The sequence below is a fragment of the Ailuropoda melanoleuca genome, chromosome 2 (genome assembly GCF_002007445.2).
Source record: "Ailuropoda melanoleuca isolate Jingjing chromosome 2, ASM200744v2, whole genome shotgun sequence".
Classification (NCBI taxonomy): Eukaryota; Metazoa; Chordata; class Mammalia; order Carnivora; family Ursidae; genus Ailuropoda; species Ailuropoda melanoleuca.
This window is the reverse complement of record NC_048219.1, coordinates 166,460,611-166,693,252: the sequence shown is the minus strand read 5'-3', so window position 1 is coordinate 166,693,252 and position 232,642 is coordinate 166,460,611. Positions and strand designations below refer to the sequence as shown.

At 41.0% G+C, this 232,642-nt stretch overlaps 4 protein-coding genes, 4 non-coding genes and 1 pseudogene across 9 annotated transcripts in view; 1 reads left to right on the top strand and 8 right to left on the bottom strand.

Moving 5' to 3' along the window:
• Window positions 1–19,537: 19,537 nt before the first annotated feature.
• NOP58 (NOP58 ribonucleoprotein) lies at window positions 19,538–48,322 on the bottom strand. Of its 2 annotated transcripts, none has more exons than XM_011224860.3 (15): window positions 48,050–48,322; window positions 41,149–41,225; window positions 39,695–39,747; window positions 35,404–35,525; window positions 33,066–33,202; window positions 31,161–31,225; window positions 29,845–29,979; window positions 28,925–29,070; window positions 28,051–28,177; window positions 26,383–26,546; window positions 25,174–25,308; window positions 24,919–24,980; window positions 23,095–23,228; window positions 20,193–20,356; window positions 19,538–19,816 (listed from the first exon to the last, which is right to left on the bottom strand). In XM_011224860.3, exons 1-15 carry the CDS (start codon window positions 48,092–48,094, stop codon window positions 19,766–19,768), a joined length of 1,617 nt encoding a protein of 538 aa, XP_011223162.1. In that variant the 5' UTR covers window positions 48,095–48,322; the 3' UTR covers window positions 19,538–19,765. The 2 variants fall into 2 exon arrangements, with proteins under 2 accessions (XP_011223162.1, XP_011223163.1); XM_011224861.3 differs by lacking the exon at window positions 48,050–48,322 and adding an exon at window positions 39,373–39,489 and having other exon boundaries at window positions 41,149–41,227.
• On the bottom strand, window positions 27,816–27,899 carry LOC117801328. Its single transcript, XR_004623845.1, has one exon. It is a non-coding gene; the product is annotated as a small nucleolar RNA SNORD11 (small nucleolar RNA).
• Window positions 28,783–28,864, bottom strand: LOC117801329. Its single transcript, XR_004623846.1, has one exon. It is a non-coding gene; the product is annotated as a small nucleolar RNA SNORD11B (small nucleolar RNA).
• On the bottom strand, window positions 39,509–39,595 carry LOC117801319. The gene has a single exon (XR_004623837.1). It is a non-coding gene; the product is annotated as a small nucleolar RNA SNORD70 (small nucleolar RNA).
• On the bottom strand, window positions 40,300–40,388 carry LOC117801317. The gene has a single exon (XR_004623836.1). It is a non-coding gene; the product is annotated as a small nucleolar RNA SNORD70 (small nucleolar RNA).
• A 20,614-nt stretch (window positions 48,323–68,936) lies between the features above and the next one.
• Window positions 68,937–69,801, bottom strand: LOC100480420 (annotated as a pseudogene).
• A 1,339-nt stretch (window positions 69,802–71,140) lies between these two features.
• Window positions 71,141–97,712, top strand: SUMO1 (small ubiquitin like modifier 1). The gene is made up of 5 exons (XM_002919128.4): window positions 71,141–71,404; window positions 84,060–84,134; window positions 89,042–89,119; window positions 91,526–91,597; window positions 96,871–97,712. The coding sequence occupies exons 1-5, from the start codon at window positions 71,393–71,395 to the stop codon at window positions 96,937–96,939; spliced, it is 306 nt and encodes a 101-aa protein (XP_002919174.1). The 5' UTR covers window positions 71,141–71,392; the 3' UTR covers window positions 96,940–97,712.
• Window positions 97,713–101,993: 4,281 nt separating this feature from the next.
• On the bottom strand, window positions 101,994–199,335 carry KIAA2012 (KIAA2012 ortholog). Its single transcript, XM_034654972.1, has 23 exons — window positions 198,928–199,335; window positions 197,468–197,752; window positions 183,936–184,095; window positions 181,711–181,866; window positions 177,264–177,406; window positions 175,986–176,169; window positions 175,228–175,370; window positions 172,336–172,504; window positions 171,642–171,791; window positions 168,069–168,239; window positions 165,606–165,716; window positions 155,484–155,552; window positions 147,642–147,718; window positions 133,800–133,937; window positions 125,707–125,776; window positions 114,075–114,165; window positions 112,030–112,186; window positions 109,965–110,079; window positions 108,183–108,517; window positions 105,850–106,052; window positions 105,055–105,227; window positions 104,046–104,265; window positions 101,994–102,292 (listed from the first exon to the last, which is right to left on the bottom strand). Exons 1-23 carry the CDS (start codon window positions 199,009–199,011, stop codon window positions 102,154–102,156), a joined length of 3,543 nt encoding a protein of 1,180 aa, XP_034510863.1. The 5' UTR covers window positions 199,012–199,335; the 3' UTR covers window positions 101,994–102,153.
• Window positions 199,336–230,598: 31,263 nt separating this feature from the next.
• Window positions 230,599–232,642, bottom strand: part of FZD7 (frizzled class receptor 7) — a 3,989-nt gene continuing 1,945 nt past the window's right edge. The window contains exon 2 of the mRNA XM_034654971.1: window positions 230,599–232,627. The gene's annotated coding sequence lies outside the window, so the exon portion shown is untranslated. The remainder of the gene's footprint in view (window positions 232,628–232,642) is intronic.

Genomic DNA, 232,642 nt, shown 5'->3' with positions numbered 1-232,642 from the left:
GCCTACTTCTTCCTCTCCCACTCCCCCTGCTTGTGTTCCCTCTCTCGCTGGCTGTCTCTATCTCTGTCAAATGAATTAATAAAATCTTTAAAATATATATATCTATTTTATATCATTTATTTTATATTTATTTTATACTTTTATACTTATATATTTTTTATATTTTAGGGAGAGAGAGAGAGTGAATGGGGGGAGGAGCAGAGGGGAAGGGAGAGGGAGAGAACCTCAAGCAGACTCCAGATCTCGACATGATGTTCGACCCCATGACCCGGAGATCATGACCTGAACCCAAACTAAGAGTCATTTGCCCAACTGACTAGGCACCCCACTAGTGTAAATTTTTTAAAAAAATAAAAAAACCAAATCAAAGTAGCTAAAGATAAATCATGACTCATTATAATAGCAGCACAATCAGATCGGTAACACATTACCTTTTAAAATGAAATATCTTCTAGACTCACTGGGGGATTCCCAAGACCATGTATGTAATGTTAAGAATAAAGTGCCTCAGGGGATGCCTGGGTGGCTCAGTCAGTTAAATGTCTCCTTTCAGCTCAAGTCATGATCCCAGAGTCCTGGGATCGAGTCCTGCATCAGACTCCTTGCGCAGTGGGAAGTCTGCTTCTCTTTCTTCGTCTCCCTCTGCCTGCCACTTCCCCTGTTTGTGTTCCCTCTCTCTCTCTGACAAATAAATAAGATCTTTTTAAAATTTTCTTCAAAAAAATAAACATAAAATAAAATTAAAAATTCTTACAAAAAAGGGGAGCAAAAGGTAATTCTTGGTGGGAGCCGTGGGTTGTTAAATAAGTTACTTCCCCTTGAAAGTGGCTCTATGAAGAGACAGAGGCCGTGAGGGGGAGGGGGAGGTGCCCCTAATTTTATAGACTGTTTTAGGGCAGAGCATATTAGCATTTTGTCTATGAACTCCAGGCTCAGCATTCACAAGAAAATGTTTAGAATGTTCACATATGCAACATAAGAACCTGCCTGTCCTTGTCTGTGGCTTTATTCATCTGTCCCTGTTTTCTGGGAGAAGCTGTGGCTTTGACATCTAAAGGAATGTTTTCCCACTGATTTCTCATGCTAGTTTGGGGCCTCTGAGACCCAGGGGGGTGAGCCCTCCAGCAAGCTCTGAATTTGGGGAGGGCCCCCAAGGGAGTGATTATGCAGACAGGGCTTTCCGCATTTCCCACCCTGTCCTCCGCTTGGCAGCACAAGCACAAAGTTCTGAAGATAAAAGGCTTCCATTTATACCAACCCAATGCAAGTCAAAGAGATTTCGTGACTATGGTTAGGTCATAACCACAATTTCTTTTTCTTTCTTTGTTTCTTTTTAAAAAACATGTTTATGAATCAAAGTCAGGATTTCGACTCCCTTGGGCTACTTTCCAGCTTCTATACTGAAGGAGTGCAGCAAAGATTCAAATGCAGTTTTTTAAAGGTTCCCAAGGATGAGTAGAAGCAAATGCCTTAATCCCTGGCAGCTCCTTTTCCAGCTTCCAAGGAAAGGAAGGCATTAGGGACACAGTAGAAATTGCCCCCTCCCCTACCCGACATCACTGCTCAGTACTTCACAGACATCCACTTTCTTCCCTCACCATTCAACCAGCGGCCCCCAGTGCACTGAGGGATTCACACCGCGTTTACACCCGGACCTCATCATCAACACCGCTCCACTTCCTTCACTAATGCGCTCTCTGGCAACGATCTCCTTACTCATTCGTTAATGCATTCATTCAAAAGTTCTCTACTGAGCACATCCTTTTCTACTGAATGAGGTGCAGGAAGTGGGGTGATGCGCAAGACAAGCCGGATCCTGCCTCAGGGGATTTATGGTTCTGCTGAAGGAGGCGTACCTGAGGTACCGACAAGTCTGGGGAGGATGGGTGAGAGGAACGTTAGAAAGGTGCTTGAGAAAGCCTGCTTGGAGGAAGCAATCTGTGTACTACAATCTGAACAAGCCGGAATCAGCCCAGTGAGATGGAGGAAGAGTATTTCAGATGGAGGAACCGGAAGCCCTGAGGCTGAGGCAGGAAGGAGTTGAAAGTGCTCCAGGATCCCTGTGGTGAGAAGGCTGTGATCAAAGAACAGAAGGAAAGGAGATAGGGCCAGAGAGATGAGCAGGGTCCACACCCCAGGGACCATGGAGGGCCTAATGAGTTTTCATTTCCGGGTCATGGGAAGTCATTAGAGAGTTAGTTACGAGCAGGGAATTAACATGATCCTTCACTTTTCTTCAGAGGGGTAACTGTTCCCATATACACATTATACAAATTCACCAATTGTTTATATTTTACCCTCAGTCATTTTCTCTCCCATCTTGTAAAACCTCTTCCGTCTTGCAAAACAAAAATATCAATAACAACCAATGAATCATTGAACATTATATCAAAAAACAAAACAAAACACAACAAAAAAAAACAACCAAAGCTCCTCCCTAGATTCCACTTCCCCTTCCAACTGCCGACCTCTCTTCTTCTCTGGCAGTTTCTCCATGTCCTTTCCACTAGGCTACCTTCCCTCTGTCTACGTGGCTCACCTTTCACTTGGCTAACACCTATTTCTTCAGGTCTCAGCTTAAAAGTTACTTCCTCAAAGGGACGTTCCTGAATCTCTAAGTTGGAAAACCTCTTTGCTTGTGTTTTCCTAGAGTACTGTACTGTCCCATCACATCATTCCTCACACCTTATCATCTACCTTCTCCCCATGCTCCATGAATACAGACACTGTTTTTCATTTTTTAGAGTTTTCAAATTTTTTATTTATTTTTTAGTAGGCTCTATGCCCAACATGGGGCTTGAACTCTCAACCCTGACATCAAGAATCACATGCTTTACCAACTGAGCCAGTCAGATGCCAAGAGACTGTTTTTCTTTGCTCACAGCTACATCCCTAGCATCTGACACAGTGCCTGAAACTAAGCTAGTACATCTGATCTTCAGGCATTTGGTAGCTTGCAAGGGCAATATATTGTTGAAGTGACGAGTGTTTTTTGGATCCTGAAGTTTTCAGTTAACTCTGCATATGGATTGTTAAATTAGGAGAGGAACAGCAGGTAAAGAATCTGCACCGACAGCAGTGGCACAGGAGACTGGATAACTGGCAGGTTTCTGGCCTCCTTCTCCAGGGCAGCTAACTCCCCACCTGGAGTCTGTTCAACAGCCTACATGGCCCCATTCTACTGTGGTGCCCCTCTCTGTTTCAGGCCTTAGTTCCGACGCAGAAGCTTTGGGGTAACAGTCTGGCCTGAGGAATTTCACTCTCTTCGGAGTGGGGGTTTATGCCCAGGCCCTAGCTTCCACAAGACTGCAGGGGTTAATCTTCCTGGGTATCCTCTTCTCTCTGACCCTACTCCTCACTGTGGAGGCTTGAGTATGGACACCAGCAGTAGGACAATCCTAAAAGTTAGGACTCTGAAGTCACTTAGCCTGGGTCATAGCTCAGCTCTTGTACTTTCTAGCTATTGTGGCCTCAGACCAATTACTTAACTTCGCGTCTAAGCCTCCCTTTCCTTTTCTGCTACACATGTCTCACTCAGAGTGCTGGAGTGAAGAGTAAGAGAGATCATGAAAACAAAGCTCTCAGCACATTGCCTGATACACACTGAGTGCTCAGTGACTGTTACCTGTTATTAGTTTAGCAGAGTGTGAGGGCATACCTGTTTTCTAGGGACACCTCCTCTCTCCAGAGATTCTCAGACCCTAAAGAGAAGACACCAGTGTTAATGGAGATTAATTACCACTTCCAAATAGTCCTTAGCTTCTAAATTATCAGGTGTACTCAGCATCAGACACCTCCACCTCCATGGCCAACTCACTTGAAAGATTTTATTTGTACGTAATCTCTCCACTCAACGTGGGGCTTGAATTGACAAGATCAAGAGTCGCACGCTCTGCTGACTGACCCAGCCAGGTGCACCTACAGCCAATTCATTTTAGAGCTAGGCTCCAAAGGCACTGTCTGTCTCTAGAATTCAACTTTCAAGTATAGATGCCTGACTTCACAGGGACCAAGGACAGCTTTGCACCGACTGTAATTGGTTTCCCCAACAATGCTAACTTTCAGATGTCCAGCAGGTAGCAGAATATTAGCTGGCAGAAACACTGCCCATTCTATACCGGGGAGCCCGGTTTTTAGTTATGCAAATGTAAAGAGTCTCTTTTTTTGGGAGGGGGAGGAAGAGAGAGAGAAAGAGAGGAAGTGAGAGGGTAAGGGGCAGAGGGAGAGGGAGAATCCCAAGCAGGCTCCATACCCAGCATAGAGCTGGACATGGGACTTGATCTCACAATCAAAGCTGAAATCAAGAGTCAGATACCCAACAGACTGAGCCACCCAGGCACCCCAAGACTCTTTTTTGAAATAAACATGTTTTATATTTGCTTAAGAATTAAAAAAAAAAATTAGGGGTGCCTGGGTGGCTCAGCCATTAAGCGTCTGCCTTTGGCTCAGGTCATGATCCCAGGGTCCTGGGATCGAGCCCTGAATTGGGCTCCCTGCTCGGCGGAAGCCTGCTTCTCCCTCTCGCACTCCCCTTGCTTGTGTCCCTCTTTCGCTGTCTCTGTCAAACAAATAAATAAAATCTTTAAGAAAAAAAATTTTTAATTAAAAAAATAAAGAATTTTTTAAAAAGCAGATATATGTTTTAGAAAGAGTGGGTCAGGGGGCGCCTGGGTGGCACAGCGGTAGCGTCTGCCTTCGGCTCAGGGCGTGATCCCGGAGTTATGGGATCGAGCCCCACATCAGGCTCCTCTGCTATGAGCCTGCTTCTTCCTCTCCCACTCCCCCTGCTTGTGTTCCCTCTCTCGCTGGCTGTCTCTATCTCTGTCGAATAAATAAATAAAATCTTAAAAAAAAAAGAAAGAAAGAGTGGGTCAGAGTGTGACTAATCTGACTTCTTAAGAGAAGAGCTAACCAGGGAGTTAATGATCCATGGGACGGTGGTGATGGAAAACTAGGGCCAGGAACTCCAGGGTTTTGAAATGGGCAGTAGGTAGCAGTAAACCAGGTTTAGAGGAGATAAAGAAACATTTTTGGCATATAGTGAATTGGAGTTGCCCATGAGACATCCAAGTGACACAACTGAAAATATAAAACTTATACATATGTATGGTCAATAGAAAAAATTCTGGGAGGACACACACCAAATTTTTAACAGTAATTATCCCTGAACAGCAGGATTATGGATGATTTGAATTCTTCAGTATACAATTTTCTAAAATATTTATTTATTTACTTACTTATTTTTTACGTAATCTCTACCCTCAACATGGGGCTTGAATTTACAGCCCAAGATCAAGAATCGCATGCTCCAGGGCACCTGGGTGGCTCAGTCAGTTAAGTGTCCAATTCTTCATTTCAGCTCAGGTTGTAGTCAAGGGTTGTGAGATCAAGCCCAGCATGGGGCTCTGTGCTCAGCACAGAGTCTGCCGGAGATTCTCTCCCTCTGCCCCTCCTCTGCTCCCTCAGGCACTCTGTCTCTCTCTCTTTCTCTCAAATAAATAAATAAATAAATAAATAAATAAATAAATAAAATCTTAAAAAAAAAAAAAAAGAGTAAAAAAGAATGGCATGCTCCATCAACTGAGCCAGCCAGGTGCCTTAGCATGCAATTTTCTTTCTGTGATGACTATGTATTATTTTTGTATAAAGGAGGCATGGGGGGGCACCTGGCTAGTTCAGTCAGTAGAGCATGCAACTCTTGCTCTCTGGGTCATGAGTTTGAGCTCCACATTGGAGGTAGAGTTTATTTCTTTAAAAAAGGAGCCATAAGAGATGATTTTGAGACACCCCTGTGTTATTCAAGACACCTGTCCTAAATTGCCTGCTTTTACCTACTTCCCACTTTGTTTCTTGTCTATTCAAGATTTTCCTGGATTCTGACCTCAAGACCTTTTTGCCCACATAGGGATTCTCTTGGAGAATCTGGTCTTCAGACCAGACTCCAAGCAGTCTCCTTGGCATTGCCGCTTGTTTCTTTCTTCTAGCATGATCTGGGCTCTCCCTCAGGATACACAGCAAGATGCTCTTTCCTGAGATGTATTATTTCAGTTTGTGGAATTTTGTAGGACTTTGAGAACTTGGGAGAGAAAAATCACAAATATAAACTAAAGAATTGGTGAACTATGACAGACTCATGAAGTAGATAAAAAGACAAGGCTTGTTTAAGATTGAATTGTTGATTGGGGCGCCTGGGTGCCTCAGTTGGTTAAGCACCTGCCTCTTGATTTTGGCTCTCAGGTCGTGATCTCAGGGTCGTGAGATGGAGCCCTGCATCAGACTTCACATTAGATATGGAGCCTGCTTAAGATTCTCCCTCTCCCTCTGCCCTCCTCTCTAAAAATCAAACAAACAAACAAAAATTGAATTGTTGACTATTTCTAGAAAGGCCCTCAAAGTGAGCTAGATAAACTATTCTCTATCTTCGCTGAGGGAAGACCAAAAGAAAATGAACTGAAGCTGCAAAAAGAGGCTTCTGGTTGGATGAGTGACTTTTGTTATGGAAACCTTCCCATAAATAAAACAAAACCTGAGATGGCACAAACTTCCAGGTATAAAACAATTAAGTCACAGAGACGTAAAGTACAACATAGGGAATATAGTCAGTACTATTGTAATAACTTTGTGTGGGGACAGATGGTAACTAGACTTACGGTGGTGATCATTTCATAATGTATATAAATGTCAGATCACTGTTTTACACCTGAAACAAATATGTCAACTATACTTCAATTTTAAAAAACCTTAAAAATAAGGCCCCAAAACAAAACAAAAAATCCCCCAAACCTGGGCACCTCATATATAAAACAGGAAAAAGGGGGATGGCTCCAATAATAAAGGCCTGAACGGGGATTGCCGAGCCCAACCAGCACCTTCTGCCCTCAGGCGACTCGCCTAAGCAGTTTGAAAGCCAGTGGTTTAGATCAAGGGTCAGGAAACTATAGTCAACCAAGATTAGAGCAGAAATCAATGAATTAGAAACCAGGAGCACAGTACAGCAGATCAACAGGACTAGAAGCTGGTTCTTTGAGAGAATCCATAAAATTGATAGACCACTGGCAAAACTTGTCCAAAAACAAAGAGAAAGGACTGAGATTATTAAAATTATGACTGAAAAGGGAGAGGTCACGACCAGCACCATTGAAATTGCAAGGATTATTAGAAACTTTTATCAACAGCTATATGCCAAAAAACTAAACAATCTGGAAGAGATGGAGGCCTTCCTGGAAACCTATAAACTACCAAGACTGAAACAGGAAGAAATAGATTTCTTAAATAGGCCAATTAACTATGAAGAAATTGAGTCAGTGATAAACAACCTTCCAAATAATAAAACTCCAGGCCCAGACGGTTTTCCTGGGGAATTCTACCAAACATTCAAAGAAGAAATAATACCTATTCTCCTAAAGCTATTTCAAAAAATAGAAACAGAAGGAAAGCTACCAAACTCATTCTATGAGGCTAATATTACCTTGATCCCCAAACCAGGCAAAGACCCCCTCAAAAAGGAGAATTACAGACCGATTTCTCTAATGAATATGGATGCCAAAATCCTCAACAAGATCCTTGCTAATAGAATCCAACAGTACATTAAAAGGATTATCCATCATGACCAAGTGGGATTCATACCTGGGATGCAAGCATGGTTCAACACTCGCAAATCAATCAATGTGATACATCATATCAACAAGAAAAGACTCAAGAACCATATGATCCTCTCAATTGATGCAGAAAAAGCATTTGACAAAATACAGCATCCTTTCCTGATTAAAACCCTTCAGAGTGTAGGAATAGAGGGTACATTTCTCAATCTCATAAAAGCCATCTATGAAAAGCCTACTGCAAGCATTATTCTCAATGGGGAAAAGCTGGAAGCCTTTCCCTTAAGATCAGGAACACGACAAGGATGCCCACTCTCGCCACTATTATTCAACATAGTACTAGAAGTCCTTGCAACAGCAATCAGAAGACAAAAAGGGATCAAAGGTATCCAAATCGGCAAAGAAGAAGTCAAACTGTCTCTCTTTGCAGATGACATGATACTCTATATGGAAAACCCAAAGGAATCCACTCCCAAACTATTAGAAGTTATAGAACAATTCAGTAAGGTGGCAGGATACAAAATCAATGCCCAGAAATCAGTTGCATTTCTATACACGAATAACGAGACTGAAGAAAGAGAAATTAGGGAATCCATCCCATTTACAATAACACCAAAAACCATACGTTACCTTGGAATTAACTTAACCAGAGACGTAAAGGACCTATATCCTAGAAACTATAGATCACTTTTGAAAGATATTGAGGAAGACATAAAAAGATGGAAAAATATTCCATGCTCATGGATTGGAAGAATTAACATAGTTAAAATGTCCATACTACCCAGAGCAATCTACACTTTCAATGCTATCCCGATCAAAATACCGAGGACATTTTTCAAAGAACTGGAACAAATAGTCCTTAAATTTGTATGGAANCAAGGAAACAGTCAAAAAAACTAAGAGACAGCCCACGGAATGGGAGAATATATTTGCAAAGGACACCACAGATAAAGGACTGGTATCCAAGATCTACAAAGAACTTCTCAAACTCAATACACGAGAAACAAATAAACAAATCATAAAATGGGCAGAAGATATGAACAGACACTTTTCCAATGAAGACATACAAATGGCTAACAGACACATGAAAAAATGTTCAAAATCATTAGCCATCAGGGAAATTCAAATCAAAACCACACTGAGATACCACCTTACGCCAGTTAGAATGGCAAAGATAGACAAGGCAAGAAACAACAATTGTTGGAGAGGATGTGGAGAAAGGGGATCCCTCCTACATTGTTGGTGGGAATGCAAGTTGGTACAGCCACTCTGGAAAACAGTGTGGAGGTCCCTTAAAAAGTTAAAAATTGAACTACCCTATGACCCAGCCATTGCACTACTGGGTGTTTACCCCAAAGATACAGACGTAGTAAAGAGAAGGGCCATATGCACCCCAATGTTCATAGCTGCATTGTCCACAATAGCCAAATCATGGAAGGAGCCGAGATGCCCTTCAACAGATGACTGGATTAAGAAGCTGTGGTCCATATATACAATGGAATATTACTCAGCTATCAGAAAGAACGAATTCTCAACATTTGCTGCAACATGGACGGCACTGGAGGAGATAATGCTAAGTGAAATAAGTCAAGCAGAGAAAGACAATTATCATATGATTTCTCTCATCTATGGAACATAAGAACTAGGATGATCGGTAGGGGAAGAAAGGGATAAAGAAAAGGGGGGTAATCAGAAGGGGGAATGAAACATGAGAGACTATGGACTATGAGAAACAAACTGAAGACTTCAGAGGGGAGGGGGTGGGGGAATGGGATAGACTGGTGATGGGTAGTAAGGAGGGCACGTATTGCATGGTGCACTGGGTGTTATACGCAACTAATGAAGCATCAAACTTTACATCGGAATCTGGGGATGTACTGTATGGTGATTAACACAATATAATAAAATAAAATTTAAAAAAAAAAAAAAGGAAACTATAGTCAGTTGCTTGTTTTTACACAGACCATGAGCTAATTTTTTTTTTTTAATTTGTAAATGGCTGGGGAAAAAAAGGAATTATGTGACATTTGAAAATTAAATGAAATTCAAATTTCAGTGTCCACAATTTTTTTTTTTAGTTGTAGTTGACTCACAATGTTACATTACTTTCAGGTAAGTAATTGTCTGTGAAGTTTAGTTGGAACACGTGCTGGTTTGCTTATCGTCTATGGCTATTTTTGCACTACAGTGGCAGACTTAAGTAGTTGCAATAGAAAGCGTATGGTCTATGAAGCCTAAAACATGTACTGGTCCTGCACAGAAAAAGTTTGCCAGACTCTTTTAGATGAAAGACAATGTTTTATGATATTGGTTGTAACACTGTTGTGATGAATGGAATCTTATGATTTCTCCTTGTAAGGCATTAACGTTTGGCCAGGCTGTGGTTTGAAAGAGGTCCTGTCTGTATGGAGGAGAAATGACTGGTCTCAATCTCCCCGGATCCCTGAAAGTCTCTCCCTTCCAGCCCTGGGAGACTGTGGTTTTACCCTTGGGCTCCAGCCAGTCGCCTTCAGATGGCTAAAGGGAAAGAAGGCAATTACCTGGCATTATGCCAAAAAATCCGCCTCCCCCCCTTCCCCCCCCCCCAAGTTTGGAGCCTAAAATTCCTGGCAGTTCAAAAAAGGATTTCCTTCAGAAGAACACAATTGCCGTAATGCTCTGGCCAGCCAGTCCCTACATTTCACAGGCTGGGAAAATTTCATTTGTGATTTGGGAAGAATTGTTCAGAGAGGGAGGAAAGCCCCATAGGAGACTGTGAGAAAGAGAAAAGCATATCTAGAACAAGCAGAAAATGAAGAGCAAAATCTGAATATCTATTTGCACTCTTCTAAATTATTATAGATCATTTAAGATGAAACCAGATCATTTGCATTAACTTATATTTACAATGCTTTGATCCTCAACCTAGCATTTCACAAACACGTTTCTCAAGTATATTAAACAGGTAGAGGCTAGAGTTAATAGTCTGTCACCTTAACTCTTCTGTGATTCTAGTTCTACAAAATGGGGATGAGACCTTCAAAATCTTCAAAATCATGGATGATTTCTCAGCCTGAAGTATAAAGACTAGTAATTGGGGATTAAGTAAGGGCAAGTGTGGGGAAATGATCAATCTCAAATAATTGTTCATTTATTTCCCACTTCCCACTTTGTTCTTTACTGGAAAAGGCTTGATGATTACATTGGTGAAACCACAAAACTAACCAAAAAAATATATACCCCCTCATGATCTCTGCAGAGAGAGAAACCAAACCAGTAAACAACAAAACAAATTGCCAGTGTCATAGTTTTAGATAAAACATACACCATGATAGTTTTTGACTATAGGTTCATTTTATTTAAAAAAATTTTTTATTTTTTTTTAGTGAACTTTACACTCAATGTCGGGCTTGAACTCATGACATGGAGATCAAGAGTTGCTTGTTCTGCTGACTGAATCAGCCAGGTGCCCCTATTTTACATATATATATGTATATATTACAGAAAGAAAGAGAGAGTGAGCATGTGCATGTGAGCGAGTGGGAGAGGGGCAAAGGGAAAGGGAATCTCAAGCAGATTCCCCACTAAGCATGGAGCCCAACATGGGCCTCAATCTCATGATCCTGATACATGACCTGAGCCTAAACCAAGAGTCAGACACTTAACTGACTGAGCCACCCAGGCACCCCTATTTTATATTTTTTTAAAAGACTTTATTTGTTCATATGTCAGAGAGAGGCAGCACAAGCAGGGGGAGCAGCAGGCAGAGGGAGAAGCAGGCTCCCCGATAAGCAGGGAGCCCAATGTAGGGCTCGACCCAGGACTGGGATCATGACCTGAGCCAAAGGCAGACATTAACTGACTGAGCCACCCAGGCACCCCTGTAAGGAATTTTTGCATAAATTACCTGAGCTTCCAAGAGCCCTGTAAGATAAAGAGAATTATTATTTCCATTCTATAGATGAAGAAACTGAGGCTCAGAGAGGACACAGGTTGATTCGCCCAAGGACATGAACTAGTAAGTGGGGAAACCAGCTCATAACAGCAAGGACACTTTTTACAGTGCTTTTTGGCTCATGCAGCACTTTCATGTATATCATTTTCTCTGCCCAGTAGTGCAAAGATCTTCCCATTCTGCCAGTCAGCTTGTGGCCTCTCCATCATGCCCAGCTGGTTATTAGCATGTTGCTGGCCCAGCAGATTATAGGTTATAAATAGATGCATTTGTTGTCTGACCAATTCTCTTCCTGGAGTCAGACACATCCACCTCTGCTAGAAACCAAGGCTTTCTCTGCTTCCTGGCTCAGGTAAAGAAAGCAGTTTGAAATGCTAAGAACTCACACGAAGGCTTCCCTGCATTTGTTGTACAGCACGGCACAGCTCTCTAGGTACCCAACTACCAAAGCTCGAAAGATGTCAGGAAGTGGTTTGAGGGTGGGGATATGGAGTACGGCGGGTGCAGCTGTACTTACAACTCGATAGCCCGCCACGGAGTAGGTCTCTGCTGCTGTTATTTCTGTTTTCTACTTTCTTCAGTGTGTAGCATCTTGGGGCTAGCAGAGGGAAAGGGAGAAGCAGACTCCCCACTGAGCAGGGAGCCCAATGCAGGGCTCGATCCCAGGACCCTGGGATCATGACCGGAGCTGAAGGCAGATGCTTAACCGAGCCACCCAGGTGCCTCCGTTTCTCATTTTCTATCTCTATTTGTTGCTTCCCTGCATTCCCTTTCTCAAGCAAGAAAGGACTTAAAATGTCACACAAGCATGACCTTCATCAGGAAACTCTAAGGTCTGAGGTTCACTTTGTGCCCTTGGAGGGCAGCACCAGCTGCATCTTCTCTGCTCCCTTGAGTTCTGGTTATTTAACAAGTACCGTGTCTCCAAATGTGTGTTGACCAAGAATGCTGTAAAGATTTAACTTAGAAGTTTTCAGAGATAAAGAACATAGAATTAAAGCAAAATAAATGTGGTTTCAGTTGTGTACTGATAAACTGGAATCCTCTTGTACATCTTGACTATACAATTTTAAGAGGTAGAAGAGAAAAATTATCCAGTTTAAGACCACTTAATTCAAGTTAATATTTTTAGAGTTAATTGTGCAAAACTATGTTAGAAAATAAGGGGTTGGGGCACCTGACTGGCTCAGTCGGTTACGTGTCTGCCTTCGGCTCAGGTCATCATCTCAGGGTCCTTGGATGGAGTCCCGCATCTGACTCCCTGCTCAGCAAGGAGCCTGCTTCTCCCTCTGCCTGCCTCTCTCTCTGACAAATAAATAAAATTTTGAAAAAAAAAGATAGTAAGGGGTTAAGAGTAGATGCTAATAAAGACAGTTACGAGACAGTTACTGAAAAAGTAGCTTTCTCTTAATACTATTGGTTGAAGTATAAATTACTGCAATATTTTGAAGGCCAACTGGCACTATTTTTTAAAAAATCATATTTGTTTTATTTTATTTTTTAAAAGATTTTATTTGTCAGAGACAGAGCACAAGCAGGGGGAGCAGCAGGCAGAGGGAGAAGCAGACTCCCCACTGAGCAGGGAGCCCAATGTGGGGCTCAATCCCAGGACCCTGGGATCATGACCTCGGCTGACGGCAGATGCTTAACCCACTGAGCCACCCAGGTGCCCCTGTTTTATCTTAAGTAAGTTCCATACCCAACATGGGACTTGAACTCATTACCCTGAGATCAAGAGTCACATGCTCTACTGACAGAGCCAGCCAGCCCCACAAACTGGTATTATTTTACACTTGTATCCCTTTGACACAGTCATTCTACATCAGAAATTTATCCTAAGGAAACACAAGTACATAAAGACAAATGTGTAAGACGTTCATTACAGCTTTGTAATAAAATGGCAACAAAAACCACCCTAAGAGAAACAAAATTTAAAAGTACTCCAAAGAAAAATACTAAATACTAGACACTTCGACGTGATAAAATGATGCCAGTTGAAAACTTATTTTGCCCGTTCTTTAAGGTTAGAGTCAACCAAATTAAGACTGAGAAATGCTCAGCCATTTGCATGTCTGGGGCTAGACCATACATTTCTCATTGATGTTTCTTTCAAAGACGCTTTTGTGTGCTTTCTCCGCTGTGCGTGCTGCCTTAAATCTGGGGTTTTATTCTCACAAACTTAATAAAACAATGACAAGTTTTTTCACTTTTATATAAATATGTACAGAACACCTGCAGATTCAGCAATTCCTTTCCTTCAAAAGCAAACTCTTATGACAGCAAACAAGGCTGATAATGATATTTCTCGTACCTATCCAAAGTTTGCCTCATTTATGTGGGAAAAGCACTGACGCATTAAGCACCCTGCCCCAGGGCTCCTCAAAATTAACTAGTGAAACAGCACAGCTGCTGGCTGACAGTGGTATTGCAGTGATGCTCATTTTAAAGAGGCACAGGCCTGAGGTCTTGGCCATCAAAGTCGGTACTAGTTTGCAGTATCAAGGAAATCTAGTACGGTGGCCAAGGTGTAAGCGTCATCAGCTTGTCAAACTTGTCAAAGTGCATATTCTTGAGGCCCATATCCCAGATCTGCCAAATCAGAAATGTACCTTTTTTTTTTTTTAAAGATTTTATTTGTCAGAGAGAGGGAGAGCAAGCAAGCACGAGTGGGGGGGCAGCAGGCAGAGGGAAAAGCAGGCTCTCTGCTGAGCAGGGAGCCCAACTTTGGGCTCAATCCCAGGACCCTGGGATCATGACCTGAGCCAAAGGCAGACACCTAACCAACGGAGCAACCCAGGCATCCCAGAAATGTACCTCTTAAAAAGTTCTCCAGGTGTCTGAAGTTCCCACAAATTTTGAGATCCACTTCTCTAATTACTTCTAATTTCTTCTTAAAACGAAACCCCGTACAAGTGTAAAATACTCCAGAAGAATCACCATTTGACATTTGCTGTAAGAAGTGATTTTAGGGGCGCCTGGGTGGTTCAGTCGTTAAGCGTCTGCCTTCGACTCAGGGTGTGACCCCCGAGTCCTGGGATCAAGCCCCACATCAGGCTCCTCCACTGGGAGCCTGCTTCTTCCTCTCCCACTCTCCCTGCCCGTGTTCCCTCTCTCTCTGGCTGTCTCTGTTAAATAAATAAAATCTTAAAAAAAAAAAAATTTTAAAAAGTGATTTTAAAGATTTGAGAGAGAGTGTACATGAGTGATGGGGGAGGAACAGAGGGAGGGAGGATCTTAGGCAGACTCCTCAGTAAGCACAGGGCCGGGCCAGGGAGATGGGCCTCGATCTCAGGTCCCTGAGATCACCACTGACCCTAAGATCACAACTGGAGCCGAAACCAAGAGTTGGACACTTAACCAACCGAGCCACCCAGGTGCCCCCCAAAATTTTTGTTTAAACCATTTCTGGAGCACCTGGGTGTCTCAGCAGGTTAAGACTGACTCTTGATTTTAGCATGGGTGGTGATCTCAGGGTTGTGGAAAGGAGTCCCATGTCGGGCTCCAGGCTCAGCGGGGAGTCTACTTCCTCCTTCTCCCCCTCTCTATCCCTAGCCCTGCTCATGCACTCTCTCAAATAAATCAATAAAATCTTTTTGAAAAACTAAACAATGTAAACAAAAATTAAAAGTAAACAAAAATTTATTTTAAAATAATTTACAGGGGAGCCTGAGTGGTGCAGTCGTTTAAATCATCTACTTTTGTTTCTGGCTCAGGTCAAGATCTCAGGATTGTGAGATTGCAGGCTCTGCTCTCAGCAAGAGTCTGCTTGGGACTCTCCCTCTTCCTCTGCCCCCCCCAATAAATTAATTTGAAAAAAATTTTAAAAATATGTAAGTTGTATTTGAGAAAGTCAACAATGTTGACTTTTGAAAGCAATAAAGGTTATAGGTAATGGCCACAATACACAATAGAAAACTGAGCTCAAGGCCCCAAAATTCAGGTTTATCACTTAGGTCCTTAGATTTAATGATCTTAAGGTTGTCACAAAGAAAAATCACAAAAGAAGCCTCAACGAACTCTAGAAGATTGAAGTCCATACCATGCATCTTTTTTTTTCTTTTTAAAGATTTACTTATTTGAGAGAGAGGGAATGCATGCACATGTATGTGCAGAGGGGCGGGGAGGGGCAGAGGGAGATGGAGAGAGAAACCTAAGCAGACTCCACACGAGCAGACACGGACACAAGGCTCAATCTCACGACCCCAAGACCATGACTTGAGCCTAAACTCAACAGTCGGACACTTAAATGACTGTGCCACTCAGGTGCCCCACCATGCATCTTGTGTGACAACACTATGAAACTAAGTCAACCACAAGAAAAATCTGGAAAAGACCACAAGTACATGGAGGTTATATTTCTTTTCTTTTTCTTAAGATTTTATTTTAGAGAGTGTGAGTGGGAGAACGGGCAGAGGGAGAGGGAGGAGGGGCAGAGGAAGAGAGAAAATCTCAGACTTCCCACTGAGTGTAGAGGCCCCCATGTGGGACTCAATTTCACAACTCTGCCTTTCCCTCTCCTCCCTGCTCATGCTCTGTCTCTCCCTCAAATAAATAAAATCTTAAAAAAAAAAAAACACTGCATGTCAAGTGGAATTAAAATAAAAACTAAAAAGTTAAGAATTAAAAAACAAAAAAGCTCATGACAAAACAACTCAGAAACAGCATTCTTAATTTTTTTTAAAGTAAACTCTACACCCAGGGTGGGGCTCAAGCTCACAACCCCTAACATCAAGAGTCACATAGCTGTCTGAGCCAGCCAGGTGCCCGAGTTCTTAATTTTACTTTCTTCTGAACGTTAACACAAAAACCTAGTTAATTCATCCACAGGTCATTCACTCACCACCAAACAAACATTAAGGCCCTATTATACTGTAGGAACCCTGACATGTAAGAACACACAGGAAGGTCTACAACTGGGGAGTGGACATATTCATATATTCAACTGGGATACAAAAGGAAATTAATGGCTTTAAAAACCCCTTTAAGCATTCTCTCACTTTATTCTCAGAGGAACCCAGTTTCAGATAAACAAGTTTGTAAGAGTGACCTCCAACAAGAATCACCTAAGCACTTACTAAAAATGAAGAATCTTGGGCTCCATCCCAGATCTGACTCATTTGCAGTTTATCAGGATCCCCAAGTGATTCTTATGCATGTTAAAGGTTTTAGTTACTTGCCCCTAATGCCCATTATTCTAAATGGTACAGCTGGGATAGAGGATGGGCCTGAAATAAGTTTTAAAAGACACCCTGGAGGTTACCTGGGTGGCTGTTGGTTGCTCGGCTGACTCTTGGGTTTCAGCTTAGGTCATCTCAGGGTCCTGGCGTCAGGCTCTGGCCCTCAGCAGGGACTCTGCTTCAGGATTCTCTCTCCCTCTGCCCCTCCCCCTACACACCCTCTCTCTAAAATAAAACTTAAAACCTTAAAAAAAATGGTCTTAGGGGGTGCCTGGGTGGCTCAGCTGTTAAGCATCTGGCTTCGGCTCAGGTCATGATCCCAGGGTCCACGATCCCAGGGTCCACATCAGGCTCCCTGCTCAGCAGGAAGCCGGCTTCTCCCTCTCCCACTCCCCCTGCTTGTGTTCCCTCTCTTGCTGTCAAATAAAATCTTTAAAAAAAAAAAAAAAAGCCTTAGAAAAGCAACAAAACATTGAAGAGAACTCTTCATAGAGAGCTGCAGAAAAGTGATCTGAGGTTGGAGTTGTGGAGAGAGTACAGCTCATCCAAGGCCATGCATGATAAACACACTGAGGACCCACAAAGTAGTAGAGATATAGAAATAGTTTACTTATCTACTTCTTTATGAATTCATTTTTTAAAGTAGGCCCGATGCCCTGGTTTGGAGCCCAACACAGGGCTTGAACTCAAGACCCTGAGATCAAGCACCAGGGAGGGCTCGATCCCAGGACACCAAGATCACCACCTGAGCTGAAGCCAACAACAGTTCCCACGCTTAACTGCACCATTCAGGAGCCCCTAAAAAAATAAATCTTTAAAAAAACAAGAAAAGTCAGATGCTTAAGACTGAACCACCCAGGTGCCGATACAGAAGCAGTTTAAACCAAAAAATATACATTTTTGAAGGAATGTGGAATACAGTGGAGAATCAGTTTTGTGTTTTGAGAATCAGTAAGTTTTTTATTTAAAGTAATCTCTACACCCAATGTGGGGCTTGACCTCACAACCCCTCAAGAGTCCCATGCTCTACCATGTGAGCCAGCCAGGCACCCAAATAGTTAGTATATCTTAAATATTTTATGTGGCCCACTCACGGAAACGTTTCAAGTTTGCTAACGCAAAATTAGCCATATAAGATTCACCTGCACTTCCCACTGCAGACTAAGCTCCTAAGGCTCCTCAATAGAACAAGTACTTCATTTTCGCACAAAACCCAGAACCTACCTGCTGGTTAAACAGTTAAGAGTTCAGTACCTAGAACTGATAGCTTGGGGAGGTGGGTGGGAGGATGGGGTAACTGGGTGATGGTAACTTGAAGTAATGAGCACTGGGTGTTGTATGCAACTGATGAATTCTACCTCTGAAACTAATAATACAGTATATGTTGATTAAATTGATAGCTCTGTGATTCAACTAGATTCTTCCCAGGCCTGTAGACCACTTAAAATGATTAAACATTTGTTAATTATTAATTAATTATTCTCAAAGTCTTTTCTCAGAAACTTTTGACTATATTGCCCTTGGCAGGTCTATCGAGAACTTTCATCAAAAGCTGTTAAAAATCTTTTATGTCCCAAGACAAGAATGTGTCTGAGGTACAGAGGATGTAAAATGGTAACATTATTTTGGGAGCAAAATAACCGGCTTTGTTATATAATTGTGTCTAGGGATGGCTACATGTACTCTGTGTAGGATTTACTTCAAATATCCAAATTTGAAACGTACTTACACCTCTGAAAATTTGTATCATTTTTTTCCACAAACCACTGTTAGTGGAGAAGTAAAGCTGACCATCATCTCTAATTTACAAGAGAGGAATTGAAGTTAAGAGGGCCTGCGGACTTGCCCACGGTTACATGAAAAGCAGAGGGAACTCAAAGCTATGATCATTTTATTTTTTTAAAGATTTTATTTGTTCATTTGAGAGAGCAAGCATGGAGAGCGGGGAGGGGGACAGGCAGAAGCAGACTCCCCACTAAGCAGGTAGCTGGACACAGGGTTTGATCTCAGCAAACCAAGCTCATGACCCGAGTCAAAGTCAAGACGCTTAACTGACTGAGCCACCCAGGCACCCCAAAACTATAGTCATTTTAGCTCCTCCACCTGTTGAATGCTTTTACTGAACTGGGCCTTAGCATCATGCCCATGGCATACAGAGATGTAAGACCTAACAGTCCTATGAAACTTGTGGTTGTCATGATTATATGGCTGTCACTCAGGCTGTTGTTCACATATTGTAAATACTGTATTTTAGAAACAAGGGCTTCTCTTTGGTGTTCTATGTCCTGGTTTATACCCATGGACATGTTATTTTGGTCACCTTGTTTTCCTGTTATTTCCCCATTCTTTACTATAAAATCATTGTTATCCTTTTAAAAATGTCACCTTAGAAAAAAATCTGCATCTATGTTAATGTTAATAATTATTTTGTTGCTCCATTCAGAACTGTGAAGTAAAAATAAAGTTAGGGATATAGTTTTTTTTTCTCCTTCTGAAGGGATACAGAAAAGTTCTGCTCACCTAATTTTAAAATTTTGAACACAAAACACAGCTTTATTTAAATAAATACAAAGGCAGAAAAATTGGAGAAAAGGAGAAAAAAAGACAGTCCAAAAAGGAAAAAGAAACATTAGAGTGAGGCTCTTAAATTGGTCCACCTAATCACAGCCTTCCAAAAGCCTAAGTTTCAAATTGACAATTCACAACTCTCACTTCTCAGCTATAATTATACTTCTCAGCTATAATTATCAAAGCAATAATCATCAAATGTTAAATAAAATATAGAAAGGATCATAGATTATCTACCTAAAATATATCACAGAACTACCTTAAAATACAAAGAAAATATTTTTATTTGTGTAACAAAGACTCTAAGAAATGATGACATAATCAAGTTAACAGAATTGGTGTCGAGACACAGATAGGTTTGAAAAGGTATAGATGATTAGTAACTTCATTTTATCCAACCTTCCCTCAATTAGAGAAGATCTCTGATACATTCCTGACTGAATCTTAAGCATGATGTATCCCGGTGATTCAAAGATGGTTCCCTTCAATCAGTCCTCATTATCTCTCTTTTTTTTCTTTTTCTTCTTTTTCTCTGGACTCTGAAAATAACAAAGAAGAATGCTTTTGAAAGAGCAGTAAATGTATGGATTAGTAATGATAACTTTATCCTTTAAGAAGCAAAATAGATCTGTTTCCCTCAAAAGCAAATTTGGGTTAAAGATTAAAACCTAAAAATAGAAAAATCACCTCTATGAAAATCTGTAGGAAGTTCTATTCTCTCTCTTCCTCAAAGTAAACGCATTTTGTAGTAAGATTCTAAGGTTTGGGAAATGGCCTTTTTTATAATATCATTTTTATTTTTACCGTTCCTTCAGTGAAAACCATCTTAACTGCCTGCTCATTCCTAATATAGAGAGTGCAATAAAATACAGAGACCTGGCCCACGCCAGCAAGTATTGGTAATTAAAAACTTACAGGAATTGCTGTGCTGGTGCATGGTTCTTCCTCAGAAAGTGGTTCTTCCTTAATGTGTTTCTTTTTGTCCTTCTTCTTCTTCTTCTTCACAGATGTCTCCTGTTCTTCTACCACTAGTACTCCTTCTTCTTCTTCTTCCTCTGTTGCTACTGGGGCTTCTTCAACTGAATGGGGTTAAGTATAAAGACACAACAAGTAACACTCTATCAGACCTCGCTTCCCTACTTTTGAATCTCAATTTTTTTCCCCATCATTCTGGTTGACTATCTGATGTTTGTTATAAAATTCTCTAAGTGGAAAGGTCCTTCGAACACCCACCTGGTCCAAGAACACTAACTTTATGAGATCATGAAGCTATGTATGGAAATTAGGATTGAACAGATCATCTGATCTCCAAACCCAATGTTTTTTTTGGAAACTGTCAATTATACTAGAAATAATCGATTAAGAATTTGTGCTCTGGGGTGGCACCTAGGTGCCTGGGTGGCTCAGTCGATTAAGCGTCTGCCTTCAGTTCAGGTCATGATCCTGGGGTCCTGGGATTGAACCCTGCATCAGGCTCCTTGCTGGGCTGGAAGCCTGCTTCTTCCTCTCCCTCTGTCTGCTGCTCCCCCTGCTTGTGCTCTCTTGCTCTGTCAAATTAACGAATAATATCTTAAAAAAGAAAATAAAGAATTTGTGCTCTGGAGTTAAGAGACCTGGGTTTATTCAACCTGCTGTGACCCTGAGAGTAAGTCACTGACTTCTGTAAACCCCACTTACTCATCTGTAAAACTCAACAATACCTATCTTACTGGATTTAAGAGATAACATATAATTCTTGGCACATAAGAATGAGGACTCAATAACAGGTACCTATCATTAGAAACTCGTTCACCAAAAATTTATTTAGCACCTACTAATGCCAGGCCATATCCTAGACAACTGGGTACAACAGGGCATAAAACAGACAAAAAAAATCCCTGAACTTATGTATAACTTTTTTTTTTAGGAGTGGAGGGGAAAAAATGACATAACTATACAATATTTTACACAGTAATCAGTGCTAAGAATAAAAATAAAGCAGGAAGAGAAACACTGAGGAAGGCAATGCATATGGATACTTCATACAGGATAGTCAGTCAGGCAACAACTGGAAGAGGCAAATGAGTGAAATGACGCACCTATCGTGAGGAAAAATACTCCAGGTAGAGAGAAGGGGAAATGCTAAGGTTATTTTGGAAGAGGAGGAGAGCTGGCAGAATCAAGGAATAACAAGGAGGCCAGTGTGGCTAAAGGAGTAAAACTAGAGAGAGGGGCGCCTGGGTGGCTCAGTCATTAAGCATCTGCCTTCAGCTCAGGGCGTGATCCCACTGTTCTGGGATCGAGCCCCACGTCAGGCTCCTTTGCTAGGAGCCTGCTTCCTCCTCTCCCAATCCCCCTGCTTGTGTTCCCTCTCTCGTTGGCTGTCTCTGTCAAAAAAATAAATAAAATCTTAAAAAAAAAAAACAAACCTAGATGAGAGAGTTAATGGGGGGGGTGCCATTATGGCTGCTACATTAAGAAAGGCAGTGGTCAGGGCGCCTGGGTGGCTCAGTTGGTTGAGCGTCTACCTCCCAGGGTCCTGGGATCGAGCCCCACATTGGGCTCCCTGTTCAGCAGAGAGCCTGCTTCTCCCTCTCCCTCTGCCTGCTGCTCCCCCTGCTTGTGCTCTGACAAATGAATAAATAAAAATCTAAAAAAAAAAAAAAAAAAAAAAAAGGAAGCAAGCAAACAAGCAAAGCAAAGCAGTGGTGGATAAGTGGTTAGATTCTGGATATATATTTTCAAAGTAGGACTGAATTGAGAGGATCTGTTGCCAGAACAGGGGTACTTGGTTAGCTCAGTCGGTGGAACATATGACTCTTGACCTCAGGATTTTAAGTCTGAGCCCCACACTGGGTGTAGAGATTACTTAAAAAAGAAAATCTCAATTAAAAAAAAAAGAAAAGAAAAGAGGATTTGTTGCCAGAATAGATTTGGGTTTTAAGAAAGAGTCAAGGTTAAAGGCCAAAGCAACTAGAACTGCTATTAATAAGACAGACAAATTTGTGGAGCACAGATTGAAAGTGACAAGGATATAGGAATGTTAAGTTTGAAAAGTCTACTGCATATACAAGTGAAGATACTGGAGTTTGCTATTTCAAATGCTATTAACGGGCTTAGGGATCACCTTACCGTTCAATAAACAAACAGAAACATAGGAGTTAAATAACTTGTTTATGTTTTCTTCAGCCAGGGCAGGAATCCACATTTGCTGATAATATACTTTTGACCACTAAGCTATTTAGAAGCCAAAACTTAAATCAGTCATTACTTTCATGACTGATGTTCCTGCTAGACTAGCTGGTAGGCATTCAACAAAGGTATTGCTAGTAAACGGGGTTACTTATCAACTTTGCAAGACAGCCTCGTTCACTGGAGAGTACCTATTAAATATTATTATTATAATGGTAGGTTACCCAATATGTTATTACTCTAGTCATTCTATGTAACAGAAACAATGAAGAAAACCACTCCTGCAACTTCTATACTTACCTATGTAACAAAAATATTTCAACAACTAAATTAAAAACCACGACCTTTTTTGCTTTTTAAGCTGACTCTCAAAATATTTCACATGGTTGGAACTAAAGTTTAGTAAACTTAGCATAATACACGATTCCATATATTCAAAGAAATGCTTCTCCCATTCCTCTATAAAGTCTGATAAATACCTTAACTATTCTCAAGGAACATGATGGCTTATTAAAAAACACCATTAACTTTTCAGTATGGGTGGTTTAACAATAAAGTTCAATGGCATGTACTACCCCAAGACTTACGAAGTCTGTCTTTCGTAAAGAATACAAATATAAGCAACATTTAAAAAATTCAAACTGACCTTTAATTTTAACCTTTGCTTTTTTGGCCTTCTTTTCAATAATTTCATCTTCTTTATCTACCTGTTCAATCTTCCGTTTTTTAGAACAGGTTGGCAGTGTGGAATCACCAGAGGGATCATAAGTCTTCACTTCACTATGAGAGTCAAAGAATTATAGAAAATCTCTATAAATACTTGTAACTGAAATAAGTCTAAGGAAGTTTAAAGGAAATGCCATTAGATAATACTTATATAAGCATAAAATACTGTTTCATTTTAGTGGTTTTGGGGTAGTTTATGAAAACCAAAAATTTCCAAAAGGTAAAGAAGTACCAATTACTATTTTCCAATCACACTTCAAGAGAAGTGGTGAGCTAAAATGAATTCTCATTTAATAATCAATGTAATAATGACTATGGTACAGAAAAACATTCAATCAGTATGGGGAAAAATGGAGAAAATTTCTTTACACTGAATGATTATTCTAGAAGTAAACGCTGAAACAATTCAAATTTTAGAAATAGGGTAATTCAATGAAAAAACAAAAAACCTAAATCAAGTTAACAGAGAAGATTTCATCACAAAACCCCAGAAGAAAGAACAAGGGGATACATATGGATAAGGATTCCCTAAAAGCCTACATTTGCTTTTGTTCTAATGTAGCAGAAAGAAAAAACTAGTACTAAGTGCCTAAAACAAGAATTAATAAATATCATAACTGGTGCTTTAAGTGCATGTGTTTAAAGTCAAAAGCATAATGGCAGGAGATTATGAAAAAATCGCCCAAAACAAGCAAAGGAATGTTTTATTTCTTGTTTATTTATAGAGTCATGGCTGCTTAATTTTTATACACTGAAAACATTAATAGTTTAAAAAACAAAGATCCACACTTACCAGCTAAAGCACCAAATTTGACTTAAAAAACAACAAAATACATATGTGGTCATTACTGAAAACTTGGAAAGTTCATAAAACATAAAATTTTAATGCACCCAGAACACTTTTGGTTTCTTTCCAGAGTAAAGGAAATAATTTTTCTAAATACGTATGTTTAAATACATATGTGTATATATATTTATAGTAAGATGTTACTCCTTGAACAGTTTAAAATTTTACTATTAAAATTCTTCAAGAATTACAAGAGCGCTAAGGGAGAATTTATGGGTTAATGACTAGAAACATTTTAAAGACTCCTGACACATACTGTCAAACCACTTCCCAGAAAAGCTGCACCATATTCTACTTCCATCATCACAACCTTACTAGTACTGAACACCACGTCAAATAACCAAAATACCTCTCCCTACACATATCTTATGTTCGTTTCACAGTGAGGTATGAATACTTTTCTATTATGCCTTTTAGCTACTTCTAGACTTTTCGGTCTTTAAAATAGGTTTTATTGTGTATTAACTCTGAATTGATTTTCTTTTTGATAGATGGTATACCACGCAGAAGCTACGCTGATATTTACTGTCATCATCTGAAAATGAACTAGTTAAATATTAAGAAGAAGAAGAAAAAAAAAAGCCAAGGAGCACATGACTGGCTCAGTTGAAGGAGCATATCATCCTTGACCTCAGGGTTTTGAGTTTGAGTCCCATTTTAGGTAGATTATTTAAATAAGACTTTTAAAAAAAGAGCCAAAACATATGCTATATACCTATTTATTACAACAATATAAAAATGTTCATGTGATTAAAAATTAGAAATATGGAAAACAATAAATAGCAAAGAAATAAATTAGAGACATGGAGGTGTTTAAATTTTGTTATAAACACTGCTGTCATCAATTAAAATTTAATCAAGCAGATTGTTCATCCATCCTCCCCCAAATGCACTCACCTTTTATGTTCATATTTTTCTGTTTTTGCTAATGCTTTTCCCGTTCCACTTATTTTCCTTATCTAAGAAAAGATATCAATTCTTTGTAAGTATAAGGGAAACTATTACTAGCAGGAACAAAAAATGTTATTAGACATACTAAAATTTATCATTAAAATAAAACTGCTTGGTAGGTGAAATAAGTATATAAACTACTTAAAGTTTATTAATTTTTGAAAGCTAACACTGCTACAATAGGCAGGATGTGGTCCTTACCCCTCTATCTTCCAAGGTCCTCAACCTGGCCTCTAACTTGGCTCTGTTCTCAACGCCCATCGCAGAACTGGAATCTTCACCAAAAGCATCGTATCGGATAGCCAAAACAGTTTTGGCTGCCAGCATTCGAGAAATCTGATAGAGAACTTGAAGTTAGAGGCATTCAACTATATTCCAAGTTGAGATGTTAAAATCCTCAATAACTTATTCATGAGAAAAGCTGGAGCAAATCATCAACTCTATCAATCACTCTAGGATTTTTTAAAGTCAGGAATTACGAAAGTATTATGAATCCTACAACTCAAGCCACCTATCTTATTATATCTGAATAAATCTCTCAATGGCTAACTGGTTAACCCCATTTGTTTTGCTGGATGAGATGATGTTGCAGTAGTTCATGTCTAAAACAAGCTCAAACTACCTTTCTAATATCTTCCTTTAATTTCTACTCAGTGACCTTAGTCATGAGGTCATCTGGAGAAAGCATAGCCCCCTTTTAAACTAATTAACATTTTATCAACCCCTTTCATCAATCTGCTCTGAATTTTATAACATTTCAGGGGTTTTTTCCCCCTTTAACATTTCAGTTTCTGTTAAATTATGTGCCCTAAAACAAAAGGCTTGAAAGTACCTAATATGCTCAAGACTCAGCTTTCTTATCTGTAAAACAGAAACCCTACATCTCACAGGGCTATTTAAAGGACTCACTTCAGTCCCACTAAGTGTTGGGCACAGTGCATGGTTATTATAATTCATAAATGATGTTAAATTGATTTCCTGCCACACAGAAAACTTTTGTTGTGCCATTCACTCCATCCCTCACAAACAGGTGGATTCTAGAAAAACCCTAATACAGCAAAAGAAAATGGCTTTAACAAGATCAGTTAACACTTTATCTTTAAAAAAATAATAGTAAAAAAAATTTTTTTAAAGTAAGATCTACACCCAACATGGGGCTGGGAACTCACAACCCTGTAATCAAGAGTTGCATGCTCTACTGACTGAGTCAGCCAGGTGCCCCCAGCACCTTTATTATTTCTTTCAGTATACCAAAGTACTTTTTAGCTCAAGAATTCACCACTCTCTATTTAACGAAAAAGAAACAGTAGAAAAATTTATTGCATACTACAGAATAGGTAGAAAATGAGTTATCTGGGGGTGAAAAAAAAAAGAAGAAAAACCACCTGCCCCAGAAGAAAGGCAACTCACCTTTCCCTTGTGTTTGGGACTTGTCTGGCCTACAAGTGAAGCATGATAAATGAGACCATACTTTGGGGTATCTCGTCTAGACTTGAGGGCTCTGAAGAGTGCCTTTTCTGCTCCAAGAATCTGAACTGTAGAAGCTGCATGTTTGGCCAAATTCAAAAGAGAGCCTTCAAAAGAAAAAAGGAGTTAAAAGGAATGCAATTCCAACTATTTGAAAGTTCCATGTATTAAACACAAGACACAATCTAAGTATTACAGCCACCACAGGAAATAAAAATCTGATATAATACAGATTCTATAGTCTGAGATGCCCTAAAAAGCCTCAGCATTTGATTCATCCATGTAGCACCCTAAGCAGAGGTTTACAATGCTTACGACAAACTGAAGGTTAAGCTTATTAGTTCAATCATACGTATCTGCCCAAGAGATGGTATTTATTCTACATTCCATGAGCATACCACAGAGGATTTTAGACATCAAGTATTCTACTTTAGATATGAAAAAAACCAAATAGATGGACACTCATAGGAGATCTCAAAGTAGAACTATGTGATAACTTCCTCACACTTTGTTGTTGAAGATATGGATGAGGAGATGTGCTTCCAAGTACACTTATCAGGTATAAAAAATTGCTGCTTTGTTAGATTTATTGCACAGATTTTGTCAAAACAGACCCTTAACATTAATGCTCAACCGCTAGATACGTATTTAAAATTCAACACACACTTCCATTAATCCCTGCATCTCTTACCACAAAAGTTAAGTTTATGAATATTTGGATGCAGACAACCACCAGTCAATCCCAACCTCGCAGCTGAGGGTATTTGAATATCCTATATGTCTGATTAATAATGCAGTTATAGGAGCTATTCTAGTTTTGACACTTTGATTTAGATGATACATTAAGATCTTCTGTGACGGACTGTAATGATGACTCCGATAATGTAGTAGTACTTCACTCCATTTGCAAATACTCAATTATACAGTATATTTCTGCAGCATACCTTCTTTGTAACATCACCATATACACATACGAAGTCTTACTATAAATTTATTAAAAATATTTTGCATGTCAAATATATTAAAATAGCATATTCAGTAGTGAACCAGATTCTCAATCAAGGGTACATATCACCTATTGTGAAAACTATTCCTATTTAATCTGATGAGGTGTTTCGTTTTGCTTTTGTTTTTTGTTGTTTTAGAGGTATGGGGGGGGGAGGGCAGAAAAGGAGAGAGAGAGAATCTTAAGTAGGCTCCATGTCCAGAGTGGAGCCCAATGCAGGGCTTGATCTCACAACCCTGAGATCATGACCTGAGCCGAGATCATGACCTGAGCCGAAATCAAGAGTCAGGAAACATTACCCGATTTCATCCTCCTGCGTTCATCTGATTATTCTCATTCATGGTAATAAACTTCTGACAACGGACCCCAAGTGTCTCAGAAGAGGTAGTGACTAAAGATGCCTTCATTATCCAAAAGGAAATCAGGCATACGTATCAGAATCATCATTGAACACTTACTTGGTCCTCAGTTCTCACCCATATACCACCTACTTATATTTATTACCTAAAATTTCTAATAAATGTAATTTGAAGATGAAAAAAAAAACCTAGGTAGAAAACCATCTACTCTAAATACCCATTTATAAGTTACATTAAAATCATCACCTGCATGAGCAATGAGCCGTGCTCCCACTAATTCCCCAACCATGACCGTAACATTTGGTGCAATGGCCATCATTCGATTTTGTAGATATTCATAGAGCTGGGTTCTATATTCTGAGATTTCAATTACCTAGTATAAGAAACAAATGAATACACCATAAATGACTTGTGTTAAAAAAAAAAAAAAATCACATAAAAACCACACGTCTGAAACACTGGAGTCCTAAATTGCCATAGATCAGCCATGTAATCCTGGGAAAACAAAGCATCCCTTATCTCAGCTTCCCATAATAGAGATATTATGAGATAATAAATGCAAACAACCTAATACATGGCCTAAAAACATTAGTCAATGTTACTGCTATTTTTAAAAACTCCAAGGGCTAGACATTGTGTCATCCTCTGTGATTCCTTTTTGTGTGTGTGATTTTTTAAAAAAGATTTTGTTAAGTGATCTTTACGCCAACATGGGGCTCGAACTTAGAACCCCAAGGATCAAGAGTCACATGCTTTACTGACTAACCCAGACTCCTCTTTGTGATTCTGGTTTAGCGATCTCCAAATGAGGGGGGAAAAAAGCACTCCAGGCTACAAACATAAAGGCTGGAATTAAATAACTCAAGTTGTATTTCTCCGTCTTCTTAATGGATTCATAATTCATTAGCCAGACAATGCTAACAACACAAATTTTCAACTTACTTCAGTATGTACTTCCCCCTCTAAGTATACACAGCAAGATGGCATCAGATGAGGTAGTGACTAAACACCCTCATATTTATCAGGTGAATTGTGAGTTGAGAAATCATCATTGCCATCAGAAAACTATTATTACATAGCCGGTCCCACCACAACTAGTTTCTCCATGTGTATAGTTTACCTGAGTGCAGAGATGCAGAATATTGCAAATATCTTCTTCTGAAACCTCTGTTCCCATTGATATCTCCGCAGCTGCTTTCACTTCTGCTTCAACTTCCTCTGGCAGTAATTCAGAAAGTTTGGCTGAGGCATAGTTCTTCCTATCGCCTATGGAATGTTTGCAGAGGATGAGGGAGAATCACTCTTCAACAAATTACATAAAATCCAAATAGTCAAAAAAAAAGTAGAGATAAGCCAATGAAAAGGGTGCCTAAACAAAACAAAAAGCAACAAGTTTGACCTACTAATTTTCCTCACATAAGGCTTGATTTTTAGAGATTAAAATCTCTCCCCACCATCTCCCTCCAAAGAGACATAAATTAGAATAAAAACAAAATACCCCATGAAAAAGGACTAATAATATTGTAACAGACAATTTATAGTTAAGGTTTTATTAAAGCCAGTGGCATGAATTCTTGGGGTGGTAATATGGTAATGCAATATGAGCCTGGTAAGTCCTATTTATTAACAATGCTTAGGTTCTTCTACTAACAATATTACTGCACACTGGTATGGAATGTAACACTAACAGTATAGAGAGCAGTACCAGCTTTAGTATTATAATATATTGCAGGATATCCCAAATCTACAGTTACCCCTATTAATGGTAAATTCACTATGAGATACATTCCACCTTAAGAAGCCATTTTAAGAAAACCCAAATCAGAGAAAAATGTTCTCTTGCTGTACCGGCCTTTGAAATCAAAGTCCAAGTTACCGGTTTCTGAATTCTCACAGACACTAATTTGACTACACTCCCAAAATACACGCAAGTCTTAAGGAACTCTGGGAAGCTTGTTAAGAAAAAAAAATTTACTATAACTCATGTTTTGGGACGCAAATAAATTGTTATTCTTAATGCCTTAAAGGAGAGTTACTTACCAACTTTCTGTAAACACTTGCAGTATGTCAGATTATCTGAAATAATTTTTCCTAATTCAGGGAAATGCCAGCCATACCATTCTCTACACCGCATAATGTAGTTGTTTAGTTCTTTATCTAAGTCATCCAACAAGGCTGCAGGAGATTAAAATGAAAGAGAAAAGAGGAACTTAAAAGGGCTTTAAAAAACTAAAATATATATATATATATTTTTTTAAGATTTTTTAATTTCTTTATTCGACAGAGATAGAGACAGCCAGCGAGAGAGGGAACACAAGCAGGGGGAGTGGGAGAGGAAGAAGCAGGCTCATAGCGGAGGAGCCTGATGTGGGGCTCGATCCCATAACGCCGGGATCATGCCCTGAGCCGAAGGCAGACGCTTAACCGCTCTGCCACCCAGGCGCCCCTAAAAAACTAAAATATACATAAAATTTACCATTTAACCATTTTCAATTGTAGGTTTCAGTGGCATCAAGCACATTCACAATGAACAATCACCCACTATCCACTTCCAGAACTCTATCATCATCTACCAATGGAAACTCTGCATCCATTAAATACTAACACCTCACCCCCACATTCCCCCATCTCCTGTTCATCTCTTCTACTTCCCGTCTTTTATGAATCTGCCTGTTCTAGGTGCCTCCTAAGTGGAAATCACACAGCAGCTGTCTTCTTCATGTGGCTTATTTCTCAGCACGTTTTCAAAACTCATCCATGTTGTATTAGAACTTCCTTCCTTTTTAAGGTTTAAAAATAATAATTATCTATTATGTGTGTGTGCCCTATTTTGTTTATCCATTCATATGTTAGTGGGTTTTTAGGTTGTTTCCATTGTTTGGCTATTGTGAATAATGCTGCTATGAACACAGGCGTATATGTATCTGTGAGTACCTGCATTCAATTCTTTGGACTACATACCCAAAAATGCAATTGCCATTTAAAGGGATTTTTAAAATTGAAAACTAAGAGTTTGAGGTTTCCAAAATTCACTTAATGACATGGGAGAATAACCTATTAAAAAGCCAAGTGAAAAAAAGCACAATGCAAGAGATGCCACTTACTGATTTGCTTCATGGAAAAAGACAAATCTGTTAACATCACTAGTGTTAACTGACATTATTTCCAACTACTCAAATTATGCGTGGCTTCCCTTTTCTATTCTGCATTATCTAGTTTATTTATTTCACTATTAAAAATTCTAACTAATCTCCTTTTCCTTCCTCAACTAATAAAATTATAAAAGATACAGTTTAAAACAGCAAGAAAAAGTTACAAAGAATAGACAGATCAGACCCCACATGCACTATACTTACAAATTGCCTGAACAATCATGGTGTCCACTTTATCAGCACTAAACTTCAATCTATATCGGGACAAGCTGGGGATAAGGGGGGAAAATAAAAAATTACAGCATCTATGAAAAGAGTTTAACTAACATCTTAAAAAACTTTTTTTAAACCCAAATCCCTCTTGCTGAAGCTACATTAATTTTCCCAACATAGGAAAACCAGTTGAACAAGAATACAACATACAAAATTAGGAAATACACATTTAAAAAGAAAATACAAGCACGTGTGGGTGGCTTAAGTCAGCTGGGCATCTGCCTTTGGCCCAGGTCATATCCCAGGTCTGTGGGACTGAGCCCCACATAGGGGTCTCTGCTTGGCCGGGAGAGTCTGCTTCGCCCTCTGCCCCTCCCAACACATGCTTGCACACACTCTCTCTGTAAAATAAAATCTTAGAAGAAAATACACTGGTCCTGCTATAACCTGTATTTCTGAAATAGGAGTTAATTTGTGAAAGACAAACAGGATAATGCTGTGTAGTACAAATCATGTTGGCTCATATATGATTTTTACAGGGTTTCAAGGCTTTATATCAGCAGGTAAATAAAAGTGCAGCACTGTTAACACCTGAAAGTAAAAAGCCATGGAGGAACAATATTGTACATAAGGTTTTCTTAATCTTGGCACTGTTAACAATGTGGGCCTGATAATTCTCTGTTGTACAGACCTAGTCTGTGCATTGTGGATGTTCCGCAATATTCCTGTCCTCAACCCATTATGTTAGCAGAGACCTGACACCACCTCTGACAGCCAAAAATGTCTCTAGACATTGCCAAATGTCCTCTAAGGGATATTTAATTGCCCTTGATTGAGAACCACTACTATTACACAATGTCAATTAATCACAAGCTTGAATCTTGACTCAGTTTAGCTGTTTGTATGCTCTTAAAAATGCTTATTACAAAGTTATTCTTGATTTTTACGCATTTTTTTTAAAGATTTTATTTATTTATTCGACAGAGATAGAGACAGCCAGCTAGAGAGGGAACACAAGCAGGGGGAGTGGGAAAGGAAGAAGCAGGCTCCTAGCAGAGGAGCCTGATGTGGGGCTCCATCCCACAACACCGGGATCATGCCCTGAGCCGAAGGCAGACGCTTAACCGCTGTGCCACCCAGGCGCCCCGATTTTTACGCATTTTGCTCATCTTTGTAACTCAACAGCTTTAACCCTCATTGATTTATGCTATTTTTTGTCCAAAGGTGCAGACCTCTACTTATTTTAGTATTCCTTTAATATAAATTTAACATGTCTTTTTAACTGTATTTATAAGGCTATTTTTGGTAATGCTGTGGTTATGAAGTTGCACAGGTTTTTAATCCTATTTTTCTTCACTGAAAAGTCCTGTTATTTTAGTGCAATTTCACAGAACGCCAAGACACATATCACAGTACAGTAGAAATGCCTTTCTAATGGACCTCTGGTTAAACATGATAGGTCAGTGTGCTTCTCTTTGCCTTATTATAAAAGTCAATACAAATCAGAGTAAAACAAACAACAGATACACACAGAAGGAGATCACAGCAGACGAGAAAATTTGGGGAGATGAAAAGATGGAGGGACAGCAAATGACTCAGGAGAGATCAGAGAAGAGAAAAAAAGAGAAAGCCCAAGAATTGTGGGGCCCAACACTTGAAGGATAGAGAATGCCTATGAGGAGGATTGCCTGGGTTCCAATCCAGGCTTCATCACTTACCAGGTGAACTGATTTTGGGCATCAGATTCATCTATAAAATGAGGATACTACTACTACTACTACCTTCCTCGTAAGATTATTATGAGAATTAAATTATATTTGTAATATGCTTAAACCAGTGCAACACAATTACTTATTACAAAGGAGTAAGTGGACTTTACTTTCCAGTAAATCTCACCTGTGTGCCAATCCAAGACACATAGCTGCCATTTCACGTGGTTCTACTCCAGGGATTAATCCATCCATCTGGGAACGGATTCCTCTCATAAGTTCATTAACAACAGGACTATGGATACAACTGAGATTCAGCTTTTCCTGTAAGAACAAGAACACTGTATTAATGAAATAAAAGTTTTGGGCACCTGGGTGGCTCAATCGGTTAAGCATCTGCCTCTGGCTCAGGTCATGATCACGGGGTCCTGGGATCAAATCCTGTGCTGGGGGGGGGTCCCCTGCTCAGTGGGGAGTCTGCTTCTCTCTCTGCCCCTCCCTCTCACTCATGTGTGCTCTCTCTCTCTCAAAATAAAGAAAATCTTTAAAAAAAAAAAAGAGAGAGAAAGAGAAATAACAGTTTTGGGGGCACCTGGATAGCTCAGTCAGTTAGGCATCTACCTTCGGGTCAGGTCATGATCCTGGGGTCCTGGGATCTAGCCCCACATTGGGCTCCCTGCTCAGTGAAGAGTCTGTTTTCCCTCTGCCCCCCTACCCCCCACTCACGCTTGCTCTCACTCACTCTCTCTCAAATAAATAAACGAAAAAAAAACTTTTTTAAAGGAAGTTTTCCTAAAGCCATTTAAAAATTAAAATAGCAGACTTACATGTTTCTCATTTAAAAAAAAATTCTCATTTCACATTTTTCTAGTGTTTGTACGAAGAATACTAAATGAAGATTTTGGGGGAGGGGGGTGGGGGAATGGGACGGGCCAGTGATGGGTATTACATGGTGCACTGGGTGTTATATGCAAGTAATGAATCATGGAACTTTACATCAAAAACTAGGGATGTACTGTATGGTGACTAACATAATAAAAAAATTATTATAAAAATAAAAAATATTATAAAAATAAATAAATAAATGCAGATTTTTAAAATAAGCACAATACAGTACTGTAAATGTACTTTCCCTTCCTTATGATTTTCCTTTTCCTTTTTTTTTTTTTTAAAGTAGGCTCCATGCCCATGTGAAGCCTAACCCAGGGCTTGAACTCAAGACCCTGAGATCAAAAGTCAAATGCTTAACCCCCTGAGCCACCCAGGTACTCCTTCAATGTTAAGTTTTTAAAACAGAGAAACTGGGGTCGCCTGGGTGGTTCAGGCAGTTAAGCATCTGACTCTTGGCTCAGGTCATGATCTCACGGTCGTGGGACTGGGCCCCGAGTCAGGCTCTGCGCTCACTGCGTAGTCTGCTTCAGATTCTCTCTCTCTCCTGTGCACACTCGCTCTCTCAAATAAATAAATAGTATCTTAAAAAAAAATAAGAGAACTGAAAAAAAAATTAAAGATACCTATAATCCCACTATCTAGCAATCTGTTATTCTGTACTTACTATGCTGAAAATTTAATGGTTTTTTTTAAAGATTTTATTTATTTATTTCTAACAGAAAGAGAGAGCACAAGCAGGGGGAGCAAAGGGAGAGGGAGAGCAGGCTCCCCACTGAGCAAGAAGCCAGATGTGGGACTTGATCCCAGGACCCTGGGATCATGACCTGAGCTGAAGGCAGATGCTTAAACCCACTAAGCCACCCAGGGGTCCCTAAAATTTAATGGTTTTTAACAGAAAATTACAAACTAAGACTTGTAGGCACTTCAAAGAATGAAGACAGAGATTAACATCATCACAGAAAACTTCACTACTTACCAGACAGTACTGGAAATAACTGAACTTCTTAAATTCACAATCCTGACCTAAAAAAGACCCTCAAATCCCCTTAGCACTTTACTAACTAAGATGACCTACAACATAATATAAACCTTACTTTAAAAATCAGAGGTATGCTCATAAACACAGTAATTAACCTGTCACTATAATATCTACTATATCTACTATAATCCCTGAAAGATCAACTATCATAACCAGCTCTCAAACTGTTCTGCTTTTTATGCTTGGGAACCCATTTTTCCAGTCTTTCCACTTTCATCTCCAGAGACTCTACCCCCTGCTAAAGTTTTCCACTAAAACACATACACTACAAAGAAATGTCATGCCCTCATTCCTGCTGAAAGAAAAATGTGACTAAACAAAAACATGGCAGGATATACATACTGTTAACAGATTATCTCTGAGTGTCAGGTTAAAGCTAATTTTTATTACTTTTGGGGGCTATTAATATTTTCTACAACAAACAGGCATTACTTGTATGTATTTAGTCCTGATAATCAAATTGGAAATTATTCTATAGCCTAGGGAAAAAAGATCAAGTACGAGAACTTATAACAAACTAAATACAAAGACTAGGCTTTGTAGTTACTATGCTGTACGATGAGTTCTGATTAGCAGGCATGAAAACCATACTCACCTTTATGACCCCTCCTAGTTTAGCATCAGCTACAGCCAGAGGTTCATGGGCTTCTTTTACTATTTTCTTCAGAACTTTTTTCAGCTGTTTATTGATTTTGCCCTCCATCAGAGCTGTGAATGCTTTTCAGGAAAAAGAAAAACAAAAGAGTGAACTCTCAAGTTTTTTTTTTTAATTTTAATAACTTCAAGATCTCATTTAAACTTAAAGAATAAAGCAAAATAAACACTTCCTTTCAAAAAGTCTGAATTTAACATTCTAAAATGAAATGATGAATGCAGAAAACACTGAAGGAGTTACACATTTCACAGTCCCATCTAACCTTCCCACCCTCATTTCAGCTCTGGAATGAGGAGTTAAAGGCAGATCCAGCACTCCTTTCCTCATGTCATATGAAATTTACTCTCGAACCCAGACAGAGCTAGAATCATAAAATGTTAGAAACAATCTATTTTGGAATGACAAAGAGATTCACTCTCCAATGTCACTGTAGACAGACTGGCCTGATGCTCTATGAAATATCCCAAAATCCTGTCAAGACTGTGGTGAAAAAGTGCATTCATTTGGAAGGTCCTGCTGCAGTCAGTGTAAGCATGCCTGAGTGGAGGCTTTACTAATTCCAGATCCAGATATGTCATCAGGCCTCTGCTTGTGATGGAGAACTCCAGTGATGGAGAACTCACTACTCAAAGGCAGACTATTCAACCTGGGACTGCTTTCATTTTGGCAGGTTCTAAATCAGGTACTTTGTAACTCCCACCCTTCCTTAGGCCTACACTTAGGGTCTTCTGGACCCACGTGGACTAACATCTCTTCTGCTATCTGTCAGAGTTTTGGCTAAATTTGAAGTATGCCTGTCAGGAAGAAGCCGGCCACAATTTCTAAGGCCAGGCAGTTTATGCTTAATCAGCCAGGTACATTCTCTTTCCTCCTGACCACATCTCCATCCATTTGAGTTACAAGACCTGGCAAGATGAAAGGTGAGGACAAAAATCACCTAGCTACCACACAGCTCTTACAGAGGTCACCACATTCTAAGAAGCTGAGTCTCATGCTACTTTTCTCAGGTTATAATCTTTTACATATCATACTGTATAACACTGACTCCTTATAACCCACCTTTCTAGTAAGAGTTATATTCTTTCAAATTTTTAATCTTTTAGAATTAAAAAATTTTATTCAACTTCTAGCTTCTAGTTCTCAGTCTTCCATATCATCTTTTACATTTTAATCTAGTGTTTTCCTTTTTAAAAATTTCTTGTAAGCTAAAATTTCTCTAGATATAACATTTACATTTACCTTCCCTTTATTATTAAAAAGCCTGTTAATTACTCTTCATAATATACATTTTTAAAAGACGGCAGAAATGGTGACAAGGTAAAGGGAAAACTGAGTCTTCTCTCTACTTCACTAGCCACTTTTCAGCTTCCCCTATTAATCTTCCCACTTCATCCAGTATAGGCTGGTACCAAATTTTTCACAACTTGAAAATCAGACTGTAAAAATAAAGCTCTCCAAACAAACGGTATATCTTAACTTCTAGGATCAATATAAATTCTTTTTTTAAAAAAGATTTATTTTAGAGAGAGAGCGAAAGTAAGTGCTTGCTCAGGGGGGAGGGGCAGAGGGAGAGAGAGAGAGTCTTTTTTTTTTTTTAAGATTTTATTTATTTATTCGTTAGAGATAGAGACAGCCAGCGAGAGAGGGAACACAAGCAGGGGGAATGGGAGGGGAAGAAGCAGGCTCACAGCGGAGGAGCCTGATGTGAGGCTCGATCCCATAACGCCGGGATCATGCCCTGAGCCGAAGGCAGACGCTTAACCGCTGTGCCACCCAGGCGCCCCAGAAAGAGTCTTAAACAGACTCCACACCGACACCCAGCTCCATCTCATAATCTGAGCTGAAACCAAGAGTTGGGTATTTAACCAACTGTACCAACCAGGTGCCTTTAAATTCTTTAAAAAAAAAAAATTGACCTTTTATTTTTGTCTTTTAAAAGTTTATTTAAGTAATCCCTACACCCAGCTGGGGCTCAAACTCATGACCCTGAGATTAAGAGTCACATGCTCTTCCAACTGAGCCAGCCAGGAACCCCAAAGACTTTTTTTTTTTTTTTAAAGTAAGCTACATGAGGCTTGAACTCACAACTCTGAGACCAAGAGTCTCATGCTCTACGGACTGAGCCAGCCAGGTGTCCCCCAATATAAATTCTTGATATCACAAACCATCAGACTGTTTCTTAGGCTATGGGGTTTTTAAATGCATACTATGGTATCTATAACCATTCAGTTTGGGCTCTGTCACATCAAAATCTCTTTGTAACAGGTAGTGTGAAGTTAATTCCCAGGAAAGACTGCCCTTTTAATAAGGTGATATTTGAGTTTCTGGTAAAAACAGATGGGAAAAGGCAGACAGAGCCCACTACTTTCATTTCTTTACCCAAAATATTTATGTGCTAGAATCCTGGAATTTGATGGTGAAGAACAATGTAGTCTCTGCCCTCATGGCAGGTAGAACGGCAGGGGGTGGGAGGTGGGGTGGCAGCTGGAGTTGACTTTAAATTCTCACCTACCATGGAGAGAATGGTCTTAAGGAATTTACATTATTTTAAGGAATATCCAGAGCTCAGGAGGAAAAGGAGACATCCCTCAAGCCTCAAGTTTCCTATCAACAGTGATTAACATCTATCCCACAGAACTGCTTCAAGGATTTAACAACAATTTTGAAATGATGGGTACAAAACCTGGCAACCACTACATGATCGATATATTAGATTAATAGTAATGCTCCATGTTTGGGTAGAAATTGGATCTATCCATTTAATAAGGACTGGTCAGAAACATCTCAAAAGATTAAAGAGGTAATATGCAAAAAGGAATTCAAAAGAAGCCACTTGGGATAAGGGGCTGCTGCACTTTACAACTCCAGCAGAAGTTCAAATCAGACTATGTGAATAATGCCCCCCTCCCAAGTTGGAGAACAGCAAACACAATCTCACTCGGGGTCTTAACAAAATTCTACCCATATAATTTTAAAGCTGTGATGAATAGATCTTTTAAAAAATTCTCCAGGCAGGAGTGCCTGGCTGGCTCAGTTGGATGAGTATGTGACTCTTGATCTTGGGGTCATGAGTTCAAGCCCCACATTGGATGCAGGGATTATTAAAAAATAAAAAAATAACAAAATAACAAAAAAACCTCCAGGCAAAAATTATCATAGCTGTGCTTTAATGGCTCTATGAGGCTTTAATTACTGATTTACTGATGAAGCAGTCCTAGAACTATTTTTAAAAATTAAAAAATTGGCCCCATTTTTGGGTCTTCCTTCATCTACTCTTCTGCCAACGTTGGGGCAGCCCATTAATATTCCATAATGTTTAGTTACATTCCTAATTTTTATAAGAGAATTCTACCCTTTCTCTTGGGGCTAATGAACAAAATTATTTGGGTCTGTGAAATTCTTGCCTAATTATATGCCATATTCTTCCTTATGGTCCTACATTTTCAAATTATATCCCCAAGCAGTTGGGTGATTTGATATATGGAACTTAAGCAACTGAAAAAGGCATAAGCAGAATTTAATATCCAGTCTGGTCTTCCCTAACATTAAAAAACAAAAACAAAAACTTGAGACCAACTGACTACTAAAAGCCAAGCCTAATTAATAAACCCTATTGTCTGTTCTCCCATCATGAGGACTAGTTGAAGGACAGGAGTCATCCCTTCTTCATGCCTCCTTCAGATTAACTCTTAAACGTAGGTGTAGTTTTTGCATTTAAAAAAAAAACCACCATACATACAAAAGCGTATCAGTTTTCCTAAAACCTTTAATAATATTGTGCTCTTCTGAACTAAAAGTGTATACTTCTGGAGAGCTGCTTTTTTTATTATTTCAACTGTGAATCCTGGCTAGTCTCAACTTTACCCTTGGATTAAAATGATCAGAGAGCTGTGTACTTGACTACATTACCTTGGTCCCTTGTAGAACAGCTTTTACTGAATTGTGCTTCAGCATTATGCTGTTGGTTTCCACAGGGAGATCAATTTAACCACTTCTCACCTCTCATCACATGGGGGGAAACAAGCCCTATGGTGAAAAAAGCTAACTCAATGTTGTCTCAGTGGTAGTGACGAATTTGAGTTAGATCACTTAAATTCAATTCCAAAAAGAATGCATCATTGACAACATTGAATAAGGTTAACTCAGGCAACTGAAGCAAATAATCTTTTGATAAGGATAATCAACTGACAAGATTAAAAACAAAACCCAAAAAGCTAGTCTTCCACTTTACCTGCTAATGCTTCCGCTGTATCCTGAAATTTCTCAAAATGTTTTAGCTTTACTCTAGAAGAAAAAAAAAAAAAAAGAAAAGTTATGAGGGCATATTGATTGTGCAAACACCATGTATTTAGGAAAGAGGTTTTGGACTGTTCCCAAAGCACAACCAGCAAAATAAACTTTCCCATCACTGGGCATCAGGGTGCAAAGTTAGATAAATTCTTCTTAAAATAACCGGTTTCTCTAGTTAGTAATGTCTGGGCTACTACAGAAGTTGTAGGTTTTGAAGGAAAATGAACATCAGCAAAGAGGTTTGATACCACATCTCAACCACAGGAAAGATGCTGAAGCTTCAACATAACCTCTGCTGTTAAAAGCTGGACACAAATCCTTGTATTATGGAGAACAGAAGAGACCTTAGAAAAGGTATTAAGAGTCCCTCTTAAAGTCAGGAATCTCACAACAATCATTTGCCCATCTAGTACAAATGCCATTAAGAAATAGCTTATCATCAAATCTGATACCTATTACCCTTATTTTACCCTCTTTCCCCCATACAGGGTATAGGCAAGGTAACATCATTTTATATTGAAACAAAAATATACCATTAATTCATAATTCATTGTTGTCTCAGTGGTAGTGACGAATATTTGAGTTAGATCATATATATTCAGTTCCAACAAGAATACATCATTGACAACAATGAATCAGGTTAACTCCGCCAAATGAAGCATACAGCCCTTGAAAAATACAAACTTGTCTTCTATTGTGTCTAAAATAGTGTTGTTTTAAGGAAGACTTTCTTACCTTCCAGGGAACAAAAACCCTGGTGGGTCCCTTAAATACACACAACAACACAAAGCTTTTAGGTAATTTCATCTTATTTTGCCTCACCCCCCCCATTTCCATCTTCTTTCTGAAGTGGCATTTGTTCATCTCTGTATGCCTGCATAATGCATATAGAGCTATAAAAAAACACTGCAAAAATGGGATCACATTATACATATTCTAAAGCATGGTTTCCCTGGTATATATCACTGATCTCTCTCCAAGTCAATAAGAGATCTATAGATATACTACAATTTATTCAGTAATTCCATTACTTGGGGCCCCTGGTTGGCTCAGTCAATAGAGCATGTGACTCTTAGATCTCAGGGTCATGAGTTCAAGACCCACACTGGGTGTAGAGATTAAAACAACAACAACAGGGGCCCCTGGGTGGCTCAGTCAGTTGAGTCTGACTCCTTATTTCGGCTCAGGCCATGATCTCAGGGTTGTGGGATCGTGCCCCATGTCAGGCTCTATGCTCACCATGGAGCCTGCTTGTCCTTTTCCCTCTGCTCCCCCACCCCACTCGCAGGCTCTCTCTCTAAAATAAATAAATAAAATCTTAAAAACATCACCACCACCACCAACAAACACCAACTAAATGTTAACTGCTAAATTCTTAGTTTCAAGACGGCTTACATTTTATTTGCTTTCTCTGGAGTTTCAAATTCTTTCCACAAACTATCAACCTCTTGAAGTTTCTTCTCATTCAAAACCTGTAAAAATTTTTAAATAATTTTATTTAAATGGCATAGCTTAGGCATACATAACTACACACAAAATACAACTGCATATGTAAAATTATAGTGTGGAAGCTATTTTTCTCAGTGAAGTAACAAACCATTTTCTTACCCACCATAAGTTTTTGGACAAATTAGTGGCTCAAACAGCCCATTTAGTAACGGGATGGAATTCAGTTGAGGTCTCTGTTGAAAACTTCCTATTCTGAAGGAGCCACTAACCCCTTCACAAAGCATATCATATTCATAGAACATCGAAAGACTTTTATCTGCCTACTTTCTAGAGTAAGTAGTTAAGTTTTATTTACTGCTACAATCATCCTAACATGAACGTATTACAGATGGATTTCTCTAAAACTAAGATACCATCAATTTTAAGATACATCCTGCTACAAGAAAACTTAAAATGCAAAGAAAAGAAAGGTACACTTTAAATCTACGAAAAAGTCATTAACATTTAGGTATATATATATTCTTTAAGGCTTTCTGACCGTCTTTACATTTTATGTATACATACCTTTAGGTATCAGACTGTACCACTTAGCATAACATGGACACAATTCTAGGTTTTAACAATCTAGAATTGAACTGTATGAATATACCATCATTTTATTCCCTTACAGATGTTTAGGGTTTTTCTAAATTTTCCTAATTCTCCTTCCGAAAACAGTTTTGTACGTATATATGTTATATTTCTACAGGGCATATTTTACTGGAAGTGGAGTTAATTATCACATAGGAAATGCATTACTTTACATTTGACAGATGCTACCAAATTGCTTTCAAGAGAGTCTATTAGTTTCACTTAAATCAAGAGTTAATAAAACTTATTTCCCTATACTCTCATCAATACCCAATGTAGTAAGTCAACTTCCCAAGTATAACATAGGGTAGAATCAATCCTAAAGTGTACTTCCCCCATATTTAACATTCTTGAAATTGGGATGCCTTACAATTGATGGGATGTAAGTTTAAGTTGCAGTGTAAAATAATGGCATTAAATTTGGTGAAGTAAAGTGCAAATAGATATTATGCATGTCTTATGGGGGGAAAAACCCAGCTGATAAATTAAAAACTATACTGATAAACACTTCATCAAATCTGTATCATCACAGAATATTTACAAAATAAGATTCATTGCCCAGTTATAGTCTAGTATATATTTTTGTGATAAAGCATGAATATGACACTGCAAATTGCACTTAATTTCTGCCAGAGTGTGGCAGGATTATATCACATGTAGCTGAACTGATATATTTACAGAACTTGAAAAGTTGGTCAAAATAAATCAAACCGAAAAAACTTAGAAACCAGAGTAAGAAAGAGCAGTAAATGATCCCAAAGCGTAGTGTTTATATTTAAAAATTACAGGGTGCCTGGGTGGCTCAGTCGTTAAGTGTCTGATCCTGGGATCAAGCCCCACATCAGGCTCCCTGCTAGCAGGGAGCCTGCTACTCCCTCTCCCACTCCCCCTACTTGTGTTTCCTCTCTTGCTGTTGTGCACGCACAGGCTCTCTCTCAAATAAACAAATATTAAATAAATAAATAAATAAATAAATAAGAATTACCAGCTGGGGCACCTGGCTGGCTCAGTCGGCAAAGTATGTGACTCTTGGCAGAGTTCGTGGTTCTTGAACTCAGGGCTGTAAATTCAAGCCCCAGACTGGGCACAGAGTTTACGTAAAATCTTTACACACATAGGGGTGCCTGGGTGGCACAGCGGTTAAGCGTCTGCCTTCGGCTCAGGGCGTGATCCCAGCGTTATGGGATCGAGCCCCACATCGGGCTCCTCCGCTGTGAGCCTGCTTCTTCCTCTCCCACTCCCCCTGCTTGTGTTCCCTCTCTCACTGGCTGTCTCTATCTCTGTCGAATAAATAAATAAAATCTTAAAAAAAAAATCTTTACACACATAAATTACAAAAATTTACATGTCTCTCTCTCCCCCCCCATGCTCACTCTTTCTCTTTTTCAAACCTTCACGAAAAATTACAAGCCACTAACAGTTCCATTTTGCCTGAGAACTTAAGAATCCAAAGACATTCCAGCAAATCTTATGAATGCACTGAAACACGAATTCTGTTATTTTCTGATAAAGGAAGTTCACAGAACAGTCCTGACTTTTGGAAATAGTTTGTCCAGAGAATGCCACTAACCATACCCAAAGTTCAGGAACTGTTGAGAGGATATGTACCGAACAGGGGATATGACTCATGCGTAAAATTTACATTTTTTTCTAGTTGAAAAGCAAGTATATTTGGAGATAACATCTGGGTAACAATCGGCATATTCAAGAGATATTATCAGCATTCTTAAAGTAACAAAGGAAATGTAATGGAAACATTCATGACTACGCAAAGGTCTCCAAAGACTGTTATGACAAATAAAACCTTGCTACTCTATGTTCCCGATTGTGCTACAACATATTTAAGAGAAAATTACTAATAAAGGCCGTCTGAACGAAATAAAATTAGAAATGCTACATTTCCTGAAAAATACGCCTCAAATTTTAGTCATTCATTTTCACACAGAGAAATCTGAAAACATTTGTATACAAAATCCATTTTAAGTTCATTTTGGATTAAGATGGAATTATTTCCACTCCCAAGTAGAAATGGTGCACAGTTACTGCCATTAAAATCTTTATCTTATCCGTACTATAGAGACCAAGATGCAGTCACTCCTGTCAAGCAGTAACATGTCAAGGAGTAATGCAAGCAACCAAGGACATTGCAGCTAAGACCAAATATTGCCGAACCAGCACCGGCTAGGACCCACTCAGAAACGACAACCAGCAGAAACAGAGGTTTGCCAATCAAGACTGAGTAAATCACTTTGGAAATGAAAGATTTTTGCAGCAAATGGTCAAGACCTTGTTAAATGCTGACCCTTTCACAGCTGACCACATCAGAAAGGTAGCTGCCACCGAAGGCCCTGCCCAACTGACCTCTGAACAAAATAGAGGATGGGGGGGGCTGGGTGGCTGAGTGGCTCAGTCGGCTGGGCGTCTGCCCTCAGCTCAGGTCATGATCCTCAGAGTCCTGGGATTGGGTCCCAGGTCAGGCTCCCAGCTCAGTGGAGAGTCTCATTCTCTGCCCCTCCCCTGGCTCATACACGTGTGTGTGTGCTCTCGCTCTCTCTCACACTCACTCTTTCGCTTTTTCAAATAAATAAATAAAAATCTTTAAAGAGAGAGAGATAGATCCTCCACTGCCTGACATAATAAGCAACTAGTGCTGTGAGCTGACCCAGACCAGACCCAGGCCTTAGCTCAACTGTGCAATGGAAGACTACATTAACTTCCTACCTCCAACTTCCCTTTTCTGTCTTGTGTAACTTGTGTTGTGCTTTGTTTTCTGTGATGAGTAAGAAGCCAAGTTAAACAGGTAGTGAAATGTCATCAAGTTTGGAGTCCTGCATTCTGATATATTAACCTTGCTTTGAAACTGAATAAAGTTGACATGGGGTTGGGGGAGAGATGACACTGTGGAAAGACACAACTTGTGTTTGCGCCTTCACCGTGTACTCACGACACATACCCGTTTACAAATAAAACTAAATAGATGGGACTTGCTTCAAAACAATGTGGGGAGGGGAATGGGAGAGAGAGGACCCACAAATGGATCTGTTGATGGTGTACATGGACGTTCTTTATAATCTTCTGTTTGTCTCCTTGAAATTTTTCACGATAAAGAGTAAAACACAAACATAAATGCCTCCCAGAGCACGCCAGATATTCCTGGAGTATCCTCCTCTATTCCAGACAGGCATGAAATTCATAAACAGCAAAGAGCACACTGTATCGAAAGTGTCCCTAATTTCCACTTAATTGGTTACTTTGAGATTTCCTATGTTTTATTTAAACATTTAATGCTAACTTTTTTTAGTTTTACTTCACAAACAAAATGGGTAAGTACTGTTTTTAAACTTGCGAGTTGTACAGGATGACGTGGAATAGTTTCAAATGCGAATTATTCAAAAAGGATACATGCAACATGCATTAGCTTCAAAAGCATGCTAAGTGAAAAAAGCAAGACACAAAAAACATTACTCCATTTACATGAAATTTCTAGAAATGACAAAATTATATAGACAGTGGTTGCCTAGAGCTGGGTCTGACTGACTTGCAAACACGCAGGAGGTAACTTTTTAGGAGGAAGTATTCTAAAACTGGATTGCAACTTGCACAGCTGTATAAATTTTACTAAAATGTATCAAACTGCATATTTACAATAGGTGGGTTATACATTATGTAAACTATACCCAATAAATGAAGCTGGAAAAACATACTGCTCAGTAATCATATTATACAAGAACTCTGGTATACACATAAAAGAAATCTCTTCTTCCAGGCCTTGAGGAAATGAACACACAACACTACACCACACAGCCGCACTACACAATGTGACTATTAAAATTTAAATGAATTAAACTAAAAATTCACTTCCACAGCTTTACTACCCAAATTTCAAGTGCTTAAATAGCGATGCAGGTAAAGTGCTAAATGGCTAAAACAGATTGCTAGTGGCAATCATACTGGGCAGCACAGCTACAAAAGGTCTGAGATGAGTAAAACTAGAAGACATGCCCTTAGTCTTACTATGTATGCCCCATGATACAGGGGCACAAATGGAGTTTCTACAATATTCTAAAAATGATAACAGTTTGCTTAGCACTGTCTTTGCATTCATATATAACCTTGTTAACATCCACGAATTTTTTACAAAGTATTTAAATCTTTGCGAATCACTCTTTATATGTGCATATATGTACACTAGATCATGATATAAAATGTGTTCCTTACTATGACCTGAGATTAAAAGTTTTAAAAAGTTCTTAAAGCATTCCCATTAAAGCATGAATTTAATGCAACCAATTTAATTTTATACCCCAGAATTCTGATTATGGGAAAAGGAGCTAATAACTTTGTACTATAGATCTGTTTTTTAACATAAACACCATAATATTCATCCTTTTAAAGTGCACAACTTACTTTTCAGTATATTTTCACAAAATTGTGCAACCACCACTAATTCCAGAACATTTTCTGTTCTATTTTATTAACAATAACTGCTATTAACTGAAATATTTGGAACTGAATCATTATTTCAATGTATTCAAGCCGTTAGTTATTTCTCTTAGGTTACTTAAACCATAAATCACAATAATTTTAAACAGTAATTTGCAAATGAATACCATTAAAAATGGCAAAAGAGTACTCAAGACTATTTTTATGGAGAATACTCGTCATTAAAAGAAATCAGTAGTTCAGCAAGAGACATGACTGAATATTTTATGACCCAGGGCCAGAAACCATACAACTGCTAAGCCAATTCCTTCCTACCATCAGGGCCAACCAATGGATTGTGCAGTTGCGCCTCCCTCTCTTCGTTCAGAACAGTATACCTGACATCTACTTAGATAAAATTCATCCATACACACTAATTCAAAATATGATAAACCATGCTGGCTAAGAAAATTTGGGGGCATGTGCAGAATTCTACTTAAGAATTTAGAAAAGACTGCAAAAAGCTGGGGAAAAGTAAAATAGACACACTCCCAGGCTGTAAAGCCTTTTACAGTCCCTTAAAATTTCTACTGCATTCAGACAACCCCTATGAGAAAAAAATAAGCAAAGCTAACTTTTGGCTTTTATTATTTTCTCTTAAAAATATTAAGTAATGCAACAAGTGCAAATGGAACTGTATTTTCAAATGTCTGAAAAAAAATAAAGTTAAAAGCTCCTCTAAATCAACATTTTGGAATGCTGATTTCAGATTATCTGCACTCATGCCACATACACGGTTTTTGATTCACAGAACCATACTATACACATTTTATCCAGCATTTTCACCGTATCAGCATATATATGAAAACTCTGTATTTCGTTGCTACATTTGTAGAGCTTAGAAAAAGTGCTGGCACATGGATAGCACTCAGTTTACCTCATTCTTTGGAACATCTCAATAGTATCCTACTACACCAAAGTCCTATTGTTCAATCAGCTCCGGGCTGATAATCTTTAAATTTCAAACTTTCCCTATTAAGACAACCAAATCTCAAACTGATTACCATCCGCCCAGATTTCTCCCTTAGGACTGAAACTTAAAACGACGATCGCATTTCCACGTCTAACCAACACCGCAAGTTTCACAGCCCAAACTGGACCTTTTTTAGTATTTCCCCCCCCGAAAAACCCCCAACAACCTCGTTTATTCTTCTCTTCCCCACCAACACGTACCCACTTACTCAACCCAGAACACACATTCTCCATTCATCAGCCAATCCCACCAGTTCTACCTTCAAAATTTCTCCTGGTATTTGTTTCCCCCCATACCAACCTTAACCCAAGCAATTTCATCTTGTCCTGATTAACGCAAAAATATTTCTGGTTCCTTTCTTGCCTCCTGTAATCTATTCTCCACACAGGAAAGGAGCTTCATTAAGAGACATCTTTATATCAGGTAATTTCCTCTGCTTAAAAGCTTTCAATCATTCCTCAAAAACACGCAGAGTAAACCCCAACTCCGTAACTTTACCTATGAAATTCTAATAAGGCTCTGCCCATCTATCTCACCCGGCCAAATCTTGTTAACACAGAACCAGGCGCCCCAAACGGCGCGGCCACGTGTTCACCGAAACACGCGCCTCCCAGGCTCAAAGCCTTCCCCTAACTTTCAAGGGAGGAGGACACAAACGGCACCCACGCGATCCTGAGCAGCGTCGTCCTCCCCTTCGTCTTTCCCTGTCCTCTCTTGCCCAACACCAGCCTTGCCTCTCCAACGGTTCTATCTGCAACTTACCTTAAAGATGGCGTAGCCGACGGAGGTTTCAAATAGCACCAACATGGTGAGGCCGGGTCAGGGCGCTGCGCGGCCCGCCGCGAGCTCGTATACCAGTGAAAAGAGACCAAACTTTTGGCCCCCAACGGCCTGCAAGGCCGCAGCAGGCCGAGCACAAACGCGCACGCCTTCTCGCAAAGAATCAGACCAGGTTGCCTAAACGTTCCAAACTGCACTGTGAGTAGAACACCAGAACACGCTTCTCCTAGGCTTCTGGGATATGACATCACTTCCGACAGATAGCGTGCCGTCACTTCCGTTATGTTCCCGCCAACCGGGTGGGAGGGGGAAGGGGGGTGGGGGAAAGAGAAAGAAAGCAAGTGTCGCGAGATTTCTTAGGGACTAAAGCGAGCTTTTAAGCGGTACGGAAACCGAGAGAGAAAGAACTTTGCTCTTTGATTATTATTTAAATTCCTATATGTGATATATTTTACCTTGAGAGAAATGCGGAGCTCTTTCGTCCGTTTGCCACAGGCATCTGGAATTTGGGAAATGCTAGCCGCTTAATTTTACTCCCTGGATAGCCCTGCCTTGAAGTGAAGATCTCAGGATGACACCATGACTGTCCCAGTATATGCGCGCCCTCCTGGCCGTTCTCTACTCTCTGGCCAAACTGATTTTTAGCACAGATGTCTTTCATGTATATGTAGGCCTCTCCCATTTTTGCTGCCATGATTCTAGGGTAGGCATTTAGACTTTACGTCCTTGTCTCAGTGGAATTTGCTTTTCTGGGAACTTTCAGTTTGAATGACTGATTTAAATACTCAGTTATTCCACAAGTCTGGCTTTCAGTAGGAGTTAAGTTTCCTTCCTCACTTTCCAGGCCTTATATGAAGATTGCCTGCAAACATTAAGTTGCAACCTGCTGAAAGTTTTGAAACACTTAAGTAACTTGATTTTTTTTTCAAGCAGCTCTGCAACCTAGAATCAAGACGAGTGAAAATCCTGGACTGAATAACAGAAAATATAAAAGTGGGGGGAAATCAAGGGATGGGGGAAGCTAAGGTACAGACAAGAGCATGGTTGATTATACTTGTAGGATTCAGTGTGGTCAGGGAGGCAAGAGAAGCCAAAATGGCTTGACTGGGAAAGGAAGGGTAGGTGGATGGAGTGGAAGCACTGCATCTGTTTGTGGCATTATATTATTTCACAATATATATCTTTTTTTGTCTAGTTTTCTTTCTTTTTTTTTTAAAGATTTTTTTTTTTAAGTAATCTCTACACCTGGTGTGGGGCTCAAACTTACAACCCCAGAATCAAAAGTCACATGCTCAACCGGTTTACTGAGCCATCCAGGTGCCCCTCTTTAAAAAATTCTTAACCATTTAATGAATGAATGTTTGCAGGAAGTATAATTCTTTTCCTTGCATCTAAAGCTTGCGTCCTTTACTCAAAGAGAAACGAAACCATTTATTCAATGAGAAACCTCTTTACTGTGGCTTCTCTGAAAAGTTGTCTTTGCACATTGCCATTTATATAATCAGCTCAGTGATGCATTAGTGCGGGGTTCAGAGCTGACTCTGGATTTGGATTTGGATCTTGGCCAAATACAGTAATTGTCTGAAAATTCCCTGTTGCAAGAGAAAAATAAGAGATTCAATAGTTGATTAAACAAAGTACTAGGTCAAGGGGATATAGCACAAAGTATGAGGAGAATATGGGAGAGTACAGATAACCCAGAAGAAGGACTTATAACTTTAGTAGTGGATTAACATGGTGAAATGACAAAGATAAGAAACATGGTTCTTTTGTTCTCTTCCCACCCTCCAGCCCCATCCCTGACCTAGCTAGAGTATAAGCTCCATGAAAGTTCAATCCTGGTTGCCCAGTACCAAGCTAGTATCTGACACATGGTAGGGTCTCCATAAATATGAGTAGTGATGAGTAAATGAATGACTGGAATGAATAAAAGGATTAATTTTCAAGGTGCTAATAGAGGCTCTGTGTACCTTTTAGACCCAACTGATATTAGCAAAAGATATCCTTTTGTTCAGAGACATCCCATGTGCCTTGTAATAAATAGGAGATGTTTGAATCTTTCATGTCATTCAAGTAAACATCTAAATAAACATTTTTTATGTAGTCAACAAATATGAGTGTTTACCCTCTGTCAGACATTCCTACAGACACTAAGGACATACCAGTGAACAAAATGGAAAAACCTCCATGCTTCGTGGAACTTATATTCTAGCAAGGGGAAACAAAATAAATATCTAGTATATTAGAGAGTACTAGATGCTACAGAGAAAAATAAAGCAGGATAGGGGAATAAGATATTCCTGGATTGAGGTGACATTTGAATAAATGACTTTAGGGAGCCAGCTCTCACGATATCTGGAGGAAGATTATTTCAGGCAAAGAGAACAGTTATTCAAAGATACCAAAGCAGGAGTGTGCCTGGTGTGTTCTCAGAACAGTATGACCAATATGACCGGTGTGGCAGTATTGGAGTGACGAGTAAGTGACCCCATTTAAAATTAATGAATTAACATTTTTATCGACATAACAATTAATATTTGTCTGTTTTCAATGCTCGTCATATGAGGTAATTCTCACAACAAAATTAGGCAGTAGGTTTATTATTACCCTCATTTGCCTTTTCAAAGAAGAACCCAAGACCACACAACCTTCTGCACGGTTTCCATTTGGGAACCGCAGATGATGGGCCATAGAGATTGTTTCTGTCATAGAACTGTTGAGCTGCTGCCTGTCGCTTTGTATTCCCTTGCTCAGTGTCTGCTAGTATTACTGTCTTTCTGTTGTTGACTGCTGCCACATCATTGAACACAGGTGCTGCCCACACCATGGCCCATTTTCTGTTCACCACCACCTTCAAGCGTTCTTGTTCCTCTCCAGGTAGCAGGGAAGCAGCTTTTGTGCTTCTTAACCTGTTCTTTTGTGAGACATATTTTTCTTTTTACCAAAGTCTTCTCCTTCCAGAGACCATGGGTACTTGGAAGAAAGAGAGGCAGTTAGGACAGGGGTTGGAAACAGGCTCAAAGCTCATACCATCTGTTCTACCAGCCATGCTTTCTTTCCTTCTCAGTTTGACTCATGCAACTAGATGCAGGATGATTTCATGATCCTATTGTTGCTCTCTCCAGTCTGGCATTTTCTGAGGACTTCCGGCCATCAGATCAGTACCTCAGATCGTTACCTGAAGGAAAATTTTTTCTTTTTTTAAAAGAATTTATTTTTAAGTAATCTCTACACTGAAAGTGGGGCTCAAATTCACAATCCTGAGATCAGGAGTCACACACTCTATGGGCTGAGCCAGCCAGGTGCCCCCTGAATGAAAATCTTAATGTCTTTCCCTTATTTGCCCTATGTACTGTAGAGCTTATGTAAGAGCATATGTTTTAATTAAGTTTCTATTTTAGTTAAAAAGTTTCTTGAACATCAAAAAAAAAAAAAATTCCCGAACATAGAGACATAACGGTTTGGATAGGTTCCAGAGAGAGTAACCTACCTCGAGAACATAGACTGTTCTGGAAGCTGTGTCACCCAACTCCAAACAGCCCAAAAAAAGTCTCATCTCCGACCACTTAATTACAGTTACACTCTTTCATCATTTTCTTGTGAGCTTGGACAAAATGAGCAATTCCCTCTAAACTAATCAACTTTGGATTCATGGTCAAAATTGAGTTTCTTACTTGTAAAGCTAAGGTCCAGACCCTGAATGACATCGTGGTATAGGCCTGAACGGACTATTAGCTGGCCTTTATCTTTGACATTAGCACCTCAACTCCAACATTCCTTGCCCGCAACAAGCTTAATGTAGCTTTTTAAAAAATAAGACCTATGCATGTTTAAAAATTATAAAATTCTTTATAAAAGATATCTCATTCATGGGGTTCCTGGGTGGCTCAGTTGTTAAGTGGCTGTGCTCAAGCCCTGTGTTGGGCTCTCCACTCAGCGGAGAGTCAGCTTCTCCCTCTCCCTTTGCCCCTCCCCCTGCTCATGCTCTCTCTCTCAAATAAATACATAAATACATAAATTTTTTTAAAAAAGATAGCTCATTCATTTGTATGCCTACTACATATTAGACCCTATACGTTCTTCTGGTCATTCAAAGACATGGAATACATAATCCCTGCCCGCAAGCTGCTACTGATGTGTAGGGAAAGCAGACTAGTACAACACAATTACAATACAACAGAAGTAAGCTGGAGTCCAAATCTCAGCTTCACCTCTTCCTACTTAATAGATCTTTAGGTTCCTGGGTAGATGATTTAACTTCTTGGCACTTTCCTTGTGTGTAAAATAGGAATAACATTTACCTCGCAGTTATTGTGACTATTAAGCAAGATAATATCTTTGTTGACATTACTTAAGTGCTCAGTAAATGGCAACGATTACCATGTAATTAAATTAAATTAAGACAGTAATTCAAATAGACCAGAGGAGGGAGATATCAAGGAGGAAACTAAAGAAATGTGAAACAAAATTGACATGGCTTCCTTCCACTAAGGGTAAACATATATATCACATCCTACATTTAGGAAACACACACACACACACACACACACACACACACACACACGCCACTTTGCGCTCCAAGAAAACAAAAACAAAATGGGACAAAACCAGGTTTTAGTTGTAGATCCCTAATTAAATGAAATCTTGCAATTTCTTGTAAATTACGCTTTCAAACCAAAAAAAACTCTATCCTTGCCTTTTGCTATGCTAATACCTTCAGACAGGAGAAAAGCTTGACAGATAATATATTCATGCGAGAAAACTGCTGTTTTTCCTTTATTAAAGAACCTTGGTAACCAAATTAAATGAGTGTTTTCCTTTTAATACATGTTTTGTCCATTTGTTTTGGTTTGTGATGAGCAAGTGTTTTAAATACTGGCCCCTTTAATAACTTTCTTGGCAAGTAAATTTTTTTTCTGAATGACTTTTTCTTTTAGACTTTCTCTGGCAGTTTCTAGCCATTCTACTGCGAAGTCCAGGTAGATTTTACCTGTTAGATTTCAGTTGACTGCGTTGCCAGAGGAAGGTTCCATGTGGACTATTTTTACCTAGATGTAATCTTCTTAGCTCCTCAGTTCCCTCTCATGTGGCAATAGCACTTTACCCGAAGTCTTTCTGTTTCTGGTTCTGTTTCTAGTTAATGACCAGGTCTGGGTGTAGTTCTGGTTTTGATCTGTGTGCGATTGCTGGTGGCAGAAACATGGAATCTGGCACTTGTTTATTTGTTTGTTTGTTTATGACATAACCATTTGTTCTATGCCAGATGGCAGACAGACACAGGGAGTCTGGTCATGGTTGGGTAGCAGAAGTCAGAGCGCCTGCTTTTTTTTTCCTTTTTTTTTTTTTAAGTTATTGAAGTATAGTTAACATACATGAGTATCTGTCTTTTTTTTGTGTTTGTTTTTTTGGTTATTTGTTGGTTTGTCTTTCTTTTTGTTTGTTCTGTCTGTGAGTCATTATAAGTTTAAAAATATTTTAGGTGTCTATGAATAGAGAACAACTCTTTGAGATCTGCAACAGCTATAACCAGCTGGTGAGTTTTACGTTCTGTGTTTCTTTTCAGCCCTTAGCTGAATTGGAAAACTGTGGCTACTAGTTTTCTGTTAGTGTATAAATGAAGAAAACCTTTTCCTTCCCTGCAAGAGAAAGGTAGCGAGCCTTTGCAATGGTTCGTTTATATTTCTGTATTTGTGACTACCCACCTCTCACTGAAAACTGAAAACTATTTTGAAGATTAATTGATCATAAAAATCTGTCATTTGTATGCAATCAGAAGGATTACCATCAAAGGGAAGAAAATGAATACAATGAAAGAAAAAATTGAAATTCTTTTCAAAGATCTGTGGGAAGTAATTTGACTTTGCTCAAAGAGAGGTCTGACCTTTGCTCTTGGCTTCTGGGAGGTAGTATCTGTCATACCTGATAGGAGTGTCTTTGTTTAGGGTGGGGGTTGGCCATGTGACCAACCATGTGACTAACTTGGAGACTGAGTTCAACCCAATGGGCAATGAAACAATCAATCAATCAGGCCTATGTAATGAAGCCTTAATAAAAACTCTGGACCTGGAAGCTCAAGTGAGCTTCCCTGGTTGGTGATACTCCACGGATATTATCAAACATAAGTGCTGGGACATCTCCATGGGAGAGGACATTGGAAATTTTGTTTTTGGAGCTCTCCTAGATTTTGCCTTATGTGCTTCTTTCATTGCTATTTATCATTTCCTTGTAATAAATAGTAACCATGAAGAGCCCCTGGCTGACTCAGTCAGTGGAATGTGCAACTTTTGATCTTCGGGTTGTGAGTTTGAGCCCCACTTTGGGTGTGGTGATTAATTAGAAATAAAAAACTCTTAAAAAATTATAAACATGGGGCGCCTGGGTGGCTCTGTCATTTAAGTGTCTGCCTTTGGTTCAGGTCATGATGCTAGGGTCCTGGGATCGAGTCCCACATCAGGCTCCCTGCTCAGTGGGGAGTCTGCTTGTCCCTCTCCCACTGCCCCTTCCCCTGCTTGTGTTGTCTCTTTCTCTCTCAAATAAAAAAATAAAACCTTTAAAAAATGATTCATTTGGTTTATTATAACAGCTATATGAATGAGCCTGAATGTGTGATAGAATGGAAATCTAAATAGAGTAGGACCTGTTGCTTCTGACTTGTCTGGAGCTCCACGATCTCTCAAGAAATCTCAAAGGTTCTGGAGGCATGACTTTTCCTCTCTCCTTTTCTCAAAGGGAAATAGGAAAGTCTTACAGAAATACACAAATGAACTAAGCCAAGTCGGAGAGAAAGCTCTATGTATGGATGAGGAGTTAATAAATCTTAAAGTCATGGGGCGCCTGGGTGGCACAGCGGTTAAGCGTCTGCCTTCAGCTCAGGGCGTGATCCCGGCGTTGTGGGATCGAGCCCCACATCAGGCTCCTGTGCTATGAGCCTGCTTCTTCCTCTCCCATTCGCCCTGCTTGTGTTCCCTCTCTCGCTGGCTGTCTCTATCTCTGTCAGGTAAATAAATAAAATCTTTTAAAAAAAATAAATAAATCTTAAAGTCATGCCCCTAGATTGGTCCATAATCTACTGAACAAGCATTACAAAACACAGTGCATAATGACACAGGGAGAAGATGCAGTTATAAAATTCTTCAGAAATTCCTAGCTTGCCCAAGAGTTAAATAAGATTCTTCTATTGTGTGAAATATATTCTGAGTAAACATGCAGTATACTTTTGCCTGTTTCCAAAAAAAGATAAATTAGATTATAACTTATCTAAAGTTTTTTTTAAGGTCTTATACATTTTTTTGTCAGAGAGAGAGCACAAGTAGGGTGAGCAGCAGGCAGAGGAAGAAGCAGACTCTCCAGCAAGCAGGGAGCCCTGCACAGGGCTCAATCCCACAACCCCTAGATCATTACCTGAGCTGAAGGCAGCCACTTAACCCAGGCATCCCAACTTATCTAAAGTTTAACAGATCTCTTATTTTGATTGGCTTATAAAGATTAATGGTTATATGACTTATGTTCATATCTTGTCTGCTCTCTAAAAAATTAAATTTTTTCCCCTCTGATAAATTTTTAAAATATTGCCCTTACAGTCAAACCTCAAACCTCAAATTCAAAATAGTAAAACTCTTACACCTAAACTTTATTTGGAGTTTCCTAGATAGCAGTGGATGAACCACAAAGAAGTTTGCTTTCACCTGGTAAAAGGAGATTATGCTAATCATAATTAAATACGTTTGGCATTCTCCAGATATTTCATTATTTCAGCACTACTATGAAAGTTCTCTTGTTCTCAAGCTCAAATTTTAAGAAGAACGGCTAAATAAAAAAGAAGAGCTCAGAGCTCCTGGCTGGCCAGGTAGAACACTCAATTCTCGATCTTGGGGTTGTGAGTTGAAGCTCTATGTTGGGTGTAGAGACTACTTAAAAATAAAATCTTAGGGGCGCCTGGGTGGCACAGCGGTTAAGCGTCTGCCTTCGGCTCAGGGCGTGATCCCGGCGTTGCGGGATCGAGCCCCACATCAGGCTCCTCTGCTATGAGCCTGCTTCTTCCTCTCCCACTCCCCCTGCTTGTGTTTCCTCTCTCGCTGGCTGTCTCTATCTCTGTCAAATAAATAAATAAAATCTTTTAAAAAAAAAATAAAATCTTAAAAGAAAAAGAAAAGCTCAATTCTTATAAGGTAATTATATATAATCAAAATGCTATTAATTATTGACAGGATTTTGTTTCAGTAATTGTGTACTTTTTAAGTCGGCTAGAAATACACTCATATTCACATACAAAGACAGTGCATTGGTTTCCTATTGTTGTGGTAGCAAATGACCACAAACTTAGTGGCTTAAAACAGCACAAATTTGGTCATCTTATAGTTGTAGGTAAAAAATTGGCATCACTGGGCTAAGATCAGTGTGTCAGTAGGACATCTAGAGCTTGGAGGCTCCGGGGATGAATCTGTTTCTTTGCCTTTCCCAACTTCTGAAGGTTTCCCACATTCATGTCCCTGCTTCAGTTGTCACATCTGCTTCTCAGACTCTGACTATCTTGCCTTCCTCTTTTAATTACAAGGACTCTTGTGATAATAGTTGGCCCATCTGGGTAATTCAGGATAACTTTACCATCTCAAAATTCTTAACTTAATTGCATCTGCAAAGTCCCTTTTGCATTGTATTAACATATTCACGGGTTCTAGAGGCTACAAATGGACTTTTTTTTTTTTGGTGGGGTTATTCTGCCTACCACAGAGAAGCACCATAACTCTCAAAAAATTAATTACTCCTTTAAAAGAGAAGAGTGATTGTATTTCTAGGTATGTGGAAATATTATGGTAATTTAAGAAAACAGCCATTTTTAAAGGAATGCATTATGAAGTATGTATGGATAAAATAACACGTCTGGGGTTTGCCCTAAGAGAATTCAGGAGAGAGAGAGGAGATGAGAGAGAGGAAGGAAATGTGCAAAATCTTGATGCTTTTTGAATATGGATGATGTATATTTGGGGATGAGAAAATGTGGCTGAAGGAGATGTCATTTGAGTCCTGCTAAATAGATGGGAGTGATCCACAGGAAGGGAACTAGGTAGGGGATAGGATTATCTTCTAGGTACAGAGATCAGTATTCCTCACATTCAAATTTATTTTTAAGATTAAAAAAATTATTTTTAGGTAATCTCTACACCTGATGTGGAGCTCGAGATCATGGCCCCAAGATCAAGGGTCGTATGCTCTACCAGCTGAGCCAGCTGGGCGCCCCAGTGTTCCTCACCTTTTATATATATATTTTTTTCAATTTTATTTAATTTATTTTTATTATTTTTTTAATAATTTTTATTTTGCTATATTAGTCACCATAGAATACAACCCCAGTTTTTGATGCAATGTTCCATGATTCATTATTTGCGTATAACACCCAGTGCACCATGCAATATGTGCCCTCCTTAATACCCATCACTGACCTATCCCAATCCCCCACCTCACCTTTTAAAATGTTTTATATTTTATGATGCTTTGACATCTTGGGACCTTAAGGACCCAGCAAGGAACTGCCCCTTCCAGAGTTAGCAAACCCTTAGAGATCACAAAGGACTTACCCGGGAACAGGCCTTTGATATGTAAACCAACAAATCCTGAGTCCCCATCTCCTTGTGTCAGGTTCCTGCAGTTCAGGACACTAACCTTCTGACCTACATCACTCCAGGGCCAGGGACTGGGCACCTGGAGACCACTCCTATGCCGAGAGCCCACAGAAATCAAACTATCCAATCCTAAACCTGCTCAGCTTGCTTACCTTGCTGCACACATTCCTTCCAGAGAAAACTGAAGGAAAAGCTTTTGCCTACCCTCTTCCCCACCCTCTCCAACTGCCTCATGGTGGTTGCTGTGTGGCCTTATGGGATGTGCTGTGCCTCCTACTTCTAGAGATCTGTGAGTATAAAAACTTCTTCCTTTATGACAGTTTCTGTGTCTCTGTGTCTCCATGTCTTATTGTACCTGATGAAAACACATCCCAGGTACAATTTAAAACAGTCATGCCCTTCCTAAAATAAAGCCATGTGATGAGTTAGAAGAGTACTACAGAATGTAGACTCAGTAAGAGTAGAGGCTTTATATGTTTTGTTCACTGCTTAAAATGGAACGCAACTGTAAAAACAAACAAACCAACAAACCTCCATGGCATTTACATAGCAAGTGGGTGGTGGGCTGCAATGAATCCAAAATCTGTCCATGAAAAGGTTAGTCTTGAGATGCAGAGGCAAAACATTTGGCAAAATTGTTGCCTGAGATTACTTGAGCAGCAGACTATGTGTCTACTGAGTCCTGGGGAAATAGAAAATAGAAACTTAATAGAGGTTATTTTTAACAGAGTGTGGCAAGATATTAAAAGAAAGAGATGAGATCAGGAAAGAATTCCCTCATGGGTTTGTAAAAAGAAATAGAAGAGAATAGAATCTAAAATTTGGAACCTTACAGGTAAAAATTCTGACTGCTTCTACACCTCAATAATAAGAAATTAGTTAAAGGGTTTGAGCTGGGGCATTCAGGTGGCTCAGTCCGTTAAGCATCTGACTCTTGATATCCGTTCAGGTCATGAACTCAGGGTCATGAGATTGAGCCCTGTGTCAGGCTCCACGCTGGGCATGGAGTCTGCTTAAGATTCTCTCCCTCTCCCTCTGCCCCCACTCCATGCATGCTCTCACTCTCTCTCTCTCTAAAAAAAAAAAGAAGCTTTGAGCCTTTCCTCGTTCCTCTTCCTCTTTCCCCTTTATTTTCTCTTCTTTTTTCTCTCTTTCCCTTACTAAACTATTCCATCCAAAGTCATTAGATGAAGGTGAGAAACTAAGTGTCAATGTGGTATCACCTGGACAGAGGGTCAGAGCCTGCCTGCGGTAAGAAGGGTGTCCTGTGGAGGGCAGGCCTAGCAACGGATGTCAGAACTTGGGGAGGGAGAGGAACAGGCTCATGCGGATGGCTGCCCAGTACAGGATATTGGAACTTGAGTGGAGTGAGAGCATCCCTATGCGGTAGCAGGCTATTGTGAGGTATCATCCATTGGAGGTGTTGACCCACCTCCAGAGGAGACCTTTACCATATTTACCCAGTGGGATTTCAGAATTGCTGTGACCCAGTGAATATTGCATCTTCAATTCTTCCTTTTTCTGAATGAGAATGTTTTTCAGCTTTCCTGTCTTTATTGCAGTACCAATGGGTGTGGGTGTGTCTGGGCAGATTATTTGTCTTTTTAGTTCATAGGTCACCAAACTATAAAGAGCCATATCTGAGCCTGTTGGAGAAAACCGGACGTTACCTGGAGAGCTTGGACTTTGAGCCGAATGTATTTACTGGGTGGAACTTTGGGCTGTCCTCTTTGGGGATGGGGAGAGTATTATCTATAAAAAGGAAAAATAGTAAACAGGATATTTGGTGACGAGAAGAGCTGACTCTGCCACAGGTTGGCTAGATGGTCACCAATCTCTTTTCTTTTCATTGAGTCACAAGAAAATGACATATCCCAGCTTATTTGCTTGGGGCTATGTGTCTGGATTCTGGCCAATGGGATATGGGTGAAGTCAAGTTCCATTTCTAGCCTGCCTTGTTATTTCCCTTGACCTCTCGAATGCAGAGGGTATCCAATCCAGAACTCTAAGAAGACTCTGGAACAAGGACTGGTAAACTATCATTCGTGGGTGAAATCCAGCGCACCACATTTTTTGTAAATAAAGGTTTATTGGAACACAGCCTTGCCCATTTATTTGTTTATTACCTATGGTTGGTTTCATGCCACAATGGCAGAATGGTAACAGTTTGTCCCACAAAACCTAAAATATTTACTATTTGTCTTTTTATAGAAAATATTTGCATAGGGGCGCCTGGGTGGCACAGCGGTTAAGCGTCTGCCTTCGGCTCAGGGCGTGATCCCGGCGTTGTGGGATTGAGCCCCACATCAGGCTCCTCCGCTATGAGCCTGCTTCTTCCTCTCCCACTCCCCCTGCTTGTGTTCCTTCTCTCACTGGCTGTCTCTATCTCTGTCAAATAAGTAAATAAAATCTTTAAAAAAAAATGTTTGCATATACCTGCCTGAGAAGATGGTGCCAACATAAGTTGATGGAGACAGAATCCTTGAATCAAAATATGAAAGGCTGCCTGCTAAACACCCAATCTGGGTTGTGATGTGAATAAAAAATAAAGCTAATTTTGTTAAGACATTGAAATCTTTGAGTTATTTGTTAGTAGCTAGTTATCTTATTACTAAAATACGGTTTTCCCCATACCTAGATCAGTGCCTGACTTATGGCAGAAACTAAATAATTATTTGTCTACAAAAGTAATCTATTCATGGTATAATAAACAATCTAAATGCTAGCCCCTCTCAAAAAAATAACTTAGAATTTGGAAGTCCTGTAATCCCTCCTCAAGAAATAACCACTATTGGGACACCAGGGTGGCTCAGTCAGTTGGTTAAGGTGTCCGACTCTTGATTTCAGCTCAGGTCATGATCTCAGGGTTATGAGATCGAGCCCCACGTTGGACTCTGCTTCAGAGTGTGGAGCCTGCTTAAGATTCTCTCTCTCTGTTCCTCTCCACCCTCCTCTCTCCTTCTCCCCACTCCTCTTCTCTAAAAAAGAAAAAGAAAAAGAAATAACCATTGTTAAGAGTTTGAGGTATAAGATTGTAAACTCTGTATGTATATGTGCTCTCTCTCTCTCTCTCTCTCTCTCTCTCTATATATATATATACATATATATATGGCATATATTGGGACACCTGAGTGGCTCAATTGGTTGACCATCTGCCTTTGGCTCAGGTTTTGATCTCAGGGTCCTGAGATCAAGCCCTGGGGCAAGTCTGCTTCTCCCTCTCCCTCTGTCCCTCCCCACTGCTTGTACTCTCTCTCTCTCAAATGAATAAATAAATAAATAAAATCTTAAAAAAACACAAAACCCATAAAACCCCATATATTTATATATTACATTTATATTTATATATTTATGTCATATATTATATAAACATAAATTATATGTTTACGGGGGGTGGAGGGATGGGGTAACTTGGTGATGGACACTGGGGAAGGTATATGTTGTAATGAGCACTGGGTGAATCACAGACCTGTACCCCTGAAACAAATAATACATTATGTGAATTAATTGAATTTAAATAAACAAAATAAAAAAAAAAAGAAAGGAGCAGGAACTGGGGACTTTCCATGAAACCATCAGATAAAAGTGGTCACATAGTTTATTATACCATTTATATAGCATTCTTGAAATGACAAAAATATAGAGATGGCAAACAAATTAGTGGTTCTCAGGGGTTAGAGATGGGGTGGGGGGTGATGACTACTATAAAGGAATAGCATAAAGGAGATCTTTGTGGTGATGGAATAGTCTGTGTCTTCAACAGGATGGTTTTTACACAAATTTATATATGTGATAAAATGGCATTGTGCCATATGCATGTACTGTAACAATGTTAAACTCCTGGGTTTGATATCTTACTGTAGTAACATAAGATGTAGCTATTGGGGAAAAGGGATAAAGAGTACATGGAACTTCTCTATACTATCTTTTCGACTTCTTACGAATGTATAATTATTTCAAAATTAAAAGCTAAAAAAAAAAGAGTTTGATGTATAAGATTGTAAACTCTGTATATGCTTTTATATATACATAAAACTTATATTTATATATTATATAATATAAACATAAATTATTTACATTATATAAATATAATTATTTATGACTTGGCATAGTGGATTAATATAATGGACACTAGAACCCGACTGTCTGGGTTCAAATTCCAGCTTTCTGTGTATGAGATCTTGAACAAGTTACTTACTTAAACTCTACCCCATTTTGCTTATCTGCAAACAGTGTTATTATAGACTTATTTCATAGGGTCTTTGTGAATATTAAAATAATTTATGTGTTCTGTTTAAGGAAGTGTCATACAAATGGTATTTGCTGTTATTAGTAATAGTAATACTACTACTTTAGTAGCAGTTTTCTTCCCCCACAGAAATATAAATTATATAATTCTTCCTGCCCCTACTAAATGTAGCTCATTTTTAAATTAGATTATTTTAAAATGAGCAGGTTTATCTGATATTGGATATGTCATTTGCAGATATCTTCTCCCAGTCAGTAGGTTACCTTTTAGTTTTGTTGATTGTTTCCTTTGCTGTGCAGAAGATTTTTTTTTTTAAGATTTTATTTATTTATGTGACAGAGTGAGACAGTCAGTGAGAGAGGGAACACAAGCAGGGGGAGTGGGAGAGGAAGAAGCAGGCTCCCAGCAGAGGAGCCTGATGTGGGGCTTGATCCCAGAACAGTGGGATCACGCCCTGAGCCGAAGGCAGACGCTCAATGACTGAGCCACCCAGGTGCCCCAAGATTTTTTTTTAAAGTAATTTCTACACCTAATGTGGAGCTCAAACTTACAACCCCAAGATTAAGAGTCGCATACTGTACTGATTGAGCCAGACAGGTGCCCAAGCAGCTTTTTATTTTATTTATTTATTTATTTATTTAAGATTTTATTTATTTATTTGACAGAGAGAGACAGCCAGCGAGAGAGGAAACACAAGTAGGGGAAGCGGGAGAGGAAGAAGCAGGCTCCTAGTGGAGGAGCCTGATGTGGGGCTCGATCCCAGAGCACCGGGATCATGCCCTGACCCGAAGGCAGACGCTTAAGGACTGCGCCCCCCAGGCGCCCCCCAAGAAGCTTTTTAAAAACAAATTTATTTATTTATTTTAGAGGGAAGGGCAGAGGCAGAGGGAGAGAGAGAATCTGGAGCAGACTCTCTGCTGAGCACAGAACCTGACATGGGGCTTGACCTCACCACCCTGAGATCATGAACTGAGTCAAAATCAAGAGTCGGATGCTTAAATGACTGAGCCACCCAGGCCCGCCCCCCAAGAAGCTTCTTAGTTTGATGTAGTCCCAAGTTTATTTTTGCTTTTATTTCCCTTGCCTCAGGAGACATACCTAGAAAAATGTTGCCAAGGCTGATGTCAGAGAGATTAGTACCTGTGTTGTCTTCCAGTTTTTTTGTTTGTTTGTTTGTTTTTAAGATTTAGTTATTTATTTGAGGAGGCGAGGGGCAGAGGGAGAGAGAGAATCTCAAGCTGACTCCTCGCTGAGGGCAGAGCCTGATGTAGGGCTCAATCTGGAGACCCTGAGATCATGACCTGAATCGAAATCAAGAGCTGGATGCTTAATTGATTGAGTGACCCAGGTTCCCCCCTCTTCTAGGATTTTTATGGTTTCAGGTCTCACATTTAGGTCTTTAATCCATCTTGAGTTTATTTTTGTGTTATGTGTAAGAAAGTGGTCCAGTTTCATTATTTTTCATGCAGTTGTCCAGTTTTTCCAACACCATTTCTTGAAGAGACTGTTTTTTTCTCCATTGTGTATTCTTTCTCCTCCTTTGTCGAAGATTAATTAACCATACAATTGTGGGTTTATTTACAGGCTTTCTATTCTGTTCCATTGATCCATGTGTCTATTTTTGCACCAGTACCATACTGTTTTGGTTACTGCAGCTTTGTAATGTAACTTGAAGTCTGGAACTGGGATACCTCCAGTTTTGTTTTTCAAGATTTCTTTGGCTATTCAGGATCTTCTGTGGTTACATACAAATTTTAGGATTGCTTGTTCTAGTTCTGTGAAAAATGCTTTTGTAGATTCATCTCATTTTATTTTATTTTATTTTTTTTTTAAGATTTTATTTATTTATTCGACAGAGATAGAGACAGCCAGCGAGAGAGAGAACACAAGCAGGGGGACTCATAGCGGAGGAGCCTGATGTGGGGCTCGATCCCATAACGTGGGGCTCGATCCCATAACGCCGGGATCACGCCCTGAGCCGAAGGCAGACGCTTAACCGCTATGCCACCCAGGTGCCCCGATTCATCTCATTTTAAAAAGTGATGGCATAGGATTCTATTCTAGGTATGTAGCATAATTTATGTAACTGATTCCCCACTGATAGATATAGAATTGTATACAGTTCTTCAGCTACCACTACAATGCTGTAGAGAACATCCTTGAATTGTTACTCTGTAAACAATTGTGTCAGTATTACTAAAGGGTAAATTCCTAGAATAGGAATGTCATGTGAAGGGGCACCTGGGTAGCTCAGTCAGGTAAGTGTCTGCCTTTGGCTCAGGTCATGATCCCAGGGTCCTGGGATTGAGCCCTGCTTTGGGCTCGCTGCTCAGCGGGAAGCCCACTTCTCCCTCTGCCTGCTATTCCCCTTGTTTGTGCTCTCTCTCTCTCTCTGACAAATAAATAAATAAATAAATAAAATCTTTAAAAAAGGAATGTCATATCAAATTTATGTATGTATAAAATTTTGAGAGATATTTTCAATTTGTCCTCCAATAAAACTGTATCATTTACACTCTCTCCATCCATGAATAAGAGTATTCATCTTGCGACCCACAACAATAATAGGCATTATCTATCTTTTACTCTTTGCAAAACAGGTAGGTAAATGATTGTATCTCACTTCTTTAAAGATTTTTGTTCTTAAGTAATCTTGACACCTAACATGGGACTTGAACTCACAACCCCAATATCAAGAGTTGCATGCTCCACTGACTAAGCCATGCAGGTGCCCCTGTATCTCATTTTAATGTGCACTTTTTTTTTTTATTATGAGAGATGCTGTCCTTCTTTTCATAGTAAAAAGAATAAGCTATCTTTTCATCACATTCAGTTAGACTTATTGAGAACAAAGAAAGCCCAACAACTTCTTCATTTTTTGATCAAGCGAACCAATAAAGACTCAACTAGTAATTAGGAAACATTATCAACCCTTGTATCACAGCAAAAGCTAACATTCATTCTATTACTGTGTTTTTTAAATGATAGTTTTGCTTTATCCCAAGATGTCTTCTTTTTGAATTAAATAATAGTGAAAATATTAATATAATAAGTACAATTTTGTGGGATGAGGCTGAAGCTCTGTTTAAGAGCGAAATATTTGGGGCGCCTGGGTGGCTCAGTTGTTAAGCGTCTGCCTTTGGCTCAGGGCGTGATCCCAGGGTCCTGGGATTGAGCTCCGCATTAGGCTCCCTGCTCTGCTGGAGCCTGCTTCTTCCTCTCCCACTCCCCTGCTTGTGTTCCCTGTCTCACTGGCTGTTTCTCTCTGTCAAATAAATAAATAAATAAAATCTTAAAAAAAAATAAGAGTGAAATATTTACTTTTATTTTTTTTACTCCTCTCCCAAAATATTTTCTTCTAATAATATATATATTTGGGAGTGCCTGGGTGGCTTAGTCAGTTAAGCATCCGATACTTGAATTCGGCTCACGTCTTTTTTTTTTTTTTAAAGATTTTATTTATTTATTCGACAGAGATAGAGACAGCCAGCAAGAGAGGGAACACAAGCAGGGGGAGTGGGAGAGGAAGAAGCAGGCTCACAGCAGAGGAGCCTGATGTGGGGCTCGATCCCATAACGCCAGGATCACGCCCTGAGCTGAAGGCAGACGCTTAACCGCTGTGCCACCCAGGCGCCCCTCGGCTCACGTCTTGATCTTGGGGTCATGAGTTTGGGCCCCGTGTTGGGCTCCACTCTGGGTGTGGAGCCTACTTAAAAAAATAATACAAGATAAAAAAATATATATTTATTCAAAAAGAAAAAAGGTTAAAAATCAGTGACTTCAGTATTAACCTCAAAAAACTAAAAAAAAACAATTAAAAGCAAAGAAAGCAGAAGAAAATGGCATAAAAGCAGAAAAAATAGCATTAAACTTAAAATATAGAGAATTAAGAAAGCAAAGGTGCTTTTTTTTTGAAATGACTAATAAAACTAATCCACATCTGATAAGACTGTTCAAGAAAAAATAGAGAAGGTACGAACAAGCAGTATCAGGATAAGGGGTCATCTTATTGATTCTACAGATTCAAAATATTTACATGCTTTTTTCTATACTTGATATATAATAGCTTCAGAATAACAATACTATTATTATTATTAATATTAAACTCATTTAAAGTTTACACTTTTTGTCCCTAGATTATATCCTATTAGAGCTGTACAATCAGATTACTGTCTTTGAAATAATTCACTAGGGCACCTGGGTGGCTCTGTCGGTTAAGTGTCTGCCTTCAGCTCAGGTCATGATCTCAGGGTACTGGGATTAAATCCCCCATCGGTCTCCCTGCTCAGCAGGGAGTCTGTTTCTCTCTCTCCCTCTGCCTCTCCCCCCTGTTTGTGCTCTCTATCTCTCTCTCTCAAATAAATAAATAAAATATTTAAAAGAAATGAAATAATTCACTAATGTTGAGACCATTGCTTGCATATACAATTTGGGATGAGCTGGGGTTTTTTTTGAAGAGGGAAAAATAAGATATATTACTTTTTTTAATTAAATATTTTTTAAAAAAGATTTTGTTTATTTGAGAAAGAGAGAGAGAGACAAAGCACAAGCGGAGGGAACATCAGGCGGTTAGACGCAGGCTCCCCACTGAGCAAGGAGCCCAATGTGAGACTTGATCCCGGGAGCCTGGGATCATTTAAAAAAATTTTTAAAAAAATCTTATTTAATTATTCCAGAGAGAGAGAAAGAGAGAGCCAGCATGAGTGGGGGGATGGGTAGAAGGAGAATCAATTGATATGTTCATCTATTCTTTTCATCGGAATGATCTATTTTCCTTTTGATTTCCAGAAAAATTTACTGTGACTTTAGTCAATATTTTAACAAAGTATTTTTACATATTTGTTGAACTATATACATATACGTTTGAAATCAGGAACAGAAAATAGGTCAGGTCCAAAAACTACCATTCCAAAGAACATGTAAGTTACATTTGACTTTCAAAATCAAGTGGAAAAGTACCACCCTTAAGAAGTTAGTTTTCATTCTATATATTCCCCTTTGACCCAATTTTTCTTCTTTAACTTTTTTCTTTCCTTTTCTTTCTTTCTTCATCCTCCTCCCCCTCTTCCTCCCCTCCCCTTCCTCCTCCCCTTCCCCTTTTTCTTCTTCTTCATATTCCTCTCCTCCTCCCCTCCTTTTCCTTCTTCTTCCCCCTCTTCCCCCTCTTCCTCTTCCTCCTCCTCCTCCCCCCTTTCTTCTCCTTCCCCTCCTTCTCCTTCTCCTGCTTTTCCTTCTCCTCCTCCTCCTTCTTTTTCTTCATCTTCAACTTCTCTGACTTCTTTTCCCAGTGAGAAAATATGAGTGTGGGGTTGCAGGCTGCAGTAGTTTCTAATTATACGTACAGTTCTATTTATAGAAGACAATATGTTAATAGCACATATAGTTTAATTGAAAGGGCCTCTTCTTGAGAGGTACTGATATTCTAATAGGGGAACTATTTAAAAAATCGAGATAGCTGAAGTTCTTCTAAGTCTATTGGATGATCTACCAAGGTATGGAAAATGTTTCCACTTTTTGTTACTTTGCTTTTGAATGGCAACTAAAGTGTTGGTAGTACCACCTCTTCCAAACAAAGACAACTCTCTTTACTATTTTCTATCCTTCCTTACTTTCACATTTTCTGCCTTCTCCAGCTCTTAAAAATGTTCTGACAGCTAACAGCTCCTACAGATAGGGCTTAACTCCTTCAGTCAGCAAAGAGTTGTTTATCCCTGAACTCAGAAATTTATTCTTGGCTAGTTTGTCCATCAATGAACACAACTGAGGAATTCTACTTCACCCATAGTGCCATGTTAATGCAGGAAAAACCTGTTGTGATTGTTTATGAGGGAAGAGAAGGAGAGGAGTGATAAAGAGCTGGTGATACCAAGGCGTAGCTGCATAACTGATGTGCAGGTCATGTTTAATTTTAATTTGAAGTTTAATTTCTCCAAGAATCTTGTTTGAGAAATGATAGAAAATTGGTCCAAGTTCTTTGTATTTCTCAGTCTCTCCAATATGACTGCGAGAACACCATTCCTCCATTGAGTTTAAAAACTTGTTTTTCCTCTTTACTGCCATCTGCCAAACTCATTCACTGGTTCACTTGGCTTCCCTACACTGCAGGCCCTGCAGTCATCTTGAGTGAAGTCAGTTTCTTTCTTTCTTTCTTTAAGATTTTATTAATTTATTTGAGAGACAGAGTGAGTGAGTGAGAGAGCACCAGCAGTGGGTAGGGGCAGTGGGAGAGGGAGAAGCTGACTCCCCACTGAGCAGGGAGCCCAGTGTAGCAGTCAATCCCAGGACTCTGGGATCATGACCTGAGCCAAAGGCAGATGCTTAACCGACTGCGCCACCCAGGTGCCCTGCAATAAAATATTTTAAAATTAAGGTAGGTGCATTGTTTTTTACATATAATACTACTGCACACTTAATAGACTACTAGTGTAGTGTAAACATAATTTTTATACGCACTGGAAAACTAAAGTATTTATTTGACTAGCTTTATTGTGATACTCACTTTATTGTAGTGATCTGGAACCAAACCTGCAGTATTTCTGAGGTATGCCTGTAATCTATTTCCTGTCTCTATAGATTTGCCTATTTTGGACATGTCATATAAATAAAATCATATTGTGGCTGTTTCCCTTCACTTAGCATGTTTTCAAGGGTCATCCACATTGTATAAGTAGTTCATTGTTATGACCTAAGAGTATTCCATTTTATGGGTATTCTGCTTTTGTTTATCCATTAGTCGGATTTGGATTGTTTCCACTTTTTTGCTATAATAAATAATGCTGCTGTGAATATTTGTGTACATGTTTTTGTATGGACATATCTTATCTATTCTGTTGGGTATATATCTAATAGAATTGCTGGGTCATGGTAACTTCAACAATGTGAGGAACTGCCAGAATATTTTCCGAAGCATTTTATTTTTATTTGTTTTTTTCAAATTTTAGAACCTGTTTATTTTCTGTTAACTTTTTTTCCCTTTTGTTTGCCTTTGTGAACCAGCAGCTTAAGACCACTCAGTGGTTGCTCCTACCCATTCGGTGGCCTGAGCAGTGAGAGCTGTGGACCAGTCTTCAGTGGCCGGCTGAGCTCCAGCCCTCAGGAACTGCTGACGAGGCACAGAGGGCCCCTGCTCGCCTCAGACCAGTCTGCGACCTCAGGTTGAGTAGCAGTGAATCTAGGAGCTGGACAGTCCATTCACCCTGAAATTCCTCCTTGGTCACAACCTTCTCAGCAGCGGCCTGCTCTTCCTTTTCACTCTCTCCAGGACCTCTGTAGAAGTAGACATCAGGCATGACCTCCCATGAGTGTTCATGGGAAATGGTGCTACGCATGAGCAGAACTTCCCGGGCCAGCGTCTGCCAGAGCAGACCCACTGAGTGAGCTCCCTTGTTGTTGCGAGGGATGGCAATGTCCACACAGCGCAAGGGAGAGTCTGTGTTACACGGAGCAATGGTAAGCAGGTTAATATAAGATGCCTCGGTGAGAGGCTGCTGATCAGCCCTGGGACGCGTAGCCACCAAGAAGTCTTGGCTCCCAGAAGGCTGCCTGGATCCAGTTAGTGAAGCTTCCAGCAATAGGATTGGTTCCTGTAGCGGCGGCAAACTTCAGCACAGCTCACTGGCCAGTATTCCTGGGTGATACGACACTGACATCAGCAGACTTTCAATGGCAACAATGGTATGAACTGCCCTCAGAAGCTTCTCTCAGGTTCTCTTCAGATTTATGATGTAGATACCATCACTTTTCCTTTTGTAGACGTTGTGTTCCATTTGGAAGTCAAGTTTGGTGCCACTTAAGTGGGTCCCTGCTGTAAGGAATTTGAGGACATCCTCCTCCTTCATCTGCAGGACATCAGTGTCTCCAGACATTGTGAAAGTTTCCCTTTAAGTTACAATGGGAATGCAAAACAATGCCTTATGGACCCCTCCCTAGGTAGCACGGAAAAGTCCAAAGCATTTTATATTTCCACTTAGTAGTATATGAGTTCCAATTTCTCCATATCTTTGTCAACAACTATTGTCATTTGTCAACAATTATTGTCAATTGTCTTTTTGATTACAGACGTTCTAGTGGGCATAAAGTGGTATCTCATTGTGTATGTGTTTAATTTATTCACTTCAGACAGAGAGAGACAGCACGGATGTGCGCAGTTCAGCAGGGGGAGGGAAAGAGGGAGAGAAGCAGACTGCCTGCTGAGTGGGGAGCCAGACATGGGGCTTCATCCCACAACCCAGTGAACACGACCTGAGCTGAAATCAAAAGTCAGAAGCTCAACTGACTGAGCCACTCTGGTGCCCCTCATTGTAGTTTTAATATGCATTTCTCTGATGGCTAATGATGGTGAACATTTTTCACATCCATTTGTCCATTTGCATATTGTCTTCGGAGCAATGTCTATTCACTTCTTTTGCCCATTTAAAAATGGTATTATTTATTTTTTATGATTGAATTGTAATAGTTCTTTATGTATTCTGAATAGTAGATCCTTATCAGATATATTATTTGCAAATATTTTCTTCATTCTTTGGATTTTTTCAACACAAAAGTTTTTAATTTTGCACGTGAATATCCAGTTGTCCCTGTAACGTTTGTTGAAAGATTTCTTTAACCATTAAATTGTCTTGACATTAATCAGTGTGTGAGGGTTTAGTATTTCCAGAATCTCAATTCTATTTCATTCGTCTAAATCCTTGGATACTACCCTTATGGGAGCAGGGCCACTGTATTTTAAAGAAGTCATGTAAGAATCATTCTTTAACTTAAAGCAATGAATTCAAGGGTCAGAATTAACTCCTCCTCCCCACTGGTTTAAAACTTTCCCAAGAATCTCTTTAATCAGTAGCCATCAAGATTGTGTCCAATAGGATCGTTTTGTTTTGTTTTGCTTTTTTAAAAAATCAAGGTCATGTGCTAGGAAGGGAGGCCGATTAACCAAAAGTTAGCCCTAAGGTAAAAAGCACTAGTATTCAATCGAATGTACTTTGGGAAGCTGATGAGCAAGGCCAGGAAGAGACAACAGAAATAATCTTGGTTCAGCTTTCAAAAACGTGCTAGGTGTCAGACGGGCAGGAATGCAGCTGTAGTATGTTTCCAAACACTAAGACTGGAGACCCGCACCCCCCCCTCCCCCCCCCGCGGAGGACAGGCTCCGAACGGAGGCGTAGTCCTCAGTGGAGCTGAGGCGACTGTTGGTAATTCACTGGAGCGACCACCAATAAAGCAGCTCCTGGGCCCTCTCGCCTCGGGGCAGCTCCCCCACCCGGTTTCCCGCCTAGCCTTTCCTCTTTTCCCTATCCCTCCTCCCAACGCGTAGCGGAAGTGACGCCACGCGTAGCGGAAGTCCCTCCAGCCGCGGTGTTGTGCTGTGGGGAAGAGAGACGGATTTGTAAACCCCGGAGCGAGGTTCTGCCTACCCGAGGCCGCTGCTGTGCGGAGACCCTGGGTGAAGCCACCGTCACCATGTCTGACCAGGTACCGGGTTGGGAGCGGTCCGATGGCAGTGGCCGAGGCCTTACTCGGTTGGTCCGCCTGCCTTTCGGCTGGGGCCGGGGATGGAGACGCGGGGGAGGGGAGCGCGGAATGGGGGAGGGGGTGGCCGGTGGGGACTCGGCCGGAGAGGGAGGGGAGTGGACTAGTGTCGGAGACTCCGGGGCCTGCCGCGGGCCTCCGGGAGCCGCCCTGCTCCTCTCCGGGCCTGCTCATCACCCCCTGTGCCCAAGCGTCTCTGACTGCGGCCTCCCTCGAGTCGTTCCCCCTTTTTTTCCCGGGGTCGACCAGGTGCAGAGACCAGCTTCCACCTCCTTAAGAGGGTCCCTGGGGAACACGTCCGTCTCCCTGTCCTGGGGACTGACTGCAAAAGCAGGGCGCTAGGCCCTAGTTATGTAACGGGAGAGAATCCCAGCCCGGGAGACTCTCTGGCCCTGAAAAGCGGGTGGACTCCACTTTTTGGTTCTCGGTGTTTAGATAGTCTAGGAGTGGGGATGTGGGGGCGGGAGACGTCTGGTGTTGCTGGGAACCTGAAAAGCTTTGCTTTCTGTTCGGATTGCAGCTAGGGCAGGGCCGCCGCTGCTCCGCTGAGTCTTTTTCCGTGTGGTGGTGCAGAGCTGTCGCCTCTTTTCTTGTACTTTCCCATTTCTTACTCGGGATTGGTTCAGCAACTCTCCAGTTGTAAGAGAGCACTCAGAATAACCAAGAAACAAAGTAGAACAAAACTGCTAGAGCAACAGAAAACATTTCATCTGGTCATTAACTTCAAGCTGACTGATACTTTTGAGGGAAAGAATAGGAAAACTTCGGGTATGTAGAGCAGTTGCATAATACATAAAGCTGTCTATAATGGCAGAGTGTTCCATCTCAGTGTTAATATCAAGAATTTACTTGGGATTTGCACTCGATCAGGAGTGTTCAGTTTTGCTTGGTAAGTTTTTCTTCTTCATCCTTCTTCAGTTAACCACGTTTATAGCTAGTTTTTAATTCATAAAGTTTTTGTCTGTACTTCGTTTTGTTTGCTCAGATGACTTTGACTTTTAAAAGTCTTTTTGGATCTTTTGCTTGTTTAGTGATAGTTATCTAGAAAACTTGTTTTTCATTCAACTCCATGGTGTACTTGAACTTTTAAATTTAACACAGTTATTCCTTGGCTTTTAACCCCGTTCAATTTTGTACCTTTGGGTGAGAGCAAGTGAGGTTTTTGTGGATTTGTACTATTGGGCAAGTAGACATTGATATTTTTAAAGCTTAATCATAATCTAGATTAGTTTTGGATGGATCTTCTTAACTAACAGTCTAGATTAATTTCCAAATTGGTATGGGAATTATAAGTGGCATTATAAGTATCTCCCTGGATAGTTGTTTACTTGGTTACCAGGGAGGAAAGAACAGGTAAATGCTTAGTTTCATCAGCCTTTTATTTTAATGTTAGGAAGTATGTTGAAATTTACTATAGTCTGATGAAAGAGCAATGTACAGAAAGAATTATAAACTAAATTGTAGAATTTATTGCTCCAATTTGAATTCCAGTTAAGAGAGACATGAAAGAAGAAATAATGGACTTCGTACACTAACAGGTGGCCAGATGTTGTTCAGATTCTTTTTAAGAAGGTCCTTGAGGTCAGAACTGTTTTCATGATAATACTAGGAATTATTTGTCTTTTTCATTGTCATCCTTTCATGAATGTTCACTGGTGTTTTCTAAACACTAACATGACCTGTGGTATCACAACAGGTTGAAATATAGAAGCAGATGTGAAAATCCAGCTTCTTTCTATTATAAGCCAGACATTAAAGAGATTTGCAAAAATGCCAAATAGTGTTGTTCTCACTAGTTTTGTTTTGAAAAATATTTTCAATAAAAATATGTTATCTGCTGATACATAGTGGGTTTATTGTTATTTTTGAATGAATTAATGAATACTTAAAACATTTCTCAGTTTCAGCGTCTGATACTGTAAACCTCAATAAATATAACCAACCTAACAAAAGCTTTATGGGGTTCTGAATAATTTCTAAGAGTGTAGAAGAGTCATGAGACCAAAAAGTTTGAGAACTGTTGGCTCCAGTCTGCTTGACTAACGTTATTAATAATCAAGACCCAGTACAATATCAGTATTGGGTGCTAAGGATTTAAAGTGGTATGAACCTGAACTCTTACCCTTAAGAAGGCTTATGAGCAAGAGTAAGAATCTCAAGTTATTACTGTGCAGTATCAGCAGCATGAGATTGAACCACTGTCCCCAAAAGGCAATATTAACTTAAACCAAGATCTTTTTAGAAGGATGCATTTTCTGAGGCACCTCTCAGAATTTTGTTGTCTGGTGCTAAGATATTGCAGCTGAGTAACAATTTTAGGTTAAAAAATAGGTGGACATTAAAATCAAACAATTGCTGGATTCTCTATTGATGAGTGAAAAATTATTACTCTGTGAATTTGAGTGAAATACTTTGTTATAATTCTAACAATGCCAGCATTATCTAGTGGATTTGTGAATTATTACTGAATAATCCTCTAAAACAGGTTCTAAACCCAAAGTTCATGTACCCTAAGGGCTGAAAATCCATTGAAATAGTATGGTGTTTTGTGAGTATTTGTGCACGTGTATTTTTTTTTTTTTTAAGAAAGGGCTTTCATCAAAGGTATGTGATCCCTCAAAAAGGATAAAGACTAGCCTTTAAACAATAATAGATCTCATTGTGTACCCTCCTTTAGCCTGGTCTCACCTTGCAGCAAATCTAAGCACTTATATAGAACCAGAAGCTTACTATCAAAATGGGTATGGGTAATTTGTACAAATATTTTCCCTTCCTTCTTCCCTGTATTTAGGTTTATAGTGTTCACCCCCTCTTCTACCCCATGCCCAAGTCATCAGAGACAGCATGCGCTTCAGCTCTTTAATTCAGGTCTGTTAATTTGTAATAATTGGGTGACTGATTTACTTGAAATTCTAACTGCATCTGTTGTGAGCAGGTTCCCTCTCCCCACTCCCACTTCAGAGAGAGTCTGAATGATTTTCTTTTATTTTCCTTTTAGTCAAGAATTTGGAAGCATTGTGTAATTCTGGTTGTCTGTTGGTACCTTACAAGCTATCTCAGAACTTAGTGGCTTAGTTTTGTATTTTGCTCATATATCTGCAATTTGGTCAGGGCTCTGTGGGCTGTACTTACCACTGCTCTTTGGTGTGTGGGGCCTCAGCTGGGATTATATGGTTGTGGGCTGGAATGGATGAGCTCTTCATAAAGTCACAAGGCCTCTCTGAGCGGTTTCATCATATGTTTTGTGCAACATAGGGACTCTAGGATATTGATCTGTGGCAGTTCAGGGCTCACAAGAGTGTGAATGTTCCCAGAGAACCCGAAGTGGAAACCTCAGGCTTCCTAGGACCTAGCCTTGGCAGTCCCTCTGCATTCTGTTGGTTAGGCAGATCACTAAGGCCAGCCCAAATTCAAGGGAAAGGCATTTATTTATTTATTTTGGGGATATAATTTACATATAACATGTTAGCTTCAGGTGTGCAGCATAATGATTTGATATTTGTGTATATATTGTGAATTGGTCAACCCAGTATGTCTAGTTAACAGCCATCACCACGCATTTGTACAATTTTTTTTCTTGTAATGAGAACTTGAGATCTAATCTCTTAGCAATTTTCAAATAAGCAATACAGTATTGTTAACTACAGTCACAAGGGAAGGGCATTTAGACTTCATTTCTCAATGGGAACAGTAACAAAGATTTACAGTTACCTTTAATCTACCACATTAATGGTATTTCTTCTGTCAGAATAGCATTATTCCCTGCAATATTCTTTCTATCTTCCTTGTTGTTGATGTTTATTCATCTTACTGTTAGCTTGAGATAGAGAATATGATGAATTGGGTATATATTAAAATTCATAATTATGCATACTACTATTTATATCACATAGTAAGATTGGTAAACTGTAGCTATGACTTGAGCATGTAGTTAGTGATACATACAGTAAGCATTCCATGTCCTAGGAGAGGATTGATACAGTCTCTCTTCTCTCTGATAGATATATGAGGTGCTGCTAGTGGATGTTGCAGAAATACAGGTTATAATAAAACATTGCAGATAAAATGTCACCTAAACAATATTTAATAGGATTTTGAAAACCGAGTATGATTTTTATGGTTGGAGTACTCACGAAGGTTAGTTGAACAGTTCAAATTCTGAACTATAAAGCAGCTGTCAAATACGCCTTCATACCTGTTAGCTGCCTTAGCAGTTAGAATGTCTCTATTATATTAGGAATAATCTTGCCTGGGATAAATCTCATTGGTTATGATACTGCCAGCAAAACTGAAAATGTTTCTATTATAGCTTTTATATATAGTGTTACAATTATTTACTTAAGAGTCTTTCTCCATTAGACTGCTTTTGAGGGTCAGGAATCAGGGTTTATTCATTCTTTTATTCTGAAGTGCCCAGCACAGTGACTGGATACTTATTAAGTTTTTGAAGGAATGAGTGGCCAGATTCATTCACTTAACATGTATTTATTTAATGTCAGCATGTACTAGGCACCATTCTAGGCCCTAGAATTGGAAGGCTGCCTCAAAAACTTGAAAGCAGCTGGTGTCTTCCTCCTCTTTCCATGATATTTCTTCGTTATTGAGGAAGGGTTGGTTGTTACAGAGTAGTTTTCCTTTTATGATGTTTTTACGTTCTTTTTTTATTTTTTTAAAGATTTTATTTATTTTTTTGAGAGAGATTGAACGAGAGAGAGAGAGCACAAACAGCAGGGAGAGGGAGAATCGGGCTCCCCACTGAGCCTGGAGCCTGACGTGGGGCCCGATGCAAGGACCGTGGGATCCTGACCTGAGCTCAGCCAAGGCAGACGCTCAACCAACAGAGCCACCCAGGCACCCCTTTACATTCCTTCTTGATCTTTGTTCTATTAGCAGTAGATTTGGTAACTTTATTTCTAAGATCAAATCATTTGCTTCTTCCAGGACATTGGGATTATTATGGATAATTTTCTCTAAGATAGGTTTAGTATCCCATTTTAGAATTTTCTGTGAAGTGATTTTTGGGAGGTCATTTTCTTCTTTTTAAAAGATTTAATTTATTTGACGGAGAGAGAGACAGCCAGTGAGAGGGGGAACACAGGCAGGGGGAGTGGGAGAGGAAGAAGCAGGCTCCCCGCTGAACAAGGAGCCCGATGTGGGGGTCTGGGGCTCAATCCCAGGACTCCGGGATCACGCCTTGAACAGAAGGCAGACGCTCAACGACCGAGCCACCCAGGTGCCCCTGGGAGGTCATTTTCTGATACTCTGCTTCTTTAAAAAAGTCATGTGGGTACGTTCGTACATCCTATTATTGAGCACCTTACTTTTACAGTTAAGCTTTTAAAAAAAATTAAGTAATCTCTACACCCAATGTGGGGCTTCAGCGCATGACCTCAAGATCAAGAATTGCATGCTCTTCTGACTCAGCCAGCCAGGCACCCCCTTACTAGTTTAAACTGTGGCTGTTCCTGCAACACAACTTCAGTTTATTTAAGGATACGTTGTATTTGTTAACACTTTTTTATTTTGACCTTTTTTTTTTTTTTTTTTTTTTTTTTTTTTTTGNTTGCATTTGGTTGTCTTTACTGAGCTAATGAGAATCTGAAGGAAAAGTGGAGTTCTGTTTTCTCTAGGCCCAGTTATTTTTCACAGTTTTACCAAAAACTAAAATATATATCAAAAAGTGCACATAAATGTGCAGTTTGCTGAATTTTCACAAACAGCACATCCGTGCAGCTAGTACTTAGATTAAGAACCATTGCTCTGACTAGTAGATTAGTTTGCCTGTTTTTATACATTACAGTGTTACATAAATGGGAGTCATATGGTGTGTACTTCTGTGTATGACGACTTTTGTTCAGCATTGTTTGGAGATTTGTCCATAATGTGTGTAGTTGTATGTTGTTAAATTGCATTGCTAAATTGCATTCCATTGTATGACTATACTACAATTTACTTATCTATTCTGCTTTTGATGCATATTGAGGTAGTTTTCCAGGTTCTGTTTTTAATATAAAGCAAGTGATACCTATTTATAACACCTTCTATGTCTGTTTGGATTTCTTTTGGGCTGAATAACAGAAAACCTGATGTATAGTATGTTAAACAAGTAGCAGTTTATTTTTCTTATGAAACAAGAAGTCTCGACACAAGTAGTTCAGGGCCACTAAGGCAGCTCCACAGTGCCTTCATACTCCTTTTTCCCGCATCCACAACAGATGTCTTCACTCTCATGCCTGTCGTCTGTGGGCACAAAGAGGTTACTTTGTGTCTTTGTTCCAGGCAGGAGAAAGGGATGGAGCAAAGGGAAAAAATATGTGTCAACAAAAAGTCTGTCACCTTTTATCTCATTGGCTGGCATTATGTCACGTGGCCATAAGAGAAGCTGAGAAATATGTTTTTTTAGCTGGGCAAATCTAGGCTTCCCTTTGTAAGGAAAAAGGGGGAAAAGGATGTTGAATAGTTAATTAACAATGTCTGCTATACCTCTAAATCTGTTTGCTGGGACTTTTGTATACAGTCAAGCCAGTTTGTGCCAGGCTTTGGTTAGGTCCATAGTCTAGGCTCAAAGAGTAGTTTTACACAACCAGTGCGATTTTCAGTTACAATTTTTAGTTCCTGAGAAGTTGCATATCTAGTGTTTAACCACAATTCTAGGGTTGAATGTAAATTTGCAGAAGATCCGGTGTCTGGGCTGCTTGACTTAAAGCTTGAAGTTACAGGGCTAAGTCTGGTTGGTTCCATTCCAAATAACCAGTACTGTGTCTTAAGTTTGAACATAAGCAGCACGAAACTGAAAGTGTATGTGTATTTTTGTGTTTTTAGAGTTGTGGTAAATCCATTGAAATAGGAGGGAGATGGTGTTATTGTAATTTGGGTTTTGTGTATATATATATATATATATATTTTTGAAGATTTTATTTATTTGAGAGAGGGGCAGAGGGAGAGGGAGAAGCAGGCTGTCTGCCGAACAGGGAGCCCGATGTGGGTCTTGGTCCCAGTATCATGGCTGAGCAGGGAGCCCAATTTGGGGCTCAGTCCCACGACCCTGGGATCATGACCTGAGCCTGAGCCTGAGCCAAAGGCAGAGGGTTAACCGGCTGAGCCACCCAGGCGCCCTGGGTTTTGTGTATTTTAATAACGGATGTAAGTATTAGAATTATCCAGCCTACCCATGTTGAACTTTTTTCATTAAGAAATAAAATGAAGTAAACTGAAGTATTATAGTCAGATCTATAGCTAAGAGATTTTTTTGAAACTTTGAATGCATTTTCTATGAAAGGTTTTATGGAAAACTTTAATGTATGTGTAACTGTACCCATATACTGATCTTCTGGCCTATTTTGTTTCATCTACACTGATCCAATCCACTTCTCATATTTTGAAGGCAATGTCAGGCATATCATTTCATCCGTAAGTGTTTCAGTATGTATCTCTAAAAGAGAAGAACTTTTTCTTTTAACAATACTGTTACACATTTAAAAGTACTGTAAAAAACAGTAAAAATGCTGTTTAACAGTACTGTTATCGCGCCTTAAAAAATGAAGATTTGTTAATGTAATCAAATAAGAGTAAATATATATTTCCCCAGAATTTCCACCCTCCCCACCCCCCCAAGAATGAACAATTCTTGTATAGCTGGAAGGGTCATTGACAAATTGGAGGTAGTTAAGTGTGATGCTCCCTTCATGTGATTTAATTGTCAACATACTGATTGCCAGTGCTGCGTTCTTTTCTTCTCTTTTCTTTTCCCTTCTCTTCTCTCCTTTCTTTTCTTTTCTTTCTTGCCAGTACCTCTAAGCAGAGTTCTTGTTCTTTTGGCTTTGAAATGACACAGTAAAATTCTTCTCGTGAATTTTGTACATTTTTTGTTTTTTTTGTTCTTTCCAGTCTAGTTCTCTTTCCAAATCCAGCCATCTTCTATTTTCAAGCTGTTCCATGTCTTGGAAGGAAGAGTTGATAGTGCCTCGTGCCTGGTAAATTCCTTTACCATTCCAGTTACCATGATTCAGGCTCTGGATGACACAGACCTGAAAATTTAGAGGTTTCTGGTTCCTCTCTTTGATCTTGTACATATATTTACTTTTCTTTCCATTACCAGTTTCTTCTGTTCTAGGACTACGTATCCTTTCCAGTCAAATCAACCAGTCCTCTCTGGGATTCTGTTTTCTGTGATGACCTAGTGTCCCAGACCCAGTGCTAAATGAATGCTTTCACTGTTTTGTAACTAGTATGCCATACCATTCTGTATTGGCTGCCTTTTTACAGGGGAGAGAAGGAAAGAAGACATACAGAAGACACTGAGATCACTGGAGACCATCTTTGGCCTTTTTTGTCTGAGATCATCTCATTTTTCAGACTAGTTTGTCAAAAGAAAGAAGATAGTACATGAAAAGTTGGATGACTGCATTAGGCAAGCATGAAACTATTAAACCAGTGATACAGATGACATTGCCATAGTGCTTCAGAGTTGGGAAGAGATCACCAAAATGTAGTGACTAGGGAAACTGGCAGCTTATTTTTGGAAATTTCATATCCTAGTTGTTCACATGTTCTTATGCAGTTGAAGTGGATTATCTTATTTCCAACTGTGAATATAAAAAACTGAAAGGATTTTTATTTGGACTGACTATTGTGTACATTAGAACTATGAAGCATTAGAACTATGAAGCATTAGTAAGATTTTTTGGTATGATACAGAAAATAATGTTGTTAACTTTATTCAAAAAGCTTTAAATAATTGCCTGGTATTTGCCTGGCATTACAGAGATGATAAAGATTAAAAAACTTGGGTCCTCTCCTTGTAAACTTGTAGGGAAGTCAAAACAAACCTGTCATAGAAAACTTTAATTTATTTAACAAGCATATTGAATATCTTCAAAGTACCAGGCATTGTGCTTGATCAGAAATACAATGAAGAGTAAAGTATGTCAGTGAGGAACTGAATCTGGTAGAAGATACAGATATGCAAATATGTGGTTATTATAGATAAAAGTAAGATTAATAGATAAAAGTAAGCATTATGGGAATGTTTAAGAGGGTGATTAGAGAAGTCATTTTGTAGGAAGTGATGTCTGAGTGGTATTGAAAGGGAAAGAGGGTAAGAAAGGGCATTCTAAGTAGAGATGATTAACATGGACAGAGATGGTGGAGATAAGGTAGAGGTTTCTGTGTGTAAGGAACTGTAGATAGTTCAATATGGCTGGAGCAAAGGATATTATTAGCAAGAGAGCTAGGAGAATAAGGCTGGATTGCTGGGTAGGGACCAGTACAGGAAGGATCCGTGTATGTCAGCTAAGGAATTTGAATTTAATATTCTGTCTGAAGATTCTGGGCAAATCAGATTGCATTTTAGAGAGATGGCTCTGGTGGTAGTTTGGAGAATTGAAGGGAGGAAGACTGGGACATCTGTTGCAGTAATATTCATGAGCAACAATGAGTACCTGAAATAAGGCAGTGGAATGGAGGAAGAATAAACTTTGAGAGCCACCAAGAGATAACGTTGTCAGAATGATGAATAAGTGTGAGATTTAAGAGAGGAAGACTAGCCAAAGATTTCTCTTGAGTTTCTGATTTGGGTAGTTGAGCATATGGTAACCATTTATTGTTATTAGGAGTCCAGGAGGAATTGTTTTTCGATTTTATTGTGGTTTTCAGGAAGGGGAGTTAAAACTAACGGAGGAGTTAGAGATAACGCATTCAGTTTTAGATACTTATATTCAGGTACCCATGGGACATCCAAAGTGGAGATGGTCAACCACTTGGGTAAATGAGTGTAAAACTCAGAAAAGTCTGGTTGGAGAGGATGACTTGAGTCATTAGTATCTGAAAAGTAGTTGGAATCATGGGTCACTGAAGGAGACAAAGCAGAGGATTGAGAACATGGAATCCAGAGGAGCCCCAGCATTTAAGGAATTAGTCAAGATGAGGAGAGAGTGGAACCTTGGAGGCCAAAGGTAGAGAGTTTCTGAGGAAGAAGTCATCAGTGTCTCTTGTGTTAGAGTTAAAAATCAGAGTTGAAATTGTCTGATGGATTTAGCAATAAGGAGTTGAACTGGTAACCTTGGTGAGAGCTGAGACAAGTGGAATGGTAGCGTATAAACCAGATTATAGTGGGTTAAGGGTGAAAGTAGAGACAGTTAATGCTATGTACTTTGTAAGGTGTTTGAAGAAAAAGAGGACAACTAGAGAAGATGGTTGAGGAGGGAGTATTTTAAAATTGAAAATAAATGCCATGAAAGATGTGAATAAATTGCAAATACTAGCATGAAAAGAAAATATTAGTCCCAGTTGGAAGGTTAGGGGGTGCTGTGATTCCTGGAAGAGTTTTTTGTAATGCTGGACTTCAAATGATGTGTAGGGTGGATTTCTGTGAGGTGATTTCAGGAGAGGTTGAGGGAGGATATATATTCTAGATAAAGGAAACAGGGACCACAGAGGGCTGAAGGTGGAAGAATGCTGATAGATTTATTTGGGGAACAGCAAGTAGTCCAATTTAGCTGAATCTTCAGGTTTGTAAAGAAAGTGGTGAGGGGAAAATGAGAATTGAGTTTGGTAATGGAGGAACTGAATTTGGTGCTGTGGAGTTTGGTTCTAGGCCTTAAAGTACTGGGAGCTACTAATGCTTTTTGATAGATGTAGTTATCCAATCTGAGAAGCTGTGCTTTAGAAAAGCAGTGTGGATGAGGGATTGGAGGAGGGGAAAGAACTCTTTTGTCCTTGAGTAGCCTCTATAGCTATCTTAGCTGAGAAACTGGAGCAAAATCACTCCCATTGTGCTGATGAATTGCTGCTGGCGGTGGGGAGTGGGGGTTCTCCTCCTTTGTGTTAGTTCAAACAGCCGCTTCCTACCACCCCCTTTTCCTCGCAGTTAAAGAGAACTCGGGGTTTCATTGCTCTTTATTGCTCTTTGCTGCATGGAATAAACTGTCCTTATCCTCTCTAGATACTTAAAGAAGCAACTGTTTACTATGAATATAAATTCAGTGGAATGTGGTGGTGAGACTATATTTGAAGACAATCTTTCAGTTTTCAGGTGAAATACTGTCTCACTAAAGAACGTTCATTTTGTCTGCTGCCATAATATGCAGTAGTCAGCAAGTGCTGAAAGTACTGCAGAATGAAAAACAGGCAAGGATTTTCACTAACGAAGTCAATTCTGTTGTCTAAGCATTTCCTTGGACTCTATCCTGTATCTTAAAGTTAAAAGCTACTTGTAGTCTAGTATGTTCTGTTAAATTTTGAATGTTGAAGAGTTTTAATTTTAAGTTACTGGCATGAGATACACAGGTAATAATGACCCTGTTATTTTACTTGTAAAATACAACATAGTTGGTTATATTCTTAAGTGTGGATTAACAGAAATTGTTATATGTTTAACAAAAGAGTATATACTTAAATAAGTGGCTAATTTGGTGGCCAAATTAAGGTAAGGTACACAGGAAAGCTATTTTTAACGCATTATTGAGTTAAATTTTCCAAGCTACTTCCTTTAGTAAAATGGCTTGCATTTCTTATGTACTTCAAGATGAAATTGTTCTAACTAATTTATTCTGTTAACTTCATTTTTTTTAAAAAAGATTTTATTTATTTATTTGACAGAGATGGAGACAGCCAGCGAGAGAGGGAACACAAGCAGGGGGAGTGGGAGAGGAAGAAGCAGGCTCATAGCGGAGGAGCCTGATGTGGGGCTCGATCCCACAACGCCGGGATCACGCCCTGAGCTGAAGGCAGACGCTTAACCGCTGTGCCACCCAGGCGCCCCTGTTAACTTCACTTTCATTTCAATATCCCTTCATTTGAAATTATTTTATAACCCTCCTTTCTGTCTTCAAGTTTTGTCTTCTCTTTCCTTTTCCTACCAACGCTGTGCTTTTTACTTATTCCACTTATTCCCCTGAGTTTTTTCAGCGAAACCTAATGTTTTAAAAATTGGATAGTGCTTCAGCTAGTCTAAAATAAGTAGATGATATAAAACTGATTTGACTCTAGAGTACATTAGGCCAATATACTCTTTAATTTTCCTTCCCAAATAGACTTTGCTTATGCTAATATGGTTAATTTATGTTTCCAGTACAGTTTTGCAATTGGAATAGTTAACTTCTCCTGATAGGCTGTGAGAAGAGAATCTTGGATTCAGAATGTTTAAGGATTTATGGAGAATGAGCTACTTCAGACTAATGGGAGTTGACTGTAGGGTAGTGGTTTCTAGGTTGTTCCTCTGCCCAGCAGCATTAGAACCAATCAGTAACTTATTAGAAATGCAAATTACAGCCCTAGCCCAGACCTACTTAATTAAAAGCTGGGAGTGGGGCCCAGCAGGCGTTTAAAAAGTCCTTCAGGTGATTCCTATGCATGGGGAGGTTTTAGAACCATTACTGTAGGATATTATAATAAAAGAGATCTCTTTTTTGATTTCTAGTGCATTGGTGTTTGAAACAGTAATTGACTTAGGACTTTTTTTGCTCAATTGGTGTGGCATAGAAAATAAATGCTTTTTATATTCTCAAGTGCAGATTTTGTACTCAGAGTGATGGGTACTCATTAAGTAAGTAATTACAGCATATAGGAACTTTTATCTTTAAATGTACTTTTCTTTCAGGAGGCAAAACCTTCAACTGAGGACTTGGGGGATAAGAAGGAAGGAGAATACATTAAACTCAAAGTCATTGGACAGGTGAGTTTCATTGTTTTTCTCCTTTAACTCTCTAAAGTGTGAGTAATTTCTGGCACTGGAAAAATGATTTAAATAAGGCAAATTATTTAAAAATGGCATTTGGGGGGCACCTGGGTGGCTCAGCCAGTTAAGCGTCTGACTTCAGCTCTGGTCAGGATCTTGGGGTCTTGGGATCAGGCCAGCGTTGGGCTCTCCCTCATTGGGGAGTCTGCTTGTCCCTCTTCCTTTGCACACCCCCCCATGCACACGCACTCTCTTTCTCTCTCTCAAATAAATAAATAAAATCTTTAAAATCAAATAAAAATGGCATTTTCGTTTACTATCTATGCATCTGTTGTTGGAGGTAGAAGAGGCTGATACTGTTTTATTGATCTGCTAGGCAGATTTAGATTATCTTAATTTCTCCAAGTAAAAACTTTTTTTTTTTTTTTTTGGTTAGCATCTTCAGTGGCAAATACAGTAAATACTATTGAGTGATAAAACTAGGGCCAACCTTAAACCAAAGGGCCTCTCAGCCCTTTTCCTCACCCCTTTCTCTTCCCTGGTGCCTCTTTTCCTCAGACTGTATCTTTATTGACCTTTTTTTGAGATATACTGATAATAAGGTTAGTTGAAAATTGTTGGAGGAATGAATCTTCATATAGTAGTCCCTTCTTATCTGTGGGCATATGTTCCAAGACCCCCACTGGATACTTGAAACTGTGGATAGTACTGAACCCCTACATATACTGTGTTTTTTTCCTATACATATGTGTCTCTGGTAAAGTTTAATTTGTAAATTAGGCTCAGTAATACATTAGCAATAATAGGTAATAATAAAATAGAACAATTATAACTATACTGTAATAGAAGTCATGTGAATGTGATTTCTCTCTCTCAAAATGCCTTACTGTACTGTACTCATCCTTGTGATAATGTGAGATGATAAAATGCAGACGTGATAAGGTGAAGTAAGTGAAGTAGGCATTGTGATGTAGCATTAGGCTACTACTGACCTACTATGTTTGTATTCTTTGTTCATATCCTTTTCCCATTTTCTGTGATTATCTTATTTTGAAAATTTTATTTATTATTATTATTTTATTATTAACATATAATGTATTATTTGTTTCAGGGGTACAGGTCTGTTATTCGTCAGTCTTATACAATACACAGAGCTCACACCACAACACATACCCTCCTGTATTTATTTATTTAAGATTTTTTTTTTTTTTAGAGATTTTATTTATCTATTTTGACAGAGAGAGAGAGCACAGCAGGGGGAGCAGCAGAGGGAGAGGAAGAAGCAGGCTCTCTGCTGAGCAGGGAGCTCTATGCAGGGCTCAGTCCCAGGACCCTGGGATGATGACCTGAGCTGAAGGCAGACCCTTAACCGACTGAGCCACCCAGGTGCCCCTATGATTTTATTTATTTATTTGAGAGAGAGAGAGCATGCCCGTGCATGCACACAGAGGGAGAGGGAGAAGCAGGCTGAGTAGGGAGCCCTATCTGGGGCTCAGTCCTAGGACTCCAGGGTCATGACCTGAGCCAAAGGCAGATGCTTAACTAAGATACCCAGGTGCCCTTATTTTGAAAAATTTAAATTAATGTCCAATTCACATATCATAAAAGTCACTGTTTTATTTATTTATTAAGTAGTTCATTTATTTGTTTTTTTAAAAGATTCCATTATTAAGAGAGAGATCGTGGTGGGGTGGGGGGGAACAGAGGGAGAGGGACAAACAGACTCTGCACTGACACTGATGCAGAGCTCGATCCCAGGACCCTGAGATCATCACCTGAGCTGAAATCAAGAGTGGGACGCTCTACCAACTGAGCCAGCCAGGCACCCCAAAAATCACCATTTTAAAGTGTATGATTCAGTGACTTTTCTATGTTCATAAGAATATGCTATGCAACCATTACCACTGTTTAGTTCCAGAACATTTTCATCGTCCCAAAAAGACATGGTATACTCATTAGCAGTACTCCCTATCCTCCTCTCCCCCACCAGCCTCTAGCAACCATTAATCTGGTTTCTGTGTTTGTGGATTTGCCTATTCTGGACGTTTCATATAAATGAATCATGATATATGGCCTTTTGTGTCTGGTTTCTTTAATTTAGCATATTTTCAGAGTTCATCCAAGTTGTAGCATGAATCAGTATTTTATTTTATTTTATTTTTTTTTATTTTTTATTTTTTTTTAAAGATTTTATTTATTTATTTGACAGAGATAGAGATAGCCAGCGAGAGAGGGAACACAAGCAGGGGGAGTGGGAAAGGAAGAAGCAGGCTCATAGCGGAGGAGCCTGATGTGGGGCTCGATCCCATAACGCCGGGATCACGCCCTGAGCCGAAGGCAGACGCTTAACCGCTGTGCCACCCAGGCGCCCCAGTATTTTATTTTTTTATGGCTGAATAATATTTCATTGTATGGATATACCATAGTTATCCATTTATCAGTTAATGGACATTTGGGTCGTTTCCTCAGTTTGGTTATTATGAATGATGTTGCTCTGAACATTCACATATAAGTTCTTGTGTGGACATATGTGTTCGATTCTCTTAGGTATATATCTAGGTGTGGAATTGTTGGATCTAATATAGTAGACTTTAACTTTTTGAGGAACTACAAGATGGTCTTAAGTAGTGGCTTTACAGTTTTACATTCCCAGCAGCAGTGTGTGAAGATTTAGTTTCTTTGTGTTCTGGTCAATAGGTGTTATCTTTTTTTATTATAGTCATCCTGGTGTGTGTGAGGTGGAATCTCATTGTGCTTATGTATGTATGTATGTAATCTCTACACCCAACATGGGACTTGAACTCATGACCCTGAGATCAAGAGTCACACGCTATTCCAAAAAAGATGTCGAACATCTTTTTATGTTCTTAGTGGCCATTTGTACAACTTCTTTGAAGAAATGTCTATTCAAATCTTTTGTCCATTTTTGAATTGGATTATTCTTTTTATTTTATTTATTTATTTGACAGAGAGAAACAGTGAGAGAGGGAACACAAGCAAGGGAGTGGGAGAGGGAGAAGCAGGCTTCCTGCCGAGCAGGCAGCCGGATGCGGGGCTCAATCCCAGGACCCTGGGATTATGACCTGAGCCAAAGGCAGACGGTTAATGGCTGAGCCACCCAGGCGCCCCTATTCTTTTTATTTTTCAATTATAATAATTCTTTATATATTAGAACCTTATAGATGGTTTGCAAATATTTTCCCCCATCTTTGGGTTGTCTTCACTTTCTTAGGTATCCTTTGCAGCACACAGTTTTTAATTTTGATGAAGTTATTGTTTCTTTTCTTGCTGTGATTTTGGGGTCATACATAAGAAAGTGTTTCCTAATCCCAGGTCACAAAGATTTATACCTATAGATTTTTCTAAATTTTTTTATGGTTTTAGTTTTCACATTAAGTTTTTGATGATTTTGAGTCCTTTTTATGTGGGTTCGAGGTAGATTCTAACTTTTCTTTTGCATGTGGCTATCCATTTGTCCTAGACTATTGGTTGAAAGTCTGTCCTTTTCCATTGAGTTGGTTGGCATCCTTGTAAAAATCAGTTGACTGTAGATATAGGTGGCTTTATTTCTGGGCTGTCAGTTCTATTCCATTGATCTATATGTCCTGTGGTGTGAGTTACCTTTTTCAGAATTACGGATTTGTAGGAATTCTTTATATTTTTCTTTTTCTTTCTCTTTCTTTCTTTCTTTCTTTCTTTCTTTCTTTCTTTCTTTCTTTTTTTTTTTTTTAAGATTTTACTTGTTTTACGAGAGAGAGCACAAGCAGAGGGAGAGGGGGAGAAGCAGGCTCCCCACTGAGCAGGGAGCCAGGGTGGGGGGCGGGGGGGTCTCAATCCCAGGATCCCAGGATCATAACCCGAACCAAAGGCAGACACTTAACCACCTGAGCCACCCAGGTGCCCCTTGATTTTTCTTGTCTATCTGTTGTGAATGTTTTCTTTAGTGTCTCTTAACTGTGGGGTGACATTTTCAATTATCAGTGTCCTTTTTTGCTGTGTCTTCTAGGCTAAAATCTTGGTTTAGAATACAGACTTCCCATTGTCTAGGTTAGGGAAAAAATTCTTAAAAGAGAGAAAATAGTAAAAAAAAATTTTTTTTAATGCTAGTTCCTTAATTCATCTGGAAATGATTTTAGTGTATGGCATGACGTATGCTATAGAAATTTTGTCTGTGAAATTATCCATAGGAAGACGATTTGTTTTCCTTTATAGTCACAAACAAGAATTGTAAACATGCAACCTCCACTAATATGCACTTGTGAATGTGATATGTAATCAAAAGGATTGGCTTTGAAATTTTACCAGTATTCTTTTCTGATGGTTGCCTGATAGTTTGTTTGACAGTCTGGGTAGAAGAAAAGAATCTGTGGTCCCATAAATCAGTTTGGCTCACTCAGGTTTTTATTCATTTTACTCATGTGAAAGAAACTAGACTGTGTGGGGTTACTTTTTGGCAGATAGGAGTTTCTTGTCTCTTATTTTATGGTATATGCCTCTCTTGTAGGTTTGACCACCTTCAGCAATACTTCAGTTGTGGGGGGTACTTTTGTTTGAGTTGCTTTTGGGTGTTCGTGATAGTTCAACTTTATTTTGAAAATAGAATAGATACGCAATTATGAAGGAATACATTCTTTGACATACATGCTTTTATTTTTACTACTAATTTTAACATCCAAGACAGATTGTTTTATTAAATTTCTTTTGAAATGGACATAAAGTAACTTTGAGGATGATTAGAGTGTTTGGATAAACCTTGATAGGAATGTTAAAAAATATTTTGGTGGGGAGGTATAAGAGACAGGGTTTATGTTTCTATTTGTAGTATATGTGTAATTAGATAATTTGTTTCAAGCAAAGCAAATAGTTTACACAAAGGGATAATTGTTTTTCTTTTATCTCCTTAGGATAGCAGTGAGATTCACTTCAAAGTGAAAATGACAACACATCTCAAGAAACTCAAAGAATCATACTGTCAAAGACAGGTTTGTATGTTATGGTATAAAATGCAGTGCTTTATATGTCATTAATTTTTCTTATAAGGAAGGTTATCAAAAGAAAAATGATCTTTTATTATTTTCACCATTAGCAGATCAAGGAGAATACTCCTTATACCTTGTTTAATTGCCTTTTTCCCATTGTGGCCCATTTCAAAATTTGAATTCATAAGGTACGCAGAAGTGTTTTGAAAAGTAACTCAGAGTTGTAAAGATAGCTATATGAATGTTTCTGTCTTAATGGCTTACCAGAGTATAGAACAGTAAAGGCAAGTAATTTTTGGTGATCACTGTAAAGTTTCCTCGTTCTTAATCATGACTGGTTAGCCATATGTTAAATTTAAGTACTAATATTATTAGTTTATTATCTTTACATATAGTACTATAGATTACTGCTAATTGCATTGTGTATTTTCAACATCAAAGAATTTTCTTTTTTTAAAAAAAATAAGGAAGGCTTGTTAATGTATTAATACAAATCCTCAGATTCTGGCCTTCAAGAGCTCGATTTATTATTAGATCAATAACTAATACCTTTAACCTACCTGGATTCAAATTCAGTCTCTACCACTGTCTAACCGTGGGATCTTAGACAAGTTATGTGCCTTGTTTCTCCATTAGTAGAATGGGAACATTACAGTACCTACCTCATGCAGATGACCTACATAAAGTCTAAACATGATGCTTAAAAATGCTCAACGAATGTTAATCATTATTAATAAAATAGAAAATGTAATTGGAATTAGTATATATAGGAGACAGTCAAGATTTTAATAATTGAATCATATTACATAATATTAATAATTGAATCATATACATAATATTAACTTAGGTAATACAGGTTTTATTTTTAAGAGTTTGCTTTTTATAGTTTAAATATGTAACCAACATAAAAAATCACTTCTGCCAGAAGGAAAGAGATCACTTAGGTGTTAGGATAAGTAAAACAAACATTTCTGTCTCTGTTTTTGATGTTAGTTGTTAAACTCAGTAAAATCTGATTAATTGGGGCTCAGTTCACATTTTAATAATATTGCTGGGCGCTAAAATGGAGATGTTAACAGCGAAGGAACATATATTAAGTGCACTCTGCTAGATACTTAGAGGCATTGTCATTTAATCCTCACAACAACTAGTCTTTTCACCCCATCTATAGATGATAGAGTTGATTATTGAGGAAAAACAATGCAAACTTCCCAATGCTAAAGTGAATAAATAAACTTTGATACAAGATTGAAGGTGCTAGGTTTGGGGAGACAACTAAAAATAGCAATTTAGAATCATTTCCAACTTTCTTATTTATAGTTCAGAGTATACATTCTTTAGAAAAAGAGTTTATACTTAGTTCACAGAGGCTTGATAATCTTTTTCTTGTATTTACTGATACACAAGAAATAGGAAACTTAATTTATCTGAAATATGTAACACCCAATAGAGAGATAGAAAAGTATATAAAATAAATATTTACTGAATCATTCTTATATTTTGATGTTTTAGACCTGTTTCTATAGAAACTTTTTTGACCCCAACACAAAATAATATTTTTTAAAAGATCCTATAATTAAAATCAAAGAATATTTTGCTTTTGTCAGTTATGCTTATTGTATTATTTTATAGAAGCCTAGAATTTAAAATCAAATGAAGGGTAAGTTTGCATGGTCTCATATATTTATGTATTAATACTTACTGGAAGATAGTTTAATTTTTCTAATACTTTTGGACTAAATGATTTTTGATTCATACTTACTAGTGAAGCAGTTTCTTTTTAAATGAGTCATTTTTTCCTTTTTAGCTATTTTTGTTGAGTAACTCATGAGAAAAACATATTTTAATGCCTTTTTTGATACTTAACAGTGTTACCTATGTCATCACAGGTTACTGTAGCTCACCTGGCTAGTTGCTGTGCTTTACCAAATTTCTGTGATTTAATCTGTTTAAAACTAATTTTGCTTGTGTGGTTGGATACTAGTGAGGGTGCACATCCAATTTCTGATTTTATCTTTTATTTTAGCTTGCAGATTTTAGAGGAAACTGGGTAGAATAGTGGTTAAGAGCATAAGCTTGGGAACAGATTGGGCCTTAAATTGCTATCTAGATTAAATGCCCTCTCCATGCCTTAGATTCCTTAGCTGTGAAATGAAAATAAGGTGATAATTCCTACCTTCCAGGGTTGTTGTGGTGAACAGTATGATTAATGTGAAATACTTGGTATAGGGAGGGCCTACCAAATAGGTTGTGCTCACTATGGTAATTAGGATAGATATGTCTAACTTTATGTTCCATGTCTGTTGAAGCTTTCGTGTTTGCTTTTTGTGCTCAAAGTTCCTACTATCTGTTTTAAGATTTGTGTGTATATGTTTTTTTTTTGTTTGTCTGTTTTTTTTATCTTTTTAGGGAGTTCCAATGAATTCACTCAGGTTTCTCTTTGAAGGTCAGAGAATTGCTGATAATCACACTCCAAAAGAAGTGAGTATAATTTCTTCTCTGAGTGAAGAAAAATGTTAAATCCTGCATTGCATGATTTGGTTCACTGGTATTAGACTACCCTTTTCTTGAATAGTCTCTGACTTAAGTGGTATATTGTTTGTCAGAGAGAAAAATAGTCTTTTTGGTTGAATGTCCATATATTGCCTTAAAAAGTGCCAATAAAAAGAGAGGTGGTGGGGCTCCTGGCTGGCTTAGTTGGAGCATGCAGCTGTTCATCTCAGGGTTGTGCATTTGAGCCCCATGTTGGGTGTAGAGATTACTTAAAAATAAAATCTTTTTTTTTTAAGATTTTATTTATTTATTTGTCCCAGAGAAAGAGCGAGAACACTCAAAGCAGGGGGAGTGGCAGGCAGAGGGAGAGGGAGAAGCAGGCTCCCACTGAGCAGGAAGCCCAACGCGGGACTTGATCCCAGGACCCTGGGATCATGATCTGAGTCGAAGGCAAGACACTTAACTGACTGAGCCATCCGGGCATCCCTAAAAATAAAATCTTTGAAAAGAAAAAGAAAAGAAAAGAAAGAGGTGGAAAGTGGGAATTAAGTACTGCAATTGTCATAAGGCACATATATTTTTTTTAAAAGAGGAACAAGTATTCTTCAGATTTGGCAGATTTGTGGTGCACTTTCATGGTGATGGTGACCTTTTATGGTTCAGTTTTGACGTTTGACCCATTTTGAGAATGTAATATAGAAGTTTAGTGTATATTAATATATTTGGCTCTGTCATCTTGTTTTTCTGTTTTTTAATGGTTCTGTGCCTCTAATTGTTTCATTGTATGGACTCTTTGTTTATATATCCCCCTCCCTTGAGAGGTATCTGAAAGTAATAAAGTGTGGGGGAGAGAGTGTATGTGTGTGTGCTTTTATATTTATACAGATATCCCCCTCCAAATACAAAATAACATATCTGATATTTCTGATAGTGGGAACGATGTATTGTTATTAATTTTTTATTTTGAAAAGATTTCAGACTTAGAGTTCTTATAAGACTAGTATAATATTCTCCCATATAACCTTTTCATTAGATTCACCAGTTATTAATATTATGATGCATTTGCTCTATCACTTTCTCTCTATACACATATTATTGGTAGGTCATTTGAGCTTAATTTGCAGATATCATGACCTTTTACCCCTACATATTTTGGTATCTCCTAAGTGCCACAGTTAAATGATCAAATATAGGAGTTTTGACATTGCTATAGTATTCTTAGCAAATATGCAGTCGATATAGTCAGATTTTGGGGTGCCTGGGTGGCTCAGTCATTAAGCGTCTGCCTTTGGCTCAGGTCATGATCCCGGGGTCCTGGAATCGAGCCCCACATTGGGCTCCCTGGTCAGTGGGAAGCCTGCTTCTCCCTCTCCCACTCCCCCTGCTTGTGTTCCCTCTCTCGCTGTGCCTCTTTCTGTCAAATAAATAAAATCTTAAAAAAAAAAAAAAAAGAAAAAGAAATAGTCATATTTTGCCATTTATCCCAGTAAGGTCCTTTATAGCTTTTTAAAAAAAACTTGACCTAGGATCCCATCTAAGATTAGTGTCTTTTAGCTAGTTGTTATCCCTCTTTAGCTTCCTTCTATGTGAACAGTTAGTCTTAATTTTAAATCACATTGACATTTTTAAAGAGCTCAGGCTATGTTTTAGAATGTCCTTCAGTTTGGGTTTGTCTGATGTTTCCTTGTGATTAGGTTCAGTTTTGCATTTTTGGTAAGAGTAGCACAGAGTGCAGCTGTGTATTCCTAAGTGCATCACATCAGGAGGGACATGATGTCCATTTGTCCTGTTACGGGTAACGTTAACTTTGGTCAATTTTAGTTAAGGTGGTAACTGCCAGATTTATTTGTTGTCAAGTTATTTTCCTTTTTAGTTAATAACTAATTTGTGGGGAGATGCTTTGAAACTGTATGACTGTTCTTTAGAGATTGGCCAGTGGAGGCCCCTTCAAGTTGGTGTCTGTGTTTTTTTTTTGACATGTCTCCATCTCTTTTCAAGTTTTCATTTTGAAATAATTTTCATCTTACAGAAAACTTGTAAGAATAGTACTAAAAATTGTACTTTCACCTAGTTTGGCCTGTTTTTAACGTTTTGCTGCCTTTACTTAGTTATTTCCTGCTGCCCATATGTATGTGTGTTTATTACTGGAACCACTTGGGAGTAGATTGCCTACACCACTGCCATTTACTACTTAATGTTTCAGTGTGTATTTCTTAACAACAGGTATATTGTTTTACATAACCATGGTACTCTTAAATTCAGGACACTTAACACTGTTAGAATACTTTACAACCTAATTTTATCATTTGTCCCAATTATGTCTCCTATAACAAATTTTCTCCTCCATCACATGATCCAGTTCAGTATCAAGATATTTTATTTAGGTGTCTCTTTAATCGTCTTTAATTTGGAACAGTTCCTCAGCCTTTCTTTGTCTTTCATTACGTTTACATTATTAAAGGATACAAACCGGTTATTTTCTACAAAGTCCTTCAATTTGGGCTGGTCTGTTTCCTCATGATTAGATTCAGGTTATACATTTTGGGCTGGAATACCACATAAATGGTGGTGTAAGTCTTTCTTAAGGTGTAATATCTGGAATACATGAAGTCAGTCCTTTATTATCAGTAAACAGTGATAATATTTATTTTTATCACTCAGTTTAACTGTTTTCTTTTTTTACGGTGTAGTAGTTATTTTTCCTGTTGTAGTTTGTGGGGACCTACTTGGAAACTATGTGATTACCTCTGTCATTAAACTTTTCCCTGGTTTAGTATCCACCTGCTTTCTTGAGTACTTTTTTTTTCTTTTTAAGATTTCATTTTTTAAGTTATCTCTACACCTGATGTAGGGCTTGAACTCAGAATCCTGAGATTGAGTCTCATGCTCCACTGACTGAGACAGCTAGGTGCCCCTGGAGTACTTTCTTAATGTCTGGCACAATAAGATATTTCAAACTCATCTTGTATTTTCCCTGTCCTAATTTGATATAATCTCTACAATATAGTAGATACTGACCACATTTTAGTGACACATTCCTTCCTGTCATTAAAATTATCTTTTCAGAAGCATAGTGGGGCAGAGGGAGTCTTTAGGTATTTAGGGAGTAACCTCCTTGTACTGTTTGTTCATTCATCTCTACAAAGGTATTTCTTGAAGCTGATTGCTTCACATTTTCCATAGTTGGAGGATTTGCACTGCCTTCCTGACTTAAAGGTTTCTTGTAATGTTTGGCATTTTATTCCTTGCAGTATTTACTAGGCTATAATATGTGCAATTAAAATTAAGTTTTGGGGTACCTGGCTGTCTCATCAGTGAAACATGTGACTCTTAATCTTGGAGTTGTGAGTTTGAGCCTCACATTGGGTGTAGATATTACTTAAAATCTTTAAATAAATAAAGTTTTGGGGCGCCTGGGTGGTGCAGTCATTGAGTGTCTGCCTTCGGCTCAGGGTGTGATCCCAGCGTTATGGGATTGAGTCCCACATCAGGCTCCTCTGCTGGGAGCCTGCTTCCTCTCCCACTCCCCCTGCTTGTGTTCCCTCTCTCGTTGGCTGTCTCTCTCTGTCAAATAAATAAATAAAATCTTAAAAATAAATAAAGTTTTAATAGCATCTTTAATAATTATTTTAATATTCATATATATACCACAACCAAATCTCCATAACATTGGAACCAGCCTGATCACTTAAAAAGTCCTAAATCCATGTCTTTTATTTATTTATTTTTAAAGATTTATTTATCAGCATGAACATGGGGGCCGAGGGGCAAAAGGGGAGGGAAAGAGAGAGAGAGAATTTCAAACAGATTCCACCTGAGCGCGGAGCCCGATGCGGGGCTCTATCTTGCAACCCTAAGATCATGACCAGAGTAGAAACCAAGCATTGGATGCTCAACCCACTGTGCCACCTGGGCACCCTATGTCTGCTTTATTTTTAAATTTCTTAATTTTTTTCACATTTTGTAATTCTGCACCAAAAATGTCATCTGTAACTTTTCTCATTAGAGATTACTGATATTAGACTTCCCTTTCATTTTTCATCTGCATTTGTGATCCACTGTAATTTAGTGGAATATGCTAGTTTTGTTTTCAGTCTGCTTGTTGCAGTGCTTCTGAAACTTAACTGCACACCAGAATCAACAGATTGATGGTCCTTTACCCTCACTGAGGGTAATACCTGGGTTTCTGTGTGACACCATGCCTGCTTATGTACTCTACTTTTTTAAATAAAGGATACTCCTAGTTAAAAATAAAAGTAATAAAAACCAAACTACCAAAGTATATAAAATGGAAAGTAAATATACTCTGAATATCTCTGCATTCCCATTTGTCAGAGGCAGCCATTGGAAATAATGTCTTTAAGAAAAAATTCCAGAATATTTCAGTGCATATAGAACACATTAAAAAAAAACCAAACCACCACACAATCAATTGCCTCTACTTTGCTTAGTGTTCTGTAAAAGGTATTTTGAAGGACCCCTTTTTCTATTTAAGAATTGAGAAGGGCTAGGCTGACCATGACAAATCTAGCTTATAAAACTGAAATTATTGAATGTATAGATATGTTTCTACATTTGGAGTGGTCACTGTCAAAATAATAGTTATATGCCGGGAAAAATTGTAGATGACAAAGCAAACCACTTTGAAATGAATCCTTAGGCAATAGTTTTCTAACTAAAATCACATATTTCAGAGTAAGATCAGGTTTTTTGAAATAAAGAGATTCAAGTAATCATATCTAGATGTAAAATGGTTTAGAAAATATGTCATCAAACTATTGCTTCTTTGAAGTATTAAAAAAAAAAAAAACCACACACACACACTTTAGGGGCACCTGGGTGGCTCAGTGGGTTAATCATCTGACTCTTAATTTCAGCTCAGGTCATGATCTTAGGGTGGTGAGATTGAGCCCTACATCAGGCTCTGCGCTGAGCCTGCTTAAGATTCTCTGTCTCCTTCTCCCTCTACACCCCCACCCCCTGGCTCATGCACACTCTCTCTCTAAGAAGTAAGTAAAAAACGCACTTTATGTGCTGAATAAACGGAGGTGAAATTGCACAGCAGGGTCAAATGAATTCACAGACAGAATCAGGAGGAAAGACATACCTCTATGTTCTTTAGATTAAAGGAAACCTGGATTCTTAACAGGGTAACTATGGATCACTTTTGTATCTTTTTATACTTTAAAACAATGGCCACATAATTGCAGTCAATTAAAAAATAGTGCTTTTATATTCTAACTTTTTTTATCCTCTTACAGCTGGGAATGGAGGAAGAAGATGTGATTGAAGTTTATCAGGAACAAACAGGGGGTCATTCAACGATTTAGATATTCTTTTTATTTTTTTTCTTTACCCTCAATCCTTTTTTATTTTTAAAAATAGTTCTTTTGTAATGTGGTGTTCAAAACGGAATTGAAAACTGGCACCCCGTCTCTTTAAAACATCTGGTAATTTGAATTCTAGTGGCCATTATTCATTATCACTTGTTTTCATTGTGCTGATTTTTGGTGATCAAACCTCAGCCCCCTTCATATTGCCCTCTCCTTTTTAAAAATTACATGTGTGCACAGAGAGGCCACCTTTTCCAGGACTGTGCATTTTCAGGCTTGTGATAAATAAGATCGACCAATGCGAGTGTTCATGATGACTTTCCAATTGGCCCTGAAGTTCTAGCATGTGATTGCTTCACTCCTGGACTATGACTTTCAGTGGGAGATGGAAGTTTTTCAGAGAACTGAACTGTGGAAAAATGACCTTTCCTTAACTTGAAGCTACTTTTAAAATTTGAGGGTCTGGACCAAAAGAAGAGAAATACCAGGCTGGAGTTGAGATGACAGAGATGGTGAGAGTAATGACTAACTCCAAAGATGGCTTCACTGAAGAGAAAGCATTTTAAGATAAAAGAAAAGTCTTGTCAGAAGATCCCAGAAAAGTTCTAATTTTCATTAGCAGTTAATAAAGTTATTCATGCAGAAGTGTATTCAACAGAACACTGCTCTTTTTGATTTTATTTGTACTTTATGGCCTGGGATATGGGTTTTAAATGGACATTGTCTGTACCAGCTTCATTAAAATAAACAAAATATTTGTAAAAACCGTACTAATGTTTATTTTATTTTTAATTGTATAGAAAGAAAGAAAATGCCTATAACAAAGTTTTCTTGCATAATACTGGAAATTATTGTTTGTACATGGTACAAATAAATTTTTCAGTACTGTATAGTGATGATCACGACTTTGAAGCACTGAAAGCTACTGAAGTGCCTTTGAATTAAGGATTTAATTAAGGCCACGCTACCTTCTTAAATATTCGGTGTTCTGTTTTGTTTTGGTTTTTTTTAAAACTGGATATTACTGTATGGTTCGTATCTATGATATAGTTACCCAGTCATGTTGAATAAATGGGCATGCCAAAAATTCTTAATTGATTCATATCAATAATTTTAAATTTTTCCTTTAACAATTTACAAAATGGTCTCTGCTTAGTTGAGGTTTGGTATACTTTGTTTATATTTTCCTTTTATTTCTTTATATCTTAAATATCTAAACCTTGTGTAAAATTAAAGTACCAAATTAGTTCCTATTAGAGGGCTTAACCTTTTAACGCTAACAAATCACAGAATTTAGTATATGTATGTATACACATAATCCAATTTCATGTTATTCCAGGTAGAATGTTATCTGAGTACTTTAGAAGAGCAAATAAAACCTATCTCTAATTTTATAAACCGTTATAGCTTAAATACCCTACTCCAGTCACCTGTTGAAAAATAATTGGCTTGCCTTATAAATTCCTATGTCTGACCCTAACTGAAAAATTATTTGTATTGTACATGTATAGTTTAGGTAAATTAGAGCCTTTAGACTGTCACCTGGCTTTTATTAAATAGCAACTAGCAATGGGGTCCATTTCTGGAAAATCCTAATTGCGTATTTCTTTCAGGCCTGAGTAACTTGACAGGCTGTTTGAGCTATTCAAAATGCGTGAGTACGTAGTTTGGTTCTTAATTTTGTTTGCATCTCTGTCTGAAAGTTCTTAGCATTTAGATGGTGGAGCTTAGCTACTGGGGAGATCATCTTATTTTTTAGTTTATCGAATTCTTCTAAATACATTGCATTCTGCTATGGTTAACTTACTAAAATGTGCCTATCTGGTGTAGTAGTGCTGGTAAAATAGACTTTCACAGCAACGATTTTATAGGACATCAAATTTGGAAAGGGACCTTGAATAACATTTAGTGTAGCTGCTCCACTTGGTGCTTGACTGCGATATCCTAAACTTGTAAAAGGAGGGAGAAAATAAAGTCGGTAACGGTGATTTCCCCCACAAGGATGTTTTCCTCGAGTGCTCTTTCTTCTGTATTATTTGACATGCTCCTTTCTCATCTGCTTAAGCATTACTGAATGACTTGAATGAATGAATGAATGTGCAACTAGGATGGACAATTTGGAGAAAAAGTTTGTGACATACTTAAAATCACTATGACTGATATCCAGTATTTTGGCCATTTTATTTCTGTTTCACATAAAGCAAGGAGTTAAAAATAAGCATCAGATCTAAGCAAGTCCAATAACAGCAATACAGAATCAAAATTAAGCTTGACTTGGGGATTGTAGGAGTACAGTACATGTAGAGAGCAAAAACTTGACAAGCATTGGTGAGAAATCTGAGGGAATCATCTGCAAATACTAAGTTTTTCAGGTGTCGATGGTGAAGTATAGAGTACAGCCAAAGGAAATTTGTGGGAAAATTCAGGTTCAGATACTGCTTGCTTTAACATCCTTTTATATATCTTGCTTGTAAAGATCTTTCATCCCTTTTAGTGATCATTCTAGGATAGATACTAGATACTTGTTGATGTTTATTTATTTATAAAAAAGATTTTATTTATTTGACAGAGCGAGAGAGCTCAAGCGGGCAGAGCAGCAGGCAGAGGGAGAGGGAGAAGCAGGCTCCCCGCTGAGCAGAGAGCCCGACTTGGGGCTCGATCCCAGGACCCCAGGATCGGGACCCGAGCCGAAGGCAGACGCCCAACCAACTGAGCCACCCAGGTGCCTCAGATACTTGTTGATATTTAGAAAGATGTTAAAGAAAAATTAATCAAGACTATACCTTAATAGTGTCAGTATGATTTTAAAAAGGGGAAATTATGGGAGGCGCCTCGGTGGCGCAGTAGGTTGAGTGCCAGACTCTTGGTTTCGGCTCAGGTCTCAATCTCGGTTGTGAGGTCAAGCCCTACATCGGGCTCTGCTCAGTGCGGAGTCTGCTTGAGACTTCCTCTCCCTCTGCTCCTCCCCATCATGCACTTCCTCGCCTGCTCTCTCTAAATAAATGAATAAATTTTTTTAAAATGGGGAGGGGCGCCTGGGTGGCACAGCGGTTAAGCGTCTGCCTTCGGCTCAGGGTGTGATCCCGGCGTTATGGGATCGAGCCCCACGTCAGGCTCCTCCACTATGAGCCTGCTTCTTCCTCTCCCACTCCCCCTGCCTGTGTTCCCTCTCTCACTGGCTATCTCTATCTCTGTCGAATAAATAAATAAAATCTTTACAAAAAAATAAAAAAAATAAAAATGGGGAAATTATGTGAGTGGTTGGATCTTAAAGGCACAAGAACAAACCCTCAAGATTTGTTAATTACCAGGGGCCTAGAACAGTGCTGTCCAGTGGGACTTACTGTGAAGATGGAAATGTTCTGCATCTGCATTGTCTTAATAAGATAGCCAGTAGCTACATGTGGCTATTGAGCCCTTGAAATGTGGCTAGTGTGACTGGAGAATTGAATGTTTTAACTTATATTTAAATAGTTACATGTAGCTACTTATTGGCCAGTGCAGCTCTAGAATCTATTTTGAGGAAGTGAGAATACCCTCAACAAAACGGCTCATTTTTGCTCAAATGTACACTTACCAAGTGATCACCTTGTTTTAAATGGATATGACATCTTAGATTCTTAGGGTGAGATGGATGTGGTTTTGCCTTATAAAGAGATAATAAAGTTCTCAATATATGAACCAACTCCTTAGCTTATTCAGAATTACTTGCATTATGGAATTTCCATTTATCTGCCACTCTTTCAGACACAGTGTGAAATGAAATACTTAGACCATCTTAAGATGATGTTAGTCTTACTAACTGAAATTCAACTGAATTTACTGAAATTCAAACAAATGAAATTATTGGCCAGTTTTAGTCACCAAAGCTTCTGGATTTATGTGGTTCTAGAGAACATAAAGGATTTAGGTGAGTGAAAAGTTTAATTGAGTTAAGTGTGTGTGGTAGGCATCTCCAAAGGCAAGAGAAACAAAAGATAAAATGAACTTGTGGGACTTCATCAAGATAAAAAGCTTCTGCACAGCCAAGGAAACAGTCAAAAAAACTAAGAGGCAGCCCACGGAATGGGAGAATATATTTGCAAATGATGCTACAGATAAAAGACTGGTATCCAAGATCTACAAAGAACTTCTCAAACTCAGTAAACGAGAAACAAATAAATCATAAAATGGGCAGAAGATATGAACAGACACTTTTCCAATGATGACATACAAATGGCTAACAGACACATGAAAAATGTTCAAAATCATTAGCCATCAGGGAAATTCAAATCAAAACCACACTAAGATACCACCTTACGCCAGTTAGAAGGGCAAAAATTGACAAGGCAGGAAACAATTGCTGGAGAGGATGTGGAGAAAGGGGATCCCTCCTACATTGTTGGTGGGAAGGCAAGTTGGTACAGCCACTCTGGAAAACAGTGTGGAGGTCCCTTAAAAAGTTTAAAATTGGGCTACCCTATGACCCAGCCATTGCACTACTGGGTATTTACCCCAAAGATACAGACGTAGTGAAGAGAAGGGCCATATGCCACCCCAATGTTCATAGCTGCATTGTCCACAATAGCCAAATCATGGAAGGAGCCGAGATGCCCTTCAACAGATGACTGGATTAAGAAGCTGTGGTCCATATATACAATGGAATATTACTCAGCTATCAGAAAGAACGAATTCTCAACATTTGCTGCAACATGGACGGCACTGGAGGAGATAATGCTAAGTGAAATAAGTCAAGCAGAGAAAGACAATTATCATATGATTTCTCTCATCTATGGAACATAAGAACTAGGAAGATCGGTAGGGGAAGAAAGGGATAAAGAAAGGGGGAGTAATCAGAAGGGGGAATGAAGCATGAGAGACTATGGACTCTGAGAAACAAACTGAGGGCTTCAGAGGGGAGGGGGGTAGGGGAATGGGATAGACTGGTGATGGGTAGTAAGGAGGGCATGTATTGCATGGTGCACTGGGTGTTATACGCAACTAATGAATCATCGAACTTTACATCAGAAACCAGGGATGTACTGTATGGTGACTAACATAATAAGAAAACATTAAAAAAAAAAAGTGTGTGTGGTAGGGAGGAGTGGCGGGAACAGAGGTCCTAGAGTGAAGTGAGGTGTGAGTTGAGGTGAACCAGATGAAATGAGACATCATTATAGAAGTTTCTCTTTTTCTGTCACCACCTCCCAACTTTTCAGTTTTCTTCTACCCTTAAGGTCTGGGTATTTGTAGGAACTGGAAGTAAGAGTAGACCCACGATCTGGAAATGTTCTGTGTCCACTGCAGGGCACTGGCTTCCTTACAGAGTTCTTGATGGAAATGAAGATGTTTCTCCACAGCAGCTTTTTGCCTAAGGAGACAACCCACCCACAATCTCAATATGATTAAGCATCCTAGAAATTGCCTTTATAAGCTAGTAGAAGAACTTTGGATTTGAGCAATCATTAGTTAAACTTGGGGCTACTGATCTTGCATTTTAGTGGAAGATCATACTCTATTCGTTTAGTAACTTGTAACTAACGTGTAACATGAGTTTTGGAGTTTCATGAGCCTTCTACTGGAAAAGTAAAAGGAAAGCTGGCAGTTCTTAAACTCATATTGCTGGAAAGGACTCCCTTGTTTTAGAGATGAGGAAACAGGCCAGAGAAAGAAGCTCAAAGTACCTGGGCCAATGTCACACAAGTGAAGATGAAATAAAGCCAGTTGGCATTAAGTTCTAACCCTTGGCACAGCGAGGCTCTACGTCCCACACACCGCTTTAGTTACTTGGTTTTCTGCTTTCAGCTACTTGGACTAGCTTTACAAAACTGTTCAGCTTGCTTTTGGTCTCAATACTTACAAACCCAGCCCTGCCGCTATGATACATGGAATACATAATTTTGAATTTGAATCAAGACTTCTCTAATGATCTGTTTTTTAATTCACATAACAGCTGGGGGGAAAAAACAATAGTCAAGTAAAGTCCAGGAGTGGAACATGTCAAGGTTAGGTGGAAAACCTTGAAATAGAATTGTTCTGGCTGCCTTCTCTTTCTTGTCCCCTAAAGAGTACTTATTAGCTTAGATTCACCTTAAGTCGTAGAACATACATTTCGGGGGGGGCGTTAAACCGTCTATAGTCAAGACTGGACTCACACGGTTTTCTGTGTTGTGCCTTTATGGCTCTAAAGAGGGATGTCTATTTGTTGCTTTCACTAAGGAGTGGAAATTCATAAGAAAGCAACTGTAGAGGGCCTAGCTTTTAGAGTCCATTGAAACCACACTGCTCAAGAAATTCCATTATCAGAAAGATGAAACGATCATTACTATTGTAAAAGAATAGAGGGGGTATGTATTCTTTGTGCCTTAGTTCACCTACCTCTTACTGCCTTTTTTTATTCTTCCAACATGCCAGTTTCATTCCTTCCTTTGAACCTTTGCACTCACTGTTTACCTGCTGGAATATTTTTCTCCCAGATGTTTATGTGGCTAATTCCTTGTCATGCAGGTTTCACCTTATAGAACACTTTCTCTAAGACGTTTTGCCCTGGCCGACCCATCTAAACTAAGCATCCTGCGATCCTATCACATGTTTAAAACTTTTTCTGTCTAGCATCTATTGCCAGCTAAAAAAACCCTGTTTATTTGTCTCCCTACCCCCAGCCCTAGAATGTAAATGCTAAGGGAGAAGAGACATCTGTTTTGCTTACTCCTGAATTCCCAGTATCCAGAAGAGTGTTCGGCACGTAAGAGGTAACCAAAAAATACTGAGAAGGGCAGTAGTTCAGAATCAAGGAGTCTTAGATGTGGTCCTGGCACGGCCCCTAACTCACTCTTCAGCCTTGAGTCCTCTTTGGGACTCAAGTTTCTCATCTGTAAACCAGAGGGCTGAGAGAGATGAAATCTAAACTCCCTTCCAGGTTCAATACAAATTCTGTAAGCCCTGAAGAAATTCTGTGACATCGACAGCAAAGGAATCTCTGTTTTTTAATTCTTCCAAACCACTCTTATGGAAAGTGGGAGAACTTCACTTGTCCTAAGGCAGTGTGAGTTTGGTACTAGTGCCAGGGACTCAAGCCCTTGAAACAACCCTCCTGGGGGCAACTGTTCCCAAATATTCCCTACCTGGCTTCTTCCTGTGCTTGTGTCATGGCTTCCTCCAGAGCCAGCCTTGCTGCCTCCTCTTCCCTTTGCCTTCTCTCCTCTGGTTCCAGCCGAGACTTCTCTTCGGCTTCTTGTTTCCTCTGCAAGTACTCCAGCCGTTCTTCTTCAGCCATTTCCAGCAGGCGCTTTTCTTCCTCTGCTAACTGCATTTCCAGTTCCTTCTGCCTTTGCTTCTCAGCCTCTGCAGAATAGAAAAGGTGGGTAGGCTCAAGAGGGGTCTCATTACTGGAGAAAGTCCTCCAATCTAACTCCCAAGTCTGATTCCCAGGGACTCCACATGGGATACTGTGCAGCTTACCTGCCAGCAGGCTGCCAGCTTCTCTGTGGGGATCATGTTGGGGTCAATTTACAAACTTAATAAGAGTCCTTTATCAAGTACCTACTATGTGCAATGTGCTGCGCAATTAGTACAAAAGCTTGGTGGAGAATTTTCCAGAGCCTGGGGTGCCCATGGGTGGTATGCATGAGTTGGGGAGAGGCATCCCATCAGGGTCTGGAGAAATTTTGTGCTTACTCAGCTGAACTGAGCAGCCTACAGAGTGCCATCTGCTGACATCTGCTGAGCCTCAAAAGTGAAAGGCTGCCCTGAAGCTATCCAGACCTTTGTTTCCGTCTGCTTGGAAAAGAAGCAAGGAGCAGGGCTCTGTCTCCACTGTAGACAGCTCCTGAGCAACGCTAAAAGGGCAACGGGAGGGGCAGGATCCCAGATCAGGAAGTGACTGAATTGGGAGTGGGGCCCAAGAGTCATTTCCACAAGTGAGTCTTATTTTGATCTTCTTTCTCAGCTCACTGTAGTCACACATATTAATCATTTGGGGGGGGGGGAAAGAGCTTATACATTTAGAGTGCTTCACACACCAAGGCTTAGGATAGGAATAACTCTGGGGAGATTCAAATGAACACCCACAGTGGGATAAAAATACTTCTGCCCCAGATAGGAGATGCAGATTGCTCCAGAAGCCCTCCTCACCAGCCCTCTCCGCTTCCTCCTGCTGCTTTTTTCTTTGCAATTCTCGAAGTTTCCTCCGGAACTCCTCCTGCTGCTGCCGGACTCTCTCCTGGGCCACTTGCAACCGAAGCTGCTGCTTCCTCTCCTCTTCCTCCTGCCGCTGCCGTTCCTCCTCGAGTCTCTGTTTCCTCAGGCTGAGAAAAACCCCACAGGATGGTCGGGGAAGTGGCAGCAAACACTGGGACATCCTGTGAGACGAGCTAACAGGCAGTGCCCCCACTGGAGGCTTTGCAGCTACAGGCCACAGGGGGCATCCCACTCAGATGGCGCTTGGGTGTCCAAGGGAAGGCTGAGCAAAGAGCAGACGCAAGAACACAACTGGCCTGGAGCTAGAAGCCTCAAGTTTCACCACACAGCTCTGTGCTCTGGGCATCAAGTTCCCAGAGCTTCAATTTCCATTCTTACAAGATGAATTTTAAAACTCTGTTCTCACAGGGTTGTCGTAAAGATTAAATGAATTGAGTCAAGGCCTATGACAGAATCGAGAACAATGCAGACAGGCCTAGGGGCTCAACAAACATTTGCTGGGCTGCATCACAAAGCCCTTCCAAGAAGATCCCATGAACCTCTATTTGGAGGAACCCTCACTGTCAGGACGCTACACCTTATCTTTGCACAGAGGACAGAGAAACACGAGATGTGCTGTTTTACTACCAGGCATGAGCCTCAGAACAAACTCTGTCCCTAGTGGAGGTCAACCCTGGCCTTTTCCTGCTGCCTCCCGATGCGGTCACAGCCTCGGGCTGCTCTACCCACCGTTTCTCCTCCTCGCGGCTTCGCTGCTCCAGTTCCAGCTCCTCCTTCATCTTCTCCGCCCTCTCCAGCTGCTCCTCCAGGAGCCGCCTCTGCTCCTCCTGCTCCCGTCTCTTCCTCTCCACCTCCACGCGTCTCATCTCAGCCCTCTCTGCTCGCAGCCTGTCCCGGGAAGCTCCCTCTCGCTCCCTCTTGGCGTGGAGGGCCTAAGGAACCAGAGTGTTGTTAGTGAAGGGCAGAGCCTGTCTCAGGGGTGAGCCCTCCTCCACGGCCCTCAGTGTCGCCTCTCATCAGAGTCGGGGTCATTGAATGGCTTCCACACTGACGGCAGCCTCTGGCTCGGGCTCTGGGGTCTGACTGGCCTGGGTCCAAGTCTCTTACTTGCTTCAGGATTTGGAGGTTACAACTTAATTTCCCTGATATTGTCTTCCTCTTGGGGCCGTCACTGGGATTAACTGAAATAGTGAAAGTGCCAAAATAATGTCTGGTACATGGTATGTCTGGAGTTTTCAGCCCTAGCTGCACTTTACAATCCTGTAAGGAGCTTTTAAAAATTACTTGAGGCCAAGGCCGCACCCGGACCAATTACAGAAGAATACCTAGGTGGGAGGCCTTGGTCATTTTAAAAAGCTTTTCAGGGGGCGCCTGGGTGGCACAGCGGTTAAGCATCTGCCTTCCGCTCAGGGCATGATCCCGGCGTTGTGGGATCGAGCCCCACATCAGGCTCCTCCACTAGGAGCCTGCTTCTTCCTCTCCCACTCCCCCTGCTTGTGTTCCCTCTCTCGCTGGCTGTCTCTATCTCTGTTGAATAAATAAATAAAATCTTAAAAAAAAAATAAAAAAATAAAAAGCTTCTCAGGTGATCCTAGGGAAGCCAGGGCTGGGAAGCACAGGTTCTAGATAAAGGCTATCTTACCAGGGGTGGTCTTGGATAGAAATGTGTTAGACTCACATTTCATCCCATGCAAACCCACTTTTTCAACGAAAGGTTCTCTCAGCTTCTGTGAAGGATGTTTTAGCTTTCTTTTTCTCCCTAACAGCCCCTCCACTGTCAGAAATATGCCCATGAGGGAAACTGAATGCAATTCTTCCATTGGAGCTCTGTGTGTCCGATTTGGGGTGAAACTTCCTGGCTTTTTAGCCTTCGTGGAGCAGCACGGTACTATGCATTGACAATACATCTAAGAAATTCTGATTCTCTAGCAGGCTCAGGAAAGTTCTGCCCACAGGTTAAAATTTCTGCGGTGTAGAGCAGAATTCCATACTCTAGGCAGCTGGGAAGATTGGGAACCAGAACGGAAAAATCTTCCTGAAATCTTTTTTGGTAGACCATGAGCAATAAAATAAAGAAAAACCTAATAATTTAAAACTGACAAGAATCCTAATTTTAGAGTTAAAGGACCTGGATGTAAGTCTTGGCTCTACTGCTTGATGGTTATGTAACTTCTGGCAACTGGGACACTAAGCTCCAAGCCTCAGTTTCTAGGTCTGTGAAATGGGGATAATCACATCTGGCTGTACCAGTCACAAATGTGCCTGAAAAGACTAAGTGAGATTCAGCAGAGTTGTACCATATGTGCATGTAATTTGCGTGGGGTTAACCATAGCAGTTTAGCTGTGAGTATAATTGTAGTGTTTAAAGATACTCTTTTTTCTCCCCTACAACAAAACCTATAAATGCAGTTCAGGACCTTCATCCCAGTGGAAAAAAATTGTGATTTATTCCAACAGCAGAGGGAAAATTGGTTGTGTTGGTCTTACTGAGAGATGTATCTGCATGGGTTGTTTTTTTTTTTTTTTTTGATTCATTGCAGCAATTTTCAAGGGTAATTTTCCTTACACTCATTCAATTTTTCTCTTAAATACTTGTCGTTAGAATCAAGGCTGTTGGGACAAAATTACTTTTACATGCCGCAGTATCTTGTACAGATAGATATGTGTGTATAAGCTGCCTGTGGCCCAGGTGTGGGCCACAGAAAACCAGATTTTAGGAAAGGAGGAATTTCCATAGCCTTTTCAAGGCAAACAAAACATGAGCTCCCGACCAAGTCAAGGATAGGTACTTGGCTCTGATGGTGGAAATCCCCCTTTCCCTGTCACTGTTAGTTTGGGAGCCTCACAGAATGCATCATTTCAGAGGGGCTTTGCCACTCTGTGTCTTTGATCAGCTGGCTTCTTACAGCGTCAGAGGGTAAGAGAGCAGAACAAGTAAAACCATGATGTGGTAGCACTGCTTCAGTAACTGCAATAAGATTCAGGGCAGTTTTTCCCACCTCTGCAATTGCAGCAGTGAGAGCAGAAATCTCTCTGGGCAAGGTGAGAATACTGGACCTTACTTTGGAAGGGTCCTCATAACTTCTTTCTTCTTTAGATTCCATGTTTCCAGTGATGGGTATAGTCTGGGCGGGTGATGACGTTCCATCTGTGGACACTTGGCTCTCCTGAGCGTCATACTTGTGGGAAAGCCAAGAGTCCTCTACAAGAGATTCCGCAGGAGAGAAACCTCTATCTGAAGTGTCTTCTGTTTTCTTAGAGTTAATGACACCAGACCCACTGAGCTCTGCTATTTCCAGATCCCTTTCCTTCTGTGTCCTTTTCCTTTTGGCTCTTGGTTTTCTTTCTTTGAGAATTAGCTCTGATTTCTTTTCAATCTTTGATTCCTTTGACTTTCCTGGAGAAGAACAATTGGGGACAGAGTTGTAGCTAAGTAAACGTGATCTCTACATCCTTTTCAGTAGCTTTGAAACTTCAGTGTGCAATGGAATCACCCGGGGTGTAGATTCCTGAGCTCCACTCCTAGAATCTGATTCTGTAGGAAACTGCATTTTAATGACCACTCCAAGTGTTTCGAGAAGGGTAGTCCACAGACCACCCTTTGAGAAACTGCCTTATCCTATTTGGATCAACTGTAATTCAATAGTTTTGCACTAAAAAAGTTCTGTTTCACCCTGACCTATGGTAGAAGCAAGGCTTTCCAGAGGAGAAAACTACAGACACAGATGGAAAGTCAAGCCTCAAGAGTCTGGCTTGAGTTTGCAGCTTTGTAACCTGGCAAAGTTTAAGCCTCCCATACTTTAAGAGCTCTTCCTCAATTCACATCTGGGGACCACAAATATTTCCTTTCCCCAGTCCTGCCAGTGCAACCCAAGTCATGGGATACAACAATGTAAGGTCAGCAAGACTTTAAAAAGCAAATCTTAAAAATAGATTTGGCCCAGGAGACGATCCAATGTCATACTTTCTGATGGCCTTTGATTTGTCTGGAGGGTCTTCTAAATCATGTAGCCAGGAAAGAATGGGTGTTAAATTTTAAGCTAAAGAAAGTCTTCAGAAGCATGGGATTCTAAATTCCTCGGAAGGTGCAATACAGGGAACCAAGAAGAAAAACGGCAGCTGGGGTAGTCATTCAGAGCTTGTTTCATCCTTCCTCTTCCCAAATGCTTTCACTACCCAATTCTCAAATTATGATACAGTTACTAGTTCATAGAGGCCATGGTAAGAATATGTGCTTGGAGCCAAATGGCACGGTCAGACCCTGGGTCCACCGTTTCCTGTTCAATCTGTTTGGTCTTATGCAAGCCACCCTATCTCTCTCAAGCCTCAACCACTATACAATATAATAATAATGCTTACTTTATGGAGATGTTTTGGGGATTTCATGATGTCAGCTATGCAGGACTCTTAATTCAGTGGGTATTCAGTAAATAGGTGCTGTTATTATTTCCCCTCTCGATCACAGGTGTCTAGGCAACCCTGGGTTCCTCTCCCCTCTATGTCCCAAGATACTGACATAAAGTAGGCTGCAACAGCGCCTTAGCCAGAGATAGTCAAAAAGACTCCAAACAGGGGTGCCTGGGTGGCTCAGCTGTTTAGCATCTGCGTTTGGCTCAGGGCTCCCTGCTCAGCGGGAAGCCTGCTTCTCCCTCTCACACTCCCCTTGCTTGTGTTCCCTCTCTCGCTGTCTCTCTCTGTCAGATAAATAAATAAAATCTTAAGAAAAAAAAAAGACTCCAAACAGGTAGTTTGTTCCATTGGATTCATGCTGACTCTCTGCGACACCTCCCAGTCCCCATTAGGTGTCTTTTCCTGGGTCGTTTGTCAAGAGCACACTCCCTTACCAACAGCGGCCTCTGCTCCCCTGTGGACCTTTTCTTCTCTCCTCCCCTTAGACGCCTTGGACTTATCTGTCTTGGTTCTTTTCTTTCTCTTGGCTTTGCCAATCAACTCTATCTCCTAAAGGTGAAAAATTAAGGAAAAGGACCATGATGTGTAGGAAACAAGAAAAAAAAAAAAAAACCATCAAAGGAAGATTATGTTGGACAAAACAGAATGGCTTAGAATGGAATTTGTAGGGGCTCCAAATGAAGCAGAAGAGGGAGTCTTAGACTGGAACTGGTGCGGAGATCCTCAGGCTCAGCCTTTCCTTTAAAACTGCTAGGTCTAATGCCGTAGGAGGAAAGAGGAACAGAATACACTTTATGAGTGTCCCCTTTTTTGATGCTAAATCATGATCAACAGAGTTGGATCAAAGTGAAGCAATTTTCAACTTTGATAGGTCACTATTGCTACAATTAATGTTCAGTTTACATCAAAGCCAGCTTTATTCACTGTTGCATCATTTGCTAACTTTCCAGAAGTTTCTCAAGCAGATGACCACAGCCATGTCAGTCTTCACCTTTCCCCATGGGCTGGGACAACAATGGAGACTCCTCCGAAGAGAGGATGGCAGAGTGGGGCGATGGCTACCCACTCAGTACCTGCAATATTTTGACATAATAAGAAATATATATATGGTCTTCATCCCTGGTCTCTGGCACAGAACTCCTAAAACTGTTGTAAAATCTGGAGCATTAATGTGAAAAAAGTGGCTTTTGGTTTTCATTAACACAACCCCTTTCAACCACACCAGAGATTGTGTTAATGAGGTGATTTTAGAAAGCACCTAAGGAGGGGTGCTGGTTACCAGGGGAGCCAACCATGTTATCAGAGGGTTGGAACTTTCAGCCCAACACCCCCAACCTCAGAGGAGGGAGAAAAGGCTAGAAGTTGAGTTAATAATCATTTGCCAGTGCTTTAATCAATGCTTTTATCCATCAATGCCTATGTAATGAAGCCTCCATAAAAACCTGAAACAAAAGAGTTTGGACTGCTTCTGGGTTGGTGAACACAACCACGTGCTGGGAGGGTGGCATACCCTCAACTCCATGGAGAGAGAAGTGCCCTCATTTGGGACCTTTCTGGACCTTGCCCTACGTATCTCTTCATCTGGCTGTACATTTGTATCCTTTAACATATCCTTTGTAAGGGGTGCCTGGCTCGCTCAGTTGGTGGAATGTGCAACTCTTGATCTTGGGGTTGTAAGTTCGAAGCCCACGTTGGGTGTAGAGATTACTTAACAATAAAATCTTTGAGGCGCCTTGGTGGCTCAGTCAGTTAAGCATCTGTCTTGGCTTGGGTCATGGTCTCAGGGTTCCTGGCATTGAGTCCCGCACTGCATTGGGCTCCCTGCTCAGCGGGGATTCTGCTTCTCCCTCTCCCTCTGCCTCTTACCCCTGCTATGGTCTCTCTCACTATTTCACTCTCAAATAAATAAATAAATCTTAAAAAAACCCATGAAAACCAAAAAACAATAAAATCTTTAAAAACATCCTTTGTAATAAATCAGTTATAGTAAGGAAATAACTTTCTGAGATTTGTGAGCCATTCTAGCGAATTATCAAAGCTGAGGAAGGGGTTGTGGGAACGCTCTATTTATAGGGGACAACCTGGGACTTGTGACTGGTGTCTTGTGGGACTGAGCCCTGAACCTGTGGGGTCTGTGCTAACTCCAGGCTGTGTCAGAATTGAACTACAGGGTACCCAGTTGGTGTCCTTTGAGCTGGAGATTGATTGATGTGGGAAAAGACTCCACACATCTGGCATCAGAAGTGGTGTGTAGGAAAACTGAAGTTTCCTTTTAGTACCTTTGTAGGAATTAGAAATGGCAGTCCATCCTTCAGAGGGATGCCTCGCATTGCGGGTGTGGGGGGGGCAGGGCATGGTGAGTGAACCACAGACTGGATTTCAGCTCTCACTTGCCCCTTTGCAGTTCCCTTGTATATAGAGCAGGCAACCTACACAACTGCACATGGCAGCCTGATGGGAGCAAGCTTTTGGACCAAGCTCCTAGATGTTTACACTTACACTGATGTTGGCTAGAGCCTGCTGGTTGAACAGTCTTGGTTCAGTCCTCCCTTCTGTCACTCTTGGAAGAAGAGATACATCTATAGGACCCAATCTCTCTGGGGACTCGTGTCTTGGGAGTCTCCTGTGCAGAAGGTGTACATCATAATCTCTGTCCCTTTTTAGAAAGAGCAAAACAACAGGATCAAACTAAATAAAAAACTCCGGTGGACAGGAAGGGGAAAAGTGAACAAACACTGAACCCCCGATTCTGCGGTGCTATGATGGGCATTTTACACACTTGGTCAACCCTCTTTTTCTCAACACATTCCTGAATAAGGGAGAATAGAAAGTTGAGTCTTCCCTTTTGGGGCTCTTTCCAGCTAAATCCTCAATTTAGAGAGCAGAAGAAATCATTTGCCTTTCTGGGGTTGCATATTTATGCCTTCAGTTGAATGACATAAGGTTATCTAACTGAAATTCTTCTATCAAAGGCTTAGCTGAAAAATAAATGACCTTTAACAAAGACGGTTTTAGGAACATGAACTATCTATCCATTCTTTTATGCCCTTTGAGTTCTGTTCTTGATCAAATCTAGCCACCAAAAGGTCATGTGCTGTGTTTGTGTGACCCCTTGTAGAATTGCTGTCACTGACTATCTGCCTTGAGGATAACGGACTTATGTTCTCTGGGTAAAAGGGTCTAAGAAACAGCCATGTGGGTGTCAGTAATAGCAGCAGCAGCTACTGTGTGCCAGGCCTGGTTCTGGGCATTTTATTTTTTAGCTAAATCAGTATTATATTCACCGCGCTGTGCTCGTACAGGGCCTTACTATAGAAACTTGAGAAATATTTGTTGAATGAGGTAAATGGAATTTCCTGTAAATGTGAGTCTTTAAATCATTCAATGTCACTCTATAAAAACCCACAGAAGACTTACCCTTTAGAATTTAATGCTAGGAAAACATTTATTTCCCCCGAGGAACAGGTACACTGCAAATGAGAACCACAAGCCTGATTGTGTTGCTCCTTTTTTTTGTTTGTTTGGTTTTTTTGCTTGTTTGTTTTTTTTGCTTTCACATTCAGGAATCTCTATTCAAATCTGAAAGTCTGATCTTTAGTCACAAAGACTATAATGAATTTTGCGGAATGTTGGTGTTCTTTTTTCTTTTCCTCTGGCTTAAAATTTTTTTTTTCTTTTTGGTTATCTCACCTTTTTCTTGGTGATGGGGCTGTTGTAAGTCATTTAAATCCATTGTGGAAAAAGCTGAGGTATAAAAGTCAAAAAGTGGAACTTTTCAGATAGCTGCCTCTGTACCAGACAGTGCCTCTCTCCCTTTGTTCCTAGGGAGCATAAAACCTTTTAGACCCAGGAGGGAATCCTTAGACCATGAGGCAGGTGAGGGCAGGTTCTCAAGTCACTGATGCTCACGGGAGGTCACAAGAGGCTATAGTTCCAGCTGCCACCGCCACATGGGGCTTGTCAAGTGACTGGGGCTACTGGCCGAGCCTTGGTCAATGAGCTTATAGTAAGCACATAGTGAGCAGATAGGAAGCACTTACTACATGTTAGCAATTTGTGTTAGTATTGTTATTTATTTTACCCAGAGCTGAGTGAATGCTGAGAGGAGAACCCAAGGTTGAATCGACAGACTTTACCTTTGTAGGCATGTCTGTAGATCTCAGCTATATAGATAAATGGGGAAAGCTGTTTCCACACTGTTAAACATCATTCTTCACCTACCCAGCCAAAGAATATGGCTGAAGTTGGAAACATATCACAATATAATCCTCCCCAAGAATCTGTGTCTTAGACATAATTCCAGCTGTTAGAGTATGCAGTTAGCCTAAGAATCTTCATGCTTACAAAAGACAGAAATTAAATTAATTAAAAACAAAGAAAATGGGGGGCACTTGGCTAGCACAGTCAGCAGAGAATTTAATTCTTGATCCTGGGATCGTGAGTTCAAGGACCAGGTTGGGTGTAGAGATGACTTTAAACAAACAAACAAACAAAAATGAAATAAAAGTGGAGCAGCCCATGTCATTACAACTTCAAACACTTACATCTTTTGGACACTATCTGACTCAGGGGTCTGGATGTGGTCAGCCAGGGAAGCACTAAGAGGGTCAAGGGTCATACTCCTCAGCTCCTGGTCTGTAAAGACAAAGAGCATCCTTAACAGCAAAGGACAATAGATAACAGACAACAATCCCAGACATGGGGAAACACATACTTGGTTAGTAGTCAAAGACATGTAAATGAGCACAATGAAGTTTGTTATACCTAGAAAATTTGCAAATGCTGCACAAACCAGTGCCAGCACATAGCAAGTGACATTAAAATTAGTAGACTCTTTGGGAAAGTGATAGGACGGTATTACTAAGAACCAGAAAAATGTTCTAGTCTTTGATCAGGAATCTGACTCCTGGATATTTATGAGGCAATAATTCAAAAGAACAAAGTTCTTTTTTTTATACAAAGTTGTTATAACTTTGTTATTAATAATGAAAAGTTAGAAACAGCTCAACAATGGGAGATTGGGGAAACAATTCATGATGCATTAATTTGACATTTAAAATTATGGTTAAAAAGATAATAAGCAATATGGAAAATATGATCTAAAGAAGTAAAAATGTAAACTACAGAACAGTATGTTAGAACTCTATAAAATACAAGTGTAAATAAATAAGGGCTTTAAGAGAAAACAGAATAAGAAAATAATGTTAGATTAGGAGGTGTATATGTGTTTAGATTTCTTCTTAAAACCCCAGTGTGGTTGTAACATTGAAAATGAAATTGGTTAGGGGCGCCTGGGTGGCACAGCGGTTAAGCGTCCGCCTTCGGCTCAGGGCGTGATCCCGGAGTTCTGGGATCGAGCCCCACATCAGGCTCCTCCGCGATGAGCCTGCTTCTTCCTCTCCCGCTCCCCCTGCTTGTGTTCCCTTTCTCGCTGGCTGTCTCTATCTCTGTTGAATAAATAAATAAAATCTTTAAAAAAAAAAAAAAAAAAGAAAATGAAATTGGTTAGAAAAAACCCAAACAGGGATGTATGGGTAGCTCACTGGGGAGTCTGCGTGTCTCTCTCTCTCTCTCTCTCTCTCTCTGCCCCTCCCCATACTTGTGCGCTCTCACTCTCTATCTCAAATAAACAAACAAACAAACAAACAAAAAACAACCCAAGAAAAAGTAGAAGAAGGGAAGTTGACTGCATTAAAATCTTTACAGGAAAAATAAAAAGTATTTTTCAACACTTTAAAAAACTGACCTAATAGTAAAATTTAAATAAGTATAATTTATCATATGCCAATTATCCCTCAATAAAGAAAAAATATTAATACAAATAAAGTACCTAAAACAGTGTTGGCACTTGGTAAAAATAAACAAGAACCAAAAAAATCTCACCCATGATCACTCTACTCACATATAATTAATGCACATATTTTGGTGTATGTACTTTCATGCATATATAATATATACTCATTTTAATAGAATTAAAAATAATGTATATACAATTTTAATTTACTTTTGTTATTAGAGTTTCCCTTATAATTAAATATTCCTAAAAATGATTTTAATAACAGTATAACATTTCATTGTACAAATGTACCATAACTGACTTTACCAAACATATAACTTTTAAAATTCAGGTTGTTTCAAATTTTTTATAATTATTAAGAACTTTGCTTAACATATCCTTGAAAGGAATGTTTTTGATTATTAAAAGATGTACTCTTTGTTCATATCTGTGATTATTAAAGGATATACAATCTTTAAGTCACAGTGTTTACTGCCAAATTGTTCCCCAGAAAATTTGTATCAATTTATACTGAGAAAATGGCCATTTACTTCCTTCATTGATCACATGCTTATTAGATATTTACTACATCCTGGGAATTGTGTTAGGTACTGGGAATACAGTGGGGAGTAGGACAGAAACACCTGGTCTCAGGGAGCTTAAATTTTATTGGGGAAGATGGATATTAACACAAAATAAAACAAAAAACTTTTTAAAAGGAAGACTGTAATATTCAGTCCTTCTTTCTCTTTCTCTTTGAGCAGTAGGTTCTTCTGTGAATTAATTTATCTTTCCTCAATTTTGTTTATTTGTAGGTATTATAACTTTAAAGAAAGATTGGAAAGGAAAAATTCACGTGTCATCCTACCAACACCATCCCCTTAATACTACAGTTAGTTTTTCAGCATTCGAAGTTGTCTGTGACGCCTCCACTCCTTCCCAGCCCAGAGCGTCTTTGTCACTTGGGTTTTTTCTGCCATTCCCAAACTTTAAGGGTGACACATCACTTTTGTCTCACACATCAAGGATTATTGGGGAAACTGGGAAGGGTGATTGTGGTGGTACCTTGGAATTTATTTTGTCTAGGATCATATATAATATTAACAGGGAGCTGGAGCTAATTTAAGTATCTTCATGATAAGGGGAACACTGGGGTGGTGGGGGGGGGATTTCATTCCCTAGCAAGCCTGGTTCAGTAAGTGCTGTCTCACTGAAGACATTCACAGCTTCTCAAAGCGCTTTTGAACTTTGGGACAGGGCACTACAGGACCAGCAGAGGGCGCATTTGTATTGCCCAAAACCCGAGGTTCCACATTGGTGTAATTTCACCACATTGATTACAACTGAAGCCCTGTCAGGTCTGGTAGGTGGACCCTAGAAAAGAGTTTTTTTCCCCCCTACTCTAGAATAATAACCTGATATTTAGGAAGTACTGGAATAAACTAAGGCAGTACTTTGATAGCATACAACTTCGAACTGCTTTTAAAAAATCTGTAAAATATTTCAAGAATGCAGAGTATAGAAAATAATACTGTATAATGAGCACCCATGTATTTACCACCCAGCTTTGTGAAATCTTAACATCGTGCCATATCTGATTCACATGTTTTTCTAAAGAAATAAAACATTTCAGATACAGTCCAAGACTTCATTGTATCACACACAATCCCATTTCTCTTACTCTCTATCCAGTAGTAACCATTCTCTTACATTTGGTGTTTGTCAGTTGGACCCACTACCCCAAAATATGGCACCTTTGCATATTAAATATTTCAAGCTGAAGGAATTTGAAGAATGGCAGGTGAAGGAAGGATTCTCTGACCACCGCACCCTTCTTCCCTGAAGCAGGTTATAAGACCTTCATTGGGGCCCCTGGGTGGCTCAGTTGGTGGAACATGCAACTCTTGATCTCAGGGTTGTGAGTTTGAGCTCCATGTTGGGTGTAGAGATTATTTAAAAATAAAAAAAATATTTAAAGCAAACAAATAGACTTAACCATTTCTTTGGGTCCTCACTTTTTTTTTTTTTTATTAAGATTCTATTTATTTATTTGAGAGACAGAGTGAGTGAGAGAGAGAGCACAGGAGCAGGGGCAGAGGGAGAGGAAGAAGCAGGCTCCCTTTCTGAGCAGGGAACTCAACGCGGGCCTCGATCACAGGATCCTGGGATCATGACCTGAGGTGAAGGCAGATGCTTAACCGACTGAGCCACCCAGGCAACCTGGATTCCCATTTTCTTATGAAGGCTCCTGTGTCACATAAAATTTATGTTGAGGGGCGCCTGGGTGGCACAGCGGTTAAGCGTCTGCCTTCGGCTCAGGGCGCGATCCCGGCGTAATGGGATCAAGCCCCGCATCAGGCTCCTCCCTATGAGCCTGCTTCTTCCTCTCCCACTCCCCCTATTTGTGTTCCCTCTCTCGCTGGCTGTCTCTATCTCTGTCAAATAAATAAAATCTTTAAAAAAAATTATGTTGAATATATTCATGTGCTTTCCTCCTCTTAAATTTCTCTACGTCAGTTTAATTTTTATGTACAGCCAGGGACCCCAGGAGGGTCAAGGAAAAGTTTTTCTTCTCCTACAGTGTCCTCAGGCATATGTTTATATCTTTGCCACATATAAATGCACTTATAAACAACATATAATACTATTTTACACATTAAACCCTTATATCAATAGTATCTTTATATAAATTTTGGAACTTATTTATTTTGCTTAACATTTTGTTTTTGTGATTAATTCATGATAATACACGTAGTTTCCATTAATTTATTTTAAGCTACCAACACTGTTCCATTGTATAAACATACCACAATTTATTTATCCATTTTGATGGCTGTTTTTGATTATTCCCAATTTTTTGTGATTACAAACAATGCTTCAATGAACCTTCTTGAGTAAGTCACCTTTCATACCTGCAAGAGTTTCTCTGAGGTATATATGGGAATAAAATTGTTGCGTTGCAAGGTATATGCATCTTCAATTTATTGGATATTTCCAAATTGCTCTGAATTTCTAAAACTCCATATCCTCATCAATAATGGGTCATTTGTGGACTTTTAAATTTTGGTTAATCTGATATATATATGAAATGATATTTTTGACTTTTTTTACATGGCCATTTACTTAGGCTTCCTTTTCTGTTAATTGCCTGTTCATATCTATTAGCCATTTTTCATTTGGGTTGATTTTCTTTTCCTTCTCTATTTGTAGCAGTTCTTGCTGCATTTTGGATATTTATACTTTGTTGGTTTTATGCACTGCAGATATTGTCTTCTAGTCTATGATTTATCCTTTTTTTAAAAAGATTTTATTTATTTATTTATTTATTTATTTATTTATTTATTTATTTAGGTGATCTCTACACCCAACATGGAGCTCAAACTTATAACCCTGAGATCAAGAGTTGCATGCTCTACTGACTGAGCCAGCCAGGCACCCCTGTGATTTGCCTTTTAACTTTGTTTTTGCTGCCTTGTCAAAAACTTTAAATTTTAATATAGCCAGAGTTGTCAATAATTTCCTTTATGGTTTATGTTTTGAATCATGGGTAGGAAATTTTTTCCTTTCTCAAATTCATAAAGATATTCTTCTATATTTTCTTCTAAAAAAGTTTCAAATTTTTGCTTTTTCAGGGGTGCCTGGCTGGCTCAGTCAGAAGAACATGAGACTCTTGATCTTGGCATTGTGAGTTCGAGCCCCACACTGGGTATAGAGATTAACTTAAAAATAAAATCTTAAAAAAAATTTTTTTTTTGCTCTTTCAAAAACTACACCCGATACTTTGTGAGGTAAAAAATTAAAAATTGGATAACCTGTTATCTCAAAATCATATACTGAAAAAAAGCTCATTCTTTATACTTTTGCCACATATTGTTTCCATATATGTGTGCATTTATTTCTGGATTCTTTATTCTCTTCTGTCTGTCCCTAAGCCAATATCATATGGCTTTAAGTGATTTTCCATATTTAATATTTTGGATATTTTAGTTTTTGGCCTCTCTGTTTTTCTTCAAAATTTTATTGATTATTTTAGGCCCCTTTATGAATTTTGGAATCAACTTACCATGTTCTACCAAAAACCCAACTGGGGATTTAAAAAAACCGTACTTGCATTGAATTTGCAGGTTAATTTAGGGAGAATTGTCAGCTTCCTATTTGTGAACATTATATACAGCATTATATAGAATGTTATAATTATTTTGGCCTATTTTCATTTAATTTAACAAAATTTTGTAATGTTTTCAAGAAAGTCTCACATATCTTTTTTACATTTATTTGTAGGATATATATACATATATCTATACATATAATGTTATATTTAAAAATTACATTTATCCTGCCTTCCTATATAAACTGTACCAGTGGCTAACCAGTGGAAGAGGAAAAGTTGTTTTGTTTCCTTTGGTAAGAGTTTTCCAAGTAATAAGTGGAGAAAGAACAATAGAATTTCAGTAACACTACTTTGCAGCCTCTGTGAATGGATGGATCGGTAGCTGCTGGCCTCGTGAAGAGAACAAGCAAACGTTGTTTCCTGATGGAAGAAGACAATGCCTTCCAGGAAACTGTCTTGCTGAAAGGAAAAACCAAACCTGAATCTGGTCAGATCTCCAGATCAGAGTACTAATTTACAGGGAATATAGAAGACAAACACATAAAACTACACCATGAGGAAGCAAGAGCAAAATCTAGATTGTGGGAAACTGCATAAGACAAGGGACTCAATTTCCTAAAAATAAACTAAAAGAGGATAAAAAAAAAAAGAAATGGAGGGGAGCCTATAAATTAAAGGAGATGTGAAGGCCATATCAACCAATTGCAAACAAACAAACTCTAAAACAATTGTAATAATTATGAGACAATTATGGCACTGAAAAAATGGAATATTCAATTATATTAAGAAATAGTTCTAATTTTTAGGTGCAATGGTTGTATTATGGTTATGTCAAAAGTGTCTTTTCTTGTCTTTTAGAGATATATACTTAAGTGTGTATAGGTAAAATGATATAAGCCTGGAAAATTTTTTTCAAAATAATATGGGAGGGAGGAAGTGGGGATGTGGGTGAGCAGTATTGGCCAGGAGATGGGCACGTTGGATTCTTGTGCTGTTCTGTTTGTCTTTGTGGAAGTTTGGGGTTTCCCATAATAACAATGATCTTAAAATTGCATTATAAATTGTAATTTATGTTTTGACACACTATTGTTTCTCCACAGTTGATTTTTATGTATTGAACTGTATTTAGTAATCTTGCTGAATTTTGGTTTGTCTTTTAATTACTTGTCTATAGAGGCCCTCAGATTTTCCATATAAGTAATTATCTGGGAATAATGACAGTGCCATTTTCTCCTTTCTGTCCACTTTTCCTTTCTTTAGGTTTCCCTACTGTGCTACTACAATGTTGAAATGGAAGCAATGACAGAGGGCATCCTTATCCTAGTTCTTTCTCTCAAGAGAATGTTCTTAAAGTTCTACCATTAAAGTGTGATGTTCACTGTAGGTTTTTGGTAGACACTATTAAAATCAGAAAGTCTTCCTTTGCCTCCAGTTTGATTATTTTATTTTATTATTTTTTAAAGATTTTATTTTTATTTATGTGACAGAGAGACAGCCAGTGAGAGAGGAACACAAGCACGGGGAGTGGGAGAGGAAGAAGCAGGTTCCTAGCAGAGGAGCCCGATGTGGGGCTTGATCCCAGGACTCAGGGATCACACCCTGAGCCGAAGGCGACGCTTAAGGACTGCGCCACCCAGGCGCCCCGAGTTTGATAATTTTAAATCATGAATGGTTGAATGTCATAAATTTATTTTTCCTTTTGTATCTATTGAGATGACCCTAAGGTTTTTCTCCTCTAATCTCTTGATGTGAATTATATAAACAGACGTTCCCATGTTAGACAATCTTTGGGATGGGATAAACTGAATTCAGTTACGGTATGTACACACACACACACCCCATATATCATAAAATATTATATATTTAAATATAAGCTTAAGGACTTGATTGGTTAATGTGTTATTTAGGAGTTTTGCATCTTTGATCATAAGTGAGATTGGTCTATAAATTTCCTTTCTTATGTTGTTCTTGTCTGTAGTTTTAACCGCTTTTTGGTTTTGATGAATTTTGGTCTCGAGTTAGAAATAGGCTTTACTTCCTGGAAGGTGAAGAGAATTTTCAGGATCAAGGGGCAACAGCTGTGTTCTGGGATTCTGGGGACTTCCCTGGGGTTTCCATTCTTGGTTAAGTGAAATGAGCCAGAAACATTCTTAAGGATGGACCACTTCCCACCATGAAGGAGGACTTTGAAATACTTTCCAGAAGCAAAAAATAAAACAGTGACAGAGTGTGTAGGTCATCCAGGCTGCTAAGAACGAGCAGATTTTTCTGAACCCAGTACTGGGGTTCCAGATCACAGGGCCTCACAGGATACAGTGACTGCGCAGTCCTCATAGGGAGCAAATCAAGGAGCTGGGGGGCCCGACTGACATCAAGAGGCAGTCCTTTGCGAGGGTATCACTTTCCAGGCTGTAGATTCTGGGTCAGCGGCACCGTCTCAACTCCTGGGCACATACTTCTAATCTCTCTATTTTTTCCATAGCTTCAAGAGGAATTTTTGCAACACTGGCTACTCCTTACTCCTTTGCACAGGCTGGGAAGTCATTCTATTTGCTCCTTCTGGAGCTGTTTATTCCTGGAGTCAGGAACTGCCCCCTGAAGAACCTCCCCTGTCGCTAGGTGGGCCAGTGGGAATTACGCTCCTACAAGGCGGCAGTGGGCCCAACATGGATGTTTTCTTTCCTGTCCTCAGGGTGAGGAAATGTCGAGCCAGCTCTGACCATGTAGAGAAGGGTAACTACAAAAGGGGATGGCAGAGAGAAGAACCCGGGGACACAGTTGTCCTACCCTCTGCTTGCCAACTTGGACTTTTCTGTGAGAAAGAAATACATTTTCCATCTTATTTGAAGTCATTTTATCTTGGTCTTTCTTAGAATGGTTGTATCAATGCCCTAAATACCACACATCCATCTCTTGAATAAAACAATCATGCTCTGAGCCTTTTTTCCCTGGTAGAATAGAAATGGCTCACTGGTTTCTAAGGGTTTCTAAGACCTGCCTTTTGTCTTTCCCCCTCATTGTTTTAGGCTACTCATTAGCCTGCACCCCCTGCACCTCCTGCAGGGCTCCCCAAACCTCCCACCTCTCCTAAGAATATCTGAAGTTCTGCCACATTCTAAGGGGTTATGTCATTATTGCTCCATAGCCTTTCACAGAATGCAGAGGCTGGTAAAACCGCTTTGTTCAGACTGGGTCTGCTGCCCATGCTTGGCCTTAAGTAAAAGGACTTACACAGAGGACTCACTCAATCAGTCCCCCAAGATCAAGCCCCCCCGTCGCTGAGACTGATCTAGAAAGTAATCATCATGTTATCAACTTAGAACCAGCCTCTCCCGACAAGGTGCAATTTATGGCTACTAAATTAAGGTTTTTAAGAAATAGACTAATAGCTAGCCTTTAGTGAGCACTTACTGTGCGCCAGGTACTCTTATACATCACATGTATTAACTCCTTTATCTCTCAGTCGCCTCATGAGATAAGGAATATTAGTACCTCCATTTTACAGATGAAAAAAAAGATGCCCAGAGAAGTTTAGCAGCATGCTCAAGGGCATGCAGTTAATAAGTGGGGAAACCAGGACCTGAACCCGGAGAATCAGACTTGGGTCAGGGCTCTTGATCACTGTAAGGCTGCCTAGACAGTACCCTCCACTCCTTCCACCCTCATAATTTTCAAAAGTACAGATGATATAAATCGAATCGCTGATAAATTTAGAGAAATAAATTCTAGAAGCAAGGTTAAGGGCAGTGATTCTCAAAGTGTGGTCTCTGTGCCACCACCATTAGCATTACCATCAAACTTACTAAAATTGCAAATTCTATGACCTTAAACCAGATCTAATCAGGAACTCTGGGGACAGGGCCCCCAAATCTATTTTAACCAGCCTCTCAGGTGGTTCTGATGCACCCTGAAGTTCGAGAACCACTGGCCTAGGAAATAAACAAGAATTGAATTTTTATTCTTTCTTTGGGCCGTGAGGGTGGGGAAAAGAGATGGAAAGGAAACTTTTGTATTTAACATGAGCAATTTTGCAAACCCTTTGTCTGGTGAAAACTTGCATGCAGTAATCTCACCAAGTCTAAGACTCAAGGTATTCTCAGGGGAGATAACACTGGCTCACTGCTCATAATTTAAACATGAAGATTACTACTTAGTTTAGTGTAGAAAAAAAAATCCAGGCAATTAGATGTAAGACCAATGAGGGGAAGAGTGATCCTTAAATAGTTAAGAAAAAAAAATTCCTTGGCATGCCGTCTTGTTTTCCTTCAAAGATTTGAAATCCTTTTTAAACATTAGCATTTATCATTCAGGACAGGCAAATGCCTTCTTTAATTTTCTGCAGTGATATTTCACTGCATTAAAGACTGTCTGGATAACCTTTATGGAACTCAGCCGGAGCCCGTCCCTCTGTCATGAGACAGGAAATCTGTTTCAACTGACTTGGTCATTACTTAGATTTGACCATGTTCTGCACTGCCTAAAACCTCCACTGTACTTGGCCAAGATCTTGGCGCCTCGTCAGTGTTCACATTCTGCATATGTGAGTTATGATATGAAAGGTCTGAAGACTGGAGCATGTTTCCTTGGTGACTGTCACTCAGCTTTGAAAATGGAGGAGGTAGGAGACTTATTTTAGCAAAAATTCTGCTTAAAAGCTTGACCAAACCCAGAAATTGGACTACCATATGATTTTATTGTCTGATATGCAGAAGCAATGAAATCTTAAAAAAAGGATTTTTTTTTTTAAGAATGAGCACGCGAGCAGGACTGGGGGGACAGAGGGGAAAGGAGAGAGAGAGACTCTCAAGCAGGCTCCACACCCAGCGCAGAGCCCTTCATGGGGCTCAATCCCACGACCCTGAGATCATGACCCAAGCCAAAATTAAGAGTCCTATGCTCAAATGACTGAGCCACCCAGGTGCCCCAGCAATGAAATCTTTTAAAATGAGCATAAAAATTATTTTGTTTAGAATGTCAACTGAAAGAAATAGTAAAATATGTAAACAAAAAAATATGAAGTTTAGGGTGAAATCCCAAATCCATGACTTTGCACGTTTAACTCTAGTGAGCTCTCACAGTCTCCCTTGCCTCATGGGTTCTAGAGGAGATAGAAAGAATCATGGTGTTATTTCACAGGTTGATAAACTGCGACCATGAGAGGGTAGACATTTAATCATTATGATATCCAAGTCAGGATTCATATTCATGAAAGAGCTACTGTATATGAATTACTTCATTTATTTCTCATTCCACATTATGAGGGGAATACTGTTTTTAGCCTCAGTTAAGGACACTGAGGCACAGAGGGGTTAAGGCAGAGGTAGTCCAACTGCAGAGCCCATGTTCTCCACTCAGCTGCTCAGAGCTGCCATTGCTAGCCCATATAGAGCACTTTATGTGAACCAAGCAAGGCACCCCGGTAGAACGGCCGAGCAGGAAAAGGAGCCCCCACTGTGTGGAGAGCCCCAGTCCTGAGGTGCATGTCTTTGGGAGCAGAGCACAGACCCCTATTTGCTCCCTCTACTGGATGTCTTTGTACAGCAAACAACAAACAATTCTTTCTGGCTGGCACTGTGCCCACCCCTTGCGAACACAAGAGTCTCTCCCATATCAGTGTCCACTCCTGCAAGATGCAATGGGGATAAAGAACAGTCCTGCTACTTGGGTCTACCCAACCGCAGCAACACACACACGCACAGGTGTCTCCGGGGGAGAAATTAGAGTCTAGCTCAGGGTGTGGGAATATGAACTATGCCAAAAAGCCCAGTTCTGGGTCCAACATATCCTAGAATCATCATTATTAAATGCAAGATCATTTTTGGAGGAAGCCACACTTGAATAGCTCTGGCCACCCAGGGTGGTGGGCAGCAAGGTTTGGGTCTCTAAAGACACTGGTCGCCCCCTCTGTTGGAATATTAACCCTCTAGGCAGGGAACCTCAGCTCCTGCACCTGCATATCCGAGCCCATGTGAAAGCAGGAGGAACAGAGAAGTGGAAATGCTTGTGTAGCCTTTTCGTGTTGCCCCAGGGTTTCCACTCCCTTCCATCAACCTGCGGCCTCTGGCAGGAAAGAAATCTTTCAGTAAGTCCAAGAATATAAAAGTATGCTATCATCAGTTGGTTCGTGATGCACTAAAAACCATCAGTATCTGAACTCAGCACTTTGGCATGTTTTCTGACTTCCGGCCCTGAGAGGAAATGGAAGAGTTATTCTGCATTATTCAACCAGTGCAAACCTCATCAGACAATTATTGTGATAAGATTTAAAAACCAACCCAGCTGTCTCTACCTTGGGTGTCTTGATTTTCTGTGACAGGTCCTCCTGGTTTTTCATGATCGTCCAGTTCATCTCCATTTTCCTATGAAGTTAATACATAATAAAAAAAAATACGTAAGACAAAATAAAGGCAAACACTCCTGTGGTCCATGCCCTTTGGTAAAAGGAAACCTAGTTTTCTTAGTTGTTTCTTCTCCTTCTTTGTCAGCTTATTTTAACTTTCAGTGTCCAAGAAGTCTAGAAGCAGTGTGAAGAGCTCTAAAAAGCCAGGTGGGGTTAGCTGCAATGTTCAGCACTGATGGGGTCTCAATTGTACTTCTCTTGTGGGGGCCTGGCCCATTGATGTGTGCAGTGACTGCTCCATGCCTGGCATTAACTGGGGGTGGGGAGAAGAATGCCACACGCAAAGGCCAACTCACTAAAGGAGCAAGTTACCTCCAGGGACTTGATGGCTGACTGGGGTGATGAGAGAAAGAATGGGAAGGGTGGGATGAATCAGAATCCCAAGGCCTTGAAGGTAGATTAAGGGTTTAGGTCTTTATCTTGAGAACAAATGGAAGGTACTGAGGGTTTAAGGCAGGGAAGCAAAAGGGTCAGATTAGCCTTTTGTCGAGTTTCCAGATGACCTCAGATTGGATTTCTTACCACATCTAACCCCTCTTCCTTCTTTCTCCCAGTCATACAAACTGCTTGCCATCCACCATCTAGGAATCTCTATAACAGTCGTTCTCAACACTGCTGCACAGTTAGAATTATTTGTGGAGCTTTAAAAAGTATGATTCCCAGTCCTGACCCCCAAACCATAAAATCAGACTTTCTGGAACCAGGGCATTTTTAAGGCTTCTTGGTTGATTCCAATATGTAGCCAGGACTGATGGTCACTGTCCTCCTCAGGGCATTATCAGAAGAGCAGCTTGTTGGTATCCAGGGTGATGTGGCAGGTAGAGTCAATGACCCAAGTAAAGCCTCGTGTGTCTGATGAAGTCAGCTCCTGGCCTTTGTCACCTGGATCTCTGCTGAATCTACAGCTTCATGTCAGCTACAGAGAAGGAACTGGATATGGAGAGCCCTGGAAGTCTCCTCTAGGACCAAAGTTCCTCAATACTTAGTGGCAATCAGTTCTTCCACTTTGTTATCAAATACCCAAACTGCTTTGGGAAGAGACAATTAATTATCTGCTAATTTGTTTGATGCTCTCTTCTTACTCCATGGCTTTTTACCCTGTGTGTTTCTCACTTGTTAGACTTGAGTTTGTAGCTATTGAGATAATCTGACATAAAAGAGCTAGAGCTGGGGCACCTGCCTCGCTCAGTTGGAAGAGCATGTGACTCTTGATTTCAGGGTTGTGAGTTCGAGCTGTACGTTGGGTGTAGAGATTGCTTTAATTAATTAACTAATTTAAATATAAATAAATAAAATATATCTTTAAAAAAAGAGCCACAACAGTTAAATAGTTTTCTTTCTTTTTCGGCTTTTTAAGTTTTTATTCATTTTTTTTATGTTTTTTTTTTTTTTTAAGTAATCTCTAAACCCAATGTGGGCCTCAAACTCACGACTCTGGGATCAAGAGTCACACCATCCTCTTCCAAATGAGTCAGCCAGGTACCCCCTAGTTTTTATTTTAATTCCAGTTTATTAATGTACAGCATTAGTTTTAGGTGTACTGAAAAATAGGGAACCCTTCATGAATTTGTGTGTCATCCTTGTTCAGTATCACTCCAATTTTAGCATATGTGCTGCCGCTGCGAGCGCAGTAATTTTCTTTCTTTTGCTTTTCTCATTTTGGAGACAAAACAGATTTGGCCTTGGTGCAGTAAAAAAAAATCATCCCTAAATAAATGGAAAGGTCTTTTGAAAAATTACAGCAGGAAAACCCACCTCGGTCACCGTAAACTGCTAAGTTTTAAGAGTAGAAAGGAGATGAACTGAAAGACAAATTCCTGTTTTCAGTCCTTTTAATATAACAGGAAAATGGATTAAAAGGGAGAAACAAGATGCTCCTTTGGAAGAATTTTAAAAGCAAGAAAGATAAACCTTCAGCCTTAACAACATGTAGCTATGAGGCTTCAGGGCAAGAAATATTCTCATTTCACAGATGGGGAGACGAAGGGAGTCAGGGACTTTGAAAGAACTTTCTGGCAGGTCCCTGTTAGAAAAAGAAGTAGTCTGAATTTGAAATTCTGTCTATTGCTTAGAAAACTATAAAAAAAACCCCTAAACCAGGGGCCCCTGGGGGCTCAGTCGGTTAAGCGTCTGCCTTCAGCTCAGGTCATGATTTCAGGGTACTGGGATTGAGCCCTGCATTGGGCTCCCTGCTCAGCGGGGAGCCTGCTTCTCCCTCTCCTTCTCCCTCTGTGGTCTCTCCCCCTCTCAAATAAATAAATAAAATCTTTAAAAAGAATTAAAAACCTAAACCAAATAAAATGCAATTTGTCATTTTTAGTATGAATTTTGAAATGCAATGACTAAACCGCATGATTGAAGCACATAATGACACTTGGTGAGTGAAACAAACTGAAGGACTGAAAATTTGATCCCAGCTTGGTTATTCCAGCCAAGTCATTTGCTTGTCATCTGTTCGTTCAGCCCAGGAACACTGATGGAGTGTTGTGTGCCAGGTTGTGTGTTCGGCATTGGGAGCACAAAGCTGAAGGATCTATTTGTAAGCCGCTCACTGACTTGTGGAGAAACGACATAAAACCTCAGCATTGCAGTGCTGTGATACACGTTGTGACAGATTATGACAGGTTTCTGCAGGACCTCACAGGAGGTGAAGCTAAATTAGTCTGGGGAAGGCTTGGTTACCGGGGGACATGGTGCTGAGTCTTGCAGAGAAGGGGAGGTAGGGTAGTTCCTGGCAGAGGAAGCAGCCTGGGCTGGTCAGGGGGTAGTATGGTGTGGCTGCCGTGCGTGGACAGTGTGAATTAGATATGGGCCAGATCTTGCAGGTTGCAGTATGGAGTTTAAAAAAAAATGGATTTGGGGGGCGCCTGGGAGGCACAGTGGTTAAGTGTCTGCCTCCGGCTCAGGGCGTGATCCCGGCGTTGTGGGATCGAGCCCCACATCAGGCTCCTCTGCTATGAGCCTGCTTCTTCCTCTCCCACTCCCCCTGCTTGTGCTCCCTCTCTCGCTGGCTGTCTCTCTCTCTGTCAAATAAATAAATAAAATCTTTAAAAAAAATAGATTTGCTCTCTTTTTCTATTTATAAAAAAAATACATCTTGGATGCCAGGATTTAACCAGAAGGCCAATGGGGACATGGCAAGGAATTTCAAGCAAACCAGTGAGAGGACTGAGCTGTATTTAAAAAGAGCACTGGCAGCAGTGCGGTATTTTTTTTTTTTTAAGATTTTATTTATTTATTTGACAGAGATAGAGACAGCCAGCGAGAGAGGGAACACAAGCAGAGGGAGTGGGAGAGGAAGAAGCAGGCTCCCAGCAGAAGAGCCTGATGTGGGGCTCGATCCCAGAATGCTGGGATCACGCCCTGAGCCAAAGGCAGACGCTTAACGACTGTGCCACCCAGGCACCCCAGCTGTGTGGTATTATAGGGCTGGGGGTGAGTGGGGATATTAACAAACACTTTGTAAACACAAACTGCAGCACTGAAACCAGACACGAGACGCAGTTGCCTGAGTGGCTGGGATGGGGGTCCTGCCGTCAGACTGCCTGGGGCCCTGACTACTACACTTCATGCCTTACAGAGAATGTGACTTACTCAAATCCTGAGCCTCAGTTTCTTCAAAGGACAGGGGCTGGGCCAGGTGGCCTGCAGTTCTCATCTCTTCTCAGAGAATCTTCTACTAGTCTTGCCCTACCCTCATGCACAGTGCCCCATCTGAGCACGGTACTTCTAGGCCCATGGCAGGCTTTCATGAGGAGCTGCCTGGAGAATGGAACAGCGTGGGATGCAGGGGTCAGGGAGGGGTGAGGCTCCAGTGGGCCAGCAGCCAGCTACACGACCTATCTCTGCACCTCACTCTCTCCATCTGTGAAATGGGAGTAATAACATTGTACAGGCTTCTTCTTAAAAAGCTTATTTAGGAAAATACATTTGGAAATTCTGTGTAACATGCCACAATTCATGCATCTAAATGTCTAATTCAACAGCTTCTTAATAACGGAAGAAAATCAGTATCTAGGGGCACCTGGGTGGCTCTTTCGGTTAAGTGTCTGCCTTCAGCTTGGGTTGTGATCCCAGGGTCCTAAAATTGAGCTCCGTATCAGGGTCCTGCTCATTGGGGAGTCTGCTTCTCCCTCTCCTTCTGCTTCTGTCTCTCCCCCTTCCCCTACCCACTGCTCGCACTCTCTCTCGCTCTAAATAAATAAATAAAATCTTAAAAAAAAATCAGTGTCTTATTTAAGAGTTTCAACTTCAAGGTAGTACAACTTTTCTTGTATATTATAAATATCTTGCACGTTTTCTTTAGTAAAGAAAACCGATTTATGAAAATCATAAGGTATCTTGTATTACTAAGATTAAAATATATTATTAAATCTCTGCTCCTCTCCTAGGTTCTGAGGCCAAAACAAAGATGTACAATTAAATCCTTCCTAGAAACAGAGTAGACTGACTTTGTCAAGATCAGGTATTGTGGGTTTTGTGGCTTTGAATCCTAGCGCCCTCTGCTGGCAGCCATGTCACCAATCATAGGCTCATTCCACCAGCCCTGCTTCTTCATCTGTACAGCGGGGATGGGCACACTCACCAGGAAGGGGGTGGGAAAATTAAATAAGTTCTAATATGGGCCTGGTCCTAAGCAGGAATCAATGAATGTTTGTTCCTTTCTCCTTTATGAGTTGAATCTTTTGTAAATGTGAACATTCTTTCAAGATTATTTCATGTAATTCTTGCCTCACTGTTGAGAAGCAGGTATGGAGGACCCAAGTATTACTATTTTCATTTTACTAAAGAGGAAGCACAGTCCCAGAGGTGTTACAAGGTCACTCTTTAGGGGTTTTCAGTGAGGCTTTATGGCAGATTGTTGAAAACATGGGCTCTGGAGCTGGGCTGTCTTTATCTTATTCCTGTCATTTCTTACCAATGGTAGGACATTTGGGGAGTTACTTAACCTCTCAATGCCTTAGTTCTCTCATCTCTAAAATGGGTTAATGTTATCTATTTCTTAGGTTGGTTTTGTGAATTAAATGAGTTCTTGCACGTAAAATTTAGAACAGTCTGGCACAGAGTAAGTGCTCAGTAATGTCAGCAATTATGATTATTTGCATCTTTTTCCATTCCCCTTTTCTGCCTCAATATTTTTATCTCCTACTCTCGAACCCTGAAATGTGCAATGCTTCCTACATGCACCAGGAAAAAAGAATGAAATGCCCCGTGGATAGGCAGGAAATGCACAAATGACATGTGTAGAATGAGCTGGTTTCTATAAAGCTTCAGATGCTGAGGACAGGACTTTCTCTGTTTGAATTCACCATTCTTTTCTACACAAGCCCTGAGATTAAGTCCTTTTCTGTAATACTTAAGGATTTCCTAAGAATCTAGGAGGTACCATGTCAAGAAGGGGAAGGTTTACCTAAGGAGAGCTTTTAACATTGAACATTCTCAAGAAAGGGTGTGATCTTTTGGGCAAGGACAGTCTGGGAGTCTGAAAGCCTAGTGTGTGCTCTGTGAGCCCCTGCAGAAGCAGGCTGAGTTATAGTTTCTGTGAGTCTTGCAAAGGTGGACTGGAAAGTGGGCCTTAGGGGTGACAATGCCTTTCCCTCTGTAACACGGTGCCAACATTGCTGAACAGAAAGTGTAATTCAAATCACTGTGGACACTAAATACACAAAAAATAATTGTAAAATTCTACAATCTGAAATCTGTAGTTCCTAGAAGCTCCATAAATATATTTATCTCATTTCCATAGTAATTATCACCTTTGGACATACTATACATGTTGCCTAGGGCAGAACAAGGATCCTGTTCTCTTTTGTTTGCTGATATATTCCAAATGCCCAGAAAGGGCCAGACACATAGTAGGTAGCAGATGCTCACTATGGATTGAATGAGTGAGTAGTGATGATGTTGATAATATCCCATCCCGGGAATCCTAACCATAATTCTTTAGGCCCTAAGGGGAGAACTAAACTGATGCTAAGAAAAAAAGAATGGTTTCATTAATATAAGTATTTGGGACTGAATGGTGTTCCTCCAAAATTAATATATTGAAGTCCACCACCAGTACCTCAGAATGTGATTGTACTTGGAGATATGGTCTTTAAAAATTTAAAATGAGGTGGCTCATCATTGATGGGGGCTCTAATCCAATATGACTGGTGTCTTATAAGAAGAGGTGATTAGGACACAGACACACACAGAGGGAAGACCATGTGAAGACACAGAGAGAAGATGGCTATCTACAAGCCAAGGAGAAAGGCCTCAGAAGAAACCAACCCTGCCAACACCTAGATCTCAGACTTCTGGCTTACAGAATTGTGAGAAAATAAATTTCAGTTAAGCCACCCAGTCTGTGGTACTTTGTTCGGTGGCCCTAGCAAACTCTTATAATGCATAATGAATTAAAGTAATTAGTTTGAATATGTAGCAATTTTTTTTTTCTTGTCCAGAATCATTCTCTCTTACTGTGGTTATAAGGACCCTCTTTGGGGCGCCTGGGTGGCTCAGTCGTTAAGTGTCTGCCTTCCGCTCAGGGCGTGATCCCGGGAGTTCTGGGATCGAGCCCCGCATCAGGCTCCTCTGCTGGGAGCCTGCTTCTTCCTCTCCCATTCCCCCCTGCTTGTGTTCCCCCTCTCACTGGCTCTCTTTCTCTCTGTCAAATAAATAAATAAAATTAAAAAAAAAAAAGGACCCTCTTTTTCCTTTTTGAGACATTCCTCCCCTCCCCACTTTTAGTCCCTGTGACTTCAGGCTGGGCCATTAGTGTATTCCAATTTCCTGGCCACAGTGATTCATTTGGGCGGGGGCATGTGTCCCAAGTTGGGCCAATGAGATTTAGTTCCAGAATGATCTAGGAAAGAGAAGTCAGTGACCATCTCATTACATGGGGAAAGAACTTATCCCAGAGGAAACAGAGGAATGCAGAGCCAGCCATTGAGTGAGATAGATTGGGGACAGATACATGACTCTCCATTGAAGCCCCACATGGCAGAGCTGGGATTGGAGTAGCCCAGAGAAGATGTAACCTGAGAACTCTATATTAGCTGAGGTTAGGAGGGTGACCCTCATGACCTCCCAAGTCTCTGACAGTTTACAGCATCAGATAGTGCCACCATCCTGAACCCTGCGTGTATTTGGTTTCTTCTCCACTGTTTCTGTCTTTCCTAGTCACTTCTTATCAAGAGCCTGGGATGTTGGTCTCTAGGATTGTACAAAGGATCGGAGATCCTTCAATGCCAAGCCTTACTTGGTTCCTGATTAGTTTCTTTTAGTCTCTGATCATTTATTTCCAGTTCATTCAGTTCTTAGGGGGCAAAGAATGGGTAAGAAGAGGGCCCTAAGCCAGAGGCTGTTGGATAAAAAGGGGACCAATTTACGGGGCCTTCAGTGAGCACCTTGCCTGTGCCAGGCGCTGTGTTAGATGCTGGGGCAGGAGACAGTATTGCAAAGGTGGACAAATGACATCCCCACCATAGGAACTCTCAATACCCTTAACTGGTATGAAGCTGAGCTTAGGAGAATAATGAACTCTTAGAGAACAAAAAATAAGGTCAGACATTCAAAGAGGATATGCAGTTGACTTGTAAATAGTTACCAAGAATCAATCTTCTCCTCCAGTCAGAATACCAGCTCTACTCAGTTACGGTGATAAAAGAGTAACAATTATTTTAGCTACTGTCAGGATAAAATGAATTATATTTGCTTGTTTTATGAGGTAGTTCAAGGTTATCCTTTCTCCTCTCTTTTCTCTGTCTCCCACCACCCAAACCAGACATCCAACTGATTTGTCCCCGATGGCTGGCTGTGATTACTGTCCTAATTTGTTCTTCCTTCATCTGCTACAAACTGCCTATTTTCTGTCCCTTCTGATAAAGCAGGAACTCTGAGGGACTTCTGAAGCTGTTTTTGTACCATGCAGAAATGTATTAACTGGAATGCCTGTGTATGTGTCTATAAAACCCCTCGTCTTCTCAGTGTGAGATCACCTTCAGGAACGGCGTCATGTCGATGTGCAGCTTGCGCGTGTAAAATTCTTTTCTGTTTGAACATATCAGCCCTTTATTTATACAACTTTGAGGCTCTCCTGTCTTCTGAGCTGCTGCCTCCAAGGACTGCTGGGCTCCCTGTGAAGAGAAGCAGAAAGCTCAACTTTCATAGGAATGATATACAGTGCGACAAGAGCTAGTCTAAATCCCCAAATATTTATAGAAAGTAATTTTTCATCGTTGGAACGCTAGTCATAACACCTATTTTTACCATCGAAGACACAGGGGGCCCAGATGTATAGAGGATAATCCAAGACTGGTTATTAATTCATAGCTGGGGTCAGTATAATGGGAAAAGAGAAAAAAGGACCTTCCTGTGTCTCGCGGTTGTAATCATTTTATTTAATTCTCACAACAACCCTGTTCTTGTTATTCCCATTTCACAGATGAGGAACCAGAGGCTCTGGGAGTTACTTAACGTAACTTGCCCAAAGCCATACAGCTGGTAAATGGCAGAGCTGAAATCACCATCTGCCCCAGACTCCTTTTTTAATGAGATCTTTTCAACACTTCTATGGCTTCCACAAATGGTTTTCAAATCTACCTTGCAGATAAAGTTATAGCAAGATACCAGTTTATTTGCAAGCTTAGAATGTGTTTGATGTGTTAGGAGGAGTGATTTGAATGAATCTAGCAAAAGGGAAGGAAGAATGGGAGGCCCTGTGGCCTCTTCAGTCGCTTGGGCCATGCTCTCTCCCGTTACCACAACAGGCAAATGATGTCATGAGTCAGAGCACAGTAAAGTTTGATCTGAAGTTGCTTTCTAGCCCATGCTCCATACTGCAAGCTGGGCGATCTTTCCAAGATGCAAAGGGGACCATACTAGTCCTCTCCTCTGCTTAAAATATTAAAAGGCCCTCGCTCTCAGCATGAAGGCCAACTCACTTAAAACACCCTTCTTGCTTGGCTCTGGACCATCTCTCCTGCCTCATTCTGTCATTCAACAAATATTTATTGAGTGCCTTTTCTATACCCAGTAGCACAGATACGACAGTGCAAGAAGCAGACAGAAGTCTCCACCCTAGTGAAAACGGCACATACATTCCATTGGGGGGGAAGAGATAACAAGGTAGCACAACATAAGTTATGTCTGCCAGTGATTTGCAGTATGAAGAAAAATAAAGCAGAGAGGGGAGTAAGGAGTAGCTGAGGAGGGGAGTTGAAGCTGCTATTTTAAGCAGGGTACTCGGGGAAGGCTCCACAAGAAAGTGATGTTTGAGGGGGTGCCTGGGTGGCTCAGTCAGTTAAGCATTTGCCTTTGGCTCGGGTTCTGATGCCGGGGTCCTGGGATTGAGCCCCACATCCAGCTCTCTGCTCGGTGGGGAGCCTGCCTCTCCCTCTCCCTCTGCCTGCCCCTTTGCTTACTATAAAATAAAATCTTAAAAAAAAAGGGGGGGGGGTTTGAGCAAAGCTCTGAAGAAGGCCAGGGCAGGTTCTGTGGGGTTTTCTGCAGGCACAATTTCCCTCCCTGTGGGAATAGCAAGTGTGGAGAGCTACCGCCAACACTGACCTTTCTGTTCCTGAAGCAATGCCCTTCCCTTTCCTGGCAACACACACCTCCCTTCAAATTCCTCTTTATTCTTCAGGTCTGGGCCTTTCATGAGATCCCACAGTACTGACACTTCCCCCATTGCCCACAAGGGTGCTCATGCTGTGCAGCCAATTCGCCCCCCGCTAGACTATAAGCTCCATGAGGGCAGGAACCATGACTGTGCTGTTCCCAGGTAGCAGCAGTGACTGGCACAGGGTCTGGAAACAAACACGCACTTGATATTATTTGCTGAACAGAAGAGTAACAATCACATTGGGGCAAGCTATGTGTTATGGCCCAAATCAATTGCAACGCGGAAGGCCGGTGAAGACGTCTCTACGGGAAGTATGTGCTGACCTCCAAGGCCTGTCCTCCGCATAGCCTTGGCTCCTCATTTCCAAAGAGCAAAGTTATTTGTTATTTTTCAGGGCTGATTTGCTGGGGTCACTAGTATGCCATGAGATCACCGTGGGTGTGGATTTGATCATTTCCATATTTTCTAGGAGACTAAATCTCAAATGTCTGTCTCTCTGGGCCATTATAAACTCCCCCTCCTATAACATTTATATTAAAGTATTAATGATGAATTAACAGTTGGGTCCCCACAAACAGCCATCATTTTGATGAACACCTCCACCCATTTCCTTTGTTTGAAATGTGGCTAGAGATAAAGACTTTTCTGGACAAATACATATCCAATTTTTTGTCATCTCAGTCATATATCTGATTAGCTCCTCAGAGTGAGACAGCCTCTCCCAGTTTCTAGATCAAATGAAAACATTTGGTCCAAGCTAGAATCAGACAAAAATTTGAAGCTTTCTAGCTTCTAAAATCATGCATCAATCACTGGGTGCAATAACAGAAATCAGACAATACTGATTTGAGGGAAATTTCTCCATTATCTTCAAGAGAAGATTTTGTGTTAGCCCAGAGGACAAAGGCATAGTCACAGCCAGTTCCAATGGCTAGAATTACTTTAACTCCTTATGTGGGGCTCAGATTGAAGAGTGGGAAGTTGAGAGGTTTTGAGAAAAGTCTCTCCAAATCATCTGACCTGTAAATCTTTTCTGTTTTTCTTAAGTGGTCTCCATGCCAGCGTGGAGCCCAACATGGGGCTTGAACTCACGACCCTGAGATCAAGACCTGGGCTGAGATCAAGAGTCTGACACTTAACTGACTGAGCCACCCAGGTGCCCCCAAGCCTGTAAATCTTTTGATAAAACAATTCTTTTGACTATATGGCTCATCTCCTTAACTTTAGAGGCCATGAATTCTAGCTTGATGGAATGTCTTCTGTGAAGGCTCTATAGTCACTGGAATGTGAAGAACTATTTTTGCTTATTACATTCAAGTGTTCTAACAAATAAATGATAGTGAAAGGGGCTTGGGAGATGGGAGGAAAGAAAAGATTAAATATATAAAGAGGATTCTGGGAGGTGGTGAGAAGAGGAGAAATAAGTCAGAAAGTTAAAACCAGGCAGGAAAGCTATGCGTTGGGATGGGTTTGCATTTATTCATTAAGCTGATATTTATTTGGTGATATTGTATGTGTCAGAGAAGCAAACATGTACATAAGCAGGATGATTTTAGATAGTGATCAGTCTATGAAGACAATGGAATGGGATAGGATGGAGGTTGATGGGGAGGGGTGGGACTTGCCTTTGGGTGATGAGAGAAGACCTTTCCAAGATGACTGGAGCAGAGAGCTGGGTGACAAAAAGGAGTCAACCCTGGAAGGCTCTATCTTTACCCATCAGGGTAGCCTGTATCTGATTATTCTGAGGTAAAACCAGGCAGGGGTTCTCTGAAAAGGAAAGTGGAATTCCTGATTCCTAGGCCTGTTCTGACTGGCCCTCTAGGCTCCATCCCTGATCCTGCAAGGCACCTTCTGTTTTCTGGGTGGGAGAGCCATCATAATTGACACTTGCAACTCTTGGGCTATTTTGAGAGCAAAGAGAGCAGAAAAATAGTAAACAGGAGTCAAGGTATCTGAAGATGCAAAAGGGGAAGAAAGCACAAGGATAGAGAGAAGGGAAGGAAAATGGGGGAATTAGTAGAAAGCAGAGATGCCTGAAGCTTTTTCGTTTCTTTTTCTGTGCAGGCTTCAGTGGGAATGATTACAAAACTGGTGGAAGGGTGAAATGTTTAGCAGAAAATCAAAACCCACCTGTACTGTATTGTAACCAATATTTTCATGTTCTGCTAAAAACACCTGGAAGCCTTTCTCTTCAGTAAATGAAACAATAAAGATTAATGAGTTAATTTGGTAAAGCTGATTTGAATTGCACAGGTGTTGCGTAAGCACTTGGCATTTAAAAAGTTATCTGACATTTAAAAGGAGGTGGCTGTTAATGAATTCAAGAGCTAATCTTATACTCTGACAGAGAGAGCCATGGAAAATCCAGGATTATTATCTTGCTGTAAGCATGATGTGATTTAGCTGAAAGCCAGAACAAAAGAGAGCTATGGGCTGTAATACAAATACCCATATGCACACATATATAATGTAGAAAAACTTAAAGAGGATGTCCATTACATAAATACCATTTCCTTTCTTACTCCTATAATATCTGAGCCACAAACTTAAAGAAAAGCCTTTCTCTCAGGCAATTTTTCCTCCTCCTTTCAGCTTGTGTATTTTGAAGCATCCCCACCATGGGTTGGCTCTACAGTCATTGGAATGTCTTACCTGAGAAAGAAAAGCAGATTCTAAACTCAGTCAGCTAGATCTCCACCCATGGATCCCACAGAGCCACCAAAGATACAGATCTGTCCTGCAGGCATCTCTCAGACCCTCCTCTTTACTTCTCCCACTCCTTTCTAATTGGGGTTCCCCATCTCTGTAGCTGTGGCTTAATGGCTCCAAGAAGAGCTATTGTCCCTCATTAAGGAGCCTGCAACACTCTCGCTGTCTAACTGCCTCCCACGCAGCTCACAACTTCATTCTGCCTGAGAGAAAGCTGCCAAGAGTCTCTGGGAACCTGTGGGCAAGCTGAGCTGGAGGAAGAAAACAGAAGGAAGGAGGGCCTTTGTAGCCAAGATCTGAAATGTGCTGGGGCACACACCCCATCATTATCTTAATGCATGGAGAGCAGGGTCGGGAGGCCTTTGCTGAAACCCTTATGTGGTCTACCAAGTTGTCACATCAAACCTCTGTGTACGCAGGGCATTTGTCTCCTCCTGTGAGCAAACAAAAGGAAAAGAGCCAGTCTCTCCTTTGGACCACCAGGCCCCCCTCCTTGGCTGAGAGTTGATCCCTCCACTTTCCTGGGGGTAGGGGGGACTCTGAATCCCAGCGGGGATAGACAGATCTGAGAGATTTAGTCACTGGGGGTGGGGAGGGGTGAGGAGGGCTAGGATTCTGAGCTTCCCCTTCACCATGCTCCCTGCTGTGTGGGAGGGGACCAAATCCTGGATAGGGCCGTTCCTGCCAGGGAGCCATGGGCTGAAGGGTCTGGCCAGTTCCCCAGCACTTGGTCTTCTCAGGCCCTGTTATTTCTTGCCTGTGGAACTAAAAGTGGGCAGTGGGAATGGGGACATAGTGGAAGCTGAGAGGGGAATAGAGCCCTGAGGAGTTCCCTATGACTGGGCTCCTTGGGAAGGGATCTGAGTGGGCCAGGGGCTTTGTATACATTATCAACTCAGGGTAACTGGGCGGGGGGGGGGGGGGGGGGTGACCCCAACCAGTCCTAAGTCCCCCTTTGAGAACTTGTCTCTGTCTAGGTTCCCTTGGCCTGGAGGAGCAGAAGACCTCTAGTCTTTAGGAAGCCAGACAGAACACCAGGATCTAATTCAATAACCTGGTCTGCCTGCAAGGCCTCTTTCTGAGGAGAAAGGACCCCAAACCATGGTGTAGTTCCACTTATCACAAGTGTGCTCAGGGGTCCATGTGCCTGTCACCTGGGTTCATACTGTTCATCTTGGCCCCTGCCTTCCTGGCCCACTTCTTGTGTTCTAAAGGCAATTTGGTGCTGGTGAGATGGGCTGAGGGGATGGTTTTGGGAAGGGCTCTGAAAGAAGGCATGGCAGACAGACAGTTTGGTTGGAAGCCAGAAGAGCCTTCTCATTTCCCCTCCAGGCACAAATTTTGGTCTCCATCTACTTTTTTATGCCCCAACTCTACAAAAGGAGATTTTACATCCTCCTGTGTGTTTAGCAAATTAGCCCCAATAGCTAGCAAACATAGATTAGGAAGAGAAACACTGCAATCTCCAGTCTTAGCTTTTGTGAGAGAGACTCATTTAGGGACTTTTGCCATGTCATTAAGCTTTTTGTGCCTCAGTTTCCCAACTATACAATGGGGCCAACCAACCGCAGTGTTCCCCTCAGGGAGTGTTTGAATAATGAAACTCAGGATACCTTAATTCCATGGACTTCTATCTACTATCTGGAAGTAAATCTTATCCATGAGTTCTAATTGATATTGTCTTCAGTTTAATTAAGTGCTTTGTTGACACAACAGAATCATTGTTTATCTGGCTTAGCAGGAGCTGGAGGAGAGAAATTTTAAGCCAAAATAGTGATCTCTTTTGCCCCAGGGGAGGTAGAAACTAGCTTTTTCTGTGAGGGGGTGTCTGGCTGTCTTCAGGATGGAACTTTGCCTGTGTTTGAGAGATGACGCATTCTATTTTAGACCGGGAGATGAGAGGTGGTGAGATGCAGGGTGGGAAATCTGAACAAGTCCCTACCTCCTTCTAACCCAACACTTTAAGCCAAAACTGTGACTTCCTTGTTATCGCTGGGTCTGGTGTGACTTTTCCTATCTAACAGCCAACTGAGAGAGAGGGAATCTCAACTTGCAAACTGATTCCACTGTAAAAGGTCATTTAAAATCAGTCAATATTCACTAGAAAAAGAAATGATACCCATGTTGCTTTGATTCCCACACTGGCCCATAAAAGTTTATCTAACCCATAATTTAGCTGGACTAAAAAGCTGAACTAGCCGTGGTAGTGCTGGGACAGCAGAGGGCTGGAAGGAGAGAAACAAAGATCTCCTTTCCCTTTCTTTCCCGCCCCCTTCCTTTCCTTTGGGCCCTCCTGTCCTCTGACCTCTAAGTTTTCTTGGGCAGCCCTGTGCTGGATGGAAGCTGGGGGAGGGGGCACTGCATCTGGTAGGAGGAGGTAGTCAGTGCTCCTGACTCCAAAATTCTCTGCCTTCCCCGAGTCCCAGGCCTTCAACTGTGCTTCCTTAGGTGCAGGACAGAAAACAATAAAAAAAAAAAAAATTCACAATGAGATATGAGAAGCCCAAAGGAATCTCTAATAGATAGAAATGTGAGCAGTGAAACAAAATCCAGACAGCATGGAGGGTATTTGGTTGGGGGGACAGTTGGGCTTGGGAGTTGGGGGTGGGTAGAGTGGGGGATGGGGACAATGGTAGGTAGACTGGCTCACAATCCTTTAAATTATTCCTACTTTTCAAGCTTCTCCTTTTCCACATCTGACTGTTTCGATTGTATACAAGTTCCAAATTCTGTTTTGTAATGGCTTTCAAGCAGAGAGCAGGGGAATAGAATACTTTACTATTGTAATTTATTGGGATGGCTTAGTGACAAACATTGTGCTAATCCCTTTCCATATGTTGTTTCATCTAATTCTTGTCATGACCCCCATGAGGGACATGTTATTATCCTTCACAGTTGAGGACACTGGGCCTCAGAGAGGGTAAATAAACTGCCTGAAATCACACAACCAGTTGGGAAGAAGCCGGGATCTAATGCAACTTCGTGGGATTCCCAAACCAGCAGACCTCTTTGCAAGTGCAGGTCACAGGCTGAATGGGAGTCTGTCGTGACATCTGTTTCCTCATCTGTAAAATGGGGATAATAACTGTACCTACTTCATAGAGATATTGTAAGGATTAAGGGAGATAATCAATGCTGCACATAGTAAACCTCAAAAACACCGGCTGTTATTGTTATTTAAAAAGACACTTTTGGGGCGCCTGGGTGGCACAGCGGTTGAGCGTCTGCCTTTGGCTCAGGGCGTGATCCCGGCGTTATGGGATCGAGCCCCAACATCAGGCTCCTCCGCTGTGAGCCTGCTTCTTCCTCTCCCACTCCCCCTGTGTTCCCTCTCTCGCTGGCTGTCTCTCTCTCTGTCGAATGAATAAATAAAATCTTTAAAAAAAAAAAAAAATAAAAATAAAAAGACACTTTCAAGACAATGGGGAGATAATTGTTGATACTTATAACAAAACGGAGGTTCATTATACTATTCTTTCTACTTTTACGTGTGTTTGAAATTTTCCATAAAAAAAAGAAAAAAGAAAAAGAGATCAACTAGGCACCTATCATGTGTCTGGTTGGAACTAGCAGCCGATAGATCAATAAATACAGACTTCCTGGAATAAATGATAGAGTGAAAATTCAAAAAATAAAAGCCTTCGTTTTGTAATTGAAAACAAACCCCTCTCAGTAAATTATTCTTAAATTGTCAATGGAGTTTGGGGCTGACAAAGTAATCCTGTGGGTGAGGTTGAACCAGAAGTTAAGTTTGCTTAGATCTTCAAAAAACCTTTGAATCAAGCTCCTTGACCAAAATTATTTACAAAGCGAGGAGGAAGAAAGGGGAAAGGGGAGGAGAGGGGAAGAGGAGAGAGAGGGGACCAGCATGGAACCTGGCGAAATTCTGTACCATGCCTTTGGAAATGAAAAACAAAAGTGGGGAGTAAAGCCTACTTATCTGGAAGGGGAGATGCAGACAGTTAATTCTCTTAGGAATCAGTAATAGGCCCAATCTTACTTATCAGCCTCAAAAAGATCAAGAAGGGTGCCTAGTGACATCTCTGATCTGCACACGACCCAGAGAGTGAAATACCAAATTGTGCCAGCCAACAGTAGGAAGTATCTGGAGATTGTGTGAGTTGTTAGAAAAATGTCAGCTGAACTTCCATAACATTATTACTGGAAATAAAACAAATGCAATCTCCAAATCCTATTTGGAGGATTACAGCTTTTCTATGCAGAACATGGTCCTTAATGTCAACTAAAGATTAATTTGTCAATTTTTTTCCCAGTAGCTATCATGTGCCAAGAACTGTGCTAAATACAAGAATACAGAGGTGAATAAGGCAAAATGGGGGGGGGGTGGAGTCTGTTTTTAAAGATTAATAGCTTGTTCTTTCAGATAACTGCCAAAAAATTCAACAGAAGGCAGGGTATGCCTCAGCAGGACACTGAAACAAAAGGTTATCTTTGTACCCTTTTGTACAAAAACTTAGTGTGTCTACAGGTGGGTTTTTGTGTGTATGTTGTTGTTGGTTTTTTCGTTTTTTTTTTTTTTTTTTTTTTCTTTAAAGGGNTTGTCCTGTAAGAGGAAGGCTGAAAGGGGATATGAACACCATCTGTGAAACCACCAAGGAAACAGATGGGGTAAACACAGGTTTATTCAACCTAAATCCTGGTATGCTAGAATTACAGGCTACTCTTTGAAATCCCAAAGAGGTAAATTTAGGACACCTAAGATCAAATATGAATTTATACCCTTAAAAACTCATGAAACCTGAACCTAAGAGATAATATAGGTTGAAATAGAAGTGGCTTTGTGAAATGGGAAAAAGGGACATAATTCCAGTTTAACAGGATTTTTAGGACACCACGAAAGTTCTAATCCCCACAAAGCAACAAAACAAAACTTAGGATAAAGCATGTGAGAAAGGATGTTTGCTTTCCTTAACAAAGGGAGAAAATTGACAATAACTGGTGAGATAGTTTCCTTCTTATTTTAAACAAAGAGATACAGTGATTCTTGGGAAATCTAATTAAGATTTGAGCATGTACTTTGATACTCTTTACTGACAATCTCTCTGCCCTGACAGCTCTATAAACCAGTGGGCTAAGGACCGTTCTTGGTCCAAGCTTACATGGATGGATCTGGGTGCACAAGAGTTTCATAATTTGAGATCCAAACTTTTCAGAAAAACAGGCAAATTCATTGTCCCTCAAAGTCTAGGGTCAGAGGGATAAAATGCTGAAAAGAGGTTGAGATCTTTCAAAGGAGAATTCTGGTGGCCCTATCGCAACAATTTAATAAAAACTTAATAATTTTAACTAACAGCGGTTAAAAAACAATGACACTATAGTGTTGACCCTTGTTTAGCTTGCTGTATACTTGTTTACTGTGATTCCTAGATCATTTTAAGCCAGACTTGAATAAAACCAGTTCTCCACTTGATTCATTTTTCCTTCTTACAGGGAGAATTTTGGAAAAAGGAAAAAAAAAAAAAAAGAAAGAAAGAAAAGCAGTGAAAAACAAGAAGACAAATTAAAACCAAAACCTCAAGTCAACACAGCCCTAATTTCAAATCAGCATGACTGCACTTTTTTGCATGCATAATTTGCAGGTCTTTTCCTCATAGATACATTTATCATTTTTTTACACGGCTGTAGTTCTAGTTAACACCACTTTGATTTCCATTTTTAAAATGTAATTGGTAGTTCTCAACTGGGGGTGATTTTTCCCCTCAGGGGACATTTGGCAAGGTCTGGAGACATTTTTTTTTTTGGTCACAACTGGGGGGCTGTGCTACTGTCATCTACTGGATAAAGGCTAGGGATGCCGCTCAACATCCTGCAGCACACGGGAAAGCCCCCACGACAAAGACCATCTGGCACAAAATGTTGATGGTGTGGAGGCTGAGAAACTATGAGCATTAAATCACAGTTTCTAGTATGAACAAGCATCATTTTTTAATGAATGAATTAACCCTCTCACTGAGAGGGACATGTCATAATTAAGGTAATCATTTCTCTGATGTTGGACTATTAGGCTGTATCCAATTTTTCCTTATTATAGATAATGCTGCAGTGGACATCTTCACTCACTTTTTTCAGCTGAATTATTTTCTCACAATAAATTCCTAGGAGTCAGAAATACTGAACAAATGAGTAGCAATATTTTTTCATGCTTCACAAGTTATATTGTCATTTTGCTTTACAACTGGATTAAACCAAATTACAACCTACCAGAAGTGTATATAAGTGTACCAGTTTCACCAAAACACAGCAGTACTTGGTGTTACCATTAAAAAAAAAAAGTGAGAGGAGGCATACATCTCAAATATAAAATGATGCCTCCAGTTTGCCTCAATCTGCATTCAAATTGCCCCTCAGGATATTTTTCCATCCTTGTTTTCTATTGTTATTATTTTTTATATAAATTGTTTATGTCTTTTACTTATTTTTCCTAATTGGTTCTCACTGTTTTTCCTTTAAAATTGTATGTACTCTTTATCCAGCATAGATAGCAATGCTATCATAGTTAACACTATTTTTTTAAAACTTTTTTTTTTTTAACTTTTGCTTTTTCTGCTCCCACAGCATAGATATGTTAACGTTTCCTGCTGGAATATTCATTTACAATTTTAATACTCTTTCTAGGTGCTGGTCACCTCACCCAACCTGCAGCCTCTGCACGGAGAGGCCCTGGGGAAGAGGAGAAGCTTCTCTAGCGATTGATGTCAGCCACCGAGGTTAAGAGCAGTCCTTGGTCGCTGACGGTACGCGGGAACTAATTTCTCTTAATCAAATGAAAGGCCCGAGGAGGAGCCACAAGGCAGAAAGGAAACTATCTGTGAAGGAGAATACCAAATTCTGTGAGGAGTTTGAAGGACCTGCATTAAAAAAAGGGCATCCTACCTTTAGGACTTCAGAACTGGCAAAGCTCCATATGCAGCTATTAATATGCAAAAAATGCCTTCATAAATACTTGATTCTGTTCACAGTGGGGAGGCAGTTCATTTGAAAGAGGAAATGGGAGCTTGGAGTTGAAACACGTCTGCTTGTCTCCTTTTTCTTTTTTCACTGCTCTTTTCATCTGCACATTTTGCCCTTGTAGTTTCTTCCCCCTCTTTCGGCTACTTAACCCCCTCCTCCAACTCCCAGGAAGTTGTCGAAGTCGTGGCTACTCCCATTTCTATTTGCGGATTTGCCCCGAGGCCCTGATCCTCGGCCTGGTGTAGAGGGGGCGCCTCAGGAGCCAGTCGCCGGGTTTGGTACCCGGAATTGGGGTTGGGGGGGAGAGGCTGGAGCTGGTTCCTTCCCGCTCTCTTTCGCGGCGCCGGCCGCCGGCGAGAAGACGCGCCGCCGCCGTTTCAAATCCAGCCGCTAGGAGGCACCCGGAGGCAGTCTCCGGCTCCCGGGGGCCCGATCTACGGGCCCGGTCATGTCTGGCTTTCTCTCTCGCCCCCCGTCAGAAATGTTTTCCAAGTCCAGGTCTGTGACTTCTCGTGAAAGCACGGTGACGCCCAAATATTCCACCTTTGGGGTGTGTGTGTGTTTTGTTTTTTGTCTTTCCTCGCAGCTAGCGCAATGATAAAAAGTAAAAGTTGTTTATGTGACCGAACTCCTAATATGGTCAGACACCTCCGTGAGGGGAGGGAGAGGGTGGGTTAATGAGGAATTAATGGAAAGGAAAAAAAAGTAGAAAGTGCTGATGCTGATAAAGATAAATTTTGTGTGCTATCCTAGCCTGCTTCAGAGTGGGAAGGCAACCCTGCAAGGAATCCGCGGGATTTGCCACGGCCCATCAAGGTACGTAACTGAAATCTGCTGGGCAGAAATTTGTTTCTAAATCCTTTCCAGATGCTTTATAGTAAACATGAAATTAGTCATTTACATGGAGTAGGTTGACGAAGTAGTTAAAATTGAAGTCAGTGATTAATCTAATAAAGGGCCATTGGCCTCAAGAAGTAAGGGGTGGGGGCCGCATGGGAGCCATCTCCCCTTCCTCAGCCCCACCCCCATTTTCTCTGTGTTTAGGGCCTGGTGGGGCTCCCTAGCCGTTTCTTCAAATGGCTTTCCTTTGAGGGGCTACTTCTAAAGGGAGTAAGAGTTCTGTGACTTGAACAAACCCACCGGTTCTGTGGGGAGCAACGGCCCTCCTTTCACGACGGAGGCACATGGAGTTCTCAGAGTTAACTAGTTGGCTGCAGCTTCACAGGGGAAACCCAGGATTAGAGTTTAAGACCCTCGGTCTGGTGTTCCTCTTTCTGACTGCAAGGTGAATAATTCAGTCTAGGGCTTAATCTGACGTGACTGAGCCACTCTTTTATTGCAGGTGATACTAGGTCTCCTGAAATACAGCCGCGGGAGCTGTGTGAATTTAGAGTGTGTTTAGGGTATGTGAGGCATCCTCAAGGCCTTTGGAATTGTGAACTTATCAAAATATAGCATAGTTATATTTTCCTTAGTCACAGACTCTCTTAAAAAAGAAAACCTTCTAGATCCCTTATAAAGGCTGTCTTCAAAGCAGGCATGTGAAAGAAAGAAAGAAAAGGAAAGAAAGAAAGAAAAGAAAGAGAAAAGAAAAGAAAAGAAAATGCAAACGTTGGTTCAGTGGTTCCTCAGAAGCGGGAAGGGTCAGCTCAGCTGTGTTTTACCTCAGTGGAGGCCTGACCCAAGCCTGGGTTTCTAACAGTGAGAGTTCAGGTCCTTCTTCAGAACCCAGCTAGGCACACACATGAAAACAAAACTATTTTTATTATTATTGTTTTTTAATGAATGTGAGGGAAGAGGAGAAAGCCAGGCTGTGGCAGGAAGTCGGAGATAAGGGAGAAATAGAGATCATGCCCCCCTCTCCCTGCCCAGGCTGTAGCACAGCAGGGAGAGACCTGAGAGTGCCCTGGAGCTGTGCTGCTTCTGCCTCTGGTTCTCTGAGACCCTGGGCACAGTTCTAGGAATTCCCCCCCCCCCCAGTTGTCTCTCTAGAATGAGTTTGAAGACAGTCCCAGCCTCAAAGCTTCAAATGAAGGAACAAACTTACAAATATTTGTGAATGTACATCCTTGAAATACTAATAGATATTTCTGACCCATCCAAAGGAAGCATTTTTCTCCTTTCTTCACAGTATCCTTACATTTTTTTTTGATTGCTGCTTTTTTTCTCCCCATTAGGGATGAGAAATGGATGGAAAAAAATGGGCCCTTTAGCACAAAGTCTTAGTGCTTAACTGCCTTGATGGATGATACCTTTCTGTGTTTCCTTGTTGCCTTTTTGACTTTGCAGAAGTCAGAGAAAGGCCACTTCAACTCATTCAGGCACATAAGAGCCACACACAGAATAGTCCAGGTTGAGTTAAGACATTCCAAGGAACCTGTGTGATTTTATAATCCACTTGTCTCATTTTATTAATGAGGCAGATGAGGCCCAGAGAGGTGAAGAATCTCACCCAGGGTCACACAGCAAGCCAGGACAAGAACCCAAAAGTCCTGCCTCCCAGTCTCATGCTCATTCAGAGTCAATACTGTACCTGCTTCTCTGGCTTTTGGGTCAAAGGTGAGGTTTCATTAAGATTCATGAGAAGATAGGTTCTGGATTCAGTGTTTGCTATGGTGAAAATCAGAGAAAAGGATAAAAGTTATCAGATCTAGGTCTCATTAATTTTTATATATACTATATACATACACATCTAGTTCATGTGTATAAGATTATAAACACACACACACCTATGGCTTTCGTATTTACTCACCAAACAACACCTGTACCCTCTAGAAGCACCATCTACATAGCATTTTAAATATATTGTTGAGAACTTACACTCAGATTTCTATTTTTCTTATTTTGGTTGCTCTTTCAAAGAACAAAAGTAAATTCTTTGTGCTACTAAAATTCAGATAAAGCTGAAATTAAAAAGGAAATATTGATGGAGAAAAATCTGCTGATACTGTTGAATATAAATTTTGTATGATCATACTTCACAGAAGTAAGAACATGCTTCTGCAACCTTCCAGATAGAGAGATCAGAGATTTCCCTTTTCCCTTACAATGTGGAAGAGCAATAGGAGAAGTGGAAATATAAGGCAAACAAAGGCAAAGGCCGAGGTAGGTTGGCGAGAGGAGACTAAGGGAAACCAAGAGCTTGCCACAAAGCAGCTGCCACGCAGACACTGATGTGGTGTTAATCTGCATGATTTTCCTCCATGGTCGCAGGATCACTGCTCTCCACAGGTGTGGAAGCTGAGGCTTGAAAGGTAAACTAACCGACCTGAGGTGGTACAACTAGTGAGGTTTTCAGGAACGATTTTGAGCCCAAGACTCAAACCCCGTGCTGCAAAAGGATAGGATTTATTTTGTTTTTCTTTTTATCCCCAAGAAAGTGAATTTAATGTTTATGAAGGAATGTTTATTTGAGGAACAGATTTAGCTAAGCACATGGCTCCACTGACAAGGGTTTTAGTCAGTCTCTAGTGTGGGTTGAGTATCCAACCTTCTATGCTTGCTACTTTTAAGAGCCCGTGGCATCTTTGTCTCTTTGACCCGAAGCTTCTACTCATTCCTTGTGGGCTGACCTTTCCTTTTCTGTTGTTTCTCAGCTGTCCTGTTCTTCTTGTTTGAAAATGGCTTTAGGACAGATTCAAAACATTTCTTTTTTAAAACATCTGGGGAAACTGAGGCCCAGAGAGGTTTCATAAGTTTGGCTTAAGGCTTCCTTGAAATAGTGTGAGACCAGAACCTGAACCCAAATCTTAGTAGCTAATACTTCTCCCTCTACATCGCACTCCCTCCATTAGTCTCACTTGAGCTTGCCACATCACAGCTGCTTGGCCATGATCCATCCTCTGGACAAATCTAGCCCAGCAGAATTTTGTTGAGATGAGGTTCACTTCACTGTGGCTTGGAAGGAACTTTGGGTCTCTTAGAAATGAAACTTATAAATTCTAATGCATAAAGAAAGTTCTTGCAACACCAGGAGAATGAATCAGTCAGCCAGAGTTCAAGAAATGTAAACACAGTTTTAGATAGGAGTCTAAAAAAATTGCTCAGGACTTCTCCATCCCTTGGGTCAAGACCTTGGTAATTTACTGAGGTCCATGCTGTCAAGGAGGAGACACAACTCAAACTACATTCCTGGGAGATAAAGCAATGGGGGTGGTAAGGCTTCCTCTCCGAACAATGTGGCAGGATCTACCCTTGTTATCAAGCTGAAGAAACTGACTAACCCATCACCCAGCGCAGGCAACTGGCTGTGAACACAGGCCTGGCTCTTTCTCATCATTCTGAGCTAGTGTGTACATTCACAGGCTACAGACTGTGCAACTTCCAGGCCTGCTTGAAACTGGAAGCTTAGAGTCTTTCTGTGATGAACATTTCTGCCACTAAAGAGATAAACAGAAAACACATTCTTTCTCTGGCTGCCCACCATCAGGCCAGAGCAGATTTGCAAATGCTAGCATTAATCTAACCACAGGCTTTTAGCAAGGAGATAGCATTCCCACTAGATAATCAAGCTGTTTCAGAGATGACCCTTACGAGATGGGGTCTCATCCCAAACTCTTCCGCCTTCTTCAAATCATGGGATCCTTCACAAAACACTCAAAAGCAGGAAAGAGCATCTGATTCTAGCATGGAATAGGGTGCTTTAAAATTTCCTTCTATTTAAAACTATGTTGACAATGTTCATTATTTTGATAAAAATAATTGTTTCAGAATACTTATTTCCCTTGGTATGGGATGCTCTAGTGGGCCTCATCTGATATAAGAATAGAGACCAAACCAAAAAGTCATCTTATCAGGCAGGCTGGGCCACCTGGCTCTTTTATGGTTGTATGTCAGGGCTTGGGAAAGAACATCAAACCCATAGGCTCCAAAGTGACCAAACATTCTGTGGTTACCAGGGCAGTAGCTTTTGGAGGTGCTAGCAGGAGCCTCTTTAAATATGTTTAAGGCCTTTTCCCATGTATGTCATTTCTGAGACATGACTACTCTTTAATCCCTATTATGCACTCATGACACTTCCCTCATAATTTGCAGTGGGTCCTCATTGGAGAGGGGCCATATCCACTGCCAAACAGATCTCAGAAAGCACTCTTGCCTTCTCACAGTTTTGCAAATGGACCTACTGACCCTAGCAGAAGCCAATGGGAGGAGTCCTAAAAGTCAGCCTTTGTACCTTCATGGTTTTGTATTTGTGGTCAAAAATGGAAAATGCAAAGGCAAATTCCAGATTAATTTAAAAAAATCTTCCCAGTATAAACTAAACCATAAAAGGAAGATAATTCTGGTCCCTTTACATAGCCCTGCTGACCTTTTCTTAAGAATGATATCTAAAAATACTTTATTTTATATGATATGACTCAAGATGCCTATGACCTAGGGAGTGTTTGACGTGTTATAATAAATTTTGATCTGTTTGTTTAATGCAGGAAACCAAGACCCAAGATGGCCTTTTGGTATTGTCATTATCAAATTCTTGGGATAAGATATAAGACCTTGTTTATGCTACACATTTTTACTTTAAATCTTGGATGAAGAGGAGGGTGAGATGGGCATATTAAACAGTTACTCAAGACCTGAGAAAATCTCCAAGCTAAAGATATACCCCAGGGAGCTCTATTAGAGGAGCCAAATAGACTCCTGTAGAAGATAGAAGTTGGTCTGAATTTAAATATGGAAATACCTACTAAATACAAAGGCAATATTTTTCTTCCAAGTTAGAATAACAGTTCTTTTACTTACTTATGTCTTCTTAGACCAAGTCTAGCTCAGTCTCAAGGGTTTGGCCTTGGCTTTGGGAACACCAACTTCTCTTAAAAGTTCATAAATTATTTTTTATGGAGAGGTCCAAAGGTACATGGCAGTTCACCAAACCCAAATTGGAAGGCAAGCTAGATGATGGAATTTAAATTCAAGTTGTGTGGCAACAAAATATCAACCAAATGAGAAACCCTCCAGTCAAAGATACATCATAGGATTAATAAGGATACCTGTGGTGGAAGACTGTGAGGAAGAAAGGAATTAATAAGAAAGGCTGAAGGTGGAGCTACAAAGCAGCCAACTGATTCAATTCATGTGGTGATCTTAATTCTACAGAAGATACTGTTCTTGGTCACTCACTCTCAAATAAGTATAGACATCTGTCTCCTAGCCTTCAGGCTTACCCCCTTCAATGCATTTTTCACATAGGTGGAAGAGTCATTTCTCTAAAATAAAAATCTGGTTACATCCATTCCTGCATCAATAGGACCTCCTAATCTTTGGGATACATTTCTTAGTTGCTACAATGGTTTTTCATGATCTGGCTCCTGACCACCCCACTTGCTAACTGCATTTCTCCCCACTCCCTTCTCTGCCTGTGCCTGGTTGCCAGTCATTAGAAGCCACTTAAATTTCTCCTATGTCACCGTGTTCTCAAACCTTAATGTGGTCACTTTCCCTGGAGCATCCTTTCCTCTTCTCCACTTGGCTAGTTCCTACATATATCCTTAGAAAGTCAGCTTAAGTGTTCTCTCATTCCAAAAGCCTTCTCAAGCTCTAGGCTGAGTTAGTCTGCACTCATTCATAGCTGTCACCATACTCCATTACTGTGGACAACACTAAGGCATGGACTTTGTCTTTCCATTGTATTCATGTGCCTACCACAGTATATGGCATTAGTAGATGCTCAGTTAGTGTTTGTTGAATGAGTAAATGAATAAGCAATCCTATGTGGTTTGTAAAACAGACTCATTAATTCTTTCTACTGGGCATGTTCCAATGCTTGTGTCTTCATTATTTTTCAAATAAGGAATTGTGGAGAATTAAGACAACAGTAAATGAAAATCCATAGGCCACAGGAAGATGTGTGAAAGAAGCAAGGGAGAAGCTAGGAGGAAAAAAAAATCCTAAAGAAAAACCTCATGCTTCTTTATGGCACAAATGTCAGAGGGGTGATGAAACAGAAAAGATTATTTATGGATTACTAGTTAATGCAAGTTATAATTTTTGATCATTCTGACAGAAGAAAATAATATTCTAAACTTTATTATAGGCTGAGAAATAACTGATAATACACTCACACACTCATACACGCATACACATCTTAAAATCTGTACCAGCCTTAAAATGGATTGTGCTAAGCACGACTTCACTCCTGGAACAAGGCCCTGATCCCTTGTTCATATTATAACTAAGTGAAAAGCAGATTCTAGCTACTTAAAAGGGACACATTCTGAGAATTTCAAGAATCCTTAGATTTGTGAATACCCCTAGTGTATATCATATCCCCAATAAAAAGAGGGGGAGTTCTTCAAGCTCCTAATGAGTCTATAAAGGGTTAGGGTGATTTATTTATTTATTTTTTTGGCAGAGAATTTTCAAAATGTTAGACCACATCACTTTCTCTTACTTTTATCACCAGTCCCAGTAGCTGGCCTTCTATTTAGGTCCATTAAACAATATTATATAGAAAGAATCAGTGTTCTTCTTTTTGAAAAATAACTTCACAAGAGTAATTGCGTGTGTTATAATAAATATAGATCACAACAGTGAGATGTGGGTGCTCAGAGGAGGGCTATGTGCACTCACTAGCTTAGTGATAATCTTCTGTTTTCCAGCCTCATAATGTCTTTGATTTGACTTCATGCCTCTGTAAGATGACATATGGTATGTATCCCTGATTTTTAAGTCATTTGCAAATAGGTGAAACTGACCTTCAAGTCCACAAATACCCAAAGTCTACCATTTATATAATTCTTTGGAATCCTATCATTTTTTCCCTGAAAATATTCATTAAAACCAAATGACCAAAAAGAAAACAAAAAGTTGTGAAAGATCTATAGGTGATTCCAACTAATAGATGTCTTAAATTGCTCTTTGAACTCAATACCAGGGAGTATCAAGTATTTTCAGTTTAGTGTTAAATCCATTTTCTTAAAAACAAATAGGAAAGTTAAGCACAATGAGATGTAAGAATTTTTTGTTAAGGTCATTGAGCAAATAAAAGGAACAAATATGTTTCCTACATCTAAGCTTAAAAGAGGTGCCCTAAGCTTATATGGGCAGTCCCATTGGAATGGTGAATTGTTATTTAATAGGTATAGCATTTCAGTTTTGCAAGAAAAGAGTTCAGGAGATTGGTTGCACAACAATGTGAATCTACTTAACAGTATTGATGGTACACTTAAAAATAGTTAAGTTGCAAATTTTATGTTATATATATTTTACCACAATTTTTAAAAATGGCAGGGATTAGGAGGAGATGAGGAATTGTACTCCGGGCAGAGGCAACAGTACGTTCAAAAGCTTGGAAATAAGAAAGAGATTTGCATTTGCCTAAGGTCTTCAGTTACTAGGAGTACAGATAAGAAGGAAAAAAAGTTTCTTTCCTTTTCCTTTTCAGCTTGCCTTTGGGCAATTCTAAAAGTTTGTCTTTGGTACTCTACCATTTCCCTTTCTGTACTTTTCTTCTTTTTCTTCCTTCTCCATGTAGCTAAAGTCCTTCTGTTCATCCAGGCCCTCCAGGGCAATCCACCAGTCAGGTGTGTTTCAATTCTTGCAATTCTCTTTACCCTGAAATTACCCACCTCTCTTTCTACCCCTGTCAGAATGTTTAGTCCCTCAGAGCAGCTGTTCTCAGCTAGGTTGCAAGAGGACAGCCATCTGGTCATGTAATTTTTTTTTTTTTTTTTTTTTACTAAAGTGTGAATGACTATTAGCTTGTCAGAAGTATCAACCTTTTAAGAGAATACTTTTGAATTCAAAGTGGATCTATTAATAAGGTTTTAGAATGGAGTGAAATTACAACATTTTTGGCCATATTAGGAAGAATGTTTTTGGTCTGGAGAGCTACCCTATAAATGACCTATCTTCCTAGAAAATCTGTCTCAAGAGTTTGGCTTCTCCCAAACTGTTCCTACTTTTTTTCAGCTCCTTTCCTTCTCCCCATGTCTCTAAAAGTTACAAATCATTTTCAGTGTTACCCAGAAAGGGTTTCTGATGCCAAGTAAGGGGAATTGGAGGGAGAAAAGGGTATGCAACAGAAGCCATTTATTTGTGTAGGTCATAAAGTCAGGAACTTCCTAAAGTCTCCGTTTTGTCAGATGACACCGTGCCTGTTTAGATTGACCTCATTGCTAACTATGTATTGTGGTAAAAATGAAGAGCTCTGGGGTTCAAATCACAACTTCTCCATTTAGCTGTGTAGCCTTGGGCAAGTCACTTAACCTCTCTGAGCCACATTGTATTAGATGAAAAATGAGGATAATGATAGAATTTATCACATATCATTGCTGTGAGGATGAAGTGAAATAATGAATGTAAAGCACTCAGTACGATGTTTGGCATATCAAAGACAGATAACAGTGGTAGCTATCATCTCCGTCATCGTTATCATCCCTCACTAGCAGGCTCCTATTAAGAGCTGCTCTGGCCCAGTTCCAACCAACAAATGAGAATCAACAGAACGGACACTGAAACTTCCCACCATGGTCAGGATGTCCATCCAAGGAGAATGGCAGGAGGGGTGATGCAGAATGCCAGGCTCTCAAGTACTTCTCTGCTTACAGATTTTGAGATTGGCAAGCGTATGATTGTGCCTTTTCTCCTTCTGGTTTTGTAGTCTCTGGCAAAAACAATTCCCTCCCCTGAGCTCTGGCTCCAGCACTCCATCTGGGGCATTGCTTCCTGTCACGATAGCGGGTCCCTCATTCAGGATTCATTGCTGCCTGCCCCAAAACAAGCAGTGAGGAAGACCACACACATTTCTCTATTAATCAAAGATTATTTTTAGGAGAGAGAGAACGTCTCTACATAATCGTCCTTTCCCCCGGGCCTGAGGCAGAAGCAGCAGTGGTGGGTAAGTAGGGGATGAGCTGCAAAGTCAACCTACGCTCCTAGTTTTTGCTTCTTTCTACACGGGGGAATGAAGTATGAAAGGAAGAGTGGAAGATGTAGAACTGGCCTTAGTCCTCCGTTTAGAATACATGCCTGCGAGGCTTTTCCAGAGAGTTTCCTCATTTGTGGTTGTGCAGGCGGAGCTGGGCACTAGGAACTGTGTCCACCTCATTATGCTGAAAACTGTGCAGCATATGACCTGCAGAAGCCACAGGACATCCCTGCAGATTTTCCTTCCTGGGCTAGTGAAGCACAAGCACTTGGTCCAGCTTCTCTTCTCCTGGGGTATTTACACTCAGAGCACAGCACACAGGGCTGTCCGTGAGTAACTCACGACGATACCACATCTCTCAGGCTCTCCAAGAAGTGAATCCTCTTTCCTCCTTAGTGCTCTATTTGGGGAGAGATTTTGTGTTTCTGGAGGTCCCTGTATGAAATAATGTGCATGCAAATCATGATATAAAGGAGAAGTAGAGGTGACTTTTTTAGAGGAAAAGCTTACCTTTTAGGGGATGTTGAATACTAGACCGCTCCTTTTCATGGCTGGTATTTGAATTGACAGATTCATAGGCTGAAAAACAATAAGGGTTTTACCTGTGAGTGTGAAAAAGTCTTGAAAAAAGCTATTTTTCTTACCTCAAGACAAGGGAAAACCAAGTGGAGGCTTTGATGCTGAAGCCTCATAGTAAATTGAATGGTTTAAAAAAAAAATCTGTTGATGCTATCATGGAGAGAAGATTTATCTGGGATTTTAAAAGCACTGAGGAAAATAATACTTTTATTTAAGATGTTTAAGGGTGAAATCCTGTAGGGACTGTGATGCTGAAATTCTGAGAGGAGAATTTGACAGAGCAAGAGCATGAAACAGTTAATGCCTGACACATGCTGTGAGGAGATGCCCAGATTTGAACAGCAGATGTGCTGTGGGGCCCCAGTGCATGCAGCAATGGGGGGATGACAGACAAGTGTGAGGAGCCCCAGCCTGCAGCTGTAGCACAAATATGAGGGTTGGACCAGGGGAGACAGGAGGGAGTCTAGCCCATCTGATTCCTGCCAAGAAGACAGACAGGCTTCTGCACAGCCCCAATTTTTTTTTTTTCAATCTCTTAAAGTTACCTTGGGTGAGAATTATTCTCCTGGCTGTCCTTGTCAGTCAAAATAAAAACTAGTTAAAACAATGCTGTTTTAGTGAATGAGGAGAATTTACATGATGGGCCAGAGAAAGACAATGAAGCAGGGTGATAATAGATAGCAAAGAGGTCAACTGAGTAGATCTAAGATGGAAGAACACTTTTTAATGGGAAATTTGGGGTGTGTGTTGGGGGGGGTGAGGTGGGTGTGTGAGATATTGAGGAGATAGCAATAGGGAGGGAAAAGTCAGGGGGAATCATAGAAAATTCAACCTGGAAAAGGTTTTGAGATCTTCTAACTGCCCTCTCCTCCATACATACATGTATGGATGTATTTATGCTTCCTTGTCTCATTATGGATACTAAATATACTAGAGAGGTTGCCAAAAAAGAATGTTTGTTTTTATTGATTTGCTAAACTGTGGTGGGCTTGGAAGAGCCTGTTCCTTGGTGTTTTTCTACCTCAGAGTGCACACAGAGCCGCATGCACAACATAACTGAGGCTGAGCAGGGCAACTTGGGATTCTAAGAACCAACACCGGAGAGAGGAAAAGCCATAATTAGTGTTAATTGTTGACCCTACGGTTCAAGAATAGATGCTCTGGAGAATGGGAAATGAGAACAAACATTAATTATTGAGTAGGGACCTTGGAGACAGACACTCTGGATTAAAAGGAGAGAGATAAATTGCATAATGAATGTTAATTTTCCCTCAAAGAATTGAGTGGTTGGTGGTTGGAAAGGAAAAAGAGGCTAAAACAATCATGAAAGAGAAACCTCAATGTGTGTCAGGATAAGAGGGTACAGGAGGGTTATACACACACTTGCCATCACTGCTTACCGCCTTGCCCTTTGCCTTACAGCTCCCAAGAAATTTGCTCTCAGGGTTTTCCTTAGGACTCTTACTATTTATCACAGTTGTCTGTTAGGAAGCTCCACCACTTCCCCAAGGACACAGAAGCCACAAAACAGGCACACTGCACACTGACACGCTGAGAGGTGTGTGATACTGGAATTCATTTCTTATGCGTGTTAGTGGGAGTTTGACTTAAAATGAGGGAGGTGGCCGAAACTGAATGCCTCTCAGGGGAAGGCTGTGGCCTTGTGTCTGCTGCTGTGCGGGTGACAGGATCCAGTGCCTTAACTGTTGCTTTTTCTTAAATATAAGACATCACACATACACACACACACACACACACACACGCACGCACACATAGCCCCCAAAGAAACCCTCTTCACTGAAAGTGAAACAGAAAAAAGTAATTTGAGTCGAAAATTGGAGATGAGAATTGTAGCCAGTTTTGAAAAGAGACTCTATTATCAGGCTTGTCACTGGCTGCTGGGATTCAGAGAGCTGGTCGCATCCTCACAGCGAGGCAGCATCTCCTACGTCTGTGCGTGGCCTTCTGTTCAGGCCCTCATCAGCTGTTGCCTGGATGGCTCTGCAGTCGCCTGAATGCTCAGCCTTTTCTCTTGCCTGTTCCTTCATGCTGGCACACGCGCTGGGTTACATGACATCCCTCCTCAAACATCTGTGATTCCTTGTTGCCTAGAAAGCAGCACCTCAGCTTTTTCCTGGAACACAAGGCCTTCTCTGGTCTGGCCCTGGCCTGACTTTCAGCCCCATCTCCTCCTGGGAAGCCCCTCACAGTCCATTCACATGGACTGCTCATCATTTCCTACGCATATTCTATTTTTCTGTCTCTCTTTGTTTTGGTGCATGCTGGTCCCTCAGTTGGTCATGTCTTTCTCTCTTCTCTGTTTATCCACTAGTTTCTCAAAGGTCAGTGCAAATGGGATTTCTCTGCAAAAATCCTTCCCAGTCTCCTAGGTTAGAATTAATGGCTTCTTCCTTGAACACCCTTGAATCGTGTTGGTTAGGCCTGTAATGCAGCACTCCTTCCATTCTGCCTTGTGGTGGAGTTAATTGCTTGTGAGTCTGTCCTCACCTGGTCTGTGAGGCCCTGCAGGGCAGTAGCCACAGGTGCTGAGCCTCGGAAGTGGGATGAGAAGAGCACAGGCTCTGGGATAGGTGGGCCTGGGAATGAATAAGCTCACTGCTTATGAGGTAAAATCAACATGCACAAGGGAGTTAGGCTCCTGTGTTTCAGTTTCTTCACCTATGATATGTGAATGAAAATACTCACTTCGTGGGATTATTGGGCTGATGGAACGAGATGACCTAGGTGGCACAGTGCCTGAGAGTGTTCGCTCTCAGTATCAACATCCTTCTCTGTCCCTTGTGTATTGTAGGTGTTCAGTACATTTTACCGAAGGAGTCAAGTACACACGTAACGGGTCTTCTCTTTTAGGTGCAATAATATTTTATATCATAATTTTATTTAATACTTTACAAGATGTACTGTAAGTGTAATCTGGTTTTTTTTTTAAGATTTATTTATTTATTTGAGAGAGAGAGAGAACATGCATGTGTGGGTGGGGAGGGGCAGAGGGAGAGAATCTTCAGGAAGACTCCCCGCTGAGTGCAGAGCCACATGGGGCTCCATCTTGTGACCCTGAGATCATGACCTGAGCCAAAACCAAGTGTCGGAAGCTCAACCCATTGAGCCACCCGGGCTCCCCAAGTATAATCTGGTTTGACTGTTTTTTCTTTTTAAAGATTTTATTTGAGCAGGGAGCCTGCCGTGGGGCTCCATCCCAGGACCCTGGGATCACGAACTGAGCTGAAGGCAGATGCTTAATCGGCTGAGCCACCCAGCCATCCTGAATCTGGTTTGATTTTTATAAAGTGTAAACTAGGATGACAGATATTATATTTGCATTATTTCAGTTAAGGAACATGACAACTGCTATACAAAAAGTTTCCAAAAGATAAACACTTATTTCTCTTTTGAATAAGAGTTGAGAGGTAGGTGGGCAGACCAGGGTGGCATTGCTCTGTGAAGTTGTCTGAGCACTGATGTTTCCTATATCTTATGGCTCCATTATCCCATAGAATATTGCTCTCTTCCACATGGTTGAAGCTATTTCACCACCTCAGCCAAGTTCAAGTGGAAAGAGAACCTCCTTTGGTAGAGAGGAGGGGCAGCAGTGTCCTTTTAAGAAAATGACCTGAAAGTTGCAACATTACCTCTATTCACATTTCATTAGCCACAACTTAGTCACATGGCCATGTTTGGTTGCAAAGAGAGACTGGGAAACATAATTTCTGGCCAGCAGCTATATATTCAACTAAACTTAGGTGCTACTAATAAAAGGAATAATGAAGGAATGGATATTGGAGAACAATTAGAGTCTCTGCTACTCACAGTTTCAATCCTTATTTATGGGCCGTGTTCCAGAAGTGCACATGCTATTTTCTGGGATATTCAGAAGTAGATAAAGGGGATCTACCTGTAGGAATTTCAAATCTTGGAGAGGAAAGAAGAAAAAAAAGTAAAAAAAAATAAAGGAAGTGAAGGAGTACCTGGTGAAAGGCCCAGAGAGTAAGAATTAGTAGAACCTAAGAAATAGCCATCAGTGTGGGCTGAGGTGTTACAATGAAGGTAGGAATTCAGTTAGTCCTTGAAGCCTGGAAACTTGGACAAGACTAGAGGCAAGTATGATTTAGTGGGAAGTACTTTCACCTAAGTTGAGTCAGAAAAATCTGGATTTGAGCCTTAGATTTGCCACATTGAAGCTGTGTGACTTTGAGCAAATCACCATACTTCTCTGGGCCTCAGTGTCCTTACCTACAAAATGAGAGACTTTTCAAACTGTGATCTCATAGCTCCAGTGGCTCTGTGTAGGCCCCCTACCCAGGAGTCATCTTAGGAGGGGAAGAATTAGTTGGACTGTGGAGAAGTTGGGGGGAGACAGACCAAGCCCACTTCAACCAGACAGCTCTGCTGTTATTCCTTTTTTCTACTAGTGTCCTCAGCAAGTCTATTTGGTAAGCACTTCTGCTTAAACGATGATGAAGGCAATGCCTACATTCCCGCTTGACTCTAAGGCTCTCTGAAATGGAACAAACGTAAGGGAGGTAGAATTCATAGTTTCCCAGACCTTGTAAAAAATGTAAGTACCATCATATGCAAAAAATAAAGAGGAACGAAATATTCTTCAACACTTCATACTGATTTTTTTCTTAAAAATCAAAGAATTGCTAGCAGATTCAGAGAGAACTATTATTTTTGACATATTTCTTCTTTGGGAGGCATAAAGTGGTGATGACACATTTTCAGCCAAATGTGAGGTAGGGGAGTCTTTGTGCTTATAGGAATCATGAGAGGCTTTTGTCAAAGGAAAGGAGGCTCCCTAATGTTTCTTAGTGGCTCTCTGCTGGTGGCTATCTGAACACCTTCCGGTATGGGCTGCTGGGGCTTTGCTGGCCTCACTGTAGTGAGGGAAAGAACCCTACTTCTCTATGAAGTCCGGGAACAAGAACAGCTATCACAGCCTGCCCTGTGGTGTATGTGACAGACCCAAATTAGCCCCATGCCGAGCTTCATGGGAATCTCCCATAATTTCTGTAAGGAGAGCATGTTGGTCAGGGCTTAGTGGAGAACGGAAACCACCAGCTATTTCAAAAAGGAACGGAGTTACTCTACAGAACCTGGTGCTTATAAAGTTTCTGGAGCATCCACCTCTTGACACACTCAGTCTTCATGAGCTCCCTTGCCAGTGTTAGCAGCCCAGAGCCTCTGCCTTGCTTCTGCCCTCTGTTGTCTCGTGCAAGTGCAGCTCTCTGGCAGAACCCAAATTTGTACGCAGCCTCCTAATGTCAAAGGTTATCTGGAAAGTGTTTTTAGCCTTCTAGACTCCGCAATACAGGAAGTATCCAGTCACGTTTTCCTTTCTTTCAATTGACCTGAGATCCCTAAAACTGTCAACGTGATTTCTTATGGGTTATTAACAAACACTGATTGGGCAAAAGGGTCTGTGGCCACACTGGCTTCTTCTTACCTTCCTCTGCTTCTCACTAAGAGATGGATGGATTGTGGACCCTATGATTCAGAAGTGATGTTTGGAAAATGAATGTAAGAACAGTCATGAGTTATTGAATGGCTGAAATCCTGCTTCAGGATTCAGACAGCAGAGCTGCCCCACCAAGAGAGTCTCCTTGGGAAAAGGGCATATTTAGTAACACACAGCATTAGAGCTGGAAGATACCATAGAAACATCAGTTTAGCATTTTCCAAGGTACGTTCCAAAAAAGATTTAGATCCACATGATGCTTTGCTGAAAACAATAAAGAACTAAGTGGTCAAATAAGTTTGGGCAATGAGGCATAGCCTCATCTGAAAGAGCAGGAATTCATATTAGCATATTAGAGTCCTTGTAAAATCCTGCAGTAAGGGATCTGCTTGGCTTTGGCCTACTGGTTTCAACACCTGTTTGACCTCAGAACCTTTTGTTTTTTTATGTAATGCCTGTTAACCTTGTGAAGAACTGGAGTTCTATGGGACATATGCTTGGAGGATTGGATCTAATTCCAACTCCTCTTTCCCCGTATGAGGAAGCTGAAGTCCACAGCAGTGCAATTACTTGCCTGTGATCACAGAAATCACAGGTGGCGGAGCTGAGAATAACCTCAAGATTTTGGACATTTAGCCTGGAGTTCTTTCTTTTTATCCTTCACACTATTTTGTCTAAAGGACTTTTCCTCCTTTAAATCTCCAAATATCTTCTTTAAGGCAACTGTTGCTAAGAGAAAGACTACTTAATGAAAATCATATTCTTTTACCCACGGGTTGCTGCCACCAGCATTATCACAGATGCCAAATGGGGAAAACAAAGAGAAAGTGAACCATTTAGTGAACCATTTATTTGCCTCCAAATAATCAGTGTTTTGAAACCAGCTGGGATATTCTTAGATCCTTCATCTTTCTGTTTACCAAATTGCGGAGCACCAGGAAGTGACACGAAGGATATGATCTATTACCGAAACTAATTACCCCCAAATCTAGTGACCTTAGAACAATAAACCTTTATTATATCTCACACAGTTTCTGTGGGAATCTGGGAGTGGCTTTAGTGTGTGATTCTGCTGCAGAGTTTCTCGTGAGGTGCAGTCACAATGGCAGGCAGGACGCAGTCATCTGTAGGTTTCACTGGGGCTGGAGCATCTCCTCTCGAGATGGCTCACCCATAAACCTGGAGAGTTAATTCTAGCTGCTGGCAGGAGGTGTTATTTCCTTGCCATATGGACCTCTCCACAAGGCTGATTGAGTGGCCTCATGACAGACATAGTGGTTGGCTTTCCCCAGAGTGAGTAATAGAGAGAGAGAGAGAGAGAGAGAGAGAGAGAGAGAGCGCGCAAGGACAAAGCCGCAGTGCCTTTTATGAGCCAGGCTCCGAAGCCACACACAATCACTTCTGTCGTACTCTACATTTATTAGAAGTGAGCCACTATGTACAGTCTACACTCAAGGGAAGGAGTATTACGTTCTTCCTTTTGGAGGAAAAAGTGTCAAAGAATTTGTGGACATTTTAAAATCACCATACCAAGAAGAAGTTGTAAGAAGAAGGATGCTAATTACATGACCAAAACATAAGGAACATATGTGGTATAAAAATCCATTTAGGACAAGAACAAGTGCTAACCGGAAACTCTGAAAGAGATCAAGAATTTAAATTTGTGTGAGACCTGAAGTCCCAACCTGGGTCACTGGAACAGACATCCATGAACTTCTTGCAATAAAACACCTTTTTTTAGATTTATTTATTTATTTGAGAGAGAGAGAATGAGAGAGCACATGCGTGTGCCGGGGGAGGGGCAGAGGGAGAGAGACGATCCTGAAGGAGACTCCCCACTGAGCACAAAGCCCCATGGGACTCCATCCCAGGATCCTGAGATCATGACCTGAGCCAAAATCAAGAGTCAGACGCTCAACTGACTGAGCCACCCAGGCACCTGCAATGACACTTCAGAATAAAAAAAACTTCTGAAAGAAAACTTCTCTTTTGGCCACTGTGACTGGAAAGATAGGTGAAGGGTCTGACTCAAGGATAAGCAATGCAAAGGGCATATCCAGGCTTTGACTTATATCCTTCCAAGTGAAATTTTCCTTTAAGCCTCTGAATTTTCTAAGTGTTGCAATATCCCAACATGACCAAGAGGGTCAAATTCCAGCTCTAGCCTTCGCATCTTTTTTTTTTTTTTTCCTTCTGAAGGTTTATATTCATTTCTCTAGGCTCTCTGAAAGTAAGATATCATGATCTAATTGCCTAAGAATTTATTTCCAAATAGATGTTGACAGAGTCTGAAAGTCTCAGAAAGATCAGACAGATCATATTGTCTCCTTTACTCAAGACTTTTTTAAATTGAAAAAATACCCATTTATGATCCCCAGAGAACTTTCCTTTTTGGCACCTGGGGTATTCAGTCAATCGACAAGCATTTCTTCGACATATGATAAAGATAAGAGGCTCTCTAGGGCTCATGTAATATTTGGGAACTAAACAGAAAACAGATGCAGATAAAAACAATGATCACAAAAGTAGGATTGAGAGAGAGGAATGGGCTGAGGCAGCTGTATGAGAGGAGGTGGATTTATTAAGGAAACTGTCCCAGAAAAGATAAGTCCTTGCCTAGAGCTTAAAACCATTCTCAATATTTGTGGGCAACTGGGCAAAGGCTGGGAGGTAAGAGAAGGAAGACTGAGCGTTTGGGTCATTGGAGGGAAGAGAAAAGAGTGGGCCAGAGTGTGATGGGAGCAAGACTGAAAGGGTAGGGTGGGGAGATCGAGATGGATCTGAATACACTGAGCTACAAAGAGTTTGGTGTAACTGGAGCAAATCCTTTGCAAGAGTTGGGCATTTTTTTCAGTATACTGCTTCTCGAAACGAAACAAAACGAAAGAGAACCACAACAAAACTTTCCCATTCATAGATACTCTTTGAAGGCTAGATATGGCCTATAGACCCCTGTGGGAGATACGGTTTCAGGTTCTGCCTTGACTTCTAGAGCACATTCCAGTCACCATCAAGACTGAAGATCCACCAATTGTATGTGGAGGAAAGGCTGGGGAGAGGCCAGTGACTGACTGACTGACTGACTGACTAAATGACTGATAGGCTGGCTGGTTGACTGATGGATTCACTCCTTCCACAAGCTTACAATGAATGCCTTGAGGTTTGAGAGTAAATACATTGTTCATGGGAGTAGCACAAGATTGCAGGCAAGTCTCCATTTATTCATCAGAAGTTTCATTTCTCTTTTTCTCCCTTTAGGGTGGAAATTGTTGAAAGATTTTTTTCATTGAAAATCGATTGTGATCCTGCTACGTATGTGTCAGGGACTGTGTTAGGTGCTGGGAACACCAAAATGACTGAAACATCCTATTGACAATGTGACAACCAACTTAAAGCCTGGATATTTCCTTTTTCTGCTTCTGACTGTTGCTTTGCCAGAAGGGGGGCTATTTCTCCTGGAATAGAGTAGACAAATGTGCAGCAGGTGAACAGAATCATATGTGCTCTCCAGTTGTTAGCCCAACTGGGTCACACTGACAGTGGTCTCCACCTGTCCAAATCCTGCTTCCACCAAGTCAGAACCAAGTTATTTTTATATTTATATCATGAGATAAACAAGTGGTGGCAGAAGTTCTTTAACACTGAATTTGGAACCTAATGCATTCTAGTTTCTGGAAACCCATGTAGCAGGCAGCTACTTCCATAGGAATAGACACAACACGTAAACTGTAGCAATCATCAAGAGGCTTCCCTGCTGCCGGTGGTGGAGGAGTTGATCCTCTCATTTTGGATGGGTTGAGGAACCTTGGACATTGGAAGGGACTGACCCAAAGTCATCTGACACATAGATGGGCGCAGAGGACAAGCCAGGGCTACTCAAATCTCCTGGCTTTGAATCCGTGCTCTTTTTATTAAGCCAGTGGTGACATAACCCACCGAATGAATACAGATTTTAATCTCCCTCATCAAGAGGCCTGCTGGGCATACGTCTCATGCATGCACATCATGATGGTTCCTGGGTGGTTGATACTCATCACCCTCTGACTTCACTTTTTTTTTTTTCCTTTGCAAAATGGCTATTGCTCAGAGCCAGCATCTCTTCTCCAAAAAAGTAATGTGCCAGAAGGGTTTTTGGAAACTGCCTTGGTATCTGTCAGAAGCCAGATGATTCGCAGCAGTGAACCGATGGATATAACAAGGATACCTGATTGGATTACCAATTAGCCATCTCCATCTCTGGAGGGTGGTTGGAAACAAGAGAAAAGGCAGTGTTTAGTTTGGGCAATTACCAAAAGGGCTTATCGTTCTCATCAAGGCATCAACATGGCACATCAGACCTCCTCCAAGCCAATCCACAGGAACTTCTCTCTCCAGATGCTCCAGCAAGAGCAAACTTGTCGTGCAAACATTGGGTTATTGTGTCTGAGCTACAGAAGCACCTCTGTGTCAGTGAGAGGGGAGAAACTGGCTGACTTGCATCTGTTTTTAATGATGTCTCTGCTGCTGGGAAGTTTTGGAAGCTACAGGTAAAATATTCCCATATAAAAGTGAGGTTGGCCTGGGATGTATCATCTTACCTTTACCTGAAAGAGGCTCCTTGGTTTCGGTAGGTCCGAGGAGGGACAGGCAGATGTTTTCTCCATCTGGACCTGGCAAGAAGTGTCCCAGTATGGGGTCTCTGGAGTCTTCTTGAAAATAAGCACAAGCATGGCTAGTGTTAGCACCAGGGCAGGGGAGGCTCACCGAATCCCCAGCAGGTAGACGCCAGTGTACTCAGGTGCTTGCCAGAGGGCAAGGGTCAGCCCTACTCCTGGGGTTCAGCAGAGCAGGGTCATCGTGTAGGCCCTGCCTTCTGGACATCAGTGTGAGATGAACAGGGTGGGGCCGCAACTAGCCTATGTCATGCCTTTGTGAGAGTCTTGCAAAGAGGCCCTTCTGGACTCAAGCAGCCCTACTTAGGCAAGGCTAGGCTGGTGAGGAGCCCCTTCTTCTAGGGGTGTGTAGCCCAGACCCTGGGAACAAGGCTTGGTGATTCCAGCCTCTGCTTCCTCTTTCCACCACGTGTTTCTATGCAGCGCTCTGAAGTATAGCCATACCCTATGAATCAGTGCTGGGACTGCTTCATGACTCCAGGGTCCTTAGGCCAATGAGGAGAAGGGAGCTGTATTTCCCTCTTTTGCTTAGAAGATTTGAAGGTGTTTTTATAACTCTATCTTCCCGGTCACTGAGGCGAAGGGGTCAGGAGTAGAGCTGGCCACCATCCATAGTGGAGGATTTTAAGGACACAAACACACGCATATATAGCGGCATGACATGCACATACAAAAACTCACACATATTTATAGAGAGTTGTGCACACGCATATATATGCAAAGCAAGCACACACATACACGTATGCACAACCACATGTGCATGAACAAGGACACACACAACATATGCACACTTGTTCTCAGGTATGTGTACATGCATAATCACACACACACATATATACACACAAGCACTCACATAGGCATATGAGCATACACATACCCTCATACACACGTGTTCTCATATGCACATTCATTTACATACACTTACCCAAAACACTTGAGGCTTTAGGCTGCACTCTTATCATAGTGATGGCCCTGGCGTTCATTCTAATCAGATTCTCCCTTTATAAAAGTGTCCGAGTATGGGTGTGTGTGTGCCCGTGTTTGCTGTGATTTGTCCTGGGCTATGCAACCTCCTAGGAACACCCTTGTTACTGACATGACCATACCTAGAGTTTGGTTCATTTGTATCAAATTTAATAGAGGATCCCTGCCATGCAAATATAAAAGGGAGGGGGTTGTAAGAGAAAGATTCTGTGCCAAAGTAGTTTATAAGTGAAAATGACATCTTTGGAGAAAGAGAGAGAGAGCTGGGGGGAGAGAAGGTGTTGATTTTGACCATTTTAGTGACAGAGAAGCTACAAACTCATAATGGAGTTACTGATCTATGTATTTAATTTATGCTTACAAAGCTTCCTCTGTAGATGCTTGGGGGAGGGGGGGGAGAGACTTAAAGAGTGAGGCATCTTGTCCCTGAGTGAGCATGAGATGAAAATGAGAGATGCCATACCTGCTGTCTTTGTGATTCTCTGTTCCCACGTGCCTTTCAGAGTGTGAGTTTCTCACAGTCCGGAGTGTGATTCTGCTGTTAACAGAGATACTTTCCTCACGGTGTCTGGCACCCAAACACACACCAGTCTCCTTCATCTGGTGTTCAACCAGAGAAGCAGCCCCATGCTTTCAGGGAGGTGGAACAGTTGGCTGGCCTGCACTTTCTAGAAAATGGTTTTGTCAGTGTCCAGCATGGCACCTCCCTAAGGGACTTTCAGGGGGTAATTTCGACTCTAAGCAATTTCTGCTTTATGAGCTGCCTTTAGATCACATTCCCCATGGAAGCAACTACTGCACTGTCTCTGCATGATTGCTCTGGTATAGGCGTCTTAGTCTCCCCCTAGGCTGGCAGCTCGTGAGGGTAAGAGCTTTCAGTGGGCCTAAGTCACAGAGGGGGTGGATTTGCTTTGCGTTGCCCTTCAAGAGAAATCCAGAGTCCTTCTCTCTCCATGGACGGGCCTCAGGCTCTGCCCTGGGCTGGAGGGGGGCTTCTCTCTGGGGACTCTTCCTCTTGTCAGGGTCATGTCACCAGGCTCCCTTGCCCCGGGGAGGGTGTTGAGTATGCCTGGTAAATCCAGTAGTGTGTCTCCCTGATGAGCACAGGGAGCTGTGTCATCACACGCTGCTGCCAGGAGTGAGAAGAGTGCAGAACGGCTTGGCAGTGCATGTTGGTGCAGCAAACCTTTAAAACATGTACTGACTCTTTTAGGAATATGCGTGGTGAACATTAATCCCAGACATTGTTGGAAACACTGCTGATTTCCCTCTTTTCAATGGGGTGGCTTTCGGACAGCTTACATCACAGCTCCTTTGTGGCCCTGGCAGATGATTAAAATGATCCCAGAGCCACAGACAAGCTGTGGGGGGGGGGGAAGAGCTGTATACCCCAGGAGTGATTACCTTGTCCTTCTGCTGGGAGTGCCCCCTTGGCCCTTCTCACATCCAGGAGGCCTATAGAGCTGCTGCAGCTTGTTGTCCTGGGGCTGTCCAGGCCCCTCTGGCTCTCTGGACTTCTTCTTCCTTTAATCAGGGACAATGGTGGGGTCACATTCTGGGGTGGGGCATCATCATCTTCCAAATAAAAGGAGAAAAAAGACAAGTGAGAGAACTTCTGAATCAGCAAGAAGGAGAAAGAACCTCTTTTTTTGGACTTGGTTGATGGCTCCTCATGCTTAGGCTGTTTTTTTCCACTCATTCTTTAGTTTGTCCCTCTTTTCTAGCCCCGTTAAGAAGTGGAGGCCAAATGACTCCCTCCAACCACCCATGGAGGCTGAGGCGGCTAGAACAGTGGTCCTTCAGTTGGGGAGTTTCCAAGAACTGGGAGGACTTGAGTAGTGGTTGTTGTTGTCATCTTGTTGATGGGCTCCTGAGAGAGAAAACAGGCTAGAGAGGCTGTGGGATCCTTCTAGCCCCCAAAACAAAGGCTCAAACTAGAAAGACTCCAGCTTTAAGCTCATGAGATTGTTGTCTCCAGATCCAACCACAAAGCAATTTTTCTCAGCAGAACCAATGATCACATGGCTCCTCAAGGTCGTAAAGTACAAAGTAGCACCTTCCAGATGCTAGTTAGAGGGTAATAGGATTGATGATAATGCTCCACAAAGCACATCCTGTCCTCCACTTCGGTTCTTTCTCCAGTTCTTTTCAAAATCAGTAGGGACTACTCTAGGAAGGGTGAAACCCAGTAATCTAAGTGATTGAGACCTTGTCTTAATCTCGGAGAGAGTGGTCTTTATTTCATATTCAACACACTGTTGCTGTTGTGTTTAAAAGCTGGCTTCACACACAGTTTCAAAGTATCACAGGCCACTTATTTATTACAAAGGGAAAAGGTATCTTTACAATGGAGAAATCTAGTAGACAACACCTTTAACTAAATAATGAATTTTAACATCCCCTATAATGAAAACAATTGGACTAAATATGAAGGGATATTTCCTATCTCTTGATGTGATATGCTGAAAAAGACATATCATGACCTACATACTATTCTTGCCAAAAATGTTGGATCTGAATCTAATCACAAGGAAACAGACAAATCGAAATTGAGCGTAATGCTGAAAAGCAAGTAGCCTATCCTCTTCAAAAATGTTGATGTTATGAGAAACAAGATTCTAAAGACATGGCACAAATATGATACATGATCCTGAGTAGAATCCTGGATTGACTGGGGGGAAAAAGTACAAGGAACATTGTTGGTATAATTATAAAAATTTGAATATGGACTATATATTAAAAAATAAATTTTCTTGAGTGTGGTAATTGCATTGTGGTTATGAGGGAGACAAATCATTGCTCTTAGGAGATATGTGCTGATAAGGGAAGAAATATACAAAGTTTGCAATTTAATCTCAATGGTTCAGCAATAAAATACGTATGGCGTATGTGTGCGTATAAAATCTGGCTTTATTTTTATGATATTAGAAGTGAGATAATCCAGGGCTAAGCAAGTAAATGCGTACATGCAACCTCTGGCAATGGGACAGTCCTGCTTAGTAGCTTTAAACACCTTTGCCCCAGGAATTTTTTTTTTAAAAGATTTATTTATTGGGGCACCTGGGTGGCTCCATCTGTTAAGCATCTGTCTTCAGCTCAGGTCATGATCCCAGGGTGCTGGGATCCAGTCCTGCATCGGGCTCCCTGTTCAGCGAGGAGTCTGCTTCTCCCTCTACCTGCTCGTGATCTCTCTCTCTCTCTCTCTCATGCTCTCTCTCTTAAGTAAATAAAATCTTTAAAAAAAAATAAAGATTTATTAATTTATTTTAGGTGAAGGGGAAGGAGAGGGGATATGGGAGAGGGAGAGGACGTGTCAAGCGGACTCCATGCTCGGTGGGGCACCTGATGTGAGGCTGTATCTCAGGACTCTGAGATCAGGACCTGAGCTGAAACCAAGAGTCATACGCTTAACTGACTGTGCCACCCAGGTGCCCTGCCCCAGGAATCTTTGTAAGAAAGATTGCCATGCAAATCTTGCCTCTTTAGACTCTTCTTTATGCACTAGGCTGGGTCACATACTGAACTAACTCACACCAAAGTATGAGGGACTTCTTAGAACAGCTCCCCTTGGTAGGGTGGCCGAGGATGCACAAGCTCTAGACCCCTGGTGGACATGGCAGCTCCCAACGGGTGGAGAGCAGCGTGAAGTGAGCGGTACCACAGATGAAATTCAGTGCTGTTGCCATTGATCCCAGTGGCTCAGACCGTGCACTGGACGTTGTGACGCACAGATGGAAAGCTGCTTTCCTACCTGTTTGCACATAGAGTACCCTTGTCCATATTTGGATTTTTTTTTTTAAAGGGAACTTCAGAGTGTTTAGGATGATTGACTCTCACTTAAGAGAAAGAGTAAACAAGCTCCTGCCCCAATAATCGAAGAAGCTCTCAAAACTGAAACAACTCAAGAACATCCTGACCTGGGCTTATTGTTTTGTTTATTCTGGAAGACAGTATAGTGTAATGGGTGGGAGGACAGATTCTGGCACCAGAAGGCCTGAGCTCCAGTCCCGGCTGGGCCACTTGTCGTTGTGTGACCTCAAGCATATTACTTATCTGTCAGGGCTTCAGTTTTTGTGTTTGTTTTGTTTTTAAGAGTTTATCTATTTATCTGAGAGAGAAAGAGAGAGCACAAGCAGGGGGAAGAGGGAGAAGCAGACTCCCCACTGAGCAGGGAGCCCGACGTGGGGTTGATGCCAGGACCCTGAAACCATGACCTGATCTGAAGGCAGATGCTTAACTGACTGAGCCACCCAGGCGCCCTAGGGCTTCAGTTGTCTGATCTGTGAAATGAGGGTAGGGTTGTTGTGAGGAGTAAGTGAGATAAACTGAAGATGCTGCCTGGCACAGAAGAAGAACTCTGTAAATATGAATGCTCATCCTTCTACCTCTGATCACCACTAGTCAGAGATCACTTAGAATTTGTCCTATAGTCATTTTGCCCTTTGGAAAGGAGGTTCAGTTTTCTGAAAATGAGGGGCTTTCAAAATATGACCTGCTATCTCCAACCGATCAACACATAAAGAATACACTTAGATACACTCAAGTGTATAGTTTCAAATGTCCACACGATGTTTTGAAAAATTGGAGTGAAGTCTTTTATTGATATTATGGCTTTTAATGAATAAATACGTATTCCTAAATTGATTAGAAATGAAATTTCATCAGTTAAAAACAGGATGAACTATAAAGTATGCAGAAATGTTTCGTATGTTTGGTGCTGTTTTAGATCTACAACGAGAAACTATCAGTAAGGGGATGATTCAGTGAGTAAGTTGCGTAAGCTAGACACTAAATTGGTTTCATTATAGCACTTTGGTTAAGGCAGCTGCTGCCTGAATTAAGTCATCTTCAAGTGGCAGGGGAGGAACTAGCTTCCCGTCCAGCCCCCTTTTTCATGGCTGAGGACTCTTGTGTGTCCTGCCTTGCTTCCCTTTGGGGTAGGAGTCCTGTGGGGTGCTGGAGGGAATGAATAACTACCTTGACGTGAGAGCGTGTCCCTGCCTGTGTCCATTGGGAGACGCACGGTTAACTCCCTTGGCTTTTCTAGGGATGCATGCTTCAGGGGAGGTTTCCATAAAGGCCTGGCCTTTTCTCCTGTTTCTGGTCCTGACTCAGGGTGTGGAGCACCTAGGAGACAAGGAGAAAGCCAAGTTTTATAGATGTCTGTGGTTTCTCCAGCTGTCTCTTCTTTTGGAGGCCTGTCTCTCCCCTGCTCACATATGTGGTTTGGGTGGAGCTGTGTCTATTCCCTGACTCTGGGGCTAGGCATGCGACTGAAGCCTAGCTAATGAGCACTCCTCACTGAGCTGCGGTGATTGGGTCCAGGTTGGGCATACAACCCATGCCTGGCCAATGAGAGGCAATTCTGGTCTTTGGCAAGAGCTTTTAAGGGGTATATTCTTTCTAGTCTGGTTAACAGGTAGGAGGTTAGCATGAAATTGCAGGAAGCCATATTTACTACCATAGGGGGACATACAAATATGCCCAGAAGACACTGTCTTCTAGATTTTACTCTTTTTCTTCCTTTAAAAAATATTCTCTTAGAGGATAACCCCAGGGAGGGTCGACTATGATTTAGGAGAGGGTTACATTAGGGAGACCCCCATCCCAGTCCTTACTGGCCTGTCTGTGTTCCATCAGGGACACCCAAACATAGGGGACCTAGACCTACCTCTCCGGCGTGTTTTTTCTTTTGGGGGGTGTTGGGTGTGGAACTGAATCTCCGCTGACAAGATGAAGAGCTCTCCGGGAGGTTCACTGGCTTTTAATGGATTCCTCAGGGGGTCCAGGACTCTGGGCTGTTCTTCTGAGAGAGGGGGCAATTTCAAAGCCTTTGGCACCTGGAGAAAATTTTAAAACAAAACAAAACCCGACATGGCAGGCATTTAAAAACTGCTGCTTGCAAAGGACAGATGACACTGTATCTTCTTGTAAATCTGGTGCCAGGTGCTGCTGGGTGTGACGTAGCTTCAGTACCCGTGGCTGAGAAGTAGAGCTAACCAGCCCAGCAGCTAGCTGTGTGATCAAAGCGGTGCCGCTTTGCTTTTTGGGAACCCGGCAATGCCCCTCCCTTAATCCAGCCTCTCACTCCCCTGAGAAGTATAAACGTGATAAATTCACCAGCCTTTGAGACAAACTCTAGTCTTTCTTTGTCTTGCAGCTGGGGAAGTGAAGCCAGGTTGGACTAATACAGCTGAGATTTCTGTGTACGGAGAGGGAGGAACCTCTACATATGTTGCTAAGGGAAAAAAGCAAGGTACAGAACTTTCACTGTGCAACCTTTTAGATTAGAAAGGGCAGAAAGCAGCAATGTGCATCTGTGCTTGCTTACTATATGTAAACTCTCTAAGCCTCAATTTCTTTTTCCGTAAAATGGAAGTAATCATACTTCCTACCTCATAAGGTTGCTGTATTAAATGAGCCAATTACACATAGTTACTATTGTGTTTGGAATTAGAATTTTTTTCTGTATCTCTTTGAGAGTAGACTCTTATCTCATTAGGTTTAATGCCCAATCTCGCCACTTGCAGGATATCTAGGCGTCCCTGCATTTCTGCGATAAGAACAGAGCTAAAAATGAATCACCATGTGATAGAATGAGCAACAACTTTAGCCCAGTTTTTTTGCGTCCAAAAAACCCCAATACCTGTGTGTGCGTGCATGTGTGTGTGTGTGTGTGTGTGTGTGTGTGTGTCCAGAGAGAAAGAGACAGAGAATGAGACATTGGGGTAGTACTTAGAGACTCCTCTTTGCGGTTATTCAAAAGTTGCTGAGGGGCACGTGGGTGGCACAGTCCTTTGAGTGTCCACCTCTTGGTTTTAGCTCAGGTCGTTATCTCAGGGTCTTGGGATCGAGTCTCATGTCAGCCTCCATGCTCAGCTCAGAGTCTGCTTGGGTTTCTCTTTCCATCTCCCTCTGCCCTTCCCCACCTTTCTCACAAATAAATAAATAAATATTTAAAAAACAAAAGTTGCTGAAAACTTCTCCTTTTAGTTCGCAGCTTTTAACATATGAACTTGGCTCTGTGAAATGTCTATGTGTTCTGGGTCTCAAGGAATTCAATTTCATGGAAGGAAAAATAAAAATGTTTCACATTTTTTTTAGCGTTCAAAGAGAAAAAATATCAGAAACACACGTAAGCTCCTCCATGTTTAGAGTTGAATGAGGAAGGAAATTCAACCAACTATATGCAGGGTGATATTTATGATTTCAAGACATTAAGAAAATGATTAATCAAATGCACGCACATAGGATCTTTATGTTCCTGGAGACCTTCACTGCCCAGGTGCCAGCTGCCCACAGCTGCCCTTTTCTGAATACTGACCTTATGCATGTTGTTTGACAAGGTTTGCATTGAGAAACCTATGTGGAAACCCAAATGATTTGTGTGAAGTATGCTGACAAACCAATCCTTAATTTCTTTATTCTAATTAAAACTTTATAGAATTTTAATATGCTGGAAAATATTGCCTGCCTCTGCTAACCCATATACATGGTTGAAGGAAAGGACTCCTGTCCAATGAGCCTGGCTTGGTTCTGGGCTGACCTGGGGTATGGGATCGAGGATTTTCCTTAGGCCTGCAGTGACTCTGACAGATCAGGCCTACTGTTAACTCCTGGTCCAAAGGGACCTGGGAAGACAGAGGCCCTTCTGGTGTGGATGGGAAGGTTTTGATCAGGTTAGACATAGGAAATCTGAGAGAATCCTGAACAGGCTGAAAATAATCTCCCTCGTTGGCACAAGGAGCCCCTGGAGCGCCCATGGCTCCTCCAGCACCACTTCAGAGGATGTGAATCCCCACAATGAACTAACATTGCTATCGTTCCCAACCCAAGACTAGATACTTTCACAGGAATGCATCATCTCCTGTCATCCGTCCCTCAGCCTGTGAAGTGAGCATTACTGTCTGTGTGCACAGATGACGTCAGTGCAGCTCAGAGGGGTGAGTGCCTGCTTGAGTTCATGCAGCGGCCACAGGGCAGAGCATTCCAGAGCCCCTGCTTTGCTCCTGCTCAGCACAGGTACCTTCAAACCACCGAAGACCCACATAGAGTTGCAAAGCAGGATGAGGCCAGAGACAGCTAGAAACATTCCTGAGGGGAAAAGCTGTACTTGACTTTTGAAAAGGTTGTTAAAACTGCCAAATTTACTGTACATTTTCAAAGGTGACAGAGCCTCAATGAAAAAAAAACATTGCTGGATTAAGATCATCAGCATTTTGGGTTTGAAGTGAGTCAATTGCTTGCAAGCTCAAATTCTGTCCCTATATGTTTACAGATAACCCCCCGCCCCTTAATGGCACAAAGGACTCTGTTGTTACCAGAGTGCAATAATATCATATGCTCTAAGGTAGAACTGGGGGGCAGTTGTAACTCCTTGTACTTTACAATTTTCAACATTTAGTAAATTATAACAGTTTTATTTCAGCTCCACATGGTGAGCTCGATAGTGAGTAAGGCCAGTTCTCTGTTTGAGACACCCCTTTGAGCTGTCTCGTTCCCAGATTGAGATTAATCTTTTAAGGGCAAGCACGTGATGTGGACACACACACATACACACAACCTTTTTCTTCTTCACTTGCCCAGCTGTGTTTTTCTCAGAGCCAGTAGCAGGTGCTATAGGAGGGAAAAGACATCTTTCATCAGGAGGCTCCTCTAGCAAGTGGCTGCTTCTGCCCGTGTGGAGTTTTATATTCCCTTGTCTGTCTGTAGAAACAGGATGGGAATGAGAACTTATTAGTTGCAGGTATGAGGATGGACAGTTGACCTTCAACTTTTATCACTTTTGGGTTAACAGGAATAGAGGCAAGAACAGGCACAGAGATGGCCATGGCTTTAGCCAAGGCAGGCTCAGGGTGTCCTAATCTCATTACTTGGGTTGGGTTCTTGCTGGCAAGTCAGGTGATGGAGAGAATGATAATGATAATAGTAACAGTTAACACATATGCTAAATATAGAAAAAGAGTTATACAAAGTATTTTACATCCAGTAATTCACCTAATCCCCATAATAGTCTTACGAAAGCATTATTGTTATCCCCATTCTACAAGTGAGGAAACTGAGCCTCAGTAAGACTGAATAACTTGCTCAAGATCACAACTAGAAATTTACACCCAGGCAGTCTGATTCAGTATGTATGTGCTTGAGTACTAGGCAAAAAGGAGTCTGTCAGTCTTGTTGCCACCTTTCACTGGACTTTGGCTGTTATTTTCTAAGATGAGAGGCCCAAGGAAGTGACACTCGATGTGCCTCCGTGTTCTCAAATGAACTCTGGATGATGAGGGTTACCCAGATTAACAAGCAAGACATTTGGCTTCTTACCGCTAAGATCAGCCTTTCTATTGGGGAAGACCCCTCCATAGAATGTAATGTGGGATTTGTCACTCAGGAGCCAAGAATGATCGATGTGAGCATGCCCAAAGGCCCTTCGGGAGGTTTGCTGTATGTTTTCATTGCGGCTCTCCTTTGAAGTGTGTATACGATGGTGGTTCTCTATTGATGTTTCCTGGGAAATGACAGATACTCATTCCTGTAAACAGCGTTTCTAGAGAAACAGAGCAGGTCAGTCAAATCTTGTGGCTAGACTCTTATTGCAGGAAGAAATCTTTCGCAGCTTAGGAAGAAAAACAAAGTTGTAATTGTATGATCTCTAATGCTATTTGTTATAATAAAACATTGTGTTATTATGAGAGCAAGAATGACCTTTAACCATGCCTGACAAATAGTTCTTTTTGTTTTTCTTATAGAGCTTTCCTGCAAAAAAATTTAAAAATCGAAATGAAGCTCTATATTCTTGTCTTTATGCATTGTAAAATGTCTCTCCCTCTCCCTTTTCCCCTGCAGCACGTCTCTTCTCCCCCTTTCCAGCTCACAGGGGCATGTGACCTTCTTGTCAGTCAAATGAGCTTAAAGATAGGAGCATGTATTGTCTATGTCGCTCTGAACCGCTATCATCTTGTACACACACACACACACACACACACACACACACAGACAGACACACACACACAGGACTTAGAGTTTAGAAAGCATGTTTATATTCTAATGCATTTAATCCTCATAATAGCCTAGTGGGTATGTATGAGAACGGCTCCATTTTACAAAGGAGGTAATTCAGGCTCAAAGTCAGTTAAGTTTCTTTATCAGGTTCACCACGACTTGTCAGATGCAGGACCCAAATCAAGCCTTTTCCAATTCTAAGGCCAAGACCTCTTTTCTCTAGAGAAGACTACAGCTGCCTAGATGGGGTGAAGAGTGCAGGGGACTCTGTGGTTAAGTAAGTTTGGAAAACCATGGGTTAAAGTTAAACCAGCTACTTCACCTATCGAACTTCCCCAAATGGTCCATGTTCCAACATGCCCTGTGGCCCTCTGGGAGGAGAACATGCTATGCAGCATTTCTCAAATGTATTTGGCCACAAAATTCTTTTCTTCATTGAGCAGCTGGAGTATTCCACATGTGACACTTTGGAACACAGTGGTCAATAGGCTCGAAGTACTCTTCCCTTCTCTGGAGGAGCCCCAAGAAATGGTGAAGGTGGGCATATCCCCTCTGAGGTCAAGAAGAACAATGACAGAGGGGAACCCTTATAAATGGTACCTCTGCCTGGGTTTTAGGTTCCTGCCATGGCTGCTTCCCGAGTTGTGGCAAGTGAATCCCCTGACTGCTGTCGTTCTTGGCTACGGAGCCCTCGTCCACGCGTCCACTAGCCCCGGCTTCCCCTTCAGCCAGGTCCTGCTGACCTGCAAAGGTGAACAGTGGGTCAGCCTTGTAAACCCAGAGATGGGCATGGTGCTATTAGCTGCTTCCAAGCTGCCTCCCTTCTTGCTCTTCTGAGCAAAAGTGTTGACCAAGGCCCTTGTTCCTCTTCCCTCCTTATTTCTGTATTCTGCTAGTGCCTTCGTGGAAGTGGCAGCCAGCTCTATTAAACAGAACTGCACTAGGAATCAGGACATTCAGGACTGAGTCTTCATTTCTTTTTTTTTTTTTAAAGATTTTATTTATTTATTTGACAGAGATAGAGACAGCCAGCGAGAGAGGGAACACCAAGCAGGGGGAGTGGGAGAGGAAGAAGCAGGCTCATAGCAGAGGAGCCTGATGTGGGGCTCGATCCCGTAACGCTGGGATCACGCCCTGAGCCGAAGGCAGACGCTTAACCGCTGTGCCACCCAGGCGCCCCTGAGTCTTCATTTCTTGAACTCCGTTTCCTCATCTGTAAAATGGGGCTACTGATTCCTTGCCCTAGCTTCCTCACAGAGTTGTCTGGAGCTCCTACAAAATAATGAATGTGATGACCTTTGCAAACTCTGAGGGACTGGAGGGTGTGATTATGGTGGGCGGACCTGAAGCTCTGATCTGTTGTCATTGAGATGCTCAGTCTGAAGCACTTGATTTCCTGGGCTGATTGCTGGTTGTTTACTTGTGGGACAAGCTCTGATGAATGCACTGTGATGGACGGCTGCTTAGCTCTCTGAACTTACCCTGTCTGTGCAACCCCCAGGAAGGATCTGAGTCAACAGATGACTCCAGCATAGTTAACAAATCTTTCATCGATGGGGTAAAGGGTCCTGCAGCTATTTTCATCACTTACTCAGGGTAGATTTATTGCTGAAATGATCTGGCAAACCTGCCTTATTTGGAGCTGCTTTAGCAACACCTCCACTCTCGGCATGCTGCTCTATGGAACAATATGGGTCTGTCTTTCAACCAGGGGCTCTGGAAGCTTTTCAGGGGCCCTGTATATGTTGGAACTCCAGACTTCTGGAGGCTTCCAGCCAGCCTCACCTTCTGTCTCTCCTCCCCAGCCCTTGTCATTCCCTGCGTCATTCCCTTCCTTGGTGTCATTGGGTCAAAAGCCAAATGCCCACTTGTGAGGCTACCCTTCCCTCCAGCTCTCCTTCTTTTGCCCATTGGCTCCTGACATTTTTGGGGTCTGAGCCAAAGCCAAGAATGTGGGTAGAACAGAGGCAGACTCAGGCTCGGGTTCAGAGGGGTCTGCTCAGGTTTAGTGGCCCAGGGAAATCTGATAAGCCCTGGGGGCCCCTCAATCTGAGGAGGCTCAGGGTCACATTAGGCCTGCCCCAAGAGGACCTCCACACCATACAGGGTGTGGCACTAACGACCTTTTTGTATATTCTAGAATGATCTTTTGGGGCCAAGCCAGATTTCAGGTCCATCTTTCCTGGTCAGATTTACCTGGAACCAAATGCATTTCTGAGGGTAGAGGAAATGAAACTCTGGCCAAGTGGCCACTCACTCGGTGGACAGTCTTACATGGTAGACTGTCTGAGTTGGGGCAGGGAGCACTGTGGGTAGGGAATATAGAGAAACATTCTTCCCTTTGGCTGTATCCCAGGTGATATTGAGTATATGACTCAATCTATGCAAGGGAAACCAAGATTTTTCTCAGTAAACATCATCTCTGGCTCATTTGCTTATGCTTAATAGAAACAGGTGTGCAAGCAAGGTACTGGAAGGTTCAGTTGTTGAAAGGAGACCATAAAACTAGGTCTCTCTGTCTCAAAATATGGATTCAGATTAGCCAAATAATGTGACTTGGAGTAGCAATTTAGAGGTCTTAGAGAGCTTTTTTACCTCTGTCCTCTTCTGTGATTTTCTTTTTACAACAACCCAGAGAGGGTGGCATGCAGATACCATTACTTCCATTTTACAAATTAGCAAACTAAGGATGCAGGGAGCATAAGTGACATGACCAACATCACATTGTTGGGAAAATCTTATATTTGCAGCTGGGACTTTTCCTAGTTTTCTGAATTAAGTGTCTGGGAAAAAAGAGGGAAGCCAAGAGCAGATGAAGTTAAAACCAATAAAACCATCAGTCAGGGTTCAAGTTACAGCCACTGAGCTGTTTTTATTTCTTTGCAAATTGATTTTTGATCCTTCTGATCATGAACAAGAGGGCATTGCAGTTAGTAATTATGCTTAAATACACAAGGTAGGGAGGTTTATATCTAACATTTACTGAGCACTTACTATGTGCCAGATACTATTTTATCCCATTTAATTCCAACATCCAACCCTGTGAGGCAAAAGTGGGCATGGTCATCTCCATTTTATAAATGAGGAAACTGAAGCCCAGAGAGGTCACATGGCTTGGGATCTGGTGCTAATGGCCACAGGTTTAGTTTCAATTCTATATGGCCTCTCTATTTTCTTCCTGATTGTTACAGCTCCTTGGCATATGGCATTAATTAAGGAAATCACTTGATCCCTTTGGTGCACAAGCCTGATCTGCACCCAAAATGAAAGTACTGCAGTCTTCTTTTTTTTTTTTTTTTAAGATTTTTTATTTTTTTATTTATGCGACAGAGATAGAGACAGCCAGCGAGAGAGGGAACACAAGCAGGGGGAATGGGAGAGGAAGAAGCAGGCTCATAGTGGAAGAGCCTGATGTGGGGCTCGATCCCATAACGCTGGGATCACGCCCTGAGCCGAAGGCAGACGCTTAACCGCCGTGCCACCCAGGCGCCCCAGTACTGCAGTCTTCTGTCTAGTATTTATAGACCCTAGGGCGTCAAAATCTAAGGATATTAACTGGAGATAGTAGGATTTTTGAAAAGAGAGTGCATAAGGCAATGTCAAAATGGGGTGCCACCTGGGGAAGGACAGAAGGCCCAACACAGGAGCATTACCTGGGGAAATTCACCCATTCCCAGGACATGGATGGCCCAGAAACTTGATCTATTTAGTATCCCAGAATCAACTGGTTTCAGGGATGTTAACCCACATTAGCTAAGTGTATAGAGGCTCTATAAGCCAGGGTATTAACTTACAAAATGAAATACAGTTGCTTGGCCAGCATATTTCCTGTATATGAACTCTATGTGCATCAGGTTTTGACCAAAATTCCATGGTTCCAGAGTCAAGACTTATGGTAGGTATATGGCAGGAATGTTTAATGAGAATCTGCTACATTCTTCTCCATTCTTTGGATAGATCAAATATTCTACTTATCCTGACCAGATCCTTTTCCAAGGACAAGACTTGGTTAAGCACTATCATTATTTCTGGAAATTGCCTTTTTCATTGCAGAAAAATTAACTTTATGTTTGGCTTTTGTTCTTTCCTTCTCTTTTCTCAAAAACCCTGGCACTAGCCAATGTCTTACTCTTTGTCCATTAGTGCTACTCAGTCATCTTTTCCTATCTCCCTTAGCAAAAGCAATTTCGGGCTCTTTTATTGCTTCAAGTTCCCAAGAATAACTTTGATAAGTAAAACCCCCATAGTACGGGACAGCTTACAGACAATTCAGTAATCTTCTGTACAGTAATGAGACAAGTCTTATTATGTTCATTACAGAGATGAGCAAACAGAAGCTCAAAGAGGTTAAGTGACTTGCTCAAGATCTTACATCTAGTAAGAGAGAGGAAAGGCATTGCTCCAAAGCCTGTATTTTTTCTTATGATATTGTCACGAAACCATAGAATTAAAGAATGTTAGAGTAGAACAGGCCTAAGAAATCATCTAAAATCTAGAGTCTAGACCTGTACTGTTTAATAGAATAGCCAATAGCCACGTGTAGTTGTTTACACGTAAATTAATTATAAGTAAGTAAAACTCTAAAACTCATTTTCATAGTTGCACTTCCTACATTTCAAGCACTCAACAGCCGCATATGGCTAATGGCTACTAATTGGACAGCACATATGATAAAATAATCCATCATTGCAGGGGCGCCTGGGTGGCACAGCGGTTAAGCGTCTGCCTTCGGCTCAGGGCGTGATCCCGGCGTTATGGGATCGAGCCCCACGTCAGGCTCCTCCACTATGAGCCTGCTTCTTCCTCTCCCACTCCCCCTGCTTGTGCCCTCTCTCGCTGGCTGTCTCTATCTCTTTCAAATAAATAAATAAAATCTTTAAAAAAAAAAAAAAAATAATCCATCATTGCAGAAAGTATGGTTGGATAGTGCTGGTCTAGAGTCTAAAGGCAATGAAACCCAGAATCCCTAGACCTTATTTTAGGGAGCTCCATTTTAAAGTGTTAAAAATCCAAATATTTGAGATCTGGTCATAAAATCAACATGTACCTTGTTCAAAAGATTTTCCTTGTTGAATCCAAAATGGAGGGAAGACAGGCAGGAGATGGTATTTTGGGGGTACACCTGAAAGATCCTGTTGTGGCCTGAGATTCTTTGGTACATTAAGTTGACTGTCCTGGAGCAGCACAGAATCCTTGATGTACCCTGAAGAGTAGGTCAGGAGTTATTAGTAGAAATAATGGTTGCCACTCTAGAAGTCTTGGAGACGACTACAAGGTTCCCCACTTACACTAGTCTTGGCTTTGGACATTGGCCGTTAAAGAAGACAATTAGAGGATGGGAGGGATTAAAAATGAGATAGAACCCATAGAGTGTTCTCTGTTCAGTGTCTTGGGTACTTCTGGTCCTGTGTCACCTGTGTGCTTTTTCCATTTCACCATTTCCAAGAACTGGGTCTTCCTGGTGGAAGAAGCATGGCTGCTTCTTTGGGGTTGGGTAAAAGGCTCCTCCTGCTTCAAGAGGAGAATCCAAAGGTTTCTCCTGGATGTATCCTACTTGCTTCTGTAGGCCTCGTGATTCTCAATTCAGTCATTCTACAAGTATTTATTGGGAGCTTACCATGGCAGACATGGGCCCTTTTTAGAGGTCTGTTGGAGAGATGAAGCTCTCCTGTGCTCAACTGCGTGGCCCCAAATGTCAATGTGATATAAGGTCAAAAAATGGGGAGCTCAATATTGGCTGGAGTTGTCAGAGAAGCATTTGTAGAAAATGTGGGCCTCAATTGTCTGAAGGAGTTATCATAGGGGTGGAAAGATGGGACCAAAGAACATACTAGCATCACAAAGGTAGTGAGCTCTGAGATGTGAGCTCACTGGCAGAGGCCATTGGGCCAGTGATCTCATACCACAGTATTGCTATTGTTCCTCCAGCCTGACGGTCTTACCTTCAAGAGGTGCTTTGGCGATGAATTATGGCAAGGGACCCAAGAATGCACATACACATGAATCTTTCCTTAAACTACTCATTGTAGCCATGTGATTTCCATAGAGGGGATCTGAGACATTTTTTGATGTTAAGTGGGATTCTTGTCCTTGAAGATGTTGGGCCTAGGCTGTGGGGCAGTGGTCTGCTGTGTCCTCTGCCCCATCTAATGATAAATATATCTTTGGTTAAGAGGTTCTTTCTCACAAGTGTTAAATAAATGGAACTGCCTGTAATGCTGGTCTTGCCGTGAAGGTAAAACCAATAACTGGACAAACCCACATCTCATTTTCCTTCAAGTCATCACTTACTGGGGAGAGAGCTGTTTTCTCTCCATTCCCAAGGTAAACCTATAAAGCAAGAAGCAAGTCAGTCTTCCTTTGGTCCTGTCTGTGCTGAAGAAATGGCAAACACCCAGTGGGTGCTGGCAAATCCTACTTCTCACTCCTCTCATCCCCAACAGGTTTGCCAAATAAAATATGGGATGTCCAGTTAAAATTGAATTTCAGATAAACAATGAGTACTTTTTTAGCAAAAATATGTACCAAATAGTGCATGTTTAACTCTTTGTGTGTGTGTGTGTCTGTGTGTTTGTGTATGTCTGTGTGGGTCTCTGTGTGTGTGCACTAAATCTGGCAACTTGAATCCCCAGTAGTTTCCTGTTTTCATTTTTAAGCCTTTACAGAGTACGTTTGGGATCTCTGTTTAGCAGAAGGGTGTCCATCTCCTCAGTGGATGGTGCTGGGGAGCTGCCATCTTTAAGAGGAGGAGGCCTAACATTCCTACTTCCTGGAGGATCTGAGATCACCTCACAAGGGCAACTAGGGAGTGTTGGGGTGAATGTGGAGCTGGGGATATAGGGAGGATTTGCCTTCTGGTTCCAGCTCTGCTTTTGGCTCAATGACTTTGGACAAATTACTTTGCCACTTCCCCCGTCCCCCAGCCTCCTTTTCCTTATCTTCAAAAAGAGAGGGATTGATCTGGAGGATCTGAAGCCTCTTGGTGGGGAAGGTTGGGAAGAAAGTTCTGCTTGGGATGTGGAGTGTGAAGGTCCTGAGAGGAACTAGAGGGAAGGCAAGACTTCAGGCTGTAGGTTCCTCTGCAAATGTGGGGGAGGACAAAGAGCAAAAGGTCTGATAGAGGCTCTCAGCTCCTAAGCTTGAGCACCTTTGCCTTAACACAAAATTGGACCTAAAATTCTAGTGTTTCAGGACTTGATGAAAAACACACTCTCACATCAGAATTCAAGGCAGGGCATCTCAGCATGTATGTCCTCCCATTGCCTCACTGACCTGCACATTGGAGCCTGTACATGGTGTCAGGGGGCCATGTCCGCAAGAGGCCTCGGAGGTATCTCTTGGCTGAATACCCAGGCTGCATCTGCCGTTGGCCCTGGCTCTCTGGTTGGCTTTGGAAGTGGAGGTATGGTTGCCAGGCTCTGTCCTGTTCCCTCTGTGGAGACACCAGTCAGGAAACAGCATGGCTGCTGAGTCCTGAGCCTCCCAGTGATACACGCTGGTTAGCATAATTCTCATCAGTAGTCTGGGAGACTCCTGGAAGGTGCCTACAGGCACCCGAAGCAGATGCCTTAGCCAACAGACATAAACCTAGAGCCCACAGAGCAAAGCTCTGATAGGCCCCTACAGATCTGCAGTTGGAAGGAGAAGGAGAAATGAGAAATTCCAGACCCCATCTTTGAGACAAAGCATCAGAAAAGAATTAGAGCCTCAAAGAAAACACATTACTTAGTTCAGCCTGTGGAAATCATTTGAGTACCTGAAAAAGTGGTGCTGCAGGGCAATGGGAAAGTCAGCTCAACAAGTCAGCAGCCGCGGTCAGTGTTTGCAATGTGAATAATGGGACAGACAGACTATGTTCATGTTAATGGGAAGCCTGGCATTTTGAAAATACCTGGCTCTGCTGCATTTCATTTCAGCCCAGAGAATTTTCTGGGAACCTACCCACTAAAGTCAGCTCCACTATGCAAGACATCATGGGGAAGAAATGTGAATAAGAACATCTTACACTTAGGTGAGGATGTATATTCTACAAAGAACTTTCACCTCATTATAATCCCTTAATGTGGGCAAGTTAATACTATAATTACTCAGGTGATGCAGAACTCTCTAAGGGTGATCAGTTGAGAACAAGAATAGCAAACATGAGGACATGTGCTGACATCTATCTTCTTCCCCCTTGTCCATGGTGGACATAACCAATCAATCATGGCATTCTTGACTGATGAACAGATTGGGATTTCAGAGTCCTTCTCTTAAAAAAAATATTTTTAAAGACTTATTTATTTATTTGAGAGAGTGTACGAGTGGGGGGAAGGGCAGAGGGCAAGGAAAAGAGAATCGCAAGTAGACTTGGAGCTGAGTGTAGAGCCTGACACCGGACTTCATGCCATGACCCTGAAATCACGACCTGAGCTGAAGCCAAAAGTCAGATGCTAAACCAACTGAGCCACCCAGAGGCTCCATTCTCTCACAGATTTTTAAAAAATTGAGGCATAATTTATATATAATAACATGCACAGAGCTAAAATGTTTAGTTTAATAAAATCTGACAATTGTATACACCTTTGTAACCACCACACAAAACAAAATATAGCCCAGAAAATTCCCTCATGCTACTTCCTGGTCAATTTCTCCCCACCCACCAGGTAGTCACCATTGTCAGGTGAGGTCAGTAAGCCACTGGCCTGAGTTATTTTGCCATATCCTGTCAGAATTTACCGAAGAAGAATGGTTAAATTTTAAAAAGTAAAGAAAAAAGAAAAAATATGATGGAAATATAGAACCTGCTTGATGTGGAGAGGAAGGCCTTAGGTTTAGGGTTCTTGCTCTGCTGGGCAAATCTGTGGTTTGCTCCCATGCTGATGTATTCAGGAGATCAAAATGCCACAGAAGGACAGCCTACAGCTGTAGATGAGGATTCAAAACCACCAGAGACTCTTCTTCAGCTAAAAAGAGGGCTGGGAAGCCAAAGCCCATAGGACAAAAGAATACCTCTGCTGGGGAGAGAGAAACAGGTACCCAGGATAGACATACATACATACATACATACATACATTCATTCATTCATTCATTCATTCATTCATACAATGCATCAATCCATATGCCAGGCACTAGAGGAAAGGGGACAGATAAACAGATTGATAACTAACAAATAACCTGAGTAACAGAAAAGAAAACACAGCTAATTATTCAATTGGCTGTACTCTTTAGGAATTTGTAAATTAAATGAATGTTTAGAATCCAAATAGGGCATCAACTGGTCTTTGATGTCTGGACATTTTGTGTGGCAGATACTTCAAGTGCAGAAAGATCCCAAATAATTCAGTCCCACATAAATCTGGAGGCTTTTTACAGGCACTAAGAAAGAATCATAGGGAGGGTAGTGGAAGCAAAGTGACTCAAGTTCTCTCTCATTCCATTTTTTCATTTGGTCATGCAGTAATCTTTACTGAGCATCTTCTATGTGCCAGGCACTGTGGTAAGCCATGGAATATGAAGCCATTAGATCCAAGGCCTTTTCTGGGTGAATTGGAACTTCATTTCCTCCCTGTAAATCTTGGCTTCAAATGACTTCTCTCTGAATGCAACGAGACCAAGCCTCCCCTGAGATGCTGTAGTCCCTACGCAGATGGCACAGTGCATTGTTTGATCTGGACAAGAGCCCCTGATTGTTTCCCATTCGTGGGTATTTTTGAAATCTCATCTTGGTTCTGGAGTTTTACTGGGCAACTTGCTAAATGGGGCAGGAAGTTGCTGAGAAGAGTTATGAAATCCTTTGTCCTGGAACTTGGGGTATCTAGACACGTTTTTGCCTACAGTTTGAAAGCTGATTTTGGTCTGTGTATTAATTTCCTGTTGCTGCTTTAAAAAAAAAATTATTTATTTGAGAGAGAGAAAGCACCTCCCCACTGACCAGGGAGCCCGCTTCTCCCTCTGCCTGAAGCTTCCCCTGCTTATGTTCTCTCTGACAAATAAATAAACAAAATCTTTTTAAGAAATTAAGATTTATTTATTTATTTATTTGAGAGAGAGAGAGAGAGAGCTTACGCTTGTGAGCAGGGGGAGGGGTAGAGGGAGAGGGAAGGGGAAGCAGACTTCCCACTGAGCACAGAGCCTGAGGTGGGCCTCAATTCCACAACCCTGAGATGATGACCTGAATTAAAACCAAGAGCTGGAACCTCAGCCAACTGAGTCACCCAGGCGCCCTGATAATCTCTTTCTTTTAAGGCCGTCTGATTAGCAACCTTAATTCCATCTGCAACCTTTATTTTCCTTTGCCATTTAACCTAATTTATTCATATGTTCCAAGGATTAGGACATAGACACCTTCGGGAGTCATGATTCTGCCTGCCACAGTTTCTCTTAAGTTTTTTCTAGTTTTCTGGCTTTTCTTAGTAGTTTCTCAAATCATTCCTGTGAAGTTGGTTGATAAATTTCACATCTGGATAAACTGGTGAATAAACTGGTGCTGAGACAGAGGCTGAAGGCCCGCTTAGCGTTACCAAGAAGACCAGGCAGGGGGACAGCTGGGTGGTTCAGTTGGTTAAGCGTCTGGCTTTGGCTCAGGTCATCCCAGGGTGCTGGGATTGAGCCCTGCATCGGGCTCCCTGCTCAGTGGGGAGCCTGCTTCTTCCTCTCCTCCCCACCTGTGCTCTCTGTCACTCTGTCTGTCTCTGTCTCTCAAATAAATAATTAAAATCTTAAAAAAAAAAAAAAAAAGACGACCAGGAAGGACTTCACTCATTTCCGAGGTGTAGAATAATATGTTAAGTAGAAAAAAGCGAGATACAAGAGAGAATGTAAAGTACAATTACAATCTCATAAAAGTATATTTTGTAAATGTATAATCATGGTGGAAAGACTGGAAGAAAATATATTAAAATTCTAGTAACAGTGGTAATAGGGTGTTGGGCATAAGGTTACAGTTAGTTTTTTTTTCTTTTCCCTTTTTTAAAAATAAAGTTAAAAATCCAGTAATATGATTAGATTATATTAATACATGGAAAACATGTTAAAAATTAACATTTTATTGTACCCACCCTCCTCTCAATTCCTTCTCCAACATTATCCTGGACCTTTAACCACCAGAAGTTACTATAAAACCTAAAAGGAGACAGAAGGGAGCCGGGAAGGGAGATTCTGGAACAGGGAAATAAGCAACAGCAGGAGGCTGGCTGTGATGGTTTCAGGCTTCTCAGGCCTGCCTTGGCTTTGCCAGTCAACTCCAGCTTTCGGTTTCTTCTGAAATGAGTAATTAGTGTGCACAGAGTGGCCTGTTGTCCACACTCCACCAGAGTGCTTCCTTTAATAAGAGACTTTCTGACCAGCCATGTTCCCAGTGCCCGCCAGGCCTCCGTATGCAGAGGAGCTGAATGGACCCCCAGTAACTGTCCCCACCCCTGCACTGGCTGTCATATCCACCCTGCCCCAATGCTAGCCAGTGAGGGTTTTCAAAGAATGGAAGGAGCCGCTGCAGGCTGTGCTCCTGTTCGGCAGATATGGGGTGGCAGGGTGCCAGAGTCCCTAGGAAGGCAAGAAAAGCCTGGACAGCCAGCTGCCATTTCACCACAGACAGTGGCCAGCCTTTGTGTGCAAGAGTCGACAGGGGTAAAGAGGGAAGTCCAGAAATCCCAGGACTCCAGACAAAACCCTGCACAATTTGACCCCACCCACTTCTCCAGGTACATTTCCAGCCAAGAGTCCTACCTGTCTAATTGCCCTGACTTTCTCCAGCTAGCTCTCCCCTCTAGGCCTTCACTTATCTGTGACAGGAAGGTTTCTCCCCACTTATTTATATCACAAGACTCAACTCAAATTCTACCTCCTCCAAGACGTAGCCAATCTAATCTGGTCCTTGCACACCCCTACTGGGTAGAGGTTATGGCCTCTTCCTGTCACACCCTGGCAACTAATATGTTCATCCAACAACTATGTGTTGAGCATCTGACATAGGTCAGACACTATTCTAGGCACTGACGAGTTAATAACCACTCAAGATGTTAGCTCAGTTGAATCAAAATCCCCAAAATGTCTGTACTTCCCTGCTGAACACCTGTGTCTTGAACGGCCTACTTCAGTCAGAAGTCCTCCTCTGAGGAGGAATACAGCTGGTGCCTCCTGTTTGTCAGTCAGGCTTGCTGGAGTCAGTGTGCTCTGGCAAAGGCCAAATTTCACACGGAGGCTGACCACCCATTGTTGTTGCACCTGTGCAGGTCTGACTGGAGCCAGCCTTGGAGATACCAGGGAAGTGCCACTGGGGTAGAAGTGGGGTGTAATGGAAATGGAGAGATGTGCAATCACTTGCAGCTGTGCCTAGAAAGACTTCTCCACCCCTAGCCTGACTTCAATCAGCTCTGTGTAAACCCTACAACTCTCAGCCAGCCATTTTCTTTGCAGGTTTAATTTCTGTGATTCTGTGCAAGTGATACTTTCTCTCTCCCATATATCTTTGGTGACTATATGTTCCTGGATATCATGCCATTAAAGAGAGAATCGGGGCTCCTGGGTGGTGCAGTCAGTTCAGCATCCAACTTGTGGTTTCCACACAGGTCATGATCTCAGGGTTGTGGGATTGGCCCACATTGGGAGATGCTCAGGGCAGAGTCTCCTTGAGATTCTCTCTCCCGCTTCTTCCGCCCCTCCCACTCATGCTCTCTCTCTCTCTCTCAAATAAATAAGTGAATCTTAAAAAAAAAAAAAAAAAGAATTAGAAAGTGATCTGAATTTTCCCATAGTCACAGTGTTATAACAGGGCTTGATTCCTGACTAAACCATTTAGCATCAAAGATTTGACCAGCCGTATGTCATAAAAGCAAAGGTACAACAACTAGAATTGATAACAGCAAAAATTAAGCTTCAGTTCTTGTAAGAGCTCAGTCTGCCTGGGTTTGAATCCTGGCTCCATCATTTACTAGCTGTGTGACTTTGGGGAAATTACTTGACCCATCTGTGCCTCAGTTAAAAAACTGTCAAATGAGGATGATAAACGTACACATCCTACATGCAAAAAAATGAAGCTGGACCATTACCTTACACCATACACAAAAACTAATTCAAATTGGATCAGAGACCTAAGTATAAGAGCTAAAATTATAAAACTCTTAAGAAGAAAACATGGGAGAAAATCTTCATGACATTGGCTTTGGAAATAATTTAATGGATATTTGATACCAAAAAAGCAGGCAACAAAATAAAAAATGGATAAGTTGGACTTCATTAAAATTTAAAACTTGTGCATCAAAGAACACTATCAACAGAGTGAAAAGGCAAACCATGGAATGGGAGAAATTATTTGCAAACCATGTATCTGATAAAGGATTAATATCTAGAATATATAAAGAACTCCTGCAACTCAAAAACTAATAAAACAAAACAACCTGATTTTAAGAATGGACAAAGGACTTGAGTAGACAATTCTCCACAAAAGGTATACAAATGGCCAATAAGGACATGAAAAGTAAGCTCAATGCTTACTTATAATTAAGGAAATGCAAATCAAAACCATGATGAAATACCACTTCACACCCATCAAGATGGCTATAATTAAAAAACACGCACAGGGGCGCCTGGGTGGCACAGCGGTTAAGCATCTGCCTTCGGCTCAGGGCGTGATCCCAGCGTTATGGGATCGAGCCCCCACATCAGGCTCCTCCACTATGAGCCTGCTTCTTCCTCTCCCACTCCCTGCTTGTGTTCCCTCTCTCGCTGGCTGTCTCTATCTCTGCTGAATAAATAAATAAAATCTTAAAAAAAAAAACACAAAAAAACAGAAGATAACAAGTGTTGGTGAGGATGTGGAGAAATTGGGACCCTTGTGCATTGCTGGTGGAAATGCAAAATGATGCAGCTGCTGCTATGGAAAACAATATGGTAGTTCCTCAAAAAATGAAAAATAAAATTACCCTATGACCCAGCAATTCCACTTCTGGGGATATACTCTAGAGAACTGAAAGCAGGGACGCGAACAGATAGATTTTTTTAAAGATTTTATTTTTAAGTAATCTCTACACCAAGCGGAGCCAGCCAGGTGGCCCGAACAGATAGATATCTGTACACCCATGTGTATAGCAACCTTATTCACAATAGTCAAAACATCGACACAGTCTAAATGTCTATTGACTGATGAATGGATTAACAAAACTTGGTCTATACATAGAGGACTATTATTCAGCTTAAAAGAAAAAGAAATTCTTATACACGCTACAACATGAATGAATGTTGAAGACATTATGCTAAGTGAAATAAGCCAGTCACAAAATACTAAAATGATAACTACTATATAATTCCACTCAGATGAAGTACTTAGAGTAGTCAAATTCATAGAGACAAAAAGTAGAATGATTGTTGCCAGTGGCTGGTGGGGAGAGGGAAATAGGAAGTTATTGTTTAACGGGTACAGAGTTTTATTTTATTTTTATTATTTTTTTTTATAAGATTTTATTTATTCGACAGAGATAGAGACAGCCAGCGAGAGAGGGAACACAAGCAGGGGGAGTGGGAGAGGAAGAAGCAGGCTCACAGTGGAGGAGCCCGATGTGGGGCTCGATCCCACAACGCCGGGATCACGCCCCGAGCTGAAGGCAGACGGTTAACCGCTGTGCCACCCAGGCGCCCCCGGGTACAGAGTTTTAGATAAAAAAAAGTTTTGGGGGCCCCTGGCAGGCTCAGTTGGTGGAACATATGACTCTTCTATCAGGGTTATAAGTTCAAGTCCTATGTTGGGTGTAGATATTACTTAAAAATAAAATCTTAAAGGGGTGCCTGGGGGGCTCAGTTGATTAAATGTCTGACTCTAGATTTTGGCTCAGGTCATGATCTCAGGATCATGAGATTGAGCCCCACATCTGCGTCTGGCTCTGCTCTCAGCAGGGAGTCCGCTGGAGATTCTCTCTCTCCCTCTCCCTCTCCCTCTGCCCCTCCCCCGGCTCACACTCTCTCTCTCTCAAATAAATAAATAAAACTTTTAAAAAGAATAAATAAAATCTTTAAAAAGAGGGGCGTCTGGGTGGTGCAGTCGTGAAGCGTCTGCCTTCGGCTCAGGGCGTATCCCGGCGTTCTGGGATCGAGCCCCACATCAGGCTTCTCCGTTAGGAGCCTGCTTCTTCCTCTCCCACTCCCCCTGCTTGTGTTCCCTTTCTCGCTGGCTGTCTCTATCTCTGTCGAATAAATAAATAAAAATCTTTAAAAAAAAATTTATTTTCTGCCTACTTTTCTGTATTTTTCTATTTTGTATGATGAATAATTATGTTCAGGACAACATAAACTTTATTCAAAAAGCATATTTCTCACAATATTACTTGATAAAATAATAGCCTGAAGGTGCCTTTATGGGTTGGACTTTGGCAGAAAACACCAAATAAAGAGTTAAGAACCTTGAGTCTTGAGTATTAAGCAGCGTAGAATGTATAGGGATATATTCAGTGGAACAAGGTTAATATTACACTTAAATGTAGCCACATTTTTAAGGGAAATGGCAGGATCAATACAACCTTGGTTGAAAACAACTATAGTAATCTAAATCCTACTTATCCTTCAATGGGACAGAGAAATGGATCCTCTATGAATTGAATTTTTGAAACAAATTATTTTTAATATACTATTTAATCAGTGTTCCATTGATTAAGCATTACTTAAAAATATCACCGGATTTACAAAATTCTAAAAATATAAGAACAAGAGGGGCACCTGGTTGGCTTAGTTGGTTAAGTGGCTGATTCTTGGTTTAGGCTCAGGTCATGATCTCAGGGTGCTGGGATTGAGCCCTGCATTGGGCTCTGTGCTTAGCAGGGAGTCTTCTTCTCCTCTCTCTTTTCCTCTGCCCCTCCCCCGACTTGCTAAATAACTAAATAAATAGCTTAAAAAAAATTAAAAATACTAGGGCACCTGGCTTGCTCAATCGGTAGAGCATGCAACTCTTGATCTCCAGGTTGTAAATTCAAGCCCCATTAAAAAAACAAACAAACAAACAAACAAAAAAAACCAAACAAACCAAAAAACTCCATACTTTTTGTAACCAAATAAAAATAAGATATATTTTTTAAAAAGAATAAGAAATACTAAAACAATATGAAAATTCTTTCATATTTCTGATGATTTGAGAAGTACTTGAAGATCCTGCGATGTTTCAAGAGAATCATTATGACTATCATTTAGTTACTACTCCAAATTGTGGTTGTTTAGGTTTTATAGCTATTTGATTTCTAAATATTATGGGAAGCTGAATGAATTAAAGCCCTCAGGAAAAATGGTTACTGCTTTGGAAATGTTTTAACCATATTTTCTTCTTTTTTAAAAAGAAAAAGAAGCAACATGTATCTAAAAGTGTGAGAATTCTGACATCTAATCTCTTGACTCAGCACTTATCTTTGCTCATTAGGAGTTGGGCCACTGAGAAAGCTAAAGACGAAGTGTATGTTGAGCTATAAAACTCAGACATACTGCCGCATGCATGCCATTATATCCAAATATAGAACTGGAAATAATGTGAGTTGGTTGGAAAATTTATGCACCTTCCTGTGATGGGCTCCTTGTGATGGGCTCTAGTATCTGAATGAGTTAGAATTTTACAGGTTTCCCGATTCACAGTTAAGCCAGTAGAGATCCTTCTGTAAGTAGCACAACTCTGTTAACTATCTCACCTCCCCTCCTGCCCCATTTTGGTTCTTTTACTTTGAGTGTGGTGTTTTTAACTTTTGAACTATGGAGTATTTGGACAACAAAATACTGACCCTGAGAAATAGATGATGTGGTTATTGGTTATTGGTTATTTACAATACTCTTTATATTTCATTTCTCTTCCTGATTCCACCTGGCTCCTTAGAGTCAACCGCACTCTCTCTGTCACTGTCTACTTCCTTCAAAGGGATAGATTTTTACTCTTTAAATATATTTTTATTTTTTCAATAGATTTTTACTTTAAAATTTTTTTATTTTATTTTTTTAACAGGGGGAAATTTGATTTAATTACATACATACAGGGAATCATATAAACATGAGAGATTCCCTGCAAATTTTTATTTTATTTTTAAAATTCTGTGATTTAAAAAAATAATGTTTGATTAAAAAGTATGTATAAATAAAAATATGACTTTTAATTCCACCACCCATGGTTAAATGTTGATATGTATCTTTCTGCTTGTGTAACTAATTTTTAAAATTTGGGATTACATTAGAGAGGTGATGTTTTCTGTACTGCCTGGTCTCAAATTCTGGTGTGATTATCTACATGGCTGTATAATCTTGAGTGAATGACTCAAACTCTCTGTGCTTCAATTTCCTCACCTCTAAAATGAGATAATAATAGTACACCCTCAGGACTGATAGGAAGCATGCATGAGTTATACACAGAGGGTACTTAAAGCAGTAGCAGGAACATAGTAAATATTCAAAAAATGTTAATGAACTTCAGTATTTTTATTAGATGAATATTACTTTGTAATCTGCCCTAAGAATATACTGTGGGTACTTTCTCATGTTATTTGTGACTAATACATGACTTTATTGCCTGACCCCAAATCCATTCTGACTGTACCATAATTTTCTTAATGTTTCATTGTTGGACATTTATTATTTTCAATGTTTTGTATAATAATAAGTAACCTGTAGTGAACATTCTTCTGCATAAATCATTGGGCACATCTCTGATTATTTCCTAAGGCAAATTCCTAAAAGTAGAATGCTGAATCAGAATATTAGCTCTTTATAGGCTTTTGCCAAAATGCCCTCCAGAAAAGTCATGTGAATGTGTGCTCCTAATGTCTGAGACAGCTCATTTCCCCATAGCCTCCTCAGCACCGGATATTATGATGTAAAAAGCTTCTTGCCAGTCTGTAGTTTTCATAATCAGATGGTGGTCTGTAGTTTACAAAGCTCTCCTCTTCTGAGCTGTTCATTTTCTTTAATCTCAAATCCATTCAAATTGTTCCTCCTATTTCAACCTATAATGTCTTCTAATCTTAAATTTCTGCCTTGTAACTATTCTTTACTTTCTGATTTCTTCACACAATTTCCCTTCTGCCCACTCGGGGGTAGACAACAGCGTTCTGTTTTGTTACGGGTGTGTGTTATAAATCTGGTAGGTGGGTACCATAGGAGAACAGGAACTTCCCCTCTTTTCACTGAGCCCAAGTCTAACCCAAGATGAAGCTGTCCCCAAATAGACTCTTCTACTTTATAAAGTAAAAATATCCCTGCTGCCTGAAATAGTCAAGTGTCTGAAAGCTGTGGAAGGTATTCTTACTCTTGACAGTAAGTTAGCCTACATAGCAGTGTCTAACCAGGAAAACAGAAATCACTTTAAGTATTTAAACACAGCAAAAATTTAATTCAGGGAATTGGTTGTGCAGCTGATTAGAGAGCTCAGAAGCCAGAAAGACTGTGAGGCAATGCTGAGATCAGTAACATCAGAAAGCCAGCACCATCCCTGGCTCAAGGACAGAGGCAGGAGCAGGTGGGGTCAGCTGAAGGAACCTGGCGACGAGCCACTGACCCTGTCTGTCGGGAGCTGGACCACAGAGGTGATGCAGCTGTTTCTTACCACCTACAGATAGAATGGAAGGGGATAAATACCTGGGCTTTTTTCTCTCCTCTCTCTCCAGTCTCCTTCCAATGTCTTCCACTGGCAAATGTGATTAGAAGCCAGTTGACACAGATGTTTGTGGAATTATATATAGCCTGTGGTCACCCCCACTTTTGTGCAGAGCAAAATAAAGTAAAGGTGAGGAATGGATGTGAGGGCAAACAGGCCAAGGCCTGGCACAGGGACATCTGGGGGCCCTTCCAAGCGCACAGACAATAGGGCATAGTACAAAGTATGCGTGCCCTGGAGAGGTAGGCAATAACGGGCTTGAATTCTGGCTCTGTCACGTTCTAGCTCTGAGACATTGGTCAGGTCACTTAACTCCTCTGAGCCTCAGTTTTTTCATTTATGAAAGAGGGCAAGAAAAACCGTATGTCACTGGGTCCCTGTGAAGATTAAATTAGTAATAGCTATAAAATAATAGTAAGCTTTCCACAATAATTGGTTTCCTTTCACCCAAGAATTTATGATTCTAAGACAAAGGACAATGAGCATTTGGTCACATCATTAAACTTCTCTGTATTTTGGGGCCCCTGGGTGGCCCAGTTGGTTAAGGGTCTGCCTCTGCTCAGGTCATGATCCCAGGGTCCTGGGATTGAGCCCTGCATTGGGCTCCCTGCTCATCCGGGAGTCTGCTTCTCCCTCTCCCTAGGCTGCTCTCTCTCTCTTTCTCTCTCTCTGTCAAATAAATAAATAAAATCTTAAAAAGAAAGAAAAAAAGCTTCTCTGTATTTTGAAAGAAAGAAAAGGAGCATAGGAATCTTTCCTTTTGGAAGCTCTGCCTAGTGTGGGGTAGGTGATAAGTTGCCCAATAATGATAGTGGGAGATGATGTAAGAAACACTGAAAATGCCCTATGTGATTGATTTATTCATTCCACAAACATTTATGGGTACTCACTCTTTTCTAGAAATGACTTAGACGTGGTCTGTGCCCTCCTGGAGATGGTAACAGACAGACAAAGGGAGGCATTGCAATGCCTGATGCTCTGGGAATGTTCCCAGAGGAGAAAGCAATGGGATATCTTTGCCTAGAGAAATGGGAGAAAGCTTCACTGAGGAAATGACATCTGAGTTGCATTTTGAAGGGTAAGCAGGAGCTTTGAAGGGTAAGTAGGAGCGTTGAGGCAGATGCAAAAGCACAGAATCAGAAAAGGGATGGAACATTTGGGGAACAGTGAGCTATTCACGTGGGTGGGGTCTTGAAGGGTTCACAGTTAAGGTAGTGGTAAGAACAACTGGCAGATGTGGCTAGCTTTGGAAGAGAAAGTCAGCTTGAAGGACCTGGCATAGGAAGCTGATGACTTTAGCCTGTGGGGAATGAGAAGCCAGTTGACTTTTAAACTAGGGGGTAATTGGGGTGCCTGAGTGGCTTAGTCAGTTAAACATCTGCCTTTAGCTCAGGTCATGATCTTGGAGTCCTAGGATTGAACCCCACATCAGGCTCCCTGCTAATCAGGGAGTCTGCTTCTCCCTCTGCTCCTCTATCCACCCCCACCAGGTCTCTGCTCTCTCACATGCTGTCTCTCTCAAATAAATAAATAAAATCTTTAAAACAAAACAAAACAAAACAAAACTAGGGAGTAAGCCAGCATCTATAACCTAGCATTGAATAAAGTGACACATCTTCCCAGACTCTCTCTTGGCCTCAGCCAAAGGGCTGATGCATGCAGTTACATCAATCAGGGGCCATGTGGACATCTCATAAGACATAAGAAAGTATGAATCAGAAAAATGAGCACAGGGGTTTTCCCTTAATATTAAATTCAGAATGGAAAAACTCATTAACTTCTGCAGATGCTGAAGGGCTCAAGGTAAATATTTAAAATGTTCTCCCTCTCCTTTCCACAAAGCCAAAAACATCAGAGGTGTGATGATGATGCTTGTGGCTATGAGACAGGATTTCAAGGATTCTGATGAAATGTCTGCTGGCCTGGATCCGTCTGAAGCTGAAGAGGACTTTGTGTTACTCTAACGGAAAGGAAAATACAAGATGATGGTATCATAGCCCCTGATGCTTTCAAAGCCCGTTCACATACATTATCTCATTTAAGCCCCATGACAACTGTGTGAGGCACATAGAGCCAAAAGTACAATCCTATTGGAGAGATGAGGAAACGGTCTTAGGGTTTCATTCCCTAGGGTCTGAGAAGTTATAGCCAAAGCTACAACTGGATTTCCAGACACACAGGCGAGCGCCTTCCCCAAACTCAGGACTGCTCTGCCTACCTGTCTCCTTCCGTACGCCAGGATGGCTTTTCTGAGGTCCTGAAGCGTGTGCAGCTCAAGATCCAGCCTCTTCCTGTGGCCTTTGGGGTGGTGGGGGCCTTTTCTCCTCTCTTCTGGTGGCCATGCTGATATGGCTAAACCTTCTGAGTAGAGGATCAGGGCCCCTTTCCTAGTACTGAATGTTTTAGGGAGAAAGAGGCTCCAGGTGTGCTGGTTGGCACTGCCTTTCTCCTGTGGTTTGCTGACCAGGACATAATCTTCTGGGGACTTCCAGTTCAAGTAATCCTGCAAGGGAAAGAAACCACCTTGATCCAAGGCCCCTTGATAACAACAACCCTGTGCAAGGTGTTTGACATTTTTTTAGTGACTGACTTTCTGTGAATTGCTTCCATGTTGTCACAGGACACAACCATGCTTCTGAGCAACGGATTTCGTTCTCCACATCTCAGAATCAGTAGAACCTCAGGCAGGGTTCTGTTTTACCCCATACAACTTTCAGCAGAGCCATTCATGCCTGGAGGTTTCAAAAGGCCAGTTACAATTTCCTGGTATGCAAGTAAGTAGTCACAAGTATCAAGGGCAGCAGATAACTTTGAAATTAGAACTGGACTAGCTGGCAGTTTAAATAGGGGAAAACCATTCATTCCAACCATCACTTTGCTGTACACAGGGAGACTTTTTATACATTCCAGATGCTATGTAACATTACCTAATTTGGCTATTTAGGACCCTATAAAGTATTGCGTATCTTGTAAGTAAGTAAATGCCATTGGCCACAGAGGTCCTTTGAAACTTTATAGGTCTTTTAATATAGCAAAGGTCAAATATCACGACAAACTACCATGACAATGGAAATCTCTGTGTGATCCAAACATTTTCAAAGAACCCCACTGGGTTTCTTATTCCCAGCAGGATTCAGTGAAATAAAATTCCAGTACAAGGGAATTTTGCCACCTCTTTAAAATCTTCTAAAATGAGATTTTTTAAAAAAAATTATTTTTATTTTTTTGCCTATGTTAAGTATGAGTCCTCTGGGTTGAATTCCAGAAAGTTCAAGGAAGCCATTGAAATGGCACGAACATACATAGCATTTCAACCACAGAGCACAACTTCTAAAAACCAAAGAGCCATCAACTTGCCTAGAACCCAGGTGGAAATTCTGGTCTTGAACCAAACCATCTGAATTCTAAACAGTCTGGAATGTCCTTCAGTCTAAAGCAAATGAGGCTATAAGTCAGTGTGCAAGGGGAAGGAAGAGGGTCTCAGTGGCAATATCGATGTGCAAGCAACCTTCCTTATTTTCTTGAGTTTTACCAAGGAGGAGGGAACATCTACCAGTGATCCCCCCCCAACCTCACTAACAAACTAAACCAAAACACATATGGCTCAGCCCCAAATGGAAATATAGAGCATTCTCCTCCCACCCCCAAAATATGCCTTTATTCAGCTGTAAGACTCACCTCTGGTTCAAAGTAGACTTCTAGCTTCTGTTTGTTCTGGACCAACTTCCCATGTCCCCTGCTCAGGAGAGAGAGCGTGAACATGTTTCCCTTCTGACCGCCCTTCTCAAGGGCAGTTCATCTTGGTTTTGAAGGCTGAAAACTGGTCACACCTCAAGATTTCCTGAGCTCAGCAGGGAGCCCAAGAAGACCACAAACACTGGTCCTTTTATTAAATACATTTTTCCTTCGTACAGCAGCTTCTTAATAACAACCAGCCACACAGGTTAGACAGTGTGTGTCTTTGTCGGGAGAAAAAATAAACCGCAAACCCAGACTCCTCAAGCTCTGGATTGTCTACTCTCTGGGCAACCTCTCTCTCTTCTTCGCCTGCGCCCTTGTTGTCCCTTGGTCCTGTTGCTCTGTTACCGGGCCGTGTGCATCTACAGATCTGGGCCACTGCACCATCCTTCTCATTGTGAGTGGAGCTTGTTTCCTGGTTGCTATGGCAGCACAGGGAAGTGAAGTCTCTTAAACCAGCCTAGGCAAGGCAGACACTGCTGAGGGCAGTGTTCACACACTGGGGGTGGGGAGGGAAGGTCAAATGGACGTTTGAGGGCCCAGGCTCAGATTTCAAGTCTTGATCGCAGGAGCAGGGGTGATGTTGGGGTATTTTTTCTGTTACAGTACTCATCTTGCTTTTAGAGCGTGTCTTCCCCTTTCTCCTGATATGCTAGCCTTTCACTGTCAACTAACCATTAACAAACTCAGAGGAGCTGTCTAGGTCATCTAAAGCAACCTGTGACGTTTTCCTTGGCTAACCTCCAGCATCTCCTCAACTGGACATGAGGCCTTTTTATGGTAGTTGCTGCTTTGTATGGGTGAGTGCAGTTACTGGGAATCTCCAGATTCTTTTGCATATCTCACTTGGGCAACTCCCAATCTCCAGAGGGGGATACTTGGGAGATGCGGGTGGGGGACGTTTTGGTTGTCACAATGACTGGGGACCACTGCTGGCATTTAGCAAGCAGGGGCCTGGGATGCTAAATGTTCTGCAGTGTGCAGGACTTTCCTGCATGATGCAGAATTTTCCCAATCCCGTACCAGTAGCACCCACTTTGAGAAACATGGCTATAGTCTGGGCTGCTTGGTTCTCCTTGATGCCGACACTATGAGAGCAGGATGGGGGGAAGAGGGTCAGGAAACCAAAGGACCCTTTTGCTGGTGATCTAGAACCCTACTTTGAACTGGAAAACCAACCTGCCCTGTCTCCTTCCGCAGAACCTCCGCGGCAGCCTTGTGAGAGTGCCCCCTGCTGACTTTCAGGAAGAAGTACAACAGGCTAGAGGCCGGGTTGCCTTTTAGATCTCCCTCCGTGGTGGCGACTTTCCCAGGAGACAGGCTCAAGTCTCAGGAGGAAGTCATACATGTCATGTTATATAATTAGATTGGGTTTATCATGGAAAATTAGGACACTGAATGCAGAGGTTCAAAACTGAATTGAGTCAAAACCACAGTGGGTGCCATTTCAATACTCATTAGAATGGCTATTGCTGAAAAACAAAAACCAAAATACCAAGTGTTAGCAAGGGCACGAAGAAATTAGGACCCTTGTGCACCGTTGGTGGGTATGTGAAATAGTTCAGCCACTGTGGAAAACAGTATGGCAATTCCTCAAAAAATGAATACCATGTGATCCAACAATTCCACTTCTGGGAATATAATCCCAAAGAAATGAAAGCAGAGATTCAAATAGATATTTAAATACTTCATGTTTATAGCCAAAATGTGGAAACAAGTCAAGCATCCACTGACAGATGAACAAAATGTGACATCTACATACAATGGAATATTATTCAGCCTTGAAAAGGAAGGAAATTCAGACTCATGCTACAATATGGAAGAAACTTGAAGACATTATGCTAAGTGAAATAAACCAGTCACAAAGGGGGAAATATTACATGATTCCAATTATACGAAGTATGTAAAGTAGTCAAATTCATAGAGACAGAAGGTAGAATAGAGTTTGCTGGGGCAAGTGGGAGGAGGGAATGGAAATTTAGTGTTTAATCTTCAGTTTGGGAGGATGAAAAAGTTCTGGAGATGGGTGATGGTGATAATTATACAACAACATGAATGTACTTAATGTCAATGAATGGTACTTTTAAAAATGACTGAAATGATAAATTTCATGTTATACATATTTTACCACAAGTAAAATCTTAAAAAAAGAAAACAAAAAGTTGAATTCATCACTTTATAATCTGAAGGCCGATCGGTCAGCATTATTGTGGAGTGAGCTTCTCACAGCGGATGAGACAAAATCCTACAAAATGAGGGTTCCAAATGGTTTACAAGGCTCTTAAGCTACAGTTCCTCCCTCTCTTCTCCTCTCTGTTCCTTTGATGTGCAAAAAGGACCCTCAACAAAATTTTCCTGAGATAGATACATATTAATTATATGTTATTAATTATATAATATAACCTATATTAATATATATCACTATACATGGTCCCTGTCCTCAAGAAGCTCCCAGAAGATCCTACGACTCAGCAGTTGCACTATTGGGTATTTACCTCAAAGATACAAATGTAGTGGTCCAAAGGGGCATGTGCACCCCAATGTGTATGGCATCAATGTCCACAATAACCAAACTATGGAAAGAGTCCAAATGTCTGTTGACAGATGCATGGATGAAGAAGATGTGGTGTGTATGTAGATATATGTGTATATATATAGAGAGAGAGAGAATGGAATATTATGCAGCCATCAAAAATTGAAATCTTGCCATTTGCAATGATGTGGATGGAACTAGAGGGTATTATGCTAAGGGAAGTAAGTCAATCAGAGAAAGACAATTATCATAAGATCTCACTGATATGTGGAATTTAAGAAACAAGGCAGAGGATGATAGGGGAAGAGAGGAAAAAATGGAACAAGACGAAGAAACCAGAGAGGGAGACAAATCATAAGAGACTCTTAATCATAAGAAACAAACTGAGGGTTGCTGGAGGGGAGGGGATGGAGGGATGGAGTGGCTGGGTGATGGACATCGGGGAGGGTTTATGTTGTGGTGAGTGCTATGTGTTGTGTAAGACTGATGAATCATAGACCTGTACCTCTAAAACAAATAATACATTGTATGTTAATTTAAAAAAAAAACTGGGGTTCTGGGTGGCTCAGTTGTTTAGTGTCTGCCTTTGGCTTGGGTCATGGGATCGAGCCCTGCATGGGGCTCCCTGCTCAGTGGGGAGCCTTCTTCTCCTTCTCTCCTGCCTGGTGCTCCCCCTACTTATGCACTCTCTCTCCGTCAAATAAATAAAATAAAATCTTTAAAAAAAAAAAAAAACTTGGGGCGCCTGGGTGGCACAGTGGTTAGGCGTCTGCCTTCGGCTCAGGGCATGATCCCGGCGTTATGGGATCGAGCCCCACATCGGGCTCCTCCGATATGAGCCTGCTTCTTCCTCTCCCACTCCACCTGCTTGTGTTCCCTTTCTCGCTGGCTGTCTCTCTCTGTCAAATAAATAAATAAAATCTTTAAAAAAAAAAAACTAAAAAAAAAAAAAGCTCCCAGCAGGGACGAGAAGACAGACATATATGAACCAGTACCTGAGAGGTAATGTGACAGATATGATAATGGAGGTGGAGATAAGTAGGCACTCCAGAAGAAGAGGTGGGTGTGTGTTGTGTGGTGGTGGGCCTTGTAGAAGGCTATGAAGGGGAGGGATATTAAAGGTGGGCTTTGATGGACAGCAGTGTATGGCAAGGAGGGAAGATGAAAGAGGATATTGCAGGAGGCACGGACAGGAAAGTTTGAGATCTCTGGAGATGGGGCAACATCTTTGGTGTAGCCAAAGCCACAGGTCCTGTGGACAGAGATGCAGCTGGAGAAATAGTCCAGCTGGCCAAGGCCATGAAGACCACATGTGCCCTGGGAAGGCACTTTGGACTTTATTCTTCAGGTTTCTTTGTTTACTCTTTTTATGAGATGTGGGAGTGGGTAAGGGACAAAAAGAATAGATGTGAAGGGTTTTGAGGTAAAACCAGTAAAACATGGAAATTATTAGATTCAGAATAGATTGCTTAGATATTTTTAATAGTATCATTTCATTCATTTTGGTCATTAAAACACTGGTCATTTCCTAACCTTTGTGTTTTCATAGAACTTGAGACTTGAAAAGGACATTGATGGTCACTTTGTTTTTGTATTTGTTTTCCTCAGAATGGTTCACAGGTTCATAGTGAGATTTATTTTGAATTTCAAAGGAAGAAACAGCCCCAATCCATTACTGAAAATTAAATTACATGGAATAGATCATAAAACATAGTAGTTCCGAGTAATTTGTGTGACATTCGTTCTACTTGTTCTGTAATAAAAGACTGTAAATTACTACAGTTTTTGTAGTCTCAAACATTCCTTTATTTAGCTACTTCTATGCTGTGTTGTTTGCAGTGGGTAGTAAAGCATGGTTCTTTTTACAGTAGGCTTACATGGGTGAGTTCTAGTAGAATTGATTTCTTTTTTTCCTTTTCTCTTTTTATTTATTTTTCCAGTTTCATTGACAAATAATTGACATACTTCATTCAGGTAGGTTTTTTAAAGCAGAGGGTGATGGGATTCCATCTGGGTTTTAGAAAGGTAACTCTGAGAACAGTTTAAAGGATGGATAGAATGAGGGACTTTTGGGACCTTGCAGCCCAGGCCAATCTTCTCTTGGATTTGAATGAATTAATCAAATCATCAGGAATAATCACCCACTTAATTGGTCTTTGAGTGACACATAGAGGGGGAAACTCCATACCAACTGTAATAAAATATAAATGTTGCTGTTTTGCAAATGCCATTGCTCAGGGAAGAGAGTAAGGAGCATAAGAAGGAAGTGACTGAGTGACTGAGTGACTGAGACCCAAATAAAAACTACTACTGTCAGCCAAGGAATGACTCCAAGTTTTTCCAGTGGAAATTCTTCTTCAAAGCTCACCTTACTTGGAAATGTTAATTCACCCATACACGGTAAACTCCACGAAGTGACCTCGCTGAGTCTAGGTTGAGTGAGCAAAATGCCCAGGTGCCCATCAAGCCCTCCCAACACTGTGACAAATCTCCCAAGCCTCTTTGGGGTTGTGATCGGTGAGCAGCCAGACCACAGCCCAAAGCAGGCCTCTCCTAAACTGTCGTGTTTACATCCATGCTGTTTAATATGGACAATGAACAGATGTACAGATCAATTAATAGGCATTAAAAGCATTTACCCGGTCCCCACAGCAGTTTATGGAAAGTGCATTTAGAAAGCAATCGAGGTTATTGCTATTCTAAAGTGCTTGGGGATCCCAGATGAAAGGCCCTTGTAACTGGAAAGTATTTATAACTCAAGAAGAAACCCTCCACACCCATGTTATATAACACCAACACCATCTCCTGGCATGCCTGACCTGTCAGCCCATGCAGCATGTCTATTTAAATTACACTGTAAATTCTATAGGGTGGAGACCTTGTTTTTATGGTTTGTAAAGCATCATGAATAACCATGGCACTCTGTAAATAAATAGAAACCACATGAAACAAAGAAAAGAGATGTTATTCAATGGCCATGTCCCCACTGCATCCAGGAATTTGTCCTTTGCTCCAAAGTGCTTAAGGTTAATGGATGACATTCTGGGGAAGTGGCCTGTGGGATAGTATCAGGATCCTCATCCACCTTTAAAGGGCAGTGTGGGGACACCTGGGTGGCACAGTCAGTTGAGCAGCTTACTCTTGATTTTGAGTCAGGTCATGAACTCAGGGTCATGGGATTGAGCCCCACATTGGGCTCCCTATACATTGTGGAGCTTGCTTGAGATTCTCTCTCTCCCTCTGCCCCTCCCACCCCTGCTCATGCATGCACTCTCCCTCTCTAATAAAAAAAAATTGAAAAAATATATAAAGGGCAGTATGATAGTGTTTTCCAGGAATTGTATTAACCTGCAGGGGCAGCCTACAAGAAGAGTCATTGGTGTTGCCCTTGTTACCCACAGAGGAAAGATCAGTGCAGAGAGAGATTAAATGATTTACACAAACCCAAAGCAAACCAGAGGTGAAATGGAATCTTGTCCAAATTCGGTCCTCATACCAGCCTGTGGTTCATCCCATTTCTGCAACAGAGTAGTAGCAAATGTTCCTGAGAAGCTACATCATGGTTAATATCCAGCAGTCAGGAAGCTGCCATGACCAAGGTCACCACAACACCGTCTTCCTCCTCAGAGCTGGTGACTGGACACCAGATCTGTGTCTGGCCCTGTGAAGACCTCAAACACTCCTATCTCCCCAACCTTGCTTCTCCTCACTCTACCTTGCAAATCTAGTTTCAAGAGAGTCTAGGAAATAATATTTTCATCTTTTCAATCTCTTGCTCTGGGGGGAAGGTAGAATGAAGGCTGATAGAGCCATCCACAGTTATCTATCATAAGTACCAAAGACAAGTTGTATGAGAAAGTCAAAACAGAGGATTTTTAAAAATATAGGCTGTGTAGATGGCAATCAGCATGGCCTTGCATCATTAAGTCTCTTTCCATTTGCTTGTGTTTTATACTTCCAGCTAGACCGTAAGTCTTTGGAAGGTAGGAACTACGTCTTATGATTCTTAGTACTTCCCATAGCACCCTTGCATCTAGTTAGAGCTGAATAAAAATTTATTGCTTGCTTTTTCACATGCCCAGAGAGAATTACAATGATCTTTGGGCCAGTAGGAAAGATATACAAAAGAAGATAATTAGTTCAAAGCCTATTTTAATAGGCTATCGTTTGCCTACAATACAAAGCTTAAAGCTATAGGTTAAAGACTGACCAATGGAAACTTGTTATTCAAAGGCCGAAAAGGCACCAAGATAATCGGTGTGGAAGATAGGGCCCTCTAAACTTGTTGGAAGAAGCATAGACCTGCTGAGGGTAAGTTACTTGACTTGCTCAGAGGCTAGGGCTAATTTCTCATGTGGTGCAGGTCAGGTTTGAAAAAAGAAAATACAAAAGGCAATAAAGAATATTCTAGAATCATAGCAAGGGAGAAAGTCAGTGATGACTCCCTGCTTCCTTTCTGTCTTTATGTATAAATTATGACCCCATGGCCTGCCTAGTTCAGGAGGGAGGGGACTGAAGATCTATTTATTTTAGATCTTTCTGAAAGGTTTGCTTTGGGAGTCTAAAATACTTAGCTATGCTTTTGCTCCAGGCTTCATTTTATTAGTAGGAGTGCTCACGGTAATTGCAAGCTTTTAAATTTATGGTGGGGGAGATAGTAAGGTTGGAGAAGAAATAAAAATCACACATTTTTGGATCTTTCATAACATGGGGAAAATCAATCACTGTTCTGGCTAGCGGCTCAGTCACTGGGGGCAAAAGTAACAAACCTTCATAGTCACCAACCTGTGGAGGGTGATGAAAGCAGAGGTGATTTCAGTTCTAAAGGGAGGATGTTCGAGCAGATGCCATTCATCAAAACTACATGGATCCTGATAATTTAGAACCATTGAACATTAGAGTAAGAAGATAAAATATTTTATGAATGTCATTAATATGGTGGTAGGAACAGTTTTTCTTTTGATTTTCATTAAATATTTTTATGATGATGTTTAACAAATAGATTTATATAAGGCACTAAATACAGTGTCTGGCATGTAGTATGTGCTCGATAAATAGAAAATATTGTTTAACAAAAAATTCCATTCTATAATTTAGAATACACATGAACAGTATTCACGTACAGTAATGAGGTAATGAGGGTACAGTAATGAGGTTTTGCTGTACAAAGTGATGTTCTGAAAGCCCTTTCCTCATGGTAGGGACTCTCATGTGCAGTCTCAGCCTCTGGGCTGCACAACCAGACACTGCTCTGTCACCGGGCTTCCAGGTCACTCTTAAACTCTGTGATGAGAATAATTTTTATGCTTTCTAAGCTGTCTGCTAATAATTTTAGGGAAACATTAATTTGATGTATAAAACATGTATTTTTTCAGGGACACATGTATTGTATAACCCAAGGTAGACACAAATTCTCTTCCCACCATTTGCCCACACTGGTAAGGTTTTGATGTACAAATGGATATGTCCCCACCCTCAGCCCCAGGGAGCTGGAACTGACAGTCTGAGGAAGAGGAAGGGGCATCAGGGAGGCTGGGTTCTGGGAGAACCTTCCTCTCAAGGTCCATGCATTGCTACCCTTCACCTTGTGAACCCAGGAGCCCCTAACCCACGGGTGATCCCCCTGCCTGTGATTCAACTTTTATAGTTTCCTTTGGGAAAGTCAGGTCTTCCTGACAACAGAGTCAAAATACAAGTCCCTCTGTAGAGATTGAATTAATCACACTATGAAGGAATGGGACCCAGAGTGGACACCTGAAATTGGGATTGATGGGGACAGAATAAGGAAAAGAAGGACAGGAAGTGGGGCAAGACTGAGGATAGTGTCCCTTGGGAGGTAGGTTGGGAGGCCCATCCTCAGCAGCTTTGCCTGCTCCCCTGTTTTCCTGAGATCCAGTCTGTGCCCACGGTCCTTCAGGCAACAATCTTAAAATGGGGCAGAGGCTGCCAACTTCTGGGTGGCCCCAGAAAACTCAGTAAGTATACATTTTAAGATAGAGGGGAAGCATTTCCTTCTCATCTCAAGGAGCAGACCCCCCTGAGGCGGCAGAGTCCCTTCCTCAGGGGCCAAAAGACCAGCTAAGACTCTATCACAAGTTGAATCACGTGTCATATATAACAAGTGAGGTCAGATATGAGCAGTACCTTCTGTAGAACTTCATGCTTCTCGCCAGCCCTCGGTCATGCCCAACTCCGATGCCAACCCACTCTAAAGCAGGTGTCCTGGGGGAGTTGTTAGTCAAGCTGGGAGAACATCTTTGAAACAGTGCCTTCCAATGGGAGATACTGGGAGCAGGAGTGGCTTTTAAGATTTTTACGATAATCCTTCTCCTGATTCACTGTCTAGACATGGTTAGGTGCACAAAGGGTTAACAGGCCTTGTAGGACTCGGCTGCCAAGTACACTTAATGCTCAGTCCAGCACTCCCGGTTTGTATTCTTGCGCTGCTGGAGTGGCCTGTTCATGGCATCTGGTTCCCAGGCAACAGCTTTCATTGGCTCAATCAAAGCCCTTTCTTCTTAAGAAAGCTCCTACTGAGACGCCCACCACCACCACTAATCACCGTCTTAACTCGGGGCTTAGGATGCAGCTGGTATGAAAAATAGCATTTGTGGATGGGAGAAGATAAAGCCACGACGGGGCGGAATACACCTGCCTTGTGTGATCCTTGCACTGGCTTTCTACAGGACAGTTGGAAATTACCTGCTTTTCCATAGGGACAGAGAGAAAGTTTCCTAGAGCTGAAGTTCTTTGTTCGGCAGAAATCCATGAGCCTCTGTGATTCATGACTAGCTGTTTCCTGGGCTGATCTGTGATATAACTATGGGCTCTGTGCTCTGACAAGGGGCATTGCTGAGCTGAGGGAGTTCAGACAACGAAATCCATATTGTGGAAGGCTTGTCCCCAGTCAGCCACAACCTGGGGAAAGAAGTCGGCCTCCACTAGAACCCGGGGAGGTTGGCGGCTGCTGCCTCTGCCCCGAGATGTCTCAGCAGCTTCAGAATGGCAGGAAAAAGTAGCTGTTCATGTTGCATTTGGGGAAAAAAAGTTGTTAGATTCTCTAATCAAGATGGGCATTATCAGGGGAATTCTTTAGTCTTCTGAGAATTGCTTTGAGTGTTCTTGTTTTCTCTAGGGAATACATAAAGCGAAAGCAACAAAGTAGAGAGGAGGAAGAAGGCAAGCTGTTCCCACTTTTGGTTTACCCCTCTCAATCCATTTAATTCATTGTATCTTTTTAAAAATAAAACTTTATCCCGTGCACTTATCCTAACTGAAATCTAAACACATAGCATCATTCAGGAACTAGAAGTGTTCAAAATTCAAGAATATTTGCAAAAGATGTTGACTTTTGGCCTGCCGGCCACCCCTAGTATTTGTGCTGCCCTCACTTTCTGGTTCTTCCAGAGAAAACAGTCATCTGGTCATGGAGCCGAGATGTAACAGGCCAGTTCACAATTCAGAGACAGTTAAGGTTTGCGGCTGCTCTGCCTGGGCAAGTGAAGGTCCTGTCCTGCTGCTGTGTGTGGATGAATGGCTCTCTGTGTCTGATGCCAGCCTGTCCACAGCTCAGCCGGGTGAGGGCTTTCAGCGGTGCTACCTCACATGTTGCTAAAGTATGTCAGGAAGGGCACTTGTCAAAAACAGCACACATTTGGGAGCTTTGTGGGGACCAGGGAAAATTCCTAACCTCTCAGGGCCTCAGTTTTCTCATCTGGAAAATGGGGATAATAGCACTCATCCTGGGAGGCTGTTGTAAGAACTAAGAGGAATGATGTGCCAGCGCCCCACCCCCCACAGATTCTGGTTAAATTATTTTGAAGTAGGGCCCTGGCACTGGTGTTTTTTAGGAACTCCCCAGGTGAGTCTAATGTTCGGCCAGCATTGAGAACCACAGATAAAGCACGTGAAAGACAGTCTATGGTTATTTATTTTTTTAGGCTGAGGAATTCCTTGAATATCAGGGATTCTTGGCGATGGAGATGAGAAGGAGGTTAATATTTATAGAAACAAAATTCTTATAATCCTTCCTCAGATCCAAAAGTTACAACAGATTGAAACAGAGATGTATCGTAGAAGAATTCTCTCCCCTTTGAGCCCCTTCCAGAAAAAAATTAGGAAGCACTTTCTATATGAATGTTTTGATGTAAGAATGTATAATTGGGATAAATAAAAAGTATAGTTCTGGGCTCAGGAGGCTCAAAGCCTAGCAAGGGAAAATAAGATGTGTCACAAGAAGGCTATATGTTCCTGGGCTTGGCGTGATTAAATAGTAAAACCCTGATCTGCTTTTCTCCAGGAGATGCTTGATGTTATGACACAGGAAGTGTCAAGATACCCTGAGCTAAGGGTCACATTTTCAGCTTGGATTCTGAGCAGGAAGTGATTCTTATCCTTCCTCACAAAGGATAGCACACTCTGATTAAAGACCCAGAGAATAAAGACACTTTATGAAATAAAGTGTTAAACTTTATGAAATACCACACTGCCACTTTCATTACTTAGACGACGAACAGGCAGCAAGTGTTGTAGGGCATAGTTTAAGGAAGAAAATCTTTTGAATATCTCATTTGAAAGACGTTTGATATTTAAAAACTGTATATACCATAAATATGTAAACAAAGACAACTTTCTGCGATTAGTAGCAGGGTGGAGAGGCTCAAAACAGTGTGGGACACTAGGTTTAGAGATTCTAGAACCTGCAAGCAGATTCCAAGCTGACCCCCAAATGGTTCTTTTGGCCACGCTATTGTGAGCTTTCACTAATTTCTTAGGGTGGAGAGAGAGGAGACTGGTGTTAGGACTGCTTGTATATTCTTTGGAGCTAATTCCATGTAAGAACATAACATAGGGATGGCAAACAGGTTTTCTGTTATGTGCCAAATCCAGTCATTTGGTAGTGGCTGCTTAGAACATTTGGTTGTGAATAATTCTGCAGAGTCGTGGCCTAGCATAAAAGAGTTTCATGGAAGGAGTGCCGGGGTGGCTCAGTCAGTTAAGCGTCTGCCTTCAGCTTAGGTCATGATCTCAGGGTCCTGGGGTGGCCCCATGTAGGGCCTCCCTGCTCAGCGGGGATTCCGCTTCTTCTTCTCCCTCTGTCCCTCCCCCTGCTTGTGTGGGGCTCTCTCTCTCAAATAAATGATAAGATCTTTAAAAAAAAAAAAAGGAGGTGGAGTGAATTGCGACACATATACAGATCTTCCTCAAGTTACGATGGGGTTAAGTGCCGATAAACTCATTGTAAGTTGTGAATGCATTTACTATATCTAACCTACCTTAAATATGCTCAGAACACCTACATAAACCTACAGCTGGGCAAAATCGTCTAACACAAAGCCTGTATTATAAAGGGTTGAATATTTCATGCAATTTATTGCATACTGTAATGAAAGTGAAAGAATGGTTGTATGGGTTCAGAATAATTGTAGGTGTAGCAGTTGTTTACCCTCTTGATCCTGGTCTGACTGGCAGCTGTGGCTCGCTGCTGCTCCCCAGCACCATGAGAGAATAGCATACGGCATATCACTAGCCTGGGAAAAGATCAAATGAAAAATTTTAAGCACGGTTGCTACTGAATATGCATTGCTTTGACATCATCATAAAGTTGAAAAATCTTAAGTTGAACTATCATAAATTGAACCAGCAAGTCGAGGACCATTGGTACTGAGCTTTGCCAACTCACTATTTAAACTATACAGAATTCTCATTACAGGGTGTGGATTTAATCATTCTTAACAAATCATTCTGGCAACAACTTAAAGTCAAAAGTTGAAGAACTATTCCATTTATTATTATAGTAACCCTAGTTCCTCAAGTCTGAGATGCCATACATTTTTAGATACACTGATAATATAATAACAGGTTTTAAGGGGGGGAAAAACACTACTATAAATATAACACTTATCTGTGTATTCTTTTTCAGTACTTCATTCAATGCTTGAGAATAAACCTCTTCTTTTCTTTTTTTAAAGATTTTATTTTTAAGTAATCTCCCCACCTACGTGGGGCTTGAACTCACAACCCTGAGAGCAAGAAGCATGTGCTTTACCAACTGAGCCAGCCAGGCATCCCAAGAATAAAACTCTTTCAAATTCAGCCTTTGGATTCTTCTGAATCGTTTGTGACTGTTGACAATTGTGCATAGCATTACAGGGATCCTCTGCTTTTTATCACTTGGCCTTGTGATCTTGACCTTCTTAGCAAATGTAGGCTTAGGCAGTGTAATTGTTAGCCATACTGTAGAATCCCAGAGTTTCATTTGTATTTCCTGTTTGGTTAAATTCATAATTTGTTCTGCTCTTAATTAAATTAATCCTTTCTAGAAGGTAAACAGCTTCTCTTGAAAGTTATAAAGAAGGGTCTGAAAGATACTTGATGCCTGAGAGTTACTTTGTGATAAAGGAGTTAATCACACCAGCCTCCCTTGACTTTAAAAGTTCTGCTATTTCTCCTGAGATATCTGCCAATTTTTATCGGATATAATTACTATGCCCATTGTGTGGACTGGCAATCTTCTTCTAGTGTCCTCTGGAGTGCTTGGCCGTTGTTTTGCTAGAAAACATGAAAGTGTAGTCATGCCTTCAGCAATAAATATTTGCTTCTCTTATTGTAAATATGCAGTGCTAAGTTCTCCCATGGGCAGACAGTAACAGCTCTGTCTCAACTTACTCTCCTGCCAGCAGGTGGCAAATTTCTTTTAACGTAAGTTCTAAGTGGCATCCCAATTTTAGAAATGTTAAGATGTGAACACATAAGAGTCTGACACTAGAGGGAATAAAGCAACTGCCTAAATGAGGTAAACTCTGAGGATTCAGGTCAAAATTCCAGCGCCCTGAGTAGGCAAATAAGGCAGTCAGCCTCTACCCCCACATCAGTCCCCTTATAGAATTGTGGCTTACAGGGGTGAATTGTATCTGGGTGGGCTGCATATATCACTCACAATATAAAATAGAAAGTATTACAAGAAAGTAACAGAAGATAGAAAGTATTGGGTCGAGTGAGAGAAGGATGGAGCAAGTGCTGTGGGAATTGAGGGGGATAGAATACTTCTGCTTGTATAAATCAGGGCGGAGGAGCAGGTGGCGTTCAAGTGGATGTGGAAGAAATAGGTGCTGAATGGGGCCCTGTGGAGAGAAGAGGCGGACTGTGGTGACCATGAAAAAGTACCTTTCAGATTTCCAACTGTGCGGAGTGTAATTGACCGAGGGCCCCAGTTGCCCACTCCGAAATCCATCACAGCATTGCAGCCAACCTTCCCACAGGCTGGTCCTAGCCCGTGACTGAGTATGACAGCAGGACTGTAGCAGGCAGGCTTGTTCTTGAGAGACGCTGCAGCTGGGGGGCTCCTCTGGTGGGTGACTTTGTCTCAAGGACTCCCAGGATGCCTTGCTGAATTTTTTTTTTTTTTAAGTAGGCTTTATGCCCAATGTGGGGCTTGAGTTCATGATCTTTAGATCAGGAGTCCCATGCCTTATCATGGAGCCAGCCAGGTGCTCCCCACCTTGCCAATCTTTTAAAGAATTTTTGAGAACTGTGCAGCAGTCTAAGATACTTCCATCCTCACTTTCCTCCTTTCCCCCTCTCCTTCACAAGGTCAGACCTGTCCCCAGTTGGATAGTACTCCTGGCTCCCTCCCCATTTTCCCTCACAGGTGTTTTTCCTAATAAATCTCTGGCACATCTAATCCTGTCTTGGTGTCTTCTTCTTGGAGAACTTGGACAGACACCCAGTCCTTGTGGAGGTGCCAGGTAGGTGTCCTCAATGTCTTCCAAATCCGCTGTTTCATTTACTTTATTTCCCACCCCTTTCCCAATTACCACTATGTGTTAGAAGTTGGCAGTATCCGCTATGCTCCAGGGTAAGAGACGTTTTAGGCAGTAAGAAGTAGAAAAGTCCCGTGGAGAAAAAGGAAGAAGACCTAGAAGATGATTAGAAAAACATCCTGAGAGGGGGGCCTGAGTGGCTCAGTTGGTTAAGCATCTGACTCTTGATTTTGGCTTAGGTCATGATCTCAGGGTCTGTGAGATCGAGGCCCGCATTGGGCTCACAATAAGCAGGGAGTCTGCTTGAGATTCTTTCTCTGCCCATCCCATCCCCCCACCCCACTTGCATGCTCTCTCTCTCAAATAAATCTTTGCTTTGTTTAAGATTATTTATTTATTTATTTATTTATTTATTTATTTGAGAGAGAGAGTGAGCCAGAGAGCCTAAGTGGGGGGAATAGCAGAGGAAGAGGGAGAAGCAGACTCCCCACTGAGCAGGGAGCCTGATGCAGGGCTGGATCCCAGGACCCTGGGATCATGCCCTCCGGTGAAGGCAGACGCCCAACTGACTGAGAGCCCCTCAAATAAATACGCCTTTAAAAAAACAAAAAACAAAGACATCCTGGGGCGCCTGGGTGGGTCAGTCATTTAAACATCGGACTCTTGATTTCGGCTTAGGTCATGATCTCAGAGTTGGGAGATGGAGACCAAGTCCGGATTCTCTCTCTGCTCCTCCCCTGCCCCTGCCCTCTCACCTTTAAAAAAAAAAAAAAAAAGTCCTAATTTTTTCTTATTATGCTAATTATTACTTTAAACATTTTTTTTTTTTTAACAGAAAGATCTGTTTTACTGGTCGGGGCTCTTGCTTACAAAGGACAGAAATCCAATGCAGGGGCGCCTGGGTGGCACAGTGGTTAAGCATCTGCCTTCAGCTCAGGGCGTGATCCCGGTGTTATGGGATCGAGCCCCACAATCAGGCTCTTCCTCTATGAGCCTGCTTCTTCCTCTCCCACTCCCCTTGCTTGTGTTCCCCCTCTCGCTGGCTGTCTCTATCTCTGTCGAATAAAGAAATTAAAAAATCTTTAAAAAAAAAAAAAAAAAAAAAGAAATCCAATGCAAACTAGTTTAAACACAAAGGGTTAACTACTATGATGGTGCTGGTATTGAGCTGCATCTTGGGAATAAGCAGAATCAGGGACCCGCATGGTATTGGGATGCTGCTGCTGCCTTTCATTTCTGAAGCCCATAAGATGGCACTTAATGGCTCCTGGACTTTACATCCTACAGCCTGGAGACCCAAAGAGAGATGGACTTGTTCCTTTTCAACTCCAGTTCTAATTCCCTGGGAAAAGCTCCACTTGACCCAGCTTGGGTCAGATGCTTACCCTCACAATGATCAACTGTGTTTGTTTAGGGGGTCAGCAAAAGGACCATGATTAGTGCTACACCCACATGGTGGGGTTCATGCTTACTGTGTTGCATGCTGGATGTTCTCAGAAGAAGGAAGGAGGGCTGCTGCTATGATCACGTAGACAGAGTTGGTTATCTGTTAGACCTTCAGAGTGAAACCAGGATTTTAAATCCTTGCTTACTGCTTCAGGACCTCTCTCTTCTCTACCAAAACTCCCTATAAAGAAAACATTGATTTACTGGAGCTTAGAGTACTGAGGGACTTGAAAACGTGCTCTGGTTTCTAGTGGGTTATGGATTATTTTTATTTTGCACCTTATTAAATTCCTATGGAATGTAGTCATTTTTAGCAGGCAGCTGGCAACACTGCTTTTGGGAATTTGGGAGCCCTGGGAGGGGAAAGATCTAGTACTCCTCTCTCCCCTTTCATCACAGCTCTTTTTGGGCTGACAATGTCAGAATGTTAATGCTGTCTCCAAATCCTGGCTGTTGGCCCCTGAAGTCACAGCCTTTGGCGCCCATAGTGTTTTTTAGTGCTTTGGACATGGGGAAGGTAAGATTTCGGAAATGCCCCCCATTATCTTGATGGCCCAGCTCAAAACTGGGCTCCTTTTCCAGCCCCCTGGCACAGTCATGATGACTGCCGCCTGGTGAGGCTGTCTTTGAAAGCTGGCGTTTTGTTGGGACGAATTCAAGCCCCAATGGCAGACTTGGGTTGCAATGGAAAGTAGATTCCAAAGCTGCCCCTGGAATGTGAACTTTTCCTGGAAACTTTCCATGCTGCCTCTTAGAGAACAGCAGGCATCAACGTATTCACACCAGGAGTCAATTAAAGAAACCCAAATTATTGCCATTCCAATAAACAATGATCTCTCTTCCTTTTCAAATAAACTTGTTAGGATGGCCTAAAAGCTAGGTCTAATTACACGATCAGATAGCATAAATCTGATTAGAAGCTCTTTGTCGACTTTAATTAATTTTCTCCTGCAATCAGAGCTATTTTTAGTAAATGTTAAATATGTATTTAAACAACTTTCATGTATACTTTTTCTAAAACCTGCTGGGGTTCTCTTTCATTCATCCTTCCTCTTTTTTGATGAGGCATGAATGTTCCTAGGACACAGTATTCTGAGAGGAAAAGTAAGGAGACTACCACGCCTTCACAGCCTGTAATATGAATACATGTTTCCTGATACAAACACATAGATCATGTATCTTAAATTGGGGGGGAGTCATTTAAGGTGGTCCTGAGTAACTGTTAAATGTTGGATCCACTAGAGAGAAAAGGGACTTTTTCTCTCCATAGCACAGGTAGAAAATATCCTTTTCTCTCCATAATACAGGTAGAAAATATCCTACCTGTGTTATATTATATTAGCAGTAGAAAGTAACTACACTTTTCAAACTTGTCTGAAATAGGACCTTCCAAGGGCAACTGTTCTTACAAATTATCCTTCTCCTGCCCTCCACTCCCCCCATCCCACACACTAAACACAACTCCCTCTTCCCAAGGTGCATCTCTGTCCATCCAGAAGTTGCGAGATCTGCAATCTAAATGATTTAAATACTGATCTTATAGGTAGTAGAATGTATGTCATTCACGTTCGCACAGCGCCTGGAACATAACAGGAAGGAGGGAGGGAGATGGAGAGGGAAGAAAGACAGAGGAGGAGAAGAATCTCATACTATGTATGGGTAGGGTTCAACAATCTCTTTGCAAGTTCATCCTTATGGTTGATAAGTATGACTGGTGAAATTTGGTGAAATGTTATTTGACCGAATGTAGAGCACTGGTTAATGTCATCTGTCAGGTACCCTTAGTATGTGTGCAGGAGTGAGTAATTGTGGGTGAACTCTTTTTCCTTTGTAGTGGGATTTCTTAAGGGTCTGAGTTAAGATTCTATGTCATCTTCATGTTGATGAAAATTACTGCTGTCATTTTAGGTTTTTCTCAGTTCACTATGTCCTTGTCAATTCTGATGATGAAAAAAGCTCCCTTGAGATTTTTTTAAAAAAAATTTCCATAGAACTCAAGCAATTGCTTTTTTTTTTTTTTTTGCCTTTTTTGGGAGGCTAGAAAATGTTAGTCTGAAACATTTAAGCTTGCCTGCAATTAACTAATTGTAGAAGTTATTCTTCTCTTTTTGTTACTTTTAATACATTCTAAAACCAATGTCCTTGAAACCAACGATCATCATGTTTTTCTCTTTTTTTTCAAATTGGCCAAAAACAGCAGAAACAAAGGGAGAAGTTTTATGTAATCATTCCTAAGAGGTAATTAAAAAAATCACAACCACCAAATATGAAATAAGACTTATTTTCTTGTTGATATATTTGAATAATTCGCATTGAAGTTAACGTACACAGGAAAGGAAGAATTCCCTAAAGATTATTTCTTTAATATGTATGCACAAAGAGATTTGGGGCTGTTAGTAAAGGAGGACGGAGCCTTTAATCAAATGTAGTCAAATGATCTGTTTGCACTGTTCAAGGAGAGGTGATAGGGTCCACTTATCAGAGTCCTCTACACCAGACAGCAGGAGACCTCCCACACTCTGCCTTAGAGAAAGGACCCAATTTGGCCAAACAATAGATAAAGAAGAGGATTCACCACTGTCTGGGCTGCTGCTGGCTGGGCCGAAGTTTGATAATGTCTAATAATATCTCATGTTTACATAGGAGCATCTTCCTGGGGGCAAAGTACTTTACCAGCATTATCTCATTAACCCGTCCTCTGACCCTAAAAACAACCATATTTAGTGGGGCTGGGTGAGACTAGAAGAAAGAAAGAACAAAAGAATTAAATGGCAAAGCTGACTTTGGAATTCGGGTCTCTACATTTCTAGGCCATGTTGCTCTCCTGTGGTCCATTATCACTCTTAGATGATCCATCGAAGCCCATTCCAAGTGATGGGAGCCTCATGATTTGGCGTGGCCTAATTTAAAAAGGAGAAACAGGGGCACCTGGGTGGCACAGTCAGTTGAGCATCAGACTCTTGGTTTTGGCTCACGTCTGATCTCAGTGTTGTGGGATGGAGTCCTGCCTCAGGCTGCATGCTCAGCAAGGAGTCTGCTTGAGGATTTCTCTCTGTCTCTACCCCCACACTCTTACGCTTTCTCTCTCTCTCTAAAATAAATAAAATAAAATATTTTTAAAAAATAAATCTTAAAAAAAGATATTTTAAAAGGAAGAAACAATTCTGTTGCCTTTCTCTGTTTTCCATGTGTTCAAAGAATTGGTGAAAAATCCTAAATATTCTACCTGTATCTTCTAATTTAGGAGGTCTCAATCTTGGTTCAATGAATTTGGGGAGGTAGGAGGAAATTGCAATCTTGGGCACATCTGACTGTACTTGTGTTTTTCTGGGGACTGAGCCTATCGTTTCCATCAGATTTTCAAAAGGATCTATAATTCCTTGAGAAGAACCTCTGGATTCTTAGTTTTGCTCTCTAGCTATAGTGAGGTATTGTAGCCAGTTTACAGAAAGACTAGTATTTGGAGTCCCAACTATACATTCAGCTCTAATCTAGTTACAGGGTCATGGGGCAATGGAAATAGGTTTTGGCTGATAACCTACAAATCATACCTCTAAGAGTGCTAATACTTTCTTTGGCTCCAGATAATTTTCTACATGAGATCCATTCATTTATTCTTTATTTGTCCAGCAGACATTCACTGAGTGTACTGTTTTCCTAGGGTTGCTATAACAAATTACCACACACGAGGTGGCTTAGAACAACAGAAATGTATTCTCTCTCAGTTCTAGAGGCTAGAATTCTGAAGTAAGATACCAGTAAGATCATGCTTTTTCTGCATTTTCTAGAGGAGGACATTTCCTTGCCTTCTCTAGCTTCTAGTGTTGCCAACAATCCTTGGAGTTCCTTGCTTTGTACACATATCACTCAGATTTCTGCTTCTGTCATCACATGGCATTCTCCTGGTGTGTCTTTCTACCCCTTTTTATAAGGACAACAAACATATTGGATTAAGAGCCCACCCTATTCTCATATGACTTCATTTCAACTTAATTAACTACATCTGCAATGGCCCTATTTCCAAATAAGTTCACATTCTGAGGTTCCGGAAAGACATGAACTTCGGGAGGAGGGGGCACTACCAACCCAGTATACTGAGCATCGCTATGTACTAGATATTGTGCTGGGCACGAGAAGTTAAATATAAGACAAATCACTGCCTAGGCTCTCATAATACTTAACGTTCTTGCTTGATTTCTTCTTTTTTTTTTTAGTCCAGTAGTGCTCCTTCTTTTTGGGGTTCCCTTAGTTGTCCCAGGGTGATGTAGGAATGTCCCAGGGTGATGATGGAGGTATCTAGGGCTTCACCCTGATTTTCTTCTGAATCCACATTCCTGGCTATTTTTGCAGGGAGCAAGAGAGCTGGAGTGCATCCAACATAGAGTTTGATTAACTTTCTGTGGTCAAAATAGCTACAGATTCTCCTTTTCATCAAAAAATGAATTCGTGTGATACATGAGTATGTAGGGCAACTGTGAACAGATCATTACCAGAGTACTCTCCAAAGAGCAGGAATGGCATGAGATGAGGTTGGAGAGCTAGGTAGAAATCATGGGTGTACTTGCATGTTTCACTTATTTTTTTTTAAAGGTATTTATTTGAGAAAGAGTATGTGAGAGAGAGAGAGAGAAAGTGAGCGCACAAGCAGGCGGAGGGTCAGAGGGAGAGGGAGAAGCAGACTCTGCACTAAGCTGGGAGCCCATGTGGGGCTTGATCCCAGGATTCTGGGATCATGACCTGAGCTAAAGGCAGACACTTAACCAACTGAGCCACCCAGGTGCCCCTTCACTTATGGTTTTAAATGAAGAAGAGACATAGTCATAATTACATTTACTGTGATTCTCTCTGGCCCAGGGTAGAGATGAATTGGAGGAGGGACCAAAATGCAGGCAGGGAGATCAGTTAGGGGGTCATTATCATGATCTAAGCAAGATGGTAGTCCTGGAGAGGAACTAGAATCCAAGTTAGTTGGCCAACTGTAGCAGTTAAGGGAGAGGACAGAGCCAAGGATAAATTGCAGTTGCTGGCAGAGTAAAATATATAGCACCAGCTGTTGGATCTCAAACCACTGACCTTGTCTTAGGGGTCCACTATGGCTCTTAGACACTCAGAGCCTGCGGGGCCGTAGGGGAAGGCTGACAACTGCAGGGAAAACAGGATTTCCCTTGTAACCGCCCCCTCTTCCCTGAGGCAAGTCTCATAGAGGAGCTACAAATGGCTCTCAGAGAGATGCTGCTTTGCCTTATTCTTCCAACAGTGTTGATAGGTGGGCATTTCAACATCCCAGGATGGGAAATGGGACATCTCAGGCTGGGAGGTGACAGACCCTAGGTTGGCTGTGAGACATTCTTGTGTCCCTTGACCATTTTAGCACCCTGCACTCAACAACTGAGCCAAAGTTATTTCCCCAAATTAGAATAAAAGTGGTGATGTTTTTCATGCTTGGAGAGAGCCATTAACTCATCTTTTCCAAACAACTCCCAAACTTCTTAGAGAATCTGTCATTATTTCTCAAATCTCTCATCTTCAGGGGGAGACTGGACACAGGGTGAATACTTGAGGAGCACATGCAGTGAGTCATCTGGACTTGGATGTTGACCTTGAGTCACCTTGCCCCAGGGGGATTCTTATTAGGCTCCTCTGCAACCCCTTTTATGTAAGAATACAATGAAATCAGCTGATTCCAAACCCATTTTGGCTCCACAAATCTATAAGCTTCCCCACTGGTGACCGTGGTCCTCCTGTGACACCCTGTCATGTGAGGTGAAGTCATTAAACAGAGATCATGGAAAAGCAGGGTCTAATTCCCTGCTAACAAATAACACATGACTTGGAATATATGTATTTCACAATCCCAAGAGAAGTTAATCACAATTTTGGTGATATTTCAAAGAAATAGTTGATTCTAGGGATACCCACAATTCTTTAGTCAGGGTTGGAAAAGAAAAACAGAAAGAGGTATGCAGTGTGGTATAGAAATGAAGGGGTCTTAGGCAAGTTACTTAATTTCCTGGTATCTCAGCTTTAGGGAAATGGGGATAATAGTATCTATCTCAGAGAGTTTGAAGAGAGCCAGATGAGATAAGAAGTATACAGTAATTAGCACATTCTACATACGTGCCTGGTGCATCAAAACCCTCAATTAATGTTACCGCTTATTATAACTCTGGGATCCAGGGAATGAGAGTAACAATGGAAAGTCAACTAATATTTGTCGAAGGAATGACTGAATGAAGGTGTCAGGGGCTCAGAAGCAGGGCTGCGTTCAGAATTTTCTCTTGCTATCTTGTTCTTTCTCTTTCCTTGCTGGGTTTTCCCTTTGATCTTTTTCTTTTTTCTTTCTTCTTCTTCTTCTTTTTTTTTTAAATACATTCCATCTTTGTGTTTCCTTTTTCTTGGTTCAGAGTGACAGGTAAGAAAGATCTCTGGTTAAAAGAAGTGTCCCCGGAGAATGAGGCTAGCTCCATTCTAATTTTTCTTGAAGGCTGATCCTATGCAAAAGGCTAACCCTTTCATTTTTTATATCAAATGGCCAGGAGTAAGAGACACAATGATGTTTATCTCTATACACACTGTAACAGCTTTGGAGGGGAAACTGTGGAGTATTTCTAGTCATAAGTAGAGTCCAAACCTGGTGTTCTGACTGGCAGAAAATTGTGTTTCGTAACTTAAAAATAAGAAAAGGCAATTGAGGTAGCATTTTGATTGGACCGCAAAGATCACATTTAAATTTTTTCCAGTAGCCACTTGAACTGCTTGGACAGATTTGAGCAATCCTGAGAGACAAACACAGAGCAGTTATAAATACATAATAGTGGCGGTGTGCACTGAAAGGAGACTTAGTTATCTGAAGTAAACATTTTGTACAACTCGTAGACCAAAAGCCACGTAGTGAATAGAGGAATTGTATGTGGCCTTCCTCTCATCAGAGATGAACTAACTGAATTTCCTCGCTGTTCCACTTAACTCTTACAGTGAAATAGATTCCCACCTTAGATGAAGGATGAATCCACTTTTGTGGAGGGAGCTCCCCTAAGTGGAGCCCGAATGGAGAACTTGAAAGTTTATTTTTTAGCCTTCTTTTTTGTCAGCCACTTGTCCTAACAGTAAAATGAAACTTCTTTGTGACTTGAGAGGATGGTTTGGTTTGGAACATTTGTTCTCATTTTCTGGGGTTCTTTTGACTTTATCAAGCCATTTGGCTTTTAAAGAATGCTGCAGATGCAAGCTATGCTGGAGGCTGGAAGTACTGGTGGCCAATTAATATGGCCTTGACTTTCCCCTTAAAAAGTGTGCTATTTACAAATTTAATTCCTTGGAAATGCTAAGTGCAAATGGTATTGAAAATGGCAACAAATCATCCTTAGAATGGCTTCTTTTCTGCTAAAAATTAGTCTCCTTTTAGGCTGGTCTGTGTCTTCGTGCAAGGGTGTCGAATGACATCCATTTGACATCCATGTCAGCCCTCATGGGATGAAACCCAGAAGTTAACAACGAGAAATGCAGCTATAACTATGGTATTTCAATGTTAGTCATTAAGGATAGAGAAAGAGAGAGACAAACGGAGAGACAAAGAGGGGGAGGCACATGTAAGATATAGTCTTTTAATAACAGATTAAATGAAAAAGATCTTACCTTAACATTTAGATTTTCTCCCCTGAAGGCTGCCTCCCTATAGATCATCAAAGTCCAGTTTGAACTGTTTCTCACACACAAGACCCCTTTTATTTATAATAATCTGCATACACACACACACACAATCACTGCCACCACCGCCACCACCAACCTTTCATTTCTTTTATGCATGACTTGACTTTCTGTAAAAATCCAGAATTTCTAAGCAATGTAAGCTCACCTAGGTCCATATACTAAAGAATGGACTCTAGAGCCTCATCATATCTAACTAACAGACCTTAATTAGCAGATTAGCAAATAGTTATGCTGGGCAAAACCTTATGAGTTGCTTATTTACCAGTTTCTGCTGTAAAGCCTCCTTTGATTGGACCCTTCCCTCTGTTGGAAATGCAGTGATCTTGCTGGCAAATGTTGTAAGCCTGCAGAAATGGGAAGGGGAAAGTGCCCTGGGCTCTGGCACCCTGACATTCAGCATCAGGAGAAAGGCAATGTCTCACTTCTTTATCTGCAAATGCACTGGATTTGCTGTTGTTAGAACTTGTGAAATTCTTTCTTGAGTGTTTTTTTATTATTATTGTTAAAGAACAACAATAAAAAGAGTGTTGCCTTCAGAATTCACACTTCCTGGAGCACCTGGGTGGCTCTGTTGTTTGAGTGGCTGCCTTAGGCTCAGGTCATGATCCCAGGGTCCTGGGATTGAGTCCTGCATCAGGCTCCCTGCTAAGCGGGGAACATGCTTCTCCCTCTCCCTCTCCATGCCACTGTGCCTATCTGTGCTCTCTATCAAATAAATAAAATCTTAAAAAAAAAAAAAAAAAAGAATTCACACTTCCTGGAGCCAGGGGTGGAAAAAAGAGAAACTTAACTGTGTTCTCTGAAATTATTTTCACTTTTCCCCCAAAGTCATTTCCTATTTGTTAAAGAGCACTGCAATGAGAGGTAGACCTAAAATATTCCCCATTCGACACCTTTAAGGCCCATATAAACTCTCTGTGACTCAATTGTTCGTTCTGTAAAGTGGGGCTATAGGAGTAATAAAAGGGTATTTAGAGTAGGGTGCTTGCACATGCTCTCTCTTGAGCTCATGTTCAATGCTAATGCTCAGAATGATTCCAGAATTCCATATTGATAGCCTGTAAAATGAGAAGGAGAATAATTTCCACCTTCTAAAGTTGTATGGATTAAGTGAGTTGATGTAAGGGCTTAACACAGAACTTGCACATAGTAAGCACTTATTAAAGGACATCTATCATATTAATATTATCTAATCATGATAATACTGCTATGATATGTATGATAATACTGTGAAGTTTTGGGGCGCCTGGGTGGCACAGCGGTTAAGCGTCTGCCTTTGGCTCAGGGCGTGATCCCGGCTTTATGGGATCGAGCCCCACATCAGGCTCCTCTGCTGTGAGCCTGCTTCTTCCTCTCCCACTTCCCCTGCTTATGTTCCCCCTCTCGCGGGCTGTCTCTATCTCTGTCAAATAAATAAATAAAATCTTTAAAAAAAAATACTGTGAAGTTTCTTGTGATTCTCTCAATAGGCCTTTAGGAAGAGGATTTCCATGATGCTAGGGTTTGTTGTCCTTGTGCTCTCATTCACTGGCTCCTGGTTTGCAAGCAGCACGAGCTTTCCCACTAAGTCCATGTCCCGATTCTCAGGCTGGAATAAGCAGGTACAGAAGCCATAACAATGGAGGAAATCTCTGTAGGGACTCTTTTTTTTTTTTTTTAAAGATTTTATTTATTTGACAGAGATAGAGACAACCAGCGAGAGAGGGAACACAGCAGGGGGAGTGGGAGAGGAAGAAGCAGGTTCCCAGCGGAAGAGCCTGATGTGGGGCTCGATCCCATAACACCGGGATCACGCCCTGAGCCGAAGGCAGACGCTTAACAGCTGTGCCACCCAGGCGCCCCTCTGTAGGGACTCTTAAACCAACCTTCCAAGCAGTGCCTGGTGATTTGTGGAAAGCTTCTTCAGGCTCATTCTTGCTGCCAGGGCCTTGAACCCCAATGTAGAAATGCATGCAAGAACAGGGAGCATCCAGCCCTCTAGGATTTAAACAGCGTTTATGAGTCTTCTGCTTCTCACTTGAAAAACAAAAACCCCCAAATTTCCCGGAGACTAACACTGAAGATGCCCTCGTCAATTCCATTCAGTCCTGATGTGAAATGTTTTCCTCACTCATTCTTACTTCAATTCTGGATTAAATTAAAAAGAATAGAAAATGGAAGACATTAGGGCCTCGGTAAATATTTATAGCATGGTGATCAGGGGCACAGGCTACAGCCAGTTTTACTGCTCTGTGGCTCACCTTTCAGAGCCTGAGTTTCCTGGTATATAAAATGGGGAATAATACTACCCCCCTCATAGGGTTGTTGTGAAGAATAAATGAGATCATTATATATTAATAATAATAATAATAATAATAATAATGCTGACACATATTGACATTTGTTAGAAGCCAAGTACTATGGTCAAGGCTTTGCGTAGATTATTTTAACTACTATACGATATCATACCCAGAGCTCAGCATGTCAATGCTTAATAAATGTTAGCAATTATAAAGATAATGATCATTATTAACAAAGTAGGAAGAGTCAGTCTTCACCACTGTTGGCAACCTATTTGTACAATCATGCTCCCTTTCACAAAACTAGTCTAAATCATCGGTTCCTCCCCTCCCCACTGAGGTCCCTCTCCTTCTGGCCAAACTACATCTTCAAAGCACACTGCTTTATGGGAAAGATGACCAGATTCAGAGTCTTTGGGACACCTGGGTGGAACCTTCAGTATGGGCTGGCCTCCTCTGATTACTCATGACAAGGAACAGACTGCTTTTAGCCTCACTTATTTCCCATCTTCAGAATGTGATGAAGATACTGCTACTCAAAGGAGAAAAAAATAGATACTCTTTTGTTGTTTATACCTTAGGACTGTAGGGAGAAAGATAATTTGTAAGCACAAAGGATGGTGTTTTTTGTTCAGTCCCCACTTGAGAAGCTGGTGGTGGGAAATAAGTGAGGTAAGGACTGTGTGCTTAGCTCTGGCTAAGACTCAGGGCAACACCTTCCAGAAGTCTGTGTGCTAAGTCCAGGGACTGCATTGCACCTGGCATGTCCTAGGTCCTCAAGAAACGATTTATTGGCACTAAGGAAACTCATGATTTTAGCTCAAGGACTTGTTCTCCATGTCTGCTGTACCTCAGGGGCCAGTTGCCACCCATCTCTCTTTCCAACTATCCCAGATCTGGAAACTGGAACTAAATGCTACATGCCATTTGTTTTCCTTTGGAAATTATATATATATATGTGTGTGTGTGTGTGCGCACACACATATATATATATATATTACTGGTGCTAAGTTATGCTGGACAAGCTTTCATTGTTGGTACTGTATTTCCTATTCCCTGGCCTGCCCTATCCTCCCCAAGATGCTTTTCCCACCGATTGAATTGTCCTCTAGAATCTTTAAGGCCAAGTTGAAGTTTAGGAGCAAGTTTTCTAAAGGTGAGCAGTATTAGGTCGTTGTCTTCCCTGATCATCTGAGCAGCTTCTTTTCATTCGTGGACTATATGGAGCTTTATTTCCCCTTGCCTTTGTTTCTGCCTTTAATGCCCTTTCTTGATCCCAAAATGCCCATCTCTCAGAGACCACTTCTGACTGTCCAAGCTGAATCTGTCAAGCCACAGAAAGAGATTTGCAGGAGTAAAGCATTAAAGGAAGCTAAATGCAAAAGAGGTGGAGCTGAGCTCCTAAAAGGACTCTGGAAAGTGCAGTAGACCCCCAGCTAAAGTATATTTGAGCTCCTCATGATAGATTCCATTTAATTTTGTTAGTTTGAAGTCTTCCGAAAAAGACTTTGGGGACAATGACCTAGAGAAGCATTGACGTTTTTGGCTGGGTATAACTGATCCCAATCAAAAGCCTCTGTCCTATTATTTCAGCCACATAAAATGTTGATTTGGCACTGAAATACCCAGCAACAGGAATTCCAAGATAACAAGACTGCAGTGAACCTTGTTGTGATAAAGACATGGTTTTTCAGAGAAACCAAGATCCATGTGCTAACACCCCTCTGGTATTGATGAGGATGAATTAACAGATGGCAGAACACAATTGCTAATGAGGAGGAGCAAGGAGTGTTACAGTAGCCAGTTCAAGAGACTGGACAACTCCAAAACTTATGTTCTGGCTTTGGTATAGAGTAACACAGTAATGATTTTACTTTTTGAATTGGGCTTTGTGAAGGTCAATGTAAAGCTCATTTTCCTTCACTGACTGCACACTGGCTTGGTTGGCTAAAACATAGGACACGCTGGCCTGCAAAGAAAAAAACCCCAAACAGCCAGTCAGGGATTTCAAGCTATGGATGATGCACAGATGGGTGGGCCAGTTTACACTTTCTACTGGCTGCTTGGAATCACAGGATTCTGGAGGAAAACCTTTGTCGCAGACATTACCGTCGTCAGATGAGGAAAACAAGGCCCATGGAGGTGAAGACACCAATCTAAGAGCACACAAATTATGGAGGACAATCTGGGTCTTGGGAAAATTGTTCTTGTTGCACGCTGCCCTGCTCCTGCAATTAAATGGCCATTCCTGCGATTGGACTTCCGCAGCACTTTTCAGGACAGGTTGAGCAGCATACTATAGAAAGTACACCGAGTTCAGAATCTGAGGACATGAGATTGATTCCCCCCCTCCGTCACTTCACCTCACTGAGGCTCTCAGCTTCTTCATCTGTAGGAACTGGGAGACACTTGGGTGGCTTACAGGCAAGCCTAACACTCTTGGTTTCAGCTCAGGGTTGTGAGATCCAGCCCCACGTTGGGCTCCATGCTCAGCACATGGAATCTGGTTTAGATTTTCTTCTCCCTTGGGGTGTCTGGGTGGTGCAGTCAGTTAAGACTCCAACTCTTGGTTTTGTTCAGGTCGTGATCTCAGGCTTGTGAGATCAAGCCCCATCTGGAGCCCCAGGTGAAGTCCCACGTAGGGCTCCTCACTGAGCACAGAGTCTGCTAGAGATTCTCTGCCTCTCCCCCATGCTGTCTCAAAAAAATCTTAAAAAAAAAAAAAAAAGATTTTCTTCTCTGCTCCACTGTGCATGCTCTCTCTCTCTCTCTAAAATAAATAAATAAATCTTTTTCAAAAACAGGAATTATTATACATTGTGGGGTTATTATAGTAATAATGAGGATAGTCAAATAATGAATGGGAAAGGAGCTTTTAAAAACAGTAAATGCCACATGTTAAGTAGTAGTATTCCAAATAGCACTCGGTCCTCTATAATGACACTTGCCAATTTCTGTCTAGAAATATAATTAGTTGCTTATTCCTCCTTGGGGGACACCCTCCTCTCCTTGAACTATGTTACAAGTTACTCCAGGTGGACTGCCTTTCTTACTTTTATCTGTTTCCTTCCAGTCCCTGTCAGAGCTCCTTTGATACAGTGACTGCTTGAGCGGTCCTTCTTGAACTGGATCACTTAGAGTCAACTACTATTGTCTTGGACAAACTTCCTTTTTTCTACCACTGTTGTACTGATTGAGAAAATTACAAGTGACTGAACTTTTTTTTTTTTCCCAACCAGAGAGAATAAGAGGCACGATGTGTGGTTACCAAAGACATGACAATTTAATGGTGCCCTTTTAATGAGTTCATTTTTGTATAAAAGTGAGGAATGCAGATTCAGATGTAAGAAATGTCACAAACTGGAAACAGTTGAAGAAGCAAGTTTTATAAAATCGGTTTAATACCACTAAGGGTGAAATAAGAGATAAAGGGAATAGACCTATGAATTGTTGAAGTCCACATTGATGTGCTTGTGGTCCCTTCTAGGATTTCCTGGAGCCCTATAGACTCTTATTCACCACCCACATACGCATATATAAAAATATACCATCTATAAATAGCCACCTGCCTTTTCAGTGAAATTAAAGATGAGAGAGTTAGAAGAGAATTTCCCAGTATAATTACAGGGCTCAAACCTACAGCTGCTGTACTCCTAGTGTTCTACCCAGAGAATTTCTAATATCACTACTTTTTTTAATCAAGCATGCTTAAAAATTTCTTAAATGGCAAAATGTCATCAACAGGACATTTATTTATTGTCATAATTTCTCACATACCTACTCGAAAAGGCTAGGTGTTGTGTCGGGTTATCGTGTAAATAATTTTGTCTTATCAACTACAGAAAATCTTCACAAGTGTTTCTGCCCCTTATCTAGGGATTAACACCAAACTGCTGCCAATGTTTTTCTTAAACTCTACACATGCCCTTTCATAGTCTCCCTCATATTTTCTGCTAAGATGTGCCTCTTTAAAAATCTGTGAGCTTCTAAAATTCTTAGGTAAGAATCAACTGTGTAAGGACGCACCCCAATGTGAAAGGAATTAAACTGAACACTTTTATCTTTGCTTACAAAAAAGCAGGTAGTAATTTATTCATACACAGTCTTTGTTCCCTCACTAAAGACTGACGCTCTTCAATCTTTGAGCGCCCTGAAGGATGAGGCAGCTCTGATGAGAGGAAGGGGACACATTTATAGGAGCAGTCAGGCAGCTCTCCCCACACAAGGGTCTAAGTGCCTTTAGCAGTTAATTTGTGAGCAAAAACCCCCATTGGGAGCCTTCCACCTACTCTGAAAGCAAACATTCTTAACAGGCGGTATTAGTGTGGTGTTAAAAGAGGCATGCTTTAACCTAAAAGGTGTCATTTTATGAGCAAAAACTGGGTAAACCTAAAGAGACTTTAAGTCGCTATTTTTTTCCTTCCTTGATGCCAAAATCTTCACAGGTTAAGATGACCTCACAGCCATGGTGATGTTCAAAACCCAGGAGGATCTTAAAAGATGCTCTGCGCAGGGGGCAGCGGCGCAGCCTCCTCCTCCCAGTGACGGTGACGACTGTCACTGGTTTTCCTTCTGCGTGTTTGTAAAACACACCAGCCATGTGAGCAAGCCTGTTAATTGTGGTGCTTTAGAAGTACAGAAGCTGGGGCACCTGGGTGGCACAGCGGTTGGGCGTCTGCCTTGGGCTCAGGGCATGATCCCGGCGTTGTGGGATCGAGCCCCACATCAGGCTCTTCCTCTATGAGCCTGCTTCTTCCTCTCCCACTCCCCCTGCTTGTGTTCCCTCTCTCGCTGGCTGTCTCTATCTCTGTCAAATAAATAAAATCTTTAAAAAAAAAAAAAAAAAAGAAGTACAGAAGCTTAGAGCTGAACCAGGGAAGGAGAAACAGCCGCGTCCAGTCTGCTGCTGGGTCTTGACGGCTGCCCAAGAACGAAGCAACTGTGAGGAAAAGCCAGGAAACAGGCACCTGAATTAAAGAGAAATGGGGGGGGGGAGCGAGTGAGGCTTGGAATTGGAAGTATTTAGAATGCCTTTATCATTTCCCTGAGGGACTTGTTTAATATCAAAGGGGCTGGATAGGAAGGCTTCTCAGTCTAATCTGATTCCAAAGTTAGCCTCTCCGAAAGAAAGAAAGAATAGCTCCAGTGGCTTGAGGCCATCCTGGGGTCAGGCTGGAGTCTATTCCTGCCTGAGCTGCTGAGTCACTGCCACCTCGGGGAATCACTTGACCTCTGGTTCAGTTGACCTAGAAGGTAGAGCATAGCCTACAGCCGAGAAGGCTCCATTCGAAAGGCCCTTGCTGTTAACTGGAACCCACTACTGATTTCCCAGCCATGTGAACCCAAAGATTTTAAGAATTAACAAATTAGGTAAGGTGCATTAGAATACAAAAACATCAATTAAAGCAAGAAACACACACAGACAAACCAAACAAACTCACTGAATTCTTCCCAAGGAAAACACCACCAGAAAAGCAGACCAAAAATATCTTCTGGTCCTCTTTCAAATATGGTCTGCATCTCCGAAGGGTGGTAAAAACAGATCAGATAGCAGCTCTCTTGAAGAGATGCCTGTTCTTTCCCCTTCCATAAGTTATCCAAAGCAGGATGTGAAAAGGCTTAGGCTTAGGGGTGTGTGGAAAGGTAGGATGGTGGTAGGCAGGAAGCAGCAACAACAGGAAAAAAAAAAAAAAAAAATCAAAGGACAGATAGGGCATTCATTACACTGTATTTTAAAAGACAAGGAGACTTCAGCAATATAGAACATCTGCACGAGGGACAGATCCAATGGTGTCCCTCCACACCTTCTTTTCATAATACAAAGTTCTGTTCTTTGGCTTAAAGATCTATAGAAATTGTCAACTAAATAAACATTCACTTTGTATTAAAAAAATTTATTTTGTGATCTGTACATGTGATAAAGTGGGGCTTCCTCGTAGACTTTTAAAGGCAAAACAAAACAAAAACCCAAAGTAAAAATGTATAAATACAATATATATTTTCTTACAAAAATGGGAGATTTACAAAATATACATACTGCACTTGTCTCTATTTTACAATTTCACATGCAAGAGATACAACACAAAAGATGCCAAAAACCGTGTAGTGGGAGTTTTAGATCTGACAAATGAGACCATTTTGGAGGTTTAAGAAACACAAGGTTGATGTTAACTTTAATATAAAAAGCAGCTCCACTCAACTGAACATTACATATATGAAGTAACTTGTCCTCCTGACAGTACCTTCTATGATTTAAAAACTGTTTAAAAACAGCATTTAAAAATTGTTTTGAGAAATAGGATAGTGTTGCAAGATTGGAGGGTGGTGTCAAAGGGGGAGTAAAGGTTAGCTCCCATGATTCTCTGCTCAGCATTGGAGCATTATGCAAAAGAATCAGTTCTATTACAGAAAAAAAAGTACATGATTTAAGATTAATAAATTTAAGTCATGCAGCACATTTCAAAGAACTCCAGAATTACTTTGAAGTTTACCTTCTTTTAATGACTTTCCTTAAAAAATGGGACCCATGGTTTGAACTGTCCGCTTCCCTCACTGTCATTTCTGCAGGTCACCTCCCCACCCAGCCACACAAAGACAGGGTCACAGCATACACATGATGTCTTATAAACGGATTTATGGAACTAAGAAAACAGGACAAAATGGTTCTTTACTTTTTAAAAAATTTAAATTCTTTATTATGGAGGCTGAGGGCATTATGCTTTTCCTTTTATCTTGATGGATTCAAACTGGAAGAAAATAGAAAACCTAAATGCAGGTTTATAGGAAGAGAAAAATAACAAAGGGAGAGATTTCCCTGAACATTTGAACAAGCCTGTAGATAGGATCGTGTGTTCTGAATTCAATTTATTTAAAACAAATACAACAAAACCCCTTGCATTTCCTTTAGCCAAGTCAGAACCTCTGACTGATTGGGGGTAAGGAAGCACACTGCCATTCACTTTTCCTTAAAAAGGAATGTTTATCTCAGCCAAATTAACATCCAAAGGGAAACCTCTGATTTGTGCTACTTTTTCTATAAAAGTTGCTGTCTTCACAGTTATGCCTTTCCACAGGGGAGACACTTGTTTCCTCTTTTGTCTCTTACAACAAAGACAAGGGGGAAAATGCACTCCTGTTTTGAAAAGCAACAAGTCATCACTTCTTTTCAGAGTATTAAACCAAATAAAACACCTTCTTCCTTCTGCCTTCCCCAGAAAATAAAAAAGTAGCAGAAATACCTACTACTCCTCTCCTTTGCCTCATCTCGAAATGTTATCTTCATTTCTTTCGCACCTCACATTAGGATTCTAGGAGGCAGGCCTCCCAAGGCTTCCAAATGCTTATTTTACAAGACTTGAAAGGACTAGGAGAGGAAAAACAGGAGGGAGGGGCCCAGGGAGGAGAGACTGTAATGTCTGACCCTGGAAATTAACCCATCTGGGCTCCAGTTTGGCCCCAGTGAAAAGAGATTATGGTTTGACCACCGCTTGACAAGGACACCGCAGGGAGTCCTCCCTTTTCCCAACAAAGCCGCCGCCGCAGACAGAGCTGTACCTTTCACCCCGGCCTCACAGGAGTGAGGACAGGCCACTGGTCTTGCAGCAGGGGAATCGCTCACAGTCCCAGTTCGGCCCTGGAGCCGGGAAGATCTCAGAGCCATCTCCGCTGGGCTCAGTCTCGATAGGCCCAAGTCGGCCCTAACAGTACATGATTAACAGCATCGGTATCGTCATCACCATCACTATCATCCTCCAAGTCTTTGCCAGAAGTCTTTTCATTCAAACCGTCTTTTCACCCAGGCCTCCTTTTCCAAACCCACCCCTCGCCCCAAATCTACAAATATCATCTCTCTTCCAGGTCACTTCTCACTGGAGGGGGAGGAGGTTACAGACTTCCACCCCCCCCCCCCCCCCCCGCAGGCCCCT

Coding starts and splice junctions, on each gene's coding strand:
- NOP58 (XM_011224860.3), bottom strand. CDS start 48,094: ATGTTGGTGCTATTTGAAACCTCCGTCGGCTACGCCATCTTTAAG. Junction 41,226..48,049: donor TCGGCTACGCCATCTTTAAG/GTAAGTTGCAGA, acceptor AAATTTTTACAG/GTTTTGAATGAGAAGAAACT. Junction 23,229..24,918: donor GAAAAATATGAACATAAAAG/GTGAGTGCATTT, acceptor TGACTCTCATAG/TGAAGTGAAGACTTATGATC.
- SUMO1 (XM_002919128.4), top strand. Junction 89,120..91,525: donor AATCATACTGTCAAAGACAG/GTTTGTATGTTA, acceptor TTATCTTTTTAG/GGAGTTCCAATGAATTCACT. Junction 91,598..96,870: donor ATAATCACACTCCAAAAGAA/GTGAGTATAATT, acceptor ATCCTCTTACAG/CTGGGAATGGAGGAAGAAGA.
- KIAA2012 (XM_034654972.1), bottom strand. CDS start 199,011: ATGTTCACGCTCTCTCTCCTGAGCAGGGGACATGGGAAGTTGGTCCAG. Junction 181,867..183,935: donor GTACAGGCTCCAATGTGCAG/GTCAGTGAGGCA, acceptor CCTACTCTTCAG/GGTACATCAAGGATTCTGTG. Junction 106,053..108,182: donor GTTATGAGGACCCTTCCAAA/GTAAGGTCCAGT, acceptor CTGGTTCCTTAG/GCCCTCCACGCCAAGAGGGA.